The following is a 288,358-nucleotide window of genomic DNA, read 5'->3' as shown; positions in this document are numbered from 1 at the left end:
CTAATCCGATCATGTGTGATACTGTCTGCTGAGCCACTGTATCTAATCCTATCATGTGTGATACTGCCTTCTGAGCCACTGTATCTAATCCTATCATGTGTGATACTGTCTGCTGAGCCACTGTATCTAATCCTATCATGCGTGATACTGTCTGCTGAGCCACTGTATCTAATCCTATCATGTGTGATACTGTCTGCTGGGCCCTATATCTAATCCTATCATGTGTGATACTGTCTGCTGAGTCATTGTATCTAATCCTATCATGTGATACAGTCTGCTGCGCCACTGCATCTAATCCTATCGTGTGATATTGTCTGCTCAGCCACTGTATCTAATCCTTTCATGTGTGATACTGTCTGCTGAGCCAATGTATCTAATCCTATCCATAGTTTATAGGGTCGTAGTGCTATAGATATGCTATGCTGTCTCATATACACACTTTTTTTTGGGGGGATACATATGTATTGGGTCTATTTCCCCTTACATTTTAAGCCCTGAGGGTATGTGCACACGGCAGAATCCGTTACGGCTGAAATTACGGAGCTGTTTTCAGGAGAAAACAGCACCGTAATTTCAGCCGTAAAGACATGTGCAGGCGTCTTTCGTTGTGTCCATTACGGACGTAATTGGAGCTGTTTTTCTATGGAGTCAATGGAAAACGGCTCCATTTCCGTCTGAAGAAGTGACTTCTTTGATGCGGGCGTATTTTTTACGCGCCGCCTTTTGACAGCGGCGCTTAAAAAAAATGACCGTCGGCACAGAACATCGTAAGACCCATTCAAATGAATGGGCAGATGTTTGCCAACGCTTTTGAGCCGCATTTTTGGACGTAATTCAATGCTAAAACGCCCGAATTACGTCCGTAAATAGGGTGTGTGAACCCAGCCTTAATGACGCCCCTGGCTGCTAGTGCTGCATTGTTGGGTCACTTAGGAAACCCAGCGATGCAGCTGAAAGCTGCGGACCGTCGGCCATGAGAAGTTTGCGGGGGGGGGCCCAGTAAGAATTTTTGCATCGGGGCCCATGAGACTTTAGCTATGCCCCTGGTCCCTACGCTCAATAAGTGCAAGACAGACAACACAAGACAAGGGCACACAGAAGAAAAAGGGGGAGGTGGGGGCAGTTGCCCACGGAAACACCGTGAGCAACAGGTAGTGGTGAACGAGCCGAGACAAACCAGGAGAGTACGAAGTAGCAAATTGGAGCAAGAGAATAGTCAGTCAAGCCAGGGTCAATAAGTAACAGCGATCAATAAGGTAAATAGCAAGAATCGCAGAGCCAGGAAACCACACAATCACAGGCAAGGAACATGCTGCAAGTGAAGGTAAAAATAGACCAAGGGCGGGAGCTAGAACTGTCAGGCCAGGCTGTGATAGGTTCTCCCTCTCCTCAGCCGGCCAGCCTGAGTGGTAACAGATCGCGTCACTCTAGCAGACCTTGGAGCTGATGAAGGCTGATTAACCCCGGGTGTCGACACAGAACCTGTGTCTGGCAAACCCTTTTACAGTACCCCCCCCCTTTTATGAGCGGCCACTGGACCCTTCCTAGATGGGCCTGGCTTGTTGGGGAACCGAAGATGGAACTTCCTGAGCAATATCCCCCATCTTTTCAAATACACAACTTGTTCCATGCCTCCCTCCTGAAACACTGCTCCCCGTCCTTGGCTACCTCGAGGAAACCTCCGGTCCCTGTTCTCACCCCTGAAGGGGTAGAATTCGAGGTGGCCAAGATTGTGGACAGCAGGATGGTCCAAGGCTCCCTCCAGTACCTGGTCCATTGGAGAGGATACGGGCCTGAGGAGAGGACTTGGGTACCCACCCGGGATGTTCACGCCGGGTTATTGCTTAGGAAGTTCCATCTTCGGTTCCCCAACAAGCCAGGTCCACCTAGGAAGGGTCCAGTGGCCCCTCATAAAAGGGGGGGGTACTGTAAAGGATTTGCCAGACACAGCGTCTGTATCAATGCCCGTGGTTAATCAGCCTGCATCTGTGCCTAGGTCTGCTAGAGTGACTCGTTCTGCTACCACTCAGGCTGGTAGGCTAAGGAGTGGGAGAACCTATCACAGCCTGGCCAGACGGTCCTAGCTCCCGCCCTTTGTCTACTTATACCTTCATTTGCTGCTTGTCCTTTGCCTGTGATTCTCCTTGCTTCCTGGCTCTGCTGTTCCTGCTTTTCCTATTGATCTCTGCTTCATATTGACCCTGGCTTTACAGACTACTCTGCTGCTCTGCGTTTGGCACCATGTACACTTCTGGTTTGACTCGACTCGTTAACTACTCTTGTTGCTCACGGTGTTGCCGTGAGCAACTGCCCCATTTCACTTAGCTTCTGTGTACCCTTGTCTGTTTGTCTGTCGTGCACATATTGAGAGTAGGGACCGTCGCCTAGTTGTACGCCGTCGCCTAGGATGGGCCACGCAAGTAGGCAGGGACTGAGTTGTGGGTAGATTAGGGCTCACCTGTCTGTCTCCCTACCCCGACATTACACTAAGAGTTCGCGGTTGCCAACATCATAGTTTCTCTCAGTGGAGGAGAACTTCCTGGAGAAGTAGGCACAGGGACGGAGATGAGTGAGAGACCTAGTACCCTGGGACAAGACAGCACCCACTCCCACCTTGGAGGAGTCAACCTCCACGATAAATGGCTCCATTTGGTTAGGCTGAATCAGCACTGGGACAGAGACAAAGCACCTCTTAAGGACCTCAAAAGCCTGGACCGCCTCCAGAGGCCAGTGGAGGAGATCAGCACCTTTACGAGTGAAGTCCGTAAGAGGCTTAGCGATGACCGAGAAGTTAGCAATAAATCTCCTGTAATAATTAGCAAACCCCAGGAAACACTGTAAGGCCTCCAGGGAGGCAGGGCGGACCCATTCTGCCACGGCCTGAACCTTGGCAGGGTCCATGCGGAATTCATTAGGAGTGAGGATTTGATCCAATCCTTGGAAAACACAAGTATATCATCAAGGTACACTACAAGAAATACCCCCAGATAGTCTCTTAAAATCTCATTTATGACGTTCTGTAAGACCCCGGGAGCATTACACAACCCAAAGGGCATGACGAGATATTCGAAATGATCTTCGGGTGTATTAAACACATAACGCATTTTTCCAAGAAAAAGGGGGAGGTAGTGGCAGTTGCCCACGGAAACACCGTTAGCAACAGGCAGTGGTGAACGAGCCGAGACAAACCAGGAGAGTACGAAGTAGCAAATCAGAGCAGGAGAATAGTCAGTCAAGCCAGGGATAATAAGTAACAGCGGTCAATAAGGTAAATAGCAAGAATCGCAGAGCCAGGAAACCAGACAATCACAAGCAAGGAACATGCTGCAAGTGAGGGTAAAAATAGACCAAGGGCGGGAGCTAGAACCGTCAGGCCAGGCTGTGATAGGTTCTCCCTCTCCTCAGCCTGCCAGCCTGAGTGGTAACAGATCACGTCACTCTAGCAGACCTTGGAGCTGATGAAGGCTGATTAACCCCGGGCGTCGACACAGAACCTGTGTCTGGCAAACCCTTTACACATAGTCTTAGGGTATGTTCACACGGCAGCATCCGTAATGGCTGAAATTACGGGGCTGTTTTCAAAAGAAAACAGCACCGTAATTTCAGCTGTAATGGCATGTTGAGGCGCTTTTTGCTGCATCCATTATGGACGTTAAATGGAGCTGGTTTTCCATGGAGTCCATGGAAAACGGCTCCATTTACGTCTGAAGAAGTGACAGGCACTTCTTTGACGCGGGCGTATTTTTTACGCCCCTCCTTTTGACAGCGGGGCGTAAAAAAAATTACCGTGTGCACAGAACATCGTAAGACCCATTCTAATGAATGGGCAGATGTTTGCCAACACTATCGCCCGAATTACGTCCATAAATAAGCCGTGTGAACATACCCTTAGGGTTCACATGCAAAGTCAAAAATGGCTGAAAATTACAGAGCTGTTTCCAGAGAACACAGTCTTTGATTTACAGCTGTTTTTGAAGTTGAAGACGTTTTTTGAGGTGTTTAGTTCTAGATGTTTTTGGAGCTGATTTTCCATTGACACAATGAAAAACATCTCCAAAAACAGCTCAAGAAGTGACATGCTCCTTCTTTTTACGTGCCTTTTTAAAATTCAATAGGCAGTGTTTGTAGGCGTTGGGCTACCGATTTTGAAGGCGTATTTGGAGGCGTTTACCCCCCGAAATACGCCTGAAAACACAGCATGTGAATATACCCTTAAAGATACTCTGTCTCAGATATATATATCTTTTTTTTTTTTTTAGGGGGGTGGGCAAAACATGTCTTGTGGCACAAGACAGTCTGATTGGACAATCTGATTAGTGGGGGAGATATGGGGTCTGATTTAGGCCTTTTGTTATACACTCAATCGGAGCTGGCGTTGATTTCTGCTTTACATTACGCCCGTTACTGGCGGGCGTCAATGATAGTAAAATTGTTACTGGCGTAAATGATAGTAAAATTGTTGCCCCTTTCCGCAAAGCACCACACACTTTTCAAAAAAAGTGCCAAAGGCAGCGTAAACTGACCAAAAACTTTCCCGCAAATTGCGACTTTTGGGACTTTTCTATGCCAGATAAGCGGCTTAGCAAGGTTAATAAATTCTCCTTTAAGGCTACAGACAGTAATACAATATTTTAATGCAAGGATGTGTACACTCAGTGTCTGACTGAGGTACCTAGGACCCACCAAAGGAAATAATTCTTGGGGGTCTACACTTCAACTATATAGAAATAATGTGAACACTCTTAATTGTGTACTAAAAACGTGTGTAGTAAAACAAAGACCAATATTCCCACCATATTGTGACAGATATCAGTCCTACACAGGCATTCTGCAGACCATATAAGTGAATACAGTGCAGTGAAATTCAGTGACTCACAGGTGACATCTTCTCAGATTGGAGTCGTTCACGTTCTCTTTTCTTCTTCATCCGGCCCAGAACGCCATGATGACTTCTTCCAGTCTTCTTCATCTCCAATGCCCAAGCGCGAACCACAAGATACATCATGAAAGTGTTGATGTAACCTAGATACCACGTGTAATGACGGTGTAATGGCAGGGGGTAGGGAGACGGACAAGTGAGCCCTAATCTACCCGCCACTCTGTCCCTGCCTACTTGCAACAACCCGCCCTAGGCGACGGGGTACAACTGGGCGGCGGTCCCTGCGCTCAGTAAGTGCACGACAAACACGACGAACATACAAAGGAACACAAGCAAGGAAAAGGGGCCGTTGCCCACGGCAACACCGTGAGCAACCAGAGTGGTGAACGAGCCGAGTCAAGCCAGGAGTGTGCGAGGTACAAAACGAAAAGCAGAAGAGTAGTCGGTAAGCCAGGGTCTGTATCGAGTTTACTGGAGTACATCCTGACACATAATCTATTTGTGTTTAGGGATGTATTCTACTTACAGAAACAGGGCACTGCCATGGGGGCGGCGTGCGCGCCGTCATATGCTAACCTGTTTCTCGGTGCGTGGGAGAGGCAGGTTTTGCATGGTGACGGCGCCCACGCCGTGGACCATGTGCAGTGCTGGCTGCGGTACATTGACGACATACTATTCATCTGGCAAGGGACAGAGACATCACTTCTCCAGTTCATGCAGGAATTGAATGTCAATGACCGCAACATAAAACTGACGTATGTGGCCGATACAAAAAAAGTCAATTTTCTGGACATATCCATCGAGGCGGACACCCAGGGGGTGCTGCGGACGGATGTGTTCAGAAAAGAGACATCTACCAACTCACTATTACATGCTACATCGGCACACATACATTCCACTGTTAAAGCTGTCCCGGTTGGTCAATTCCTCAGGATGAGGCGGATATGCTCATCAGAGGCTAGTTTTGAGAATCAGGCCAAAGACTTAAAATTACGATTCCAGGAAAGAGGATACAGTAACAGATGTATCAAAAATGGTTATAGACGGGCAAAAAATACCGACAGACGGACGTTATTACATCCTGCTAAGGCCAGGTTGAAGGATGATTATGTGGTCAGGTTTATCTCAACCTTCAACAACCAATGGGAACTGATGCGGTCAATTTTAAAGAAACACTGGCCTGTACTGCAGACTGAACAGGCCTTTGTGTCCTCTTTACCAAAAAATCCTCAGATGACGGCAAGGAGGTCTAAGAACCTCAAAGATATCCTTATTAAAAGCCACTATGTGCCCAAACAATTACAGCCCTTTTCGACCAGAGGCCCTATTCAGGGGTGCTACCCATGTGGTGATTGTGTGGCCTGTGTGAATGTGGTACGATCAACCACATTTACATCCACAAGTGGTGAACGTACTTTCAAAATTCTTGAGTACATATCCTGCAACACTAATCATGTGGTTTATTATGCCACGTGTGGTTGTCCTAAAATCTATGTGGGCCTCACCACAAGACAACTTAAAATCCGAGTTAGAGAGCATGTTAGGGACATAGTGGCGGCAAAAGAAATTGAGGATCTAACCATACTAAAAACCATCCCTAAACATTTTAAGCTCTGTCATGGAGGAGACCCCAAAAGCTTTAAGGTTAGGGGGATTGACCGGGTACACTGTGGTGTCAGAGGTGGAGATGCGAAGACCATGTTGGCCCAAAAAGAATGCAGATGGATTGCAGTCCTTGATACCATGACCCCTTTGGGTTTAAATGAAAGTTTGAGTTTTGCAGCCTTTCTGTGATATCTCTACCTAGGTTTTTAATTTTATAATTTTTTGATGTTTTAAAATGATATTAAAGTGCTTTTTTGTTGTTTCTTCGATAGTGCTCAGATTCGTACTTCTATTTAAATCTGATATTTTTATCTCTGCGACCAATATGGATCCCAAGACTTGCCGTGGAAAAGAAAAAAGAATGCTCGATTTTAAAAAAATTTTTCTCTGTTTTTTATTTTCTTTTTTATTTATTTTTTATCACTGCTTTTATATTTGTACGGGATTTTTTGTCCTTTTGTGAATACATGTAATTTGTATTTTATATATTGGATTATTTGTCTCCTTATTACTTATTATATATATACTTTTTTGTGATATAATATGCACTTTAACATTTGTCTATTTTGTTGTGTTGCTTGTTTCATACTTTCAGCCCTAATTATTTCTGTTTTATTTATTATATCACGTGTATTCCTCTGATTACAGTGTTTCATGTATATATTAATTTATCTGAGGATTATAACCCTTAATACTCACTGTTATGTATAGATGTTATGTAATTGTATCTCTAACGATTTACCATTACTCATACTTGCACTTTATTCTATTTTTATTTTTCTGTTCACATTGACATCACGTTCACAATATATCACACACTTATATGTTAGTTATTAATTTGTCTTTACATAAACTGCCCATTTCAAAATATAACCACTAGATGGTGCTAATATACAGGGATTTAACCTGTTAACAATTTTTATACTTTATAATGGAGACTAAATGACTACGCTCATTGAGCGTAGGTCGAGCATCCCACAGAACTAAAATCTTGTTAATATACACTCACATTTTTTAGCCCCTTGGATGGGACCTATAAGAAATAGGTAGGACTTGGTGTTCGTCGGCCGGGCTTTCAATATGGCTCTCTGCGCCTGCGCTGTTTCCCTGGTGACGCGTCCCGGGATTCGCGCATGCGCAGTGGGTCACTGAGGTCCGGCGGCGATATCCAAGTTCCGTCACAGTCAGGCGCCGCTGAGATTGGCTCCTGATTGGCAGAGGGGAGATCAGATGATTCTATCGATGCACATATAAACAGGGCACCAATATAACATCTGCACCCCTTGAGAAAGCTACGGGCGAAACGCGCGTCGGGGCGCTATCCTATACCGCTGGGTCACACTCCACCTCCCATACATGGGTAAGTGCATACTCTGGATTTACATCGGGGGCTTTTTTGCCACTTTTTAGGCAATAAGTACTTACTTTTCAGTCACCATAGACCTTTTCAGAGCTAGGCATTTTGCCTGTTTTTCATACAATTCATACTATGTCAATGCACCCCATCTTGGAGTTACATTGAGTCATAGTAACTGTGCACACTATTAGTGTTCTCTAATATATACAGTGACTCAATGTACACTTTTGTGATCCATTTAAGGACTATTTTTGGATTCTCTGTCTATGTTATTTTATGTATTTTATTCTTGTTTCTCAATAAAGATATTTAGTTGTTTCATACATTGATATATATGGACTCTGTTTCTCCGGTTTATCAGACATGATATTAGTAGAGGACCCTGAATCCACGAAGGCACTGCCGGTAGCAGACCTACCACCAAAAGAGACCTGAAAGGGAAGCAAGATCTTAGTACGTTTCATATTTACGGGAAATACCTGTGCGCCCAAGTGACCTCCCCGATGATCACTTAGGCGCGGAAGTTTTCTGGCTGCAGTCTTACTCTTAGGACAGTTGTTCACTTGATGCTTGTCGTCCCCACAGTAGAAGCAGAGACCATTCTTCCTGCGGAATTCTCTACGTTGTTGGGGGGACACGGAGGCCCCGAGTTGCATAGGTATCTCTGAATCTTTTGGGGAGGAACGAAGCAACGGAGCTTCGGGAGGCATCATGGGGGAGTCGGAGGAGAAAACACATAAACGTTCACGTTGTCGTTCCCTGAGACGTCGGTCAAGTCGTACCGCTAAAGCCATAACCTGATCTAGGGAGTCAGAAGAGGGATAGCTAACTAGCAGGTCTTTCAGGGCATTCGACAGACCCAACCTAAACTGGCACCTTAAGGCAGGGTCATTCCACCGAGAAGCTACGCACCACTTCCTAAAGTCAGAACAATACTCCTCAACAGGTCTCTTACCCTGACGTAAGGTCACCAGCTGACTCTCGGCAAAGGCAGTCCTGTCAGTCTCGTCATAAATAAGTCCGAGAGCTGAAAAGAAACAATCAACGGAGGAAAGTTCAGGGGCGTCAGGAGCCAAGGAGAAGGCCCACTCTTGGGGCCCTTCCTGGAGCCGGGACATAATTATACCCACCCGCTGGCTCTCAGAACCTGAGGAATGAGGCTTTAAACGAAAGTAAAGCCTACAACTCTCCCGAAAGGAGAAAAAAGCCCTCCGGTCCCCTGAGAACCGGTCGGGCAACTTGAGGTGGGGTTCAAGAGGTGCGGTGAGGGGAACTACCAGGGTAGCATCAGGCTGGTTGACCCTCTGAGCCAGGGCCTGGACCTGTAGGGAGAGACCCTGCATTTGCTGAGCCAGGGTCTCACGGGGGTCCATAGTGGAGTCAGGGACCAGGGGTAGACTAGGTATGGGCTTGTGATTATGTAATGGCAGGGGGTAGGGAGACGGACAAGTGAGCCCTAATCTACCCGCCACTCTGTCCCTGCCTACTTGCAACGACCCGCCCTAGGCGACGGGGTACAACTGGGCAGCGGTCCCTGCGCTCAGTAAGTGCACGACGAACATACAAAGGAACACAAGCAAGGAAAAGGGGCCGTTGCCCACGGCAACACCGTGAGCAACCAGAGTGGTGAACGAGCCGAGTCAAGCCAGGAGTGTGCGAGGTACAAAACGAAAAGCAGAAGAGTAGTCGGTAAGCCAGGGTCTGTATGGAGCAGGATCAAAAATAGCAGGAGCTGTAGCTGGGCCAGGAAACCACAAGGAAAGAATCACAAGCACCGAGGGACAGGAAGTGCAGGCTTAAATAGACCGAGGGCGGGAGCTAGCTGAGTCTGGCCAGGTTACGATAGAGCTCTCCCACTCCTAAGCCTGCCAGCCTGAATGGTGGAAGCAGGAGTCAGTCTCAGGGATGTATTCTCAGGTGCTGACTGATTAGTTCTGGGAGTTAACCCCGAAGCTGTGCCTGGCAGATCCTTTACAGACGGGGTAGGAGACCTAATCTACCTGCCACTCAGTCCCTGCCTACTTGCACGGCCCATCCTAGGCGACGGCGTACAACTGGGCGATGGTCCCTACGCTCAATAAGTTTAGACGAGAAGTCTCACAAGACATGTACGTATCAAGGTGGGAGACAAATCTCAACCACCCATACAAATAATTAGAGATAAAGACTCTAACAATAGATAATATAAACTAGAGAAAAAAGAGTCCATGCATATCGAAGTATGAAAAAATGTAACATCTTTATTGATAACATTAAATACAAAAAATAACAAAAACAGAGAATCTAAAATAAATCCTTGTCTGGATCACCAGTATATACATTGATTACAGTATATAAATACATTACGCTTGTAGTATGTAAGATTAATATAGCTCAATGTAACTCCAACACGGGGTGCATCTATATTAGTAGTTTAAAGTACAAGTGGTACAGAAAACAGAGTATACAAAACTCAAGAGTCAAAACCTGTAATAGATTAAAGTGACTAGTGCCTTAGAAAAACGGCATAAAGCCAAAAATAGGTCTAACAGATGCACTTACCCATGTATGGGAGATTTAATGTGACCCAAGATGTAGAAGAGCGCCCCAACGTGCGTTTCGCCTGTAGCTTTCTCAAGGGGTGCCCTCAATATGTGCACGACAGACGAACACACAAGGGTACACAGAAGCTAAGGGAAATGGGGCAGTTGCCCACGGCAACACCGTGAGCAACAGGTGTAGTGAACGAGCCGAGTCAAACCAGGAGTGTACGAGGTACCAAACGCAGAGCAGGAGCATAGTCAGTAAAGCCAGGGTCAAAATGAAGCAAGGTCCATAACAATAGCAGGAGCAGCAGAGCCAGGAAACAGGAAAGAATCACAGGCAAAGACAAGCAGGAAATGAAGGTATAAATAGACCGAGGGCGGGAGCTAGAATCGTCTGGCCAGGCTGTGATAGGTTCTCCCACTCCAGAGCCTACCAGCCTGAGTGGTAGCAGATCGAGTCACTCTATCAGACCTAGGAGCAGGTGCAGGCTGATTAACCACGGGCGTCGACACAGAAGCTGTGTCTGTCAGATCCTTTACACCACGTTCCCGTGACCCAATGTGCCATGTCACAGCGTATTCAAATCATGGAAGCGTCCGGTCTACATGACTACCGACCGTCATGGTGTGCAAACCTTAGATCAAAATTTTGACATATAACTAACTAACTCTAAGGCTGGGTTCACACACCCTATTTACGGACGTAATTCGGGTGTTTTAGGCCCGAATTAGGTCCGAAAATACGGCTCCAAAGCGGCAGCAAACATCTGCCCATTCATTTGAATGGGCTTTACGATGTTCTGTGCCGACGGTCATTTTTTTTATGCGCCGCTGTCAAAAGGCGGCGCGTAAAAAAGACGCCCGCGTCAAAGAAGTGCCTGTCACTTCTTCAGACATAAATGGAGCCGTTTTCCATGGACACCATGGAAAAAAAGCTCCAATTACGTCCGTAATGGACGCAGCGAAACACGCCTGCACATGCCATTACGTCTGAAATTCTGGAGCTAAACCTCATAAGGTAATTTTCTTTAGCTATTATACCATAATGTAGGCGGAGGAGTAGGCTATAAGAACGGAAAGTGGCCGAGGCGGGAGTTGGGCCAGAGTGAATATGATGCTTGACTGGGGTCTGGGGAGGGGAAGGGGAGAGAGACAGATGGGAAGGTGGGAGCAGAGGGGCAACATTAAAAAAAAAATTAAACTGAATCTACTGCTTTAAAACAGTCACTCACCAAGTTGCAGAGCTGGCCGTTGCTTCTGGCCCCTGCATGGGTCCCAGTCCTTTCTACAAACCAATTACCGCTGATCATAACCTTGATGAGCGGCGGCTGCCCACTTTATTTTACATTTGTGGCCAGGCCCCTGACAGTAGTACCAGCGGTACAACCCTGATGGCAGGCCTGTTTGCAGGGGTACTAACCAACTACATCACAGATAACCCAAGTTTCAAGACCATGCAAAGTTATGGATTTTTGGCATCCCATGGAATATGGGAACAATAGGGAATTCTATCAGTAAGTATTCTGCCTGTTTCTTGGCTAATACTCCTAATCCAATTCCTTCTTCTAGCAGATTTTTAAAAGATTCTTTATATGCGGTGCTTGGATTCGCCACAAGTTTGCGATATGTCGATTTATTGTCTAAAATGGTGTTAACGTGTCTGGGATATAAACAGGAATCTTGAACAACTCCTGCTCCGTAAGATTTGGAGGACACAGTTATACGCTGGATATATGGTGAGCACCTCTGTGTTTTCACCTTTAGCCCTTATGTGTATATAGTGAACCTTTTAGATGGTTAATCTTTACCCGCTAAGGTGGAAGGGTTGGTTCCAATGCCTAGTTATGGTGGTGTCTGAGGAAATAAAGGTCCTTTTAGACGTCCCGATACTGACCATGAAAACCAGCGCCAATCGACGATACAGCGTGTCACAAGGAGCAATCATCGGTAATGTATGGGGGCAAACAATCGTTACTACACCAGACCCCGCACCGATCTGCCAGTCCAGCTGCCTCCGGGCACTGGACAACACTGCCGGAAGCAGATGGCTCCGATCACTGCATAGCGGCCGTTCGGCAGAACTGCAGCTCGGCCTCTATTCTTTGACTGGAGCCATCTGCTTCCGGCAGTGTTGTCCGGTGCCGGGAGGCAGCTGGAGTGGTGGATCGGTGCGGGGTCCAGGTGTCGGACACGCACCGGTCATATACTGATGACCTATCAAGTGGATAGGTCATCAATTGTCAGAACGGGGAAAACCCCTTTAAAGGGAAGGTGTCACTGAATTTTTTTTTAAATATAATATTGCTTTTAGTATGTCATTAAAATAAATTGTATTTATTTGTGTTTTTGTGTTGTACTTTTTTAAAAAAAAATTCTTTTACTTCTCTATGGGGCTGCCATTTTTTTTTCATCTCTGTATCTGTCCAAAAAATACAATTTCTAGCGACACATTCCCTTTAATACTGGCGTTTCATACACCAGTCCTATTAAACAGTTTGCTGGAGTAAGAGCTTTTATTAACAGGCGAACGACTCTTAATAAATGTGTCGCATCTTTTAGCTGCAACGCGGCATGTCATCAGTACTTCCTACGTGCTGCGGCCTGCTGTAAGAGCCTGAGGGAATCCGGAAGGGAGAATCGGAGTGGTGAGGTAAGTACATTTTTAAAATGTATTTTATTGCCTGATTGGGGGGGCAAACAGTCTGATTGGGGGAGGTATGGGTCTGGCACGGACCTTTGCTTTGTTACGCCCCCCAGAGATAAATCAGGGCCGCACTATACATATAGACTTCTGCTATAATTTACATCAGTTACTGGGGTAAATTATAGTAAAATTGTTGGCCATTTCTGCTAAGCCCCGCCCGTTTTTTGCCCCCAAAAATTTCAACATTTGTGCATTTTGTGAATTTTCTACACTAGTAAACTGTTGTAGAAAGGTTAATATATTCCCCCCAAAGGCTACAGACCGTAATACAATATCTTAACACCTTCCCTCTTTAGCCACTTTTGACCTTCCTGACAGAGCCTCATTGTGAATTGTGAAAAACACCAAAATTTAGCACAAAATTGCAAACATTTGCATTTTTCTCAACTTAAATGGATCTGCTTGTAAGACAGGCAGTTATAACACACAAAATTGTTGCTAACTAACATCCCCCATATGTCTACTGTAGATTGGCATCGTTTTTTGAACATCCTTTTATTTTTCTAGGACGTTACAAGGCTTTGAACTATAGCAGCAATTTCTCACATTTTCAAGAAAATTTCAAAAGGCTATTTTTACAGGGGCCAGTTCACCTGTGGCTTTGAGGGCCTTATATATTAGAAACCCAAAAAAAGTCACCCCATTTTGAAAACTTCACCCCTCAAAGTATTCAAAACAGCATTTAGAAAATTTCTTAACCCTTTAAACTTTTCACAGGAATTAAAGCAATGTAGGGGTGAAATTTACAAATTTCATATTTTTTTGCAGAAATTAATTTTTAATCAATTTTTCTTTATAACACAGAAAGTTTTACCATAGAAATGCAACTGAATATTTATTGTCCAGATTCTGCAGTTTTAGGAAATATCCCACATGTGGCCGTAGCGTGCTACCAGCTGGACTGAAACCCTGGCCTCAGAAGCAAAGGAGCACCTAGTGGATTTTGGGGCCTTATTTTTATTCGAATATATTTTAGGCACCATGTCAGGTTTGAAGGGCTCTTGCGGTGCCAAAACAGTGTAAGTCCCCCAAAAGTGATCCCATTTGGGAAACTACACCCATTGCTAGCTTGCTCCGGTTCCTGCCATTACAGGTGGATGTCAGCTGTAACATACAACTGACTTCCACCGCTGATGACGCCGGATCCAGCTCCTGAGCCGGCGCCATCTTGCCGGCGGCTACGGAAGCCGATCAGACTCTGCCGCCGGGTGGTCCTTGACCGGCTTCCATGCTAGGCAGACCGGGAGGCCAGTATTAAGCCTCCGGTTGCCATTGCAGCAACCGGAACCCCGGCAATTTCATTGCTGGGGTTCCGATGAGCTGCAAACACCTTAAGTGCAGCTTTTGCGTTTGAGCCCTGCACTTAAGGGGTTAATGGCGGGGATCAAAGCTAATTTCGGTCCTCGCCATTACAGCCGGATGTCAGCTGTAAGATCCGGCGATGATGGCACCGACTCAGCTTCTGAGCCGGTGCCATACATTTGGCGTATGGATACGGCAATTTGCGGGAAGTCATAGCTTTCCATGGCGTACCCATACGCCAAATGTCGGGAAGGGGTTAATGTAAGGATGTGTACACTTAATTGTGCAGCAGCGCTTGTTGTCTCCATTCTATGTCAGTGTGGGAAGTAGATGTCCGGCCTTATGATTTTGTGAAATGTGATAGACCCAGAATCCCAATCACCAAACCAAAGAATGCAAAATAAAGACACAAAACCTTATAATTGGGTGTTAAATGGTCAAAACTTTTATTATATTATATGACCAAACCCAAAATGGCAAACCTCCGACTCACGAAGAGTCACCCTCCAGCACGCAGGAAAGGAAAAACCCCCTGTGGGGGAAACCTCTAGGGAAACCATGGCTGGAGGATTGCCCTTCCTCTGGGCTTAGAAGGTGTCAAAATATAATTTGTAACAGAATTTGTACGTTTTCTCAGATTTTCAAGGAAAGACAATACAATGAACGAACGACATAAAACACATAAATCGGCTGATCTGGTTGGCTAGGCGGATGTCTCTCTTCCTGGGCACCCATTAAAATTAATGGGCGATCCACGGATGAGACGGGTCCTCCAGATGCCTCCTTGTAGCACCTGTCTCCGCTCTGGCTAATAGAGGGGGATCTCCTGCTGGAAACCGCCCTCTATTACAGACAACCCGTATGAAGAGGATGGCATCACTGTGATGAAGAAGTGGTCTGGGGTGAAGGGTTTCCCTGCTAGAACCTCCAAATTACATCAGGTCGGTATTGGTGGGGAAGTCAAGCTCAAGGTCCTCAGTCCCATCCAATATGGCGCTGAATGTGGCAGTAAAACCTTCTAATATGGAATCTTCTTTATGTCATAAACATTTGTATTTATGACATCAGCACCTTCATCATCATTACTACAGTAATTTATTACCACTGCACAACTCATACATTGTGACGTCACCCACAGTGGTCTGAAGTGTTAACCCTTTAATGACTGGCAATGTACTTAGTAGCTGAAGCTAGAAGCTAGAAGCTTAGAAGCTGAATAGAACATATCAGCTGGCATAAAGGAAAAGGGATAATGCAGGGAGCATCTCCGCACAAGAACTATCCATGACAAAGGGTTGTCCAGGATGAGAGAACTTCTCTGCTTTCTCCAAAAACAAGCACCACACCTGTCCATAGGTTGTGTGTGGTATTACAGCTTATTACCATTCTCTTCAATGGAGCTAACCTGCAATACCAGATACAACCTGTGGATAGGTGTGATGCATCTTTTAGCTGCAACGCGGCCTGTCATCAGTACTTTCTACGTGCTGCGGCCTGCTGTACATTTAAAATAAATTTTTCAAATGTATTTTATTATCTGATTTGGGGCATACAGTCTGATTGGTGGGGAGGTATGGGTCTGGCACGGACCTTTGCCTTGTTACGCCCCCCAGAGATAAATCTGGGCCGCATTATACATATAGATTTCTGCTATCATTTACATCAGTTACTGGCGTAAATTATAGTAAAATTGTTGGCCATTTCTGCTAAGCCCCGCTCATTTTTTGCCCCCAAAAATGTTGACATTTGCGCATTTTGTGAATTTTCTATGCTAGTAAACTGTTGTAGAAAGGTTAATATATTCCCCCCAAAGGCTACAGACCATAATACAATATCTTAATGTAAGGATGTGTACACTTAATTGTGCTGCAACGCTTGTTGTCTCCATTCTATGTCAGTGTGGGAAGTAGATGTCCGGCCTTATGATTTTGTGATATGTGATACACCCAGAATCCCAATCACCAAACCAAAGAATGCAAAATAAAGACACAAAACATTATAATTGTGTGTTAAATGGTCAAAACTTTTATTATATTATATGACCAAACCCAAAATGGCAAACCTCCGACTCACGAAGAGTCACCCTCCAGCACGCAGGAAAGGAAAAACCCCCTGTGGGGGAAACCTCTAGGGAAACCATGGCTGGAGGATTGCCCTTCCTCTGGGCTTAGAAGGTGCCAAAATATAATTTGTAACAGAATTTGTACGTTTTCTCAGATTTTCAAGGAAAGACATTACAATGAACGAACAACATAAAACACATAAATCGGCTGATCTGGTTGGCTAGGCGGATGTCTCTCTTCCTGGTCACCCATTAAAATGAATGGGTGATCCACGGATGAGACGGGTCCTCCAGATGCCTCCTTGTAGCATCTGTCTCTGCTCCAGCTAATAGAGGGGGATCTCTTGCTGGAAACCCCCCTCTATTACAGACAACCCGTATGAAGAGGATGGCATCACTGTGATGAAGAAGTGGTCTTGGGTGAAGGGTTTCCCTGCTAGAACCTCCAAATTACATCAGGTCGGCATTGGTGGGGAAGTCAAGCTCAAGGTCTTCAGTCCCATCCAATATGGTGCTGAATGTGGCAGTAAAACCTTCTAATATGGAATCTTCTTTAGGTCATAAACATTTGTATTTATGACATCAGCGCATTCATCATCATTACTGCAGGAGTTTATTAACACTGCCGCCTCATTCATTGTGACGTCACCCACAGTGGTCTGATTTGTTAACCCTTTAATGACTGGCAGTGTACTTACCACAGAGGCTATAAAGCTGAATAGAACATATCAGCGGCCATGAAGGAAAAGGGATAATGCAGGGATCATTTCCGCACAAGAACAATCCACGACAAAGGGTTGTCCAGGATAAGATAACTTGTCTGCTTTCTCCAAAAAACAGCACCACACCTGTCCATAGGTTGTGTGTGGTATTACAGCTCATTACTATTCACTTCAATGGAGCAAACCTGCAATACCAGATACAACCTGTGGATAGGTGTGGTGCTGTTTTTGGAAGAAAGCAGACATATTTTTCGAATCCTGCACAGCTCTTGTTAGAAATAGTTAAAAAAAAGGGGGGAGAAAAGTAATTAAAGGGAATGTGTCACAAATTAAACCTTTTTTTAAGTGTCGTTACTTATTTCTATTATATTTTTTAAGTTTTTTGCTGTATTTTTTATTTTTTTCCATATGGTGGAAAGTATTAAAAATTAAATAATAATTTTACATGTTTTCCAATGTTGGCCACCAGGGGGAGCACTTCCCAGAATTACAGCAAGGTGAATAAGGCAAAGCAACCTGATTCACAGCTGCTGTAAATGTGGGAGGGAACCTCAACCCCCCCCCCCCCCCCCCTCTCACAAGCCAGGAAAAGGTGTCTACAAATTGCTAAGCAGTGTCCGGCAGCCATATTCTGCAGCTGGAAGAAGTTATAGGACACACCAAAAGGCTAAGTGTATGTTCACACGCTTACTAAACAAAGGGAAAACAGCTCCTGATTTTCAGCCATTTTTTAATCAAACTCGCGTTTTTTAACGGCCGTTTTTGGAGCTGTTTTTCTATAAAGTCAATGAAAAACGGCTCCAAAAACGTCCCAAGAAGTGATGTGCACTTCATTTTGGTCGGGCGTCTTTTTACGTGCCGTTTTTGGAAAACTACCACGTAAAAAACGCCCTGTCGGAACAGAACGCCGTATTTCCCATTGAAAACAATGGGCAGATGCTTGTAGGCGTTCTGCTTCCGATTTTTCAGCTGAAAACATTGTGTGTGAACATACCCTTAGGGTATGTGCACACGCTAACTGCATTTACGTCTGAAATGACGGAGCTGTTTTCAGGAGAAAACAGCTCCGTCATTTCAGACGTAATTGCTCGTACTCGCGTTTTGCGAGGTGTCAATTACGGCCGTAATTTGGAGCTGTTCTTCATTGAATTCAATGAAAAACGGCTCAAATTACGTCCCAAGAAGTGTCCTGCACTTCTTTGCCGAGGCTGTTATTTTACGCGCCGTCTTTTGACAGCGACGCGTAAAATTACAGGTCGTCGGCACAGTACGTCGGCAAACCCATTCAAATAAATGGGCAGATGTTTGCCGACGTATTGGAGCCGTCTTTTCAGGCGTAAATCGAGGCGTGAAACGCCTCGTTTACGCCTGAAAATAGGTCGTGTGAACCCAGCCTTAGAATGATGAAAGTGAAGTGAATGACTTTTCAGTTGACCGGTTCACACGCCGCGTATTTGACATGTTTTTTTTTTGCACATTTTACGTGAAAAAAAACACATAAAAAAACGCTTGATTACACTTGATTTTGCGTGTTTGGGGGATTTGTTCAGGGGGTCACGAGAGCGGCGGTCTGTGAGATAGAGAGTGGGACATGCAGAGACACAGACCTTACCTGCAGTGCAGCTGGTCTTCAAGATGGCGCCTGCTCTCTCCCTGCAAACAGCTGCTCTGCTCTGTGTGACTCTGACCTACGTCTGCGCAGTACAGAGCCAGAGAGCAAAGTCAATGGAACGGCTCCTGTTCATTGACTCCTATGCACTGTAGCTGCCGTATTCCATCTCTACAGAGATGAAAAACAAAATGGCAGCCCCTATAGTGAAGTAAAAGTTAGAAAAAAGAAAAAAGTAAAATACAAACACTCAAATAAATAAAATGTATTTTAATAGCATACTAAAAGCAATATTATATAAAAAAAAAAAAATTTGCGACACCCGTCCTTTAAAAAAAGGTAAAAAGAGGAACTCTGAGGTTAAAGAAATCAAACTAGACTGACAGGAGTCTGCTGGAGGTGCCAGATGGAAAGACATATTTCTGCCATGGGGACCAGATTAGTTGAAATGTATCTTGAAGGGGGGCTTCAGAGAGTGGGTTTTAACCCCTTCCTGCCCTATGAAGTGCTGTTGCATTGAAAAACTATGCAGTTCATCTTCGAATGCAGCGTCACAAAAACAAATTATTTTGTAAAAAATAAAACTATATGAATTTGGTATCGCCATAAATCGTAACGACCCGCAGAATCAAGTTATCATGCAATTCATGCCGCCCGATGAACACTGTAAAATCAAAACAGAAATGGCGGAATTACAGGTTTTTTTTCAATTCACCCCACAAAATGTAGGTTTTTTTAAAATTTTTTAAATACATTATATGGTACATTAGGCCGCAGGGTAAATGCCACATAAACAGCGCCATTCATCGGTTAACTGTTTAAATGATACCAGTTCAAGTGACCTTTATCGAAAAACACCATAAGAAATGTTTTCACAATTAACCTTCTAATTGGGCCCAGCATGTGTGATACTGTCTGCTAAACCGTTGTATCTAAGCATATTATAAGTGATACTGTCTGCTGAGCCGCTGTCTCCTATCAAGTAGCAGAGCTATCAGGTGCCATAGTGTAATGAAACGGGGTAGGGAGACGGACAGGTGAGCCCTAATCTACCCGAAACTCAGTCCCTGCCTACTTGCCCAAAGCCAACATATGATGGGAAAGAAGAGGCCGTACTGAAGAGAAAAAAAAAAGGAATAAGGGGAGGCCTCCATGACTAAAATAGATGGGAGGGACACAGAGTTGGCTGGCCTATGAGAGACCAAGGATAGGGACAGCAGGAGGGCTTGGGGGATGAGGGGTGGGGATTAAAGGGGATGTACCTGTTTCCTGTTTGTGCTCTCCCTCTCTTCGCCAGGACACAGAAGCAGGAACATGTTCCCCATCCCTGCTGCGTCTGACGAGGAGGCGATGGAGTTGCTGCGGGCCGCGGCGGCCTCTCAAGGTCCTGGATGGCTCGGAGCGCGAGTGGCGACGCTGCTGCAGGGAGCGGGCGTGGCGCGGTCCACCATGCCGGCGGTCGCGGGGCCGCTGGAGCAAGCAGAGGTCCAGGACCGGCGTTCCAGGGGGACGGGCAGGAGAAGAGGAGCTCCCGTCTCCCCCGTGACTCAGGCCAGGGCCGGCACTTCCGGCGTGATGCGCAGCACGAGGCGCTCGCGCCCGCCCGCACGGCTGAGTCCGGAGGACATCCCGCGGGCGCGGTGGAGCAAGAGGAGCCCCTCGGTGGACCCTTCAGGCCAGACGTCAGGGCGGCCTGCCGCTGCCCTCCCGTCCGGTCCTGGGAGAAATCCCAAAACGCGGCAGCGCCCGGCGGCAGCGACGAGGAAGACGAGGCCTTCACTTCCGGCCACACCCCCTCCTTCTTCGGTACGTGGTGGAAGGGCAACGGCGACCCTGCATGGCGATGTGCCAGCCAGAGGGTCGGCTCCTGGCAACAACGAGCGCGCGGTGGATGTGGACGGGAGCGGAGGACACAGGATGAGGTCGGTGGTGAGAGTGCCAGGGACGGAACAGCGGGAGGCTGGTTCAGCAGGACGGCTGCGGCGGGAGCTGGAGCTCGGCCAGACGGATGATGCGATGTCGCCCCCCCTTTTCCCGGACAGAACTTGGAATTCCCCGTGCACACACTGCCAATGCGGACAGCGCCAGAGGGAATCCGGAGCATTGGAGGACGGTGAGCGACGGGCCTCTGCACGTGGACATGGGGGTCCGGCTGACGGGTTCACAGCCCCTGGGCAGCCTGGTGAGTTGACACCTACGTTACCTTTTCCAGCTTTATTGATGTCGGGTATCGGTGTAGAGGGTGTAGCATCGGCTAACGTCGCGGCGGAGTCAGGGGCCCCGGGGTTACAGGCGGGCGCTGGGGGGGATAGTTTGACGGAGTTAGTGGGTTGTTTAAAGGCGTTGGTGGGGCGGCTAGGCGGTTTCCCTTCCCAGGAACAGGCAGGCGCGGCGCCGGCCGCAGTGTGGGGGGGCCGTGTTGGTAGTGTTCCGGTTCTTCAATCCGGAGGGGGGTTAGCCGCGGGGGCAGCGGTGGCAGTGGCGGCGGCGGTTCAAACAGACTCGCCAAAAGAGGTAGATAGGGTGCGGCTGGATGATCGCGCACGCGGGGAGGTGTACGTATGTTATGAGGGCCCGTTGGGGGCGCATTTGAAGCAGGAAGTTAAAGAAAAGATTTGGAAAGATGAGTACGTGGAGATTTTTTCGTTGCTTCGCTGGAAAAGTTTAACTTAGATAAGGTGAAGCGGGATGAAACCAAAAAGGATGAGGAGGAAAAGAGTCGGTACAGGTTGATTCCAAAAATATTCGTCAATTGGATGCAGGCTTTTGCAATTTTGGCGAGTGTTATTGGAGAAAAGGCGCCAGAAAATTGTTCCGGCTTATTCTGTTATTTGGACGCGGTGGGGGAGGCACATCGGGTTTATGGGGGACAGGCTTGGCTTCGTTACGACGAACAGTTTCGGCAGCGGAAGGCGGTGCGGCCGAATATACGGTGGGATCATAAGGACATAGCCTTATGGTTAAAAGTGACGGCACTTTATAAACAAGGGCAGTCCTTTCCTGGGAGCGGGAACGCAGCAGGAACTTCCGGCGGGAATAGTCCGGCCTCAGGTTCCAAATTTGGAACATGTTGGCAGTTCAACGAGGGGCAGTGTAAATTCGGAGCAGCGTGTAAATTCAAGCATGTGTGTTCACACTGCAGCGGGCAGTCGCATGGAGCGTCAAAATGTTTTAAAAAGGGGAAACGACAGGGGGGAGTTAGCAGTGCGGCTGGTCATGGGGGAGACTCCGGTGAGGCTCATAAAGATGGCCCCCTTTCTAAGTAGATACCCCAACAAGGAGGGGGCGCGGTTGATCAGTTTAGGTTTTAGTTCTGGTTTTGTTATTCCGCCCCCTTCGCACGAGGTCCCGTTCACGCAGCGCAACCTTAAGTCGGCATATCAGCAGGCGGGAGTAGTCTCGGAGAAACTTAGGAAGGAGATTGATCTGGGCAGAATGGCGGGCCCTTTTAGCACGATCCCAGTTCCGGGTTTGGTGGTGTCACCGTTAGGAGTGGTTCCGAAACGGGAAAGTAACAAATTTAGGCTCATTCAGCATTTGTCCTTCCCAAAAGGGGCGTCGGTTAATGATGGCATTGACCCAGATCTCTGTTCCGTGGTCTATACGTCGTTTGATGCGGCGGTAGCGTTAGTACGAGGTTACGGAAGAGGAGCTCTGATGGCAAAAACCGATATTCAAGCGGCGTTCCGTTTATTGCCGGTCCACCCGGACAGCCAGCGGTTGCTGGGATGTTACTGGGAAGGGGGTTACTACATCGATCGGTGCCTTCCCATGGGTTGCTCGTTGTCGTGCGCGTACTTTGAGGTTTTTAGTTCTTTTTTGGAATGGGTAGTTAGGGAGGTCGCTGGGGTGGAGTCGGTTATTCACTACCTCGACGTTTTCTTGTGTGTTGGCCCGGCGCATTCGGGGGTTTGCGCAAATTTACTTGAGGCGGTCAACTGGGTGTCGCGGGAGTTCGGGGTTCCCTTGGCTGTGGAAAAAACTGAAGGTCCAGTGACGACCATTTGTTTTTTGGGAATTACAATAGATTCTGTGGCAATGGAGTGCAGATTGCCAGAGGATAAGTTGGGGGATCTACGGTTAGTAGTGGAGCGAGCGTGTCGGATTAAGAAAATTACACTACGGGAATTGCAGTCCTTATTGGGGAAGTTGAACTTTGCTTGCCGCATCATGCCGATGGGCAGGGTGTTTTGTCGGCGGTTGGCAGCGGCGACGGCGGGGGTGGGGGAACCCCACCATTTCATTCGTATGACGGCAGAGCACAGGGAGGATTTGCGGGTCTGGCTCCATTTTCTCGCACAGTATAATGGTCGCTCTCTGTGGATGTCCCGGGCGCTGGATAGCTTCGATTTGGAATTGTTCACTGATGCGTCCGGGGCGGTGGGGTTCGGAGCGTTCTTTAAAGGGCAATGGTGCGCAGGAATATGGCCGGTGGAGTGGGTAGAGACGGGTTTGACACGTAACTTGGCCCTACTCTAACTGTTTCCCATCGTGGTGGCAGTCACCATTTGGGGAGACAGGTTCAGGGACAAGAAAGTGCGTTTTCATTGCGATAATCTGGGGGTGGTGATGGCTATAAATAATACGTCGGCGTCGTCCCCTCCAGTGGTTCGCTTGTTGCGTCAGTTGGTGCTTGCTTGTTTGAGTTTAAACGCGTGGGTGGTGGCGGTGCATGTTCCCGGGGTGGAGAATTGTATTGCTGATGCGCTTTCTCGCTCGCAGTGGGATCGTTTCCGTCAGCTGGTCCCGGACGCGGAGTTAACGGGGGTGGAATGTCCCAGTCATCTGTGGGAGCTGGTATCCGGGCAGCAGGTGCATTGATAAAAAGGTCGTTGGCCAGTGCTACATGGTCATCTTATTCTGCTGGATGGAGGCAATGGGAAGAGTGGGTGAGGTCGTTGGGTGATGTGTGCTCTGATGAGGATAGGGTGGTGGCCTTGTTGTTTTGGTTGGGAGACGCGTTTGCCCGGGGTTGCACGGTCGTTAAGGTGAATCGCTTCGTGGCGGCCATTGCTTTCGGTTGTAAATTACGGGGGTTAGTGGACATCACGAAGCGTTTCTTGGTGGGCCAGGCATTGAGGGGGTTGAGACGGGGTGTAGTGGTGAGGGATAAGAGGCGTGCCGTGTCTTTTCAATTGTTGTGTTCACTGGAGGTGGTGGTGCGGCATGTGTGTCATTCAGAGTACGAGAGCAAGCTTTTTCGGATGGCTTTCGCGTTAGCCTTCTTCTGAGTTTTTCGGGTGGGGGAATTGGTTTCGCCTAGTTCGGTAAAAGCGGGGGGGGGGGGGGGTTGCTGCAGGATAATGTCGATTTGTATGAAGACAGGGTGGAGATAGTGCTGAGACGGTCAAAAACGGATCAGAGGGGGGTAGGACGTCGGGTGGTTTTGTTTGCGGTCACCGGAAATCCGGTTTGTCCAGTGTTGTGTCTCAAGGAGTACTTAGAGGGCTTAGATCTCTCGGATGCGCCGTTGCTGCGGCATGCGGATGGCAAGTTTTTGTCGCGGTATCAGTTCATCTCGGTTTTCAGAAAATGTCTGGTGGCTAGCGGGGTGCAGGCGGAGCAGTACTCGTCTCATTCTTTCCGCATAGGGGCAGCGACGGAGGCGGTGAGATGGGGTTTGGATGAGGCAGACGTGCGGCGGATAGGGCGCTGGGAGTCTGCGTGTTTTCGTTCTTATGTTCGCTTGCACATGTTGTGATATGGTATTGTGTAACATGTTCCGGGTGTGTGCGTTCCGCCTGAGTAATAATTTTGCGCAGCAGCGAGTGGTGGTGCGTGTATGTTCTCCATTTGTTTTGCAGGCCGTGACTCATGTATGGTGTGGATTATGGGACACTCCTTTGTGTACTGGGGTGCCCTTCGCGCGGATGTACGGCCGGACGGGCGACAGCTCAGGATTCCGCGGGATGCGGCGGTCTTGCGGTGGATGGGTATACGGGGAATGACATGGAACAGGGTGTTGCCGGAGTTTCATAATTTTGTATTGCTTGATAGGGCACCTGAGGTGCTGGTGTTGCATGTGGGAGGCAACGATTTGGGCCTACGCCCTTTCCGGGAGTTGGTAAGGGATGTCAAGCATGATTTGCTTTGTTTATGGGCAACTTATCCGAAGTTAGTGACGGTGTGGTCCGAGATGGTCCCTAGGAAGAGCTGGCGGATGGCTCGTTCGGTGGCGAAGCTTAATAAGGCTCGCATTAAGGCTAACAGGGCTATATCGAGCTTTGTGGCGCGTAATGGTGGGGTTGCGGTGTGCCACTGGGACCTGGAGGCTGGGAGAGGCAGGTATTGGAGAGAGGATGGTGTGCATCTCAATGATGTGGGGATAGACATGTGGAGTCTGGCGTTGACTGATGGAATTGAGCGAGCGGTGGGAGTGTGGAGGAGCTCGCAGGCGTGAGGTGGTCAAGGCCTGTTTCGCTTTGGCGGGGGGGGAGTCTTTGAAGTAGGTCGTAAAAAGTGGTGGGGGGGAATGCATCACGGGATGCACACCCAATTAGTCGGCTTCTTAGGGTGTTACCCCTTTTGAAAGCTGGGTTATATATATATGGTGGTCATCTGCAAAAAGGTAATTGGTGCCCCCGGGCCGGGTTACGGCTGGGGGTAAGGTATTTGTGGGCAGATGGCCAAAATTAAGTATCGGTGGCTTCAAGGACTTGCCCCTGTCATTCTGGTTGGTTAATAATGTTATGACCCTGATAGGGTCGCAGTGGGTTATTTAATGTTATGATGAACCCCCTTTTTTGGGGATTCAAAAGTTATGGTATTTAAATTTATTGTTATTTAAATAATAAACGGCTGCTGTGGCCATTAAAATCCAACTCTGTTTTAGTGTCTGCTTTGGGAGGGTGGATTTACATAAGGGGAGAAGCGACTCGACTTATTTGAGTCATGGAGAGGAGAAGGATACATAAACATTCACACACACAATCATGACACACCACATATAACCGTACATTGAAATACAGTAAAACAGACCCCAACAGTCCCTGTCAAGCACCAGACTTCTAGTGCAGACCTGTACCCACTAACTGAACTAGAACTGAGAACAGTGGTCCCTTGACTAAGCTAACAGCTACAATATCAGCACAGCCCTGAGACCTGACCGCACTAAGAGGGGAAAAGGAGCAGAAGAAATAAAATTGAAACAGTGAAAGACAAGTGACAATATGGTTAAGCAGTACATCACAGTCAGATCACATCATCTCTCCTAAGTAACAGTGTAAGTATAGCAGGTAATCAGCAACCCAATCAGTGCAGGAAATGCTTTTCAAGGAGAGAAAGAGAAAGAGAGAGAGAGAGAGAGAGAGAGAGGGAAAACTAAACAAATTAAACATCAGGGGGTTACCCCTGCAGGAGAACGCAGCAATCAGGGGGGGGAGTTCACTCCTGGGGCTCGGGGAGCAGCAGCCACCCAGTCCAAGGCTTCATTGGGGGAAAGAAAAAATCTTGCAGTCGGCCCATCAACCACCCGCAGTTTAGCAGGGTATAACATCGCATACCTGTACCCCTTTTCTTGGAGCTTCTTCCTGACCTCTGTAAAACGCACACGCTGCTTCCGAATCGTGACCGAAAAGTCAGGATAAATGGAGATCCGCTGAGAGCGATACAAGATAGAGCCTTTACGTCTTGCCGCCTGAAGAATAGAATCTCTATCCCTGAAATGCAGCAGTCGCGCCAGCATAGGCCGAGGGGGGCCTCCCGGCGGCCCGGGCCTAGCAGGGACCCGATGAGCCCGTTCAATTGTGAAAAATGCTGAAAACACAGTGTCATTAAAGGTCTCCTTCAGCCACTTTTCCAGGAAAGAAACAGCATCTGTTGTTGTTCCAGCGTAATCTGTTCTTAAAATCATCAGCCCGTTCGACCGAAGTCTCCACTTGTCTCCTCAAATCAGCAATCTGAGCTGGAATAGAGTGTAAGGTATCCTCCACCTCCGATATCCTGCGCTCTGTTTCTGCAGTACGTTCCCGCACTTTTTGCACATCATGCCTCAGGATAACAAAGTCTTGACGCAGTTCATCAACCTTAGTAACCAACAAGGATTGACATGAGGTAATTGCAGACATTAACTCAGCAAATTTCGTATCCACATGAGAGGAAGAAACAGGCAGGTCCTGTGGTGAAATTGGTCTTGGAGGACTCAGCGAGCCCTCAAACAGGGATAAAGATGGGTCCGGAGAAGCAGGGGGGTGTTCAGGCCTAGTAAACTGCTCCAGCCTCTTTACTGCATTAGCCTTGATTTTGGCCGGGGCCGAGCCAGAGGCTCCATCCTCCATCTCATCTAAGGATTCCTCATCTGATGGGGGAATATAAGTGCCCTGCATTCACCTCGTTTTCCCCTTCTTCCCAGCCTTACTGCCTCCCATGATGCAAACGGAGGGATGCAGGGTATGTAGGAACTGGCATGGTGTCTGATACACCAATCGGAGCAAGTCCACAAGCTAAGGGTGTGAGGTATCCCGGGGACCGAGTGCCAGGCCCAATGCAGGGTGAGTAGTGAGCCTGCACAGCCAGCTCAGTCCAGTGAAATACCTGGGAAGCGCTCCTTGGACGGATCCTCCTGCCTGCAACGGGACAGCCACTACACACCGCTGCACAGCTCTGCCTCCCAGCTGATTCATAGTCCCGCCGCCAGCAATCAGCAACACCAGCCTCCAACAGCAGCGACCGACACAGAGCTAGACTCCAGCAGACAGCCCTTCACGTCCTCCTGCCTCGTGCTCAACCGGAAATGCCGCCGGCTGACCAGCTTCTCTCTCCAGGAGGGCCCCACGACTCAAGACCCCAAAACTACCGACAGGTAAGGATACAGGGGTGAGAAATGCACTTGTCCTGCCTTAGGATGCAGGATGGCAAGGATATCAGCAGGATAAGGAGTCAGGGAGCTCAGGAGTGCTGTGAAGCACGTCTACTCAGGCAGACATCCGGCCACGCCCCGTCGCAGATCTAATATTTTTTATACAAGTCCTACCTCGTGCAAAATCCGTCTGAGCATCAGACAAAAGATCAGGAAGGAAGCATTGCAAACTATCCGCCAGTATTCTGGCCAGCAGCTTGTAATCGTGGTTAAGTAATGAGATAGGACGGTATGATTGTGTCAGGGAAAGATCTTTGTGTGGTTTGGGTAAAAGCACTGTGCGCGATTCTATGAAACGGTCAACGGGCATGGCGTGTAAAAATGCATCATTATATAAAGTAGTCAAAATCGGGATCAGCTGCGGCGCCAATATTTTATAGTATTCTGATGAAATTCCGTCTGGACCCGGAGTCTTTCCATTAGAGGCTGTCGAAATAGCTCGCCTCACCTCATCCTCCTGTATCTCTGCATTCAATAAAGCTTGTTGCTCTACAGAGAGGGTGGGCAATTCAACTGTGTACAGAAAGGAGTTAATGTCTGGGGGAGAGTCCGGGGCCGCCCTATAAAGATCTTCATAATAATCCGTAAAAATGTTTGTTATTTCTGTTGGGTCAGTAGAGACAATGCCGGTAAGGGGATTACGTAGGGACAAAATAGGCTTGGAGGGTCGCGAGTAGCTTACCAGTTTTATTCCCCCATCTATAAAACCTGTTATCCGTGGATATAAGCTGCCAATGTGATTCAGTATGGATAAAAACGTCTAACAAATGTTTTGCAGTTTGGTAAATCTGCTGGTTGAGTAGGGTGGAATCATCTATATAGGTTATTTGGGCCACTAGTAGATCCTTGTATAGGGCATCAAAACGGGCCTTCCGTATTTTCCGCTTACGAGACCGATATCCTATAATACGCCCTCTCATCACTGCCTTGGAAGTTGCCCACAGGAGTGGTACATTGTCCACATGGGGGGAGTTATCATCCAGATAGTTACCCCAGTGCATGCAGAGATATTGTTTGAATTCCTCGGGGTCTGCCAAGTAAGTGGGAAACCGCCAAATTCTAGTTTTTGGTGTGTCGTGTGAGATTGATAATGTCATAGTTATCGGAGCATGGTCTGATATGGTGATGGGGTAAATCTGGGAGGAAGAGTGGGAGTCGAACAGGGACGTTGATATTAGAAAATAATCTATGCGCGAGAGTGAGTTATAAGCAACCGAGTGACATGTGTATTCACGCGCTCCCTCATCCAGTACTCTCCAGGGATCACATACATTGAGCAAATCCATGAAGAGAGCAAAAGAGGAAGCGGCAGCTTGAGACTGAGGGGTAGGAGGGGACCTATCCACGGCGGGACATTGCACCAGGTTGAAGTTACCCCTAATAATTAGACTAAGTCTAGGGAGACCCAATATTAGTTGAAGAATTTCTGGATAAAATGCCTGCTGGTTATGATTTGGAGCATAGATATTGACCAACAAATAAGGGACATCAGATATCTTTACGTGTAAAATGAGGTATCTACCCTGTGTGTCACTAATAAAACTTTCCAATGTGTAGCGCAAGCCCTTTCTAAAAAGGATCGCCACCCCCCTTGAAGAGGAAGAATGCGAAGCTGAGTAACAATCAGATAACCAGGGGGCCATCAATCTGCTCTGTGTGCCCGATCTCCAATGAGTCTCCTGTAAGAAGAGAATATCAGATGAGAGCCGTTTAAGGTGATTGAGCACCTTCTTCCTCTTCAAGGGTGTATTCAAGCCATCCACATTCCAGGAGAGGAATCGGATATGGGGAGAAGTGTGATATGTGTCATTAGCGTGTGTATGTTGGGTACTCATCCCGTGTCACGAAGCTGGATCCAGGTCAGATTATGAAACATCCGGCTGCACCCCGCGGTCCCAGTAAGCCGTGTGCCCAGCCTAATCCAAGTGGTGTGTGTAGCGGCGAGAACCATGCCACCAGTCATCTGCAAGAGAAAAGAGTTTAGCACAAGCGAGAATAGTAAACGCAAAATAAACATGTAAGCCACATTGATGGCGAACACGGGAGTGGGTAACAAGATATTTGCCATCAAAGAGGTAGAACGGCTATAAGTAACAATTTATTAAACTAGCAGACTATGAAGCACATGTCCATATGCCAAGTGTGCGAGCATTCCTCTTTCAAAAACGTGAGTCACCCTGCACCATTTTCCTCCAAGCGAAGTCGTTGTCTGGCCTGTACAGGATCCTCAAAGATGAGCGTTTGGTCACCATCCTGCACCTCCAATTTGGCTGAGAACAGGAGTTGGAACCGAGTGTTCCTGTCATACAGTATATGGCAGATTGAGGCAAAAGCTTTTCTGAGCAACCACTGCCGAGAAGTCCTGGAAGATTAGGATCTTAGAGTCGTGGATGAGTAGTTCCCTCTGTTGTCTGTAGGCCCGTAGGACTTTCTCCTTTATTGCCCAGTGGAAATATTTGGCGATCACCGGACGAGGTCTGCCATCCCCCGCATTTTGCCTTGCTCTGGGAGGGCCCAGTCTGTGTGCCCTTTCTATCATGAGCGAGTCACCGCCAAGCTTGATGTTCAGAGCAGTTACATAGTTTACATAGTTACATAGTTTGTACGGTTGAAAAAAGACCCATGTCCATCAAGTTCAACCAAGGGATGGGAAAGGGGAAGTGGGGTGGGAAAGGGGAAGTAAAAAATTTCTACACATAGGAGCTAATATTTTTTTGTTCTAGGAAATTATCTAAGCCTTTTTTAAAGCCATCTACTGTCCCTGCTGTGACCAGCTCCTGCGGTAGGCTATTCCATAAATTCACCGTTCTCACAGTAAAGAAGGCTTGTCGCCTCTGCAGGTTGAACCTTTCTTTTTCCAGACGGAGGGAGTGCCCCCTTGTTTTTTGAGGGGTTTTTACATGGAACAGGATTTCACCATATTTTTTGTTTGTGCCATTCATATATTTATATAAGTTAATCATGTCCCCCCTTAGTGGTCTTTTCTCAAGGCTAAATAGGTTTAGTTCTTTTAATCTTTCCTCATAACTTAGATTCTCCATGCCCCTTATTAGCTTCGTTGCTCTTCTTTGTATTTTTTCCAACTCCAGGGCATCCTTTCTATGAACTGGAGCCCAGAACTGGACTGCATATTCTAGATGAGGCCTCACTAATGCTTTGTAAAGTGGTAATATTACATCCCTGTCCCGCGAGTCCATGCCTCTTTTGATACATGACAATATTTTGCTGGCCTTTGAAGCAGCTGATTGACACTGCATGCTGTTATTTAGTTTATGATTTACAATTACACCCAGATCCTTCTCATCAAGTGACTCCCCCAGTGTAGCTCCCCCTAGGACATATGATGCATGCAGGTTGTTCGTACCCAGGTGCATAACTTTACATTTATCTACATTAAACTTAATTTGCCAAGTGGACGCCCAAACACTTAGTTTGTTTAAATCTGCCTGCAATTCACAAACATCTTCCGTAGTCTGAACTATATTGCATAGCTTGGTGTCATCTGCAAAAATAGAAATAGTGCTATTAATCCCATCCTCTATATCATTAATAAATAAGTTGAATAATAGTGGTCCTAGCACTGAACCCTGGGGTACACCACTTATAACTGGGGACCATTCAGAGTAGGAATCATTGACCACAACTCTCTGGATACGGTCCTTGGGCCAATTCTCAATCCAATTACAAACTATACTTTCTAAAGCTATAGTCCTTAATTTACCCATTAAACGTCTATGGGGGACAGTGTCAAATGCCTTTGCAAAGTCCAAAAACACTATATCCACAGCGACCCCTCTGTCTAGGCTTCTGCTTACCTCTTCATAAAAACAAATCAGGTTGGTTTGACAACTTCTGTCCTTTGTAAAACCGTGCTGGCTGTCACTTTTAATACTATTTATTGTCACATAATTCTGTATATAGTCCCTCAATAGCCCCTCAAACATTTCCCCACAATTGATGTTAAGCTTACTGGTCTATAATTACCCGGCGAAGACCTAGAGCCCTTTTTTAAAATAGGAACCACATTTGCCCTGCGCCAGTCCCTTGGCACTATACCAGTCATGAGAGACAGTAGGGAGGTCCTTACAAAGATAATCCAGCAGTTGTTTACCAGTCACCTTTTCCGGGATTCCCACAAAACGCAAGTTGTTACGTCTAAACCCGCTCTCCCGGTCGTCCAGCTTGTCTCTTAGTTCTTGGTTAGAGGCTTGAATTTGCTGTACATTTTCCTCAATTGCGGACACTGAGGTATCTGTTGTTACAACCAATTTTTTGAGAATGCGATGTAATTTGTGCCAGAGACGCATTAACAGAAGTGTGCAACACCTCCAGTCTTTTGTCAAAAAGTGGCAACAACATTTTAGAGACCTCTTGAGCTACCAGGGTGGCTTGGTGGTTGTCCAGCTCGCTGCTGTGCTGCGGACTGTATTGCAGAGACAACCGTGGCGGCGTAATGTCCCCTTCCCAGCAACACTTCTGGAGAGAACTGTGGTCGTGAGGATGAGGCTTTGGCAGACGAGGATTTAGGAGCCTGTTTGTCCCCTTTAGCACTGCTCTTGGACTTCTGCATTTCCAGAAACGGGCAGAGCCAGACAACTGAGAAATCTGAAAGCGGGTGGATCTCACTCCTGTAGATTTTGTTAGATATTTGTCCATGACACAATCCTCTAACAGTGAGGACGAGAGATGCAGATAAAACAATAGGATCTATAACGGCGCTGCTGCTTGTTGTGGACAAAGTAAGTATCCTGAGGTCAAGTATAGAGTTTTGTAAAAAACTGTTTATTCGCAACGCGTTTCAGCACCGAACTGGCGCTTTCATCAGGCATAGGGTTACAGAAAAAAGAGACATGTTTATATAGGGCCAGTTCAGATTGGATGATTGGGTAAAAAACCGCGAAAACACAACAGCAGGTCAAAGTTCAAAATGTACGATCTAATATAACATAATATAATATGAGTACATAGGGGGCAGGTAAAAAGTATAAATAATAAAAGGCTGTATGTTCTGTCAAAGATTGATTTTGGAGCGTAGTGAGTTAAAAACATGTGCAACGTAAAATGTGTATACTACCAATATCATTTTATTACTAGAAACAATAGTTGGTGCCATCGGGAAGCAGGGGTGGGTAGACATGATTTTATTAAGGGTTTGTGTGTAGTGTTTTTCGGGAGTAATACTGTATGTTGTTTTCAATGTTTACACGTTGCCTCGGGAACCAGAGGAGTTACGGAAGCCGAGGCGCTCCAAAATGAAATGGAACGCAAGGTGAACCGCATTACGCGAAGGAAGGATGAGATGCTCAGACAGGACCGGCGGAGGCTACCGAACCGAACTGGAATATGAAGATCGGACAGGGGGTGAGTGAAAGATCAATATCAAATATAGATGAGCTCCAGAAACTTAGGTTAATAAGTTGGTTTATCACTTGTGGGCGTTTATTTGGAAGGAACGTACATCAGTAGTAGTGGGTGAGGATAACGGCGGTACGAATGTCCATACCTGTATTAATATGTTTTGGTAACAATTGACACAATGTGCATTACTTAGCAGGAGAATTGGATTATTGGTTTGATATAGCAAAAGACACGTAAAGTGCATTCCGTGATGTATAGTTATTGCCCATCTGGAGGTTGGATATGGCTGAATACTGCAATACTGAAGAGGTCTAAGTGATGTTTTAATCCTGGTTTAGTACATAGTCAGATTGATTAGTCTAAAGATGACTCTGTCAGTGAGGAGAAGGGCGAGCACCAGGGGGCGCTGTGGGCATAAGTAGAGGGATATGATGAGGAAGCTCTCCAGTGGTGTGTCACATAATCATTGAGGCATTAGGAACATGGTGCTGCAATCCTAAGCATGTGAAATCATGGTGAAGGGCCGCGCTGAACCATCAGCGAGTTATAGTAAGAAAAATAAACAGTCCCAAAACTATCCAGCCTCAGTATGAGATGATGCAAAACATATGCTCTCTTCAGCACTGATATTCCCAGTGCAATACTGTGAACCCTGAGGGTGCAATACAGGCAGATGCAAATATAAATGGCCAGTTGCTGCCACCGCTTCAATGGCCCAGAGCGTCAGGGGAACAAAACTCAGGATGGCAGGAGCAGGAGCCTGGGGAGAGAACGACCCGCTATCTATATGCCCACTGCGTCGCACAGACCAGGGGATGGGGGCCGAGGTGCACCGCTGCAGTGCTGACCCACGTGGCGCCGGCAGTATCGCTCAAAATGGCGGCAGCTGGGAATATGCCTGCCGCCAGACAGCTACCACCGCTGGACTGGACAGGAGACACCTCTCACCTCAAGGCCGGTGTTCTCCTCCGAGATGCAGGCCCCCGACGATGTCAGCAGCTGGAGAGAATCTTCCAAGATGGCCGCCGCCGCTGAGGTCAGATGCTACGATCCGGCGTTACACCACCCAGGACTCCGGGAGATCAAAATGAGGAGCTCCGGCAACTTAAGCAGACCCGGTAGTCCCTGTAGCAGCCCCTTGGAGCGGTTGTCGGGCGCGATGGCGGTAGTGCACCGTGGATCCTGGCAGGCCGTGATGGAGCTCCGAGTAAAAGCGGCCATCCACGATGCCCCGCCCCTGGAAGTCTTTTTTTTTTTTTATAAAACTGTAAAAAAAAAAAAAAAAGGAGTAGCGTTAGGGCGTTAGAGTAGCGGACATTTACTGACGTCCGTTTTGTAAAAAAAAATATATAGCAGAAGTTATAGCTATATATTTTTTATACAGTTTGAGTAAATTTACAGCTTATACCGTGTTTCCCCGATAGTAAGACACCCCCGATTGTAAGACGTATCGGGGGTTTCAGGGGGGTCGGCTAATATAAGCCGTACCCCGAAAGTAAGACATATTTCTTACTTTCGGGGAAACACGGGGGTATTGCCGCCTCCTGCCCACTTCCACTCCCACTTAACGCCGAAGGACGGATATATCCGTCCTCAGCAGCTGCTAGTTCGCGCCGGAGGACGGATATATCCGTCCTGTGATAGCGCGGGTACTGAGACTGTACCCACGCGATCAGCGGCAGGAGCACGGCTGTTATACACAGCCTGGCTCCTGCTGCAACTGCCGGAATCGAAGCGCGCGCCGATTCCGGCAGTTTAACCCATTAAATGCCGCTGTCAATAGTGACAGCGGCATTTAATGTGTTTGACAGAGGGGGGAGCTCCCTCTGTCACCCGATCGGCGCCCCCGCAAACAAATCGCGGGTCGCCGTCGGGTTTCCATGACAGCCGGGGGTCTAACAAAGACCCCCAGGTCTGCCTTCAGCATCTGCCTGTTAGGCGATGCCGGAGGCATGACCTAATAGGTTGCCTGTCAGTTTTACACTGACAGGCAATAATGCTTCGGTATACTAAGTATACCAAAGCATTATATATGCGATCGGCACATCGCATAGTGAAGTCCCCTGGTGGGACTAAAAAAAAAAATGTAAAACAGTTAAATAAAGTTTGTGAAAAAAATAAATAAATTTGCCAATGTAAGACATACCCCGAAAGTAAGACATAGTGGGGCTTTTGGGGATAAAAAGAAAGTAAGACACTGTCTTACTTTCGGGGAAACACGGTAGTTAGCGTATGTTTAGTGCCGAACATTGTTTTTTTAACTGATGTTCGTTCACTAAATTTGTGATAACGTAGCGACCGTTTTAGTATAAATTTACAGCTTATAGTCAGTGAACGTTTAGTGACGGACATTCCGTTTTTTTTAACTGAAGTTCGGTCACTAAATTTTTGATGTACAGTTGTAGCTCAATTTTTTTACAGTTCTATATTGAACGTTCAATAAATTTCTTTCTCCTAAATTTTTCTTATTCTTCTCATCTTTTCCTTCTCTTGCTTTTTTTTTTCCTATAAATTTCATATACACATGTAAAAGCACAACATACACAAGCACCTCTATAAAAATAAATTGAGTATTACACATGTTGAAGCACTACATACCCCCCTAATAAAAATGTCCCAATCATCTCATAGGGTCTACTCAGCCGAGAAGGCATACGCCATCCTGGCCTCTGACACTGAATCGGCCAGCGAGGGAGAAGAGGAAATTGCCCCATTCCTCTTGACCTCCTCCAGTGATGAGGAACCCCCACAAAGGTGCCCAAGGACATCAGCTCAGGCAACCCCCCAAATGAGTGATACCATGTGGATACCACGTATTTCGTGCGGACATGCGCTGCGTGAAAATCACGCACCTGTCTAAACGGACATGGCCTCCCCAAACCATTCCGGTTAAATTTGAACTCCAAATGGCGCTTTTTCCCTTCTGAGCCCTGCCTTGTGTCCAAACAGCCGTTTATGACCACATGTATTGTTTTGCTCGGGAGAAATTGCTTTACAAATGTTGTGGAGCTTTTTCATCCTCGTGGAAATGAGAAAAAATTAGCTAAACCTACATTTTCTTTGAGAAAAATTTAGGTTTTCATTTTTACAGCCTACTTCCAATAATTTCTGCAAAAAACCTGTGGTATCAAAATGCTCACTATACCCCTAGATAATTTCCTCAAGTGGTGTATTTTCCAAAATAGGGTCACTTGCGGGGGTTTTCATTGTTTTTGCACCGCAAGAGCCCTTCAAACCTGACATGGTGCCTAAAATATTTTCTAATAAAAAGGAGGCCCCAAAATCCACTAGGTGCTCCTTTGATTCTGAGGCCTGTGCTTCAGTCTAATACCACACTGGGGACACATGTGGGATATTTCCTAAAACTGCAGAACCTGGGCAATAAATATTGAGTTGCATTTCTCTGGTAAAACCTTCTGTGTTACAAAAAAAATTGATTAAATATGAATTTCTGCAAAAAAAAAAAAAAAGAAATTTGTAAATTTCACCTCTACACCGTGTTCCAAATTATTATGCACATTGGATTTAAGTGTCATAAACATTTAATTATTAGTTTTTCAATGAAACTCATGGATGGTATTGTGTCTTAGGGCTCTTTGGATCATTGTAATCAATCTCAGACACCTGTGATAATTAGTTTGCCAGGTGTGCCCAATCAAAGGAAAACTACTTAAGAAGGACATTCCACATTATTAAGCAGGCCACAGGTTTCAAGCAATATAGGAAAGAAAAAGGATCTCTCTGCTGCTGAAAAGTGTGAAATAGTGCAATACCTTGGACAAGGTATGAAAACATTGGATATTTCAAGAAAACTTAAGCGTGATCATCGTACTGTGAAAAGATTTGTGGCCGATTCAGAGCACAGACGGGTTCGTTCAGATAAAGGAATAATGAGGAAGGTTTCTGCCAGACAAATTAATAGGATTAGGAGAGCAGCTGCCAAAATGCCATTGCAAAGCAGCAAACAGGTATTTGAAGCCGCTGGTGCCTCTGGAGTCCCGCGAACCTCAAGATGTAGGATCCTCCAGAGGTTTGCAAGTATGCATAAAGCTATTATTCGGCCACCCCTAAACAATGCTCACAAGCAGAAACGGTTGCAGTGGGCTCAGAAATACATGTAGACTAATTTTCAAACCGTGTTGTTTACTGATGAGTGCCGTGCAACTCTGGATGGTCCAGATGAATGGAGTAGTGGATGGTTGGTGAATGGCCACCATGTCCCAACAAGGCACCGACGTCAGCAAGGAGGTGGCGAAGTCATGTTTTGGGCTGGAATCATGGGGAGAGAGCTGGTAGGCCCCTTTAGGGTTCCTGACGGTGTGAAAATGACCTCTGCAAAGTACGTAGAGTTTATGACTGACCACTTTCTTCCGTGGTACAAAAAGAAGAACCGTGCCTTCCGTAGCAAAATTATCTTCATGCATGACAATGCACCATCTCATGCTGCAAAGAACACCTCTGTGGCATTGGCTGCTATGGGCATAAAAGGAGAGAAACTCATGGTGTGGCCCCCATGTTCCCCTGACCTCAACCCTATTGAGAACCTTTGGAGCATCCTCAAGCAAAATATCTATGAGGGTGGGAGGCAGTTCACATCAAAACAGAAGCTCTGGGAGGCTATTCTGACATCCTGCAAAGATATTCAAGCAGAAACTGTCCAAATACTCACAAATTCAATGGATGCAAGAATTGTGAAGGTGATATCAAAGAAGGAGTCCTATGTTAACATGTAACTTGGCCTGTTAAGTTTTTTTTTATTGAAAGAGCTTTTGATTTCTGTAAATATGACCTCCTGATGCTGCAAATTCAACAAATTACCATTTTAGTTGTCTTTACAACATTTAAATTGTTTTGATCTCTGTTGTGCATAATAATTTGAAACAGTGCATTTTGAGTTTTTTACTTCCAAAAAAAAATCTGTTATCATTAGAAGATTTGTTCAATAAAATTTGCATTATACTCCAACGGTTGATGGCTTGATGATTATACTGACTGTGATTTGCATCGACTTTTTAGGAAAATCAGCGAAAAATAACATTTGCATAATAATTTGGAATGCGTTGTATTTTGCTTTAATTCCTGTGAAACATCTAAAGGGTTAATAAACTTTCTAAGTGCTGTTTTGAATACTTTGAGGGGTCCATTTTTTTTAAAGTGGGGTGACTTATTGGGGGTTTGTATTGTGTAGGCCCCCCAAAACCATTTCACAACTGAACAAGTCTCTGTAAATATAGCCTTTTGAAATTTTCTAGAAAATGTGAGAAATTGCTGCTAAAATTCTAAGCCTTGTAACGTCCTAGAAAAATAAAAGGATGTTCAAAATACTATGCCAATCTAAAGTAGACATATGGGGGATGTTAATTAGCAACAATTTTGTGTGGTATAACTGCCTGTCTTACAAGCAGATACATTTAAATTTATAAAAATGCAAATGTTTGCAATTTTTCGCTAAATTTTGGTGTTTTTCACAATTAAATATTGAATGGATCGAGCAAATTTTACCACTATCTTAAAGTCCAATGTGTCACGAGAAAACAATATCAGAATCGCTTGGATAGGTAAAAGCATTCCGAAGTTATTACCACATAAAGTGAAATATGTTAGATTTGAAAAATGAGGCTCTGTCAGGAAGGTCAAGTGGCCAAAGCGGGAAGGGGTTAATGAGTATTATAATAATATTGAATATGCTAATTAATGCATGCTAAATAATTCACTGCGAAGTTGTATATCACTATGCTTGAAAAAGGTCCTATTGCTGGACTGAGACGTTGCACTGTTTTTCTACTTTCCACTGGAGTGCTGCAAGATTTTATTCTTTATGTTGCATAAGTCCATGGATCAGGACTACTTGCTGGGCGGGCACCCATTCACACTTGATAATGAGTGCTGCTGCTTTTTACATTGTGTATATAATATATATATATATATATATATATATATATATATATATATATATATAAATAAAATGAAAAAAATACACTGTACTTTTTATGTATTTGAATTGATTTAATGTTTTGTATTTAATTAGTTCTTCGACACTGCTGGCCACTCCCAGTTATGGGAGAAGTGACACCTGCATGAAGCTGTTTTTGGCGACTTATTCCTCTTTAACCCCTTCTCGACATTTGACATAAACTCACATCATAGCCAGGTAGGGGGAAGTACAAAGCGGGTGTCAGCTGTATGTTACAGCTGACACTTCACGGGATTGAACTTGAATGCGATTCCGCTTGTTTAATGCCATTATTTTGAATCAAATGCTTTTTCCGCGTCGAGACCGAACAGCATCGTCACAAAGGAGAAGGGGTCACATGCAGAGTCTGCGTCCGCCACTTTCTGACAGATGCCCTCTGTGGAGTGTCTATATCTAAGGAATCCCAACTGAGCTGGGGTGATAATGGGCCCTGGCATATTTTTGAGGCGGTCAGCTAAAATTTTAGTTAGTAGTCTATAATCTTGATTTAAAAGGGAGATGGTTTTGTAGGAAGAAAGATAGGATGGGTCCCTGTAAGACTTGAGAAGCAATATAGTCCTGGATTCATGAAAATCAGGGGGGGGGGGGGTAATTTCTCCACTATATATGGCATGTAGAGTCCTTGTCAATGTGGGGGACAATATCAGGCAGTAGGAGCGTGTAGTATCCTGCAGATAGACCATCAGGGCCTGGAGATTTATTATTGGGTAGATTAGAAATAGCAGATGTAACCTCATTTTCGGTGATATTATCTAACAGCTCCCTACAGTCAGACGATAATTTAGGTAAATTCAGTCTAGACAAAAAAAAGGACCTCATCTCCTCTGAATCATAGGTCATTGTCCGACAAAAATCCGCAAAGTAATCCACGAATTCATGTCGGATAACTTCAGGGTCTAATATATCGGAATGAGATCTAGGATGCACCAGTTTTACTATGGTATGATTTGAGCACCTAGATCTATGTATTCTCGCTAACAACGAGGCAATGAGATTGCCCCCTTGAAAGTATCTATTTCCAATAACGTCAATACCCCAAAGGGCCTGACCCTATAAATAAGTCTCCAGTAAAGATTTAGCCTCTAAACAAATAGTTTTAGAATCTGAGGTACGGGAATCCACAAGTCATCTGTGTGCCTTGATGAGATCCGCAATGAGGGCATTGAATCTTATGCTATTCGTTTCTTTTAAAATGATGCTAGGACATATAATCTCTTATCTTAACCACCTCATAGGTTGACCAAAATAGGGCCACATCCTCCAAATGAGCTAGGTTATCATCCATGCAGTACGACCAGTGGATAGAGATACTTGTGGAAGTCAGAGGTCGACAGATAAACTGCCGATTTAGAGAATGAGGTACAGGTGCACCTATGGTAAATTCTATAATTATCGGGGCACGGGCAGATATAAGTATGTTCAGTGAGTGATAGGAAAAGTGAGTTCGGCAGTAGGAAAAAGTCAATTCTAGAATGAGTATTATGGACATGTGAATAATATGTGTAGCCTCTGGAATCTTGGTGTACAATACACCAGGAATCAAATAGTGAAAAGTATTCCATTATCACGAGACTGGTAGAAGCCCTCACACGGTCCTGCATACTCGACTAGATTATTTAACCTCTTAAATCCATCGGTCAATAGCAACTGCAGCATTTAAAGCGTTAGAAATAGGGGGGTGACACCCTCTGACAGCCCATCACTATCCCCTTCGCGACACAATCGAGGGGTTCTGATAGTTAGCATAGCAGGCTGGGGGCCTAATGAAGGGCCCTAGGTCTGCCATCTTTGTACTCTCATTAAGCCCTGCCTCCAGCAGAGCTTAATAAGTGCCTGTCAGAAACAAGATATACAATACATTAGTATTGCAGTATATAGGCGAAAGCAAACAAGAATTAATAAAGCAGCGTGGCCGCGTGCAGGGGTGAAAGAACGAGTCAAAAAGGAGCATGGCCGTAAGAAGGGGTGAAAGTCACAGAACGAGTCACAAAGGAGCGTAGCCGCGAGCAGAAGCAAAAAAGAACAAGTAAAAAAGGAGCGTGGCCGTGTGCATGGGTAAATAAATGAGTCAAAAAGGGGAATGGGCGTGGGAAGGAGCAAGAGCATCAAAGAACAAGTGACAAAGGAGCGTGGCCGCGTAAAAGGGGCAAAAGCATCACAGAGTCACAAAAGAGCGTAGCCATGAGCAGAAGCAAAAGAGAGTAAAAATGGAGCGTGGCAGCGTGCAGGGGTGTAGAAACAAGTCAAACAGGGGGACCTGGCTGCGGGAAGGAGCGAAAGCTTCACAGAACAAGTCACAAAGGAGCGTGGCCGCAGGCAGAGGCGGAAACAACCAAGAACGAGTAAAAAACGAGCGTGGCTGCGTGCAGGGGTTAGAGAATGAGTCACAAAGGAGCGTAGCCACGTGGAGGGGCGAAAGCATCACAAAGGAGCGTAGCTGCAAGCAGAAGCCAAAGCAACCAAGAATGAGTAAAAAAAAAAGGGAGCGTGGCCGCGTGGAGGGGTGACAGAACCAGTCAAAAAGGGGGATGGCCGCAGGTAGGGGCAAATGCGTCACAAACGAGTAAAAATAAAAAGCATCGCCGCGATCAAGTAAAAAAATAAAATAAAAAAAAAGGAGAGTGGCTATGTGAAAGGGTCAAATTACGAGTCCAAAAGAAGCATGGCCACGGGAAGGGGTGAAAGCTTCACAGAATGAGTCACAAAGAAGCAAAGCCACGATCAGAGGCGAAAGCAAATAAGAACGAGTAAAAAAGGAGCGCGGCTGTGTGCAGGGGTGAAAAAAAAAACAAGTCCAATTGGGCATGGCCGCGCGAAGAGGCAAAAGTGTCACAGAACGAGCGTGGCCACGTGAAGGAACGAGTCACAAAGGAGCGTGGCCGCGTCAAGGGTCGAAAGAGTCACAGAACTAGTAAAAAAGGAGCGGAACCAAGAGAAAAAGTGAAAGGCACCAAGAACAAGTAAAAAAAGGAGCGCGGCCACGTGCTGGGTCGGGCCACACAACATGGACAAAAAGAAATATGTTCAACGTGACCACGGAGAGCAAGCCAGGCCTATGGAGAGGTCGAAAACACAGCCATGGGGAGGACACTTGGATGGGAAGCCCAAGCTAGAAGGCGGGAAAAAAAGGTTGTACGGGCATTATGAGACTTGGTGGAGTTATGGGGGGGGGGGGGATAAGAATACTCACGGAGTCCTGGTTATACTTGCCTCTCAAGTTCTTCTTTAGCTCCCAGGTCCAAACAAGCAGGGTCACCCCTTCAGCGCAGCTCTGCCTGGTGAGGAGAACTGGTGAGGAGAACTGGTGGGTAGCAGGCAGAAAGCTAGGTGACCCTTGGACTGGCAGGCGACAGAGGAGCTCTGGTGCTCTTGTCTACTTTGGCAGAAGGACAACTGCACAGTAGGATTGGCACTGTGTGCCTTGCCTGTTGTGGGGAAAGCAACAAGACAGTGTCATCCCTATTCCCCAACCTAGAGGGAATAAAATAAAATAAACAAAGACTGCTGCATAAGCAAGGAGGTCTGCCTCCTATGAACACGAAGCTAAACCGGTTTAGCTCAGTTTCTGCAGGTGTATAGCAGTGTAGGAGGAGCGAAAACTTTAAATTCTTAGTGTTATTCATGTACAGACACACAGGACAGCTGATTCTGTCACCTGAAATGACAGGTTCGCTTTAAAGTCCAGGTATGTTCAGAATGGAACACAATACATAGTGCAGTTGTTTCTGTAACTACTGTCAGTATTGTAATATCAGTGTTGATGGCACACACCAATTGAGGAATATGGCAAATTAGTTTATGACACATATCTTGCTTATCTACCAGCAATAGTCCAGCAGTGTCGTTTGTTTCTTCCAAGCTCAGTTGCATCAACACATTTTGAATCCTTTCATTATGGACGGCTGTGTCATGTGAGCACCAAAATAGACCATTCTTTGACGTGTAGACTGGAGGTCAATCTCTGCTGTGTGGCATCCTTACATCATCACCTATCAAATTCCTCCTGGCAGCACCGAGACTCCTCTCCTCTCCTCCCAGCTCCACCCTCCTTGTCCCTCTGCATGAAATGATGCTAAGTACGGTAGTAGGAGGTCCCAAACTAAAAAGTCTTGGCCAAAAGTGGGTCCCGGCCTCAGAAAGTTTGGGAACCACTGGTTTATGCTATCCTGACTTGTGTTTCTACCTCGCATTGCTTCAACTGCTTTTCTGGTAGACTGACTTTGGCTTGGATTCCTAACTTAACCCTTGCTTATTGACTTGGCTATATCTGTACTCTGATGGATTTGACCTCAGCTCTTACTACTGGTAAACCCTCTGCTTGCTGATTTGGCTACCTCAGTCTTATCCTGTTTTTTTTACCCAAACTGGGTTTGTAAACTCTCTCCCTGCTTGTTCTGGGTTTTCTGGTGTGGTCATTTCCTTCAAGCTGCAGCTCTACTCTGACTTTGCACACGCAACCTAGGTCCCTAGCAACCAAGTCCATCCCTGCCTGAAGTGGGCTCTGGTAAACACCTAGGGGTAGACTTAGGCTATGTTCAGATGGTAAAGTAAAAACGGCTGTAAAATACTGAGCGGTTTTCAAGGGAAAACAGCCTGATTTTCAGCAGTTTTTAAGTTTTATTTTATGGTATATAATCCATTTCATTCCTGCATGAACTTCATCTCTGCTGTAGCTGCATTTCAAAAAGCTGAAACTTTTATTTTCTGGTACTCTGCTTTCCTGTCTTCCTATATAGTCTAATGTTATCTCTAAGTTTTGTCAAAGTGTTTGATCATCGTTAAGTTTTATGATCATCCAGACCTGCTAGTTTGTTTGTTTATCTCTGCATAGCTTTTCACCTCATGTGTCTAGTTGATTTGATTAACCCCTTAAGGACACAGCCTGTTTTGGCCTTCAGGACACAGCCGATTTTTTCAAATCTGACATGTGTTACTTTATGTGGTAATAACTCCGGAACGCTTTTACCTATCCAAGCGATTCTGAGATTGTTTTCTCGTGACATATTGTACTTGATGTTAGTGAAAAAAAATGGTTGATAAATTCAGTATTTATTTGTGAAAAACACCAAAATGTAGAGAAAATTTGTGAAAATTAGCATTTTTCTTAATTTAAATGTATCTGCTTGTAAGACAGATAGTAATACCACACAAAATAGTTACTAGTTAACATCCCCCATATGTCTACTTTATGTTTGCTTCGTTTTTTGAACGTCCTTTTATTTCAAATTTCAAAAGGCCATTTTTACAGGGACCAGTTCAGTTCTGAAGTGGCTTTGAAGGCCTTATGTACTAGATAGACCCCATAAATCACCCCATTTTAAAAACTGCACCCCTCAAGGTATTCAAAACAGCATTCAAAAAGTTTCTTAACCCTTTAGGCGCTTCACAAGAGATTAAAGCAAAATAGACGTGAAATTTACTAATTTCATTTTTTTTTGCCAAAATTAATTTGTGATAAAAAAAAATTGTACCACAGAAGGTTTTAGCCAAGAATTGCAACTCAAAATGTATTACCCTGATTCTACAGTTTTTAGAAATATCCCACATGTGGCCCTAGTGTCCTTTTGGACTGAAACACGGACCTCAGAAGCAACGGAGCACCTAGAGGATTTTGGGGCCTCCTTTTTTTAGATTATATTTATCTTGTGGTGCCCAAACACTGGAAACCCCCCAAAAGTGACCCCATTTTGGAAACTACACCCCTCAGGGAATTTATCGAGGGGTATAGTTAGCATTTTAACCCCACAGGTTTTTTGCTAAAATTATTGGAAATAGTCTGTAAAATTGAAAGTCCACCTTTTTTCTGAAAAAACGTAGACATTAATAATTTTTACTAGAAATAAAGGAGAAAAAGAACCACAAAATTTGTACAGCAACTTCTCCCGATTACGGGAATACCGCATATGTGGTAATAAACCGCTGTTTGGACCCACGGCAGGGCTCAGAAGGGAAACAGCGCCATTTGGATTTCGGAGCACAAATTTTGCTGGAATGATTTTCGGTGCCATGTCGCGTTTGCAACGTCCTGGAGGTACCAAAACAGTGGAAACCCCCCCAAAAGCGACCCCATTTTAGAAAGTACACCCCTCAAGGAATTTTCCTAGGGGTATAGTGAGCATTTTGACCCCACAGGTTATTTGCAGAATTTAGTGGAATTCGGCCATGAATATTAAAATCGACTTTTTTTCTGAAAAAACGTAGACATTTTTAATTTTTACTAGGAATAAAGGAGAAAAAGAAGCACAAAATTTGTAAAGAAACTTCTCCTGATTACGGGAATACCTCATATGTGGTAATAAACTGCTGTTTGGACCCACGGCAGGGCTCAGAAGGGAAGTAGTGCCATTTGGCTTTTTGAGAACAGATTTTGCTGGAATGGTTTTCGGTGTCATGTCACGTTTACAGAGCCACTGAGGTGCCAGTACAGTGGAAACTCCAAAAAAGTTACACCATTTTGGAAACTACACCCTGAAAGTATTCATTTAGGGGTATAGTGATTATGTTGACCATGTCGTTTTTTTAGCTAGAATTACGGGAGAGGATAAAACTGAAGGAGCGCCTTGTGGCTTTTTCGGCCTAGTTAGATGAATTCCAGGCACAATTTATTTGCAGACTTTCTGAAGTGACTGAGCAGAAAACACTGTCCTTCAGTATTCATCTAGGGGTATAATGAAGTATTTAGTTTTTCAGTATTCATCTAGGGGTATAATGAAGTATTTAGTTTTTCAGTATTCATCTAGGGGTATAATGAAGTATTTAGTTATTTTTTTAGGTTTAATTCCAATTCATAAATGGGCAATAATGTACTAGTATTCATCTAGGGGTATAATGAAGTATTTAGGGTTTTTTTTAGGTTAAATTCCAATTCATAAATGGGCAATAATGTACCGGAAATAGGGAAGAAAGGCCAAAAATGTGTAAAAAAAAAAAGTAGAGAGTAAGTCATAAAATTAATAATTTAGGGAGGAATGGTAGGCGCGAAAACAGTCCTTGATACACAATCCTGGCTTATCAGGACAAGTCTCACACTGATAGCCCGTGTCTTTTCGCATTCCGTTTTTATAACAGACGCGACGTTTTTTGTATGGTCTTCTCTTTTTCTCAGTGGGGGGCACTTCACTTGGGAAGTGCTGCCCTGATACAATTCTGCTGGCCTCGCTGCTATGGGATGTACTTGCAGCCTCTTCTGCTCGGTCTTTGAAAAGTAGTTGCTTTATTACTTTTTCATAGTATTCAAGATACCGTGCTTGATTCCCTGACTTCCGATAAATAATAAAAGAATTGTACAGCGCTGTTTGTATAAGGTGCACTGCAGTCTTCTTGTACCATACGCGGGACTTCCTCATTGCGCTGTATGGCTGTAGCATTTGATCTGCCAGGTCTACGCCACCCATGTGCTGGTTATATTCCTGTATATACACAGGCTTGAGGGCGGTGGCATTACGCCTTCTTACTGGAACAGGGGTGCTGCTGTCCCCATGAATGGACGTGATGATAAAAACATATTTTTTATCCCTAAATTTGGTCACCATCACAGTCCCATTAGACAATGACCTGCTATTACCAGGTCTCAGTTTCTGGTCGACCAAATTTTTTGGGAAGGCCCTTTTGATTCCTCCGTATTGTGCCACAGGCGACTGTATTTTTATCAAATAGGCAGTGGAACAGTGGGACTCTAGTATAGAAAATATCTATATAAAGGTTATAACCTTTATCTAGCAGGGGGTACAAAAGGTCCCACACAATTTTGCAGCTTATATTGAGGACAGGGGGACACTCTGTTGGGCAGATTTGGGAGTCTTTTCCCTCGTAAATTCGAAATCTGTGAGTGTACCCACTTTCACTCTCACAGAGATTATAAATTTTGATCCCGTATTTTGCCCTTTTACTTGGCAAGTATTGCCTAAATCGTAGCCTTCCTTTGAAGAGCACGAGTGACTCATCTATGGCAATATTTTTATTAGGGGTGTATGCCTCTGAAAATTTTTCACTCAGAAGTGAAATGAGCGGCCTAATTTTAAATAATCTGTCCTGGTTGGGGTCACCAGGCGGAGGGCACTGGCTGTTGTCAGTGTAATGGAGGAATCTCAATATTGCCTCAAACCGAGTTCTCACCATTACAGCCCTGTACATTGGGGTAGCATACAGAACGTCGGTCGACCAGTAGGACCGTATGGTGGGTTTCTTAATAAGCCCCATATTAAGAAGGAGCCCCCAGAACTTTTTAATTTCTGCAGCACACGTTGGATGCCACTTCTGGCCTCTAGCGTAATATGACGCGGGGTGACTGGCCAGATACTGTTCGGCATAAATATTTGTTTGGGTGACCATTAGGTTCACCAATTCCTCCATGAAAAAAATGAGAATTTTTTTTAATTCCGTGTACCCAGTGGTATTAATTTTTATTCCTGGGGCAGAAGTGAATTCAGGAATTTGGGGTGAAAAAATATTTGGGGGCACCCAATTGGAGTCACTTGAGTGACTGTCACTCTGCCTACTCCGCCTTTGTGGGGGTTCCTCACTATCGCTAGAGGATGACAAAATAAGGAAGTGTTCCTCATCCTCACTGGCGGTTTCCGTGTCTGTGTCTGAACACAGCATGGCGTAGGCCTCCTCCACAGTGTAATTCTGTTTAGCCATAACTTTATACTTTTTTTTAAAATTTTATGACAAATAAAAAAACGACGTCTGAAATGTCGTCAGAAACCTGGTGTATGCGTGTGTATATATGTAAACCTACCTAAACTACTACTAACATTTTTTAGATTATTTAAAATTGTAAGTTTTTATTTTATGCTAAAACAAAAAATCGCGCCTAAAACGTCAGCGCAGGAAGGGTTAACACTCTTTTTCGGACGTCTGCGTACGATATATATAGCGTATATTTATTACCTATATATATATATATATATATATATATATATATATATATACTATATAACGTATATATGTATGTATATAATATACACGTATATATATATATATATATATATATATATATAAAATAATCACCTATATATATCCTACACTACCTATAATTTTTTTAGATTATTGTTTAGATATTTTTTAGATTTTTTTAACAAAGGAAGTAACTTGGCAAAAGGAGAGGGAAGGGGAGGTGGATTGGGGAGCTCTATGGGGTTAAAAAATAGGGTCAGAAATGAGGAGATCCGTCACAGAGGAAGGGCGGCAATTCACTTTTCTGCTGTGATTGGTCAGTCTGGAGTGACTGACCAATCACAGCGATCCACGGGGGGGGTAGAGCCGTGATTGGTCCCACCGCCGATAGCTGTGACGCTCAGCTGTCTGTGACAGCTGAAGTCACTGTCCTGTCACCGTTTGTTTACAAGCGGTGACAGTTTAACTGCAGGACGAGAATGCTCGTCCTAATGCGGCAACGACCCGCCGCTCAGGACGAGCATTCTCGTCCTGCGTCTTCAACCAGTTAATAGCTGAACAAGCTTAATTAGGCCTAGATCTGAGCATCTACTCCCCTATAAATTTAGATGTAGCATATGGGGAAGGCACTCGTGCAGGGGGGCACAAAGGCAGAAGTCATATCTGATGAAGTGTCATACTGTCAAAGTGTCCTGGCAGTTATGCATGACAGTTATGCATGACAGTTATGCATGGCAGTTATGCATGGCAGTTATACATGGCAGTTATGCATGGCAGTTATGCATGGCAGTTGTACATGGCAGTTGGACAGGGTCAGTGACAGGTAAGCTGCATTAGCAAAACATACAAACTATCACACGCTCTAATTATTAGATTTCACACTCTATCTGTTTACAAACAAACATGTTTGCTACCGCTCTCATCATTATAGCTGCTCTTGGTTTACAATCCTATAGCCCATTTAAGCCTTGCAAAAAACAGTCCACATCAGTCCCTCTCTCCTTGCCTCGCCCATGTACAGCTCCCATGCACTATTCACTTTCCTGAGTCACCTTAACCCATCTCATCCTACTGCCCAACATAAAAAACGCTCTCATAAATCACAGAACCATCTGCTGTCTCTCTCCATTCTCCTGCTACTAGCTGCAGGGGACATCTCTCCCAACCCTGGTCCTCCCTTTTCTTCTGCCAAGCTCAACCACTTACCTGTCACACATAGAAACCCTGCAAATCTTCTTGCCATTCCTTGTATGTCTTCTCCTGTCTCTTTTAACTGTGCTCTCTGGAACTCTCGGTCTGTGTGCAACAAACTCACCTTTATTCATGACTTATTCCTTTCTAACTCTCAACCTTCTGGCTCTTACAGAAACATGGCTACACCTGTCTGACACTGCTTCCCCTGCTGCTCTATCTTATGGTGGTCTCCACTTCTCTCATGCCACCAGACCTGAGAACAGGCAGGGTGGAGGAGTAGGTATACTTCTTTCCCCACACTGCAGTTTTCAGGTCATTCCCCCGTTCCCCTCACTCACATTTCCCTCTTTTGAAGTCCACACCCTCAGACTCTTTCACCCTTTTTCCGCTCCCCGGGCTCACCCCGCCAATTCCTGGATCATTTTGCTGCCTGGCTTCCACAGTTTCTATCCTCTGAAACACCCACTCTCATCATGGGTGACTTCATCATCCCCATTGATAACCAAATCTCCTCATCTGCCTCCCAGTTTCTATCTTTAACCTCGTCCCTAGGTTTGTCACAACTTAATAACTCTCCTACACATGAAGACGGGCATTCGCTTGACCTGGTCTTCTTCCGTCTCTGCTCAGTTTCTGACTTTATTAACTCTCCTCTCCCGCTCTCTGACCACAATCTTCTCTCCTTTACTATCAAATATTCTGTGCCTCCTCAGGTCATCCCTACGTATCAGACATACAGAAATCTACATGACATTAACACTGTGAAACTCATAGACAGTCTACAGTCCTCATTGTCCCCTATCTCTTCCCTCTCCTGTCCCAATCTGGCTGCCAAACTTTACAATAACACTCTCAAAAATGCATGAAGCAGCCCCCCCTACACTCCGAACCACCCGACAAAGATGACGACAACCCTGGCACACACCTTAATCCCGCTTTCTTCAGCGGTGCTTGAGATGTGCCGAACGACTGTGGAGAAAATCGCATTTGGATGCAGATTTCCTCCATTACAAATTTATGCTCAAAACTTACAACTCTGCCCTTCACTGAGCCAAACAAGTCTATTTCACTTCTCTCATCTCCAAACTATCTAATAATCCAAAACGCCTCTTTGATACTTTTCACTCCCTCCTTAGTCCTAAAGTGCAGACGCCAATCACAGATCTCAGTGCAGAAGACATGGCCACTTATTTTAAAGTTAAAATTGACAACATCCGCCATGATATTATCTCCCAGTCCCCTAGTAACATCGATCCCCTTCCCTCCCGCACTCCCTCTTCTTCACTCTCAGCATTTGACCCAATAACTGAAGAAGAAGTCTCCAGGCTCCTCTCTTCTTCTCGTCCTACTACCTGCCCTAGTGATCCTGTCCCCTCACACCTCCTCCAGTCCCTCTCCCCAGCTGTCACTAGTCACCTGACTAAAATATTTAACCTCTCTCTTTCCTCTGGTATCTTTCCCTAGGCTTTTAAACATGCCATTATAAACCCATTACTGAAAAAAACAACTCTTGACCCATCCAGCGCTGCTAACTACCGACCAGTCTCTAATCTGCCCTTCATCTCCAAACTCCTGGAATGCTTGGTCTACTCTCGCCTTATCCGCTATCTCTCTGCTAACTCCATTCTTGACCCCTTACAATCTGGTTTCCGCACTCTACACTCCACAGAAACTGCCCTTACTAAAGTCTCAAATGATCTCTTGGCGGCTAAATCGGACGGTAAATCCTCTCTCCTGATTCTTTTGGATCTCTCTGCAGCCTTTGACACTGTAGACCACAAACTCCTACTTAACATGCTCCACTCTATTGGCCTCAAGGACGCGGCTCTCTCTTGGTTTTCCTCCTATCTCTCTGACCGCTCAGTCAGTGTTTCATTTGCTTGTTCCACTTCTTCTCCTCTTCCCCTTGATATCGGGGGTTCCTCAGGGATCAGTCCTAGGTCCACTCCTCTTTTCTCTCTACACAGCTCCTATTGGACAAACCATCAGCAGATTTGGCTTCCAGTACCATCTCTACGCTGATGACACCCAATTATATACCTCTTCCCGTGACATCACCCCTGCTCTAATACAGAACACCAGTGATTGTCTGTCCGCTGTCTCTAACATCATGTCCTCTCTCTATCTGAAACTGAATCTTTCTAAAACTGAGCTCCTTGTGTTCCCACCATCTACTAACCTCCCTAAACCTGATGTCTCCATCTCTGTGTGTGGCACTATCATAAGCAGCACGCCCGCTGTCTCGGGGTTATTTTTGACTCAGATCTTCCCTTTACTCCTCACATACAATCACTTTCACGCTCCTGTCATTTTCACCTCAAAAACATCTCCAAAATCCGCTCTTTTCTTACGGAGGAAACCGCCAAAACTCTCATTGTTGCTCTGATTCACTCTCGTCTTGACTACTGTTACTCATTACTAGTTGGTCTTCCCCTCACTAAACTCTCCCCTCTCCAATCTATCCTCAATGCAGCAGCCAGGCTCATCTTTATGACCAACCACTACACCAACGCCTCTAATCTGTGCCAGTCACTGCACTGGTTGCCCATCCCCTTCCGAATAAAATTCAAACTTATTACTCTCACCCACAAAGCTTTCCACAGTGTTGCACCTCCTTACATCTCCTCCCTCATCTCTGTCTACCACCCTACTCGGGCTCTACGTTCTGCCAACGACCTTAGATTAAAATCCTCCATAATCCGAACCTCCCACTCCCGTCTCCAAGATTTCTCTCGTGCTGCACCTGTCCTCTGGAATGCGCTACCCTAGACAATCCGATTAATTCCCAATATCCATAGTTTTAACCCCTTAATGACCAGCCTATTTTAGACCTTAATGACCAAGCCATTTTTTAAGTTTTTCCATCGTCGCATTCCAAGAGCTATAACCTTTTTATTTTTGCGTCGACATAGCTGTATAAGGTCTTGTTTTTTGCGGGACAAGTTGTATTTTTTAATAGCACCATTTTGGGGGACATATTTATTGATTAACTTTTAACTTTTTTGGGGGGGGGGGGGGGGAATAGAAAAAAACCTGAAATTTCGCCACTCTTCTTCACGTCTTAAATCTACGCCGTTTACCGTGTGATATAAATAACACAATAACTTTATTCAGCGGGTTGTTACGATTGCAACGATACCAAATTTGTATAGTTTTTGTATGTTTTACTACTTTTACACAGTAAAAACGCTTTTTTTCAAAATTATTTGTTTTTGTGTCTCCATATTTGAAGAGCCGTAACGTTTTTATTTTTTCGCCGATGCGGTTGTGTGAGGGTTTTTTTTTTGCGGGAAGACTTGTAGTTTTTATTGGTACCATTTTGGAGTAGATGCGACTTTTTGATCACTTTTTGTCAGGATTCACAGAAAACAGCAATTTTTCCATAGTGTTTTATTACATTTTTTACGGCGTTCACCGCGCGGGTTAAATAATGTAATAGATTTATAGTCGGGGTCGTTACGGACGCAGCGATACCAAATATGTGTAACTTTTTAACTTTATTTTGGTTTTTTAATACTAAAGCAGTTTGTAAGGGGAAAAGCTGGGTTTTTCATTTTTTTTCAAATTTTTTTTTAAATTAACTTTATTAAACTTTTTTTTTACTTTTTTACTAGTCCCATTAGGGGACTTTAATATGCGATTCTCCGTTCGCTATTATAATACACTGCAATACTTTTGTATTGTAGTGTATTACTGCCTGTCCGTTTAAAACGGACAGGCATCTGCTAGGTCATGCCTCCAGCATGATCTAGCAAGCATTCATTAATGGCAGACCTGGGGGCCTTTATTATTTGCTATTGTGCACCGAATCGGAGGGGTTAAACGGGTGAGATCGATACTTATATCGATCTCACCCGGCAGAGCAGGGACGCTCCCAGCGCTCAGCTGCCTCTAGCAGCTGAGAGCAGGGAGATTTGACGCTCCCTGCTCTGTTAACTTTATCCTGATGCATGTGCCTTTTTACGGCACTGCATCAGAATAAAGCCCGTTAGTGGCCGCTGTTAAAAGGCGTATTGGCGGTCACTAACGGGTTAAACGTGCCCTGAAAACACATCTATTTAGACAGGCCTATAACATTCCCTAATCTGACTCCTTTCCATGGCCCTCCTTTTAGATTAGTCATCAGAATTAGATTCCCTCACACTCCTTCTCTTCATGTCCGTCATACACGGATACTGGCTGGTGACCGGCTCATGCAGCTTTATGTTACCACCGCATGTGTATAAAAATGGCCGGACCATTGTACAGAACAAACACTGTTACACTTTGTGTCTCCCTTATGTCCTCATAGATTGTAAGCTCTTGCGAGCAGGGTTCTCACTCCCCAGGTTTGAATTGTAAATGAACTTTGTCACTATGTAATGTCTGATATTGTTTGTTTCATGTCCCCTCTAAATTGTAAAGTGCTGCGTAATATGTTGGCACTATATAAAGATTATTATTATTAAAGCATCAAACGTCTTTGTCAATAGAAAAACGGCTCAAGTGACATGCATTTTGTCTTTACGCGCTGTTTTTTTAAAAAAATTTTTTTTAAAAAAAAGGGTCGCGGAAAAAACGCCCAGTCAGAACGAAACGCTGTTTTTCCCATTGAAATCAATGGGCAGATGTTTGTAGTTGTTCAGTTTCCGTTTCTTTCAGCCATTTTTCGAGGCCTTTAGGCCCCGAAAAACGCCTGAAAACACTGCGTGTGAACATAACTTTACTCTGCTAACCAGAGTGGTGTTGAACTATAGGTAGCTTGTGGGTTTTTGTTCCAATCAATAACCTTCAGCATTTAGGGAACTGCCCGATTATCAATTCCATAACATCTACATTATTCTTTAATAAGAGCCTATGTTGAACTATATGGGCATAAAAAAAATTGCTGGAGTGCGTCTTTAACCAGGCGCAGACCACTTTTCTATAAGGAAAAATACTCGTATATCAGTCTCACACAGTGGAAATTCAAAACCATATCTAGTTTTTCACATAAATACAAATATCTTGCAGGTGTCAAGAAAAGTGGTGGGTGGCTTATTAAATATGGTTCCGCACTAAACACTAGTGGCATCATTGTTTTGATAAATGTGCTCCAATGTGTGAATGAAAATGTCGATTTTTTTTTGTATTTACTCACAGCTAACATTCAGACGTTTAAATCTCACAATGAAGATTGGCAAAAAAAAAAAAAAAAAGAAGGGCAATGCATGAACCTGGCCTCAGGATTACTTTGAAACACAATGGGGGAGATTTTATAAAGTTGGCGCAAAGAAAAAGTGGAACAGTTGTCCATAACCAGGTTGCAGCTTTAATATTTAATTTTTTTTTTAAAAGAGGGCCTATGAAAAATGAGAGCTGGAATCTGAGTAGTTGCTATGGGCGACTACTCCTCTTTTATAAATTGTAAAAAGCACCACAAAAAAAATAAAAAATGGCATTTTTCCTAAAAACAGTGTGAAACCACCCCAAGGCCTTATCCAGACGAACGTAGAATACATCCGTATGACAGCCGTTAAAACAACGGCCATCTCACGGATACATGTATTGCAATGGGGCCGTTCACACGGCCATGGTTTTAACCCAGTCTTAAGGGTTCGTTGAAAAACTAGAACATGTCCTATTTTCTTCCGTTTTCACGGATCCCTCCATAGACTCAAGTCTGTAGGGATCCGTTAAAACGGGACCCGCATGGGGGCAACGCGAACTAGAAAAACAGACTTTATCATGTCCAAATTTCCCCACGTTCATCTGAATTAGCCCTAACATTGAGAAACGAAGGCTAGCTAAATATTATAGCGTCTAACCTATCCTGTTTCTAAGGCCGGATTTACACGAGCGTGTGCCTTTTGCGCACGCAAAAAACGCAGCATTTTGCGCACACAAAAGGTACTTAACAGCTCCATGTGTCGGCTGCGTATGATGCGTGGCTGCATGATTTTCGCGCAGCCGCCATCATTATGACACTCTGTTTGTATACAGAAAAGCACGTGGTGCTTTTCTGTTTTCATTCATAATTTTTACTGCTGTTGCGTGAATCACGCTTGTCCCACGGAAGTGCTTCCGTGTGCTGCGCGTGAATGTCACTCTCCCATTGACTTCAATGGGTGCGTAATGCGCGAACAACGCACAAATAACGGACATGTCGTGAGTTTTACGCAGCGGACACACTCTGCGAGAAACTCACGGACAGTCTGCACGGCCCCATAGACTAACATAGGTCCGTGCGAGATGCGTGAAAATCACGCGCGTTACACGGACGTATATCACATTCATCAAAATAAGCCCTAATAGTAATTAATTCCAGCAGCTCTTTTGTTTGAAGCATGTTTCCATTAAACTAGTGAACATCTGTATTTGTCCCCTTATTTCTCATGTTACACAAGGATTATTTACAAGAGAAAGCAGCATCTAAGCTGCCAAGTACTTACTTTGCACACCACACTAAATTTTCAATAACTCATGTCCTGGGAATGCAACAGGTTAGGTGACTGACCAAAATAAACCTAAGTTATTAGGTTCCCAGTCATTTGCATACAGTGCTCTGCACTTGCTCTCTGAAGCATAGGAGTCTCAAAAACACGGATTCCCTTCTCCCAAATGTATATGATGCAGCTTACACAATATTAGAAATTCGTAAAATATTTATGAACAAGTTCTAAAGTGTTCTGCCAGTCCTTGTAAAGAATTTTCAGATTAACCGCTAAATCAAACGCTATGGAGCGGATTATTTTCCTGGCTACAGTGACCCTTTGCATCCCGGCAGTTAGATCTATCAGTGCAGGCAGGCAGGCAATACACTCAACAATGAAATTGCAAAACCAAAAAGGGCAAACTGTAAGGTTATGCAAATCGACGAAGTAGCAGGTTTTGCGAAGATCTGCAAATGATCAAATTTTCAAGCACCGAGCTCCAATCTGTGGCTTGTGGAGGGGCATAAAAGCCAGATGGAAGGCAAAGTTTTTGAGCCACATGAAACCTCAAAAATCAGATTAAGTGGTGTGGGATGATTGTACAATGCCTCTTGTTCGTCAACGTGCCAGTTATCGCTACTTGTTGCAAACTGAGGGGACTGAATCCTTGAACTGAGAGGCCTTGGTTTATCACTCCGGCAGATAACTACGCGCCTAGGCCGAGATGTCAGCACTGTTCAACGTTGAATGTCCCGGCGGTTGGGAGAAAAACAACGAATGGGGATGACAGAAAGAGGTGCGGAGGCGAACCTCTGTACAGACAGATCGTCTGATTGGAAGAATGGCGGGTAGTGATCCATTCTGTACTGCAAGTGAAATTGATTGCAGCCTTAGGCTTGGGATGTGCTGCCCAGTTTCAACACAAACCATCAGAAGGCGTTTGCACGACATTGGACTACGAGCCAGATGTCCAGCTACAGGTGTTCCATTGACCACACGCCACTGCTCTCAAAGGCTAACATGGTGCACAGCAATAGAGGTCTATCCTCTTCAGCTATGAGTCACGCTTTTGTCTCAGACGCAATGATAGTCGGAGATTGGTCTGGAGACCACATGGGCAACGCCATGAAGAGGCCTTCACAAGGGAATGTCAAACCTGTCTTACAGTAACCGGACCCCTCTAGTCTTCCTTTCAGGTACAGCAACAGCTCGGCATTACATTGATTTTACGGTGGAACCAGTGGTACAGCCATTTCGCCAATGTGTCTCAGAAGTAGTTTTTCAACATTACATCGCCAGACCGCATGTTGCTCGTGCTACTGTGAGCAGCCTGCGTGGCCTAAACGTGCTACCATGGCCTGAAGCTTCTCTGGACTTGTCTCCCATTGAGCACATCTGTGACATCATTGGTTGCAAATTGCAATGGGAGCCGCCAGCAGCCGATCTTGATGATTTGCGTGCACAAGTGCATTCAGCGTAACATAACATTGCACAGACAACCATTAACCCCTTAATGATCAGCCTATTTTAGACCCTAACGACCAAGCCATTTTTTAAGTTTTTCCATCGTCACATTCTAAGAGCTATAACCTTTTTATTTTTGCATCGACACAGCGGTACAAGGTCTTGTTTTTTGCGGGACAAGTTGTAATTTTTAATAGCACCATTTTTGGGTACATAGAAATTTATAGTCGGGGTCATTACGGACGCGGCAATACCAAATATGTGTAACTTTTTTTACTTTATTTAGTTTTTTAATAATAAAGCAGTTTGTAAGGGAGATAAGTGGGTTTTTAATTTTTTTTTACTTTTTATGAAACTTTTTTTTTTTAATAGTCCCACTAGGTGACTTCAATATGCGATCATCCAATCACATTTATAATACACTGCAATACTGTATTGCAGTGTATTATGCCTCTCTGTGTAAAACGAACAGGCATCTGCTAGGTCATGCCAGAGGCATGGCCTAGCAGGCATTCACTACAGGCAGACCTGGGGGCCTTTATTAGGCCCCCGGCTGCCATCGGAGACACAGACACTCGGTGATCTTATCGCCGGGTGCCGGTGGGATGAGAGGGAGCTCCCGCCCTCTCTCCAAAACCACTCAGATGCGGTGCACGCTATTGAGCGCCGCATTTGAGGGGTTAAACGGGTGAGATCGATACTAATATCGATCTCACACGTTCGAGCAGGGACGCCCTCAGCTACCTCTGACAGCTGAGGGCAGGGAGATTTGACAGCTCCCTGCTCTGTTTATCTATTCCGATGCAGCGAGGTAAAAAATCTATTGCATCGGAATAAAGTCCATTAGTGACCGACGTAAAAACACTATGGGGCGGTCTCTAACGGGTTAATAATCTCATTGATAGCATGACAAGGCGTGTAAGTGTGTGTATTTCAGCGCGTGTCGCTTACACTCTATACTGAAAAAAATCAAGATGTTTGGAATATTTTGTTTCCATTTTTTTTATCATTTGCATATCATTAAAATGTCTATTGATCTTGTGAATTCCGCAATTACAAAACTTTTCCTTCTTGGTGTTGCAATTTCAATGTTGAGGAGTGTAGATAACCTGATGAGGATGGCATGTGTTAATGGGTTATTATTTAGCAGTTAACCATTTCAAATACTTTATAAATCAATTGTTAAATAAGACCATACAAAAAAAACTGATGTTTATTATAAAAATTCATACAAAAATAAACGGACAAAATGCTAAGTTAGTTTCTTCCAGTTTTCAGAATTTCACATAATTAACAATAAAATAAGATTTCAAACTAAGCGTAAAAGTTACAAAGTATAGTATTTACTTCTTACCAGTTCCACTTCAAGCAACAGCCTATGAGCAATTATTTGTCTATAGATATACCTGCTCATAACAGAATTACTCACAAATTTCTGATGGTTCACACCATTGCATTCGATTTTCAGGTAGCAGATAAATGATTTAAGTGCTGGCTGTAACAAATAAAGGTCTTGGCATATTTCCTGTACCAGGACATTCATATCTGCTAATAAGTCATGTCCAATGGATCTGTGAAGTTCACACTCCGGAATCCTAAAATTAACACTGAATAGTGCCGTGACATACATACTCATCTTGATTGATTATTCTTAAATATTTAGCCAGTAAGACCGAAGATGTCTATAATAGGATATAGATGAATATAAAATATATTAAAATAGAAACAAGCATTCACACTGCGAACACATAATATATGAAGGTTGCGTCAACAATACAGCAGCACGCAACCCAAGAGTAAATATAAATTCAGTTACTTATCCATGATTGCATTAGAACTACATATTCATTGATAACTACCCCTTTAGTATTCAATGTGTGTGTTCCCTTTCTAACCCAAAAGCTAATAAAAATACATTTCTAAAAATAAAACAAAATGTTGCATTTGTTTATTCCCTTTAAAATCCTATAAACAATAGTTGACGAGATAAACATTAAAGAAACGACAATAAATCTGGACTGTTTGACCTTTAGGAGACTTTGGCAAAATTTAAATATTAGAAAAGAAATGTTAACTCAAAAATTAGACCCATGTGGACCATTTAGAAAAGCTGGAAGATGACTACACCAGCCCTGCATATATTATTTAATCAATTTATTTTAGTATCATAATCAGAAAATGTGGTCCTTTTGATCCCATTCATTGGGGTTATGACATATGGTCTAATCTGAGCCCTGAATATTTAAGTTTCTGATACATAACTTACATTCAAATGGCGCAGGAAGTGGTACAATTGCTATACAAACTCTATAATATGAGTGGTCCACACTTTGATCTTTGTGATGGCGTTTATACATTTTACTCTTTCCTATAGATAACATAAAAGTTTAAAGCGGTATTCCTATCGCGGAGATATATGGAATATCCACACGATATGCCATAAATGTCTCAAACATCCTCTGGGTAGCACACCTATCTTTAGAATGGGGCCCCCAGTCCTACCAACCGCCGCTGACCCTGGCCACAGAGTTACGTGTTGACTGTTTTTTTTTTTTTTACAAAAACAGTGGAGCCGGTTTTTGCTTTGCTGTTTCCAGGACTCCCAAAAAAGTGAATGCAAGTTCCGGAAATAGCGTACCACAGCAAGCTACACTGTTTCTGGAACTCAGGAGCTGGGGAAACAGCGTAGATCTCTGTGCTACATGGTTTCTTTAACTTCTATTCATTTAGGTCTGGAGCCCAGCCACAGAATGTAGGATGGGGGTCAGAGGGACCCTTTCTGAAGATGGGTGTGGGTCGCAGAGGTAAAACCCACATCTATTAATTATGCCATATCCTGTGGTTATCCCATAAATGTCTGAGATGGGAATACCCCTTTAACAGACTATAGCTTCCCAAATGCTACATACGCTCTCCTATCCTCAATAGCATAAAGAATAACCAAAAACGGATTTCGGTTAACTTAAATAACATTGTTAAATATAGTTTTCCTACAGATGAAAATGTAGCAGCAATGATAAATAAGGTGGTTAAAAACTCTTGGGATAAGGCTTTGTTCACTCTGCCGTCAGAGGCTCCGTTCAGTGGCCCAATCGGCAGTCTCAATGGGGTCCGTTGGGCGCTGGTGGTATCAATCGTTGTGCAATGGATGCGGGAGAGCGGTGTGGCTTTTTATAATAATCTGAAGCCACAATACGAGTGTGAACTCAGACTAAAAAGGACAATAAACGGTAAAATGAGTAAAAGATTAAAAAAAATTGAAGTAAACGGGAGAGATCAGTGCAGATTTCTCTTGTAGAACACAACTAAGGGTCGGAACAGAATAATTATTATATGTATCAGATGAACTTCATGTCTTCTACTTATAAAAGTACTTTGAAGCCAAAGGATAGGCCTGCTCCCACGGACAGTCCCAATGCAAGGAAAAAGGTCATGAGGGCACCTGTTGTTTCACTCTCATGTGGCAAAACTTTCCTAGAAAGAAACAAAAGGTTATTTAAGGCAGAGTTTTGCGTAAATAAAGCTTAAAGGGGTTGTCTCACCTCATGCTATTATTAAATTGAGTTATTACAGCTAAACGGATGTTTTAAAAATTATTACATATTCTTAACGTAAAAAAATAAATAATCTATTTTCTTACCCTCCTGTAGCGCCAAAATTGCTGCTACTCCCCCCAATGTGACTTCCTGGTTAGGGAAAGTGGTGCGATTAGGTTGAGAAAAACGGGACCAACGGCGCTGCTTGGTTAAAGATAATCCACAACTATTCCAGTGGGTAAAGTAATAAAAGGATTTATTGATGACAGGCTACGCGTTTCGACGCCGTACCGGCGTCTTCCTCAGGCCAATGCAGACTGTGCGGTTCCAGCCTTATTTATACACTAAGGCAAGGAAGAAAGACCGCCAGAAAGCTATCAGGTCAAAGGTCATATAAACAAAAACAGAAAACACAAGAAAAACATCAACATGATAAATTTAAAAAACCACTTTTGCATAACGATTGGGTATATAGCAGTCAAAAGAATTGCACATTTTAAAAGATTTTTAGAAATTTTTGATTTTTAAAAGACATATATTGTTTATGCCAGCACACAAACTGACACGCCATTAACAAGGCTCCACATAAGAGGGACTTTTCGGGCCAAAATGCTGACTTTTATTTGTACAACTAGTTGTGGTTAAACAACAGTCATAGGGTTAGTAATAAATTGAGGTTTTGGTTATTTGATAGTGTATCGATGTAAACTCCAGGGGCTGCTAAGTCAGAAGCGTCCCTGGTTACCACGGATCGTAATAAGTACGGAGGCCGGGATGGATCAAAAGCTTGTAATGAACCGCACAGTTGGAACGCATGAAGCTACCGTCCTCGATGCAAAAGAATCGGAAGGGGAGCGAGGTGTCAGGACTGGTGAGTGTCGATGACCCGTAATAGAAATAATATGAAGGGACATTTAAATAGTTAAAACTGGATGAGAGCCCTTGTTTAAGATAGATATTATTAAAAAGCATGATAGTACTGGTTTGAATATAAATCTGGTTTGTATATAAATCAATAGTTAGCTAAAATGAAGAGATTATATGCCGTGATCAGAAGAAAGCTTGCTTTTACGATTGGAGGACACAATGTGATTAAGTTGGGGTATGATCAAATAATATATATAATAGATCCCTAGATTTTTACCCATAGGATAGAGCAATGTAATATAATAGTATAATATATCTAGACCGTAGATTATATGTTTAGATAGAAAGGATGAATTTGTATTAATATTTGTACATGAATTTGTTTCAATCCGATTTTGTAAAAATCTTGTACTATACAAGGACAGGGTGGTTCATAAATACATAGAGGAAAGAGATATTCCGTGAATACGGATACCTTGGTTACTAATTTTTCCAGAGCATTTTGTATATATTTGTTTTTTAAAAACATAGTTTTTTGTTTGTTCCATTTGAGATTAGTTTCAATTTTTATATATATTTTATATTTTTATATATATATATATATATATATATGTTAGATATTATTTTTAATTTATTCTAGTGCGGACTCTGTGAGGTCATTCAAACCTTTCGGATGTAGGGTTTCTAATTTGTAAATCCAAAAATTCTCTCTTTGCTTTAGTCTGGTGAATCTGTCTGGTAGGTCTAATGGTATCTGTTCGATAGGTGTGACCTTGATATTTGAAAAATTACATTTATGCTTGTGCATGCAATGGCGGGACACGCTTTGTTTTAAAAAACCCTTAGTGACATTGAACCTGTGTTTATTTATACGGTTTCTCAGAGTTTGTGTGGTCCGACCTACATACTGGAGATTACAAGTGCATTCAAGCAGGTAAACGATATAGGAGCTCCCGCAATTTAGAAAGTCTTTTATTATGAATTTTTCCCCGGTCGTTGTTGAGAAGTATTCTCTGCATTTATTTGTAATGTTATTGCAGCATAGACATCTATTTTGGCCACATCGGTAAGAGCCCTTCAAATCTCTCGTTAGGCTCGGGTTGGATGTGTTTATTTTCCGCAGTTTACTAGGGGCTATTATATTTTGGATAGTTTTCGCCCGCCTATATGTGATATTGGGTTTGGCTGGTATTAGTGGTTTTAAAAAGGGGTCATTGGTCAAAATATGCCAATGTTTTTGGAGAATGGTAGCGATGGTATTGCTCCCTTTTGTGAATGCAGTGATGAAGTTTGTTTTAACCATTTTTAGACTTGATTTATTCTTGGTATTTGTGTGTTTTACTTGAATGCATTCTTTTTGTGTAAGACTCCTGGCTTTGGACTCTGCACCTTCAATGAGACTCTTGGGGAAGCCTTTCTCCAAAAATCTCTGGTGTAAAATCCTACATTCTTGGTCAAAGGTTACATCATCTGAACAGTTCTTTCTAATTCGTCGGTATTGGCCGAACGGTATGTTTCTAAGCCACGGGGGATAGTGTGCACTTTTAAAATCGAGATAGCTATTTACATCGACCATTTTAAAATGGGTCCTAGTTGTAAAATGGCCATTATTTTTTCCTATTGTTAAGTCTAAAAAATCTATGTTTGTGTCCGAGAAGTTGTGGGTAAAAGTGAGGCCAAAGTTGTTATTATTTAGAACCCCTATAAAATCACTGGCAGTATTGGAGTCGCCCTTCCATATAAAAAACAAATCATCGATAAAACGGAGTTAAAAACATTGTGGGTTAAAATAAAAATCAAACTTACAACTTAATTTCATCATAGATTGTGTAGATTTTATTTTAACCCACAATGTTTTTAACTCCGATGGAAAATTCTACAAACAAATAAAGGGATGCGCAATGGGGACACGGTTTGCCCCCTCGTATGCAAACCTTTACATGGGGGCTTTTGAAGAAGCCCTCATTCTCAGCGAACATGTTTTTAGAGATAAAATTCTACTTTATAAACGTTTTATCGATGATTTGTTTTTTATATGGAAGGGCGACTCCAATACTGCCAGTGATTTTATAGGGGTTCTAAATAATAACAACTTTGGCCTCACTTTTACCCACAACTTCTCGGACACAAACATAGATTTTTTAGACTTAACAATAGGAAAAAATAATGGCCATTTTACAACTAGGACCCATTTTAAAATGGTCGATGTAAATAGCTATCTCGATTTTAAAAGTGCACACTATCCCCCGTGGCTTAGAAACATACCGTTCGGCCAATACCGACGAATTAGAAAGAACTGTTCAGATGATGTAACCTTTGACCAAGAATGTAGGATTTTACACCAGAGATTTTTGGAGAAAGGCTTCCCCAAGAGTCTCATTGAAGGTGCAGAGTCCAAAGCCAGGAGTCTTACACAAAAAGAATGCATTCAAGTAAAACACACAAATACCAAGAATAAATCAAGTCTAAAAATGGTTAAAACAAACTTCATCACTGCATTCACAAAAGGGAGCAATACCATCGCTACCATTCTCCAAAAACATTGGCATATTTTGACCAATGACCCCTTTTTAAAACCACTAATACCAGCCAAACCCAATATCACATATAGGCGGGCGAAAACTATCCAAAATATAATAGCCCCTAGTAAACTGCGGAAAATAAACACATCCAACCCGAGCCTAACGAGAGATTTGAAGGGCTCTTACCGATGTGGCCAAAATAGATGTCTATGCTGCAATAACATTACAAATAAATGCAGAGAATACTTCTCAACAACGACCGGGGAAAAATTCATAATAAAAGACTTTCTAAATTGCGGGAGCTCCTATATCGTTTACCTGCTTGAATGCACTTGTAATCTCCAGTATGTAGGTCGGACCACACAAACTCTGAGAAACCGTATAAATAAACACAGGTTCAATGTCACTAAGGGTTTTTTAAAACAAAGCGTGTCCCGCCATTGCATGCACAAGCATAAATGTAATTTTTCAAATATCAAGGTCACACCTATCGAACAGATACCATTAGACCTACCAGACAGATTCACCAGACTAAAGCAAAGAGAGAATTTTTGGATTTACAAATTAGAAACCCTACATCCGAAAGGTTTGAATGACCTCACAGAGTCCGCACTAGAATAAATTAAAAATAATATCTAACATATATATATATATATATATATATATATAAAAATATAAAATATATATAAAAATTGAAACTAATCTCAAATAGAACAAACAAAAAACTATGTTTTTAAAAAACAAATATATACAAAATGCTCTGGAAAAATTAGTAACCAAGGTATCCGTATTCACGGAATATCTCTTTCCTCTATGTATTTATGAACCACCCTGTCCTTGTATAGTACAAGATTTTTACAAAATCGGATTGAAACAAATTCATGTACAAATATTAATACAAATTCATCCTTTCTATCTAAACATATAATCTACGGTCTAGATATATTATACTATTATATTACATTGCTCTATCCTATGGGTAAAAATCTAGGGATCTATTATATATATTATTTGATCATACCCCAACTTAATCACATTGTGTCCTCCAATCGTAAAAGCAAGCTTTCTTCTGATCACGGCATATAATCTCTTCATTTTAGCTAACTATTGATTTATATACAAACCAGATTTATATTCAAACCAGTACTATCATGCTTTTTAATAATATCTATCTTAAACAAGGGCTCTCATCCAGTTTTAACTATTTAAATGTCCCTTCATATTATTTCTATTACGGGTCATCGACACTCCTGACACCTCGCTCCCCTTCCGATTCTTTTGTATCGAGGACCGTAGCTTCATGCGTTCCAACTGTGTGGTTCATTACAAGCTTTTGATCCATCCCGGCCTCCGTACTTATTACGATCCGTGGTAACCAGGGACGCTTCTGACTTAGCAGCCCCTGGAGTTTACATCGATACACTATCAAATAACCAAATCCTCAATTTATTACTAACCCTATGACTGTTGTTTAACCACAACTAGTTGTACAAATAAAAGTCAGCATTTTGGCCCGAAAAGTCCCTCTTATGTGGAGCCTTGTTAATGGCGTGTCAGTTTGTGTGCTGGCATAAACAATATATGTCTTTTAAAAATCAAAAATTTCTAAAAATCTTTTAAAATGTGCAATTCTTTTGACTGCTATATACCCAATCGTTATGCAAAAGTGGTTTTTTAAATGTATCATGTTGATGTTTTTCTTGTGTTTTCTGTTTTTGTTTATATGACCTTTGACCTGATAGCTTTCTGGCGGTCTTTCTTCCTTGCCTTAGTGTATAAATAAGGCTGGAACCGCACAGTCTGCATCGGCCTGAGGAAGACGCCGGTACGGCGTCGAAACGCGTAGCCTGTCATCAATAAATCCTTTTATTACTTTACCCACTGGAATAGTTGTGGATTATCTTTAACCAAGCAGCGCCGTTGGTCCCGTTTTTCTCAACCTAATCGCACCATAACATTGACAGCAAACAAGCTTTGACTGTGACGTGGACCTGGCTGCAGCTTTCCAAGCCGTATTGACACCTTAAGGTGTCCACCACCCGAGGTAAGCGGAATCACCGCACTCACCATTCTTCTGATAATTATCAGATTCTCATTTGCGGCGCCGTGTCTCTTTTCTATTCTACATAGCATGGTTAGGGAAAGGGCTAACAGCCTGCCCCCATGTGACCACTGGCATGTCCTTTGCACTCTGCCTAAAAGACTACAGCGATCCTGGCACAGCATCCCTGCACACATTCTCCGAGCACTAGGAACTCAAGTACAGATGAATTATAACACCTTGTGCTGTTGGGTTCCTTATGCCAGAAGGATGTGAGAAGAGCTGCTCTGCCAGGACCCAGCATAAAGATAAAGCTGGTGCAGACACAACAGACGTACCCACATCCTCCTAACTTCTTTCTCTTTGAGTAAGCGGCAGAGCGGTTTTTCTTGCCTGATGAAGAGAACGGTCCGGTCTTGAAACGCGTAGCACTTATTTTTAATGTATTTATTTTATCCAAAAAACAAAATAAATATACAAAGATAAATCTTTGTAGCAGTCGTGGATTTTATCGATATCTTATCAGCGGCTCTAGACCCAAGGAGCTTGCCCTTTCTTTTACTCTGCACTTAGGAGGATTCGTATACCTACAAGAACAGGGAGCGTGCACGCAGAGCATCTTGGCTTTTATAGCAGCATGGCTAAACTAAATAATCAGTGGTGAGCCATCATGCTGTCTGCTTATGTCATTGTTAATACGGACTGCGTAGATTGCAGAGGAATGAAGCCATCCTGTGCATGCCCAGAGGACGTTCTGATCCACAGTGTATAGGACATGCAGAGACGACGGCATGACTGTTACTGCGCATGAACGACCTGGTCAGCAGCACACGTATGCAGGACGTGACCAGACCAGGGGCAACAGAAAATGACAACGGACCCTCCCCCCCTCCCATAGATAACAAGTTTAGATAAATGTAACATGCGATTTTTTTTTTTATAAAAAAGTTAAAATTAAGGAGTTTTTAACCATTTCAGGACCAGACTAATTTTCCTTTTTAAGCTTTTGTTTTTTCCTCCCCGCTTTCAAAAAGTCATAACTATTTAATTTTTTTAGGTGACACAGCCACATCAGGACTTTATTTTTACGGGACAATTAAATATTTTGGGCTGTTCTCCCGGCCCGCGCAGCTCCCATGGAAGTCTATGGAGCCGTGTAAAGCACAGCCGTCTCTTGGATGTGATCCGAGTGACAGCGGTGCTTTCGGACGCTCTTTTTTTGCTGTAGGTAGTGCCACAGCTCCCTTGTAGATAGCACCCCCCTAGTAGACAGAACCACTGTAGCTCCTTGTAGGAGCGGAATCCCTCTAATCCCCGGCCACAGCGTTGCCGAAGCTACAGTGGCTCTATCTACAAGGGGGCTTTATCTGCAGAGGGCAGTGTGTGGCATTATCTACAGAGGGCAGTGTGTGGCATTATCTACAGAGGGCAGTATGTGGCATTATCTACAGAGGGCAGTGTGTGGCATTATCTACAGAGGGCAGTGTGTGGCATTATCTACAGAGGGCAGTGTGTGGCATTATCTACAGAGGGCAGTTTGTGGCATTATCTACAGAGGGCAGTTTGTGGCATTATCTACAGAGGGCAGTGTGTGGCATTATCTACAGAGGGCAGTGTGTGGCATTATCTACAGAGGGCAGTGTGTGACAAAAAAATGACAAATTAAACTCATCGGTTTTTAAAACAGACAGCAAAAATAACCGATGCAAAACGGGTCAAAAATCGGCTGTTAAAAACGGAAACACGGCCCGGAACGGATGCAAAGCGGCCACGAAAAAACGGACCAAAACGTCCTTTTTTGTCGGCTGAGACTCGGACCCTGTCGTGTGAATAGAGCATTAGGCTCTATTTACACAACAGGGTCTGAGTGTCGGCCGATAAAAACTGCCGTTTTGGTCTGTTTTTCTCGGCTGTTTTGCGTTTCCGTTTTTACCGATTTTGGCCCTTTTTGCATGTTTGAGGCGTTTTTCATAGTGTCAATGGAAAATCAGCTCCAAAAAACGCCTCAAGAAGTGACATGCTACTTTTTACGAAGCTTCTTTTTACGAGGCTTTTTTTAGTTCAGCAGGGTAAAAATAAGTCTCATGTGAATTCAATTGGAAACTGTTTGCAGACTTATTTCAAGCATATTTTGGAGCGTAAAACTAGGCTTTTCTGCTCCAAAATCAGCCTGAAAATAAGACGTGTGAACTTACCCTTACCAATTTTGACCCGTTTTGGATCAGTTTTTTTCCCTGTACGTTTTAAAAACGGATGAATTTTATTTCCCAATTTTTTGCCACACAGCCCCCTGTAGATACTGTCACAGCCACCCTGTAGATAATGCCACACAGCGCCCCTGTAGATATTGCCACAGCCTGCCCCCCTGAAGATGCTGCCACACACTGCCCCCTTGTAGATACTGCCACACACTGCCCTCTGTGGATACTGCCACAGCCCCTCTAGGTAGTGCCATACAGCCCCCCTCTAGGTAGTGCCAAATAGCCCTCTTGTACATAGCATCCCCCGTAGATGGCAACCCCCCTTCCCGTAGATAGCCACTGTAGAAGACCGCTCGAGGAGAAGTCCCTGACATCACTGTCCATATAGTGAGGGACGTCTCCTAGAGCTGAATCACCGGCCACAGCTGTGTCAGGGATGGCAGTGACCGGGGATTCCGCTTCAGAAGTCTCTGACGTCACTGTCCATATATGGACAGTGAAGTCAGGGACTTCTCCTGGATCGGAATCGACGGCCACAGCACCGGGGATTCTGCCGCTCCAGGAGAAATCCTTGACGTTACTGTCCATATATAGACAGTGAAGTCAGGGACTTCTCCTGGATCGGAATCACCTACCACAGCTCCGGGGGTTCCGCTTCAGGTGTAGGGGACCGCTACAGAAGTCACTGTCCATATATGGACAGTGAATTCAGGGACTTCTCTAGGAGCGGAATCCCCAGCCACAGCTTCGGCAACGCTGTGGCCGAGGATTAGGGATTCTGCTCCTACAGGGAGCAAAACAAATGTCCTCCTCCTCCTCACATGCACTTCGCAATGTGAGAAGAGAGCGAGCGGCAGAAAGCATGGCCGTCACTCTGATCACATTCCTGTTGTGTGAATAGGGCCTAACAGTTCACTTGGTCTGAATTTTCCTGAAACTCACTGCATGTTCTATATTGGTGCATTATCACGCACCTATTGAAGTCAATGGGTGCGTGAAAACCACGCACCGCACACAGATGCACATGCGTGTGCAGTGCGTTATTTGCGCATGAATTCAAATTAAAATATAAATATATATATATATATATATATATATATATTAAAAAAAAGATGTCCTTTGCGAGTGTGTGAATAACGCATGCCACTCGCAAAGCACCCTGATGCATAACTCACACACGGACCAGATTCACGCACGTTTTTCACGTGCGTGAATCTGATATTCTCGTGTGAATGAGGCCCAAGAGTGACATCCCCACAGGAGGCTGTGGGGAGGAGGAAAGGAGTCTGATAAGTGGATAAAGTGCCATTTTTCTCTAATAAAAAACAAAGTTTCTTATATTCTCTTCTACTTTAGATCTTTAGGGAAAAAAAAAAATGAAACAGTTACACTTTAAACCATTGTATGTACTTTGTGGATTAATTCCTTACAACTTTCAAGACTTCTGCTTGTTGTCGGTGAAATGAATATTTTTGTTTACATCTATAGGCTGAAAACCTGTTCTGATCATGTTCTGTCTCCTGCAGGGTTCATTACAAGAGAGTTCTCATACACTGTTTATACAATGCAGTTTTGATGCAGATATTTAATGTATTTCATCCAAAGCAAAAGTTCAATATTAAAAATAAATAAATCCAAAAAGGCATTTCCCAGTGGATCCCCCCCATTAAAAGTTGACAGTACCTAGATAGTACAGAAATGTTTTGCATTTGAATTTTTTTTTTACTGCTTGATGCATTTTTTTTATGTTCTAGGTGGAAACCCCTGCAACTCACAACTATTCTTCACCCCATACATCGTTTACAAGACAGTTGTATGAATCTCATTGTATTCCTATGGACTGTCACCATCATACTACAAAAGTCTGTGTGTAGCCCCAGCCTAAGAAGCGGTGTACCAGTATGAGCAGCACATGCCTCTCAGCAAGCCCAGATCATGAAATAAGTGAAAACTGTAAACACAACGGGGTCATTTGTTTAACCCCTTAATACCGAAGGTATTTTAAACCTTAACCCCTTCCCTCCGTAGCCATTTTTCGGATTTTCACTTTTGTTTTTTCCTCCCCACGTTCCAAAAGCCATAACTCTTTTATTTTTCCATCAATATTTCCGTATCAGGGCTTGTTTTTTGCGGGACGAGTTGTAGATTTTCACAGCACCATTTTTTGTACCATATAATGTAGTGGGAAACGAGAAAAAAAATATATGTGGGGTGGAATAGGAAAAAAACAGTGATTCCTCAACCTTTCGGGTGGTTTTGTTTTTACAGGGTTCACCGTACGGTAAAAACGGCATTTTAACTTTATTCTGCGGCTCAATACGATTACAGCGATACCAAATTTATATCGTTTTCTTTATGTTTTACTACTTGTACAAGGAAAAAACGGATTGTTAAAAATAAAATTTGAGTTTAGTCGCCACATTCTGAGAGCCATAACGTTTTTATTTTTCTGTCGATTTAGCCGTGTGAGGGCTTATTTTTTGCGGGGAGAGCTGCAGTTTATATTGGTACAATTTTGGGGTACGTGAGTCTTTTTGATCACTTTTTATTTCATTTTTTTGTGGGAGAAGAAGGGACCAAAAAAATAGCAATTCTGATGTTTTTAATTTTGTATAAGGACTTTTTTTTTTTGCAGGACAAGTTAATTTTATAATAACAACATTTTGGGGTACATATAATTTATTGATTAACTTTTTAATAACTTTTTTAGTGGGGTACTGTGAAAAAGCTGAAACTTCGCAATTTTTTTGCTTTCTAATTTCACGCCGTTTACCGTGTGGTATAAATAACATAATAACTTTATTCAGCGGGTCGTTACGATTGTGGCGATACCAAATTTATATGGATTTTTTTATGTTTTACTACTTTTACACAGTAAAAACACATTTTTTTTTCAAAATTATTTGCTTTTGTGTCGCCATATTTTAAGAGCCATAACTTTTTTATTTTTTGACTGATGCAGTTGTATGAGGGCTTTTTTTTGCGGGACGACTTGTAGTTTTTATTGGCACCATTTTGGAGTAGATGCGACGTTTTGATCACTTTTTATCAAATACTTTTGAAGGCAGGATGAACAGAAAACAGCAATTCTGGCGTTGTTTATTATTATATTTTTTACGGCGTTCACCGTGCGGGTTAAATAATGTAATCGTTTTATAGTTGGGCTCTTTACGGACGCGGTGATACCAAATATGAGTAACTTTTTTTCATAATAAAGTATTTTGTAAGGGGAAAAAGTGGGGGGTTATATTTATTTTTTTACTTGGGACATTTAATTATTTATTTCAAACTTTATTTAACTTTATTTTTAGTCCCACTGGGGGACTTTACTGTGCACACTTTTGATCGCTATTATAATACACTGCAATACTTCGTTATTGCAGTGTATTATTGCCGGTCAGTGTAAAACTGACAGACACCTGTTAGGTCATGCCTCTGGCATGGTCTAACAGGCAATTACTAAAGCCAGACCTGGGGGCCTTTTTTAGGCCCTCAGGCTGCCATAGAACCCCTCGGCACCCTGCGATGCACGCGGGGATGCCAGTGGGATGAGAGAGGGAGCCCCCTCCCTCTAAAATCACTCAGATGCAGCGCTCGCTATTGAGCGCCGCATCTGAGGGGTTAAATATGATCGGAGGCAACTGCTAATGGTCTCCGATCGTTGCCCTGAAGCCCGAGGCTGTTACTAACAGCCCGGGCTTCGGCAGCATCCCGCATGATGCGGGGAAAGTTCTTCTGAAGTGCCGACGTGAAAAGGCGGCGCTTCAGAAGAACTACCCTGAACGGCCGACGTAAAAACACTATACGCCGGTCGTTAAGGGGTTAAAAAAAACAAAAAACATGTGCATGTGGTAGCTGAATCCCAAAATTTCTGCCTTGTGCACAGATTTGAGTGTTAGGGTATGTGCACACGATGAGAGGCTTTTACGTCTGAAATGACAGACTGTTTTCAGGAGAAAACAGCTGCCTCGTTTCAGACGTAAATGCTCCTCCTCGCATTTTGCGAGGCTTCTCTGACAGCCGTAAATTTTGAGCTGTGCTTCATTGAGTTCAATGAAGAACGGCTCAAATTACGTCTGAAAGAAGTGTCCTGCACTTCTTTTGACGAGACTGTATTTTTACGCGTCGTCGTTTGACAGCTGTCAAACTCCGACGCGTAAATGACAGGTTGTCTGCACAGTACGTCGGCAAACCCATTCAAATGAATGGGCAGATGTTTGCCGACGTATTGTAGCCCTATTTTCAGACGTAAAACGAGGCATAATACGCCTCGTTTACGTCTGAAAATAGGTCGTGTGAACCCAGCCTTATAGGTACTATGCTGCTGCTATACAAGTAGCGGTTCCTCCAGATTCTTTATGTAGACAAACAATGGGGTGGGTTTACACGCAACAGTTTTTGAGGATTTCCAACAAATTTTGATAACATCTACCAATAATTTACTGAATGTAAATGACCTGAAGCAATGATAGCTGTTGCCATTGTAATAGAAATCAATCAGACATGTTAGAAATGTGCGTAGTCAGAAAGGCCTATTGTGTGGGTATTGAAGAATCATTACATTGTAAAATCATACTGAATATACATGATACCCTGAATGCAAGTCAGACCAACACATAATCATACACTGTAATCCCATGGTTCTGTTCACACTGCTGCCATATTTTTCCAAGACACATTGTTTTATTGTTTTTATTTACTCCCATTGACTTATGATGGGTCTGTCAGCTACTTTTTTTTACTGAATCCAAAAAACGCAGCATGATACACTATTCTGACCTTCAAAAAGCAATAGAAACCTGACAGAAAAGAACTAAATGCCCTTTTACATCGGCCGATAAGCGGCCGGTGCAGCGAGCGCCAATTTACGAGAGATCGTTGATCGGCGCTCGCTTGATACCGTCACACGAAGCTATGGATGAGGACGAGTGGTCGTTACTCCGATCGCTCGTCTCCATCCATTATCATCATGTCGGCAGCACGACTCCGTTTATACAGCACGATAATATTTAACTTTTTTAAAACGATACGACCAGATAATCAAGCGTTTGCTCGCTCATCCGCTGATTGTTCCCCTGTTTACACAGGGCAATTATCGTCAACAAGCGCTATATTAACGCTCGTCTGCACGATATTTGCCCAGTGTAAAACCCCCTTAACGCTAGTGTGAACATAACCTTAGTTTAATTTTGCTACTCACTTGGGTGCCAAGCACATGGGGAGCGATACGAAGTAGCCATTGCTGACAGAGAAGAAGATCATGAAGATGATAAACCAGGCATCATTGTGGAAGTAGGTGGAGAGATAGGTGCGGTCAGGAATGTTACACAACATAAAGAGAGGAACGAATATAAGGCGGCTTGCTGCGATTAACGGTAGGTATTTACAATCAGGACCAGGCTAGGAAAAGAGAAGATACAATTAGACAAGTACACACAGTAACATAGTTTACCAGCAACTACGTAGTACATTACTGCTCATGTACAAGTTTGCAGCTGATATTTGCATGGATACAGTAAAAAAATATTGATTTATTAAAGGCTTTTTTTTTTTTTTTATGTGATTGGCCTTCCATCATGTTGCAAAATTAACACAGGGTAAAGGAGAAAGAGACAAATGTGATTGGATCAGTTCTTACTCTTATTTTTCCAACCACTGGTCTGATAAACTAAAGCTAGCCATACAGCCATATTAAATACAGATTTATTAAATTCTGTGCGATTAACCAAAAACGGGTGCAGCCTGTCTGTCCTGACAGAAGGAATTCAAAATGCCTGATCTTTGTTCCCATGCTAGATAAAACACTCCTAGCAGTGCCTTAACCTTGGTTTATGAGGGTAGATTTCTGCCCAGAACGATCGTCGATAAAACAAGTCAATCGATGTTCGTTTAAAGGTCCTTTTACACGAGCCAATGCAAACAGTATGGGGGCGAACGATCAAGTACTCATACAGTTTGCATATTGTCGGCAGCACATCCTCTATTCACATGGGGAGATGTCCTGCCAATGACGATTATTTTTAAGCCGACTAACTAGTGTTTGCTTGTTTGTCGGCTGATTGCGGCCATAAAAAAAAAAACCCAGTACTCTGGCTGTTAGTGGTACAGACCCCAAGAGTTCACCAAATGTCATATATAGTGTCAAGAGGGTGAATATATTTTAGTTAAAACTTTACTTTTTGCAACTATCCTATTGAAAGTTGAGACCAAACAAGGCGTAGTCAAACAATACACACAAAGATATGCAAGAAACTGTGGGGGCAAGGACTACATATAGCCCCACTGTGCTAAAAGGCGATTAGTATACACTTTTGCAGCAGTTACAAATTACTGTATAGTGTATAATACACGACACATCAGTCAACTGTATGAAAAAAAACTATCTTACCAGTTCTGAATGTGTCAAGCACCATGGATGAAGGGTCACTTAGATGTCCTGCCTGTGGAGGCAGGAGGGACATCACTATTCCCCGTTATGCCTTGTTTATGGGCTATCCTCTAACTCCTGTCATTGGTAGGAAAAAAAGAACCTCATCACCCTAAAAAAGCCCTGAGCATCTAGCCCTAACTTTTGTCCCTCCCGAAGCATTTCCTCTAGGTGTTCCCAGTCTCCTCTTCTAACCGATGGCTGCACCTGCTCTACACCTATAAATTTGACACATTCAAGGTCCCCCGTAATGGAAACTGGTGATGTGTCTTGCCAGCAGGGTGTCATTGACTTTTGGGACGTCTAGAACACGCTCACCGATCCTTCTATGAAATTCTTGGATAGTTTTACCTATGTACTCTGAACTGCAAATGCAGGTGGCATTATAGATCACACCTCGGCAACGGCAATTAAGTGGAAGATCTCAAATTCTTTACTGGGGACACTGCTGGTAAACGTCTTTCCTGTCTGTAGGTATTTACAGGCAATGCTTCTCTCTATCCATGTCCCCTCTCACAAGGGGCTGAAAGTGGCTTATGCACCAGTCGGTCCTTCAAGCTCCTTCCTCTCCTGTACGTTACTCGTGGAGAAGACCCCATTACATCTGTGATATCAGGGTCCATTTTCAATATATACCAGTTACGTGACAGAATTTCTTTCACTGGGCCTGTGGCTATATCAAAAGTCCCTATGAGTCCAACAAACGTAACAGTTTCTTCAGGTGTCTTATGGGGCCACAACAGTTGCGTGTGTTCGATACGCAGGGTGTGTTGGTACTCCTTTCTAAGCACATAATCCGGGTACCCTCGTTCAAGAAAGCGTGCTCTAAAGGTCGCTCTCCTGATTAATAAATTCCCGCTCCCCAGAGCAGTCTCTCCTCAGCCTGAGGTACTGACCATGGGGGATTCCCCTCTTAAGGTGGAAGGGGTGACTGCTCTCCCACCTCAATAGAGAGTTTGTTGAGGTGGGCATAATTATGTCCGTGTCCAATTTCCCATCGATGTTTTTGGCGATGCTAACATCCAAGGCCGGATTCACACGAGCGTGTTTGGTCCGCGTGATACGGTCCGTATGTCGGTTGCATTTCCCGGACCGAACACACTGCAGAGAGACGGGCTCCTAGCATCATAGTTCTCTATGACGCTAGGTGTCACTGCCTCGCTGCGGGAAAACTGTCCCGTACTGTAATCATGTTTTCAGTATGGGACAGTAGTTCCGTGGAGAGGCAGGGACACCTAGCGTCATAGATAACTATGATGCTAGGAGCTCGGCTCCCTGCAGTGTGTTCGGTCCGGGAAATGCGGCCGACGTATGGACCGAACACGCTTGTGTGAATCCGGCCTAAGAAGGGGAGGAAGTTCCACTGGATTTCATAGGTAAAGTTGAGACCAATTGTGTTATCATGGAGTTGGTCAACAAAGGACACAAATGTATCCTTCATACCGGTCCAGATGACAAAGATGTAATCTATATACTGTGCCCACAGTCCAATATTCCTAATGCCCACCACTTGCTTTTCACCAAATACGTAGGTTTTTCCACTTTGCCTACAAAATCCAGTCGAATCTCCATTTCTTAGACGTTAGCATCTCCAAAAAAAATCAATGGGGAATTGGACACTGACATCTACCGTAAGCCCACCTCAACGAACTTGCTATTGAGGTGGGAGAGCAGTCTCCCCTTCCCCCTTAAGAGGGAATCCCCTGTGGTCAGTACCTCAGGCTGAGGATAAACTGCTGACGCAAAAAACTGTGATGCAAAAGTATATACTAATCGTCTTTTAGTACAGTGGGGCTATATGTAGTCCTTACCCCCACTGTTTCTTGAATTAACTTTGTGTGTATGGTTTGACCACACCTTGCTTGGTCTTTACGTATTGCAACTATACTATTAAAAGTAAAGTTTTAACTAAACTACATTCACCATCTTGACACTATATATGATTGCGCCATGCTTACACTGGAAATGATCTGGTATTAGTCGGGCTGGGCGATATTGCAAAAAAATTCAATCTACATTTTTAACCCTATGGCCGATTTTCGATTTTCTTATTTTTCGGAGTAATTAAAGGAACAGTGTCATCACAAATAATTTTTTTATATGTTAAAGATGTTAGTGCCTTAATATAAACGTTTATTTTCATTTGTGTGTTTGTGTTTTACTGTTTCTTATTTTTACACTTTTTTCTTCCCTATGGGGGCTGCCATTTTTTGTTCCATTTCTGTGTGTGTCGATTAACGACACACACAGACATGGAATACGGCAGCCACAGTCCCATAGGGACTGTGAACGGCTCCCGTCCCATTGACTGCCGTGTACGGCGTCTGTGTGGGAACTGCGCATGCGCCGCTCCCACACAGTCCTATTCGAAATTGGCGCCGTCCGGCGCCATTTTCCTGTGGACCGGAAGTCGCGGCCGGACAGTAATATTACTACTTCCGGTCGCGGCTTCCGGACTTGTGCACATGGAACAGCGGCAGCAAAGGGAGCGGACGGGCCGGAGGGAGCCGCGGCGGCAGGAGCAGGTAAGAGATTTCAATGTATGTTAGTGTTTGTGTGTGTTTACTACTGTATGTAAACCTACTACACTGTGGGTTACCTCAAAAAATGGCGACACACAGTGTAGGAGGTAAAACTTTTCAAACCCCTCGTTTATCCCGGCACTAGCCAGGATAAAGGAGGGGGGGATGCTGAGAGCTCACTAGAGCGAGGGCTTTTAACCCAACGTTGCAATGCTGCAATTTTGGGAACAGCTCCATCTAGTGACCAAAAATGGGTAGTATTATAAATTAGAAATAATTTATAATATTTCCTGGACTCGTGCAAAAAAATAAAAAAAATTTGAACAATGTTTAATCACCCACACACTAAATGTTTAATTTTTTTAAAAAAAACATGTTTTTCTGGCAACACATTCCCTTTAAGGAATTACTGTGCATGTATTTCTCTTATTTAAAAAAATACCAAGACACAATTCTTTCATATATGAGGAATTGCAGGCACAGCTATTCCATAATATACAATGATTATCAGGATTGTCCCTTAGCTGCTATGTGTGATCACGCTCAGTTACAAAAGGAACAATCCTCATAATCTATATATATTATAGAATAGCTGTGCCTGCAATTTCCTTATATAAAAAAATTGGGTCTTTGTATTTTTCTTAATAAAAGGAAATGCATCCACAGTAATTCCTTAATTACTCCTACTACTAAAGAGGGTAAAAAAAAATAAAAAAGTATCTACTATTTGTATATGAGAGTCTATCTCCTCTCTGTATATCCGACAGGAGAGACTGTCTAATGTAAATAGAGGAGAGAAAAACACTATATACGAGAGTCTCTCCCCTCACTGTATATAAGACAGGAGAGCGACTGTCCAAAGCCTCTCAGTCTCCAGGGTCTTGTTCTTCACCTGGCTGCAGTGTCTCCTCCTCCCTGGGTCTCTTTCTTTCCCCTTGAGCCCCAGCAGGATCCATTGTGTCTCCTCGGATTTCTTATCCTCTCGTATTCCCCTCAGTACCTGGGGGCAGGGGCAGGCATCAACAGTTGTGTTGCGTGGTGAGGCGGCCCGGCAGGTGTACAGAGGAGGGTGAAGATGTTGGGGAAACCGGACGTTAAATAGGTCGGGGCTCAGGGGGATGGGAGTCTGGAAATCCTTCTGGTCCTGGACTCGCTGCTGCTCTAGCGGCTTCTTCCACCAGCGCCACTCCTGCCATAATGAGAAGCCGCTGCTGTGGGGTCTGGCTGATATTGATTTAAATCAGAATCGTGCTTCAATGAAAGGGCGAATTAATCAAAATTAATTTGATTAATCGCCTAGCCCTAGGCATTCGTGTTCTTACAAACGTTTGTTTGAACGATTGTTTTAACTCAGAGCAGTAGTGCTTCTGACCAACAACTGCTCAGCAATAACTTATTAGATACAAACTTGAACCAGTTAATAAATTCACCCTAGGTGGTCTCTTGATGTAGTAACAACGCACAGAGGTTTTTCCTGCATTATTTATCACAGTAAACACTTACCCACAAGGTTTTTGAAGTAATACTACGCCCAATCCAGTCCATAATATTGAAAATCAAGAAGCAGCATACAGGATTAAAGAATTTGCCTAAAATACACAACACAATGAGCATTACATGAAAATATCAAACCAGAATAAATTACATTTTAAATGGATTAGTGAGATTATGAGAGAAAAGAAATCTAACTTACTCCACCCTTCACTTTTGACATTGGTGATAACTTTTGCTGTGATTGCAGGAAATACGGATAATGTTACCCCAAAAGTGATAACAATAGTTAGAGCCATCACCCAGATCTGCAAAAGAAAAAAAAAAAAAAAGAAAATCATTAAAGAAAACCATTTCAAGTTTTTTGCATTCTTGATGATGCATTTTAGGGGATAGCATTTCCCAAAAGGGAGTTTATAGAAAACTGCATCACAGTACCGCACGAAAGAGTGTCAGTTTTGCAATTTTTGAAAACAAAGTTTTCTCCATTGAAGTCAATGGCATATGTCTGATGGCAGTCTTTTTTTTTTTTTTGCAGTATAAAATAACGTAGACTGCTGTTCAAGTATCTTGCGGTATTATTTTCTGCAATGCAAATCAACAGTAGACTTTTACAACCGTAAGCGATACGGTTGTGTATATACTTTTTTTTGCATACAATTGAACTTAGAAATCTATATGGACATAAGGGAGGATATAGAGGATAACTGATTAGACATATGAAACAGAAAGGGAGATATGATATGAGAATGGAGTAGCCTACTTGATATACAAATTAAAGAGGATTTGTTGGGAATTGAAAAAAAAAATTTAAGTTACTTATTTTTATTATATTTTTACGTTTTTTGCTGTATTTTTTTTTTCTTCTACAAAGTGGGAAGTATTACAAATTTAATAATTTGACATGTTGTCCTATGTTGGCCACCAGAGTGAGTGCTTCCCAGAATTACAGCAAGGTGAATAAGGCAAAGCAGCCTGAATTACAGCTGCCATAAATGTGTGAGGGAGACTCACCCCCCTCTCTATGTTTGGCTGCAAGCCAGGAAAAGGTGTCTTCAAATTGTTAAGCATTGTCCTGCCCCCTTTTTGGGAGTGATTTTAAAAATGGCAGTTGGCAGAGCTCTAGGACACACCAGTCAAGAGGGAAGACCCTGTGGTGAATGACTTTTCAGTTGACAGGTTCACACGGCTTGTATTTGACTCGTATTTTGGTGAATTTTACACGCCGAAAAACGCGTCAAACGCTTGATGAAGCTTCCCATTTACATCAATGGGAAAGCACGCCGTTAGTACATACAACACGATTTTTTACGCAAAAATGTGTTGCGGAAAAAAAGCAGCGTCTAGTCAATTCTTTGTCATGTAAAGCGTGCCAAATGTTCCCATAGTCAATGGGAGTAATGCTTACGCGCCAGCAAACGTGCAAAAAGCACGCACAAAACGTTTAAAAAGCCCCTTGAAAGACGCGACAAAAAAAACACTTCATTAAGCTTCCTATTTATATCAATGGGAAAGCGAGCCCTTAGTACAAAACAAGCTTTTTTTACGCAAGCGTTTTAACAAAAGCACGTTGTGGAAAAAAATAAGCGTCAGGTCAATTCTTTGGCACGTAAAACGTGTCAAATGTTCCCATAGTCAATGGGAGTCCTAATTACGCGCCAAAAACTTGCAAAAAGCACGCACAAAATGCGTAAAAAAAGAATGTATTTTAACCCCTTAACGACCGAGCCATTTTTCATTCCCCGCGTTCCAAGAGCCATAACTTTTTTATTTTTCCGTCAGTGGAGCGGTCTGAGGGCTTATTATTTGCGGGTGGAGTTGTAGTTTCTAATGGCTGAAATTGGAAAAAACTAAGGTTCCTACATTGCTTTTTTGGTTTTAGTTTTTACGGCTTTCACCGTGCGTTTAAAACGACGACTTAACTTTATTCCGCGGCTCAATGCGATTACGGTGATACCAAATTTATATACGTTTTTATATATATTATAACTTTTTTATTTTTCCGTCGATTGAGCGGTGTGAGGGCTTATTTTTTGCGGGACGAGATGTAGTTTTTATTGGTACCATTTTTTAGTACGTGCAACTTTTTGATCACTTTTTAAACTGATATTGGCAATTTAAATTTTTTGGTTTATACTGCGTTTACTGTGCAAGTTAAATAATAGTATATTGTAATAGTTCAGACTTTTACGGACGAAGCAATACCAATTTTGTTTATTTTTGACATTACTTTTGAGGAAAAGTGAGAAAAGGATTTTTTTTAAACTTTTAATATTGACATTTTTTTTCACTCGTAATAACTTTATTCAACTTTTTTTTTTTTTACAACATTTACTTGTCCCCCTAGGGGACGTGAACCAGCGTTAGATCGCTGGTACAATATACTGCAATACTAATGTATTGCAGTATATCGTCATTTTCACAGGCTTCTGTTAAACCGTGCCAGAGACACGGCTTAAAGAGGCTCTGTCACCAGATTATCAAATCCATACAATGCTTACCTGCACATGGTGATGCTGCTGTAAATTCAACTGTACGCCTGGAGCGGTGGTGTCTTCTCTCTTCCGACACCAAGGTTGAAGGACCTGTGGGTGACGTCACGCTGTATCTGCAGTGAAAGAAGCTGGCTGGGAGTGATGACGTCACCCACAGGTCCTTCAACCTTGGCGTCGGAAGAGAGAAGACACCACAGCTCCAGGCGTACAGTTGAATTTGCAGCAGCATCACCATGTGCAGGTAAGCATAGCAAACTCCCTAGAGATGAGCATATTAACCTTTTGGACGCCTTTCAGCCGATGTATCTTCTTTGTCTGACGACGTCACGCTGTGTGTCTTTAGCGAAAGAAGCTGGGTGGGAACGATGAGAAGTGTATGATGCCGATTTGTCAGCATCATACACTTCTATTCACAACACCCAGTTAGTAAAACAAGTAAACACGCCCAGTTGTTAAAAACACAATACACGCCCAGTTGGAAATACGAAAAAAAAAACACGCCCAGTTGTCCATTTAAAAGCTCAATTGCATAAATATAAAATTGCTCATAACTTGGCCAAAAATGATCGTTTAAAAAAACAGAGGCAGACCTGTCGGCCTCATTAGGCCCCCGGGCTGCCATGACAACCACAGGCGCCCCCCGATCGCGGTGTGGGGGCCCCGATGAGCTGTCGGAGGGGGGCACCCCGTTATCTCTAGAACGCTTCAGATGCTGCTGCCGCTATTGACCGCAGAATTTGTTAAACAGGAACAGCGTGATCGCTGTTCCCAGCCGTTAGTCTGGGCTGTCAGCTGTAAACACAGCTGACACCTGCAGGGTATGGAGGGCGCTCAGAACGTGAGCGCGCTCCATACTTCCCTATGACGCTTATCATGAACATGTACGTAATAATGCGTCAAGGGGTTAAAAGGCGCTTCAAAAGAAACGCTAGTGTATTTTATATTGCGGTGCAGGGAGAAGACAGAAGTCGCTGTAGGGGAGAAGAATTACATTTTTTATAATACTAACTTTATTTTTTTGTTTTGCAGGTTCTGATCGACCGTTTGGACTATGTTGTAGATACGCTGGACTACTTCGATGATCTACGTTTTTTAAAAAAAATAAAATGGTTAACGAGGGTTGTGTGGGGGAGTTTCTACTTATATAAAGAAATATTTTGTTAGGGTGTAATCACACAGTGCGATTTTGCCGTGTTTTCGCCACGCAGCCGAAAACCGCATCGAAAAAATCGTGCTAAAAACGCATGCGCTATTCGATGTGGTTTTCGGACGCGCGGGAAAACCGCACTGTGTGAATACACCCTTATGCCCTGATCACACTGAGTTTTTTTGCAGGCAGAAAAAAAATCTGCTTCAGAATTCCTTCAGGAATTTTGTAGCCGATTTTAAACTGCCTGCAACTCTTTCCCGCTGTTTTCACCTGCGGTCATTGAAGCTAATTCAAGAACCATGGGCAAAAACACCACGAAAATATGTCAATGGGAGGGCAGAGGCCGAAGCTGCAAGTAAGCCAACGCTGCTTTTTTTTCCCCAGTGAGCGATCAAAAGCCACCCGGGAAAAACTGCTTCTGCCTCCCATTAAAATCAACGTGTGGAGATATTGGGGGTTTTATGGCGCAAATTACTAATTCAAAATCAGCGCCAGCAAGCTTTGTGTGAACACGGAGTTATATCTCTGTATCTTAATACTTTATTACCACCTTAGTAATGGCAGTTGTCTGTTTGACGACGTCCATTACTAAGGCGGGGCTTAGTCTTCGCCAGTAAAGAGGGTAGCATTAACCCCCCATTATTACCCCTAAACCCACCGCTACCAGGGGTATCGGGAAGAGCTGGGTACGATCCATAACCCGACCATTTGTATTGATGGTCGGGTACTGGTGCGGCCGCAGGCTGGTATTATCAGTCTGGGAAGGGACAAAAACTGTGACCTTCCCACCCTGGTAATGCTAGGCTGCAGCTGTTTTATTGTATCTGGCTGGTTATGAGAAATATGCCGCTGCTTCTTCATTCCTTGCTCCTACTGTGAATCGCCATGTAGTTACACGGCAGTTCACAGAAGGAGCAAGGAACGACAGAGCAGCGATGCTCGCCGCTGAGCCTTCAAAACAGCTGATAAACGGATATAAAAGATCAGCGGCGCTCGTGTGCCGCTGATCCTTCATAGCCGCCAATCAGCTGTTTTGAAGGAACAGCGGCGAGCACAGCTGCTCCGTCGAGTGCCCCCACACACACACACACACACAAAACCCCCCCAAACATGCAACCACGCCACACACAGACCCCCCCCAGATACACAAACTCCCCTGAACGCATACACACACTAACACCTTACCTGCAGTGCGGCCGGTCTTCACCAAATAGGCACCAGCTTTCCCCCTACAAACCAGCTTCTATGCTGGGTCGCTCTGAACTGCGCATGCGCAGTACAGAGCTAGACGGCAGAAGTACAGGATATAACAAATGGCTCCTGTTCGTTATGTCCTATGCCCTGTAGATGCCATTTTTAATCTGTGTATGTGTCTTGGAGATTAAATAAAACATGGCAACCCCCAGTAGATTAAAAAAGTGTTAATAAAAAACAAAAAACATTTTATGTGAAAAAATAAAGTAAATATATTTTATTAAATAAAATCACAAATTAATAATAATAAAAAAATAATAATTAAATGACACCTTTCCTTTAAAGGACTCTTGAAGGTCAAAATCAACTCACTGAAATGATACTGTAATACCAAGGACTCACTGCATTTTTTAACTTTCCCCCTTCATCCCACTCCCACAATTGATTAAAGCGCAGCATTTTTCAATTTCCATTGTCCGTACCCCACTACACACTACTCCATTCTCATATCATATCCCCCTTTCTGTTTCATATGTCTGCTCTGTTTTGGTTTGCTAAACAAGTTGTTTTTATATCAAGTGGAGTTACAAAACCGGATTGACTTGCTGTGTTCTTGTGTGGCATACAGTGTGGGATATTGTGTGTGATATGTGAATTGAGTGCTTGCTAAAAGAAGTTTTCAAAACTGACACAATTTAAAACCCCTTTTTCCTTCTTAGGCTATGTTCACACGGGGTATTTTGCCGAGTTTTTTGACGCGAAAACCGCGTCGCAAAACTCGGCAGAAACGGCCCGAGAACGCCTCCCATTGATTTCAATGGGAGGCGTCGGCGTCTTTTTCCCGCGAGCAGTAAAACTGCCTCGCGGGAAAAAGAAGCGACATGCCCTATCTTCGGGCGCTTCCGCCTCGGACCTCCCATTGACTTCAATGGGAGGCAGGAGAAAGCGTATATCTCGCTGTTTTATGCCCGCGGCGCTCAATGGCCGCGGGCGAAAAACGGCGCGATAATTGCCACGAAAATCGGCGTGCAGGGAGAGGAATATCTGCCTCAAAGTTCCAAACGGAATTTTGAGGCAGATATTCCTCCCCCAAAATACTCCGTGTGAACATAGCCTTAGCTTCTGTCCTGCTGTGCAGCTGACTAGGGGGAGGGGTTGACTGCTCCCAGGTGGTATAAATTAGCCCTCAGGCCTCTGTAGAGCCTGCTCTTGTTTGGCTTGTTAAACAAGTGGTTTGTATATCAAGTGGAGTTACAAAACCGGAGATAAAAAGAGGAGTTAAAGCCCCTGAAGTGCTCTTCTTTAACTTTTACTTTAACAATTGTTCATAGTTTTTTTTTTTAACTGGGATAATGGATAGCACGATTGGAGGTTTACTTCAGTGAACAGTCTGCCATATGTATGCACGACTGGAGCCGGAGTTCCAGGGTGAATACCTCTATGGCAGATGTGAGCATGTTGTTCACCTGGAAGCTCGCATTAGAGATCTGGAGGAGCAAAATGCAACACTGAAGGCGATAGACAATCTTGAGATGAGCATGCTGCTGACTGAGCAAGCAGTTAGTGGGGTAGAACTGGAGGGTGAAGACATGGGTGAGCAGGATCAGGCAAGTAGCTGGGTTAATGTAGTTAGGGGCAGTAGAAAGGGGTCAAAGAAAAGGAAGGCCAATCCGGTTTCTGATATTCCAAGCAAAATTGCCAAGTTGGGTGATGATGCGAGGGTGTCTGTCTCAGAAATGGCAGCCCTAGTGGATACTGATCTCCATAACAGCCGGGAGAACAGCCCAGCTAGTAGTCGGCGGGATGGTAATGCAGGTAAGACAAGACAATTGGTAGTTGTAAGGGATTCTATAATCAGGAAGCCGGATAGTCTAATTTGTCGCCAAGACCGCCTCAACCGAATGGTTTGCTGTCTCCCTGGTGCCAGGGATCGGCATATGGTGGAACGGGTGGATAAATTACTGGGAGGGACTGATGATGATCCAGCTGTCGTGGTCCATGTGGGAACCAACGACAGAATAAATGGTAGGTGGAGGAGCCTTAAGAATAATTTTAAAGAACTAGGCTACAAGCTGAAGGGAAGGACCTCCAAGGTTGTATTCTCAGGAATACTGCCTGTGCCATGCACATCACAGGAAAGACAGCGGGAGCTCAGGGAGTTAAATGCATGGCTTAAGTCTTGGTGTAGAGGAAAAGGCTTTGGGTTCCTAGAGCACTGGGCTTACTTTTCATTGGGGTACAAACTGTATTCTGCAATGATTTGCACCTAAATGGAAGGAGGTCCGCTGTGCTGGGGGAGAGAATTCTAGCTGGGGTGGCGGAGTATTTAAACTAGAGCTGAGGAGGGAGGTCAATCTACAAAATAAAGGGGTAGTCAGGTTAGAGAGGGGTCAGACTATATTGGTGGGGGAGAAACAGACTGTGGGGAGAGGACTAGACAACAGGATAGGGAGATCCTTTTGTTACAAAACAGCAATGAAACTGAAAATAAAAATGCCCAAATAATGTCAAATAATCACGGATACTGAAAGTGGAAAAACTGAAAGGCAAGTTCAAGTGTATGTTCACAATTTCCAGAAGTTTACAAGCAAAATGGGGGGCTGGAGGCCATGATACTGGTAGAAAATATAAATGTAGTTGGTGTTGCTGAAACATGGCTGGACTCTTCACATGACTGGGCTGTAAATCTAACGGGTTTTACACTTTTTCGGAAAAACAGGACAAATAGGAAAGGCGGTGTTGTATGTCTGTATGTGAGAAGTGATATGAAGGCGAGTGTGAAAGAGACATTAGAGGGTGAAGATTGTGAGGAGGTTGAAACCTTGTGGATGGAACTAGAAAGGGAGGTAAACACTGAAAAAATTACTTTTGGTGTAATCTATAGACCCCCCAATATAGCTGAGGGGATGAAAGGTCCGCTATATAAACAGATGGAGCGGGCTGCACAGGCTGGTACTGTAGTGATAATGGGAGATTTTAATTAACGGGATATTAATTGGTGTCATGGTTCGGCTTCAACTGCAAAGGGGAGACATTTCCTCAACCTGTTGCAGTAAAATTTTATGGGCCAGTTTGTGGAAGACCCGACTAGAGGTGAAGCTCTGTTGGATCTGGTCATTTCTAATAATGCAGAGCTTGTTGGGAATGTCAATGTTTGTGAAAATCTCTGTGACAGTGATCATAATATAGTTACATTTTACCTATACTGTAAAAAACAAACACAGGCTGGGAGGGAAAAAACACTTAATTTTAAGAAAGCCAATTTCCCCAGGATAAGGGCTGCAATTCAGGATATAGACTGGGAAGAACTAATGTCAAATAATGGTACAAATGATAAATGGGAGATTTTAAAATCTACTTTGGGTAATTATAGTGCAAAATGTATTCCTATTGGTAACAAAGTATAAACAACTAAAATTAAACCCCACATGGCTTACACCTTCTGTAAAAAGGGCAATACATGACAAAAAAAGGGCATTTGAAAAATAGAAATCTGAGGGTACATCTGTAGCCTTTTTAAATTATGAGCGTAATAAAATCTGTAAAAATTTAATAAAATTAGCAAAAATACAAAATGAAAGGCAGGTGGCCAAGGATAGTAAAACAAATCCCCAAAAATTCTTCAAGTATATAAATGCAAAAAAGTCAAGATCTGAACATGTAGGACCCCTAAATAGTGGTAATGGGAAGTTGGTCACAGGGGATAAAGAGAAGGCAGAGTTCCTAAATGGGTTCTTTAGCTCTGTATATACAACAGAAGAAAGAGCAGCTGATGTAGCTGGTGCCAGTGCTGTTAATATATCAGTTGATATACTGAATTGGATGAATGTAGATATGGTCCAAGCTAAAATAAATAAAATAAATGTACACAAGGCCCTGGGACCAGATGGGTTACACCCTAGAGTTCTTAAAGAGATTAGTTCAGTTATTTCAGTCCCCCTCTTCATAATATTCAGAGATTCTCTAGTGACTGGTATAGTGCTAAGGGACTGGCGCAGGGCAAATGTGGTGCCTATTTTCAAAAAGGGCTCTAGGTCTTCCCCGGGTAATTATAGACCAGTAAGCTTAAAGAGGCTCTGTCACCACATTATAAGTGCCCTGTCTCCTACATAAGGAGATGGGCGCTGTAATGTAGGTGACAGTAATGCTTTTTATTTAAAAAAACGATCTTTTTTCACAACGTTAGGAGCGATTTTAGTTTATGCTAATGAGCTTTCTTAATGCCCAAGTGGGCGTACTTTTACTTTCGACCAAGAGGGCGTTGTACAGAGGAGTGCATGACGCTGACCAATCGGCATCATGCACTCTTCTCCATTAATTTACACTGCACTAGCGATATAGTTATATCACTATGTGCAGCTACATACACAAGCCCTAACATTACTACAGTGTCCTGATAACGAATACACATGACCATCCAGCCTGAACGTCATGTGTATTCAAATCTCGCGAGATTACGAGGTAAACGAGATTTCGTATCCGTTGCTGTAAATCTCACAGAAAAGATTCAGAAGTGTCAGGATTCTGAGTACACATGACGTCCAGGCTGGATGGTCATGTGTATTCATTATCAGGACACTGTAGTAATGTTAGGGCTTGTGTATGTAGCTGCACATAGTGATATAACTATATCGCTAGTGCAGTGTAAATGAATGGAGAGGAGTGCATGATGCCGATTGGTCAGCGTCATGCACTCCTCTGTACAACGCCCACTTGGTCGAAAGTAAAAGTACGCCCACTTGGGCATTAAGAAAGCTCATTAGCATAAACCAAAATCGCTCCTAACGTTGTGAAAAAAGATCGTTTTTTTAAATAAAAAGCATTACTGTCATCTACATTACACCGCCCATCTCCTTATGTAGGAGACAGGGCACTTATAATGTGGTGACAGAGCCTCTTTAACATCCATAGTGGGGAAAATGTTTGAGGGGCTATATACAGGATTATGTGACAAAAAATAGTATTATAAGTGACAGCCAGCACGGTTTTACGAAGGACAAAAGTTGTCAAACTAACCTGATTTGTTTTTATGAAGAGGTGAGCAGAAGCCTAGACAGAGGGGCCGCTGTGGATATAGTGTTTTTGGACTTTGCAAAGGCATTTGACACTGTCCCTCATAGACGTCTAATGGGTAAATTAAGGACTATAGATTTAGATAGTATAGTTTGTAATTGGATTGAGAATTGGCTCAAGGATCGTATCCAGAGAGTTGTGGTCAATGATTCCTACTCTGAATGGTCCCCAGTTATAAGTGGTGTACCCCAGGCTTCAGTGCTGGGACCAATATTATTTAACTTATTTATTAATGATATAGAGGATGGGATTAATAGCACTATTTCTATTTTTGCGGAGGACACCAAGCTATGTAATATAGTTCAGACTATGGAAGATGTTTGTGAATTGCAAGTGGATTTAAACAAACTAAGTGTTTGGGCATCCAGTTAGCAAATGAAGCTTAATGTAGATAAATGTAAAGTTATGCATCGGAGTACCAACAACCTGCATGCATCATATGTCCTAGGGGGAGCTACACTGGGGGATTCACTTGTTGAGAAGGATCTGTGTGTGCTTGTAAATCATAAACTAAATAACAGCTTTCAGTGTCAATCAGCTGCTTCAAAGGCCAGCAGGATATTGTCGTGTATTAAAAGAGGCATGGACTCTGGACAGGGATGTAATATTACCACTTTACAAAGCATTAGTGAGGCCTCATCTAGAATATGCAGTTCAGTTCTGGGCTCCAGTTCATAGAAAGGATGCCCTGGAGTTGGAAAAAATATAAAGAAGAGCAACGAAGCTAATAAGGGGCATGGAGAATCTAAGTTCTGAGGAAAGATTAAAAGAATTAAACCTATTTAGCCTTGAAAAAAGACTACTAAGGGGGGACATGATTAACTTATATAAATATATTAATGGCACATACAAAAAATATGGTGAAATTCTGTATCATGTAAAACCCCCTAAAAAAACAAGGGGGCACTCCCTCGGTCTGGAGAAAAAGAAGGTTCAATCTGCAGAGGCGACAAGCCTTCTTTACTGTGAGAACGGTGAATCTATGGAATAGTCACCGCAGGAGCTGTCACAGCAGGGACAGTAGATGGCTTTAAAAAAGGCTTAGATAATTTGCTAGAACAAAAAAATATTAGTTCCTATGTGTAGAAATTTTTACCTTCCCTTTTCCCATCCCTTGGTTGAACTTGATGGACATGTGTCTTTTATCAACCGTACTAACTATCTAATGAGTTCTCTGTCAACCCCCACCATCCACCATAGATCAGTGCACTCCATACCACCAGGACATCCAATCCATCTCCTCATAAACAATACTTTATCCTATCTCACATCCCCCCCCCCCCCTTACTTTCAATATTTCTCCTGTCTATAACCAGTTCTCCGCCTCACTCCACTGTAAATCAATATAACAGGGCAGTGCTCAGCCGACAAATGAGAAAGCACTCGTTCGACGCTTATCACATAGTTTGCACAGCCTATAAATTATTATTGTCAGCAGCACATCTCCCTTTAAGCCATAAACATTAGACAGTTGTCAGCCAAACACTTGGCCCGAAAACAAGTTTGTTTTTTTTCAATGGGGAAAAACAAAAGTAGAGACCCATTTACACGAGCCGATACTCAGCTGAATAAGCAGTCAAACTCGTTCCCGATCATTGGCCCATGTAAACATGGCAGCAACCAGTCGACAAACCAGCTAACGCACGAATGTCAGCTAATTGCATCTTTTATGCAGTGTTAAAAATTATAGTCGTCGGCAGCACATCTCCCTGTGTAAACAAGTGATGAACGGCCCACAATGTGCAAACTGTATGGGGACCAAACTATCGTATTAACGATCGTTTGCCCCATACAGAAAGAATCGGCCAGTGTAAAAGGACGTGTCAATGAGCACCGATCGACTTATCGACAGAAATCTGCCCGTATAAAATATGTCAAAGATGGTTGACATCCTAAACAGAAGAAAGCACTTAAAGAAAAATGTGAGAAACATCGATATCTTTTGGATCAGAATGTTCTTACCTTCCTTAAAACCACGCAGACAGATACACTTTGCTTCTCTTCGCCAACACCTCCAGTCTCTGCTTCCTTTAACAGAAGAACAGCTTTTTTTTGTTCTGCTGGGTCTCCGTTTTCCTCACCTTATAAGAGAAATAAATAACTCAGCATTTATAAACTATGCCAGAAATGTTGCTTTACAAATGGTAATGCTTATGTATGCAGCAATAAATATGGTACCTTGGTGTAACAGCTCCGTTTTAGTTTCAAGTTCATAATTCTTTGAAATGTTAGTGTTGGACTTGGAAAGGTAGTATTGCGCAAAGTCCTTAATTATAAAATAAAAAATACAATTATAAAAATGAAACCGTAAAATAAAATTATTTACTACCACACAGACACCAAGCTGGGGAAGTTATGTTGCAAAGCGTTTACATTAATCTTATAGAAGCATTGTAATTTTAATATGTTTTCGGATATAAAGTATAATTACATTTGCTGAATAGTTTACATGTCCTAGAATACAAGCAAATACTTGCCACACGATAAAGCAGGAAGTAACAGCTGATGGAGATGAAAGTCCCGACACAAGGAGTCACAAAATAACCCAGGGCTGTAGTGCCGGGATCTGCCCCACCTAAAATGATGAAAGAGGAAAGTGGGGAAGAAGATAAAGGCATCTTTCCATTAAAAACTTACAAAGTAGTAAGATAAAAACAATTGCCGGAGAGAAAACATATAGTTTAAAATAGAACATCGGCAAACATGACATAATAATAATCATCGTTATATACAGCCCACTTTACAATTAAGAGGGAACACGTTCAGACATTACATATTGACAAAACTAATTTACAATTCAAACTAGAGGAGTGAGCGACCCTGCTCGCAGGAGCTTACAATCGGAGGAAAAAACGGAAAATTTGTACTTACCAGTTAAATACCGTTCTCGTTGAATTCACTGGGGGACACAGTACCATAGGGTGTAGGCCGCTGTTGCCAAGAGACAGACAGTAGGTAAATATAAAAAAAAATATGTGTTTCCGCCCAGTGGGCTATACCCTCTGCTGGGCACTCAGCTCCTCAGTTTGTAACAAGAACAGTAGGAGAGCAGAGAAGGTTTAACACAATATGGTTCCAATGAGAAAAGCAACCTCAAGAAGCTCAAAAAACAATCAATAAAGAAATAGGGCGGGACCTGTGTCCCCCAGTGAATTCAAGGAGAAAGGGATTTTTACTGGTACAAAAATAGTGTTTTCTCGTTAAAGTATTCACTGGGGGGACACAGTACCATGGGATGCCCTGAAGCAGTCCCTTACGGTGGGGAAAAGAAATACAGCCATGCGAGTAGCCTAAACCACGGCTGCTTGCAACACCATCCAACCCAAACTGGCACTGGCAGAAGCCAAAGAATGGATCCGGTAAAACCTTGAAAAAGTATGTAACGTGGACCAGGTGGTAGCTTTACAGACCTGAAAACAGAAGCCTGATGCCACAGGATCCCCCAGCTGCCCTAGTAGAAATAGTAGTGACCTGGCCAAACAAAGCTAACTAGCAATGGTGGCCTTTAAGGGCCCTCAGGAACAACAAATAGGGAGTCCGCCTTCCGGAAGGACTTCATAGCTGCAACGTAGACCCGAGGAGCTCTAACGACATCTAAGCAATGTAAGGCACGGTCTCGTGGATAAGAAGGTCTAGGACAAAACAATGGAAGGACAATGTCTTCATTAAGATGGGAGGAAACCACCTTAAGAAGGAAGAATGGCACTGGATGTAGCGCCACCTTGTCCCTATGAAAAAATCATAAACTGAGGTTTTCAAGATAAAGCTGCCAGCTCAGAAACTTTACGGATATCGCCACAAGGAAAACTACCTTCCAAACTAAGATCCGGAGAGAAACTTCCCGCAAAGGTTCAAAGGGTGCAGCCTGGAGAGAATCAAGGACCAAAATGAGGTCCAAAGGTTTCAGAGAACGATAAGGGGAAGCACAATGTGCGACTCCCTGGAAATATTCTTAATTGTTGCTCGGAAAGATAAAATGCGTTGGAAAAGAATAGATAGAGCTGAAACCTGCCCCTTTAGAGTAGCCAATGTAAGTCCCTGATCCAAACCGACCTGGAGGAAGGCCAGAATACGCAGGATGGAAAAATGGAGGGGGAGGAATTGATGGGATTCACACCAACTAAAATAAGCCAACCAAGTACAATGGTAAATCCTTTGGGATTGAGTCTTCCTGGCCTTAATCATGGTCTGAATGACCAGATCAGAGAAAACTTAAAATCACGGTTTCAACTGCCTAGCCGTCAAACGCAGCCAAGTTAAAGCAGAGTGGAATATTGGACCTTAGGAAAGTAGGTTGTGCCGCAGAGGAAGCGAACACGGGGCATCTGCTAACAGGAGCATGAAATCCACGTACCAAGCTCTGCGTCCTTGACCCTTTTTAATACTCGAGGCAGGAGTGGAAAGTAAAGAAACAGATAAGAGGTTGAAGGACTACCAGGGGAGAACCAAAGCATCGACGCCTATGGCCCTGTGATCCCTGGTTCTGGCGACGTAGTCAGGGCACTTGAGATTGAAGTGAGAAAGGCGAAGAGATCCACGTCCAGGAAACCCCACCGAATGCAAATGCGGTGAAAAATCTCTAGATGAAGAGACCATTCTCCAGGATCCAGGCGTTCCCGGCTCAGGTAACCTGCCTACCAGTTGTCTAGTCCTGGGATGTGAACTGCTGAGATTGCAGGGACATTTTGTTCCACCCAGCGAAGAATCTTGGCGGTTCCCGTCCTGCTTGTACCTCTCTGATGATTGATGTACGTCACTGCTGTAGAGTTGTCTGTGTGTATCCGCTCTTGAAGGCCCTGTAGACGAGACGTCCAGTGAGACAGGGCCAGGGCCCTCAGCTCCAAGATGTTGATATGGAGCTGAGCTTCCGGGTTGGACCAGGTGCCCTGGACTGTGAGGCACCTGAAGACCGCCCCTCAGCCGGACAAAGTTGCGTTCATTGTGACGACTTGCCAGTGGAGAGTTGTGAAGGGTTTTCCACAAAAGAGGTTGGGGGAAAGACATCCACCAAAGCAGCTCCTTCTTGACTGAAAGGGGCAGACAGATCATCAGATTGAAGGAGTCCGGAGACTCGTCCCAATGAGATCGTATCGCCAGTTGTAGAGATTGGGAGTGAAATTCAGCAAATGGGACTGCCTTGAAGGTTGAGACCATTCTCCCCTGGACTATCATGCAGAAGCGGATGGGGCAAGGAGCATTCCTGCAGAGTACGGTCACTCCTTGTCTGAGAGTGGTGATCTGGTCCTTGGGTAAGAATACCCTGGTCGCCTGTGTATCAAGGACCATCACTAGAAACTCCATTCTCAGAGGAGTGGGAAATTACTTGGTGCTGTTGATCAGCCATATGAATCTGCGAAGACAATCCAGTGTAATGTTAAAACTGTCCAAGTTGTCTTGTTTGAAAGGTGCCGTCACCAGAATATCGTCCAAATATGGGTTAACCGTTATCCCCCTAAATCTGAGGCGAGTCATGGACGACGCCATAATCTTGGTGTAGACCCTTGGGAGTCGTGGCCAGCCCGAAGGGGAGGGCCACTAGCTGGAAGTGCACAGAACCTACTGCAAAGCGCAGGAAAGGCTGATGTACTTGAGCAATGGGAGCATGAAGATAAGCATCCTTGAGGTATATTGAGGACAGGAACTCGTCGACCTCCAAGGAAACGACCACTGATCGCAGAGACTCCATGCGAATCCTTCGAATCTTCAGATGTCGATTGAGACATTTTAGGTCCAAAATGGGATGAAAATATCCGTCCTTCTTTTGTACAGTGAAAAGGTTTGAATAAAACCCATTGAACAGTTCTGGGGCTGGAACTTGGACAATTACTACTTGATGGAGGAGACTTTGAATGGCTACAGAAATAGCCTGGGCCATGGAGGAGCACCAAGGGGGCATTGAACAGAAAAAAAACCAGCCCTAGAAGACGAGAAAACCCTATTTTGTAGCCTGTCGACACAACCTCCCACACCCAAATGTCTTTGAGCCATGTCTCCTAGAAGGAGAGCAGCCATCTCCCCACCCGAGGGAGCAGCTCAGATGAGGGCAAATTTTCAGGAAGTGGAAGCCCGCTCTGCTGGAGCAGGTGTGTTGCGAGGCTGCCAGAAGTTTCTGGACTGGAAGGAAGGTCTCTGTGCTCTGAAGGGACGGGAGTCACGTGAGTTGTGCTTCTGACAATAAACGGGAGTACCGAAATGAACTAAACCACCTTTGTCTTCTGACTGAAGAAACTTGGTGTCGCCTTTGACGACATTGTGGAAGTAAAGTGCTCCTTCCTCCTGTAGTCTCAGAAATTAGTTGGACCAGGTCATAGCCATAAATGAGATCCTGGGCAAACAGAAGGACAAAAACCTTCTTCCTAGAGTATCCCAGTTCCTAGTCCAAATGGCCCTGTGGACAGCTACCGCATTAGCCATGGCCTTAGCCGACGATTGGTCAGCTTGGACGGAGACATCACAGATATAATTAGATATCTTCAAAAACTGTGCAGCTATAGCAAGGAAATATCCACCTGAGAGTCCCACGAATCAGTAGTGTCTTGTAGCTGAGTAGCTAGTTCAATAGTAGCCAAGCTGAGCCAATATGCTGCAAAAGAGGGTCTGAAGCCACGGCCATGCTGAAAGTGGCTTTTGCCATAGACTCCACTTCGGCATCAACTGGATCCCTTAAGGTAGAAACATCTGCAACCGGTAAGGTAGTATTTTCATAAAACCAGGCCATGGCAGCATCTACCTTGGGGTGAGCTGACCATTTGGTGATACACTCATCAGAGAAAGGAAACACATATACTCTTGGACAGAAAACTATTTGTCAAAGCCCTTATGATCTGGAAAGACAAGAGGGGCCGCCTGTGGCGATGCAATAATAACTCATTCTGAAGGGATTCAGCACAATGATCCGCAATCTTAAGTATATCTCTCACTGCCTGAATAAGATCCTCCACAGCAGGAGTAGATTTGCTTCTATTACACTCAAAACTCTGAATTGGACAGAGAGACGTCCCCTGAAGAAGCTGGTTCAGATATATCTCTTGAATGAAAGGAATGAAGGACGCCTGCAGCATTTTTGCCCAAAGAGGAATCAGAGGAAGAATGATATATTATGAGCATTTTACAAAAAAACAACACTATAGCCAATGGCTATCCCACCAGACCCCCTAGGTGCCGTGTCCACTGTGAAGCAGGGAACGTTCCCAGCGCTGTATGACATCAGTACACCAGCTCGGTGTACTATGGCGTTCACTACCAGGTGATAGTATAAAGAGCGTCTAAGGGAAACATAAAATCACGTCTCCTCCCGCAAAACCCGCGGTGCGCTGGTTGGACAAGGCGGGACTTGACTCATGGTCCCACCCAGTGACCAATCAGATTGCGTAAAAAAAACTGTATGGGATGGAGAGCGGGCGGGAGAACCAAAGCCAGGCCTAAATTAAATTGCCCCGCTAGAATGCTGCTGCTTGTAGTAAAGGATGGAAGATAATGTCTGCCAGCACATAAGTGTTAGAAACCCCTTAGTAAGGACGCAACACCTCAGAATAACAACTCCCTCTATATATAATGCTGCAAAGTCCACTGGCATAGTCTGAATTGCTCTTTCCAGCTCCCAATGGCGGGAGGGGGTGACTTATGTCAGTTGTCTTCAGGCGCAGCGTGTCACCCCTTCGGAAAACGCACACACGTAGTGTGGCTGTCCGGGATCCTCAACCGCCGATGCAATAATAATAGGGGAATGGGTGACAAACGCGGGGAACATCCACCAGAGAGGTGGGCATCCACTGAGTTGGGAAGAGCATCTTCCAAAATGACAGGCATTTGGTGAAAAAGTGGGATTTCCATCAGTCTAGCGCCCGCAGGGCAGTGACCCTGCCCCTGAAAAGGAAATAAAAAAATAAAAACTAAAATAAAAATCTAGCAGAATTGCATGCAATGCAGGACATGTCTGCCTCCAATGGACACTGGACATGGCTAAAACGGGACATGGCGAAAACTGAGGAGCCGAGTGCTGAGCAGAGGGTATAGCCGACTGGGCGGTGCCACACAGTTTTCTATATTTACCTAGTGTCAGCCTCCTAGTGACAGCGGTGTTTCGGCTTTGCTAGGCAATGCCTTTGGTCTGAGTCTGGATTTGGTCATCAATTAGATTTGCCTAGTTAATTTGGGTGTAGTCCTTTTCTTGGGCTTATACATACTTCAGGACAGGATTACTCAGGTGCTGGTTATATTGTTTCTGGCATGTGCTAAACTCTTTCCAGATTCTGGTTGGTGACTTTGTTCTTGTCTATGTGTTTGTTGGTACTATAGGACCTGTTGGTCCTCAGAGATCTAGTTTTTGTATAGTGGTTATATGTGTATCCTGGGATCAGTAGTTCCACTGGTTTGCTTGCCTTTCCTCTGCGTTTGGCCTGCTGCCAAGCGGTTGTCTTACCCTGCTGTTGGGTAGTATTCAGATAGGGTCAGTGATTGCTGTTAATTCTTGTCCACTGTCTATTCATCGGTTACTGCTTGCATGCTATTCACCTGCAATCCACTCTATTTATACATCCTCTCCATCTTCTACTAGCTTCAGTATTCTGTTACGCTCATCCACTGGTGAGTTACTCGTGCCGTTTGTTTTCTGTCAGTATTGATGCGTGCTTCACCCAAGTGGTAGCGATTGTCTGGTATTGCGGCCTTGAGCACCACCTGGGCCGTAACAGGTAGGGTCTGCGGCAACAGAGGTCCTACAGCAACTAGTCGGGTGACGGACGTTGTGCTGTGGCCACTGAGAGAAAAGGGGTGTGCTTTGACTTTTGAGAAAAGTGAGGTAGGCAATGCAGTCCTTGCTGAGGAGAGTGGGTGTACCGTTGTGACTAATGAGGGCAAAGGGGAGATACTACTGTGACTACTAGAATTGAGACACTACTACTGTGATGGGGAAGCTCTGCTGGGATTACTGTTTGATGTGGGCAAGCAAAATCTTAAGCGCCAGGTTCACACATCCTAGTTGCAGTGCTATTGCTAGCTCTACCCCCCCCCCCTCTTTCCTGAATATAGAAAAAAGGGGAAAGAAAATGCATGTTGGTCCAAAACATAAAGTATGAAAATGTTGTTTACACCACTTTTCCAATTTGGAGTCTGAGATTCTTTTGAAATAAGTATGCATCCAATGCATATCATTTCAGTCATGTGAACCCAGCCCTAGGGTGTATGCATTGAGTGCTTCACAGGCCCCATGCCCACTTCAGTTTTTTCCTTCAGGGTGCTATCTCTTGTCACAGATGGCACCCTGAACCCATTCATTTCAATGGGGCCATGCACACTTCCGTTGTTTTAACGGAACCGTTCCGTCAAAAGTAGGGCAGGTCCTACACCTGCCCGTTTTTGACGGAACAGTCTCGGCCTTCTCATTGAATTTGGTCCGTGAAACAACGGGCTGCAGACGGAAGCCATCCGTGTGCAGCCTGTGTGTGACGGGACCGTCAATAACGGCCGTTCAAAGTGTAATTGAGGCATTAACCTGGGTACAATTTGACCAGGACGAACATAGCATTCGCATCATCAGCCCTCCATTAAATATAAAAGAAAACATCAAGACCTGTTCTACTACATGTTCCAAGTAACAGGTGAGGCTCTTAGAAAGTGGGCATTTATTTTCCGCTGACAAACGTTTGAGAGCTTGTTTTTTGAGGGAGCTGTATTTTCTAATGGCATCATTTAGCGGTACATATAACGTATCAAATAACTTCTAGGTAGTGCTGCCCTAGGCAACAAGACTGAATACGCCCCATATTAGCAGGTGAGCTGCATTTGTCTCTGCTTATTTAGGCCAGGTTCACACATGGTATTTTAGTGGTGCTTTTTGAGCATCTAGATGATAAAGGGGTTTTCCCATCAGAGACATTTATGACATATCCTCAGGATATGTCTTAAATGTCAGATAAATGTGGGTCTCACCTCTGGGACCCACACCTATCTCTGGAACGCGGCCCCCTAATATCTTCTCTCGGCATTCAAAGTGTATATGAGAAGTGGGGACATCACTTTGATCGCGTCACAGGAACTCCCTGGAACGCGATTGATGGGCATACCTTGTATGGCCAGACAGCCCAGGATCCATTAAAGGATTCCAGGGATGTCTGACCATATTCCCTGTTAGGGCATATTGAGGTATGCCTTAACAACTGCCTGTGTACAAATCAGTACACAGGCTGATGTACTGGCATATTGATACAAAAAGTACACATATTTGGTATGACCGCGTTCACAACGACCCAAACTCTAATATTATTTTTCCCGCACGGTGAACAGCGCAAAAAAATAATTAAAAAACAATGTCAGAATCACTATTTTTGGGTCATCAACCCTCCAAAAATATAGAATAAAAAGTGATCAAAAAGTCGCGTGTACCCTAAAATAGTACCAATAAAAACTACAACCCGTCCCGCAAAAAACAAGCCCTTACACAGCTTTTTTGACTGAAAAATAAAAAAGTTATGGCTCTCAGAATATGGTGACACAAAAAAGAAATAATTTTATCGAAAAGTGATTTTATTGCGTAAATGTTACAAAACATAAAAAAAACTATATACATCTGGTATCGCCATAATCGTATCGACCCGCAGAATAAAGTAAAATGTAATTTATAGCGCACGGTGAAAAGTGTAAAAAAAAAAAAAAAAAGAGACAAAAAACTGTCAGAATTTGTTTTTTTGTCACTTTGCTTGCCAAAAAAATCTAATAAAAAGTGATAAAAAAAAAAAATCACATGTACTCTAAAATGGTACCAATAAAAACTACAGATTGTCCCGCAACAAATAAGTCCTCGCACGGCTCCGGTGAAAAAAAAAATAAAAAAAGTTCTGGCGACAGAAATTCTGCAGTGTTCAAAAGCGGATAAGATCGGGCGCCATTTATCAGTGCGACATTGGCCACATATCCGCGGATTATTATTTTTTATTTACCGAATTATTATACCTTCTTATTATGTCCTGATGTACTCTGCCCAATTTACACATACCCCCACATCATAAACTGAAATACCAGCAAAACCCCAAACAGAACAGTTACCAAGCAAACTCTGCGCTCCAAAAGCCAAATGGAGCTCCCTCCCTTCTGAGCCCCACAGCGTGCCCAAACACCAGCTTACGTCCACATATATGATATTTTATATCCGGGAGAACCCGCTCAACATTGTATGAGGTATTTGTCTTCAGTGGCACAAACTAGGCACAACATATTGTGCATTAAAATGGCATATCAGTGGAAATTTGTAATTTTCACTTTGCACCATCCGCTGCGCATTAACGCCTTTGCGCACCACGACTTAATAGCATGTCGTGGTGCGGGGGGTTATATATGGAGCGGGCTCATGCGCTGCGCCCGCTCCATATTCTGCAGGTGTCCGCTGTGTATTACAGCTGACACCCGGGACTAATGGACAGGAACAGCGATCGCGCTGTTACAGGAGCCTGTAAAAATGATATTATACTGCAATACATTAGTACTGCAGTGTATTGTACCAGCGACCTAATGATCGCTCGTACCAGTCCCCTAAAGGGACTTTTGGGAGGTTTCCACTGTTTTGGTACCACAGGGGCTTTGCAAATGCGACATGACACCCGAAAACCATTCCAGCTAAATTTGAGCTCCAAAAGCCAAATATTGTTCCTTCCCTTCTGAGTCTTGCCGTGGGTCCAAACAGCAGTTTATTACCACATATAGCGTATTGCTGTAATCAGGACAAATTGCTTTACATATTTTGGGGTGATTTTTTTCCTTTATTCATTGTAAAAATTAAACATTTCTATGTTTTTTCAGAAAAAAGTAGATTTTCATTTTCACGGCCTAATTCCACTAAATTCAGCAAAAAAACTGTGGTGTCAAAATGCTAACTATACCCCTAGAAAAATTCCTTGAGAGGTGTAGTCTACAAAATGAGGTCACTTTTGGGTGGTTTCCACCGTTTTGCTCCCTCCAGGGTGTTGCAAACACGACATGGCACTGAAAACCAATCCAGCAAAATCTGCGCTTCAAAATCCAAATGGCGCTCCTTCCCTTCTGAGCTCTGCCGTGGGTCCAAACAGCTGTTTAGTACCACATATGGGGTATTGCTGTAATCGGGAGAAGTAGCTTTACAAGTTTTGGGGTGCTTTTTATTCTTTATTCCTTGCAAATATTTTTTCAGAAAAAAAAGTAGATTTTCACTTTCACAGGCAAACTCCAATAAATATAGCAGAAGACCTGTGGGGTCAAGATGCTAACTATACCCCTAGATAAATTCCTTGAGGGGTGCAGTTTCCAAAACCGTGTCACTTTTGGGGGATTTCCACTGTTTTGGCACTACAAGACCTCTTCAAACCCGACATGGTGCCTAAAATATATTCTAAAAAAAGGAGGCCACAAAATCCACTTGGTGCTCCTTTGCTTCTGAGGCCGGTGTTTCAGTCTATTAGCATACTAGGGCCACATGTGGGATATTTCTAAAAACGGCAGAATCTGGGCAATAAATATTGTGTTGCGTTTCTCTGGTAAAACCTTCTGTATTACAGAAAAAAATGCATTACAAATGAATTGCAGCAAAAAAAAAAAATTTGTCAATTTCCCCTCTACATTGCTTTAATTGCTGTGAAACGCCTAAAGGGTTAAGAAACTTTCTAAATGCTGTTTTGAATACTTTGAGGGCTGCAGTTTTTATGAAATTGCTGGTAAAGTACTAAGCCTTGTAACGTCCTAGAAAAATAAAATAATGTTCAAAAAACGCTGCAAATATAAAGTAGACAAATGGAATATGTGAAATAGTAACTATTTTGTATGGTATTACTATCTGTTTTACAAGCAGATACATTTAAAATGAGAAAAATCATAATTTTTGCAAATTTTCTCTAAATTTTGGTGTTTTTCACAAATAAGCAATGAATTTATTGACCAAATTTTTCCACTAATATAAAGTACAATATGTCACGAGAAAACAATCTCAGAATCGCTTGGATAGGCAAAAGCATTCCAGAGTTATTACCACATAAAGTGACACGTCAGATTTGAAAAAATGGGGCTGGTCCTGAAGGCCAAAATGAGCTAGGTCTTGAAAGGGTTAAAAAAAAGGCCAATCACCTCCCCATGGTCTCCCATAAAAACACATCACTCCTGCCATGGCTGATGCCAGTCCTGCCAGCCTCCTAGGATGACGATTTCTCCCATGTTATTGGTGCAGCCTGTGATTGGCTGCCGCAGTCATCCCAGGAGGCCGGCAGCACTGAAACCAGACAGGGGATGAGTGATGCATTGCTATGACAAACGCCAGAGGAGGGGTGTATGTACTCATTTTTATTCCGTGCAATTTTTGATGTGAATTTGCAGCTTTACTGCAGCAAAAAAAAAAAAATTATAATAAAAATAAAAATTCGGACCGCGGGCCAATTTCTGCACAGAAATTCTCTTCAGCGTGTGGATGAGATTTTTAAAATAAGCTGCTACCGTAATATTCTGTGGATTTTCCATCTCTAAATCCGGACAATCTGCAGCAGTTATGCTACGTTTGAACCTAGTCATATAGGGGAATACGGACATCATAGGGGAGAGGGTGGGGGTCATCTGCTTGGGAATTTCCTCCCTCTACGATCCAGAGCTGACAGCTGTTAAAAGGGGTTTTCCGACAATCAAAAATTATCACCCATCCACAGAATAGGTGGTTGTCCGATAGCTGGGATCCCCACCGAACAGGGGTCCCATAATGCCAATGCTTGACTGCAGTGAGGAGGGAATAGAATGCAGCGGCGGTCGAGCAGGTGTGCTGTTCCTCCATTCAAAGCCTATGGGAATGACTAAAACAGCCAAGTTTCAGTGCTCAGTTGTTACGGTCATTCCCATAGACATTGAATGGAGCAGCAGTTCGCACACTCGACCAGTGCTCCATTCAATGTCCTACTCTCTGCGGTCGAGCAGTAAAGAGGATATGGGAGTGTGGGACCCCTGTTCTGACAATCGATGGGGGCCCTAGTAATCAGATAATCATCACCTATACTGTGGATAGGTGATAATTTATGATCATGGGAGAAGTCCTTTAAGTTTCAGCCGCTCTGGGGACGCTGCACCGTACAGTACATGGACGGCTATTTATTTTAATACTGCCATGTAATATTACATTACTGTATGGCTGTACACAACTTTCTCTGCCGGGGGTTTCTGAAGCTGGACCTGTGGCAAACCTTGAATTCAGCAGCACTCATCTGATCCCCTATACTTCACATATGCATATACAGATTGGACTGAGACACACCACACACACATACTACATGTACACACCACTCGCACTACATGTACACTACACATACATGTAGTGTGTGTGGTGTACATGTAGTGTGTGTACGCGTGGTGTACGTGTGTGTGGTGTACATGTAGTGTGTGTGGTGTACATGTACACCACACACACATACACAGTACACATACGCACACTGAACACATAATACATATATGCACACATACTACATATATACACTGCACACATGCATACTTACATAAAGTAATTGCACACTCCAGTCACCCCTTTAAGTACCATATACTGATACTACTTGTAGTCTGCTCCTCTATATTCTCGGCAACCTCAGTCTCCTCTCACTTCTTCGGCAGGGGACGGCGACTCAGTGCTAGGGGCGGTGACGTGCAGACAAGGATAAAAAGATAGAAGTCTGCAGGGCCACTGGAGTGGGGACAGGTTTGTACTGTACACTCAGAGCTTAGGAGACATCAGCAGCAGCTATACAGGTCAGCAGTGCAGGCACAGTGAAGGAACAGTGTGCTGCTGACCTGTATAGCTCCTGGGCAGTGAACTAGATGCAGAGCAGGACGCTGGGCAGGATCCTGCTTTACATATCAGCAGCCCAAGCTGAAGTAACGGCTGCCCAACTGTCCTGCTATGCATTTACTCTACTCACTCTCTCTCTGCTGCTGCCAGAATTCCTGCACTCTGGTCTACTTCTCCTGCTCCTCTGTGGCGGGCAGCGTCAGTGTGTGGATCTTCTTTCAGACGTGCCTAGCGTACAACACGTCCACTGCATACAGGAAACATTTTTTTTCTTTAAATATGTAGCGTGGGAGTTAGCCAGAAAAGCTTGTTACATGTGGGTGGCCCTAAACCTTAGCTGGGGACTGGCCCGGGGGCACATGTCCCCCTGCCTAGTCCGCCCCTGCATTTTGCCGTAAATATGACTTATTGATGAACTTTTATTGTGCTTTTTTTTTTGAGGGGGAGATTAAACAAAAAAAAAACTACAATTCAGGCTTTTATAATAAATAATGACTAAGGACTTGAACATGTGATCTTTTAAAATTGCTTGCATAATACTATAAGGGTATGTTCACACAGGGCGGATACACAGCTCTTCACACAGTATAATGCCTCACATAACTGTCATCCACACAGTATAATGCCCCCATAGCTGCTTCTACACAGTATAATGCTCCCATAGCTGCCTCCACACAGTATAATGCCCGATCGTTGCCCCCACACAGTATAATGCCCCTATAGCTGCCCTCCAGAGTATAATTGTCATGCCCATGGCCGCAGGCCGTCTGGCTTACTCACCCCCTGATGGCCGCAGCCATGGATCTGTGAGCGCTGGCCCCCATCTCCTCCTCAGGAGACGCCAGCGCTCACTTCCGCTTCTCTCGGCCAGGTCCTGTAGGGTGCTGGCCCTTTAAGAGGGGGCACGAGCATGTGCGCGCGCACCTAAATTAAAGTGCCAAATTAGGCACCATGGACCATAAGAGGGGCCCAGCCCCTTCCTGCCTTGCCTGAGCTTTGTTGTCGTTACCCTAGTCTGTCTATGCAAATGGGCTCCTAAGTATTTTCTAGTTCCCAGTGTTTCCCGTTCTTGCTACCTGTATCCCGTGCTATCCTGGTCAAGTGCCGTATTGAGTTGGAGTCGTGCTGCGCTAAGTACCACGCCTGTCCTGCTTCACCATGCCTGGTGTCTGCCTGCTGCCTAAGTCCAGTCAGAGCTTTCGTCTGGGGAACCCATGACCGGAAACCAAACAAACGGAAACCATTTGAAATTGATCAGTCACCACTGAAATCAATGGTGATGCAAACGGAAACCTATGGTTTCCGTTTTCTTCACTTTGGTTTCCGTTTATGGGTTCCCCTGACGAAAAGCTCAGACGGAACCCATAAACGGAACCCCCGACACAGATGTGAACAAAGCCTAACTTGCTCTATTTTACAGTGTATAAACCCACTTATTCTACACATTGTTTACACATACCTGAGCAAAAATACACATTTTTTATTCAGGTTTAGCTTTACTAATATTTTTCATTTCAAGCTTCTTAGACTATTAAAGCAGAATAACGGCAAAAATATCTTACTGCAGAACACTACAACAGTAAATGTGCTTGTTCTGTATAACCTAGGGAAAAAGACAGTGTCAAAATACACAAACAGGCCAAAGTGAGAAGTCACAGAAATAAGAAAGTTAAAATGTTGCATAATCTTTGCAGACAAGCAGAGAAACTATTTACAAGACAGAAAAATTGTAGCAAATACAAAATTAGAAAACCAAAATGCAAGACGAAGGAAAAATCACACACCATACTCGACAATTCATAAAGCCTTTCTATTATAGGGCCACTGCCTCAAAGTGCAACCTTGGATAAGAATAAATGGAATAGCGTCACTGGTAAACATAGGACAGAAAACTCTAATGTCAGACCTGTGAACTTTTATCACACTAAAAGTACAAATGGCTAATGCAAAATACAGCAGTGATTCTTTAACCCCTTCCCCCAAAATCAAGTACAGTTACGTCGTGGGCGCTGGTGTGTTCGCGCTTTCCCACATAACTGTACGCGATGGAGCTGGCTCAGCGTGTCTTGACCGCCGGGGCATATTACAGCTGACACCCCGCTGTAACGGCCAGGACTGGAGCTAGCCTGCGATCCGGCCGATTAACTCCTTAGATGCAGCGATCAAAAGGGATCACTGCATCTAGGTGGTTTCTTTTTTTTAAATCAAGTAATTTTTTATTTTCAGCAAAAAAAAAACAATTGCCATACATCACATCCCAAATACCCACTCCCCCAGTTTCCAGAGTATGTATGATCATGAAAACACAATATTAGCACATAAAACAGTACCAAATACATTACACAACATAGGTAAATCTATGACATACATATAAATCACATGCATCCAAATCCCCCCTAGATCTATCAGGTTACCCTAAACAGCAATCTAGGTGGTTTCTAGCCTGTCTGCACCCCTGAGACATAGTCTCGGGGATGCTGATGGTTGCTATGGCAACCGGAGGCCTAAAAAATAGCCCCCTTGACAGCCAAGTACGGAAGCCTTTAAGGCCCCGCCCGGAGGCAGGGCCTAAAAGTCTTGCTATCAATGCCAAGCCGCGGGTGAAAGCAGTTTGCCACAGCGGACACCCTGCTGTAACGGCAAGGACCAGAGCTAGGCTCCGATCTGGCCAATTAACCCCTTAGATTCAGAGAGCAAAAGCAATCGCTGCATCTAGGTAGTTAGATCGCACCCGATGGTTACTAATGGCAACGATAGCCACCCACGGGTGTGCCGATGGTTGCTATGGCAACCAGAGGCCTAACAATGGCCTCCTATTACCAAAGCCTATTAGGTCTCAACCGGAGGCGAAGCCTAATAGGCTTGCTGTCAATGAATAGCTGACAGCTCTAATACACTGCACTATGTAGGTAGTGCAGTGTATTAGAATAGCGATCAGGGCTTCATGGCATCAAGTCACTAACAAATGCCTTTGTTTTACTATTTGAGCTTGCAATTGCGGGCCAATGCTGCGAAAATCCCCAAAATAGACCTCACATGCGCATTTGCTCTTCACTTCTAAGCAGTCATATGTCCAGGCAAATGATAAATGCTTTGAGGGGCGTAGTTTACAAAATGGGGTCAGTTCTCAGGGTTTCCCACTCTACTCTGTTACCTAAGGGAGCTCTGCAAATGCGACATGGCACCCATACACCAGTTCAGCGAAATCTGCGCGCCTTCCATTTTGAGCTCTGCCATGTGCCCAAACAGCATTTTAGGGCCACACATGGGGTATTGCCGTACTCTGGATAAATTGGGTAACAAATTGTGTGGTATTTTTTCTCCTATTAACCCTTGTGAAAATAAAAAAATTTGGGAGCAAATACTACATTTTTGGGAAAAATTTTAAAAATGTTCATTTTCACTGCCTAATTCTAATAAAATCTATGAAACACCTGTGGGGTCAAAATGCCCACTACACCCAAAGATGAATGCCCCGAGGGGTATAGTTTCCAAAATGGAGTCACTTCTCCGGGGTTTCTACTGCATTGGTACCTCAGCGGCTATGCAAATGCGACATGGCGCCCAAAAACCAATCAAGCAAAATCTGTATGCCAAGTAGCGCTCCTGCCATTCTGAGCCATGCGGTGTCTCCAAACAGCACTTTATGACCACATATGGGGTATTGCCGTACTCGGGAGAAATTGCTTTACAAGCGTTGGGGGTGCTTTTTCTCCTTTATTCCTTGTGAAAATGAAAAAAATTCAAACATTTTAGTGGGAAAAATGTAGATTTTAATTTTCACTGCCTAAATCCAAAAATTCAACAAAAAACAGTGGGCTCAAAATGCTCACTATACCGCTAGATAAATTCATTGAGGGGTGCAGTTTCCCCAAATAGGGTTACTTTTGCGGGGTGTTCAAACAGCAGTTCATTACCACATATGGGGTATTGCTATGCTCAGAAGAGTTTGCTTTACAAATGTTGGGGTGATTATTCTCCTTTATCTATTGTGAAAATGGAAAAAAGCTGAGCTAAAACCAAATTTTATTAGAAAAAAAAATTACATTTTCAATTTCACAGCCTAATTCCAATAAATTCTGCAAAAAAACTGTGGGGTGAAAATGCTAACTATACCCCTAGAAAAATTCCTTGAGGGGTGTAATCTCCAAAATGGGGTCACTTTTGGGTGGTTTACACTGTTTTGATCCCTCCAGGGCATTGCAAACACGACATGGTACTGAAAACTATTGCAGCAAAATCTGTACTCCAAAATCCAAATGGCGCTCCTTCCCTTCTGAGCCCTGCCGTGGGTCCAAACAGCAGTTTTTTTAACTTTTCTGGTTAATGAAATAATTATTATTTTACCACATATGAGGTATTGCTGTAATCGGGAGAAATTGCTTTACAAATGTTGCGTGCTTTTTCGCCTTTATTCCTTGAAAAAATCCTTTAACCTGTGTGGTCAAAATTCTAACTATGCCCCGAGATAAATTTGTTGTGGGATGTAGCTTCCAAAATTGGGTTACTTTTGGGGGTTTGCACTGTTTTGGCACAATAAGACCTCTTCAAACCGGACATGGTGCTTAAATTCATATATTCTAAAAAAAGAGGCCCCAAAATCCATTAGGTGCTCCTTTGCTTCTGAGGCCTGTGTTTGTCTATTACGTCACTAGGACCACATGTGGGATATTTCTAAAAACTGCAGCATCTGGACCATAAATATAGAGTTGCGTTTCTCTGGTAAAACATTCTGTGTTGAAGAAAAAAAAATTACAAATTAATTTTTGCAAAGAAATATAAAAATTGGAAATGTAACCTCTACTTTGCGTTATTTCCTGTGAAACGCCTGAAGGGTTAAGAAACTTTCTGAATGCCGTTTTGAATACTTTGATGGATGCGGTTTTTAAAATGATGGGTGATTTATGGGGACTTTGTAATATATAAAGCCCTCAAAGCCACTTCAGAACAGAACTGGTCTCTGAAAAAATAGCCTTTTAAAATTTTCTTGAAAATTTGAGAAATTGCTGCTAAAGTTATAAGCCCTGTAACGTCCTAGAAAAATAACATAAAGTAGACATATGTGAAATGTTAACTAGTAACTATTTTGTTTGGTATTACTATCTGTCTTATAAGCAGAAACATCAAAATTTCGAAAAATTCAAATTTTTGCACATTTTCTCAGAATTTTGGTGTTTTTCACAAATAAACACAATGTATCGATCAAATTTTAACACCAACATAAAGTAAAGTGTGTCACGAGAAAACAATCTCAGAATCGCTTGGATACATAAAAGCATTCCAAAGTTATTAACAAATAAAGTGACATCATCCACATACGGTGGAAAAATAAATCAGGAGAGGAACTGCTCATAAATTGACAGCGGTGCGTTTGTTTTAATCCGCAGCATGTAAATTTATGATACAGAATAGCTGGTTTTCCCCGAATTCAATGGGGACGTAAGACCTGCAACATATAGGCAAATGTTGCGTTGTTTGCAGCAGAAAAGCTGCAATTTTGCAGCAAAATTTGCAATTCAGAAAAAAAAGAAAAGCTATTTTTACTTGAAAAATAATAAAAAAGGTTCATACTTCCCCCTGGCCGTTGTCATAGCGATGGGATCCTCTGCTCCGATTACAGCCCGACCTCCAGGGATGACGTTTCATCCCATGTGACTTCTGCAGCCAATCAAAGGCTGCAGCGGTCACATGGACTTCAGCATCATCCCAGGAGGCCGAGCTGTACTCAGAGCAGAGGGATGTGTTGCCATGACAATGCCCGGGTGGTAAGTATAAACTTTTTTCCTGCCGTATTTCCGCAGCTGAGATTCCGCCCAAAAAAACTGCACCACAATTTGGTTAATTTTTTTGGGGCAGAATTTCCTGCGGTTTGCAGGACTGGCATTACGCAGCGTATCCCCCTTATGTGCACTTACCCTAAAAGTGGCTCTTGTTCTAGTGGACAAAACACGTCTAGACATTACAGGAGTATTTACTGCAGGTGAAATTTGTGCCTAGACGCAGTTTTGCCCCGGTGATAACAGCTGATCGCCGGGTGTGCGAGCTGCTGGCTTCATTTTTTTTTTAAAAAAGGTTCACTTTATGACACGACCCCTTTAAAGGGCAGTTTTAAAAACAGCCTTAGAAGCAAGACATAATCAGGTTAGGTCTTACTCTGAATACTACATGCTTACAGGGAAAAGTTACAGCTTTATAATAGTTGAAGAATACAGTAACACTTACTGGACATGGAGAGCAACATGGCAAGTGCTGCAAAAGTGCCGGCCATCCCCTGACCGCTGAGGAACATGCTGCTGTAATGCTGAGGGAAGAGTGTCAATAAACCAAACAGACTGCCCTGTAGAATAGCACAAAAGGCTGGAGAAAAAGGATGGAAGAGTTAGGACAGAGCGATGAATGACAATACATAAAACTATATGAATTTAAAGATAATGTAATGTCGTGTAAATATAATAACCAGAAGCCATAAAGAAGTTTCCAAATCCTTGCACTATACTACTGTATCTAATGAATGCAATATTAAAAATACATTAGGACTTAAAGGGGTTTTCCGGAACCAATTTACTGAATCATATTTAAAGGAACATCTAAAATGAATGCAGTTTGTAATATACTTGCGTTTGCATTGTTGTTTCTAACACCCTATTCCAAAGCCGGTCACGTAATGCGTCTCCACACTAAAATCTGAACTTCCGGCGCTGCCCCGTTTCCGTCGGGCTCAACAGATGGGTACGTCATTTCTGACATCACTATACACTAAGGGATGGGGTGGACCGGATCCTCTTTCTCAGCCGTCTCTGAGCATGCGTGGTTGCTCAAAAACCGTGTTCCCCTCGCATGCCCAAGACCTACAGGAAACGGCCGACAAGAGGAAGTATCAGAGGTAAACAAAGCGCAAATCGAGCGCAGCGTGCATGAAGTAAGTAAATTGAATTTTAAAAAAAGCTGGGCAGTGTACTTACACCATCCCTAACTAGAATCTCAAATGAAAATTTTTTAATTTTTGTATCGGAAAACCCCTTTAAGGGGCTCTGTCACCAGTTTATAAGTGCCCTATCTCCTACCTAATGTGATAGGCGCTGTAATGTAGAACAATTTTTTTTTTTTTTAAAACGGTTTATTTTTGATGGAGTTATGCCAGGCGATGTCTTTTCATTTTCCCGACGCTCCAGTAAAGGTGACAGAGCCTCTTTAGTTTGGTCTACACAGTATTCAGCACAAAGCTACATAGCTTATTGCATGTTTGGTTTTATTTTTTAAGCCCCAGCATGCATCGTCCCTTGTGGTTTTTTTTCAGCACTGAAATGGCGACAGTGGGGGAAATCCCATCAGGGTGTGCGGTACCATGCTGCAGCAAATTCACGCAAAGCGGCACATTTTCTACAACTACTTCTTTACAAAAACTGAAGCAGCTGCTTTATGCTCACCACTACCATCAAATGTGACAAATCTGCTCCACCGTGAAAACCATTAATTAAAGACCGCCTGTACTACAGTCATGGCTACACTTAAAAGGGATAAGACATAGATAATAGATTCAACTTTAGCTCAAATCTGGCACCAACAAAGTAAAAATATTTTTGTTCCTTTTTGTTTTCAGTGAACTTGTGAGGCCATAGGCAGAGCTGAAAGCCAGCTATCAGATGTAAAATAGCATTAATACACGAAGGGTGCTCTTTTAGAACGACAGATTGGCCACAAATTGGATGTTCATAGTGCCAAAAATATACAGTCAAATCAATGTATAGTAATGCCATGTTAAACAGCTGTGGCTTACTTAAAATAAATAGTTCTAGAGTTACCATTGATAAACCAAATGGTGGCCATTGTCAGATCGAAGAATCTCTGGGCACTCATCAGAACTTTAACCAGGACTGCCGTGAAAATAAAGAGGGACAAGATAGCCAACATACTGCCCGCTATGCGCACTCTTTCTGAAATCCTAGGAGAGATGTATAACAGGTTATGACTTTATATCAGAATTACACCCATTAATTATCAACCCCTCTCCAAATAAACGGTAATGCCGGACAGTAACACAACATTTAGAAATTAGTGACAGAGGTACAAAGTAGAATAAACACAGACATAAAATACAAGGTTATCTTGAAGTATTTCTATTCAGGGCTTGACAAATCCAGAAGCCAGGGAGAAAATGCGCAAAAAAAATTTGGAACTTGTGCCAAACCGTTTTGGATTCTTACCTATTAATCTTTAAAAAAAAATAAGGCTTACTATTGGGCCATTAAAATAGACAAACTAGCTGCTGGATTGGTCTACAGAATTGTATCCATCTATTCCATTGGACTGTTGAACTTGGTTAAATCTACAATCCGCATGATGTGGACACATTATTACACGACCACAAGACTTTGTACATTGTGCATCTACTTTTTTGCAGGAGGTACGATGAAAGCAGGAATTTAATAAAGGTATGTAGATTGGATGTTTTTGTGATGCATTTTTTATTGTATGGTATTTTTTTCTTTTTCTTCTAAATTTGGCTCTCATTTATCAAAACTATCTAATTGAAAAACTGGCTTTGTTGCCCATAGAACACAGCTTCCATTTCTTAACTTTAAGAAAAAATTAAGACTGTTCTTCAAGTGGTTTCTGATGGGCAACATGTCCAGTTTTTCGGTCAGACAGTTTTGATAAAAGACACCCAATTTAATGCTTAAATTGGGAGCCATTTTTTGCTGCTGTAATGACAAGAACATAATTATTTCAGCTCCTTGCAACATTACTGTCACTAGGACACAAATCTATGCTAAACCGTTTGTTTTTTTTTTAAAAGTCAGCCTTGAGTAAAAAAAAAAAATACAAAAACAGAAAAAAACACACACGTGGATAACACTATATACACCAAGAGCCACCTAGTGTTGTATGAAAGAACAGTTATGCAAAAAAAAATTTTTGTGCATCCATACATGAAATTTCACTGAGACTACCCCCCAAAAATTGCAGTAAAAACTCATCTTTAATCTACAGAAGTGGTCTGAAGAGGGCCAATATACATAGGATAAAATGAAGTATGAGCTTTAAAAAGGATCTGTCACCAGATGTCACAATACAAACTGCATACATTATTTTATATTATACTTGGACGTGGAAAAGGTGCAAAAGAGCACAAAAAGTGAATTTGTATTATATGTGACGCAGCACTGATAACGTTAATTGCTGCATCGCATATAAGGACCTGAAGCTGCTCGGCATTAGGATCTTGTATGAGTCGTAGAATGCTGTTGGTGACTGAGGAGACCCGGAGAGGACAAGCAGTGAGTAGACTTCTTTTTTATTTTATGTCTGATGGGAGGGGCAGATAAACGTTAGAAAAATGCAACACATTTATTAAGAGGTGTTTGCCTCCTATTAAATAGGGTGAATTTTACTCCAACCTTCTTTATATTAAGACTGGAGTATGAAACAGAAGTCTTAAAGTGCAGCTAAACGTTCGACAAACTTCTGACATGTCATAGTGACATGTCAGAAGTTTGTATTGGTGGGGGTCCGAGCACGGAGACCCCCACCAATCGCTAGTGTGAGCGCGCAGCTGCTTCGTTTCTGTTCGGCTATTTCCGGAAATAAATGTATCGGTGTACGGACTCAATAGAAAGTCTATGACCACCAATACAAACTTCTGACATGTCACTATGACATGTCAGAAGTTTGTCGAACATTTAGCTACACTTTAATAAATTCTCCCCTTGGACCGCAAATACTTGGTCTCATAAAATTCTCCTTTCAATATCAGGCAGAAAAGCTTTGAGAAATGTTTGAAAACCAGTGTAAGAATGGCTGTATAAAGTATGCCAGCCCTTCTTTAGGTGTGAGATATCTATGTAATAAAGTATTCCGTTTGAATTTTGAAATCTAATGACAGATCCTCTAAGTTAATGGAAAAAAACTGGTCTAGATCAAGGGGTGGTCCTCCCTAAGAGGGATCATTTGGAGAGGTTTAAATGAAAACTAGACCACAACATTGTCCATTTGACATAAGAAAAGTTCTCACCTTTGATAAATAAAGGAGTTGAGTAATGTACAAAGCAATAGAGGCAGTTGGGCTAAGAGGGTCATCCAATTGTTGAAATTAAACTCATCCTTGCATTGGGCGGTCCCATTATTTATAGATAAATCACTGTTCTCAGAGGAATTCCCATTTGGTCTTTCTGTGTCCAAGCACAGACGGCTCTGGAAATACTGAGACAAGAAGGTCTATGTTAATTCAAGACACAACCCTGTACCTTAACTTTCGATAAACGGATATACTGTTTTATTTCCTTATTCTGCATATAGCAGCAACATCTTTTTCAGCACTGTATAGAGAATGAGATCACATCAGTCTATTACCTATCTCAAATAAACACATACATTACAGTAGCAGAGGTATGTTTTTGGAGTGTTTGAAGAAGGAGTATATAGAGGAAATTCAAAGATCAGCAAACTCCAAACAAAAACTGCTATAGTCAGTCTGCTATCCATGTTCCCCATTCTCTGTGCTAACCACTGAGCAACCAAGCCATCTAAAAATTGTTATCAGAATCACCCAGAGGCTTATCCAGCTTTATCGTATTGAACAAAAGCTGGTGATACACAGACGAGCCTTTTTTTTGGACACACATATGGCTTGGTTCAGTGTTATCAGTAGGTACTTCAATAGCAATGTAATAACTGCACTAAACTCCCTTCCCGCCACATTAATAGGCAGAAGTTAGATACATAACTGTATCCGAGGTCTGTGTTCCCTTTCTACGTTTTGTTTTTTTTTAACCAAAACTAAGAGAGGAGCCTGTATGAAAAGCTTTCCTTTGGTAAAGACTATAAACATTGAACAAACCTTTCAGTGACTTGTCTGAGAAAATGTATTTTGTGCATCCAGAATAATATGAAAACTTGTAGTATCTTTGATAACATAATATGAACATATTATACGGCCATAAATAAAATGATTTCTCAGATTAAATTGTGCGAATTATAAATTATACTCTCCAGTTATAGGATTTAGTTTTCCTTACATTATATCTAAATTCTGTATATGACAATATAGGTTTGTGTTCAGTGCTGTGCCGTAAGGTAGAGGAGAAGTATAGGATTGTATAGGTTTCACTTACTGGAATAGCAGTGATGAAGAAATTCCAGGGGAGTAGTGTCCCAAGGCCTAAGATGAGGAATATAATAGTGACAAAGTGGAACCTACAAAGAAAAAAAGAGGAAATGTCATGGACAGGATTGGTTAAACCACCAACACAGCAGGACTTCAAACTCAGTTTAGAGAGTATAAAATCTTATACATTTAAAGGATAAAATATGTAATGCATATTATGAAAAAAATAACGTTTTATATATATATATATATATATATATATATATATATATATATATACACACACACACATACAGCCAATACTATATGTATATTAAGGTAAATCACAATAATTCCTGAAATAGAGTTTAGAGAAATTCCTCATTTGAAAAAATACAGTCCTGAACACTGAAAAGTCATACATTTTAAATACAAGCTGATATATTTACTGACTTTGCAGCATGGATCTAATAGCCCAAACATGTAGTTAAATAATCAATATATGTAATCTATATGGGCTGATCCTAGGGTGTGAACCCAGAAAGCATCACAGATCAATATAACCTATAAGAAACAGATGCTATATAAAGACAGGAAGTATGCAAAAAAAAAAATGGAAAAATATTTAATGAATTATATAATAAAAACACAATAAATGCCAGACTAAAGAATTAGCGACGAAACGCGCGTTGGGGCGGACGTTCGCTGTGTTCTTCTTTCCTGCATCCATTATGGGTATGATATATCCCTTTGAAATGCTTAAAAACTTCTCTGTGTAACGGTTCTCCTCCATGTTTATATTGACCCAATACATGTCTTCATCCCGTATACCCCGTGTCCTTATACAGAACCTTTTGCATTTATACATGGTCACTTCATTTTAGTCTATATATTCCTTTTGGCGGGTGCTTCATTGGCACAGTTTGTACTTCTTGTCTATTTGTGAGATGCACGGCGTACTGTCCTTTTTATCTGTTGGTCTGTGGATTTCTCCTTTTATTTATTGTGTTTTTATTATGTAATTCGATAAAGATTTTTTTTTACATTTTTGCATACTTCCTGTCTTTATAGCATCTGTTTCTTATAAGCTATATTAATATATTTACTGCTTGACTTTACCCAAGGACTCATGCACCAAGGCGACAGGTAAAAATGAGGAGATCCACACTGCACACACATCATATTGAGAGTAACTGAATGTATATTAGTTCCACAGAAGGCTGACAAGTACTAAGAAGGAGCACATATCCGGCTAATTTTTTTTTATTTATTTTTTTTAACTACAACGCAGAGAAAGACAAATTTGGTCATACCAGAAACAGTGAGTGAAACACTCTCATAACAAAGAATGCAGCATAAGAGAGAAGAGTATGTACCTTGGGTGCGAGGAATGTGGAGCAGGACACAAAGTGATAAAATAGAAAAAAACAGATCAAGAAAAAAAAAGGGAAGAAGAAAGGGGTTAATCTAGACAGCATGACGAATAGTGAAATAGCTATAGGAGGAGAGACCTCAACGTAAAACAAAATGGCTTGAAACAGCAGTTCACTCACTTGTCTTGTGGTTCATCTTTGGTTGACATCCTGCAAACCGTGTTCCTCCAATGCTCTCGACTCTTTCCTAATAAACTGTGTAGACTGTCAGGAGAGGAGGAGAAACAGTCACGTGGATATTTCCTATAGCCTTGACTGAGAATAATGGGCTGAGCTGTGTCCAGTCCCTCCCCATATTGTTCCCTGTATAAAATCCTTCTCTCTCAACTGCTGTCCCACCTCCCTTAACCCTTTGATTTTCCCTCCTGTTAGTGCCTGATATATTACCTTTTAAAACTCTCGGCAGGAGGTCGTAGCCCCTTTTCCGGCCTCTAATCTAGACCCTTTCAGCTTCCTGTAAAACGTGTCACTTTTGTCCAGTATTTACACTCTGATTCTGTTCTCACTGCTCTCCCTTTCTTTACAATCTATGTACAAAGTGTCTGCAAGGTAATATTAAATGTATGTAAAGTATGCAACAAAAAATGCTTACACAATGTAATGAAGTAATCCGCATAGTACCTAGCAGATTATAATCTCTACCTAATTTAAATTTGTAAAATATTTTTAAAAAGAGCAGGATGCTATTCTTGTAATGTTGCGTGCCCGAGAACAATATGCTCAACCGCCGCTCCGTTCAAACTCCTTCAGAACTGCGGACCCCCATTCTAGTGATCATGGGGGTCCCAGCAATCATACATTTATTACCTTTCTTGATGGCAATAAATGTAATTTGTGGGAAAACTCCTTTAGTGGCTAATCTCCACGGTTTTTTTTGATTAATTGGCTTTGTTCTTTGAAATAAATGACAAGCAGATCTGCTGGATTTTTTGGGTCTGCTGGATTTTTTGGTTCAGCAGTCAGTCAATCATTTTTGTTTATTTTTCTGGGCAATTTAAACAAAGTCTATTTTTTGACTGGAAAATTGTAAAACCAGAAATGAATAAGAAAATAATAATGTACTGTAAATATTATATGTCTAAATCTCAGATACCAATATGATACTAACACATGAGCAGAATTTCCTTGGAACTGCAAAATGATGGATTACGGTCTCCTGCACAAGCACCCCCAGCCTCATACAAATTACAAACACATATAGAACACATATTTTTTTTAACGTTTTTTTTTATTATGGACTATGGCCAAAGTCAATTATTTTTCGCAGACTTGACTGTGCATCGACAATTGGCAACTCTGGTAGTCAGGCATAATCTGTATTTTATTGTCTGATCGACTAACTACAGCTAATCAAATCTCATAAAAGGGTTGTGTATATTTTTCCCCTTTCTCTCTGGTGTGAATCTTGCATTTTCTGAGTGCTATCTCGAGCAGTGCCATAGAATTTGAATGGAGAGATGGCCGAGCACTTGCTCCAGACCATCGGCTTATGTAAACATGGCAGCGAATAGACGACAAACGTGCAATTGCTCATTACTTGGCTGATCAGATCTTTTATGCTGCCATAAAAATTGAGTTTGTTGGCAGCATTAACAAACATTTTTTCCCATATAGATCATTGTTACATGAAAATAGAGCAAATGAGCACCAATCAACACGTCATTGTCGCCGATCGGTGCTTGTTGCCGGGCAGGGATCTGCCAGTGTAAAAGTGCCCCGAGTCTAAAGACATTTCTCCAACTAACATCAGAACTGCTACTTCTGGAAGCATCAGAGTGAGATGTGCTCTGGACTTACCCTTTGAAGTACTAGGAAGGGTTTTCTCTATAGAACTCCTTAGGGTCAGTTCACACAGCAAATTTTGAAAGGCAAGTTCTAAAAAAAATCAGCTGCAGAATTATTCCTGTCGTCAGCAGGAAGATTCCCCCTCCCATTGACTTCAATGGGAGATTCTGGCTGAATCCGCCCGGAGATCGGGCAGGACGCTTTTTTCCTGCTAGCTGAAAAAAAAAATCAGCTAGCAGGAAAAAGAAGCATCTGACTCCCATTGAAATGAATGGGAGGCAGAATTTTGCGGCAGGTTCCCTTGGGTTTAAGTTTGGAGATAGATATATATATATATATATATCTATCTATCTCATTTTACATCTCTGTGTAAAAGGTTTTTTTATAATTTCTTTTTCACCGGTTCAGGATCGGGCTATTTTGAGCCTTCAGGACCAGACACCGTTTAGCCATTTTTAGCACGCGTTAAACAGCTATAACTTTATTTGTTGGGCTAGCGACGTGATTTTTTTTCCGTAGACAATGCAGGTTCCTTTTTTTTATCATTTTTATATAGATCGTTTTTGCTATTTTACAATTTCTAGGCTTAGAGTTTGAAAATAATAGTAAAAAAAATAAGCTTTTTTACTTTTTAGCTACTTTTTTCTGGTAATAACATAGTTTACCCTAAAATAGACCTTTTATTTGTGATCGCCCTTCTCTACCGTAAATTTTTATATATTACATGTCTATTTTAGGGTAATTGGGTCATGACTAGCTTTACAACAATGATTGGCGAGGGGGAATGTTTTTTTTAAGTCGGTATTTTATGTGTATTTATTATTAATTTTTTTGCACTTTATTTTACTTTTTATTTTTTTATTGCAATAGTCTGTCCCTCAAAGGTAAAAAAAAGGGCTTTGGGGAACTTTTATTTTTTTTCTTTCTTCTTCTACACCATGTTTTCCACTGTAACTAGGGCTGCACAGCCCAAGCTACAGGGGAAATCAGCCCTCTTATAGTGACTATTGTCACTAATAGGACTGTGCTGGGTCTAGTTGGACTTAGCAGCAGTCTACCACTAACGACACCCGGCTGCTGGTATTCATATACACAGCGTTCATGGAGCGCTGTGTAGAAGAGATCAGAGAAGATGGAAGCAGCCAAAACTGCTTCTATCTTCTCCTCAGTGTCCCCGGCAGTCACTGACAGCCGGAGACCCAACATTCAGCTGCCCGATCATTCGGGCAGCAAGCTAATAACCGTGCCGTAAATAGTCTATGGCGCGGACGGGAACAGGTTAAACTAACAACTCCTATATAGGACTGACCGCTTCGGTGGGCGCTGGCCCTGTGTGTCTCTGACATGCAGGATCCAGCTGTCCTCGATGACACCTAACTTCATGAGGCACGCAGGACCAGCGCTCACCAAAGCGGTCAGTCCTGTAGACCTGACAGATACGGCTTAGTTGGCAAGATACAGCTTCTATGTAAACATGATATAGAGAACCTATATTCAAAAAAGTAAACACATTTTTGAAAAAAAAAAAAAAAAGAGACATAAAACACTTTCTTACAACCAGGAGTATGGAGCAGATCCCACTCGTTTAACCCCTTAGATGCCACAGTCAATAGTTAGAAACAGGGGACGGCCCCCTGTAACGTTGCAAAGGCCCCCAACGACATGCTCACGGGGTGCTGAGGGTTAGAATGGCAGCCTGCTGAAGGCCCCCCAAGTCTGCCATCTTTGTGTTCTTATGAAGCCCTGCGATATCAGCCGCCGGTGTCAGCTGTATGTTACAGCTGACACTGTGCTGTAACGGCATGGAACTGAGCTAACTCCAATCCCTGCCATTAACCCCTTAGATGCCGCGATCGCGGAATCTCAGTGGTTTGTAGCAATAGGCATCGACACTATGTGATCGTGAGGATGCTGATAGCTAGTATGGCAACCAGAGGCCTAACAATGGCCTCCTGGTCTGCCACGTACGATAGCCTATTAGGCCCCGCTGATTAAGCCTCGCTGCGTCCGTAACGACCCAAACGGTAAAACTATAATGTTTTTTTTCCCACACAGTGTACACCACAAAAAATAAATAAAACAATGCCAGAATCGCTATATTTTTTTTATCACCACCCCTCCCAAAACATGGAATAAAACGTGATCAAAAAGAGTTGTATGTACCCCAAAACAGTACCAATAAAAACTGCAACCGGTCTCGCAAAAAACAAGCCCTTGCAAAGTTTTTTTGACTGAAAAATAAAAAGTTATGGCTCTCGGAATATGGCGACACAAAAAACAAATTAAAAAAAAGTGATTTATTGTTTTTGTGCAGACGCTGCAAAACTTAAAGAAAAGATGTAAATTTGGTATCGCCGTAATCGTATGGACCCGCAGAGTTAAGTAAAACTGTCATTTATAGCCCACGGTGAACACTGTGAAAAAAAAATGTTTTTAAAAAAAAACCAAACAACCTATCAGAATTGCTGGTTTTAGGTGACCTTGCTTGCCAACATATGGAATAAAAAGTGATCAAAAAAATCGCGTGTACCCCAAAATGGTACCAATGAAAACTACAGATTGTCCCGCAACATATAAGCGCTCACACAGCTCTGGTGAAGAAAAAATACAATGTGCATAGCATTCTAAAAGCGGATAAGATCGGACACCATTTATCAGCGAGACACTAGCCACATATCTATGAATTATTTATTTACCGCATTATTATACCCTGATGTTCTCCGCACAGATTACATATTCCCCCATATTATAAACTAAAATACCAGCAAAACCCAGAACAGAAGTATTACAAAGCTAAATCTGTGCTCCAAAAGCCGCTCCCTCCTTTCTGGACACTGCAGCGTGCCCAAACAGCAGTTTACGTCCATATATACGGCATCGCCATAACCGGGAGAACCCACTTAAAATTTTAAGAGGTATTTGTCTTCGGTGGCATAACTGGGCACAACATATTGTGCACTAAAACAGCATATCAGCGGAAAATTTTCACTTGGAACCATTTGCTGTGCATTCATTTGTCATGAAAAAACACCTGTTGGGTCAAAATGCAGACTACACCCCTTAAAATGCCTTAAGGGGTGTAGTTTCCAAAATAGGGGTCACTACTTTTGTTTGTTTTACTATTTGACCTCGGAGTCCTGCAATTGTGGACCAATGGTGTGAAAATCACCAAAATAGACCTCAAATGCGTATGTTGCTCTTCACATCTGAGCTCTGTCATATGTCCAGGCAAATGATAAATGCCTTGAGGGGTGGTTTCTAAAATGAGGTCACTTCTTGGGGGCTTCCACTGTACTCTGGTACCTCAGGGTTTTGCAAATGCAACATGGCGCCAAAAACCAATCCAGCAAAATCTGCATGCCGAATAGCGCTCCTGACTTTCTGAGCTCTGCTGTGTGTCCAAACAGCAGTTTATGGGGTATTGCCATATTCGGGAGAAATTGCTTTTCAAATGATGGGGTGCTTTTTCTCTTTTATTCCTTGCAAAATTTGAAAATGTCCACGTTTTGTAAGGAAAATTGTAATTTTCAATTTCACATCATAATTCCACTAAATTCAGCAAAAAGCCTGTAGCTCACTATACCCCTTGATAAGTCCCTTCAGGAGTGTATTTTCCCAACTGGGGTCACTTGTTGGGGGTTTTAACTGATTTGGTCAGGCCGTGTATCCAAACAGCAGTTTATGAGCACATGTGGGATATTGCCAGACTCAGGATTGCTTTACAAATGTTGGGCGGCTTTTTCTCCTTTAAAGTTTAAATGTTTAATTTCTACAAGGAATATCAAATATTTTTCCCAAATTCCACAAAAAAACCTGGTGTCTAAATGCTCACTATACACCTCGATAAATTCCTTGAGGGCTTTAGTTTCCCAAATGAAGGCACTTTTGGGGGGTTTCCACTGTTTTGGTCCCTCAGGGGCTTTGCAAATGCGACATGACACCGGAAACTATTCCAGCCAAACTTAAGCTCCAAAAGCCAAATGCACCATCTTCCCTTCTGAGCTCTGCCATGTGTCCAAGCAGCAGTTTATTACCACATATAGGGTATTGCCGTAATCGGGAGAAATAGCTTTTCAAATGTTGGGGTGCTTATTCTCCTTTATGCCTTGTAAATATTGACTATTTCTACATTTTATTGCAAGAAAAATTTGATTTTGATTTTTACATCCAAATTCCACTAAATTCAGCAAAAAAAAACAAAACTGTTAAAATGCTCACTATACCCCTTGATAAATTCCTTGAGGAGTGTGGTTTGCCAAATGGTGTCTTTTGGGGGGGGGGTTTCCACTGTTTTGGCCCCAAAATCCACTAGATGCTTCTTTGTTTCGGAGGCGTGTGCTCCAGTCCAGTAGCACACTGGGGCCACATGTGGGATATTTCTAAAAACTGCAGAATCTGGGCAATAAATATGGAGTTGCCTTTCTCTGTTTAAACCTTCTGTGTTATAGAAGACAAATGAATGAAAACAGATTTTCTGCAAAAAATTTTAATTTGTAAATTTCACCTCCACTTTGCTTTAATTCATGTGAAACACCAAAAGGGTTAATAAACTTTCTAAATGCTGTTCCAAATACTTTGAGGGGTGCAGTTTTTAAAATGGGGTGTTTTATGGTGGTTTCCAAAATATAAGGCCCTCAAAGCCACTCCAGAAGTGAACTGGTCCCTGAAAAAATGGCCTTTTGAAATTGTTTTGAAAATTGAGAAATTGCTGCTAAAGTTCTAAGCCTTGTAATGTCCTGGAAAAATAAAAGAATGTTCAAAAAACGATGCAAACATAAAGTAGACATATGGGAAATGTTAACTAGTAACTATTTTGTGCGGTATTATTATCTCTTTTACAAGTAGAAACATTTCAATTTTACCACTAACTTAAAGTACAATGTTTTATATCTGAAATAAATCAAAGGAAGAAGCGCCTCATGGTGCAGAATCCCAAAACAATGGTGAATAGGAATACAGGCGTAAGGATTATCCTCACCTGGGAAAGTTGTGCAGTATCCAGGCACAACGCTGTTTGAAGGCATTCAATGGATAAAGTTGCTGCTGCTTCCTAGCCAATGGGACCAAAAGTCTCCACCGTGTAGTAATGGATAAGTGTGGAAAAATATATATGTGTATATATATATATATATAATTAGAGATGAGCGAACTTATGAAAAGTTCGGTTCAGCTGGTTCGCCGAATTTCATGAAAAAGTTCGATTCTGACCGAACCTGTAATACAAGAAAGCCCCTAAAAATCGTGTATAACACTGTTTAAAAGCCCTAGAAGCCCTGTATAACACTCTTAGGTCACCCATGAGTGTATCCAAGTACTTTTGAGCTGTCTTTAAGGCAAAGTTAGTGTCAAAGTTACGCCAACATGTATGGCTATAGGAAAACGGATGGGACACGGTGATAACTAACAGAAACCACTGCACTTGTGCATGTTGTATGCATTGTTAAAAAAGGTACAAAAATTAACCATTTTTGGCGGCAGATGCCTGCCAGGGTTCATACATATAAGGTGGTAAAAGAAGAAGCAATGGCTTTTGACAAGCCCTCAAAAAATTTACCCTTTATGGTGGCAGATGCCTGCCGGGGGTTCATCCATGCATGGATGTAAAAGCAACAAGCAATGGATTTTCACAAGCCCTCCAAAAATTTACCCTTTTTATTGGCAGATGCCTGCCGGGGTTCATCCATACATGGATGTAAAAGCAACAAGCAATGGCTTTTCACAAGCCCTCCAGGCCTGCTTGTAGCAGACGGCAGTGGAGGTGTATTGGTGGTAGTAGAGGTAGCCAACAGACAGCAAGGGTGGTAGTAGTAGTAGTAGTAGCAGCACATTAAAAGAGACTGGACAGTCACAGGAGGACAAAGCCCTGTGGTGGGGCAGGCCTCAGGCCTGCTTGTAGCAGACGGCAGTGGAGGTGTATTGGTGGTAGTAGAGGTAGCCAACGGACAGCAAGGGTGGTAGTAGTAGTAGCAGCACATTAAAAGACACTGGATAGTCACAGGACAAAGCCCTGTGGTGGGGCAGGCCTGCTTGCAGCAGACGGCACTGGGGGTGGATTGGTGGTAGAAGTAGTAGCAGCACCAACAGCGGCACATTAAAAAAAAAAGAGTGGACAGGACAGAATCCCGTAGTAGCAGGTGGCAGTAGCAGCAGTAATGTCAGATCTAATCAGTGGCATCAGGCACAGGGGTTTTAAAATCCTCACCGATCCACGCTTGATTCATTTTCAGACACGTGAGATTTTCCAAGCTGTTGGCGGACAATCTTGTTCGCTTAGGGGTGACGAAGCCCCCTGCCGCGCTGAATACCCTCTCTGACGCTACACTGGAGGGTGGACAAGACAGTACACCCATGGCAAACTGGGCCAGTTCTTGCCAATGATCCAATCTGCTCACCCAGAAGTCCATGGGGTCTGGGATCAGCATTTCTGACGGAGAAAGGGCACAGTCCAGGTACGAGTGAACCTGGTTGTTTAGGTGCTGCACCTGGTGATGGTGAACATCCCTTTGGTGACTAAGATGTGTGTCAGGTCTAGCTCTGCCAGAGGCGGTGGAACGATGAGACAGTGGGGAGCGGAGAGTGCCCCCCCGGTCAGACATGCTTGCAGCAGGTGTTTGCCGTTTGAAAGCCGTGACAAGCTGGCTGCATAGCTTCTCTCGATAATAAGCCAATTTTGCCTCCCTCTCGGAAGGCGCAAAAAACTCCCCCATTCTGGCTTTATACCGAGGGTCTAAAAGTGTGGCTATCCAGTACTCATCTCTTTGCTTCATGCTAACAATACGACAGTCAGCGCGCAAGCATACAGCTCGCCATCCTGGCCAGCGTTTCAGAGGGCCCGGTTGGTTCCATCTCCGCCCCATACTGCCATGGTTGTCCATCATCAAGGTCGTCGTCAGACTCGTCATCAGCATCACGGTCATGTTGTGCGGCTGCCTCGTCCCCTATCCCTTCCTGTGATTCCATCTCCAAATCCAGCTCCTCTTCAGGTCCTGTTTCCTCATCCTCATCCTCCTCAACATCCATAGCCAGATGTGATCCTTCCTCCATCCTTTGCTGAATCATCGCTGTGAGCGTTTGCTCCATAATGAATATCAGCGGCATAACATCGTTCATTCCGCTAGCGTCACGGCTCACAAATCGTGTGGCCTCTTCAAAGGGCCTCAAAACGCGACATGCGTCTCTAACCAGCTGCCAGTGCCTGAGCTCGAAATTACACTGGCTCCAAACGCTGCCCGTCTGCTGCATCAGGAAATCATTCACGGCTTTCCGCTGTTCGTACAGATGGTCCAACATGTGCAGGGTGGAATTCCAGCGTGTTGGAACGTCGCAAATCAGGCTGTGTTCTGGGAGATTGTTTTGACGCTGCAAGTCCAGGAGGGCGTGCTTAAATGCATACGAACGTCTAAAGCGAACGCAAACCCTCCTGGACATGGCCAGCACACCCTTCAAACCAACATATGACTTTAAGAAGCGTGTTATGACCAGATTGATCACATGTGCCATGCAAGGAGCGTGTGTCAAGTGACCCAGACGCAGTGCAGCCACAACGTTCTTCCCGTTATCAGAGACAACATTGCCCAGTGTGAGTTTCAGAGGAGACAGCCAGCGTGCGATTTCCTCCTTGATGCACAGCAGCAGCTCCTGCCCTGTGTGGCTTTTCTCGCCCAAGCTCAGCAGGTGTAAGACAGCATTGTGGCGCTTCACCTTGAACCTATGAAAAGAGGAGGGAGGAGGAGTGGAAGATACGCTGTGTCCTGTCGGGAACGGGAAGACCTCCATTGAGGAGGGCAAGGAGGAGGAGTAGGAGGATGGTAGGTGCCTGGTGTCCGGAGTTGAACCAGAAAGATACAAGCGTGGAGGTGGTAATGCCTGGCATTGCTGCGGTGGTGCATCGGACTGCAAAATATTGACCCAGTGGGTCGTCAAAGACATGTACTGTCCCTGCCCATAGTTGCTGCTCCAAGTGTAGACGGTGGCATGTACCCTGCTACACACGGATAATTGCAAGGACTGGCACACCTTTTCCTCCACGTGCTTGTGCAAGGCAGGGACAGCTGTTTTGGAGAAGTAATGTCGGCTAGGTATTCTCCACCTAGGCTGAGCGCACGCCATCAATTGCTTGAAGCCGGCGGAGTCGACCAGGTAGTACGGCAGCGACTGCACCACCAACAACTTAGCCAGGTGTGAATTAAGCCGCACGACAAGTGGATGACTGGGTATATATTGTTGCTTATTGGACAACAATTCCGTAATGGATAACTGATGACAGTGATGATGATGATGACGACAACGACATGGTGGATAAGGCCTGGCTACTACTTAGATGACAGGGACTCGGAGCAGCAGAGGGGTCTTCATTAGATGTACATGATGATGGTGGGGCATGTCGATTGTCCCACATGGTCTTGTGATGCCGCTCCATGTGTTTACGTAGAGCAGTAGTTCCTACATTGCTGCCCTGCCCACGCCTTACTTTCTGCTTTCAGATACGGCACTGTGCCATGTTTTCGTCCTCTAGGAAGGTACAGAAAAATTGCCACACGGCAGAGTACCGTAAAGAGGTAGTACCACGTCCACCACCACCACCCGAGCTTGCCCCTTGTCTGGCAGGCTTTTTTCGGGAGCCTACACCAGCATCAGTGTCGCCATCACCGGCTCCTGAGCTGACCCTACCGCTGCAACGTTTTGCAGATTGACTTCTGCCCCTACCTCGGCTTGGCTGTTTATCACTGCCAGTGCCGCCACTACTACCCTCCTCCTCTGACGCCATCACCTCGTCACCTTGTTCCCACGTCCTGTCTAAAACAACATCATCATCATAGCCCTCCTCATCATCATCCCTGCCACTTCTGTCACTGTGTTGTGAATGTGACATCATGGCGGGCTCCATGCCCCCCTCATTACTGCGTCTGCCACCACGGCTACCAACACCCCCACTACCACAGCTATGCGTCTCGGACACCGCTTCCACCTCCACCACCGCCGCAACACACTCCGTTGGCTGACTCGCGGAAAACAAATCATCATCACTATGTTGTTCAGTATCTTCCTTCGCACCCGAGGAGATGTCTCTTAGGACTCTCAGGAAAGATGGCTTCCCGCTAGGAAGGGGGAGTGAAGACATAGATGATGGAATGGAAACGCTAGAAATACCCATATTACTACTGTCACTGTGCCAAGGAACTGTAGAGGATCTGGAATCCAACGAAACCTGGCTTGAAGCCAGATCGTCAGAGTCTTCCTGCTGAGATGACCGCGAGCCAGCCAACCAGTCCACAATGGCCGTATTGTCTAAAGTAACCCGCCCACCGGAGGAGATGGACAAGTCTGGCTTGCTGATACTGTAACTACTACCAGCAGGCACATGGCTGCTGCTAATAGTGGAACTGGGCACATGTCTTGTGCCACAAACGCTGGTACTGGGTCTGGCACCAACAGATCCAACATTTGGACTCTAAGAGGACACGACCTGGGTGTTTTTTCCTCTACCCCGTCCTTTCACAACCTTTTTTTTACCAGACATTTCACTGCTGGAGTGCAGCAAGTTGAATCAAAACCCCGGGGATGAGCCCCTTCTAAAAGCGTATTCACACACTGGCTTGGCAAATGGCAATGAATGAGAATTTCTATCAGACACGCCGTGGTGCACTCAGGGAATGCTGGGCGTTGTAGTACTACTATGTCTACTACAAAGGCTGCCTTTATTGCAAGTTGGATTGTTATTTGTTTGTTATGTTAACGGCCGGGGATGAGCCCCTTCTAAAAGCGTATTCACACACTGGCTTGGCAAATGGCAATGAATGAGAATTTTTATCAGACACGCCGCGGTGCACTCAGGGAATGCTGGGCGTTGTAGTACTAGTACTACTACTACAAAGGCTGCCTGTATTGCAAGTTGGATGCAACGGGGATGAGCCCCTTATAAAAGCGTATTCACACACTGGCTGAGTAGTGGATGAGCCCCTTCGATTGCTGGATTCCTGCCTTTTAGATTCCTAAAGCTTTCCCTTACTGCACAGAGATGCTATCCCCACAGCTCCTGTCTCTAAAATGGCCGCTGAGCTCCGTGCACAGACTTTTATTGCAGGCTTGAGCCCGCCCCTATGCTGCCTCCCGATTGGCTGGGAGAGCCGTTTGCAAGGCATTATGGGGTAGCCTGATGTCAGGTGATATTGTGAAATCCTCCATTTTACATCTAACATGTGGCAGGCGCCAAAATGTAGCCGGGTTCGGTCAAAACGGGTTCGGCCGAACCAAGTGAAGTTCGGATTCGCTGCGAACCGAACTTTTCCCGATGTTCGGACCGAAACCGGGTTCGTTTGTCTCGGTTCGCTCATCTCTATATAGAATATATATATTTGAGGAAGTCTTCATCCGGAAGGTGGAAGAGAAAATAAGTTAGGTATTTATAGAGTATTTATTAAGGTAACACGTTTTAGCGCCGGATTGGCGCCTTCATTAGACCTAATACATTATTAGGTCTTACGATATTAGGTCTGATGAAGGCGCTAGTCTGGCAAAAACAGTCTTTTGCAAAAACAAGTTGTGTCCTTAATGGGTTAATACTTCCAAACGAATATGCCTGGAGAGAACAGAGTTTGCTGAGATTCCAACGTTTAGAACACTAATCATCTCAACAACTGCATTAGTGATGGTCCCAGTAAACAAACTTCCATCAATCAGATTTTTAAGGCATATCCAGTCAGATGAGAAAATTCCTTTAAAGGGGTAAGGCCTGAAATAGACGATGGAAATAATTACAATTTTACTTTTATTAAATATATCTTAAAAAATATTTGAAAATGATAAATATTCCGTCAAGAGCTGACGTATAATGCATTTTGGGAAAATGTGGGGTGACTTGTTTATAACCACCCCACATAAATAAGTATACATTCCCCTTTTTTTTTCCTTTTTATATAGCCTATTTGGCAAAATTGTAACAATTAAAGAAGTCCAATTAAATGGGCCTAAAGGACAATCAACTATATCCGATATATTTAGAGCAATGTGTAAATTTGTGCAACATGCAGTTTATTGTCCACTTATTTATACTTTGTGGTGGAATTGATACAATTGAAACACTGTCATAACAATTTGTGTTATTAGCGACCCTCCGGACTCAAGGACAAAATTATAAACGTGATGGGGTATACAGAGTAATATTACCTCGTCCCCTCCAGCTGTGCCACTCTGCCGTGCCTAAACCGTTTTAGGGTCTCAGTCTGTTGTGTCAAAATGGTCACAGAGCTTCACAGACTGTCTTAGATACTCCCTCTATTCAGGGATTTGACAGAATTAAATCGCGTGAGCAGCTCTGGCCAATCTGAGAACAGCGGGAGTGTCTCCGACTCGTAGTCCAAGAAGCGCTGTAGCCATTTTGGGACAGCACAGAGGGGATCCCAAAATGGGGGCTCCCTAGCAGAGGGGCATCAGATATTATTACTCCATATACATCATATTTAAAACGTTGCCCCGGGCCTGAAGGGTTGCTTTAAAGTAAAAACATGCAGACTACAATGTTTCAACAGCTGCTATATATACAGGGTGATTCAAAAAGAATGGTGCAAAAGTAAAGGCCTGGCTTGCAGGGCTGATTGGAAGAGGACAAATTCGCTAACAGGCTGGTGTTCAGCGATGAGGCTACCTTTCACTTCAGTGGGAAGCTCAATTGCCACAGAATTTGGGACTCAGAAAAACCACGTGCCCTTATCGAGCACATGGGGGACTCATCCAAAGTAAACATGTTCTGTGCATTGAGCAGGCGCAAAGTCTACAGTCCCTTCTTTTTTGCCAAGGTTACAGTCACTGGCGACCACTACTTGGACATGTTATAGGAATGGCTTATGGCACAGATAGCGGAAGATCTGCCAAACATTGTCTATCAGCAGGATGGTGCACCTCCTCATTTCCATTTGGATGTTCGCCAATACCTGAATAAAACTATACCGAAACGTTTGATCGGGCACGCGGGAAACGATTCACCAATGTTGTGCTAGCTTCCACGATCGCTAAATCTAACTCCCTGCGACTTCTTTCTGTGGGGCTACATCAAGGGATTCATATTTCTGCCCCCCAGCCACAGGATCTGGATGATCTGAGCAGACACATCACTGAAACAGTGGTGACCATATCCGAGGATATGCTGGCACGCGTTGGGACAGAACTGGACTACCGCCTAAGGCCTCATGCACACGACCGTAAAAACTCCCGTTATTACGGGTCGTAATTACGACCCGTAATAACGGGCTCATAGACTTCTATTGGCCACGGGTACCTTCCCGTTTTCTTACGGGAAGGTGCCCGTGCCGTTGAAAAAGATAGAACATGTCCTATTTCAGGCCGTAATAACGGCACGGACAGTCCATAGAAGTCTATGGAGCTCCCGTAATGACGGGTGGCTACATGTGTGCACCCGTCATTACGGCAGCGTTGCTAAGCGACGTCAGTAAATAGTCACTGTCCAGGGAGCTGAAAGAGTTAACTGATCGGCAGTAACTCTTTCAGCACCCTGGACAGTGACTACCGATCAGAATAAAGAGCAACCTGTAAAAAATAAAAATAAAAGACGTTCATACTTACCGAGAAGTTCCTGCTTCCTCCAGTCCGGTCTCCCGGCCGTTGCCTTGGTGACGCGTCCCTCTCGACATCCGTCCCGACGTCCTGGCCGTCCCTGGATGACGTTTCAGCCCATGTGACCGCTGCAGCCAATCACAGGTCAATCACAGGCTGCAGCGGTCACATGGACTGCCGCGTCATCCAGGGATGTCGGGCTGGATGTGAAGAGAGGGACGCGTCACCAAGACAACGGCCGGGTAAGTATGAATTTCTTTAACTTTTATTACAGAAATGGCTGTCCCTTCTCTCTATCCTGCACTGATAGAGAGAAGGGGCTGCCGATTAGTGCAGTGCTATTTTGCCGCCAAAAAACGTGCCCGTAAATACGGGTGGAATACGGGTGACACCGGACCCATATTTACGGGCACGGGTCCGTAAATACTGGTGCAAAACGGGTCGAATACGTGTGACACCGGACCCGTATTTACGCCAGTATTTACGGGTGGGAAAAAATACGGTCGTGTGCATGAGGCCTAAACATCTGCCATGTCACCATTGGAAATCACTTTGAACATTTGCAGTGTATAGATAAATAGTGTAATTTCATGATAATAAATTTGTGTTATGTTCTCTCTGTTATGAATACTAAGGCTATAATCTTGCACCATCCTTTTTGACTCACCCTGTACAGCTTAGGCTATGTTCACACGGAGTATTTTGCCGAGTTTTTTTACGCGGAAACTGCGTCGCAAAACTCGGCAAAAACGGCCCTAAAATGCCTCCCATTGATTTTAATGGGAGGCGTCGGCGTCTTTTTCCCGCGAGCAGTAAAACTGCCTCGCGGGAAAAAGAAGCGACATGCCCTATCTTCGGGCGTTTCCGCCTCTGACCTCCCATTGACTTCAATAGGAGGCAGAGAAAGCGTATTTCGCGGTGTTTTATGCCCGCGGCGCTCAAAGGCCGCGGGCGAAAAACAGCGCGAAAATCGGCGTGCAGGGAGAGGAAAATCTGCCTCAAACTTCCAAACGGAATTTTGAGGCAGATATTCCTCCTGCAAAATACTCAGTGTGAACATAGCCTTACAGTTATCACAGCCACCGCTGGTAAGAGCTTGTACACACAGGACTTCAAGGCTGTCATGTTATCTTCGGTAGAGGTAGGTTCTATTGCTATGCACCTCCCTCCTGAATAGTGCAGGGATGCGGTGTCTACTCTACGTTCACTGCTGAGAATAATTAATATATCAAAGGAGCTGTCCCTGCTCGAATGCCGGATGTGACGCCCCATCCGGCATTACAGCAGGGATAGCTCAATACTAGGTATATATTTATGGGGGGTAGTTATAAACAAGGGGACCACTCACCCCATTTTCCTAAAAGGCATTACATGCCAGCTCTTGACAGAATATTTATAATTGCAACGATTTTTAAAGATATATTTAATAAAATTCCAATTTTAATTATTTCCACCCTGTATTTCACGCCTTACGTTACTAAATTCATGATGTACACCAGGTTGACTTTAACCCCTTCCCGCGATTGGGCGTAACTGTACGTCCAAATTCCAAGTGATTTCCCGCACTCGGGCGTACAGTTACGCCCGGCAGATAAAGCGAGCACAGGAGCTGTGCGCGCTTTATCTTTGGCGGCTGTCAGCTGTTATACACAGCTGACATGCCGCTGCAATGGCTGTTACCGCCGATCGCAGTCATTTAACCCCTTCAATGCGGCTGTCAATGACGTCCGCCGCATTGAAGTGGTTTACAGAGGGAGGGAGCTCCCTCTGTAACCTCCGGGCCCCCCCGTGGTGGCTCACGGGTGGCGATTGTTGCTATGGCAACCAGGAAGCCGTTACTAGGCTTCCTGGTTGCCAAGGTACGGTAGCCTATTAGGTCCTGCCCGAGGCAGGACCTAATCGGCTAACTGTCAAATGAAAAATGACAGTTACGATGCACTGCAGTACATAAGTAGTGCAGTGCATCGTACCGGGGATCAGAAGACCAGATCTTCAAGTCCCCAGGTCAGTGTAAAAGAAAAAGTTAAAAATGTAAAAAAAAATGTGCAAGAATAATAAATAAATTAATTAATAAATAAATAATAAAAACAACACTTGTCCTGTTTCCCTGATCAACTCCTTTATTATTAGAAAAAAAATGAAAATATGAAAAAAAAACTATACATAATAGGTATCGCCGTGTTCAGGACGGCCTGATCTATAAAAATATCACATTATTTTTACCGCACGGTGAACACCGTAAAAAATTGTAATAAAAAACAATGACAGTATTTTATTTTTTGGTCATCTTGTCTCAAAAAAAATTTAATAAAAAGTGATCAAAAAGTTGCAAGTAACGCAAAATGGTACCAATATAAACTACAGTTCGTCACTCATAAAACAAGCCATCCTGCAGCGATATCAACGAAAAAATAAAAAAGTTATGGCTGTCAGAAAATGGCGACACTAAAACATGATTTTTTTAGAAAAGAGTATTTTTTATTGTGGGAACGCAGTGAAACGTAAAAAAACTATATAAATTTGGTGTCGCTGTAATCGTATCGACCCACAGAATGAAGTTAACATGTTGCTTATACTGCACGGTGAACACTGTAAAAAAAAACGCAAAAAGAAACGTGCTGGAATTGCTGTTTTTTGGTTTCCTCATCTCCCAAAAAATGGAATAAATAGTGATAAAAAAATTTCATGTTCCCCAAAATGGAACCAATAAAAATTACAGCTCGTTCCACAAAAAACGCGCCCTCACACAGCTCCATCACCGGAAAAATAACACGTTATGACTCTCAATAGGCAAAGATGCAAAATGATTCTAAATGACGGCCCAGACTCATTTTTAGGTCCAGTAGAATTTCACTAAACACCTCACATCATCATTTGCTGGACCCCCCAGGTGGACCCCATGGACACAGCGGTGATGAGGAAACTTTAGGGCCTTGTGCGGCTTATAGGGCTGGTGAAGAAGTCAAAGATTAGGCAATAAGTGAGCGCAGATATTTTGTATAATACCCAATAAACCCGGCCTGTGCATAAAGGATTGGTTCAAAGTGTACCACACCAATCCATGGATTATTCATTCACCCCATTATTACATCATCCTATTATGACCTGTTGCACTCCGCACAGCTTACATATACCCTGATGTACTGCGCCCAGCTTACATATGCCCTGATGTACTCCGCACAGATTACATATATCCTGATGTACTCCGCCGAGTTTACATATATCCTGATGTTCCCGCACATATTACATATACCCTGATGTACTCCGCCCAGCTTACATATACCCAGATGTACCCGCACAGCTTACATATGCCCTGATGTACTCCTCACAGATTACATATACCCTGATGTACTCCTCACAGATTACATATACCCTGATGTACTCCGCCCAGTTTACGTATACCCTGATGTACCCGCACAGTTTACATATGCCCTGATGTACTCCGCACAGATTACATATACCCTGATGTACTCTGCACAGATTACATATACCCTGATGTACTCTGCACAGATTACATATACCCTGATGTACTCCGCCCAGTTTACATATACCCTGATGTACCCGCACATATTACATATACCCTGATGTACTCCGCCCAGCTTACATATACCCTGATGTACTCCTCACATATTACATATACCCTGATGTACTCAGCCCAGTTTACATATATCCTGATGTACTCCTCACATATTACATATATCCTGATGTACTCCTCACATATTACATATACCCTGATGTACTCCTCACATATTACATATACCCTGATGTACTCCTCACATATTACATATACCCTGATGTTCTCCGCACAGATTACACATATCCTGATGTACTCCGCCCAGCTTACATTTACCCTGATGTACTCCGCCCAGCTTACATATACCCTTATGTACTCTGCCCAGCTTACATATACCCCCACATTATAAGATAAAATACCACTAAAACACCAAGCAAAATCTGCGCTTCAAAAACCAAATGGTGGTCCAACTGAGCCTGGCCGTGTACACAAACGGCAATTTATGACCACATATGGGGTATTACTGTATTTTGGAGAACCCGCTTAACAATTTATGGGATGTGTGTCTACGGTGGTACAAGCTGGGCACAACACATTGGGCACTGAAATGGCATATCTGTGGAAAACAGCAATTTTCAATCTGCAACATCTATTGTTTACTCAGTTTTGCAAAACACTTGTGCGGTCAAAATGCTCACTACACCCCTAGATAAATTCTTTGAGGGATCTAGTTTCCAAAACGGGGTAATTTATAGGGGGTACCACTGTACTGGTACTATAGCTCAATGCAACATGGGGTCAAAAAATGAATCTTATAAAATCTCCACTCCAAATACTAAATGGCGCTCCTTCCCTTTAGAGCCTTGCTGTGTGTCCAAATAGCAGTTTATGACCACGTGTGGGATATTTCCGTACTCTGAAGAAGTTGCTTTACAAATGTTATGGTGCTTTTTCTCCTTTATTTGATGAGAAAATGAAAGATTTTGAACCAATACTGCGTCTTATTGGAAAATAATGTAATTTTTCATTTTCACTGCCCATTTCTAATAAAATATATGAGACACCTGTGGGGTCAAAATGCTCACTACACCCCTAGATGAATTCCTCAATGGGTGTAGTTTGCCAAATGGAGTCACTTTTTTTGCACTGTACTGGTGGTACCTTAGGAGCTTTACAAATGCGACATGGTGCCGAGAAATCAAACCAGCAAAATCTGTACTCCAAAAGCTAAATGGCGTGCCTTCCCTTCTGAGTCCTGCTGCTTCCCCAAACAGCAGTTTATGACCACATGTTTGGTATTTCCGTACTCTGGAGAAGTTGCTTTACAAATTTTATGTGCTTTTCATCATTTATTTGTTGAAAAAAATAAAAATGTTGAGGTAAAGCTACATTTTATTGGAAAATAATGTGATATTTCATTTTCACTGCCCAATTCTAATGAAATCTATGAAACACCTGTGGGGTCAAAATGCTCACTACACCCCTAGATGAATTCCTCAATGGGTGTAGTTTGCCAAATGGAGTCACTTTTGGGTAGTTTCCACTGTACTGCTACCTAAGGGGCTTTGCAAAAGCGACATGGCGCAGAAAAACCAATCCAGCAAAATCTGCTCTCCAAAAGCCAAATGGCGCGCCTTCCCTTCTGAGCCCTGATGTGTATTCATACAGTACTTTATTACCACATATGGGGTATTTCCGTACTCTGGAGAAGTTGCTTTACAAATGTTATGGTGATTTTTCTCCTTTATTTGATGAGAAAATGAAACATTTTTACCTAAAGCTACGTCTTAGTGGAAAAAAAATGAAATTTTTCATGTTTACTGCCCAATTCTAAGGAAATCTATGAAACACCTGGGGGGTCAAAATGCTCACTACACCCCTAGTTGAATTCCTTTAGGGGTGTAGTTTCCCAAATGGAGTCACTTTTGGGGGGTTAACCTTGTACTGGTACCTTGGGAGCTTTACAAATGCGACATGGTGCAAAGAAATCAAACCAGCAAAATCTGTACTCCAAAAGCTAAATGGCGTGCCTTCCCTTCTGAAACCTGCCGCTTCTCCAAACAGCAGTTTATGACCACATGTTTGGTATTTCCGTACTCTGCAGAAGTTGCTTTACAAATGTTGGGGTGCTTTTCATCATTTATTTGTTGAAAAAAATGAAACATTTTGCGTTAAAGCTACATCGTATTGGAAAATAATGTAATTTTTAATTTTCACTGCCCAATTCTAATGAAATCTATGAAACACCTGTGGGGTCAAAATGCTCACTGCACCCCTAGATTAATTCCTCAAGGGGTGTAGTTTCCTAAATGGAGTCACTTTTGGGGGGTTTGCACTGTACTGGTACCTTAGGAGCTTTACAAATGCGACATGGTGCAGAGAAACCAATCCAGCAAAATCAGCGCTCCAAAAGCTAAATGGCGTGCCTTCCCTTCCGAGTCCTGCCGCTTGCCCAAACAGCAGTTTATGACCATATGTTTGGTATATCTGTACTCAGGAGAAGTTGCTTTACAAATGTTGGGGTGCTTTTCCTCATTTATTTGTTGAAAAAAATGAAACATTTTGCGTTAAAGCTACATCGTATTGGAAAATAATGTAATTTGTCATTTTCACTGCCCAATTCTAATGAAATCTATGAAACACCTGTGGGGTCAAAATGCTCACTACACCCCTAGATGAATTCCTCAAGCGGTGTAATTTCCAAAATGAGGTCTTTTTTGGGGTATTTCCTTTATTTTTGCACCACAAGACCTCTTCTAACCTGACATGGTGCCTGAAATATAATTTAAGAAAAGGAAGGCCCAAAAATCCTCTAGGTGATCCTTTGCTTCTGGGGCTTTTGTTTCAGGCCCGTAGCACACTAGGGCCACATGTGGGATATTTCTAAAAACTTCAGAATCAGGGCAATAAATATTCAGTTGTGTTTCTCTGGTAAAAACCTTCAGTATTTCAGGAAAAATTGATTAAAATGGAATTTCTGCAAAAAAAAATGAAATTTGCAAATTTCCCTCCACTTTGTTTTAATTCCTGTGAAACGCATAAAGGGTTAAGAAACTTTCTAAATGCCGTTTTGAATAATTTAAGGGGTGCAGTTTTTAAGATGGGGTGATTTGTGGGGTTCCTAATATATAAGGCCCTCAAAGCCACTTCAGAACTGAACTAATCCCTAAAAAAATAGACTTGAAATTTTCTTGAAAATTTTAGAAATTACTGCTAAACTTATAACCCTTGTAACGCCCTAGAAAAATAAAAGGATGTTCAAAAAATGATGCCAATCTAAAGTAGACATATGGGAAATGTTAGCTAGTAACTATTTTGTGTGGTATAACCATCTGTCTTACAAGCAGATACATTTGAATTTAGAAATTTTTGAATTTTTTTTACATTTTCTCTAAATTTTGGTGTTTTTCACACAAAAATATTGAATATATCGACCAAATTTTTTCACTAACTTAAAGTACAATATGTCACGAGAAAACAATCTCAGAATCGCTTGGATAGGTAAAAGCATTCCCAAGTTATTACCACATATTTTAACACACGTCAGATTAAAAAAATGAGGCTGTGTCATTTGGTCCAAAAGTGGCTGGGTCCTGAAGGGGTTAAGAACCCTATATAGGAGGTGTCTAGAAGTCTCCCTTCTCCTGACGATCGCAGCATTTCTGATGCATCGAGTCTCCAGATCTGGCTGTAACGAATAGATCCTGATGATGACATCCAGACTAGAGGCTGATTGGTTCAGGTCCTGATAATGGCACCTGGACCTCAGCATGAAAACCAAGCCTTATACTGCTGGAACGCTTCTAGTTCTAAGGCTGGGTTCACACGAGCACATTAACGTCCGTAATGGACGGACGTATTTCGGCCGGAAGTCCCGGACCGAACTCAGTGCAGGGAGCCGGGCTCCTAGCATCATAGTTATGTACGATGCTGGGAGTCCCTGCCTCTCTGCAGGACAACTGTCCCGTACTGTAATCATGTTTTCAGTACGGGACAGTAGTTCCACGGAGAGGCAGGGACTCCTAGCGCCGTACATAACTACGATGCTAGGAGCCCGGCTCCCTGCACTGAGTTCGGTCCGGGACTTCCGGCCGAAATACGTCCGTCCATTACGGACGTTAATGTGCTCGTGTGAACCCAGCCTAACACTAACATTCTCGTGACCTGAATAAATACATGAACTGTTAACCCCTTTGTGTCCCGTTCCAGCGAGAGCAGGTGTCAAGTTGCCTAAAGACAGCCAGGCACCTGCTCTAGCGGGCGGGATCGAAATTAGCACAGATTCTGCCCATTTAAACTCTTTGATGCCACGGTCAATAGCGACTGCGGCATCTAAGCCGGTTTTCTAAGTGGTTTTAGAGGGCAGAGGCTCCCTCTGCTATCCCATCAACGCGACCGCATGGTGCCAATGGTCCTTATAGCAGCCGGGGGCCTTATTAGGCCCCCAGGTCTGCCTTCAGTGAATGCCTATCAGGCCCTGCCAAAAGCAGAGCATAAGTGCCTGTCCGTTTTACACTGAGGCATAATACACTGCAACAGAGACCTAGTAAAGTCTGGGAAAAAAAATAATTTATTTTTTTTGTTAAACCCCTTATAGAGGCTCTGTCACCAGATTATAAGTGCCCTATCTCCTACATAATCTGATTGGCGCTGTAATGTAGATAACAGTGGTTTTTATTTTGAAAAACGATCATTTTTGAGCAAGTTATGAGCTAGTTTAGATTTATGCTAATGAGAAGTGTAGGACACTGATTAGTTACTGATTGGTCAGCGTCATACACTCCTCTGTACAATGTCCAGTTGGTAAAAAGTAAAAACACGCCTAGTTGTCCATTGAGAAACTCATTAGCATAAATCTAATCTGTGCTGGATTCACAACTACACTGCTCCTTACTGCTGTATGATGTCTGCCATGCTGCTGCTATACATATGATAGATAGAGATAGGAGAGTTGAATGTTCACTTCCCTTTGTGTGAAATGTATAGAAGACATGATAGCAGTTAGCCACTAGTTTAGAGAAAAAAAATAAAAAGAGTTAATGGCTGGGTTCACAGTTTTTTGCAGGCAGAATATCTGCCTCAAAATCCTGTAAGGAATTTTGAGGCAGATTTTGCTCTGCCTGCACACCGATTTTCACGGCGTTTCTCGGCCATTGAGCGCCGCAGGCAAAAAAACGCCCGCGGAATACGCTTCTTCTGCCTCCCATTGATGTCCTGCATACATAGAAGCCGTCTACGAAATGCAAGATGACTCAGACGATGATCGCGCCTATGCTGATTCTGATGCTGTGGGACATTTCTCCTCTGCGATCTCTCGCTCCATCCTAACAAAAGCCCTCAGTAAGGATCGGTCACCTGTCTTGAAAGAATTAGCAGACATAAAAGCGGACACAAAACACATCGGACATCACGTGGAATAGTTGGAAACTACTCAAGCTGCTCACCTACAACAGACTGCAATACTGCAATCTAACCTCACAGCTGAAGTAGTCCACCTCAATACTACTAATTTGATACTAGAGGACCAGGAGGAGAACAGGAGTCTGCGGAAAAAAAACATTCCGTTTCGTGGCTTGCAAGAGTCTGTTGCAACTGATGCGCTGCCTACCTCAGCTCGCCAAATTTTTGCGTCCCTCCTGGGTCAAGATCGAGCAGAGCAGGTTGTTATTGAACGAATCCACAGAGCCCTCAGACCTAAACCAAAGGGTTCTGACCCACCGGGGGATGTCATACGTGGCTTACTTAGTTTTGTGGATACAGCCGAAATTCTGCGTAAAGCAAAGGAATCTGCGGAAATCCTCTTTGAAAACAAAAAGATACAGCTATACCAAGACATTGCGGCCTAAACGGCAAATTCTTAAACCGCTGAATGAAGCACTACGCAACAAGAATATACCAAAAAGATGGTCGAACAGTCACTGTTAGACACCTAGAAATACTGACAATGATCATACTGATAACTTCCAAGGAGCTATGCTGGAAGTCCACAAAAAATAAAAAACACGTAAACTTAGAAGCGTCTTTTGAATCTCTATGTGTATTGGGGAAGGAGATGGCGAGATCAAGTCTAGCCAGCGAGAGATACGATTTGCTCTGTAATACGTGTAAATCTCAGATACGCAAGACCTCCTAGTGTTTTTTTCCGGGTCAGGGGGAGAATAAGCTAACCTGCCCTTCCATACAAATGAGCTTAAACTGAAGTTGGTTTAAAAAAAATTTTTTTTAAAAATAAAGAAGTTTAGGGGTAGGAATGTGAATCGTCTGTAATAAACATAAGATTTTGGGCAAGATATATGTTTTTCATGCCCCCCCATGATGTGAATGGGAGTTAGGCTATGTCCACAGAGTTTTTTGCAGGCGGAATTTCTGCCTCAAAATTGCGTTTGGAAGTTTGAGGTAGATTTTCCTCTCCCTGCACGACGATCTGCACGACGATTTTCGCCCGCGGCCATTGAGCGCCGCGGGCATAAAATGCCGCGAAATACGCTTTCTCTGCCTCCCATTGAAGTCAATGAGAGGTCAGAGGCGTAGACGCCCGAAGATAGGGTATGTCCCTTCTTTCTACCGCCTCCCATTGAAATTAATGGGAGGCATTTTAGGGCCGTTTTTGACGAGTTTTGCGGCGCGGTTTCCGCATCAAAAAACTCGTTAAAAAAAACCTCAGTGTGAACATAGCCTAATATTGGCTATTCGTGTTTTAATATTAGTCCCCCTACTCTCTAATATAAAAACAGGAAAAGCCAATATAACTATGTAATTAAGGGAATATAGGAGGACAGGTTTAGATGGAGTTCCCAGTACAGTTATAGATATCTCAGGCCACTTGAAGGGTGTAACATGTTTTAAGGAATTAATGTCTGAGGGAAGTAGAGACATTTAAAATTTCAGATTTATCTAGATTCATTTTAAAATTCGAGACTTCACCAAAAAGTTCAAATAAATGCAGGATTTAAGGGACAGCTTCAGCCTGATTGGTGAGCAAGACAACTAAGTAGTCTGCAAAAGCTGCAGTACTATGAGTGTGACTACCCACCTTTAGCCCATGTATCTCTGGAGTCTGCCTAATCTTTTGAATGAGCCTCTCCATAGTCAAAATAAAAAGAGCTGGGGAGAGGGGACACCCTTGTCTAGTACCATTTTTAATGTGGAACTGGTTAGATAACGTACCATTAACCCTAACCTGTGCAGCCGGACACGAGCAGAGAGAAAAGATGGCCGTGACAAAACTGTGAGGGAAGACAAATTTCACCAAGGTAGCATGCATGAAGCGCCAATTCATACGGTCAAAAGCCTCAGCATCTGTGCCAAGGAGGACAAGTGGTGTTTTGTGTTTCACATAAACTACTGCATGTATGGGCCTAGTAGTGTTCCATTTACCCGCTCTACCAGGGATGAATCCCATCTGCTCAGGACCAATTAAATTGTGTAAGACCCCACAAAGTCTGGTCGCCAAAAGTTTTGACCACCATTTCAAGTCAGTATTATGCAACAATATAGGCCGATAGCTAGAACACAGTTCCGGATCCCTACCTGCTTTGGGGATAATGGAAATATGGGCTTTAAGGGCCTGCGTGGGCCGGGAGGCACCCATCAATAGAGTTACACACCTTTACAAATTTGGGAATCAAACTATCTAAAAAAAATTTGTAATAGGCTATTGGATCACCATCTGGACCTGGGCTCTTACCATTTGGGTTAGAGGAAAGAACAGTTATGAGTTTGGAGGCTGTAACAGGAGCGGAAAGTTTAACTTTAGCTTCTTCTGATAATATGGGCAAAGTAATCGAATCTAGAAAGGATGAAATAGGGTCAGGATCCGAACTATGTTCTGTAGCGTCCCTAGACGATGAGATAAAGAGCTTGGTAATATTAGCTGAATGATTAAGCAATATTTTCAGTATCAAAGGACGCAACCCAGCGCAGGATTTCACTGCCTAGACAAAGTATCGTACCCTCTGTTTAAGCAGTAGAGTAGTTATATTTAGAGCCTTTATCTTCATGGACATGTTTATATTTTCACAAATGGAGTGCCCTAGCCGCCTTAACATTCAACAAGTCCCTCAAGTGCAGTTGGAGTAGCAAGAGATCCCCCTGAGCGCCTTGTACAGCAGTGTGCTTACTTAAAGAGGCTCTGTCACCACATTATAAGTGCCCTATCTCCTACATAATGTGATCGGCGCTATGATGTAGGTGACAGCAGTGCTTTTTATTTAGAAAAACTATTTTTACCACGTTAGGAGCCATTTTAGAATTATGCCAATTACTTTCTTAATGCCAAGTGGGCGTGTTTTTACTTTAGACCAAGTGGGCGTTGTACAGGAGTGTATGACGCTGGCCAATCAGCGTCATACACTTCTCTCCATTCATTTACTCAGTGCATAGGGATCCTGCTAGATCAGTATGTGCTGTCTTATGACACATTAACGTTACTGAAGTGTTTAGACAGTGAGTATACATTCCTTCCAGCCAGGACAGGCTGTCTATTCACAATCCCGACACTTCTGTAACATTTCTGTGGTACTTACAGCAGAGCAAGCGTAATCTCGCTGTAAATGACAGGTTACAGCGAGATTACACTTGCTCTGCTGTAAGTACCAAACAAACGTTAACGAAGTGCAGGGATTGTGAATAGACAGCCTGTCCTGGCTGGAAGGAATGTCTATTAACTGTCTAAACACTTCAGTAACATTAATGTGTCAGTATAAGACAGCACAGTGAACAAAGCAGTGTCACTATGCGCTGACTAAATGAATGGGGATAAGTGCATGACGCTGATTGGTCAGCATCATACACTCCTCTGTACAACGCCCACTTGGTCTAAAGTAAAAACACGCCCAGTTGGGTCTTAAGAAAGTAATTAGCATAAAGCTAAAATCGCTCCTAACGTGGTAAAAATAGATCGTTTTTCTAAATAAAAAGCACTGCTGTCACCTACATTATAGCGCCGATCACATTATGTAGGAGATAGGGCACTTATAATGTGGTGACAGTGTCTTTAAGGTTTCCAGCATAGAAATCTGCAACAGGAGTTAATGCGTTTCTCTTGTTGTGTCTTCAAACCTGAACTTACACTAATAAACGTTCCCCTAAGCACCGCTTTATGTGCCTCCCATACAATGTTCTCTGGGATGTCTGGAGCGCTACTAACAGAAAAGAAGCCTGTTCGAGAGTTCCATATAGTTTAAGAGACCCGAGAGTCCGGTTACAAAGTTTCGTTGAGGACGCATTGAAATGCACGCTTAGGTAGACCATCGGGGCAAAAAGTCAAATGAGGTCGTCCTGGATTTAGGAACTTTACTGTTCAGACGGCTTGACCACAGTGGTGTGGTAGGCACCGCAGACATCGGGTTGTCACAATAGACTGGCAGCCAGGAAGGAATGTCTAGCGGAGCAATATCCAAGTTAGTCCAGAGAACTTGGAGATCAGGATGTCTAAGGGGTTAACAGAGAACATGAAACAAACAATGAGGAAAACATGCACTATTTTTCTCCTTTTCTGACCATTTTTCCCTAAATAAGACCTAAAAAATGAAAAGGATGAAGCATCATGTGACGCAAAACGGTTGCCGTGGCGATGCTTGGAGTACTAAGCTTGCCCTTGTAGCCCACGTGTTCCGTTTTTATTGGAATGAAGGTGGAGAAATGAAGCAGTATTAAATTGATGCATGCCGTGCTAATGTTCCTCCTTATCGATATCACATTATATATTCTAATTGAATGCGAATGGACACCGAACACCACCAATAACCTTCAAGCAAGTTTTCCTTCCATGTGAATGACACTACGGTTGTCAGTTAATGTGAACAGTGTATGTACCAATTGAACTTTATAGGACCATACCTTAAACAATGAGGAAAAAATATTTTCCCCTTTTCTGGACCATTTTTCTTTAAATAGAACCTAGAAAATGTAAATATATTAAATTTGTCAGTATACTAGGACTCCTATCCATTAGCCACAGTAACTAGAAAGAGTGGCTCCTTCTCTGGTGGACTGTGCATAGTCAAGTATTACACGGTTCCCAGTAGCCTGCAACTATCTCTTGGCATGGTTGATTCAGTAGCAGAAACGCAGTGATCAACTGATTTCTAAAGGGCTGTATTTTTGTTTTGTTTTTTTTTTAAAAAAGAGAAGGTCAAGATGGGGCAAGATGCAATTTTTAATATTAATATGATACAAATCAGACAACAATGCGCAGGTTATCTGTCGATCACATCCACAGGAACTAGTGGCACTCACAAAGATCAATATACCCTTTGACAGCTGCATTTTTCAGGAGGCCAATACTGGTTTACCCGTGGTAAATGCGCTGATGAGATCAAGCCATCTGAGAGGCCCTACGGGTTTGTTGGTTAATGAAGCATAAGGGGCTAGTTTCTAGCTCAGCGAGTATGCACTAAAGATACAGAACAGAAATGAGCATACGGTTGCAGAACCTCTGCACAATAACAGAAGTGTGGATTTTGTTGCAGACATTTCTGCGACTGAAAATCCGTTCCATTCATCTTAATGGAGTCATTTCTGCAGCAAACACATGGATTCCTGCAAGTTCCATTCAGATTAATAGATTTTCAGTTGCATAAATTTCTGCAACAAAGTCTGCCATGTGTGAATTTACTCCCTGGGTCGCACTAAATATTTTCTAGCCGTGTAAAAATACTCCTCTTAGCATTTTTGAGGAGTATATTTTTTCCAATTACCGTATTTTTCGGGCTATAAGGCTGGATTCACACAAGCATATTACGTCCTTAATGGACGGAACGTATTTCGGCCGCAAGTCCGGACCGAACACACTGCAGGGAGCCGGGCTCCTAGCATCAAGTGCTGCTTCAAATATTTTATTTTTTGGATTATATCCCCAGGATATCTCATAAATGTCAGATAGATGCTGGTCCCACCTCTGGGACCCGCGTCTATCTCTAGAATGTGGCGCCCCCTAAACCCCGTTCTATCTTACCCTGCTCTGCTATCTACCGGCCACTTCCCTTCCTGGTTACATGGTCGAGTTACGCAAACAGCGTAACTCGCTGAGCTACGCATTTTACGTAACTCAAATACAACTGAATAGTAGTTACAGAAACATAGTAGCATGCTACGCTGCTTCAGTAACTGCCATTCACTACTACGCGAGTTACAGAAACAGCGTAGCTCAGCAAGTTACAATGTTTCCGTAACTCATCCATGTATTGCAGTGTATTGTACCAGCGATCTAATGATCGCTGGTTCAAGTTCCCTAGGGGAACTAATAAAATGTGTAAAAAAAAGTTAAACATTTTCTACACTCCTGAAAATGTAAAAGTTAAAAAATAAAATAAAAAAAAATTATAAAAAAAATTGGGATCGCTGCGTCCGTAAAAGTCTGAAACTATTACAATGAGGGCTTATTCAGACGAACGAGATATAAGTCCATGCAACGCGCGTGATTTTCACGCGCCTCGCACGGACCTATATTAGTCTATGGGGCAGTGCAGACTGTCAGTGATTTTTGCACAGCGTAAGGCCGCTTTGTAAAACTCACGACATGTCCGTTCTTTGTGCGTATTTCACGCATCACGCACCCATTGAAGTCAATGGGTGAGTGAAAATCACACGCACCACACGGAAGCACTTCCGTGGGACGCGCACGATTCGCGCAACAGCACTAAAACTAGGAATGTAAACGGAAAAGCACCACGTGCTTTTCTGTTTACCGACATCCAAACGGAGTGTCATAATGATGGCGGGAGAGCGAAAATCACGCAGCCACGCATCATACGGGGCTGACACACAGAGCTGTTAAGTGCCTTTTGCGCACGCAAAACGCTGCGTTATTTGCGTGCGCAAAACGCACACGCTCGTGTGAATCCGGCCTTAGGGATGTCACGATACCAGAATTTGGAATTCGATACCGATACTTCGTTTAGTATTGCGATTTCGATACCAATTCGATACTTTGCCGAGAGTAATAAAAAAAAAGTTCTTCCATTTTCTGATGTGAGGCGCGTGGTGTGATTCTGAATTTAACCTCCATTTGCCTCACATTAAGGGCTTATTCAGACGAACGTATAATACGTCCGTGCTAAGCGCGTGATTCACGCAGTGTATGTCCGCTGCGTAAAACTCACGACATGTCCTATATTTGCCCGCTTTTCGCGCATCACGCACGGCACACGGACGCACTTCCGTGTGATTTGCGCTACAGTAGTCAAAACTAGCAGCCGAAATACGTTCCGTCCATTAGACGTAACATGGTCATGTGAACCCAGCCTTATAGAGCGGGTCTGCGGCTGTGTAATACAGCCATTGACCCGCTCCTGACAGTAAGTGCGCGTGCGGTCAGCATGAGGAGATGCGGCCGGTGCTGCACTAATGAGCGGCGGTTCAGGCACTGAAGACAGAACACGGCCGCCATGTTCTGTCTTTAGTGCCGGTAATCATTAGTGCAGCGCTAATCACATCACCTCATCCTGACGGTGCGCACTTGTCAGGACTCAGGAGCGGGGCAATGACTGTATTACACAGCCGCAGCCCCGCTCTCATACAGTCATGTGTTAGGGTATGTTCACACGGCGGGGGTCCGTAACGGCTGAAATTACGGGGATGTTTCAGCCTGAAAACATCCCCGTAATTTCAGCCGTACCGGCATGTGCAGGCGCTTGAACGCCGCGTCAATTACGGCCGTAATTAGCGCTGCTATTCATTGGAGTCAATGAATAGCGGCTCCAATTACGGCCAAAGAAGTGACAGGTCACTTCTTCTACGCGGGCGTCTATTTACGCGCCGTCATTTGACAGCGGCGCGTAAATATACGCCTCGTGTGAACAGACAAACGTCTGCCCATTGCTTTCAATGGGCAGATGTTTGTCAGCGCTATTGAGGCGCTATTTTCGGGCGTAATTCGGGGCAAAAACGCCCGATTTACGTCCGTAAATAGGCCGTGTGAACATACCCTTACAATACTGAGCTGTGCAGCCCAGCAGCTTAGTATCGAAATACATGAAACAACGGTATCGAACCGTTTGGGGATGCACAGTATCAAAACTTCGATGAATTGTGCATCCCTAATTACAATATAGAATTATTTGACTCACACAGCGAACGGCATAAAAAAAATAAATGGAAAACCCCAAACGGAGGGAACAACTGCTACCCCCCCCCCCCCCCCCCAAAAAAAAAAAAACATTCAGTGCAAACAGGAGAAGCATCTCTAACATGCACCACACACTGCCAGTCACCAGTCTATTTATTTGGGATAGACTATGGCATGAAGAACTTTTCTACCATAGAAAAAAATCATTGCCGGATGTATGTACAGAGGACCAAGTAGCGGCCAGGCAAATTTGGCCTAGAGGGAACGGACACAGCATGAGTGGAGTGGGCTTTAAGATTTACTGGGGGAGTTAAATTCTGAATACTTTAAGTTTTATAAATAGCATATTTGAATCCAACTGGCAACCGTGCCTTTTGAGGCCTTCTTACCCTTCCCAGGTGGGGAAGAGAGATCTCTTCTTCAGAGATAACCTTTAGGCTGCTACAAATATAAACCTTTTTATTCACCTGTGGGAGGCTAAATCTTGATCAAAATATGAATTGAAAGCTGAAATCTGTACAGGGCTTAAGACCCATTTCAAGACCTGCCTGTAAAAAAAAAAAAAAAAAAACAACAATCAAGGATCTGGGCCACAGAGTGATTTATATCTGGCTTAATATCCCTACACCAAGAAAGAATCTTTTTCCGCACCTTATTATAGATGGAATTTGTTATCTCTTTTTTACTTTTCTATAAAGTAAGGATACATGAATGGGGAGAAGTGTATGACGCTGATTGGTCAGAGTCATACACTCCCCTGTACAACGCCCACTTGGCCAAAAAACTAAAACACGCCCAGTTGTTCATTAAGAAACTCATTAGAATAAAGCTTATATAGGTCATAACTCCGTCAAAAAAGATTGTTTCTCAAAATAAAAAACACTGCTGTAATCTACATTACAGCGCCGATCACATCATGTAGAATATAGGACACGTATAATGTGGTGACAGAGCCTCTTTAAAGAGGCTCTGTCACCAGATTAAAAAATGCCCTCTTTCATACATCATTTTATGGGCACTGGAATGTAGTTAACAGCAGTGTTTTTTATTTTGAGAAACAATCTTTTTTTCAGCAAGTTATGACCTTTATTACATTTATGCAAATTAGTTTCTTAATGCCCAAGTGGGTGTTTTTTAAACTTTTAACCAAGTGGGCATATTACAAAGAAGTGTATGACGCTGACCAATCAGCATCATACACTTCTCTTCATTAAACCCAAGCTTGTTTCACTGAACAGCGTGATCTCGCGAGACCACGCTGTGACGTCACTTCCACCCACAGGTCCTTCATCCCTGCGTCTGAAGACTGAACATAGATAGTCTCCAGGCGTATGAGAAGTTAGTCGTCGGATCTGCAGCAGCGGAGGAGGCAGCATCACACAGTGCAGGTAAGCATATAGAACTCCCTAGAGACAAAGGACCTGTGGGCGGAAGGGACGTCACACGAGATCGCGCTGTTCAGTGAAACAAGCTTCGGTGTAATGGAGAGAAGTGTATGATGCTGATTGGTTAGCGTCATACACTTTTGTAATACGCCTACTTGGTTAAAAGTTAAAAACCGCCCACTTGAGCATTAAGAAACGAATTTGCATAAATGTAATAAAGGTCATAACTTGCTGAAAAAAGATTGTTTCTCAAAATAAAAACCACTGCCGTTAACTACATTCCAGCGCCGATAGAATGATGTAGCAGATAGGGCATTTTAATCTGGTGACAGAGCCTCTTTAAGTCCCGCTTGCAGGAAGTCCATAATTTTTGCTATGTTGGGATGAAGAACATTTGGTTTTTTTTCATCCCCACACCAGGAAAATTATTTCTTACAAACCAGATTATAAATTGCATTGGTCACTTCTTTCCTACTTTTTTGCAGCATATTTATTACAGATTCAGATAGTCAATTTGATTTTAGGACTGAGGCTTGAGAAGCCAGGCTGCTAGTTTGAGCCTCTAAGTGTCTGTACGGTATATAGACCATGATGTAGGAGATCCTGATATTGGCAGTATACAGGGTTCTGTTAATTTCAGACTGTTTAACAGTTCGAACCAAGCTCTTTTTGGCCACAGGGGGGCAATAAAGATCACCTTTGTTTTTTCGAGCTTTTGTAAAGGTTTTTAATATAAGGGTATGTTCACACGGATTATTTTTGGCCGAAAAATCGGAAACAGAATGCCTCCAAAAATCTGACCATTGATTTCAATGGGGAAAAACGGCATTCTGTTCCGACGGGCCGTTTTGAAAAATGGCCGTGTAGAACACGACCCCTAAGAGGAAGTGCATGTCACTTCTTGAGCCATTTTTCATTGACTCTATAGAAAAACAGCTCCAAAAATCGTAAAAAAACGAGTTGTTTTAAAAAAAAACGTTGGAAAATCAGCTGTTTTCCCTTGAAACCAGCTCCGTAATAGACTTTTTTTGCTAAGCGTGTGAACATACCCTTAGGCTGGGTTCATACAATCAATTTTCAGACGTAATGGAGGCGTTTTACACCTCGAATTACGTCTGAAAAAACTGCTCCAATACGTCGGCAAACATCTGCCCATTACTTTCTATGGACTTTACGATATTCTGAGCCGACGACCTGTCATTTTACGAGTAGTTGTCAAAAGACGGCGCGTAAAATTATAGCCTCGTCAAAAGTCTTGGGACGTAATTGGAGCAGTTTTTCGTTGACTCCAATGAAGAACAGCTACAAATTACGCCCGTAAAGGACACGCCGCAAAACGCGAGTACATGCAATTACGTCTGAAATTCAGGAGCCGTAATTTCAGCCGTAATTGTCGATATCGTGTGCACATACCCTTAGAGTAATTGGAGGAAAAGAAAAGGCAAGTTGGAACTTCCAATTGTGAGCCAACGCGTCCACCCCTAGACACTTTTCTTTTGGGTTTAGAGAAAAGTTTTTCTGGCTCACAAATAAATCCACTTCCGGAAGTCCCCACTCCTGAGTTATTTGGAGATAGACTTCCTGTTTTAGGCACCATTTGGTTGGACCTAAATCCTTCAGATTTAAGAAATCTGCCTGGATGTTGGAAGAACCTTTGAGATGGAGAGCTGAGAGGGACAATAGTCGAGGTCCTGCCGAAGAAAACATTTGGCCCGCTGGGAACTACAGTATTTTCTGTCTGGTACCTCCCTGACGTCTCAGGTACGCAATTGTCTGAGTAAATTCTCACATGAGCATTTTGGATAAGGTGTTCTGTTACTTTTAGAGACTCCAGGACTTCTCTTAAAAGAAAAGGTGTCATGATTTTTTATTTTTATTTTTTATTAATTTGTTTTTATTTAGTAAAATATTATATTGACTTTATTTTTTCACACACAATGTTTTTTTTTTAATTAAAACTTTCTTACTTTACTGGGGCTGCCATGTTTTCTTTCATCTGTGCACGTGTCAATTCACGCCACGGATGGAATACGGCAGCTACAGTGCATAGGCTATAACAAACGGGACCCATTCCTTACATCCTCTGCTTCTGCCGTCTCGCTCTGTAATGCGCAGGCGCAGTTCAGAGCGACCCATCATAGAAGCTGGTTTGTAGGGGGAAAGCCGGCGGCATTTTGAAGACCGGCCGCACTGCAGGTAAGGGGGGGGGGGGTGAGTGTAGTGGGCGCCACTGATCCTTTATAGCCGATTATCAGCAGTTTTGAAGACACAGACACACACACACACACACACACACACACACACACACACACACACACACACACACACACACACACACACACACACACACACACACACACACACACACACACACACACACACACAGGGGTGGGTTGTGTGATGGTAAGCGTGGGCATGTGGGGTGCGTGCAGGGTGCTTGTGGGGACCTCTAGTATTTGTGGTGGCGCAGGAGAGTAGACAGAAGTCGCTGTAGGTGAGTAGAAGTATTTATATTTTTCATATAGCTAAGTTTATATTTTGTTTTGCAGGTTCTGCTGGACTACGCCATTCGTTGGACTACTGCGAGAATCTAGATTTCTGTGTTTGTTTTTGTTTTTTAATAAAATGGTTAATGAGGGTTTTGTGGGGGGTAGTTTTTATTTAAATAATATTTTCTTAGGTCTGTTTTTTTAATACTTTACTAGCGCTTTGATAATGGCAGTTGTCTGTTTGACGACGTCCATTACTAAGGTGGGGCTTCGTGTTAGCCAGTTTAAAAAAAAAAAAAAAAAAAAAAAAAACCCCCCGGCTGCAACTACCCCCTCCCCTCCCCACCGCCACGATCCAGTTATAAAAATAGAGGGGGACCCCATGTCGTTTTTTTGAGAAGAAAAAAAAATTATTATTAACATCGTCAAGCAGACAACTGCCATTATCCAGGCGGTAATCAAAGTATTAAAAAAACAGACATAAGAAAATATTTTTATTGAAATAAAGACTCCCCCCACCTAATCCTCGTAATCATTTTATTTAACAAAAAAAAACAAAAAAAAAAACTTAGATCATTGCAGTAGTCCACCGAATCTATGACATAGTCCAATAGGTCCAGCGAAACCTGCAAAACAAAATAAAATTAGACCTCTAGCACACTTCAGTGAAATGCTTTTATCACGTGTTCTTTTACGCATTTTGTGTTGGCTTTTTTCACGTTTTTTGGCGCATTATTAGGACTCCCATTGACTATGGGAACATTTGGCGTGTTTTACCCAAAACTGCTTCATTTACACAACACGGTTTTTAAAAATGCGTGTGTAAAAAAAGTGAGTGGTACTAATGTTAGTACTAAAATACTAACAGCGCGCTTTACCAATTATGACATGGTTTTCGGCATGTAAAATGCGCCAAAAAAACACGCCAAATACATGCCATGTGAACCGGTCAACTGAAAAGTTTATCACCACAGGCTCTCCTTCTTGACTTTCAGCATTCGTAGCCATTTGGTGTGTCCTATAGGTTCTACCAGCTGCCATTGTAAAAGCACTATAATGGGAGACGGACAATGCTTAGCAATTTCAAGACACGATTTCCTGGCTTGTAGCCCCAAAAAAATTAATATATGAGGGGAGGGTGGGTGTGTGGGGTGTGGTGTGTGTCTCTCTCAGGGAGCTTTCCCTTATTCACATTGCTGTAATCCTTGGGAGTGCTCCCTCTGGTGGCCAACATAGGAAATATATAAAATTATTTTTAATTTTTAATACGAAAAAGAAAAAAAACAAAAAAAAAACAGCAAAAAACGTGAAAAAAATAAAATTAAAAAAAAAGTAACCGTTAAAAAAATAAATAAAAAAAATAACGTTTTATTCTCGACACATTCCCACTAATTCTTTGAAATTTGACGAATGATAACCTATTTGTATTGGCCAAACCCCATGAAAGGATCTTGGATCCAGTGTTGCTTCTCAACCTCTTTTGCTTGTATCCGTAGTTACTGACGTTACTGGATATGGGTGCCAATGGATTCCCTTTTTTAGATTGTTGGTTTTCAACCACAAGAGAGATTTTTTTTTACTGACTGTCAGTAATATCTTTGTCTAGGGCAGGGGTCTCAAACTCGGCCGGGTAAGTGGGCCACATATAGAAAAAATGGGAAGTAGACGGGCCGCATTACTTTCAAATTTGTTACATAGTTTGTACGGTTGAAAAAAGACACATGTCCATCAAGTTCAACCAAGGGATGGGAAAGGGGAAGTAAAAAATTTCTACACATAGCAGTTAATATTTTTTTGTTCTAGGAAATTATCTAAGCCTTTTTTAAAGCCATCTACTGTCCCTGCTGTGACCAGCTCCTGCGGTAGGCTATTCCATAGATTCACAGTTCTCACAGTAAAGAAGGCTTGTCGCCTCTGCAGGTTGAACCTTTTTTTCTCCAGATGGAGGGAGTGCCCCCTTGTTTTTTGAGGGGGTTTTACATGGAACAGGATTTCACCATATTTTTTGTATGTGCCATTCATATATTTATATAAGTTAATCATGTCCCCCCTTAGTGGTCTTTTCTCAAGGCTAAATAGGTTTAATTCTTTTAATCTTTCCTCATAACTTAGATTCTCCATGCCCCTTATTAGCTTCGTTGCTCTTCTTTGTATTTTTTCCAACTCCAGGGCATCCTTTCTATGAACTGGAGCCCAGAACTTGATTGCATATTCTAGATGAGGCCTCACTAATGCTTTGTAAAGTGGTAATATTACATCCCTGTCCCGCGATACAATACAAAATTATTGTTAATCAATTAGTTATTTGATCTACTATAACACTATATTAATTACTATAACACTGCTAGGTTTAAAATTTGAGATATTTCTCCACGTGCTTATTTCAACAATCCAGTTTTACAGTTTAAGTGTCGCTAAATGCAGTCCGGCGCCTCAGTTGGCAGACACACGTCAAGATTGGGCAGCCCCGTTTTGGATGCTGCCACAGTGCCCTCGGCGGATGCTGCCGCACACACCCCAAGTAGATGGCTCCATTGGGGCTCCCTCTAGGAGTGAAATCCCCAGCCAGTGCGTTGCCGACACTTTGGCTGAGGATCCCTCTACTGTTAGAGCCCCTGACGTCACTGTCCATAAACAGTGACGTTAGGGGATCCTCCTGGACCGGAATGTGATCAGGGGCAAACCCAGAGCCTGAGTCCCGGAGCAGAGCACTAGTATAGGCTCTGCGCCGAAACTCTGGGGAAGCCATTAACATCAGTGTCCATATATGGACAGTGATGTGAGGGCCTTGCCCAGAGCTGGAGTCCCGGAGCAGAGCCGCTTCTAGCACCCTGCCTGGGATTCCAGCTGTGCCCCTGACATCACTGGGACTCCTGCTCTGGGGAAGCCCCTGACATAATTGTCGATGTATGGACAGCGATGTCAGAGGCTTCCCCAGAGTCGAGCTTATACTAGCGCTCTGCCCGGGACTCCAGCTCTGGGGAAGCCCCAAACACAGTGCAAAATACAATCACAGCAGTCTGAGGAAGCTAAAAGGAAAGGAGCATAGTAACAAAAAGAAAAGACAACAATGCAGCCCCCCAGACCTCCTAAAATGCAATGGTAAGAACACGTATGCGCAATCACAGGAAGCAAAGACCACTCACAATAGACACAATGAGGGAAGGAAAAGATAGAATGGGACTACGTCTTATTGAAGAAAAAGGATTGTTTTTATTTTAACTGGCCAAGAAACACCTGTGGGGTCAAAATGCTCACTACACCCAAAGATGAATTCCTCAAGGTGTGTAGTTTCCAAAATGGGGTCACTTGTGGGGGGTTTCCACTGTTTTGTCCCCTCAGGGGTTTTGTAAATGTGACATGGCCTCCGCAATCCGTTCCTGCTAAATTTGAGCTCCAAAAGCCAAATGGCGCACTTTCCCTTCTCAGCTCTGCCGTGTGTCCAAACAGCAATTTATGACCACATGTGGGGTATTTTACTCGGCAGAAATTGCGTTACAAATTTTGCAGTGCTTTTTCTCCTTTATTCCTTGTGGAAATGAGAAAAAAATAAAATAAATAAAATCGCTAAACCTACATTTTCTTTGAAAAAAACCAAAAAACGAAGATTTTAATTTTCACGGCCTACTTCCAATAATTTCTGTAAAAAAAACAGTCAAAATGCTCACTATACCCCGGGATAATTTCCTTGAGGTGTGTAGTTTCCCAAATGGGGTCACTTTTGGGGGATTTCCACTGTTTTGAGATCTCACTGATGGGTGAATAAAAACATTTTCTATTTTGATACGAACTCTGGAGTGCTGCCTCTTCTTCCTATTTAGTTTACACTTGGGGATTTACATGTGGGATCCCAGAGGCTTGCACCCCGATACCCTAGAGGTTTGTGTTCTGCTGTGCTGCCCATACTCTCTCTGGATATTGTTTTACAAGCAGATACATTTAAATTTAGAAAAATGCAATTTTTTGCACATTTTCTCCAAATTTGTGTTTTTCACAAATAAATACTAAATTTAAAATCGACCAAATTTTTCCAGTAACAATGTCCAATGTGTCACGAGAAAACAATCTCAGAATCACTTGGATAGGTAAAAGCATTCCGAAGTTATTACCACATAAAGCGACATGTCAGATTTGAAAAAAAATCGGCTTCGTCCACAAGGCCAAAACAAGCTCAGTCCTGAAGGGGTTAAACTAGGAATTGTTTGCAAAGGAGAAAAACCAATGACACACAGAAACCACACGGACAGACGCCACACAGATATTCAGAACGATAAAAAAAATTTTACTGCTTTTTGTAGACACGCTTATGCGAATGAGGTGTTTGAAAAGCCAGTTTTAGCAAATTTCCTCTAAGGGTATGTTCACATGACTTATTTTTAGGCGTCTTTTGGAGCTCAAAACGCTCATATTACGTTCCAAAATACAATTGAAATAGGCCTGCAAACCATTTTCCATTGATTTCAATGGGCAATATACATGAGGCGTAATTTTACGCTGCTGAATTAAAAAACCGCCTCGTAAAAATATGAGGGAGTTCACACAGCGTTGTTTGTCAGGTAGAAAAAACATCTGCCTTTAAAAGTCCTTCAGGAATTTTGAGGCAGATTTTGAATTGCTAGCGTTGACCCTTTTTTTAGTTGAATCTAATGCAAAAGACGTGGGCAAAAAAAAGCTGCAAAAAATATTAGAAACAAGTGCTGCAGGTTTTTTTTTTGCTGGCTACCATTGTTTTTAATTGGAGGTCAGAGCAAGAACCCTTTAAAAGAAAGAGCATGCTGCCACCCCCCCCCCCCCCCCGACCCCCGTGTTCTGTCTTCAGTGACCTTCCTGACAGGGCCTCATTTTTCAAATCTGACATGTGTCACTTTATGTGGTAATAACTCCGGAATGCTTTCACCTATCCAAGCGATTCTGAGATTGTTTTCTCGTGACACATTGCACTTTAAGTTACTAGCAAAATTTGCTCGATATGTTCAGTATTTAATTGTGAAAAACACCAAAAATTTGTGAAAAATTGCAAAAATTAGCATTTTTCTCAATTTAAATGTATCTGCTTGTAAGACAGACAGTTATAACACACAAAATTGTTGCTAATTAACATCCCCCATATGTCTACATTAGATTGGCATAGTTTTTTGAACATCCTTTTATTTTTCTATGACCTCACAAGGCTTAGAACTTTAGCAGCAATTTCTCACATTTTCAAGAAAATTTCAAAAGGCTATTTTTAAAGGGCCCAGTTCATTTGTGAAGTTGTTTTGAGGGCCTTATATATTAGAAACCCCCAAAAAGTCACCCAATTCTAAAAACTTCACCCCTCAAAGTATTCAAAACAGCATTTAGAAAATGTCTTAACCCTTTACACATTTCACAGGAATTAAAGCAAAGTAGAGGTGAAATTTACAAATTTCATATTTTTTTGCAGAAATAAATTTTTAATACAATTTTTACAACACAAAGTTTTACCAGAGAAATGCAACTCAATATTTGTTGCCCAGTTTCTGCAGTTTTAGGAAATATCCCACATGTGGCCGTAGCGTGCGACTGGACTGAAGCACCGGCCTCCGAAGCAAAGGAACACCTAGTGGATTTTGGGGCCTTATTTTTGTTAGAATATATTTTAGGCATCATGTCAGGTTTGAAGGGCTCTTGCAGTGACAAAACAGTAAAAATCCCCCAAAAGTGACCCCATCTGGGAAACTAGACACCTCAAGGAAATTATCTAGGGGTATAGTGAGCATTTTGACCGCACAGGTTTTTTACAGAAATTATTGGAAGTAGGCCTTGAAAATTAAAATCAACATTTCTTCAAAGAAAATGTAGGTTTAGCGATTTTTTTTCTCATTTCCACACGGACTAAAGGAGAAAAAGCACCGCAAAATTTGTAAAGCAATTTCTCCTGAGTAAAACAATACCCAACATGTGGTAATAAATGGATATATTTGGACACACGGCAGGGCTTAGAAGAGAAAGAGCGCCATTTGGCTTTTGGAGCTCAAATTTAGCAGGAATGGTTTGAGAGGCCATGTCACATTTACAAAGCCCCTGAGGGGACAAAACAGTGGAAACCCCCCACAAGTGACCCCATTTTGGAAACTACACCCATTGAGGAAATTATCTAGGGGTATAGTGAGCGTTTGGACCCCACAGGTTTTTTGCATAAATTATTGGAAGTAGGCTGTGAAAATGATAATCTAAATTTTTTCAAAGAAAATGTAGGTTTAGCTAATTTTTTCTCATTTCCACAAGGACTGAAGGAGAAAAAGCACCGTAAAATTTGTAAAGCAATTTCTCCCGAGTAAAACAATACCCCACATGTGCTAATAAACGGCTGTTTGGACACACGGCAGGGCTTATAAGGGAAAGAGCATTATTTGGCTTTTTGAGATCACATTTTGCAGGAATGATTTGCGGAGGCCAAAACGGGACTCCATTTAGGAAACTACACCTCGAGGAATTAATCTAGGGGTGTAGTGAGCATTTTGACCCCACAGATGTTTCATAGAATTTATTAGAATTAGGCAGTGAAAATAAAAACAGTCCTTTTTCTTCAATAAGACGTAGATTTAGCGCAAATTTTTTCATTTTCTCAACAAATAAAGGAAAAAAAAGAACCCAACATTTGTAAAGCAATTTCTCCCGAGTACGGCAATACCCCACATGTGGTCATAAACTGCTGTTTGGGCAAACGGCAGGGCTCTGAAGGGAAGGACCGCCATTTGGAGTGCAGATGTTGCTGGATTGGTTTCTGGGCGCCTGTGGGCCCAAAACAGTGGAAACCCCCCAGAAGTGACCCCATTTTGGAAACTACACCCCTCAATGCATTTACCAAGGGGTGTAGTAAGCATTTTAACCCTGCAGGTGTTTTGTAGAAATTTGTGTTCACTCGATGTTGCAGAGTGAAAATGGCATTTTTTTCCATAGATATGCCAATATGTGGTGCCCTGCTTGTGCCACCATAACAAGACAGCTCTCTAATTATTATGCAGTGTTTCCCGGTTTTAGAAACACCCTACATGTGGCCCTAATCTTTTGCCTGGACATATTACAGGGCTCAGGAGTGAAGAGTATCATGCAGAGTGGAGGCCTAATTTGGCGATTTACAAAGTATTGGTTCACAACTGCAGAGGCTCAGATGTGAAATAATAAAAAGAAACCCCTGAGAAGTGACCCCCATTATGGAAACTGCACCCCTCAAGGCATTTATTAAGGGGTCTAGTGAGCATTTTCACCCCACAGGTCTTTTCCATAAATGAATGCGCTGCGGATGGTGCAAATTAAAAATTTATATTTTTCCCTAGATATGCCATTCAGTGGCAAATATGTCATGCCAAGCTTATCACGCTGGAGACACACACCCCAAAAATTGTTAAAAGGGTTCTCCCGGGTATGACGATGCCATATATGTTGAAGGAAACGGCTGTTTGGGCACGCTGTAGGGTTCAGAGCCGAGGGAGCACCATTTGGCTTTTGGAGAGCGGATTTTGCTTGGTATTATATTTGTTTGAGTATTGCTGGTGTTTCCATTTATAATGTGGGGGTACATGTAAGCGGGGCGGAGTATATAAGGGGCATAGTCAGGTGGTATAAAAAAATAAAAATAATCCATAGATGTGTTTTACGCTGTGAAGCAATCCTTTCCGCACAGGCCAAGGTCGCACTGATAGATGGTGTCATTTCTTATCCCCCTTTTGGTCCACACTCCGCACCTTTTGTAGTTTGGGGAATTTTGCTAGGAAGTGTTGTCCTGGTATAATACGGGCACCGTCGCTTCAAGCGGATGTTTGGGCTCTCCCCTCCCTGGTTCCCTAATTTTAGGTCCTTGATAAATCGCCTCTTGAAACAGAAGAAATGTTCCCCTCGGGCACAACTGCATATTTTTTTATTTCCTGACTTATTGGAGCCATAACTTATTTTATTTTTCATAGACATAGTGGTATGTAAGCTGGTTTGTTGCGGGACGAGCTGTAGTTATTATTGGTACCATTTTGGGGTACATGTGACTTTTTGATCACCTTTTATCCTATTTTTTGGGATGCCAGGTAAACAAAAAAACGCAATTCTGGCACAGCTTTTTTTGGTTTTTTTTATACAGCGTTCACCATGCGTTATAAACTACATGTTAACTTTATTCTGCGGGTCAGTACGATTCCGGCGATACCTAATTTATAGCACTTTTTTATGTTTTACAACTTTTTGCACAATAAAATTACTTTTGTAAAAAGAATGTATTTTTTCTGTCGCCAAGTTGTGAGAACCATAACTTTTTAATTTTTTTCTCGACGGATGTGTATGAGGGCTTGTTTTTTGCGGGACGAGCTATAGTTTTTATAGGTACCATTTTTGGATACGTGCGACTTTTTGATCACTTTTTATTCTAATATTTGTAGGGCAAAGTGACCAAAAAACAGAAACTCTGGTAAAGTTTTTTACGTTTTTTTTTTACGCTGTTCACCGCGTGCAATAAATATAATATTTTGATACCTCAGGTCGTTACGGTCGTGACGATACCAAATACATATGGTTTATTATTATTTTTCAATAATAAAGGACTTGATAAGAGTAAAAGGGGGATTGTGTTTTATTTGATTAGTTGAAACTTTTATTGTTTTCAAACTTTTATTTTTTTGCACTTTTTTTACACTTTTCTTCAAGTCCCACTAGGGGACTTGAAGGTCCAACGGTCGGATTTTTTTTTTTTAATACATTGCACTACCTATGTAGTGCAATGTATTAGATCTGTCAGTCAGTCTGTTAGGCAGGGCCTAATCGGCTTCCGTAATGGCAGAGCAGGAGACCATTGTGTCTCCTGTTGCCATAACAGCAGTCGCCAGTCTGGATTGCCTGTCAGGGCTGACGATCTGCTAGTAACCGCTACGATGCAGCAATCGCTTTCGATTGCTGCATCGAAGGGGTTAATGGCAGGGATCGGAGCTAGCTCCGTTTCCTGCCGTTACAGGTGGATGTCAGCTGTACAGTACAGCTGACTTCCACCGCTGATGACGCCGGATAAGCTCCTGACCCGGCGCCATCTTGCCGGCAGCTACGGAAGCCGATCAGGCTCCGCCGCCGGGCGGATCTTGACCGGCTTCGGTGCTAGGCAGACCGGGAGGCCAGTATTAGGCCTCCGGTTGCCATTGAAGCCACCGGAACCCCGGCAATTTCATTGCTGGGGCTCCGATGAGCTGCAAACCCCTTAAGTGCAGCGATCGCGTTTGAGCGCTGCACTTAAGGGGTTAATGGGAGGGATCGAAGCTAATTTCGGTCCCCGCCGTTACAGTCGGATGTCAGCTGTAAGATACAGCTGAGATCCGACGATGATGGCACCGACTCAGCTTCTGAGCCTGTGCCAAACATTTGCCGTAAATGTACGGCATTTTGCGGGAAGTCAATGCTTTCCATGACGTACATTTACGGCAAATGTCGGGAAGGGGTTAAAGGGAATGTGTTGTTAGCAAAAAATGTTTTGTTTTTTTTTAGTTAAACAATTAGTGTATAGGTGATTAAACATTGTTCTAATTTTTTTTACGAGTCAGGAAATATTATAAATTAGATTCTAATTTATAATATTTCCCAGCACTGGTCACTAGATGGAGCAATTCCCAAAATTGCAGCATTGCATGTGGTAAAGCAACCACATTGCTTTATGCTGCAAAATTGGGAAAAAAATCCCTCGCTCTAGTGAGCTCTCAGAATCCCCCCCTCCTTTATCCTGGCTAGTGCCGGGAGAAACGAGGGGATTGAACGGTCTAACCTCCTACACTGTGTGTCGCCATTTTTTGAGCTAACACACAGTGTAGAAGGTTAACATACAGTAGTAAACACACACTGAAACACGAACATACATAGAAATCACTTACCTGCTCCTGTCGCCGCCGCTCCCTCCGGTCCATCCGCTCTGCTGCTCCAAGTGCACAAGTCCGGAAGCCGCGACCGGAAGTAGTAATCTTACTGTCCGGCCGCGACTTCCGGTCTACAGGAAAATGGCGCCGGACAGCGCTCAGTTCAACTTGGACTGTGTGGGAGCGGCGCATGCACCGTTCCCACACAGACGGCGTACACCATAGTGGATGGAACGGGCCCCGTTCGCATTCACTATGGGACTGTAGCTGCCGTATTCCATGTCTGTATGTGTCGTTAATCGACACATACAGAAATGGAAAAAAAAATGGCAGCCCCCATAGGGAAGAAAAAGTTAAAAAATAAAAAAAAAGTACCACACAAACAAATACAAAAGTTTTTTATAAAACACGAACAAACGGATCTAAAAAATTTTTTGGGGGCGACACTATTCCTTTAATGTCAGGAGCGGGGCAATGGCTGTATTACACAGCCACAGCTCCGCTCTATAACGGCGGAGATCAGAGAAATCTCTCATCTCCGCCGCCATTCCCCTGAATGCTGCCATCAAAGCTGAACGCAGCATTCAAGAGGAAGTGAGAAGGGGGATGTCCCTTGGATCGCATCACAGGAATCCCTGTGACGCGATTGAGGGACATACCATATATGGGCAAACAGCCCAGGGTCCATTGAATGACCCCAGGGCTGTCCTACCATATTTCTTGTAGGCTCTGTCACCAGATTTTCAAACCCCTATCTACTATTGCAGCAGATAGGCGCTGCAATGGAGATAACAGTAACGTTGTTTTTTTTTCAAAAACGAGCATTTTTGGCCAAGTTATGACCATTTTTATATTTATGCAAACGAGCCTTTCTTAAGTACAACTGGGCGTGTTTAAAGTTATGTACAAGTGGGCGTGTATTGTGTATGTACATCTGGGCGTTTTTACGAATCAGCATCATCCACTTTTCTTCGTTACCACCCAGCTTCTGGCAGTGCACAGACACACAGCGTGTCCTCGCGAGATCACGCTGCGACGTCACTCACTTCCTCCCACAGGAACTTCATCCCGTCAGACGAGCGAGGACACGCTGTGTGTCTGTGCACTGCCAGAAGCTGGGTGGTAACGAAGAGAAGTGGATGATGCTGATTCGTCAGCATCATACACTTCTATTCACAACGCCAAGCTAGTAAAACAAAGTAAAAACGCCCAGATGTACACACAAGACACGCCCACTTGGACATAACTTTAAACACGCCCAGTTGTACTTAAGAAAGGCTCATTTGCATAAATATAAAAATGGTCATAACTTGGCCAAAAATGCTCGTTTTTGAAAAAAAACAAAACGTTACTGTTATCTCCATTGCAGCGCCGATCTGCTGCAATAGTAGATAGGGGTTTGAAAATCTGGTGACAGAGCCTCTTTAGGGCATACTTAGGCATGTCCTAACAACTGCCTGTGTACTATCTGTATATACAGTGTGGGCCATTTATATGGATACACCTAAATAAAATGGGAGTGGTTGGTGATATTAACTTCCTGTTTGTGGCACATTAGTATATGGGAGGGGGGACACTTTTCAAGCTGGGTGTTGAACATGGCGGCCATTTTGAAGTCGGCCATTTTGTATCCAACTTTAGTTTTTCAATGGGAAGAGGGTCATGTGACACATTAACCCCTTAGTGACCAGCCCATTTTAGGCCCTAATGACCAAGCTATTTTATTCGTTTTTCTATATTCGCATTCAAAGAGCTATAACTTTTTTATTTTTTCGTCTACATAGCTGTATGAGGACTTGCTTTTTGCGAGATTAGTTGTACTTTTTAATAGCACCATTTTTGGGTACATATAATTTTTATATTAACTTTTATTAACCTTTTTGGGGGGGATTATAAAAAAAAACTGAAATTCCGCCATTGTTCTATGCGTTTTTAAATTGACGCCGTTCACTGTGCGACGTAAATAACATGTTACCTTTATTCTATGGGTCGGTACGATTACGGCGATACCACATATGTAGAGGTTTCTTATGTTTTACGACTTTTGCACAATAAAAACACTTTTGAACTAAAATTATTTGTTTTTGCATCGTCGCTTTCCAAGAGCCGTAATTTTTTTATTTTTCCATCAATGTAGTGATTTTTTGGGCTTGTTTTCTGCGGGACAAGACGTAGTTTTGAATGGTACTGTTTTGGGGTGCATGGGACTTATTGATTCATTTCTATTATGACTTTTTTGGGGGGCAATGGAAAAAAATTGCAATTTCGCCATGCTTTTTTGCGTTTTTTTTTTACGGTGTTCACCTTGCGGTTTAAATTACATATTAACTTTATTAATGGAGTCATTACGGTCGTGGCGATACCACATATGTGTACTTTTTTTTTTTTTTTTTACACTTTTACTAAATAAAACCACTTTTTATGGAAAAAAAATGGATTTATTTTTTTACTGTACTTTTTATTAATAATCTTTATTTCACTTTGATGATATATTTTATTAGTCCCATTTGGGGACTTTACTGTGCAATCTTCCGATCGCTGATATAATGCTCTGGTATACTTCGTATACCAGAGCATTATTGCCTGTCAGTGTAAATCTGACAGGCAATCTGTTAGGACGTGCCTCCGGCGCGTCCTAACAGGCATATGTCCAGGGCAGACCTGGGGGCTTTTAGCAAGCCCCCGGCTGCCATGAAACCCCATCAGAGACCCGCGATTGCATTCGCGGGCCGCCGATGGGTGACAGAGGGAGCTCACTCCCTCTGTAAACAAAGTTAAATGCCGCGGTCGCTATTGACGGCGGCATTTAACGGGTTAAACGGCCGCGATCGAAGTAAACTTCGATCGCGGGAGTTGGAGCAGGAGCTCAGCTGTCATCAGACAGCAGAGCCCCGGCTCCTGCCTGCACGGGAGACCCGTGCAGGACTTAGACTAGGCTGACGTGAAAAGGCGTCAGCCTAGCCTAAGGCCCCTTAGTGACCGACGTAAAAAGGCGTATTGGTGGTCACTAAGGGGTTAAACTTATCGAGAATTTCACAAGAAAAACAATGGTGTGCTTGGTTTTAACGTTACTTTATTCTTTCATGAGTTATTTACAAGTTTCTGACCACTTATAAAATGTGTTCAAAGTGCTGCCCATTGTGTTGGATTGTCAATGCAACCCTCTTCTCCCACTCTTCACACACTGATAGCAACACCGCAGAAGAAATGCTAGCACAGGCTTCCAGTATCCGTAGTTTCAGTTGCTGCACATCTCGTATCTTCACAGCATAGACATTTGCCTTCAGATGACCCCAAAGATAAAAGTCTAAGGGGGTCAGATCGGGAGGCATTTCTTCTGCGGTGTTGCCATCAGTGTGTGAAGAGTGGGAGAAGAGGGTTGCATTGATAATCCAACACAATGGGCAGCACTTTGAACACATTTTATAAGTGGTCAGAAACTTGTAAATAACTCATGAAAGAATAAAGTAACGTTAAAACCAAGCACACCATTGTTTTTCTTGTGAAATTCTCGATAAGTTTAATGTGTCACATGACCCTCTTCACATTGAAAAAAACTAAAGTTGGATACAAAATGGCCGACTTCAAAATGGCCACCATGGTCAACACCCAGCTTGAAAAGTTTCCCCCCTCCCATATACAAATGTGCCACAAACAGGAAGTTAATATCACCAACCATTCCCATTTTATTTAGGTGTATCCATATAAATGGCCCACCCTGTAGATATATGCCAGTACATTAAAGTTTAAAAATAAAGTAAAAACAAAGTAATGTTAAATGTAAAAATAAAACAGACCTTTTTTTACAATAAACATTAAAATAAGTCTCAATACATAAAACATACACATTCAGTATTGGCGCGGGCGTAATAACCTGCACAACAATTTTTTTGCATCATTTATGATGTGTACGCTGTAAAAAAAATAAAAAACTGCTTTCTACCACTTATTAATGTGAGGCGCGATGAATTTAACCTCCATGTGCCTCACATTTATAGTAATTAACCCCATCATGTACCTTACACATTAACCCATTATGACTGAGAAACATGATGGAGTTAATTACTATTAGGCCTCATGCACACGACCGTAGCCGTGTGCACGGCCGTGATTTTCGGGTCGGCCGGCTGTGGACTGTCAGCCGCAGGCCGCCCGCAAATCGCAGGACATGCACATGGCCGCCGCCATTGTTTTCAATGAGCCCGGACCGCAGAACAGGGCCGTTATAAGACATGCCCGTTCTTTCTGCGGTCCGGGCTCCCGGGCCGTGCAAGGGCCGCAAAAACTACGGTCGTGTGCATGGCCCCATAGAAAAGAATGGGGCCGCAATTCTCCCGTGGATTTTCGGGGGAATTGCGGCCGCAAAAACACGTTCGTGTGCATGGGGCCTTAATGTGAGGCACATTCAAAATTAATCACATCATGTGCCTCACATCAGAAAACGGAAGAACTTTTTTTTTTATTACTGTTGGCAGAGTATCGAATTGGTATAGAAATCGCAATACTAAACGAAGTCCAAATTCTGGTATCGTGACATGCCTAATTGACATTACAAAAGAAAAAAAAAACACTCAATACACTTGTAAACACCAAAAACGCTTTGAAAATCAGCTCCAAAATCACCTGGATTCAGAGGCTGTTTTCTCTTGAAATCACCATCCTAGTTCTGTAGTTTCAAGATCCAGTTGTTTCTATTGGCCACCTTTCCATATATTTATGGATGTGTCCATGCCGTAGAGGTGATCTGCAAAATATAGCGCATGTCCTATTCTTGTTCCGAAAATGTGGATTTTTATGGGCGCTTCCGCAATTGCAGACGGCTACGGACCTATATCCATCGGATAGCGTAGCCATCGGATCCGTAATTGTGGACAGTAAAAACCCTTATGGACGTGAGCAGGAGACCTTACTTAGAAGGTCGTCCCTGGAGGACTGGTGAAGCCAAAGTCAAAGAAAGGTTTCCCTTCACTGCCCTGTGACTGTATCAGTCTCCTTGGCACATGCCCTACCAGTGCCAGCAGATTTTTACACATTTAGGGATAGTTCACGCTAGGGATGTAACGATACCAGAATTTTCTACTTCGATACCGATACCATGTGTAGTATTGCGATTTCGATACCAAAACTATACTTTTGCCAACAATAATTTAAAAAAAAAAAAAGTTCTTCCGCTTTCTGATGTGAGGCACGAGGTATTATGCATTTTGAACCTCCACGTGCCTCACATTAATAGTAATTAACCCCATCATGTTCCTCCGTCATAATGGACAACATTGGGTTAATGTGTGAGGTACATGATGGGGTTGATTACTAATAATGTGAGGCACATGGGAGGTTCAAAATTAATAACCCCTCGTGCCTCACACGAATAAGTGAAAGAAAGCAGTTTGTTTCATTTTAGAACAGCGTAAACATGAATGACACTATAAATGTGTTATTACGGTCACGACGATACTAAATAGGTGTATATTTTATGTATCGAGACTTCGTTTAATGTTTTATTGTAGTGTGCGTGTTTTTTTTTTTTTTTTTTAAACATTACTTTAGGTTTTTTTACTTTATTCTTTTTAAACTTTATTGTACTGGCATATATCTATATGCCAGTACATTAGCCTGTGTACTGATGGTGCACAGGCAGTTGTTAGGGCAGACCTAAGTATGCCCTAACAGGAAATATGGTCAGACAGCCCTGGGGTCCCCTTCACTGGACCCTGGGCTGTCTGCCGATATATGGTGTGGCCCTCGATCATGTCACAGGAATTCCCAGTGACGCGATCTAAAGGGCATCCCCCCTTCTCACTTTCCCCCGAATGCTGCGGTGGTGGTCAGCTTTCATCGCAGCATTCAGAGGAATAACGGCGGAGATGAGGTTTCTCTGATCTCCGCCGTTACAGCGGGACTGTGGCTGTCTTACAACCATTGCCCCGCTCCTGACAGTAACTGCACATGCAGTCAGCATGAGGTGGTGCGGCGGCGCTGGCACTGAGGACAGAACATGGGGGTGTTTTGCAGTGCGCCCGCATCACCTCATCCTGGCGGCGGCACTTGTCAGGACTCAGGAGCGGGGCAATGACTGTATTACACAGCTGCTGCCCCGCTCTCATACAGTCATGTGTTACTATACTAGCTGTGCGGTCGGGCAGCTTAGTATCGAAATACATAAAACGGTATCGAACCGCTTGGGGATGCAAAGTTTCGATGCATCGTGCATCGCTAGTTCACGCAGTGGCCCTTAAATCGTTCCCCATTGATTTCAATGGAAGGTAGAGACTTTTTTTCCCCAGACGGTTTTTGGCCACTTGCGGAAAATAAAGTGGCATGCTCTTTCATCAAGCTGTTTCCGCCCGAAGAAAGAGCATGTCATAAAAAAAAAAACAAAAAAAAAAAAAAACGCTGGCAATTCAAAATCTGCCAGACCAAAAAAAACGCTGTGTGAACTCCCCCTTATTGCTATGCTAGTTTAGGCGGTGTTCACATCAGCGTGGTCTTTCTGTTGAGGGGCTCGGTCTGAGATTTCCATCAGAGGAACCCCTCAACAGAAAGGCGAACGGAAACCATAGCTTTGATCTCAATGGTGACGGATACTTTGCTAATAGTTTTTGTTTGTCACGGTTGTGAAAGGGTTCCACTTTTTTGACGGAATCAATAGCGCAGTCGATCGGCCCCCTTACATGCGGCGATTATTGCTATGGACACATTATCATTCACTTATAAATTGCTCCACATAAAAGGGCCATAAGCAGCGGCGTATAAGGGGTTGCAGCGGTCACAATTGCGACGGGCCACATCTATAAAATGTTATTGTAGTAACTGGGGCCTATGTAATAAAATAGACAGGCCCCTGTTACTATAGTAATAATATACTTACCCTCCTCGTTACCGAGCGCAGCAGAGATTCTGGCGTCTCTTCACGGTATGACATCACGACGCTGTGCACCACGTCGTGACGCTGGATGGCGTCAGGACCTCCGCTGCGCTAGGTGCCAAAAGGGGTAAGTAAAACATTACTGTCTGCTGGGGCGATGTATCTAAGACTACCTATGTGGTGGGCTTAGATACAGAGCCCAGAAGACCGGATCACACATGGACTTTTGGGCCCCGTAAACCTTTAGCTACGCCCCTGGCCATTAGTAACGGTGAATGGACGCCAAAAAAAAGACTCCACTCTCTATAGACAGCTGTAAGTACACACTATCACAACACTGACGGCAGGAAGGAGAACCGATGACATCACATCACTGACCTGCGGACTCAGCCCCGTGTATCACAGACCAGCTCCCGCTCAGCACCATGTGACTCACTGTATGCGCTGCAAGGGGTTTCCAGAACAGCCCCACACACTGCGTATCCCGCCCGCCCCTATTGCTCATTCAGGACTATAGTCTAGGATAACACGATTAGTAACCCGATCACGTACACAGTCTCAGCATTATATAGGCACGTCTCTGTCACAGCGCTGAGAGAAGACGATGTAGTGCCGGGTATCATATACTTACACCAGCCGTGTCACAGATTACTGGCGGGATCCAATGTGATGCTCGGCTGTATCTGCACCGTGGCAATATAGCGGGAGTTTCGAAGAGACGAGAAAAAAAAAAAGGCGCGTTCATAATTCCCGCCTTTCAGGGTTACCTCATACAGGAAAATGAGTGTATTCATACAGATATGACGCATGATGCCGCAGGCCCGCGAACAACGGAGCAATATTTTACAACAGGTGGATTTTGAGGCAGAAAACACCACGAAGCGCTACTGATATCAGACAAAAGCCAAGTAGTAGCAATATATAATAAGAAGGACTTTATTCTGGCTACGCGTTTCGATGCCGTACCAGCATCTTCATGGGGCGTTTCAATATACAGAAGGAACAAACACATCATATATAGCGCAGTCAGTTATGTAAATAATAAAAAAAGAACCGCCAGGAGTCTAACTGGTGCCTAACGTCATGGGAGGTCAAAAAGTAAACGTGACCGACAGAAAGAACATCCAATCATATAGCGCCAGAATATAAAATGACAAGATGCAGAATACAGAAAACATTTGAAATAAATACATAGGATAAAACTAGTAGTATAAAACGTAAGATGTAACAAGGTAGAGAGCGGAGATATCGCTGAGTGAGGCGCACGGAGAGTGGAAATAAATGCAGACAGTGCCTGGTAATCATTAGCTGTAAATGGTACGTGATGATCATCGGAACACACTAGAAACAGGTTAAACACTAGTAAGAGCGTCCCTGTAGTCATGGTGACCGAACTGACAGCGCTTAACTACGGAAGCCGAGATAGGTCAAATTTAGGGACATGGGGGAATGACTAAGCCCGTGGAGGATCGTGTGCCGTCCGTGTGTGACGGAACCGTTGCCTAGCAACCGGCGGGCAGAGTTACACATAGAGACAGATACTGCATTAATCGGCAGCCCATTCTCTCTGTCAGCACTGATAGAGAGAAGGGGCTGCTGATCAGTGCTTAATAAGAAAAATAATTTCATACGTACCCAGGACGTTGTCTTGGTGACGCGTCCCTCTTCTGACATCCAGTCCGACCTCACTGGATGACGCGGCAGTCCATGTGACCACTGCAGCCTGTGATTGGCTGCAGCGGTCACATGGTCTGAAACGTCATCTCAGGAGACTGGCCTTGAGGAAGAAGCAGGCAAGCAGGGAGTTCTGGGTAAGTAGTACCTTTTATTTTTTTGTTGCAGGTTTGTTCACCAAAAGTTTTTTGCAGGAGGAAAATTCTGCCTCAAAATTCAGTTTGGGATTTTGAGGCAGATTTTGTCCTTCCTGCACGTTTTTCACTGCGTTTTTCGCCCGCGGCCATTGAGTGCTACGGGCAAAAAACTCTGCGACATACGCTCTCTCTGCCTCCCATTGATGTCAATGGGAGGTCAGAGGCGTAAACGCGCGAAGGTAGGGCATGTCCCTTCTTTCTCCCGTGAGGCGGTTTTTCCGCTCCCTGGAGAAAACCGCCCCCGCGTCCCATTGAAATCAATGGGAGGCATTTTCGGCCGGTTTTTGCAGAGCGGTTTCAGCTCCAAAAGGCTTGTCAAAATACTCTGTGTGAACAGGCCCTTAGGGTATGTTCACACAGAGTTTTTTGACACGGAAACCGCTCCGCAAAAAACGTCCGAAAATGCCTCCCATTGATTTCAATGGGAGGCGGGGGCGGTCTTCTCCTGCGAGCGGTAAGATCGGCTCGCGGGATAAAGAAGGGACATGCCCTATCTTCGCACGATTACACCTCTGACCTCCCATTGACATCAATAGGAGGCAGAGAAAGCGTATTTCGCTGTGTTTTATGCCCGCAGCACTCAATGGCCACGGGCGAAAACCGCCGGCGTGCAGGCAGAGGAAAATCTGCCTCAAACTTCCAAACGGAATTTTGAGGCAGATTTTCCGCCTGCAAAAAAACTCTGTATGAACCCAGCCTTACCCCCCCCCCATTCACACGAACGTAAAAACGCCCGTAATCACGGGCCGTAATTACGGGCCCATAGACTTCTATTGGCCACAGGTACCTCCCCGTATGCTTACGGATAGGTGCCCGGGCCGTTAAAAAATATAGAACATTTCCTATTTTAGGCCGTAATTACGGCACGGGCAGGCCCATAGAAGTCTATGGGGCTCCCGTAATTACGGGTGACTACATGTGTGCACCCGTAATTACGGGAGCGTTGCTAAGCGACATCAGTAAATAGTCACTGCCCAGGATGCTGAAAGAGTTAAACGATCGGCAGTAACTGTTTCTGCACCCTGGACAGTGACTTCCGATCACAATATAAATCAAGGTGTGAAAAAAATAGAAGTTCATACTTACCCAGAACTCCCTGCTTCTTCCTCCAGTCCGGCCTCCTGGGATGACGTTTCAGCCCATGTGACCGCTGCAGCTAATCACAGGCCAATCACAGGCTGTAGCGGTCACATGGACTGCCGCGTCATCCAGGGAGGTCGGCTGGATGTCAAGAGAGGGACGCGTCACAAAGGCAACGGCCGGGTAAGTATGAATTTCTTTTACTTTTACCTCGGAAAGGGCTGCCCCTTCTCTCTATCCTGCACTGATAGAGAGAAGGGGCTGCCGATTAGTGCAGTGCAATTTTGCAGCGAAAACGTGCCCGTAAATACTGGTGAAATACGTGTGACCAAGGACCCGTATTTACGCCAGTATTTACGGGAGGGAAAAAATACGTTAGTGTGCATGAGGCCTGAATCTATATTGTGAGCACCGTGCATGGTACTCACTGTCCAGCGGTAGTCTCTGTCCAGTGTGCTGAAAGAGTTAAAGGGCTGCACTGATCGGCAGTAACTCTTTCAGCACCCTGGACAGTGAGTACCGCTGGACAGTGAATAGCATGTGCGGCACTCACAATATAGTGTGAACGGGTTTCAGTTTCCTCTCGGAAACAAACATGGAAGTGTACACGGAGTACACACGGGAAGCACACTGTTCCAATCACGGACACACGGATCCGTGAAAAACGGCAGTGAAAACGGTGATGGAAGTGTGCATGAGGGCTTAGTGGCAGAGTCTAAGGGTAGGAAAATGGCGCTGGCTGCGAAGTCGGCGCCACCAGGAAGTCTGGGGGGAGGAAGATGGTCTTTTTGTTTAGTCAGGGAAAGGTGTTAGGAGAGGAGTAATGGCGGGGCGAGGGGTTAGGGAATTAACAATAGGGGGAGTTTAGGGAGGAGTAAGGCATTCCAGATTATTTTACCTGTTAAGCAAAGAAGAAGACCATGGATCCAAGCCAGTATTTAATTTACAGAGGCGCTGACAGCAGTGTCGAGGGGAGCGCACATTGGAGCCAACGGCGGTGAAAAAGAAGAGAAAAAATTGTCATCAGGCGGTTGTGCGACTCCATAAGGCCGGATAAGTCTTTCCTGCAGTGGAAGTGGTTTCCTAGTCCGGTTGCCCCCTTTAGTGCCCGGGGAGGCTCCGTCCCTTTCGACGGCCAGTACAGGCCTTAATCTCCCTGCTTCTGGCATACGAGCACGCTGTAATGGAGTGTCTCACTTCTGGCTGCGCCGTAAGTGCCTGTCCCGGCACGAAACTCAAAGTGCACCAGAGCCGAGCTCTCAAGGTCCGCACAGGCTCTCTCCTGCAGGCAATATGCATCGGTTAGCAAGACTAGAGGATAGCGGTTCGTCATGGTGGCATAGTTTCCCAGGACCAACGGCCATGGTGCAAACACCGGCCGTGCAGTTAGCCCATTGGCTGCACTACCAGGCCCACTTAGGGCCAACTCCACCCCAAAATCCTACTTTTCATGGGTTCCCTGGGCTCTCCCAGGTTAATGGTTTCCAGTGACCTCCCTCACCAAACAACTATCTGGCCCACCACTATTCCCAGGGGGAAGGTCCCATGGGGTCTTAAGGCCTAAAGGGGGGTTTTGTCCGAAGGGGTCCCTCCCATGTTTCCTCTGCAGCAGTTCCCTCCCCCAGGCATGCCCACCAGCTACCCCATGGCACATTTTAACGGGTGCTGGGGTCCTAGGACATCCTACCCCCCCCCCCTATCTCCCGTCAGCAAGGGGATAATAGGCCCAATGGAGGCACCTGATTTGAAAACAATGTAGCTGGTGACGTACTCACACAGTGCCTGTCATTGCAGAAAATGGAGCAGCGACAGATCGCAGCAAGCACCTGAAGGGACGCAGACGGAAATTCCAGAGAACAGTGGCTTGGCCGGAGGACATGTGGAATCAGGAGTCCCTGAGGGTCATCAGCTGGGTGAGTCTGATTACAATTCTTTGGATAGGGATTTATGGTCTGATGGGGAGGACAAGTGTAAAGAGAGTAGGATTTTTTTAAATGTTAAAGAAAGGTTTGAAGGCTGTGAAAGGAAAGGGTAAGGCGGAAGCAGAGGGTGGGGTAAGTCAGGCAAAGAATAGTGAGTTAGTGGAGAAAGTAATAGCGGTGGGTGGTCAGGATACCTATGCATGCTTGTTGTCCCCAACGTATGCACATATGCCGCAGAAGGTAGTGAAGACGATAAGGGAGGGGACGTACATAGACATCTACGAGCTGTCCAGGGTATCGTGACAGCTAATGAGGAGGGGGGCAGTCAAAGGGGATAGGAAGCATAGAAGGACCATAGTGGACCAAGGGGTTTTTAGTGTATGCCAGTGTATGGGTAGAGGCTAGACTTGAGCAATGTATTAATTTGTTGAAATACATGGATTTGGTAGTCGATATGCATGCATTTTACGGGGGAGTGGGATGGTTGGATTATGACAGGGCCTACAGGAAAAAGTTGGTGGGAAGTAAGATCTTGAGTTTTGGTCAGAAGGACTTGTGGTCTAGATTAATGGGTAGGGTGAGGGCCCAGGTGGGATGGGGGCCAAATGGCCTAGTCAGCTCAGCAGAGGTAAATTGGTTTGTTGGGCATACAATGAAAGGAACTGTAAAGCCCTATTCACACGACAGGGATACTGCCGTGTGACAGCTGTTTATTTAATGGTGGTCACACGGCCGCAGTAAGAGCAATAGACCCCCAAATGGGGCTATTCACCTGGCCGATTTTTTTGAAGGCCGTCAAAAAGTGGAACATGCCTTAATTTTGGACGTTCTCCTTGCTGCACGGCTCCTGTAGAAGTCTATGGGGCTGTGTAAAGCCCAGCTGTCACTTGGATGTGATCCGAGTGACAGCCGTGCTTTTTGCCGCTCGCTCTCTCCTCCTCCTTACAGCGCAAAGTACACGTGAGGAGGTGGAGATTTTTTATTTTTTTTGCTGCCACAGCCCCTTGTAGATGGAGCCCGCCCCCTCCCGGTCCGTAGATGGCGCCACTGTAGCTCCCTGTAGGAACAGAATCCCACTAATCACCAGCCACAGTGTTGCCGCAGACGTGGCCGGGGATTCCGCTCCAGGAGAAGTCACTGATGTCACTATCCATATATGAAAATCATCAGTTTTTAAAATGGACAGGGAAAAAACTGGTGCAAAATACCCAGGCAGGAAGTATTCCAAATTTTTGGAGGAGGGGTTTAGGTTTCGTTTTAAGTTACCAGTTGAAGGGGAATGCAAGTGTTTCCAAAAGAATTCAGAATTCAGAAGTTTGAAATCGGCAGATTCTGTGCATTCAGTGTTGGAGGATAAATTTTAGCAGTTCAGGACCGGGCTATTTTGAGCCTTCAAGACCAGACACCGTTATCCCTTTTTAGCACGAGTTAGTTAAATGGCTATAACTTTTTTTATTTGTTGGGCTAACTACGTGATTTTTGCGACGTTTTTTCCGTAGACAATGCAGGTTTCTTTCTTTTTATCGTTTTTATACACATCTTTTTTGCTATTTTAGAATTTTTATTGATAAAGTTTGAAAAGAATAGTAAAAAAATAAGCTTTTTTACGTTTCAGCTATTTTATTCAGTTACAGGGGAAATCAACCCTCTCATAGTGACGATTGTCACGAATAGGGCTGTGCTGGGTCTTGTAAGACCCAGCAGCAGTCTGTTAGTAACGGCACCCGCCGATCATGTGACCAGTCACATGATCACCGGGAGGAATAGAGACAGCGCCGCTGCTGCTGTCTCTATTCCTATACACAGCGTTCTTTGAGCGCTGTGTAAAAAGACATCAGAGAAGACAGAAGCAACGAAAGCTGCTTCTATCCTCTCCTCAGGGTCCCCGGCAGTCACTGACAGCCGGAGACCCGACATTCAGCTGCCCGATCGCGCGAGCAGCAAGTTAAAACCCGAGCCGTAAAAAGTCTATGGCTCGGGTTTTAAGGACCCTGACCGCCGGCCGTAAAAACACAGCCAGCAGTCGGGAACCAGTTAATGAAGGAAGGAAGAAAGGGGAGAATAGAGGTATCGTTTGGTACCCCACATGTGGTGAGTGCAGTGATCTCACCGTTGGGGGTGGTACCCAAGAAAGAGGAAGGGAAGTACAGAATGATCCAGCGTTTGTCTTATCCTAAAGGGGGGGGGGGGGGGTCAGTAAACGTTGCAATACGGAAGGAAGTGAGCGAGGTTCATTACCAGTCATCTGTATCTGCAGTGGATATGGTCAGGGGGTGTGGAAGTTGATGGCCAAGGTCAATATTTAATCTGCATTCAGACTTATACCGTTATATCCATAAAGTTTTAAATACACAGGTTGGTTCAAGGGAAATTTTATTGTTGATAAATGTTTACCTATGGGTTGCGCCATTTCGTGCACGTATTTTTGAAGTGTCTAGCTAGTTTTTGCACCAGTGTTTGGAGAGGTCCTCAGGGAGAAGCACAATTGTCCACTACCTGGATGATTTCTTGATGGTAGGGCCAGCAGAGTTAGGAATTTGTCAGGTAATGTTGGTGACCTTTACAAGTTTGTTGTGAGATTTGGGGTTCCCAGTGGCAGAGGATAAGACACATGAGCCTACATCAAGGTTTTCATATTTGGGAATTGATATAGATGGTAGAGGAGGGGTGGCTTTGTTGAAGGAGGTTGAGGAGGTAAGAGGCCTCTCAGTAAGGTGACCCTGAAGAAAATGCAGTCATTGTTGTGTTTAGCAGCACTAAGGGGGGGTAAGGGTCTGGCTGGAAGAACCATGTTCCAATCAGAGGTTAAGGTTGTTTACAGATGCATCAGGGTCAGTGGGTTTCAGAGCATTTTTTCAATGGGAAATGGTGTGCAGGGGTATGGACAGACAGCTGGAAGGAGAAGGGATGGTTGAGTAATATGACTTTGTTTGAGCTATCCCCAATCGTGGTGGCAGTGGAGCTATGGAAGGAGCAATTAAAGGACAAGTTGGTGATTGTTTTTTTTTGACGGATAATATGAGTGTGGCGGCGGTGGTTAACAACCTATCCAGTAGCTGCCCCCCTGTGCTGGGGCTTTTAAGAGATTTGGTAGAGAAATGCTTGGAATGGAATATCAATTTCTAGGCAGAATATGTCACGGGGGTTAACAACTCAATTGCAGATGCATTATCAGGAGGAGATGGGAAACCTTTTTTCAATTGGTACCTAATGCCGAGAGAAAAGGAGATATGTGCTCTAAAAATGTTTGGCGGGTTCTGACCCGATTCTAGAGGAATTGGTTGAAAAATTGCTGGCGCCAAGCACGTGGAGGACCTACAAGAACGCATGGATAAAGTGGGTGGCCTTTAAGAGGAGGAACAAGTGTGGGAATCCGGTCCAGTGCTTATGGTAACATGCGGAGGGATGGGACCACAAAAGGTAGGGCTACCACTCTAGTGGCAGCAGTTTCCTTTTTTACAAAGCTAAGAGGGGGGGACCCTACCAGGGCCTTTGCGATAGGGAGAGTTTTGAAGGGTTGGGCAAGAACTTTGCCAAAGAGAAGAGATAGGGGGCAGGAGCTGGGCTCGAGTAGGGTCCAGAGGCTTGTGTCTGCCTTGCTGGGTATCTGTAGGGTTGAACATGAGAGCCTCTTTCGGGCAGCGTTTGTGTTAGCGTTCGCAGGGGCATTTAGATTGGGTGAGTTGGTTTCATCATCCAGGGCGGGCGTAGGTGGTTTACAGATTGTGTAAGATGGGACGAAACAGCAATAACGTGTATCATCAAAAGATCTAAAATCAATCAGTGTGGGAAAGGGGCATGGGTAACTATGCAAAAAAAAGAGGGAGGGCATTTGTCCGGTAAGGGCTTGTCCGCAAGTAACGGAATTGCTGCAGAAAATTTCTGCAGCAAATCCGCAGAAACTAGCAGGATTTTCGCTGCAGAAAAGCTGCACCATTTCCTCTGGTTTTTTTACTGCGGAAAATGGTGCGGTTTTTGCTGCGGTTTCTCTCAATGTTGGGAGATCGTGACATCTCCTCTGAAAACGCAGCAATTCAGTCCACTTTCTGCAGCAGGAATTGACATGCTGCAGTACGAAAAATACGCACCGCAGGTCAATTTCTGGTCATAAATTTTACGCAGCATGTGGATGAGATTTGTTTAATCTCACTCACTTTACTGCTCCTGTATTCTGCTGCGTATTTGCCGTCCGCAATTCTGGTCGGAAAATACGCAGCAATGTGGACACGGCCTAAGAGTGGTAAGGGAGTTTTTGGGCTATAGAGGAGGAGGACAAGGTCCATTGTTTAGACACCAGGATGGGACAGCGTTATCCAGGTATCCTTTCTGCCAGATACTGAAAAAGACATCAGTAGCAGCAGGATTGGAGAAGGATAGAATCGGGTTCATTCCGCATTGGGGACGCATCTGTAGCGGCAGCAGCGGGGTTGGATGAAGGGAGTATTAGGCGTCTGGGAAGGTGGATGTACAATGCGTTCCAGACTTGTATCCGTCAATTGCTGTTTTAGTAATTGTTGTTTTTAACAGAAGTCAAGAATGTATTGAGCGAGGAGGAGACCATATGGGTCGCAATTTGATATGCCAGGCGACAGAGTTATGGTCAAGTGGTTTTGGGAGACTTGGTCTGTGGTGGTACCAGATGGGAAGTTTGACAGAAGAAGCAACCGGGAGCGGACAACCACGGGCAATCTTGGTGCATTCCGGAGGTAGTAACTTGACCAGCGTCAAAGCCTTCACCTTGTTCGGCACAATGAATATGGACGTGTTATCATGGAAAGCAGTATGGCCTAAGGCAGGGGTCTCAAGCACGCGGGCCGCATACGGCCCCTGGGGCTGTCATCTACGGCCTGCGGGACACAGAGCCGCTAGTATCGGCTCTGCTCCGAGACTCTGGAATTCCCTGACATCGCTGTTCATATGTGGACAGCGATGTCTGGGGCTTCCCCAGAGCCGGAGTCCCGAGCAGAGCGCTGTTGTCGGCTCTGCTCTGGGACTCTGTTGAATTCCCTGACATCACTGCCCATATATGGACAGTGTGTCAGGGTCTTGCCCAGAGCGGAGCAGAGCGCTGGTGTCGCTCTGCTCCAAGACTCTGTGGAATTCCCTGACATCGCTGTCCACATATGAACAGCGATGTCTGGGGCTTCCCCAGAGCCGGAGTCCCGAGCAGAGCGCTGGTGTCGGCTCTGCTCCTGGACTCTGTGGTATTCCCTGACATCGCTTTCCACATATGAACAGCGATGTCTGGGGCTTCCCCAGAGCCGGAGTCCCGAGCAGAGCGCTGGTGTCGGCTCTGCTCCGGGACTCTGTGGAATTCCCTGACATCGCTGCCCATATATGGACAGTGTGTCAGGGTCTTCCCCAGAGCGGAGTCCCGAGCAGAGCGCTATTATCGGCTCTGCTCCGGGACTCTGGGGAAGCCTCTGACATCGCTGTCCATACATCGACAATGATGTTAGGGGCTTCCCCAGAGCATGAGTCCCAGTGATGTCAGGAGCACAGCTGGAGTCCCAGGAAGAGCCTACTAGCGCTCTGCCTGGGACTCCAGCTCTGGGCAAGCCCCTGACATCACTGGGGCAGCCTCTACAGAGGGCACTGGGGCAGCCTCTACAGAGGGCACTGGGGCAGCCTCTACAGAGGGCACTTTGGCAGCCTCTACAGAGGGCACTTTGGCAGCCTCTACAGAGGGCACTTTGGCAGCCTCTACAGAGGGCACTGTGGCAGCCTCTACAGAGGGCACTGTGGCGTTATCTACAAGTTGGTGTGTGACAGTATCTGAAGAGGACACTGGCATTATCTAGGGGTGTGTTGCATTATCTACAGAGGGCACTGTGGCCTTATCTACAGAGGGCACTGTGGCCTTATCTAGGGGTGTGTTGCATTATCCACAGAGGGCACTGCGGCAGCATCCACAGAGGGCACTGCGGCAGCATCCACAGAGGGCACTGCGGCAGCATCCACAGAGGGCACTGCGGCAGCATCCACAGAGGGCACTGCGGCACTATCTAAAAAGGGGCTGCCCAATCTTGACATGTGTGCTAACTGAGCCGCCGGACTGCATTTAGCGACACTTAAACTGGAAAGCTGGATTGTTGAAATAAGCACGTGGAGAAATATCTAAAATTTTAAACCTAGCGGTATTATTATAGTAATGTAGTGTTATAGTAGTTCAAATAACTAATTGATTAACAATAATTTTGTATTGCATCAAATTTGGAAGTAATGCGGCCCGTCAACTTCCCATTTTTTCTATATGCGGCCCACATACCCGGCCGAGTTTGAGACCCCTGGCCTAAGGTAAAGATCTTATGGTCGGAAATTATACAGAGGAGCAGCTGAAGGGATGCTACATCAACAGCAGCCATAGAGAAGGTGCGAAAGAAGGTTAACAAGGCCATGAAAGAGTTTATGGAGAAGGTGGATGGCGAATTTCTGCATTGTGGGCATCGATTTTTGGCTGCAGGGCATGTACAAACAGGATAGGGTACATCTGTCGTACGTAGGACTCTACATTTTTAACAATAATTTTCAGTAGAGTCTCGAGGCATGGTGGAAAGGCGTACATGGGTAAAAAGGTAAAACAGCGCTGGGGGAGCCTACCTTTTTTGTGGCGGATCATGGCACTGCACTCCTGCTAAGAGCGTTTCGTTGGTGCACGACAGGTTCCCAGGGTGTTTTGGTCCTGGGCAGTCACGAAGGCCGGACGGCAGTCCAGCAGCTGCCTGGGGGGAGACAGCCATTGGCGGAGAGCACGACTATCCTAGTAACATTTGGTGAGTTAGGGACAGGTGGGCCCCAGCTCAGAGAGTGCCATTTCACGATTGAGGTCAGGCTCCTCTTGCGCTGTATTTGCATAAAGGGTGTTAATGATGTTAATTTCTAATAAAGGGGTGGCTCCTGCCACCATTTTTTCTGCCCAATAATTTATTGTTGTTTAAAGTGTAAGGGGTTAGCATGTGGATACTTTATAAAGAGGCACACATACTGTTAGGGCTGGGCAATTATGACCTAAATAAAAATCACGATTAATTGAACTTGTTGATTACGACACCCCTTTTTGCATGCCACACTCCCTATTTGCATGCTACGCCATTAAACTAATATTTATCCCCTGGGCCTGCTGTATACTACTGTATGTAATATACCCCCTGACAATGCCCCCACACAGTATAGTGCTCCCCATACAATATAATGCCCTATAGCTACCCCCACACAGTATAATGCCCCTATATCTGCCCTCCACAGTATAATGCGCCTCATAGCTGCCACCACACAGTATAACGCCCCATAACTGCCCTCCACATAGTATAATGCCCTCATAGCACCCTCTACATAGTATAATGCCCCTATAACTGACTTGCACGCAGTATAATGCCCCTATAGATGCCCGCACACAATATAATGCCCCCATAAATGCACCGCACACAGTATAAAGTCCCCCATAGCTGCCCATATGCTGTATAATACCCCCACAGTTGCCCCCAATACTGCCTGATAAAAATAATAATATACATACCCTCCTAACCCCGTTCCAATGACGAGTGGAGGAGATCCCTCTGGTCTGTGTGGCACAGTGCAGACAGGTGTGGTGACATCACTGCCTCACGTCCAGTGATACATAGTGAATGGTAAGGTAGGGACGTTACGGTCCTCTGCTATACTTTTGGATTCAACTGTATCTGTGTCCTGAAGATGCAGATCTGGTTTAAGCCGGGAGAAAATAATTGATTAAACCAAAATTCACGACATGACGTAGATTAATTGCGCTGAATTTCGATTTAGATTATTTTTTTATTAATTGCCCAGCCCTACATACTGGTCAATCCGGATGGTAGTGCCGAAGACCAGAGCATCAATTTGTAGTGTGAGATAAAGAAGAGTTCTGCGGAGGGGAGAGAGAATTGGGGGAACGAAGTAAAAATATGATTAACACTGAGGAGTAATAAGGGGAATTGAATGTATACCTCAACAAATAACTATATATAAACAAATAGTTTATTATTATTAACCCTTTCACGACCAAGGACGAAAATGCACGTCCTGGTCGGCTGCTAGTTCCCGCACCAGGACGTTCATTTTCGTCCGCATTTCAAACTGTCACTCTGTGTAAACACAGAGTGACAGACGCGCGCTGACAGCTGTCCTAGACAGCTGAGACATCAGTCTCGCCGGACAGCGGACCATCGCCGCTGCTTTCGGCAGTTAACCCCTTAAGTGCGGCGACGGATTGCCGTCGCCACATTTAAGTGGTTTGAAGCACATCGGCAGCCCCCACGAAGTGATCGTGGGGGCTACCGATGCTTGTCACGGCAATCGGAGGTCAGATAATGACCTCCGGGTTGCCATGTACGGAAGCCTCGGAGGAACAGCCTCCGGCCGTTCCTCCTCTGCTTCCTGTCAGTGTGACAGTCGCGTCACAATGACAGTTAGAGTACATCACACTACATGTGTAGTGTATTGTACTCTAGCAGCGATCAAAGCTGCAAGTCTAAGTGTCCCCTAGTGGGACAAGTAAAAAAAAGTAATAAAAATGTTTTAAAAAAAGTGTAAAAATAAAAGTTATAAGTTCTATAAACACAAAATGCTTTTTTTCCTATAATAAGACTTTTATTATAGAAAAAAAATGAACACGTTAAAAAAGTACACATATTTTGTATCACCGCGTTCGGAACGACCCCAACTATAAAACTGTAATGTTATTTTCCCCGCACGATGAACACCCCAAAAAAAATCAATAAAAAACGACGACAGAATCACAATTTTTTTGGTCAGCACTTCTCCCTAAATAAAGATTAAAAAGTGATCAAAAAGTCGCATGTTCCCAAAAATAGTACCAATAAAAACTTCTATCCGTCCCGCAAAAAACAAGCCCTTACACAGCTTTTTTGAATAAAAAATAAAAAAATGATGGCTCTCAGAATATGGTGACACAGAATTTTTTTTTTTTATAAATAAGTCATTTTATTGTGCAAACGCTAAAAAAAAGGACCAAACCTATATACATATGGTATCGCCGTAATCGTACCGACCCGCAGAATAAAGTAAAAATTTCATTTATAGCGTACGGTGAGCGCCGCAAAAAGAAAACCTAAAAAACGGTGTCAGAATTCCTGTTTTTTGCTCAGGATTGCAAAAAAATTGAACAAAAAGTGATAAAAAAAAAAAAATCGCACGTACCCCAAAATGGTACCAATGAAAACTACAGATTGTCCCGCAACAAATAAGCCCTCACAGGGCTCCGGTGGTGAAAAAATAAAAAAGTTCTGGCTCTCAGAATATGGCGATGCAAAATGTGCAGAGTGTCCAAAAGTGGATAAGATCGGGCGCCATTTATCAGTGCGACACCAGTCACATATCTATGAATTATTATTTATTTACCCCATTATTATACCCTCTTATTATGCCCTGATGTTCTCCGCACAGATTACACATAGCCCCACATTATAAACTGAAATACCAGCGAAACCCAAAACAGAAAAACTACCAAGCAAAATCTGCGCTCCAAAAGCAAAATGGCGTTCCCTCCCTTCTGAGCCCTGCAGCGTGCCCAAGCAGCAGTTTGCGCCCACACATATGGCGTTGCCATACCCGAGAGAACCCGCTTAACGTTTTATGAGGTATTTGTCTTCTGTGGCACAAACTGGGCACAACATATTATGCACTAAAATGGCATATCGGTGGAAAATTGCAATTTTCACTTTGAACCATCCGCTGCGCATTAACCCCTTTGCGCACTATGACTTAATTGCCCGTCATGGTGCGGCGGTTGATGTATGGAGCTGGCTCACGTGCTGAGCCCGCTCCATACACTGCGGGTGTCGGCTGTGTATTACAGCTGACACCTGGGACTAACGGACAGGAAAAGCGATCGCTCTGTTACAGAAGCCTGTAAGAATAACAATATACTGCAATACATTAGTATTGCAGTATATTGTACCAGCGATCCAATGATCGCTGGATCAAGTCCCCTAAGGGGATTGATTAATAAAATGTGTAGAAGAATTATAGTTATTAGTAGTGAGAATTTTTTTTTTTTAAGTTAAAAAAACAAAACACCTTTTCGCATTTTTCTTCTAAAGTAATGTAAAAAAATTAACAAAATTGGTATCGCTACGTCCGTAAAAGTCCGAACTATTACAATATACCATTATTTAATTTGCACAGTGCACACCTTAAAAAAATATAATAATTGAAACCGCCAAAATCGCTGGTTTTTTTTTTTTGTCACCTTCGCTCTAAAAAAAAAGTAATACAACTTTTGAATCACTTTTTATGTACCAAAAAATGGTACCAATAAAAACTGCAGCTCCTCCCGCAAGAAATAAGCCCTCACACCACTCTATTGATGGAAAAATAAAAAAAGTTATGGCTCTTGGAAAGCGGGGAGGGAAAATCTAAAATAAGAAAGCAAAAACTGGATCAGTCCTGAAAGGGTTAATTCATTTCTAATGAAAAAACGTATGACCCCATGTGGGGTATTTCCGTACTCGGGAGAAATAGCTTTATAAAAAATGGTTGTTTTTTTCCTTCTTTATCCCTTGTGAAAATGAGAAAATTCAACATTTTAGTGGAAAAAATGTTGATATTAATTTTCGCGCCCTAATTCTAATAAACTCTGCAAAAGACCCGTGGGGTGTAAATGCTCACTATACCCCTAGAAAAAGTCCTTGAAGGTTTTTCCAAAATGGGGTCACTTTTGGTGGGTTTCCACTGTTTTGGTCCCTCCAGTGCATTGCAAATGCGACATGGCACCGAAAACCATTCCAGCAAAATCATAAATCCAAATGGCGCTCCTTCCCTTCTGAGCCCTGCTGTGGGTCCAAACAGCAGTTTATTACCACATATGGGGTATTGTCGTAATCGGGAGACATTGCTTTACAAATGTTGGGGTGCATTTTCTTCGTTATTCCTTGTAAATAATAAAAATTTCTATGTTTCAGAAAAAAAGTACATTTTAATTTTTACAGACTAATTCCAATATATTTAGCGAAAAACCTGTGTGGTCAAAATGCTAACTATACCCCTAGATAAATACCTTAAGGGGTCTAGTTTTCGAAATGGGGTCGTTTATGGGAAGTTTCTATCGTTCTGGCAGCTCAAAGCTTCTCCAAATGTACAGTGGGGCCTAAAACATTTTCAAGCAAAATATGAGTCCTGAAAGCCTCCGGGTGCTCCCTTCCTTTGGGGCCCTGCCGTGTGTCCAGGCAGCGCATTAGGGCCACAATGTGGGTATTTTTGAAAACAGGAGAAACAGGGTGATAGATTTTGGGGTGTGTTTCTTCATTCTCATGTTCGCTTTACAAAGATATCGGTCTTCAAACTGATACTTTTATGAAAAAAGTAAAATTATTTTTTTTTTCACCTGATATGCATTAAATTTAGCAAAGAACTGTGGGGTCAAAATACTTACTCTACACCTAAATAATTACGTTATGGGGTCTAGTTTTCTAAATGGGGTCGTTTATGGGGAGTTTCTATCGTTCTGGCAGCTCAAAGCCTCTCCAAATGTACAGTGGGGCCTAAAACATTTTCAAGCAAAGTATGAGTCCTGAAAGCCTCCGGGTGCTCCCTTCCTTTGGGGCCCTGCCGTGTGTCCAAACAACGCATTAGGGCCACAGTGTGGGTATTTTTGAGAACAGGAGAAAGAGGGTGATAGATTTTGGGGTGTGTTTCTTCATTTTCATGTTCGCTTTACAAAGAAATCGGTCTTCAAACTGATACTTTTATGAACAAAAGTGAAATTATTATTTTTTCCACCTGCTATGTATTCAATTTAGCAAAAAACTGTGGGGTCAAAATACTTACTATACCCCTAGGTAAATACCTTAAGGGGTCTAGTTTTCTAAATGGGGTCATTTGTGGGGGTTTCCATCACTCTGAGACCTATGAGCCTCTGAAAACCTGGCTTGGTGCAGGAAAACAAAATGTACTTCAAAATTTATAAAATTATTATTCAATTTGTAAGTCCTCTAAATTGCTGAAAATTTATTTTATTTTTTCAAAAGTGCTGCCAAAATAGAGTAAAGAGATAGAAATATATATTTAATAAAAAAAACTGTACAGTATGTGTGTACATATGTGACATATTGCAGTTAAAAATAGGAGAAAATAGTAATTTTTACAAAATTTCTTCCATTTTTTAATTAATTTCCGCAAATCGTATCAGTCTACTTTTACCACTAAAATAAAGTACAACATGTGATGAAAAAACAATGTCAGAATTACTTGGATATTCAAAACTTTCACAGAGTTATTCTCTGATAAAGTCAGACATACCAGATTTGACAAATCTGGCTTGGTCATTAAGGTACAAACATGCCCGGTCATTAACCCCTTAATGACCGGGCCTGAAAAGACCTTAAAGAGGCTCTGTCACCAGATTTTGCAACCCCCATCTGCTATTGCAGCAGATAGGCGCTGCAATGTAGATTACAGTAACGTTTTTATTTTTAAAAAACAAGCATTTTTGGCCAAGTTATGACCATTTTTGTAGTTATGCAAATGAGGCTTGCAAAAGTCCAAGTGGGTGTGTTTAAAAGTAAAAGTCCAACTGGGCGTGTATTATGTGCGTACATCGGGGCGTTTTTACTACTTTTACTAGCTGGGCGTTCTGACGAGAAGTATCATCCACTTCTCTTCAGAACGCCCAGCTTCTGGCAGTGCAGATCTGTGACGTCACTCACAGGTCCTGCATCGTGTCGGCCACATCGGCACCAGAGGCTACAGTTGATTCTGCAGCAGCATCAGCGTTTGCAGGTAAGTAGCTACATCGACTTACCTGCCGATGCTGCTGCAGAATCAACTGTAGCCTCTGGTGCCGATGTGTCCTCGCTCGTCTGACGCGATGCAGGACCTGTGAGTGACGTCACAGCGTGATCTCTCGAGAACACGGCTGTGTCTGCACTGCCAGAAGCTGGGCGTTCTGAAGAGAAGTGGATGATACTTCTCGTCAGAACGCCCAGCTAGTAAAAGTAGTAAAAACGCCCCGATGTACACACATAATATACGCCCAGTTGGACTTTTACTTTTAAACACACCCACTTGGACTTTTGCAAGCCTCATTTGCATAACTACAAAAATGGTCATAACTTGGCCAAAAATGCTCGTTTTTTAAAAATAAAAACGTTACTGTAATCTACATTGCAGCGCCTATCTGCTGCAATAGCAGATAGGGGTTGCAAAATCTGGTGACAGAGCCTCTTTAATGACCAAGCCAGATTTGTTAAATCTGGTATGTCTGACTTTATCAGAGAATAACTGTGCGAAAGTTTTGAATATCCAAGTAATTCTGACATTGTTTTTTCGTCACATGTTGTACTTTATTTTAGTGGTAAAAGTAGACTGATACGATTTGCGGAAACGAATGAAAAAATAGAAAAATTGAAGAAATTTTGTAAAAATTACCATTTTCTCCTATTTTTAACTGCAATATGTCACATATGTACATACATACTGTACAATTTTTTTTATTAAATATATATTTCCATCGCTTTACTCTATTTTGGCAGCACTTTTGAAAAAAAAAATTTTTTTTTGAGCAATTTAGAAGACTTACAAGTTTAGTAATGATTTTATACATTTTGAAGTACATTTTGTTTTCCTGCACCAAGCCAGGTTTTCAGAGGCTCATAGGTGTCAGAATGGTGGAAACCCCCACAAGTGACACCATTTTGAAAACTACACCCCTTAAGGTATTTATTAAGGGGTGTTGTAAGTATTTTGACCCCACAGTTTTTTTGTAAGAATTCATGCAAAGCAGGCGTAAAAACATATAATTTCACTTTTTTCATAAAATTATCACTTTGAAGACCGATTTCTTTGTAAAGCGACCATGAGAATGAAGAAATGCACCCCAAAATCTATCACCCTGTTTCTCCTGTTTTCAAAAATGCCCACATTGTGACCCTAATGCGTTGCCTGGACACACGGCAGGGCCCGAAAGGAAGGGAGCAACCGGAGGCATTCAGGTCTCATTTTTGCTTGAAAATGTTTTAGGCCCCACTGTACATTTGGAGAGGTTTTGAACTACCAGAACGATAGAAACTCCCCATAAACGACCCCATTTAGAAAACTAGACACCTTAAGGTATTTATCTAGGGCTGTAGTGAGTATTTTGACCCCACAATTTTATGCTAAATTTAATGTATAGCAGGTGAAATAAAAAAACAAAACACTTTTTATATAAAAGTATCACTTTGAAGACCGATTTCTTTGTAGAGCGACCATCAGAATGAAGAAACACACCCCAAAATCTATCACCCTGTTTCTCCTGTTTTCAAAAATGCCCACATTGTGACCCTAATGCGTTGCCTGGACACACGGCAGGGCCCGAAAGGAAGGGAGCAACCGGAGGCATTCAGGTCTCATTTTTGCTTGAAAATGTTTTAGGCCCCACTGTACATTTGGAGAGGTTTTGAACTACCAGAACGATAGAAACTCCCCATAAACGACCCCATTTAGAAAACTAGACACCTTAAGGTATTTATCTAGGGGTGTAGTGAGTATTTTGACCCCACAGTTTTTTGCTAAATTTAATGTATAGCAGGTGAAATAAAAAAAAACAAACACTTTTTATATAAAAGTATCACTTTGAAGACCAATTTCTTTGTAAAGCGACCATCAGAATGAAGAAACACACCCCAAAATCTATCACCCTGTTTCTCCCGTTTTCAAAAATGCCCCCATTGTGACCCTAATGCGTTGCCTGGACACACGGCAGGGCCCGAAAGGGAGGTAGCGCCCGAAGACTTTCAGGACACACATTTTGCTTGAAAATGTTTCAGGTCCCATTACACATTTATAGAGGCACAGAGCTGCCAAAAAGATAGAAACTCCCCAGAGGACATGAGAATAAGGAAATGCACCAGAAAATGTATCACCCTGTTTCTCCTGTGTTCAAAAATATCCCCATTGTGGCCCTAATGTGTTTCCTGGACACACGGCAGGACCCAAAAGGAAGGGAGCACCCGGAGGCTTTCAGGAAACACATTTTGCTTTGAAAATGGGAGGATTCTACTTTTCTAGATTGAGAAATAGATGTCCCTAACAGTTTCTACACCCTATGACTATGTCGTGCTAAGAAAGCAGCTGTCCTGAAATCATGTCAGTCCATAGACATTATGTATATCAACCAGGCTCTGATATATAGTAAGTTAGAGTGGGAAAATGTATTAAACTGTTGGCGGAAAGAGGCAATATATCCAAAAAAAAGGAGGAAGAATGTATCCAGCTATGTGGAAACCTAGAGCATGTTCACAGGATGAAAGAAAATTTGTAGGGCTGTAATGACTTTATTATTCAAAGTGACTGGTCATACAACGTCTCTTTAGCTCCATCAATCCCTATATAAGGGACGAATGTGCCAAGTGACGCGGTACACTATAACAAGCCCCTGCCCGGCAAGGTAGGAACCGCCATGTGCACAAAACAACCAATCACCTGTAGAATATATAAAGGATCAGTGTCCCACACCGTATGTATAGATACAGTAAAGGACCACTACTCCCCAAATTAATGTCGCTATTTCTAGAAGTATTGTCGGGTGTAAGAGGTCCACCAAAAACCCGAACAAAACTGTAATAAAGCCCATAGTGTATTGATAAGGACAAAACAGGGACTTATGCATAGACCAGGGTTGGAAGGACAAGCGGAACAATAATATCGTGACTCACTTCGCTGTCCTCGTTTGCTGCAGACCCGACACCGTTTTTTGGGGTATTTTTGGTTAGATGTTGAAGGGATGGGGTGTAAAAAATGTTTTTCAACAAGTCGGTGTACATCCTCTGACTCATGGACTACTCTCTGGTCTGCAGATTGAAATAGGAGATCTTCAATCACTTTCTCCTGAAATTCAAAGAATGTCACCCTGCCCGCTGATTTTTTGTACAGGACAAATGCGTTCTGCATCGCAACTTGAATCCCTTGAAGCGACACTTTCGCTGTCGCTTTCAAGTAAGGCTAGGTTCACACTACCTATTTTCAGACATAAACGAGGCGTATTATGCCTCGTTTTACGTCTGAAAATAGGGCTACAATACGTCGGCAAACATCTGCCCATTCATTTGAATGGGTTTGCCGACGTACTGTGCAGACAACCTGTCATTTACGCGTCGTCGTTTGACAGCTGTCAAACGACGACGCGTAAAAATACAGCCTCGTCAAAAGAAGTGCAGGACACTTCTTTGGACGTTTTTGGAGCTGTTTTCTCATAGACTCCAATGAAAACAGCTCCAAAAACGGACGTAAAAAACGCAGCGAAAACGCAGCTAAAACCGTAAGTTGCTCAAAAAATGTCTGAAAATCAGGGTCTGTTTTCCCTTGAAAACAGCTCCGTATTTTCAGACGTTTTTGGTCACTACGTGTGCACATACCCTAAAAGCTCAACTTCAGATGCAGAATCCGTATCTGAGCATAGCATCTGATAGGCTTCCTCAACGCTGTATCTTCTGGCAGCCATAATGATAATACAGTCTAAACCGCAAATAATAAATGGAACTAGCGGTTTAAATTTTTTTTTTTATCAACTAAGGCCTCATGCACACGACCGTAAAAACACCCGTTATTGTGGGTCGTAATTACGACCTGCAATAACGGGCTCATAGACTTCTGTTACCCACGGGTACCTTCCCGTTTTCTCACGGGAAGGTGCCCGTGCCGTTAAAAAAAATAGAACATGTTCTATTTTACGGGCCGTGCTGCTATACTTCATAATGACAGCACGGCTCGCAAAAGCGGCCGGCTGCCCGCGGCCGGCCGTGCCCGGCCGTGCTCGTAATTACGAGTCGTAATTACGAGCACGGTCGTGTGCATGAAGCCTAATCAACTAAGAACACTAAAAGAATTAAACTTTTTTTTTTTTTTTATTGTTTTTTTTTAGTTTTTTTTTTTTTCAAACCTAAACCTAAACCCTACGCCTAACACAAACCGTAAACCCAAGCCCAGAACAGCACCCTACGCCGTCTAAGGCCCCATGCACATGATTGTGTTTTTGCGGCCGCAATTCCCCCGAAAATCCACGGCCCCATTTTCTATGGGGCCATGCACACGACCGTAGTTTTTGCGGTCCTTGCACGGCCCGGGAGCCCGGACCGCAGAAAGAACAGGCATGTCTTATTACGGCCCTGTTCTGCGGTCCGGGCTCATTGAAAACAATGGTGGCGGCCATGTGCATGTCCCGCGATTTGCGGGCGGCCTGCGGCGGACAGTCCACAGCCGGCCGACCCGAAAATCACGGCCGTGCACACGGCTACGGTCGTGTGCATGAGGCCTAACAGCGTACACGCCGTCTAACAGCGTACCGTAAAAAGAAAGTCGTTTATAGTACGATTCTTAGTATATACAGTAAATATATTTATATTTATATATATATATATATATATGTATATACTATATACTATAAAATACTGAAAAAAATTTTTTTTTTTTTAAGAAACTGTGTAAGGGACAAGTGATTTTGTGTGGGGACACTGACACACTTGCATCTGTTTCTCTCCACAGCTAGAACAGTGAGGAGAAACAGATACATGTTTTTACTTTTATTTTACAGTAGTGATCACTATGATTGGATCTCATAGTGATCACAAAAGATCAGGAACCAATACTATTGGCTCCTGATCACTGCTCTAAGAACAGAGCTGCTAGCAACAGCTCGTTCTTAGAGCAGGAGCTGTCATTTAGACACTCCCGGCGGCTCTGTACGCAGTAACAGCATGTGACCGCTGTGATTGGCTGTCACAGCGGTCACGTGCTGTTACGACGAAATCGGCAGGTCCTGATGGCTGCACTAAGAACCGGACCTGTTACTTACAGCCGGTTTTTAGTGCAGATGTCACCAGGGTGCCGATAAACCCCCTCTACTACAGCGACGCCAAAAGGCGTCGCTGTAGACTGAGTGCCTGCACCGCCTGACGTCAAAAGACGATGGGCGGTCGTTAAGGGGTTAAGGAGTTTAAAACAAATGTTTTGAGTAATATTGTAGAATCAGATAATTGTATAAAAGGCATAGCATTTAAGTTTGGAATATGACTATTACCTATAAGGACAAAGGAGCAATGGACATTGGTAAAGGAATATATACAATTAAATAGTATATAAATGTAAATATAATAATATATACACTACCGTTCAAAAGTTTAGGGTCACTTAGAAATTTCCTTATTTTTGAAAGAAAAGCACAGTTTTTTTCAATGAAGAGAACATTAAATTAATCAGAAATACACTCTATACATTGTTAATGGGCTAAATTACTATTCTAGCTGCAAACGTCTGGTTTTTAATGCAATATCTACATAGGTGTATAGAGGCCCATTTCCAGCAACCATCACTCCAGTGTTCTAATGGTACATTGTGTTTGCTAACTGTGTTAGAAGGCTAATGGATGATTAGAAAACACTTGAAAACCCTTGTGCAATTATGTTAGCATCGCTGTAAACAGTTTTGCTGTTTAGAGGAGCTATAAAACTGACCTTCCTTTGAGCTAGTTGAGAATCTGGAGCATTACATTTGTGGGTTCGATTAAACTCTCAAAATGGCTAGAAAAAGAGAGCTTTCATGTGAAACTCGACAGTCTATTCTTGTTCTTAGAAATGAAGGCTATACCATGCGAGAAATTGGCAAGAAACTGAAGATTTCCTACAACGGTGTGTACTACTCCCTTCAGAGGACAGCATAAACAGGCTCTAACCAGAGTAGAAAGAGAAGTGGGAGGCCCCGCTGCACAACTGAGCAACAAGACAAGTACATTAGAGTCTCTAGTTTGAGAAATAGACGCCTCACAGGTCCTCAACTGGCAGCTTCATTAAATAGTACCCGCAAAACGCCAGTGTCAACGTCTACAGTGAAGAGGCAACTCCGGGATGCTGGCCTTCAGGGCAGAGTGGCAAAGAAAAAGCCATATCTGAGACTGGCTAATAAAAGGAAAAGATTAATATGGGCAAAAGCACACAGACATTGGACAGAGGAAGATTGGAAAAAAGTGTTATGGACAGACGAATCGAAGTTTGAGTTGTTTGGATCACACAGAAGAACATTTGTGAGACGGAGAACAACTGAAAAGATGCTGGAAGAGTGCCTGACGCCATCTGTCAAGCATGGTGGAGGTAATGTGATGGTCTGGGGTTGCTTTGGTGCTGGTAAAGTGGGAGATTTGTACAAGGTAAAAGGGATTTTGAATAAGGAAGGCTATCACTCCATTTTGCAACGCCATGCCATACCCTGTGGACATCGCTTGATTGGAGCCAATTTCATCCTACAACAGGACAATGACCCAAAGCACACCTCCAAATTATGCAAGAACTATTTAGGGAAGAAGCAGGCAGCTGGTATTCTATCTGTAATGGAGTGGCCAGCGCAGTCACCAGATCTCAACCCCATAGAGCTGTTGTGGGAGCAGCGTGATCGTATGGTACGCAAGAAGTGCCCATCAAGCCAATCCAACTTGTGGGAGGGCCTTCTGGAAGCATGGGGTGAAATTTCTCCCGATTACCTCAGCAAATTAACAGCTAGAATGCCAAAGGTCTGCAATGCTGTAATTGCTGCAAATGGAGCATTCTTTGACGAAAGCAAAGTTTGAAGGAGACAATTATTATTTCAAATAAAAATCATTATTTCTAACCTTGTCAATGTCTTGACTATATTTTCTAGTCCTTTTGCAACTCATTTGATAAATATAAGTGTGAGTTTTCATGGAAAACACAAAATTGTCTGGGTGACCCTAAACTTTTGAACGGTAGTGTATAAATATATATATAAATAAATAAAATTTATCATCAAAAGTAGCAGCTTCCTGAACTCTACGTAGGTGTTTGAGGGGCTGAGTGGCAGATAGACATCATAGAAGCAAACATCCGTTGGAAATGGCTTTATTCTGCTTTCAAATGATTGTAGGCATGCAATAATACACAGACTATCCCATACATAGGGCACTATTTTACTACTTGAATCCTAACTAATCAATAAGGGCAAATCGTACCTTTTCTGACGTCCCTCCTCGGCACTCTGGCTCTCACTGAGCTCATTCAAGTCCTGGGTGCCAGTCCTCTTGGGACATACCACCTGACTGTCTCCAACTGGTCCACAGTTCATCTGCTTCTGGCAGGACACAGGTTCTCCCCATCGTTCTGCACTCAATACCCCATAATGACAGAGTGAAAACAGAGTGTTAGTAATCTTTGCTAATTTATTAAAAAGGAAAAACTTAAATATCGCTTTGGCATAAGTATTCAGATCCTTTACTCAGTACTAAGTTGAAGCACCTTTGGCAGCGATAACAGTCTCCAGTCTTCTTGGGTATAATGCCACAAGGCTTGCACACCTGAATTTGGGGATTTTCTGCCATTCTTCTCTGAAGATCCCCTCAAGCTCTGTCAGTGGACAGCCATTTTCAGGTCTCTTCAGAGTTGTTCGATAGGGTTCAAGTCAGGGCTCTGGCTGGGCCGCTCAAGGACAAACATTCACAGAGTTGTCCCTATGTCACTTCCGTGTTGTCTTTGCTGTGTGTTTAGGGTCATTGTCTTGTTGGAAGGTGAACATTCGGCCCAGTCTGAGGTCCAGAGCATTCTGGATCTGGTTTTCATTAAGAATATCTCTGTATTTTGCTCCATTCATCTTTCCCCAAACCCTGACTAGTCTCCCTGTCCCAGCTGCTGAAATACATCCCCACAGCATGATGCTGCCACCACCATGCTTCACTGTAAGTACGATAGTGGGCAGGTGATGAGAGTGCCTGGTTTCTTCTAGACATGACTCTTAGAATTGAGGCAAAAAACTTTTTTTAATCACATTCTGAGAGTCCTTCAGGTATTTCTTTGCAAAGTCCAGTTAGGCTTTCATGTGTCTTTTACGGAGGAGAGGCTTCTTTCTGCCACTCTACCATTAAGCACAGATTGGCGGAGTGCTGCAGTGATGGTTGACCTTCTGTAAGTTTCGCCCATCTACACACAGGATCTTTGGAGCTCAGCCAAAGTGACCGTTGGGTTCTTGATCACCTCTTACAAAGGCCCTTCTCCCCCGATTATTGGGGGGGGGGGGGAGCTCTAGGAAGAGTCCTGGTTGTTTCCAAACGTCTTCCATTTAAGAATTATAGAGGCCACTGTGCTCTTTGGAACTTTTAGTGCAGCAGAATTTTTTTTATACCAGTCTACAGATCTGTGCCTCCACACAATCCTGAGGAGAAGGATTAAAACAAACTAAAAATAATACACATGTAACAATTCATGTGTATGAGGACCTAAAGGGTGGTGCTGCTGTGGGTACAAGATAATGATGATGACCAGTAGTTAGCGATAAATAAACTAGATTTAATAGTGATAAGCAGGCAACATTGGACTAACGTCTTCATCATGCCAATAATCTTGGCCTGCAGAATATGGAGCGGGCGAAGCGCATGAGCCCGCTCTATATATAACCCCGCACCACGACATGCTATTAAGTCGTGGTGCGCGAAGGCGTTAATGCGCAGCGGATGGTGCAAAGTGAAAATTAAAAGTTCCCACTGATATGCCATTTTAATGCACAATATGTTGTGCCCAGTTTGTGCCACTGAAGACAAATACCTCATACAATGTTGAGCAGGTTCTCCCGGATATAAAATATCATATATGTGGACGTAAGCTGGCGTTTGGGCACGCTGTGGGGCTCAGAAGGGAGGGAGCGCCGTTTGGCTTTTGGAGCGCAGAGTTTGCTTGGTAACTGTTCTGTTTGGGGTTTTGCTGGTATTTCAGTTTATGATGTGGGGGTATGTGTAAATTGGGCAGAGCACATCAGGACATAATAAGAGGGTATAATAATTCGATAAATAATAATCCGCAGATATGTGACCAATGTCGCACTGATAAATGGCGCCCGATCTTATCCGCTTTAGGACACTGCACAATTTCTGTCTGACTTTTTTTTTTTTTCTCTTCACCAGAGCCGTGCGAGGACTTATTTGTTGCGGGACAATCTGTAGTTTTCATTGGTACCATTTTAGGGTACATGTGATTTTTTTTATCACTTATTAGATATTTTTGGCAAGCAAAGTGACCAAAAAACAAAATTCTGACAATGTTTTTTGTCATTTTTTTTTTACACTTTTCACCGTGCGCTATAAATGACATTTTACTTTATTCTGCGGGTCGATACGATTACGGCGATACCAGATGTATATCGTTTTTTTATGTTTTGTGGCATTTGCGCAATAAAATCACTTTTCGATTAAAATTATTTATTTTTTGTGTCACCATATTCTGAGAGCCATAACTTTTTTATTTTTCAGTCAAAAAAGCTGTGTAAGGGCTTGATTTTTGCGGGACGGGTTGTAGTTTTTATTGGTACTATTTTAGGGTACATGCGACTTTTTTATCACTTTTTATTCTATATTTTTGGAGGGTTGATGACCAAAAAAAATAGTGATTCTGTAATGGTGGGGGGGGGTAGGGAAACGGACAAGTGAGCCCTAATCTACCCGCCACTCTGTCCCTGCCTACTTGCAACGACCCGCCCTAGACGACGGGGTACAACTGGGCGGCGGTCCCTGCGCTCAGTAAGTGCATGACAAACACGACAAACAAACAAGGGAACACAAGCAAGGGAAATGGGCAGTTGCTCGCGGAAACACCGTGAGCAACAGAGTAGTGAACGAGCCGAGTCAAGCCAGGAGAGTGCGAGGTACAAAGCGAAAAGCAGAAGAGTAGTCGGTAAGCCGGGGTCTGTATGGAGCAGGATCAAAAAGTAGCAGGAGCTGTAGCTGGGCCAGGAAACCTCAAGGAAAGAATTCACAAGCACAGATGGACAGGAAGAGCAGGCTTAAATAGACCGAGGGCGGGAGCTAGCTGAGTCTGGCCAGGTTGCGATAGGCTCTCCCACTCCTAAGCCTGCCAGCCTGAGTGGAGGAAGCTGGTGTCTGTCTCAGGGATGTACACTCAGGTGTTGACTGATTAATTCTGGGAGTTAACCCTGAAGCAGTGCCTGGCAGATCCTTTACAGTACCCCCCCTTTTATGAGGGGCCACCGGACCCTTTCTAAGTGGACCTGGCTTACTGGGGAAACGCAGGTGGAACCTCCTGACCAATACCCCAGCGTGAACATCCCGGGCGGGTACCCAAGTCCTCTCCTCGGGCCCGTATCCTCTCCAATGGACCAGGTACTGGAGGGAGCCTTGGACCATCTTGCTGTCCACGATCCTGGCCACCTCAAATTCCACCCCCTCAGGGGTGAGGACGGGAACAGGAGGTTTCCTCGAGGGGGCCAAGGACGGGGAGCAGCGTTTCAGGAGGGAGGCATGAAACACGTTGTGTATACGAAAAGACGGGGGTAACTCCAGCCGGAATGAGACAGGACTGAGGACCTCAATGACCTTATACGGCCCAATAAACCGGGGAGCAAACTTTTTGGACGGAACCTTGAGACGCAAGTTCCTGGATGACAACCACACCAGATCCCCGACCACAAACAGGGGGTTAGCAGAACGTCTTCTATCGGCCTGAGCCTTCTGTATGCTCTGGGACGCCTCTAGGTTCTTCTGAACCTGGGCCCAGACTGTGCACAGATCCCGATGAACGACCTCCACCTCGGGATTGTTGGAACAACCAGGTGAAACGGAGGAGAACCGTGGATTAAACCCAAAATTACAGAAAAAGGGAGAGAACCCTGACGAGTTACTGACCCGGTTATTAAGGGAAAATTCGGCGAGGGGAATGAAAGAAACCCAATCAAATTGACAGTCAGAGACAAAACATCTTAAGTATTGTTCTAGAGACTGATTAGTCCTCTCCGTTTGGCCATTGGTTTCAGGATGGAAGGCAGAGGAGAAGGACAGATCAATCCCCAACTTATTACAGAAGGCTCTCCAAAACAATGAAACAAATTGTACCCCTCTGTCAGAAACAATATTGACGGGGACCCCATGGAGACGCAGGATGTGTTTGATAAACAAGGTAGCCAACGTCTTGGCGTTGGGTAGTTTCTTGAGGGGCACAAAGTGGCACATTTTACTGAAGCGGTCTACCACCACCCACACCACCGACTTGCCTTGGGATGGAGGCAAATCGGTGATAAAATCCATGGAGATATGTGTCCACGGTCTCTGGGGAATGGGCAACGAACGCAGTAAGCCCGCTGGTCGGGACCTGGGAGTCTTGGACCTGGCACAAACCTCACAGGCGGCAACGTAGGCCTTAACGTCTTTAGGCAAACCAGGCCAGCAATAATTTCTGGTAATGAGGTGTTTGGTACCCAGGATGCCTGGATGGCCAGATAGTGCGGAGTCGTGATTTTCCCTAAGTACCCTTAGCCGGAATTGCAGGGGAACAAACAGCTTGTTCTCAGGAAGGTTCCCAGGAGCTGAACCTTGATCAGCAGCAATTTCAGAGACTAAATCGGACTCGATAGAGGAAATGACTATACCTGGAGGCAAAATACAAACAGGATCTTCCTCCGAAGGAGGGCTGGCCATGAAGCTACGCGACAGTGCATCCGCCTTAATATTTTTAGACCCGGCCCTATAGGTAACCAAAAAATTGAATCTGGTAAAAAACAACGCCCATCGAGCTTGTCTCGGGTTTAGCCTCCGGGCAGATTCTAGGAAAACCAGATTCTTGTGGTCGGTAAGGACCGTTACCTGGTGCCTAGCCCCCTCCAGAAAGTGGCGCCACTCTTCAAATGCCCATTTAATGGCTAAAAGTTCGCGGTTGCCAATATCATAGTTACACTCCGTGGGCGAAAACTTCCTAGAAAAGTAAGCACAGGGGCGGAGATGGGTGAGGGAGCTGGTACCCTGGGACAAGACGGCCCCCACTCCCACCTCGGACGCGTCAACCTCCACAATAAATGGCTCCCTTTGGTTGGGCTGAACCAGCACGGGGGCCGAGATAAAGCACTTCTTGAGGGTCTCAAAAGCCTGGACGGCCTCAGGGGGCCAATGGAGGACATCAGCACCCTTGCGAGTGAGGTCCGTAAGAGGCTTAGCGACGACCGAGAAGTTAGCAATAAATCTCCTGTAATAGTTAGCGAACCCCAAAAAACACTGTAGCGCTTTCAGGGAGGCAGGTTGGACCCATTCAGCCACAGCCTGAACCTTGGCAGGGTCCATGCGGAATTCATGAGGAGTGAGGATTTGACCTAAAAATGGTATCTCCTGTACCCCAAATACACATTTTTCGATTTTGGCAAACAGTTTGTTTTCTCGAAGGACCTGGAGCACTTTCCTGACATGCTCTATGTGGGAGGACCAGTCCCTGGAAAACACCAATATGTCATCAAGGTACACTACAAGAAATATCCCCAGGTAATTTCTCAAAATCTCATTTATGAAGTTCTGGAAGACCGCAGGGGCATTGCACAACCCAAAGGGCATGACGAGGTATTCGAAATGGCCTTCGGGCGTGTTAAACGCAGTCTTCCACTCATCCCCCTCTTTGATGCGAATAAGGTTATACGCCCCCCGTAGATCCAATTTAGAGAACCATTGGGCCCCCTGAACCTGATTAAAGAGATCAGGAATCAAAGGAAGGGGATACTGGTTCCTTACCGTGACCTTATTCAGGCCACGGTAGTCAATGCATGGCCTAAGACCCCCATCCTTCTTCCCTACGAAGAAGAAGCCAGCACCTACCGGAGAAGAAGAGGGACGAATGTAACCCTTGGCCAGGGATTCCTGGATATACTCCCTCATGGCTTCACGTTCGGGACAAGAAAGGTTAAATATCCTACCCTTAGGAAGCTTAGCTCCTGGTACCAATTCGATAGCGCAATCGTATTCTCTATGAGGCGGTAATACTTCGGAGGCCTCTTTAGAGAAAACATCAGCGAAGTCCTGAACAAACTCGGGTAGCGTATTCACCTCCTTAGGGGGAGAAATAGAATTAACAGAAAAACATGACGTACAACATTCATTACCCCATTTGGTTAGCTCCCCAGTATTCCAGTCAAACGTAGGATTATGCAACTGCAACCAGGGAAGACCTAGAACCAAATCGTACGATAATCCCTGCATCAATAGTACAGAGCATTGCTCCAAATGCATGGAGCCAACAAGGAGTTCAAAAACAGGGGTATGCTGTGTAAAATAACCATTAGCAAGAGGAGTGGAGTCGATACCCACTACCGGAACAGGTTTAGGCAAATCAATCAGAGGCATAGCGAGAGACATAGCAAATTCCACAGACATGATATTAGTAGAGGACCCTGAATCCACGAAGGCACTGCCGGTAGCAGACCTACCACCAAACGAGACCTGAAAGGGAAGCAATATCTTAGTACGTTTCATATTTACGGGAAATACCTGTGCGCCCAAGTGACCTCCCCGATGATCACTTAGACGCGGGAGCTCTCTGGCAGCATTCTTACGCTTGGGACAGTTGTTTACTTGATGCTTGACATCCCCACAGTAGAAGCAGAGACCATTCTTCCTGCGGAATTCTCTACGTTGTTGAGGGGACACGGAGGTCCCGAGTTGCATAGGTATTTCTGAGTCTTTAGGGGAGAAACGAAGCAACGGGACTTCGGGAGGCATCATGGGGGAGTCGGAGGAAAAAACACATAAACGTTCACGTTGTCGTTCCCTGAGACGTCGGTCAAGTCGTACCACTAAAGCCATAACCTGGTCTAAGGAGTCAGAAGAGGGATAACTAACTAGCAGGTCTTTCAGGGCGTTCGACAGACCCAACCTAAACTGGCACCTTAAGGCAGGGTCATTCCACCGAGAAGCTACGCACCACTTCCGAAAGTCAGAGCAATACTCCTCAACAGGTCTCTTACCCTGACGTAAGGTCACCAGCTGACTCTCGGCAAAGGCAGTTCTGTCAGTCTCGTCATAAATAAGTCCGAGAGCAGAAAAGAAACAATCAACGGAGGAAAGTTCAGGGGCGCCAGGAGCCAAGGAGAAGGCCCACTCTTGGGGCCCTTCCTGGAGCCGGGACATAATTATACCCACCCGCTGGCTCTCAGAACCTGAGGAGTGAGGTTTTAAGCGAAAATAAAGCTTACAACTCTCCCGAAAGGAGAGAAAAGCCCTCCGGTCACCTGAGAACCGGTCGGGCAACTTGAGGTGGGGTTCAAGGGGTGCGGTGAGGGGAACTACCAAGGTAGCATCAGGCTGGTTGACCCTCTGAGCCAGGGCCTGGACCTGTAGGGAGAGACCCTGCATTTGCTGAGCCAGGGTTTCACGGGGTTCCATAATGGTGTCAGGGACCAGGGTAGACTAGGTATAGGGCTTGTGAATTTGTAATGGTGGGGGGGGTAGGGAAACGGACAAGTGAGCCCTAATCTACCCGCCACTCTGTCCCTGCCTACTTGCAACGACCCGCCCTAGACGACGGGGTACAACTGGGCGGCGGTCCCTGCGCTCAGTAAGTGCATGACAAACACGACAAACAAACAAGGGAACACAAGCAAGGGAAATGGGCAGTTGCTCGCGGAAACACCGTGAGCAACAGAGTAGTGAACGAGCCGAGTCAAGCCAGGAGAGTGCGAGGTACAAAGCGAAAAGCAGAAGAGTAGTCGGTAAGCCGGGGTCTGTATGGAGCAGGATCAAAAAGTAGCAGGAGCTGTAGCTGGGCCAGGAAACCTCAAGGAAAGAATTCACAAGCACAGATGGACAGGAAGAGCAGGCTTAAATAGACCGAGGGCGGGAGCTAGCTGAGTCTGGCCAGGTTGCGATAGGCTCTCCCACTCCTAAGCCTGCCAGCCTGAGTGGAGGAAGCTGGTGTCTGTCTCAGGGATGTACACTCAGGTGTTGACTGATTAATTCTGGGAGTTAACCCTGAAGCAGTGCCTGGCAGATCCTTTACAGATTCTGACATTGTTTTTTAATTATTTTTTTTGCGCTGTTCACCGTGCGGGAAAAATAATATTCTAGTTTTATAGTTTGGGTCGTTGTGAACGCGGTCATACCAAATATGTGTACTTTTTTTTTAACATTTTCATTTTTTTCCTATAATAAAATACTTATAGGGAAAAAAGCATTTTTTGTTTTTGTAACTTTTAGAACTTGTTTTTACACTTTTATAAAACATTTTTATTACTTTATTTTTTACTTTTTACTTGTTTTACTTGAAGACTGGCAGCACTGATCACTGCTATAATACAGTACATTACACTACCTAGGTAGTGTAACGTATTATAAACTGTCAGTGTGACGCTGAGAGTCACACTGACAGGAAGCTTATGAGGACCGGCCTCCTGCTGGTTCTCATAGGCCGCTGTGCATGGCAGACCCGGGGGCCGTTGTATGGCCTCCGGTTCTGACATATAACCGACTGCAGCACCTGCAATCGGTCCCCGGGAAAGTTTGTTGTAGCAACAAACTTTCCAGTTTGTTGTAGTAACAGACTTTCCCTGCGATCACATGACCGGGACCTGAACCAATTAGGTCCCGGTCATGTCTCCGGGACCAGAGGCAGGGGTTAACTGCGCGATCCGGGTGTCAGCGCTACTCTGAGACACCCGGATCGCGCTTTTAACACCCACCGTGAATTCACGTCGGCACAACAAGTGCCGACGTGAATTTACTGTGGGCGGTCGGGAAGCGGTTAAACCCTTTACCAGTATTGTGCCTGTGGATTGCACAAATTCACAAGGTGAGCATTTGCCTCCGCTGCCTTGTACATTTCAATTTGTTACCAGCATTTATTTTGCACTATGTGGCGCCATGCTTTCTTCTTTCTTTTTTACAGCTGTTCCACACAATCCTGTCTCTGAGCTCTGAGGCAGTTATTTTCTCTTCATGGCTTGGTTTTTTCTCTGATATGCATTCTCAGCTGTGGGATCTTATATAGACAGGGGTGTTCCTTTCCAAATCCTGTCTAATCAAGTGAATTTACCACAGTTGGACTCCAATCAAGGTGTAGAAGCATTTTAAAGAGGATCTAGAGAAATGAGGGGCCCCAGAGCTAAATTTAAATTGTAATAGCAAAGGGTCTGAATACTTATGTCTATGTGAAATGTTTACATTTTTAATAAATTTGCAAACATTTATAAAAAAAAATTTCACTTTGTCATTATGGGATATTGAATGCAGAATGATGGGGGGAAACTTATTTTTTTTAATTTTAGCACAAGGCCTCAACATAACAAAGTGAAAAGGTCTGAAGACTCTTTGAATGCACTATAAATGTTCTCTTTCTGGTTACAAAGTACAGGAGCTGTTGGTATGAGCTGCTGACAGCTCCTGTTGCAAGTGGTACAGTATATGCTGCATGATTATAGACAGGATAAGGTGCCAACATATGGGTGAGACAGTTGCCTTCAATATCGGGGAGAGTTGATGTTCTATAGAGGTGCCGGGCAGCCTTTCTACTGGCAGCTGCTGAGCCCCCCCCCCACCCCAATATTGGGGAGAGGTTATGGGGAAGAGGAGACTGATAGGAAAGAGGAGATTATGAGTGCGATCAATGGAGCGCTCAGACAATAACGGATAAATAGTGGCGGGAATAGCCGAAGGACACGCTCTGTGAACTGAGACTATTAAGCTGGAGTGCGCATATGCTAGCAGAGAACCACCCTATTTCCTGTTAAGCTGTCTCAGCTGCTAAAGACGGATTTCGGATGACAACAAGCAGTGGACAGTGATTTGGTGTGTAGGGAGTGGACAATAAAGTAAGGCCATGTTCACATCTGTGCTAGGTATTTCGCTATTCTGATTTATCATAGGAAGAGAATAATAAGAAAAATCGAAGCGCTGGATTCATCGCGTAGCGGAAACCATCGGTGCCCAACGGAAACCATTGACTTTAATAGGTTCAGTTGGGCTTCCGTCATGGTTTCCGTCATTTTGCCAGAAACGTAGCACTGCAAGCTGGACTATTTTATTCATCAAATATGACTAGATCTGCAACAAGGTATCTAATGGAACCTCCGAAACTCGTGAACAGAGAATAAATTACAAGTTTGATATTTGCAGCATGACCACTAATATAAAGAGTATTGTTAAAACGTCAGTGACTCTTCAGGTACACAATACACACAGAGTATATTTTATATATGATGTGTTTTGATGCAGCATAAAATGAATGCAGCTACAAATCTAATGATGAATACTGCAGGATTTATTTTCTCTTTCCAGCACTTGGCATAAATCTTTAGCCGACTGTATGAAATGTGTCATTTAAACATTTGCATTTAGATTATATTGTTCTTTCTTTTGATAGCCTAAGCACTATTGCTATTTATGTTGATTGCCTAATAGGAAATTGAAAATAACCAGAATGTGATATTCTCAGCACAATATTACAGCTCAGCTATTGTAAAAGAGCTTTGCATTTGTTTAACCATCACAAAAGAAAGTTGAGTAAATTAACTTAGTTTTATATAGGGGTATGGTTCTGAACAGATTCCGTTCAAATAAAATCATGCTGGCTTACATTAACATTATATGTTGAAGCCTATAAATAATGATTGCTATCATTAATCTGTTTACCATTAGTCCTAACAGCAGCACAAAAATGGGGTATTTCTGCCTCTGTGGGCTGGTAGGACAGATGGAATTATTATTATAATAAAGTAAAGACCTTATTCTGATGTTATAATGGCTACACTAGCCCCTCCCATCCAGGGGCGTAACTAGGAAAGACTGGGCCCCATAGCAAACTTTTGACTGGGCCCCCACTCTGTGGCTACTTTGTGCTGAAGAGCGCAATGACTACATTGTGGATTGGGTTACTGGTCGTCAAGTTGGCTTTGGAGGAGTGGACACATTTGCTGGAGGGCTCCTATCATCATTTACACGGACAATAAGAATCTCACCTATCTTTAGTCTGCTCAACGATAACGTATATTCCTGTCCCCCGAGTCCATGCCTCTTTTAATACATAACCATATCTTGCTGGCCTTTGAAGCAGCTGATTTACATTGCATGCGGTTATTTAGTTTATGATCTACAAGTATACCCAGATCCTTCTCAACAAGTGACTCCCCCAGTATAGCTCCCCCGAAGACATATGATGCATGCGGATTGTTGACACACAAATGCATAACATTACATTTATCTACATTAAACCGCATATGCCAAGTGGATGCCCAAACACTTAGTGCGTTCAAATCAGCTTGCAATTTATGAACACCTTCTGTAGACTGAACAATACTGCATAGCTTGATGTCATCTAAAAAAAATAGAAATAGTGCTATTAATCCCATCCTCTATATCATTAATAAAGAAGTTGAATAATAGTGGTCCCAGCACAGAACCCTGGGGTACACCACTTAGACGTCTATGAGGGACAGTGTCAAATGCCTTTGCAAAGTCCAAAAACACTATATCCACAGCGGCCCCTCTGTCTAGGCTTCTGCTCACCTCTTCATAAAAACAAATCAGGTTAGTTTGACAACTTCTGTCCTTAGTAAAACCTTGCTGGCTGTCACTTGTAATACTATTTTGTCACATAATCCTGTATATAGTCCCTAAAAAAAACCCTCAAACGTTTTTCCCATGATTGATGTTAAGCTAACTGGTCTATAATTACCTGGGGAAGACCTAGAGCACTTTTTTAAAATAGGCACCGCATTTGCCCTGCGCCAGTCCCTTGGCACTATACCAGTCACTAGAGAATCTCTAAATATTATGAAGGGGGAGACAGAAATAGCTGAACTAAGCTCTTTAAGAACTCTAGGGTGTAACCCATCTGGTCCCGGGACCTCGTGCGTATTTATTTTATTTAACTTAGCTTGGACCATATCTACATTCAGTATATTAATCGATGCATTAACAACACTTGCACCGGCTAAACCAGCTGCTTCTATTGTATATACAGAGTTAAAGAACCCATTTAGCGACTCTGCTTTCTCTTGATCCCCTGTGGCCCCCCCCCCATTACCACTATTTAGGGTCCTACATGTTCAGACCTTGGCATTTTTTGCATTTACATACTTGAAGAATTTTTGGGGATTTGTTTTACTATCCTTGGCCACCTTCCTTTCATTTTGTATTTTTGATGATTTTATTACCTTTTTACAGATTTTATTAGGCTCTTTATATTTTACAAATGCTACAACTGTACCCTCAGATTTGTATTTTTTTGTCATATATTGCCTTTTTTAGAGAATGTTTAAGCCATGTGGGGGGTTTAATTTTAGTCGTTTATACTTGTTGCCTATAGGAATTTGATTTACTTTACTATACTGATTTGTTTTACTACCCTTGGCCAACTGCCTTTCATTTTGTATTGTTGCTGATTTTATTACTTTTTTGCAGACTTTTTGCAGGTCCCTCAGACCTTTCGAAGTCCTGCAACAAATAAGCCCTGTATCCTATAAGCTTCGGCTGCCTCCTACCCTCAGAATCCCAAACTCGTTTCATGTGTCCCTCCTAAGCAAGCGGGGGGGGGGGGGGTGTGTGCCGTCTCCTCTTAGAATCCCGAACTCGTTTCATGTGTCCCTCCTAAACAGGGCCGGCGTTAGGGGGGGGTAAACAGGAAGGAGGAGCGCCATGACGTCGGATCATCGATATTAATCACAGACTTAAATCTGGGGTTTGATTCTGAGCAATGTACATATAATCATACGCATATCATACACACATATTTTATGTAACTCCTACTTGGTTTTCCCATTAGGAAATGTCATAAATGTTAGAAAGATGCAGGTCCCACTCTATCTCTAGAACGGGACCCACTAAACGCCGCTCTACTGCTCTGTGTTGTGGCTGAAGCGTGTGATTTCTGTCCATGAATTACAGAAATAGCGTAGCTCGCTATGCCATTTCCTTACCTCCCACAGTCGTGAATGGCAGTTACGGAAGTAGCGTAGCACGCGAACTACGCTGTTTCTGTAACTACCATTCAGTTCTAAGGGAATTACGGAAACAGTTAATCGAGCTACGCTGTTTTCACCTAACATGGTCGTAAATCACACGCTTCAGCAGGAACAGAGTGGTAGAGCAGGGTTTAGGGGGCCCCGTTCTAGAGATAGGTGCTGGTCCCAGAGGTGTGACCCGCATCTATCCGACATTTATGACATATCCTGTGGATATGTCATAAATGTCTCTGATGGGAAAACCCCTTTAAGTCACTTTGACCATAAAACAAGATAAATAAATCAGACCCTGGAGATAATATGGCAGTGTGCTGCATTTCTACACTGTATGAATACATGTTTTTGCAATAATACTATGAAGCCAGACCATAAAATGCTAAAGACTATATATGAGAGAGCTGCATTTATACTCGACGGCCTCATTCACATCTGCGTCGGGCTTCCGTTCATGGGTTCCGTTAGACCTTTCCGTCAGAGGAACCCATGAACGGAAAGCCAACCAGAAACGATAGCTTCCCTTTACATCACCATTGATTTTAATGGTAATGCTTACATTACAGTTGGTTTCCGTTTGTTTCCATTCCGTAGTTTCTTTTTTTTTAGCGGAAACAGTAGCGCAGTCGAGTACGCAATTGTTTCCGCTAAGAAAACGGAAACCTTATGGAACGGAGACAAATGGAAACCATTTGCAGCAAAATAATTACCTTTGAAATCAATGGTAATGCAAACGGAAGCTATCGTTTCTGCTTGGTTTTCCGTTCATGGTTTCCTCCGATGGAAAGGTCTGACGGAATCTAACGCTGATGTGAACGAGGCCATAAAGGGTTGTCCGGGCACGGACAACTGATGACCTATCCACGGGATAGGTCATCAGTATATGATCGTAGGGGTTTGACACCCGGACCCTGCACCGATCAGCTGTTCTGAATGCTTCCGGACACAGCAGATGGACTGGACTCCGGACACAGAATAGTGGCCGAGCTGCAGTACTACAGCTCTGCTCCTATTTAAGTAAATAAGACCTGATTTGCAGTTTTGCAGCACGGCCGCTATGCAGTGTACGGAGCCAACTGCTTCCACCTGCATAACATCCGGAGCCCAGCGGCAGCAGGAACTGTTGATTGGTGCGGGGTCTGGGTGTTGGACCCCCACGATCATATACTGATGGCCTATCCTGTGGATAGGTTATCAGCTGCCCGTGATAGAACAAGCCCTATAAGTACTATATGGCCTGGCTGCAGCAGTTGTCTGGTCTGGGGTTTGAATTATTTTTAAAAAATTCTGTTATTGTGACATACATTATCTGTGGTCTGAATATATATATATTGCTGCAATAATACTATGCTGCAATTTCTCCAAAAGAGGACTCAAAAATCACCAATAATTTATCCCACCTGAATAGCAAATCAACTACCCCTATCACAAAATACAGGCAGGATAAGCAGTATAATGCAAAATATAACATCTTTATTAGATACAAGTTAAAATACAGAATATGAAATGGAATGACAAACCCATGATGCAAGGATCCCCACGCGTAAATACTAAAGACCTCCTACAGAAAAAATGCATGGGTATATACAGCAAAGTGCACATGCTTGAACAATAAATGAAGCAGCCCTATATTGACAAGTATCGAGTTAGGGAAAAGAATTAGACTAGACAGGCACAAAAAGGAGGGCAGAGACCTAAAGAGGGAGACCCTAACACGTGTTTCACCACCTGCTTCATCCAGGGGTCTTAACCCAACTATCTGAAGGGTGTGTATATGAATGAAGTCTGGCCATTTGTAACATCCTCCACATGTAGTAATAAAAGATACTGATGACTAGCACCACCCCTGTAATTATACTGAAAGAGTCCTCATCTGATTACTGAGATTATGTCAATGGGCGTGGTGGTATTGCTGATGTAAACAGCATAGTGTAAAGGCAGCCTGGTGTACATCACTGTGGCGGTTACATTGTGGACGTGGCACCAGGTCATATGTCTAGGGGCTTGTGGCTAACAACCTCTAACGATAGGCTGTGAATAAGAGAATTGGGCGTGACCACTGTAAAACAGGTCCCATGATGTGCATGAAATCACATGCACGAGGGGTGAGCATAACTACACAGTAACCTACCCAGGGGTGTATCCATATCTGACCTAATAAACCAGGCTGTAGGGGAAGGAGTAGGTGTGATTACAACGTAGAGGTGTCACGTGACCAAGTGATATCACCAACACATGCCCACTGCATGGGGAAACAAAAAACATGGCGTCCTCCACGCTGGTGACATGTCAGTAGGGAGGATCATCAGCGGATTCACAGTGCTGCTAGATAGAAGCAACAGGCTGGGGGGAGGACTCTAAGGCATAACTCCCAACTTTCAAGTATCACAAAGGCGGAAAATGCGGTGCGCGCAGCGCATCAAGGCAAATTTTTAAGCCACGCCTCTAATCTATCCTATCTATCTATCTATCTATCTATCTATCTATCTATCTATCTATCTATCTATCTATCTATCTATCTATCTATCGTAGGTAGAAAAAAGCAGCACTTCAGAGAATTCAAGTATCAAGGTGCTATGCGTCCTTGACCGTCATCCACACGGTCCTGAATTGGATACACAAACGAGGAAATAGACGCAGCACTCCAAAAGTAGTTGCAAAGATAGTGGTTTATTCACCCATGTACAGAAATAGCTACGCTTCAGTCCTCTCAGCAGGACCTTTGTCAACCTTATATATATAGGACCTTATATATATAGTTTCCTTCTCCGGTCCTTTGTAGTTCTGATTGATATGTAGTAATCTGATTGATATGCGACATGAGGCTGGACCAGAAACATTGAGCAACGCGGGACGAATTATCCTGTCTGTGTGACTATTTGTCACCACCACCTTATATATTCCTCTGGAAATTATCATATAGCATTGGTGTAATGGGATGCCTTTGTCCATGTATGTCCAGGGGTCCACAATATGTTTACCAACACATATATATATATATATATATATATATGTATATATATATATATAACATTTGTGCACGTCACGTCCTGGCTGGATGTAATGTATATTCATTGTCATGACACAGTTATGAGTAGCGTTATAGTGTGTTTATGTGACTGCATATAGAAATATAGATATATCACTATCTGCAGTGTAAATGAATGGAGAGAAGTGTATGACGCATGATGTACAACATAGGCCACTTATAATGTGCTGACAGAGCCTCTTTAACCCCTTCCCTCTTTGGCCACTTTTGACCTTCCTGACAGAGCCTCATTTTTCAAATCTGACATGTTTCACTTTATGTGGTAATAACTCCGGAATGCTTTTACCTATCCAAGCGATTCTGAGATTGTTTTCTCGTGACACATTGGACTTTATGTTACTGCCAAAATTTGCCCAATACATTTAGTATTTAATTGTGAAAAACACCAAAAAATTTTCGAAAAATTTCAAAAATTAGCATTTTTCTCAATTTAAATGTATCTGCTTGTAAGACAGGCAGTTATACCACACAAAAATTTTGCTAATTAACATCACCCATATGTCTACTTTAGTTTAGCATCGTTTTTTGAACATCATTTAATTTTTCTAGGACGTTACAAGGCTTAGAACTTTAGCAGCAATTTCTCACATTTTCAAGAAAATTTCAAAATGCTATTTTTACAGGGGCCAGTTCAGTTGTAAAGTGGCTTTGAGGTCCTTATATATTAGAAACCCCCAATAAGTCACATTTTAAAAACTGCACCCCTCAAAGTATTCAAAACAGCATTTAGAAAGTTTATTAATCCTTTAGACATTGCGCAGGAATTAATGCAAAGTAGAGGTGAAATTTACAAAGCTCATTACTTTTTTCCAGAAGTTCATTTTGAATCAATTTTTTTTGTACCACAGAAGGTTTTACCAGAGAAACGCAACTCAATATTTATTGCCCAGGTTCTGCAGTTTTAGGAAATATCCCATATGTGGCCCTAGTGCGGTAATGGACTGAAGCACCGGCCTCAGAAGCAAAAGGAGCACCTAGTGGATTTTGGGCCTCCTTTTTATAAGAATATATTTTAGGCACCATGTCAGCTTTGAAGAGGTCTTGCGGTGCCAAAACAGTGGAAACCCCCCAAAAGTGACCCCATTTGGGAAACTACACCCCTCGGGGAATTTATTTAGGGGTGTAGCAAGCATTTTGACCCACCAGTGTTTTTGCAAAAATTATTGGAAGTAGGCCATGAAAATGAAAATCTAAATTTTTTCAAATAAAATGTAGGTTTAGCTAATTTTTTTTCATTTCCAAAAGAACTAAAGTAGAAAAAGGACCACAATGTTTGTAGAGCAATTTCTCCCGAGTAAAACAATACCCCACATGTGGTAATAAACGGTTGTTTGGACACACGGCAGGGCTTAGAAGGGAAAGAGCACCATTTGGCTTTTGGAGCTCAAATTTATCAGGAATGGTTTGCGGAGGCCATGTCACATTTGCAGAGCCCCTGAGGGGACAAAACAGTGGAAACCCCCAACAAGTGACCCCATTTTGGAAACTATACCCCTTGAGGAAATTATCTAGGGGTATAGTGAGCATTTTGACCCCACAGGTTTTTTGCAGAAATTTTTGGAAGTAGGCTGTGAAAATGAAAATCTACATTTTTTCAAATAAAATGTAGGTTTAGCTAATTTTTTTTTCATTTCCACAAGGACTAAAGGAGAAAAACCACCATAAAATTTGTAAAGAAATTTCTCCCGAGTAAAACAATACCCCACATGTGGTAATAAACGGCTGTTTGGACACACGGCGAGGCTGAGAAGGGAAAGAGCGCTATTTGGTTCTTGGAGCTCAAGTTTAGCAGGAATGGTTTGCGGAGGCCATGTCACATTTGCAAAGCCCCTGACGGGACAAAACATGGGAAACCCCCAACAAGTGACCCCATTTTGGAAACTACACCCATTGAGGAAATTATCTAGGGGTATAGTGAGCATTTTGACCCCACAGGTTTTTTGCAGAAATTTTCGGAAGTAGCCTGTGAAAATGAAAACCTACTGTAATGACGGGGGTGGGGAGACAGACAAGTGTACCCTAATCTACCCGCCACTCAGTCCCTGCCTACTTGCAACGACCCGCCCTAGACGACGGGGTACAACTTGGCGACAGTCCCTACGCTCAATAAGTGCACGACATACAAACAGACAAGGATACACAGAGCTAGGGGGAGAAAGGGGCAGTTGCCCACGGCAACACCATGAGAAACAAGAGAAGTAAACAAGCCGAGTCAAACCAGGAGTGTACGAGGTACCAAACGCAGAGCAGGAGAGTAGTCAGCAAGCCGGGGTCAATATGAAGCAAGGACAATAGTACAAGACGCTGCAGCAGGGCCAGGAAACCAAACAAAAAGAATCACAAGCAAAGGAGGAACAGGAAAGGCAGGTATAAATAGACAGAGGGCGGGAGCTAGCTCCGTCTGGCCAGGCTGTGATAGGTTCTCCCACTCCTAAGCCTGCCACCCTGAGTGGTGGAAGATGGAGTCAGTCTTACAGACATAGAAGCATGTGCAGACTGATTATCTATGGGCATTAACCCCGAAGCTGTGCCTGGCAGATCCTTTACAGTACCCCCCTTTTATGAGGGGCCACTGGACCCTTTCTAAGTGGACCTGGTTTACTGGGGAAACGAAGGTGAAACCTCCTGACCAATATCCCAGCGTGAACATCCCGAGCGGGTACCCAACTCCTCTCCTCAGGCCCGTATCCTCTCCAATGGACCAGGTACTGGAGGGAGCCTTTGACCATCCTGCTGTCCACAATCTTGGACACCTCGAATTCTGCCCCCTCAGGGGTGAGAACAGGGACCGGAGGTTTCCTCGAGGGAGCCAAGGACGGGAAGCAGCGTTTAAGGAGGGAGGCATGGAACACGTCGTGTACTCGAAAATATGGGGGCAACTCCAGTCGGAAGGAGACAGGATTGAGGACTTCAATGACCTTGTACGGCCCTATAAACCGGGGAGAAAACTTCTTGGACGGGATCTTAAGGCGCAAATTTTTAGACGATAGCCACACCAGATCCCCGACCATAAACAAGGGGTTAGCAGAACGTTTTCTATCTGCCTGAGTTTTTTGTATGCTCTGGGACGCCTCTAGGTTCTTCTGAACCTGAGCCCAGACTGTGCACAGTTCTCGATGAACGACCTCTACCTCGGGATTGTTGGAACTACCAGGTGAAACGGAAGAGAACCGTGGATTAAACCCAAAATTACAGAAAAAGGGGGAGACCCCTGACGAGTTACTGACCCGGTTATTAAGGGAAAATTCGGTGAGGGGAATGAATGAGACCCAATCATATTGACAGTCAGAGATAAAACACCTTAAATATTGTTCTAGAGACTGAGTAGTCCTCTCAGTTTGGCCATTAGTTTCAGGATGGAAGGCAGAGGACAGATCAATCTCCAACTTTTTACAGAAGGCTCTCCAAAACAATGAAACAAATTGTACCCCTCTATCAGAAACAATATTGACAGGGACCCCATGGAGACGCAGGATGTGTTTGACAAACAAGGTAGCTAACGTCTTTTTTGAGGGGCACAAAGTGGCACATCTTACTGAAGCGGTCTACTACAACCCACACCACCGACTTGCCTTGAGATGGAGGCAAATCGGTGATAAAATCCATGGAGATATGGTTCCAAGGTCTCTGGGGAATGGGCAAAGAACATAGTAAGCCCGCTGGTCGGGACCTGAGAGTCTTGGACCTAGCACAAACTTCACAAGCAGCGACGTAGGCCTTAACGTCTTTGGGCAACCCAGGCCACCAATAGTTTCTGGCAATGAGGTGCTTGGTACCCAGGATGCCTGGATGGCCAGATAGTGCAGAGTCATGATTTTCCCTAAGTACCCTTAGCCGAAATTGTAGGGGAACAAACAGCTTGTTCTCAGGAAGGCTCCCGGGAGCTGAACCTTGATCAGCCGCAATTTCAGAGACTAAATCAGAATCAATAGAGGAAATGATTATACCTGGAGGCAAAACACAAGCAGGATCTTCATCCAAAGGAGGGCTGGCCATGAAGCTACGCGACAGTGCATCAGCCTTAATATTTTTAGACCCAGCCCTACCCTTAGGGAGCTTAGCTCCTGGTACCAAATCAATTGCGCAATCGTATTCTCTATGAGGAGGTAACACTTCGGAGGCCTCAGTAGAGAAAACATCAGCGAAGTCCTGAACAAACTCAGGTAGAGTGTTCACCTCCTCAGGGGGAGAAATAGAATTAACAGAAAAACATGATGTCATGCATTCATTACCCCATTTGGTAAGATCCCCAGTATTCCAGTCAAACGTGGGATTATGCAACTGCAACCAGGAAAGGCCTAAAACCAAATCGGACGATAATCCCTGCCTCACCAGTACAGAGCACTGCTCCAAATGCATGGAACCAACAAGGAGTTAAAAAACAGGGGTATGCTGTGTAAAATAACCATTAACAAGAGGAGTGGAGTCGATACCCACTACCAGGACAGGTTTAGGCAAATCAATCAATGGCATAGCTAGAGACATAGCAAATTCCACAGACATAATATTAGCAGAAGACCCTGAATCCACGAAGGCACTGCCGGCAGCAGACCTACCACCAAAAGAGACCTGAAAGGGAAGCAAGATTTTATTACGTTTCATATTTACGGGAAATACCTGTGCGCCCAAGTGACCTCCCCGATGATCACTTAGGCGCGGAAGTTCTCCGGCTGCATTCTTACAGTTAGGACAGTTGTTCACTTGATGCTTGTCATCCCCACAATAGAAGCAGAGACCATTCTTCCTGCGGAAATCTCTACGTTGTTGGGGGGACACGGAGGCCCCGAGTTGCATAGGTACCTCCGAGTCTTCCGGGGAGGAACGAAGCAACGGAACCTCGGGAGGCATCATGGGGGAGTCAGAGGAGAAAACACATAAGCGTTCACGTTGTTGTTCCCTGAGACGTCGGTCAAGTCGTACCGCTAAAGCCATAACCTGGTCTCGGGAGTCAGAAGAGGGATAGCTAACTAGCAGGTCTTTCAGGGCGTTCGACAGACCCAACCTAAACTGGCACCTTAAGGCAGTGTCATTCCACCGAGAAGCTACGCACCACTTCCTAAAGTCAGAGCAATACTCCTCAACAGGTCTCTTACCCTGACGTAAGGTCACCAGCTGACTCTCGGCAAAAGCAATCTTGTCAGTCTCGTCATAGATGAGTCCGAGAGCAGAAAAGAAAAGATCAACGGAGGAAAGTTCAGGGGCGTCAGGAGCCAAGGAGAAGGCCCATTCTTGGGGCCCTTCCTGGAGCCGGGACATAATTATACCCACCCGCTGGCTCTCAGAACCTGAGGAGTGGGGCTTTAAGCGAAAATAGAGCCTACAACTCTCCCGAAGGAGAGAAAAGTCTTCCGGTCCCCTGAGAACCGGTCGGGCAACTTGAGGTGGGGTTCAAGAGGTGAGGGAGACTACCAAGGTAGCATCAGGCTGGTTGACCCTCTGAGCCAGGGCCTGGACCTGTAGGGAGAGACCCTGCATTTGCTGAGCCAGGGTCTCAAGGGGGTCCATAGTAGTGTCAGGGACCAGGGTAGACTAGGTATGGGCTTGTGATTATGTAATGACAAGGGGTGGGGAGACAGACAAGTGAGCCCTAATCTACCCGCCACTCAGTCCCTGCCTACTTGCAATGACCCGCCCTAGGCGACGGGGTACAACTGGGCGACAGTCCCTACACTCAATAAGTGCACGACAGACAAACAGACAAGGGTACACAGAGCTAGGGGGAGTTGCCCACGGCAACACCGTGAGCAATAAGAGAAGTAAACAAGCCGAGTCAAACCAGGAGTGTACGAGGTACCAAACGCAGAGCAGGAGAGTAGTCAGCAAGTCGGGGTCAATATGAAGCAAGGACAATAGTACAAGACGCTGCAGCAGGGCCAGGAAACCAAACGAAAAGAATCACAAGCAAAGGAGGAACAGGAAAGGCAGGTATAAATAGACAGAGGGCGGGAGCTAGCTCCGTCTGGCCAGGCTGTGATAGGTTCTCCCACTCCTAAGCCTGCCACCCTGAGTGGTGGAAGATGGAGTCAGTCTCACCGACATAGAAGCACGTGCAGACTGATTATCTATGGGCGTTAACCCCGAAGCTGTGCCTGGGAGATCCTTTACACCTACATTATTTCAAATAAAATGTAGGTTTAGCTAATTTTTCATTTCCACAAGGACTAAAGGAGAAAAACCACTATAAAATTTGTAAAGAGATTTCTCCCGAGTAAAACAATACCCCACATATGGTAATAACCGGCTGTTTGGACACACGGCGAGGCTGAGAAGGGAAAGAGCGCCTTTTGGGTTTTGGAACTCAAATTTATCAGGAATGGTTTGTGGTGGCCATGTCGCATTTGCAAAGCCCCTGAGGGGACAAAACAGTGGAAACCCCCAACAAGTGACCCCATTTTGGAAACTACACCCCATGAGGAAATTATCTAGGGGTACAGTGAGCAGTTTGACCCCACAGGTGTTTTACAGAACTTATTGGAAGTAGGCCGTAAAAATGAAAATCTAAATTTTTTCAAAGAAAATGTAGGTTTAGGTATTTTATTTTCATTTCCACAAGGACTGAAGGAGAAAAAGCACAGCAACATTTGTAAAGCAATTTCTCCCGAGTAAAACAATACCCCACATGTGGTCATAAACATCTGTTTGGACACACAGTATGGCTCAGAATGGAAGGAGCACCATTTGGATTTTGGAATAGTTTCTGGGCGCCATGTCACATTTGCTGAGCCCCTGTAGTACTAGTACAGTGGAAACACCCCAAAAGTGACTCCATTTGGGAAACTGCACCCCTTGAGGCATCATCTAGGGGTATAGTGAAAATTTTGATCCCAAAGGTTTTTTGCTGAATTAATTAGAATTAAGCCATGAAAATGAAAAATAATTTTTTTTTCCCAACAAGATGTAGTTTTAGATCAACATTTTTCATTTTTACAAGGAATAAAGAAGAAAAAGCCCCCCAACATTTGTAAAGTAATTTCTCCCGAGTACGGTAACACCCCATATGTGGTTATAATCAGCTGTTTACGTATATGGGAGCATTCAGAAGAAAAGGAGTGGTATTTATCTTTTGGAGCGTAGATTTTGCTGGAATGGTTTGCGGACGCCATGTTGCATTTGCAAAACCACTGATGTACCAAACAAAAGTGACCCCGTTTTAGAAACTACACCCCTAAAGGCATTTATCAAGGGGTGTAGTGAGAATTTAGACTCCACAGGTGTTTTTCAGAAATTAATACGCAGTGGATGATACAAAGTGAAAATTGCAATTTTTCCACTGATCTGCCCATTCACCGCACAATATGTTGTGCCCCTAGAGAATCTTACCCCATAAATTGTTAAGCGGGTTCTCCCGGGTATGGTAATACCTTACTTGTGGCCATAAATTGCTGTTTGGGCACACTGTAGGGCTAAGAAGGAAAAGACCGCCATTTTGAGCATGGATTTTGCTTGGTAGTTTTTCTGTTTGGGGTTTTGCTGGTATTTCAGTTTATAATGTGGGGGCATATGTAATCTGTGCGGAGAACATCAGGGCATAATAAGAGGGTATAATAATGGGGTAAATAATACAATTATCCATAGATGTGTGTTACGCTGTGAAGCGATCCGTTATGCACAGGCCGGTGTCACACTGATAAACGGTTTTCTTTCTTATTCCCCTTTTGTAATGCTCTGCACCTTTTGGGGACTTTTTCTCCTTCGTAGTTTGGGAAATATTGCTGGGAAAGTTTTGTGCTGGTATAATACGGGCGCCCTCTCTTCCAGCGGATGTGCCATGTCCATTCCCTTTCCTAGTTCCTAAATACTAGGGCCCTGAAACTGAAGGAATGTTCCCCTCCGGCCTGCGCATTGAGATGTTTTTCATCACCGCATTACTAGTGCCATAACTTTTTTATTTTTCAGTTGATTGAGCGGTGTGCGGGCTTGTTTTTTGCGAGACGGGCTGTAGATTTTATTGGTACCATTTTAGAACACATACGACTTTTTGATCACTTTTTATTTCATTTTTTGGTAAAGGAAATTAACAAAAACAAGCAATTCTGGAATAGTTTTTTATTTATTTTTTTTTCGGCATCCACAGTGCGCCCTAAATTACAAATTTTAGCTTTATTCTGCGGGTCGATACAATTACGCCGATACCAAATTTATATAGTTTTTTTTATGTATTGCAGCTTTTGCACAATAAAATCACTTTTTTTATAAAATCATTTGTTTTCAGTGTCGACATATTCTAAGACCCATAACTTTTTTATTTTTGCTTGGACAAAGCGGTGTCAGGGATTATTTTTTGCGGGACGGATTGTCGTTTTTTATTAGTACTATTTTGGAGTAAATGTAACCTTTTGATCACTTTTTATAGCATTTTTTGGAAGGAGATGTGACCTAAAAACAAAGATTCTGGCGTTGTTTTTCATGTTTTTTTTTTACGGCGTTCACCGTGCGGGGTAAATTACATAACTGTTTTGTAGTTTGGGTTGTTACGTACGCGGCAATACCAATTATGTATAGTTTTTTTTATGTATTGCGGCTTTTGCACAATAAAATCCCTTTTTTTATAAAATCATTTGTTTTCTGTGTCGACATATTCTAAGACCCATAACTTTTTTATTTTTGCGTGCACAAAGCGGTGTCGGGGATTATTTTTTGCGGGACGGATTGCCGTTTTTATTAGTACTATTTTGGAGTAAATGTAACCTTTTGATCACTTTTTATAGCATTTTTTGGAAGGAGATGTGACCTAAAAACAAAGATTCTGGCGCTGTTTTTCATGGTTTTTTTTTTAACCGCCTTCACCGTGCGGGATAAATGACACAATAGTTTTGTAGTTTGGGTCGTTACGGACGCGGCGATACCCATTATGTATAGTTTTTTTAATTTTTACGGTTTTTCCTATAATAAAAGACTTACTATGGGAAAAAAGTCAGTTTAGCTTTATTTTTATTTGAAATGTGTGTGTTTTTATTGTTTTACCACATTTTTATTATCTTTTTTTTACTTTTCTGATTTGTCCCACTAGGGGACATGAGGGCCTGATGCCCCGATCGCTACTCTAATACACTGCACTACATACGTAGTGCAGTGTATTAGCGCTGTCAGTTATTCACTGACAGCAAGCCTATGAGGATGCGCCGCAGGCGGGTCCTCATCGGCTCCCGTAAAAGGCAGACTCGGACGCCATTTTCTGGCGTCCGATTGCCACAGCAACCCAGCGATTGCGTCACTGGGTTGCCGGTCAGGTGAAAACCTATGAGATGCTGCATCTGAGGGGTTAATCTGCCGGATCGGAGAATAACTCCGGTCCTGGCAGTTACAGGAGGGTGCCAGCTGTATAATACAGCTGTCACCCCGCGGTGATGGTGCCGGCTCTGCTTCTGAGCCCGCACCATCATCGCGCCGTAACTGTACTGCGCTTTGCAAGAACACCTTCCCGGCAGCGCCGTATATATACGGCGGATGTCGGGAAGGGGTTAAGGCAGAAAGACCCACAAACAAACAACTGAAGACAGGTGCAGTAAAGGCCTGGCAAAGCATCACAAAAGAGGAAACCCAGCGTTTGGTGATGTCCATGGGTTCCTGACTTCAGGCAGTCATTGCCTGCAAATAATTCTCTACAAAGTATTTTTAAAAAAAACCATTTTATTTATGGTAATATTAATTTGTCCAATTACTTTTGAGCCCCTGAAATGAGGAGGCTGTGTAGAAAAATGGTTGCAATTCCTAAATGTTTCACAGGATATTTTTGTACAACCCCTTGAATTAAACCTGAAAGTCTACACTTCCATTGCATCACAGATGTTTCATTTCAAATCCAATGTGGTTGCATGCAGAGCCCAAATCATGAAGATTGTGTCACTGTCAAAGAATTCTGGACCGAAGTGTACATATATTAATTAATTATGATCCACTGATAGCCATCTAATGTTCTTATTTTCACTCACATTTATTATAATTAACCCACCTTTTATATCCAATTATGTGCACTGTCACCTATTTTATGTCACTCACTGCACTTGTAGCAGCATGCTCATCTACACCCTCGCCACTTTTATTTTCTTGTATTTTTTGCAAGTGTCACAGGTTTTTTGTATACCTTTTTATTATCACATTTGTGTACTTCTGTATTATTTATGTAATATATTATGGTGTATTCCATGTAGCATTATCCAAAACTTCATGGCACCTTCTATATAGGCCTTTTTCTTATTTATATATATATATATATATATATATATATATATATATATATATATATATATATACACATACATACACACACTAGTAGTTCTCCTCACTCATAACATCATTATGTATTTCTGTGATTTTGGTTTACGCTATTATAAGCAGCCACTGTATTATATACATTATAATTTATTATGATCATTTATTGTATGCTACTGTTTTTGCTTATTTATTTCTGTTCTCCTTTATCTCCCTTGTATGCTTTTTTTTATATTGACTGCACCACCTCGTTACCTTAGAGTCCCCCCCACCCTGTTGCTTCTATCTAGCAGCACTGTGAATCCACTGATGATTCTACCTATTGACAGGTCACCAGAGTGGAAGACGCCATGTTTTTGGTTTCTCCATGCAGTGGGCATGTGTTGGTGATGTCACATGGTCACATGACACCTCTATGTTGTAATCACGCCTACAGCCTGGTTTATTAGTTCTTATATGGATACACCCCTGGGTAGGTTACGGTGTTGTTATGCCCACCCCTCGTGCATGTGATTTAATGCACATGTGACCTGTTACTACGGTGGTCACGCCCAATTCTCCTATTCACAGCCTATCATTAGAGGTTGTTAGCCACACGCCCCTAGACATATGACCTGGTGGCCACGCCCACAATATGAACGCAACCGTGATGTACACCAGGCTGCCTCTACACTGTGCGGTTTACATCAGAAATACCACCACGCCCATTGATATCATCTCAGTAATCAGGTGAGGACCCTTTCAGTATAATTACAGGGATGGTGCTAGTCATCAGTATCTTTTGTTACCACATGTGTGGGGGATGTGACAAGTGGCCAGACATCCTTTATATACCCTCGCTTAAGATAGTTGGGTTAAGACCCCCGGACAAAGCAGGTGGCGAAACACGTGTTAGGGATGATGGTCCCCCTTTTTTGGTCTGTCTAATCTAATTGTTTTCCATAAGTCAACACTTGTCAATATAGGGCTGCTGCCAGTGGTGTAACTACCGCTATAGCAGCCATAGTGGCTGCTACGGGGCCCGCAGCATGAGGGGGCCCGTGCCACCCGCCGGCACGGGCTCCCCCTCCCATGGCCGGAGGTTCCGCTAGCAGCCGCTATGGCTGCTACAGCGCGACGCCACTGAAGGGGTTGTTCCTACAAAAGACATGCATCCCCTATCCACAGGATAGGGGATACACGTGGGATCGCTGGGATGCCCAGCGATAATGAGAACCGGGGACCGAATGTCCCCCAAAGTTCTCCATGACAAACCTCGGACTTCCGGAGTCTGTCTGTCTGCAGCTCCATAGAAATGAATTGTGCACTGGTCGCGCATGTGCGCATGCGTGACCATCGCACCTTTCATTTTAATTGAACTGCGCAGACACCGGAAGTCCGCTGTTTGTCATGGAGAACTTGGGGGGACTTTCGGTCCCCCGTTCTCCTTATCGCTGCCAGCGATCACACATGTATCCCCTATCCTGTGGATAGGGAATGCATGTCTTTTGTAGGATAAAGTATAGGCCGTTTTTTTCTTATGGGGGGGGGGGGCTATATGACGTTATCTACAGGCAGGGCCGCCATCAGGGGGGTATTACTGGTACTCCCGTCAGGGGCCCGGCCACATGGATGAAGTAAAAGGGGCCCGCCGGGCTGCCGTCGCCCCCCCCCCCTCGGACTGTTGCCCCCCCCCCTCGCAACGCTCACGGGCCCCCCTCGCAACGCCCGCGGCACCCCCCTAGCGACACCCCCCTAGCGACACTCCCCTAGCAACACTCGCGGCAGCCCCTGCATACCTGTTGTAGCTTCACTGGAGGGGAAGATGCAGCATGTGCTGAAGCTGCGTGTGGAGATCCCGCCCCCCAGCTCCTCTACACTGCTGACCGGACCTGCAGGCTGGTGAGTATGTTCCCCTATCCATCCTGCTTCCCATCCCCCTGACCCCATTTGTAGATTGTATAAAGTTGGTTAAAAAGTTTTTGGGTATTTTTTCATTTTCCTAGCGCTTTTTTGCCGCGATTTTCGTAATCGCGGCAAAAATGGCGCAGTTTTGCCGCGATTATATAAAAATCGCGGCAAAACCGCGTGATTTGTGCCGCAATTACGAAAATTGCATTAAAAAAAAGATACAAAACATGAAAAGTGCTGTTAGGCTATATTCTCACAGTGCGGTCAAGTCACGTTTTTTTGCAAAAATTGTGGCAAAAAAATGGGATTTCACCGCACTGTGTAACTAGACTAAGGCCTTATTCAGACGGCCGCATTCGGTCCGTGACATACGGAGCATGTATCGGCTGTATCTCACAGGCTGACCACAATTCATGGTGCCGGACTCCTAGCATCATAGTTATCAGTGTTGCTGGGAGTCCCTGCCTCTCTGCGGGAATACTGTCCCATACTGTAATGATGCTTTCAGTACGGGACCGGGGACAGTATTCCCACGGGAAGGGAGGGACTATGATCATAGATAACTGTGATGCTAGAAACCCGGCCCCCTGAACTGTGGTCGGTCCGGGAAATATGGCCGATACACGGTCCTTATATCACAGACCGAACATGGACATCTGAATAAGCCACTTACTTGCCTCCTATTTTTGGTGCGGATTGTGCACCGAAAATTCACTACAAATGACAATATAAGGCCTTATTCACACGAACGGGTTATACGTCCGTGATACTTATTACGTCGCACGGACTTATGTTAGTGAATGGGGCCACTCAGACTGTCAGTGAATTTCACGCAGCATGTGTGCGCTGTGTAAAACTCACGACATGTCATATACTTGCCCGTGTTTCGCGCAGCACACACCCATTGAAGTCATTGGGTGCGTGCAAATCGTGCACGGCACACGGAAGCACTTCCGGGTGACGCGCGTGATTCGCGCTACACAGGGCCGCCATCAGGGGGGTATTAGGGGTACTAGTGTAGGGGGCACGGCCAAACTTAATTGAAAGGGGGGCCCGGCAACTGCCGCGACTTGCCTTTGGTAGAAAAAAACAGGCCCCTGCAATGGGGCCTGTTCTTTTCAGCAAAACAATGTCGTGAGCTGCGGGCCCCCCTCTCGTCAAACACCGCCGTGAGCTGCAGGCCCCCTCTCATCACTGCCGCGAAACACTGCTTGCGCGCGAACGACCGCAAGCTCGCACCCGCGCGCGCATGACCGCGCCCACGCGCGAACGACCAGGCGCGCCGCCGAGAGGGAGGCGGTGCGCCCGCAACACAAGTCCGATCTACGGGGAAGGACAGCCACACAGGGACAGCGGCGCACAGTTTACTTACCTGCTGGCCCGCCTCCGACTCCGCCTCCTCGTCCTCCGGCTCCTCATCCGACTCCGCCTCCTCGTCGTCCTCCTCGTCCGACTCCGCCTCGTCTTCCTTCTCCAGAGCGTAGCTGCGTAAGGAGAGGGGGAGGAGTCTAGTTGTTGCGCGGCGGCAGGAGTTCTACGATCCCCGCCATTTTCTGGAGCCTGGAGGTCAAGGACGACATCTGGACCGAAGACATCGCCTGAAGAGGACTGGAATGGGAGCAGCTCTTCTGACACGGTGAGTAAAGTGTCTCAAAGTGCTGTTTATGTATGGCCCTGTTCACACAGAGTATTTTGCAGGCCGAAAAAATCTGCCTCAAAATTCCTTAAAGAATTTTGAGGCAGATTTTGACCTGCCCACACTATCTTGCCGCGTTTTTTGCTGCAATTTTTGCCCGCTGCGATTGAGGACAGCAGACAAAAAACGCAGCGAAAAATGCATTTTCTGCCTCCCATTGATTTCGATGGCAGGTCAGAGGTGGAACCGCGGCAAGAAAGGACGTGCTGCTTTTCCTTTTTTCCGCGACTGGCTCCCATTGATTTCAGATTAAATCAATGGGAGGCGGTTTTGGAAGTTTTTTGGTGCTGATTCTGACGCAGTGTCCGAGTCAATATCAAGGCCCAAAAACTCTGTGAACTGGGCCTTATTGTTAGGGCTTATTCAGACGAACGTGTAATACATCGGTGCAACGCGCGTGATTTTCACGCGCCTCGCACGGACCTATGTTACTCTATGGGGCCGTTCAGACTGTCAGTGATTTTCACTCTGCTGCGACTGTAAGGGTATGTTCACACGGCGGGGGTCCGTAACGGCTGAAATTACGGGGATGTTTCAGCCTGAAAACATCCCCGTAAATTCAGCCGTACCGGCATGTGCAGGTGCTTGAACGCCGCGTCCATTACGGCCGTAATTAGCGCTGCTATTCATTGGAGTCAATGAATAGCGGCTCCAATTACGGCCAAAGAAGTGACAGGTCACTTCTTCTACGCGGGCGTCTATTTACGCGCCGTCATTTGACAGCGGCGCGTAAATATACGCCTCGTGTGAACAGACAAACGTCTGCCCATTGCTTTCAATGGGCAGATGTTTGTCAGCGCTATTGAGGCGCTATTTTCAGACGTAATTCGGGGCAAAAACGCCCGATTTACGTCCGTAAATAGGCCATGTGAACATACCCTCATACGCTGCGGATTTTCCACAATAAAATGTGTTGCATAAAATCCGCAGTGTTCATGCCTAGTGTGTTCCTACCCTAAGGCCGGATTTACACGAGCGTGTGCTTTTTGCGTGGCGTTTTGCGCATGCAAAAGGTCCATAACAGGTCCGTGTGTCAGCAGCGTATGATGCGTGGCTAGGTGATTTTCGCGAAGCCGCCATCATTATGACACTCTGTTTGTATGTAGCACGTGGTGCTTTTCTGTTTTCATTCATAGTTTATACGGCTGCGGAAGTGCTGGGCGTGATTTTCACTCACCCATTGACGTCAATGGGTGCGTGATGCGTGAACAATGCACAAATATAGGACATGTCGTGAGTTTTACGCAGCGGACACACGGACTCACGCTGCATGAAACTCACTGACAGTCGGCACGGCCCCATAGAGTAACATAGGTCCGTGCCAGGCGCGTGAAAATCACACACGTTGCACGGATGTATTACACGTTCGTCTGATTAAGCCCTAACAATAAGGCCCAGTTCACAGAGTTTTTGGGCCTTGATATTGACTCGGACACTGCGTCAGAATCAGCACCAAACAACTTCCAAAACCGCCTCCCATTGATTTAATCTGAAATCAATGGGAGCCAGTCGCGGAAAAAAAAAAAAGCAGCACGTCCTTTCTTGCCGCGGTTCCGCCTCTGACCTCCCATCGAAATCAATGGGAGGCAGAAAATGCATTTTTCCCTGCGTTTTTTGTCTGCTGTCCTCAATCGCCGCGGGCAAAAAACGCGGCAAGATAGTTTGGGCAGGTCAAAATCTGCCTCAAAATTCGGTGCGCAGTTCGCGGGTGCGCATGCGCGGGAGTTTGCGGGTGCGCGCAATCGGTCGCACGGGCGGCAGTGTTTGATGGCCCCCATGACGACCCCCATGCTACCCAGGGCCGCCATCAGGGGGGGTATTATGGGTACTGATGTGAGAGGCCCGGCCAAACCGAATTGAAAGGGGGGCCCGCAGCTCACGACATTCTTTTGGTGAAAAAAACAAGCCCCATTGCAGGGGCCTGTTTTTTTTTTCTACCAAAGGCAAGTCGCGGCAGTTGCCGGGCCCCCCTTTCAATTAGGTTTGGCCGGGCCTCTCACATCAGTACCCATAATACCCCCCCTGATGGCGGCCCTGGGTGCCATGATATGGTGCTGGACGGAGTACCGTTAACAGGCGGTGCCACGGTAGGGGGGCCCAGAAAATTTAGCTGTAGGGGGCCCTGAAATTCCGGATGGCGGCCCTGTCTACAGGGGGGGGGTCTGTATGGCGTTATCTACAGGGGGAGTTCTGTATGGTGTTATCTACAGGGGGGGTTCTGTATGGTGTTGTCTACAGGGGGGGTTCTGTATGGTGCCATCTGCAGGGGGAATTTGGGGCTGTAAGACGTTATCTACAGGGGGCCTGTAAGGCGTTATCTACAGGGTGCTGTGTATGGTGCTATCTACAGGGGGCTGTGTATGGCGTTATCTACAGGGGGCTGTGTATGGCATTATCTACAGGGGGCTGTGTAAGTCGCTATCTACAGGGGGCTGTGTATGGCGCTATCTACGGGGGGCTGTGTATGGCGCTATCTACGGGGGGCTGTGTATGGCGCTATCTACAGGGGGCTGTGTAAGACGTTATCTACAGGGGGCTGTGTATGGTGTTATCTACAGGGGGGAGTTCCGTATGGTGTTATCTACAGGGGGGGGGGGTTCTGTATGGTGTTATCTACAGGGGGGGGTTCTGTATGGTGTTATCTACAGGGGGCCTGTAAGGCGTTATCTACAGGGGGCTGTGTATGGTGCTATCTACAGGAGGCTGTGAATGGTGCTATCTACAGGGGGCTGTGTAAGAAGTTATCTACAGGAGACTGTGTATGGCGCTATCTACAGGGGGCTGTGTATGGCGCTAACTACACTGGGCTGTGTGTTGCGTTATCTACAGGGGGCTGTGAATGGCGCTATCTACAGGGGGCTGTGTATGGCGCTATCTACAGGGGGCTGTGTATGGCGCTATCTACAGGGGGCTGTGTATGGTGCTATCTACAGGGGGCTGTGTATGGTGCTATCTACAGGGGGCTGTGTGTGGCGCTATCTACGGGGGGCTGTGTATGGTGCTATCTATAGGGGGGCGCTGTGTGGTGGAATCTATAGGGAGGCACTATCTACAAGGGGGGGGTTCTGTGATACCCAGCGGAGGGGGGCCCCAGTCAAAAGTTTGCTATGGGACCCAGTCTTTCCTAGTTACACCCCTGGCTGCTGCATTTATTGTTCAGGCACTTTCACTTTGCTGTATTTACCCATGCATTTTTTTCTATAGGAGGTCTTTAGTATTTACGTGTGGGGTTCCTTGCATCATGGGTTTGTCATTCAATCTTATATTCTGTATTTTATCTTGTATCTAATAAAGATGTTATATTTTGTATTATACTGCTTATCCTGCCTGTATTTTGTGATAGGGCTATGCAGCCGGTGTAAAGTAATTGAAGAGAAGAAGTTGGCGTTCTGTAGACCAGCGAGTGTGAATAGAGGACCTGATTAATCTCTTCCCTCCGCAGCCATTTTTTGGATTTTCCCTTTTGTTTTTTCCTCCCCACATTCCAAAAGCTATACTTTAATTTTTCGTTCAATATTGTCCTGGCTTGTTTTTTTGGGACGAGTTGTAGATTTTCATGGCACCATTTATTGTACCACATAATGTACTGGGAAACTGGAAAACTTCTTTGTGTGGTGGAATGTGAAAAAAAAAAAAAAAAATTCCTTTTTTAAAGGGGAGATTGTTTTTACGGCGTTCGTGTGGTAAGAGTTACGTTAACTTTATTCTGTGGATCAATACCATTACAGCGATACCAAATAAATTTTTGTTTTCGTTACATTTTGGGGCCCCTCCTGTAATTTTGCCCAGGGCCAAACTTAGACTAAAATCAGCCCTGCTCCTGAAGCCTGTGGTTCTGAACCTCTACAGTAATCTACTCGTTCTGCAGTGTCTCCCAGCGGTTCTTCTGACATCTTTGAGGTGAAGGAGATTCTGGACCACAAGAGGGGAGGAGGAAAGACTTTCTATCTGGTGGACTGGAGAGGGTTTGGTCCTGAGGAGAGGACCTGGGAACCACAGGACCCAACTCTCATCAAAAATCTCCATACCTAAGAAGAGGTGGCATAAGGGGGGTTACCGTCGTGGTCTCTGACCGCCGGCACATCGGCGACCACATGACACAAGGAACTTGCTGGCACCTCCCTCCCAGGTAGACGTCAGCACTCACGGCTGCTCTCTGGTTTCTGCTAGGGTGTGCAGTGGGCGCTCGTCCCGAGGTTTAAAGGGCCAGCACGCGCACCAATAATGTGTTTCCTACCCAATCCTCTGCTCACCCTGGACGATATAAAGGACTCTGCCCTTCCCCTCCTTGCCTAAGCATTGTTGTCTTCCCATGTTAGTCTAAGCAAATGTTGGAGTCGTGTTCATCATCACCTGCCTCGCTAAAGTGTCATCTGCTACGCTGAGTGTCACCTGCCTCGCTAACGTGTCTATCAGGACTGCTATACAGGTAAGCTTGTTATAAGACTCTTATTGCCTGTAGTTGGCCAGCTGCTACTCCGCTACGGGAGAGTGGCCTAGTCGGTTCACACACCCCAGAGCCATGACAGCCCTATAGTTCTTAGTAGGAATTGGTCAACCTTCAGGCTGTCAGATTGAGTCTTCAGATTATGTGCCCTGAGAGTGGGGAAAGTCTACAATAACACCCTTAGGTTGGGAAAACCTTAACCTCTTTGGACAAAATGACATGATAACAATTATCATGACCTGGCACTGTGTGATCTTCATCAGTACCCTGGGTATCAAGGGAATTGGAGGGAAAATATAGGCCAGCCTGTACCTCCATGGTATAGACGCGGCATTCACTTCCAAGTGATTGTCCTCTTTATAGAGTGAGAGGAACTTCTCTACCTAGCATTGAACCTGGTTGCCATGAGAACTATCTTTGTCACTCTCCATTTCTAAATGATCTGCTTGAAAATGTCTGGATTAGGTACCATTCTCCGAGCCACTAAGCCATGGGTCAGGCAGTCTACCAACACATTAAGGGGCCCACTGATATGGACTGCAGATAAGTGGGCAAGGTATACCATGTAAACATGTTCACTATCGCACTCATTATAGCAGCTATCGGCTTACAATCCTATCGCCCATTTAGGCCTTGGCAAAAAACATTCCACATCAGTCCCTCTCTCCTTGCCTCACCCATGTACAGCTCCCATGCACTATTCACTTTCCTCAGTTAACCCATCTCATCCCACTGCCCAACATAAAAAACGCTCTCATAAATCACAGAACCATCTGCTGTCTCTCTCCATTCTCCTGCTACTAGCTGCAGGGGATATATCTCCCAACCCTGGTCCTCCCTTTTCTTCTGCCAAGCTCAACCACTTACCTGCCACACATAGAAACCTTGCAAATCTTCTTACCATTCCTTGTACGTCTTCTCCTGTCTCTTTTAACTGTGCTCTCTGGAATTCTCGGTCCATGTGCAACAAGCTCACCTTTATTCATGACTTATTCCTTTCTAACTCTCTCAACCTCCTGACTCTTACAGAAACATGGCTACACCTGTCTGACACTGCTTCCCCTGCTGCTCTATCTTATGGTGGTCTCCAGTTCTCTCATGCCCCCAGACCTGAGAACAGGCAGGGTGGAGGAGTAGGTATACTTCTTTCCCCACACTGCACCTCTAGGCTCCTCTCCTTCTCATCCTACTACCTGTCCAAGTGATCCTATCCCCTCACACCTCCTCCAGTCCCTCTCCCCAGCTGTCACTGGTCACCTAACTAAAATATTTAACCTCTCTCTTTCCTCTGGTATCTTTCCCTCCTCTTTTAAACATGCCATTATAAACCCATTACTGAAAAAACCAACTCTTGACCCATCCAGCACTGCTAACTACCGACCAGTCTCTAATCTGCCCTTCATCTCCAAACTCCTGGAACGCTTAGTTTACTCTCGCCTTATCCGCTATCTCTCTGCTAACTCCATTCTAGACCCCTTACAATCTGGTTTCCGCACTCTACACTCCACAGAAACTGCCCTTCCTAAAGTCTCAAATGATCTCTTGGCGGCTAAATCTAACGGCAAATACTCTCTACTGATTCTTCTGGATCTCTCTGCTGCCTTTGACACTGTAGACCACAATCTCCTACTTAACATGCTCCACTCTATTGGCCTCAAGGACGCTGCTCTCTCTTGGTTTTCCTCCTATCTCTCTGACCGCTCGTTCAGTGTGTCATTTGCTGGTTCCACTTCTTCTCCTCTTCCCCTTGCTATCGGGGTTCCTCAGGGATCAGTCCTAGGTCCGCTCCTCTTCTCTCTCTACACAGCCCCTATTGGACAAACCATCAGCAGATTTGGCTTCCAGTACCATCTCTACGCTAATGACACCCAATTATATGCCTCTTCCCGTGACATCACCCCTGCTCTAATACAAAACACCAGTGATTGTCTGTCCGCTGTCTCTAACATCATGTTCAGTCTCTATCTGAAACTGAATCTTTCTAAAACGGAGCTCCTTGTGTTCCCACCATCTACTAACCTCCGTAAACCTGATGTCTCAATCTCTGTGTGTGGTACTATCATAACTCCTAAGCAGCACGCCCGCTGTCTCGGGGTTATTTTTGACTCAGATCTTTCCTTTACTCCTCACATTCAATCACTTTCACGCTCCTGTCATTTTCACCTCAAAAACATCTCCATAATCCGCTCTTTTCTTACGGAGGAAACCGCCAAAACTCATTGTTGCTCTGATTCACTCTAGTCTTGACTACTGTAACTCATTACTAATCGGTCTTCGCCTTACCAAACTCTCCCCTCTCCAATCTATCCTCAATTCAGCAGCCAGGCTCATATTTATGACCAACCGCTACACCAATGTCTCTAATCTGTGCCAGTCACTGCACTGGTTGCCCATCCCCTTCAGAATAATATTCAAACTAATTACTCTCACCCACAAAGCTCTCCACAGTGCTGCACCTCCTTACATCTCCTCCCTCATCTCTGTCTACCACCCTTCTCGGACTCTACGTTCTGCCAACGAGCTTAGATTAAAATCCTCCATAATCCGAACCTCCCACTCCCGTCTCCAAGATTTTTCTCGTGCTGCACCAGTCCTCTGGAATGCGCTACCCCAGACAATCAGATTAATTCCCAATATCCACAGTTTTAAACGTGCCCTGAAAACACATCTATTTAGACAGGCCTATAACATTCCCTAATCTGACTCCTTTCCATGGCCCTCCTTCTAGATTAGTTATCAGAATTAAATTCCCTCACACTCCTTCTCTTCATGTCAGTCATACACGGATACTGGCTGGTGTCCGGCTCATGCAGCTTTATGTGTACCACCCCATGTGTATAAAAATGGCTGGACTATTGTACAGAACAAATACTGTTACACTTTGTGTCTCCTTTATTTCCTCATATATTGTAAGCTCTTGCGAGCAGGGTCCTCACTCCTCAGGTTTGAATTGTAAATTAACTTTGTCACTATGTAGTGTCTGATATGGTTTGTTTCATGTTCCCTCTAAATTGTAAAGTGCTGCGTAATATGTTGGCGCTATATAAAGATTATTATTATTATTATTACCTCTGCCCAAGTCAAAATCCACCTGACTTTTAGAAGAAGCGGTCCTGAGCGAGTGCTTCGCTGTTTGTTGATATAAAACACTGAGGTTATGTTGTCCGATTTTATTCGGACTGCCGCCCCCCGAGACTTAGGGAGCAAAGTGTAGGAGAGCATAACGAATCACTCTAATTTCTCTGAGATTTGAGGACATCTGACTCTCCACATGGTTTCAGGTTCCTTGGACCGATAAGCCTTCTAGGTAAACTACTCAACCTTTCTGGGATGTATCAGTGGTCAAAAAGATCCAGTGGGGCAGAATCATGGACTTCTCATCTCTCAGATGAGACCACTAGCTGAGACACTGGTGAGTCTGTAGAGACAGGGAACACTTCTTGTTCAACCCTGATGGGTTTCGGCTCTATAAGTATGGAAGTTCCCTGTGTAAAGGTCGCAGGTGCCCCAGGGCACAAGGAAACACATCTGCGATTGCTTTCATGAGGCCTAGAAATCTCATTAATGTTCTGACTCTGACCACTCGGGTGTAGAAAGGAGATTTACTGAGATAACAATCGTTTCTCTCCTTATGCGGGGTAAAGATAAGGTCATAGTTGGAAGTCTATGATAAACCTGAGGAATTGGATCTTCCATGTTTAACCCGTGTTGGATCACAGCCAATTTATAATCCATCCTAGGCGCAGAAAGAAATTGACCGAGACAGGGGCGTAACTAGGAAAGACTGGGCCCCATAGCAAACTTTTGACCAGGGCCCCCCTCTCCCCTGTGTGTCACACAACCCCCCCTTGTAGATAGTGCCTTTTTTACAGCCCCCCTGTAGATAACGCCATACAGCCCCCCTGTAGATAACGCCATACAGCCCCCCTGTAGATAACGCCATACAGCCCCCCTGTAGATAACGCTATAAAGCCCCCCCTGTAGGTAACGCCATACAGCCCCCCCTGTAGGTAACGCCATACAGCCCCCCCTGTAGGTAACGCCATGCAGCCCCAACCCCCCAAAAAAATCTGACCTATAGTGTGTCCTACAAAAGACATGTTTCCCCTATCCACCGGATAGGGGATACATGTGTGATCGCTGGCACGGATAAGGAGAACGGGGGACCGAAAGTCCCCCGAAGTTCTCCATGACAAACCTCTGACTTCCGGAGTCTGCGCAGCTCAATAAAAATGAAAGGAGCGCTGGTCACACATGCATACAAGTGCGACCGGCGCTCCATTCATATCTACGGAGCTGCCGACACAGACACTGAAAGTCTGAGGTTTCTCATGGAAAACTTCAGGGGACTTTCGGTCCCCCATTATCCCTATCGCTGCCAGCGATCACACATGTATCCCCTATCCTGTGGATAGGGGATACATGTCTTATGTAGGAACAACCCCTTTAATGGCAGAGCGTGGAGATACCACCCATCTCTGCCGTAGTGTTCAGTGGCGTCGCGCTGTAGCAGCCATAGCGGCAGCTAGCGGAGCCTCCGGCCATGGTGGGGGCCCGTGCCGGCGGGCGACAAGGGCCCCCTCATGCCGCGGGCCCCGTAGCAGCTGCTATGGCTGCTATAGCGGTAGTTACGCCACTGGACCGAGATCTGAAGATGAAACAGCAGTAACTCTCTGCAGTTAGCCAATCATCCAAGTATGGAAGGATGGCAAAGCCAGGAGTCCCGAGTATGGCTGCCAATGCCACTACCACTTTTGTAAAAGTGTGGGGAGTGGAGGAAATCCAGAAGGTAAGTGTGGTAAACAGGAGATACCTGTACTCTCCTTTATAGTATACTGAAAAACTTAAATATCTTCAGAGAAGCAGCTGGCTAAACAGTCAATAACAGTCTCACGGATATGAGTACCTGGGTAGATGATCAGCCAAATAATCAGAGTAGCAGACATGTAGTGAAGCAGACACTTGGCACAGATGATGCTTGGCATAGCAGATGGCACCAGACGTGGCTGATGGCATCAGATGAGGCACACACAACTCCAACAATAGGCTTAGGTTCAAGAACAAACACAGCAACAGGATACGGGAAGCAGGATACACCTAAGGGACCATTTGCATGGATGAACACAGATGTACAAACAATGCTCAGGCAAGGAGAGAAAGGGCAGAGCCCTTTTTAATAGGCAGAATAAATTTTACACTAACTTCCTCCTAACAGTGAATATGGCTTGGCGGACTAACCGCCGTTTTATACTCCCATCGTTGCCCCCAGCTGTGATGACACACCCATGCTCATGTGTCCGCCATCAACCTGTTACAAAATGGCAAATGCAGCCTTTAAAATGGTGTCCAGGCTGTACATCCCAGCGCCTTAAATTTAGACGTGAACAAACCAAGCAGCTTGCTTTACTTTATCAAAAATGCAACAGGGTGGAATAAGTACACAACGTCTTAGGTGGCCGAATTAACCAGCCTCTTCTCCAAGGCAGCATATTTTCTCCCACACATTACCAGACAGTGATCACTTCACCACTGCACAAGTGCCACCTAGTGAAGGGATAAAGACGACAACAGCAACACCACAACATGGCAGCATCAACAGTGCTTCCACGCTGAAGCCTTTACATTGCCTCAAGGGGCCCGAAATATAATAACAATAAATGCATGGTTTCCTATTTAATTTTGGGGATGCATTTCCCACATATTAAACACTCACCCCTACATAATATTGTGGCATATTTATTACACTCACAGAGTGGAATTAGTGCAATGTGTCCCAAGGACGCTGTAGCTCCGACCAATGAGTGCCGTACATCAATATTGATATGGTAAATTGAGAACCGCTCACAGGTTTTGAGCATCCACAATTTCAACCACTCTCCCAATCTCTGTACAAATCCCGGGACCTTTTTGAAATACTGCCCACCCCGGCTTTTTGTCAGAACACATGACTAGCTAATACAGCCAGGGCGCACATCGACAAGAGAAGAGCAGGTACAAAATCGCTGCTTCTAGAATACTTTGAATTTTTGTTATAAATAATCACATCTGCTAGACTTAATAGATTATCCTTGTATGTGTTACTTACTTTATACATTACTTACTTTGCACACATTTTTCCTGCTTCTGGATAACGGTATTTTTTTTTAGCCTGAACCATTTAGTGTCAGTTCTGACAATGGACAATTGAAACGAGCTAAATACCACGTTTCAAGGGAATAGCGCCCAATCAAGGGCTGTTTTTTCAGAGAAGCTCGCCTGACAAGAATGAGAATATCGCAATAGGAGAATATCGTTTCATGACATGTCGGTTTAGTAATAAGATGAAGATAGTGTAATGGATCTGCCAGGCACTACTTCTGTGGATACACCCAGGATTAATCAATCGACACCTGAGGCCGGACCTCTTAGACTGACTCCGGCTCCCACCAATCAGGGTGGCAGGCTCAGGAGTGGGAGAGCCTATCGCGGCCTGGTCAGTCGGAGTTAGCTCCGCCCCCTGTCCATTTATACCTGCCGTTTTCTCTTCCTCATTGCTTGTGATTCTTCCTGGTTTCCGGGCCCTGCTACAGCCTTGCTCCAGCCTGCTACTGCCTTGCTTCAGCCTTGCTACAGCTTCCGCTTATCCTGCTTCGCTCTGACCCCGGCTTGCTTCCTGCTCCTTGCTCTGCGTTCGTATACTTCGTGACATCCTGATTCTGACTGGCTCGTTGACCACTCTGGTTTCCTCACGGTGTTCCGTGGGCTACTGCCCCTTCCCTTGCTTGTTCCCTGTTTGTATTCCCTTGCACTTAGTCAGCGTAGGGACCGCCGCCCAGTTGTACCCCGTCGCCTAGGGCGGGTCGTTGCAAGTAGGCAGGGACAGGGCGGTGGGTAGATTAGGGCTCACTTATCCCCTTCCCCTTCCTCCGGCCATAACAGATAGTGATCTACACTAGGCTGTGCAGGTTGTAGCTACCTGACATTTTTCTGTGTGGAAAATGGGTGAATGTGAAATTTTGTTGTAAAAAAGTCAAGCTGTGTGCAACTTGAAAGCTATGAGACTAATTACTCATTGTTGTTTTTAGTATATCAATTAGTAGAAACATCAGAAGTATAAAGAGTTAATAAGTATGAAAAAATGTGTTAGGTCTTCAAAGTCTCAGTGAATAATTGTTTTGAAGAATTATAATAGATTGAAGTATTTACGACTTCAAGATAAGGTTTTCATGTTTTTAATGAGACTAAGAGACTAAGAGTCTTATCTAATGTGGCTTTCCCAAAACAATTATTCCAGGTACAAAATTAATGAAGCTGGAACTTTAATTCCAAGGGAGGGGACTCAAGAGCATTTCCAGAGGCCATATATAGATATGCACCTGTAGTTTCTTAACCCGTTAGTAACCGCCAATACACCTTTTCACGGCAGCCACTAATGGGCTTTATTCTGATGCATAAGCCTTTTTACGGCACTGCATCAGAATAAATAAACAGAGCAGGGAGCTGTCAAATCTCCCTGCTCTCAGCTGCCAGAGGTAGCTTAGGGCTGGGGGCGTCCCTGCTCGAACGTGTGAGATCGATATTAGTATCGATCTCACCCGTTTAACCCCTCAGATGTGGTGCTCAATAACGAGCGCCACATCCGAGTTGTTTTGGAGAGCGGGAGGGAGCTCTGTGTCATCCCACCGACATCCGGCGATAAAACCACTGAGTGTCTGTGTCTCCGATGGCAGCTGGGCCATATAAAGGCCCCCAGGTCTGCCTGTAGTGAATGCCTGCTAGGCTATGCCAGAGGCATGTCCTAGCAGATGCCTGTCAGTTTTAAACGGACAGGCAGTAATACACTGCAATACAAAGGTATTGCAGTGTATTATAATAGCGATCGGATGATCGCATATTAAAGTCCCCTAGTGGGACTAGTAAAAAAGTTAAAAAAAAAAAAAGTTTGATAAAAGTTAATAAAATTTTACATAACTATGATGCTAGGAGCCCGGCTTCCTGCAGTGTGTTCGGTCTGGGACTTGCGGCCGAAATACGTTCCATCCATTACAGACGTAATGTGCTCGTGTGAATCCAGCCTAACTCTGCAGGTGAATAGAGTTCATCTTTGAATTCTACACGCTTTTTAAAGGACAGATAGGGCTTTGTTTTAGTGGCATTTATCAGTATACATCATTTTTATTTTTTTCTCTAAAGTGGGCAAAATTGGAAAAAAAAATGCAAGAATTTAGCAATTGCGTCAGTTTATGATAGCATTTTTCACACATAGTATAGACCACGGACAAAATTAATCTCCTTTCACATTCTTCCACTTCTCCCGTGCATGGGGATACCAAATATGTGTGCCTTATTTATCACATAGAGATCTAGGACGGCTTACGATAGAAGAAGCTTATTTCACAAATCGCCTTTTTTCAAAGCTGGTTTTACAAAACTCAGAGTTTCTTTAACACTTCCAAAATATCTGCTCTTGAAGCAGAGATCCCAAAATATTCATCTAGGGGTATAATGGGAATTTATTTTTTGGGGTTTCCTAAAATAAGAAATTGCAGGTTTATGCAAATGGAGCTGTCCAGCAGATGAACTTTAGAAAATATGCAAACATGACATCCACCCCCCACCCATTCTCTCCCTCACCCTTGGAGTAAAATCAGGGGAAAAATAAAAATGTAACGTAGGGCAAATATATTCTCAACTAATTAACTAAAAAATAATAATTCAGAACAGTATGGTATTTTTTAAAACATGGGTCAATGCACAGGCCTGGTTGCGAGGGACATGAGGGACAGAAATATCGGGAATCTTTGCGGTGCCCGTCTTTTCGGCAGACGCGGCACTTTTTCTGGGGGTTGCTTCTAGTTGGTGTTGGGGGAATCCGAGTGATGAAATGTATTTGGGTCTGTCGCTTGACATCCTCAGACTGGGGGCATTCTCTGGTGTCCTGAACGTTAAAAATGAGGCCTTCAATAATTTTCTCCTGGAAATCCAGGTATGTGTCTCTGCCTCTTTGTTTTTATAGAGCACAAATGAATTGTGGATTGCCACCTGTAAAAGATAAATGGCCACTTTTTTCTACCAGGTTTTTGTTTTGCGTTTTACTAAATAGGGCTGTAAAACCTGGTCGCTTAAATCCACCCCCCCCCCCATGTACTTGTTACATTCAGACACGCTCACTGCTTTGTGCTTGTTCGATGTTGCCCCTCTTTCCCTCACTGCCACTGCGGTATGTATTGTGCTTCGTACGTAAATATCTTTGCGATCCCTGTACTTGACCGCCAGCAATTCCTCAGATGCATAAGCACAGGAGTCCCCCTTTACCATGCGCTTCCCCACTAACTGCTGCGGAAAACCAATTTGTTTTTTGCGCATGGTGCAACATGCCCCAGTCCTTGCAGCATGCAAATGCTTAAACAGGGACATACTGGAATAAAAATTATCCCAGTACAGGTGGTACCCCTTGTGAAGCAGAGGCTGCATTATCTCCCACACTCTTAGTGCTGGTGGAAAGATCAGGGGGGCATCCAGGAACATTTATTGTGCGGTCCCGCCCTTCATAAATCCTGAAGGCGGTGGTATATCCTGACCCGCTTTCACACAATTTATAAAGCTTAATGCCATATCTTGCCCTTTTGGAAGGTAGATATTGGCGAAAGCTAAGCCTTCCATGGAAGTTGAGGAAGGATTCGTCCACGCTTACATTCTGCTCAGGGGTGTAAAGTTGCAGAAATAAATTATTGAGGAAATTTATCAGTGGTCTTATTTTGAACAACTGATCACGGGTTGCATTGGTACTTGGGGGGGGGGCCTGTGCATTGTCATTGAAGTGGAGGAACCTCATTATTGTCTCGTAACGAGACCCGGGCATTACTGCAGAATACCCTGGGGTGGGTTGGGCGGGTCTTGTTGACCAGTAAGACCTAATGGAGGGCTTTTTGACAATACCCATATTTAGAGTGAGCCCCAAAAATTTTTTTCATTCCTGCAAATTGGTGGGCGTCCAATCTCTGGCATGGCTGGATGAAGGTTTCTGCCTTCTATACTGAGCGGCATATAAATTAGTTTAGTGGACAATGATATTTAGGACGTTGTCAGTAATAAAAAATGGAAGTAATCCATCTGGATAAAATTTTTATTGTCCACAGTTATGCCAGGAGTGGCAGTCAATCCATGGATTCTAGGCCCAAAAGATGGAGCAGGTGCCCATACAAGAGCCTGAACTGGAGGGACCAGTTTGTCCCATGCTACAGCGCTACAGGGCCCTGCACTTCCATGTTTCGCTGTTTCTACTGAGTCAGGGATAACATCCCCTGAAGATGAACCTGAAGTGACGCCATCATCGTCACTGCCTAAAACAGGTTCCATCTCTGACGCCATCTCTGATGCGGTCTCAGACTCAGACCACAGCATGGCGTATGCCTCCTTAGCACTAAAAAACTTCCTCGCCATAATGTCACTAACACTAATGAAAACACTTATTATTTTTTTTTATAAAACACAAACTAACTGGTATATATAGCCACACTACCGCTAACAATTAAATAAACCGCTATTGCTATATATATATATATATATATATATATATATATATATATATATATATATATATATATATTGTGAGACAGTGACAGGTAAAGTCATTGAGGGAAGGTACATTTCCCCTAGAATCCTGTCATATGTATCCTAGGCTCCAGGGAATGAGTAGTTCTTGCAATAGAAAGCTCTAGCTTTCCAATCTCGGCTTAAGGAAAAGCCGGAAAAAGGGCCTGGAGTTGGATTGGAGAAGAGCAGGGCGGGTTCCCCAATCCCTAGTCCATCTCTGTTTGTAGGACAAGGCTGCTGCTCAATTAGCTGCACCTGTAGCCTGTGTATAAAAAGGTGCAGACACAGTGTGAGTCTCACCCCTGACTCAGACTGGAGACTACTAAGGCTGGAGTAGCCTGTATTCTATGTGAGTAAAGACCTGTGTTACTTTGTGTCCAGTGCCTGGTAGGAAGGCACTCGGTATAGTTAGATAATATCTTGTTTAGTTAGTGCTCAGACGAGCAGGATTTATTTTGTATTTTGCCTTATTGTACAAGAGGCTGTTTCTTTGACAAGAATAAAACACAGGCAAAGCCCTGTTATGACTTTTAATGCACGGTGTCCCTGTCTCTGGCTACAAAGAAACCGCTGTACCAACCTCTCCTGATGCTAAACCCTCATATATGGTGGCCGATGCGGGCACGGTCTTAAAGAGACATACACCTATTCAAAAGGACTTTTGCTGCTCCAAGTGGAAAATCGTTGCTAGGGGCAACAACACAATTTTTTCTCCCCGAGAGTGCTTGGAAGTATATGTTTTGGGTGAAGGCGGCAACAGGGCTAAAAGAGACTGTTAAAATGGATGAAATACTTAAACAGCTGATTCAGGCTAATATCAACCAGGGGAAGATAAGCACAGCTCTGCAAGAAGCCAGCGCGACTCAGCGAATGGTGCATGAGGAAGCCATGCGTGCACAGGCTGAAACCAATATTCTGCTGGGTGAAGCCCACACACTGGCCTTAAAAGAACAGCAGAAAATTAATCGCTATTTGCAAGACCAAATTCAGGCCTCAGTGGAGAGGTCAGCGGGGCCTCATGGTTTGCGCCAAACCACTCGTGCAGCGGTACAGACATCTCTGCAGAAGATGACATCCACCGACGACGTTGAGGCCTATCTCATGGTGTTTGAGCGAGTGGCAGAACGAGAGAAGTTACCTTCAGATCAGTGGGCAGCAGTGGTGGCACCTTTCCTAACTGGAGAGCCGCAAAAGGCGTACTTTGATCTCAATGAGCAGGATGCCAAGGATTACTCCAAGCTGAAGGGTGAGATCCTTGCCCGTCTGTGTGTTAATATGAATGTGCGTGCTCGATGGGTGCAAGTATTTGATCCCTTTGGCAAACAAGACTTAATACTTGGTGGCAAAACCCTTGTTGGCAAGCACAGCAGTCAGACGTTTTTTGTAGTTGATGATGAGGTTTGCACACATGTTAGATGGAATTTTGGCCCACTCCTCGTTGCCGATCATCTGTAAATCATTAAGATTTCGAGGCTGTCGCTTGGCAACTCGGATCTTCAGCTCCCTCCATAAGTTTTCGATGGGATTAAGGTCTGGAGACTGGCTAGGCCACTCCATGACCTTAAGGTGCTTCTTTTTCAGCCCCTCCTTTGTTGCCTTGGCTGTATGTTTCGGGTCATTGTCGTGCTGGAAGACCCAGCCACCAGCAATTTTTAATGTCCTGGTGGAGGGAAGGAGGCTGTCACTCAGGATTTGACGGTACATGGCTCCATCCATTCTCCCATTGATGCGGTGAAGTAGTCCTGTGCCCTTAGCAGAGAAACACCCCCAAAACATAATGTTTCCACCTCCATGCTTGACAGTGGGGACGGTGTTCTTTGGGTCATAGGCAGCATTTCTCTTCCTCCAAACACGGCGAGTTGAGTTAATGCCAAAGAGCTCAATTTTAGTCTCATCTGACCACAGCACCTTCTCCCAATCACTCTCAGAATCATCCAGATGTTCATTTGCAAACTTCAGACGAGCCTGTACATGTGCCTTCTTGAGCAGGGGGACCTTGCGGGCACTGCTGGATTTTAATCCATTACGGTGTAATGTGTTACCAATGGTTTTCTTGGTGACTGTGGTCCCAGCTGCCTTGAGATCATTAACAAGTTCCCCCGTGTAGTTTTCGGTTGAGCTCTCACCTTCCTCAGGATCAAGGATACCCCACGAGGTGAGATTTTGCATGGAGCCCCAGATCGATGTCGATTGACAGTCATTTTGTATGTCTTCCATTTTCTTACTATTGCACCAACAGTTGTCTCCTTCTCACCCAGCGTCTTACTTATGGTTTTGTAGCCCATTCCAGCCTTGTGCAGGTCTATGATCTTGTGCCTGACATCCTTAGAAAGCTCTTTGGTCTTGCCCATGTTGTAGAGGTTAGAGTCAGACTGATTAATTGAGTCTGTGGACAGGAGTCTTTTATACAGGTGACCATGTAAGACAGCTGTCTTTAATGCAGGCACCAAGTTGATTTGGAGCGTGTAACTGGTCTGGAGGAGGCTGAACTCTTAATGGTTGGTAGGGGATCAAATACTTATTTCTCTGTGCACAATGCAAATATATATAATTTTGACTATGTGATTTTCTTTTTTTTTTTTTTATATAATCTATCTCTCACTGGTAAAATTAACCTAGCCTAAAAATTCTAGACTGTTCATGACTTTGACAGTGGGCAAACTTACAAAATCAGCAAGGGATCAAATACTTATTTCCTTCACTGTATATATATATATATTCTCTACCTGCCTATTCTAATATAATAAAAGATAGAAAGGTAGATAGAAAAAAAAGATAGATGGACAGATTGTATAGATAGATAGAAATCTATCTATACAGAGAATGTTTTACAGTGTAAGGGTATGTTCACACGGCTTAGCAAAATACGTCTGAAAATACGGAGCTGTTTTCAGGCGTAAACAGCTCCTGATTTTCAGAAGTTTTTTTTAACAACTCGCGTTTTTCACGTCATATTTGCGGCCTTTTTGCAGCTGTTTTTCAATGGAGTCAATGAAAAACGCCTCCAAAAACGTCCCAAGAAGTGTCCTGCACTTCTTTTGACAAACCGTCATATTACGCGCCGTATTTTGACAGCGACGCGTAAAATAGAGGCTCGTGGGAACAGAACATCGTAAAACCCATTGCAGGCAATGGGCGGATGTTTGTAGGTGTATTAGGGGCGTTTTTTCAGGCGTAATTCGAGGTGTAAAACAGTATTCTTCTGGCAGCAATTCTCTCGAGTCTCTTCTTCTCCTCACACTGAAACAATGTGTGAGGAGAAGAAAAGAGGCAGGAGATTTGCTGCCAGAAATGTCAAAATAAAGAAAATGTGATCGCTGTGGTTTTCACAGCGATCACATGTTCAGGGACCATCAGATTGGTCCCTGATACTCTGCCCAGTGCGGTTAGTAACAGCGTGGGCACAGGGCTGTGTGCACGCGATTGCGTGCACACTATACTTTGCATTGAAATGCATGTGATCGCTGTGATAGGTTTTCACAGCGATCACATATTCATTGTTAAGGGGGGCTTTTGACTATCTGTATTATCTCCCTTTTCTCCATTCCTAGTCCATTACCTCTGTTTCCTATATAGTCCGCTTACTTTGTATTGTTCACAATGTGCACACACTCCAGTGCTTCATACACAACAGGAGTAACATACAACCCTCGCAGATACTTAAAGAGGCTCTGTCACCAGATTATCAAATCCCTATTTCCTATTGAATGTGATCGGCGCTGCAATGTAGATAACAGCAAAGTTGTTTTTTTTTTTTTAAAACGATAATTTTTGCCCAAGTTATGAGCAATTTTATGTTTATGCAAATGAGTTTTTCATTGGACAACTGGGCGTGTTTTCTCGTATTACCAACTGGGCGTGTATTGTATTTTTACCAACTAGGCGTGTATTGTGTTTTTACCAACTGGGCGTTGTGAATAGAAGTGTATGACGCTGACGAATCAGCATCATACACTTCTCATCGTTCCCACCCAGCTTCTTTCACTGCAGACATACAGCGTGACGTCACCCACAGGTCCTTCAACATTGTCGTCGGACAAAGAAGATACATCGGCTCCAGGCGTCCAAAAGGTTAATATGCTCATCTGTAGGGAGTTTGCTATGCTTACCTGCACTATACCCTCAGACGCCTGGAGGTGATGTGTCTACTCTCTTCCGACACCAAGGTTGAAGGACCTGTGGGTGACGTCACACTGTGTCAGCAGTGAAAGAAGCTTGCTGGGAATGATGACGTCACCCACAGGTCCTTCAACCTTGGCGTCGGAAGAGAGAAGACACATCAGCTCCAGGCGTCAGAGGGTACAGTGCAGGGTATGTGCAGGTAAGCATAGCAAACTCCCTAGAGACGAGCATATTAACCTTTTGGACGCCTGGAGCCGATGTATCTTCTTTGTCCGACGAAAATGTTGAAGGACATGTGGGTGACGTCACGCTGTATGTCTGCACTTAAAGAAGCTGGGTGGGAACGATGAGAAGTGTATGATGCCGATTCGTCAGCGTTATACACTTCTATTCACAACGCCCAATTGGTAAAAACACAATACACGCCCAGTTGGTAAAACGAGAAAACACGCCCAGTTGTCCATTGAAAAGCTCATTTGCATAAATATAAAATTGCTCATAACTTGGGCAAAAATGATCATTCAAAAAAAAACAATAAACTTTGCTGTTATCTACATTGCAGCGCCGATCACATTCAATAGGAAATAGGGATTTGATAATCTGGTGACAGAGCCTCTTTAAATATATAATAATACTTTACTCATAACATAGTCAAACCAATATACACTACATCAAGATACAATACATTACATAGAGAACACAACCACACACAGCTGCATCTGTTCCTACCTTCCCTGGGCAATATGCACATGTGACTAGTAATGTGTATGTATATATAATATAAATCCAGTTCCCAACCTTATACGGTCTCCTGGTACTCCACCTATAACCAAAGCCACATACAGCGGAATCCACATAAGATTCCTAGAATATCTCTATGTACACATATAAAGTCTGCTGTAATATAATTATACTTATATACATACACAGAAAGCACACATATAATATAACTTAGCTTGCTCCTGATGTTGAGTGCTGATCGTCCAGAGCTGGCAGGAAAGAGCGAGAGAACCAGAAATTCACATGGCCTATATGTTCCTATCCCTGAGTTGAATCCACCCCTTCCATTGACTCCGCCTTAAGACCACCCATACACCTTCCAATGTGCATCTGTACAGTATAGGTAAATCTAATCCCAGTATGCTCAGCTGTCTCTACATCCAGATTACAATGGCTCCTTCCTGTACTGGAGGTCCATTGTAATGCTAATAAGGCAGTAGATAAGAATCTATTACTAAATGGCTTCTGAGCATACTGCCACCTCAATGGGTGAACAACACTGAATAATATCAGTATATACTATATCTATTTATCAGGTATATTTTATGTGGTTATAAAGCAGTGTCTGGATGGGAACAATATTCTCCTGTAACATTCAGGGACCAAAAGATTGGCCCCTGACACTCTGCCCAGTGCCCATGGCTGTTAGCAACAGCCAGGTCACAAGACTGTGTGCATGCGTTCGCGCGTGCACATTCTGAAGTGCCGCCGTAATTAGTCTATACAGCGGACTTCAGAGACCCTGACTGCAAAAACACAGCCAGCGGTCTGGAACCTGTTAAAGCATATGGACAAAAAAGAAAAAGGGAGGATCCTATAAGGTGCTGCTGCGTGGTTATTAGGAGATAATCAATGATAATGAATATAGAGATATATGAATAGATATTTATTGGAATAATAAGGCTACGCGTTTCGACGCTGTACTAGCGTCTTCCTCAGGCCGTAAAAAATACATACAAAAAGGTTACTTATATACTGACAGAAATCAGACAAACAGGAAGGAAATAAAGGTCATACAGGGGAAAGGTCAAAAGGTAAATGTGACGTCATGAGTAACACAGGTATCCAGAGATTAACTTAGATTGGGTTATTTGCGAACAAATTGGTAACTGTATCTAAGGGAAAGAAAACGAACACAGTACCAGTATTAGTACCCTAAACAGATTCCAAAAATTGACATTCATAATTTAACATACATACAATAGTAATCGAAATAGTATTTGTAACTTTTCATATCAATATATTACTGGCATTCCACCTTATAGGTGGTTGTCTAGGTAACAGAGACGCTTAGAAGCGCCGTCCAAATATGGAATGGTCAGTGAGATGTAACCATTTCCATTCCTATATATATAATACCTACGAAACAACACTCCCATCCACTCGATATTTATGACAGGACATATGCCACCCACAGTGATAATAATGTGTATCAGATTTACACTGTATTCTCTTGATACCGATGACACGGACATTTTCCGTGCTATCTAAATAATCTATTAACGGAAGCTGTGAAGTCTTTTTTAATTCCCATCTTAATACTTTTAGCCTATATATATATATTCATACTTTTATATTTATTAATATTCCCCTTTTCTAAGCAGCAACAGATGCCTATACATTCAGCTACTGTTGCTTTCTTGACTGTGAAAACGCACATCAGGTGAATTTAGTTACTAATCACACCTTGCATGTCTTTTCACCCGTCTTATGTGCTTGAGTGGTTTACTATCCATCACACAAAAATCCCTTACTCCTAATAATACCCAAACAAAGAAAAATCCTCGTTTGATAGGTCACTTTAGTATCGGGGACAAAAATACAAATATACATTGTACTAACATTTGATAATTTTCTCTCTCTCTCTCTCTCTCTCTCTCTCTCTCTCTCTCTCTCTCTCTCTCTATATATATATATATATATATATATATATATATATATATATATATATATATATATATATATATATATATATATATATATTTATTTTTTTATTACTCACATTGTTTTTATTTCATAGGTCGTAAGTTTTTAATGAATCTCTAATGAATTCTTTTTAATTTTCCTAAATTGCGTTTGCAGGACGCACTATTTCAATTACTATTGTATGTATGTTAAATTATGAATGTCAATTTTTGGAATCTGTTTAGGGTACTAATACTGGTACTGTGTTCGTTTTCTTTCCCTTAGATACAGTTACCAATTTGTTCGTAAATAACCCAATCTAAGTTAATCTCTGGATACCTGTGTTACTCATGACGTCACATTTACCTTTTGACCTTTCCCCTGTATGACCTTTATTTCCTTCCTGTTTGTCTGATTTCTGTCAGTATATAAGTAACCTTTTTGTATGTATTTTTTACGGCCTGAGGAAGACGCTAGTACAGCGTCGAAACGCGTAGCCTTATTATTCCAATAAATATCTATTCATATATCTCTATATTCATTATCATTGATTATCTACTAATAACCACGCAGCAGCGCCTTATAGGATCCTCCCTTTTTCATTTTTGTCCATATGTTCTAACTAGCGGTAACCATCCTGGTTTACCGGTTTGGATCCTGGCAGCAGCACGAAGTGGACTGATTTACTACTGCTTTTATTATACACTAACGGGGTGAGCATAACAGACTATGTTTATGACTCTCCTTTTATCCTATTGACCTGCACCATGTGGCGCCGTGCCTTTTGCTTCTCTGTTTGAACCTGTTAAAGGGAATGTGTCGCTAGAAAACTTTTTTTTTAAGTTAAACTGTTAGTATATAAATGATTAAACATTTTTCTAATTTTTTTAATTTTTTCACGAGTCAGGAAATATTATAAATTAGATACTAATTTATAACATTTCCCTGTGCTGGTCACTAGAGGAAGCAATTCCCAAAATTGCAGCATTGGCATGTGGTAAAGCAACCACATTGCTTTATGCTGCAAAATTTGAGAAGACACACTCGCTCTAGCGTCCTCAAACAATCCCCCCTCCTTTATCCTGGCTAGTGCTCCCTCCGCTCCTAGTGCTTGCTTCAGAACACATGTCTGGAAGCCGCGAACGGAAGTAGTAATCTTACTGTCCGGCCGCGGCTTCCGGTCCACAAGAAAATGGCGCCGGATGTCGCTCGGCCGAAGAACTTCCATTTGGACTGTGTGGGAGCGGCGCATGCGCAGACGGCGTACACCATAGTGAATGCGAACGGCTCCCGTTTGCATTCTCTATGGGGATGTGTGTGCCGTATTCCATCTCTGTATGTCGTAAATCGACACATACAGAAATGAAAAAAAAAATGGCAGCCCCCATAGAGAAGAAAAAGTTACAAAATAAAAAAAAGTAAAACAAACACAAATAAATAATTTTTTTTTAAATAAAACACTAAAAGCAAATTGAAATAAAAAATTTTTTTTTCGCGACATCCTTCCTTTAAGGTTTAAAATAGGCTGGTCATTAAGGGGTTAAAGCAAGTAATATATTTATATATTATGGAGTGACCTTTAATGTGATTGGTTAAGCTACTTCTATAACTGGGTTGGAACTAAATCATATATGAATGCTACTGGTTTTCAAATTTGTATTGCCTTTTTGTCTATAAATAAATGTCACATGGCCTAAATCTCTAAAAGATAATGCGACATGTGTGATACTGATGAACTACCGTGTCTGTGCGATCTCTCCAATATATCGTTATCGTGATTTGGAATCCGAGGCTGGATTCTTAGGGCATGTTCAGACGTGGCAGAATTCTGCAGACACTGTCCGCATCAATGCCGCACATAATCTGCGTTGCAGATTCCGTTGCGCCCTTTGGCTAAAAAGTGAAGTACAATGCTACGGATTAGTCGTTGCGGATTCAGGTGAAGAGTACATCCTGCTCTCTTTTAAAAAACATTCCATCTCTGTCTGGCTATAGACCTCGAAACACATAGGTCCAGCCAGAATGATGAAATATCCTGTTCGTGAAAGCAATCCGCAACGCAACACACATAACATCTGCGGATTTCATTGCGTAATTTTTCAAATCCATTGAAGTCAATGGAGAAATTCCGCCGCAAGTACACTTCAAGTACGCAGCAGCCAGTGTATGCTGCGGACACCAAATTCCGCACCGCAGCCTATGGTCCGCAGCGGAGTTGTCCGCAACGTCTACATGAAGATAACTAAAAAGGTGTGGAAACTAATGGACAGACTGTCTGCTGCGGATTTCCAGTGCGGACTGTCCGCAGCGGGATTCCACAGCAATTCCGCCACGTGTGAACATGACCTTAGAGTACCTTTACCTCTCCCAAACCCAGGCTACTCCAACAAAGCAATGCCCCTTTTAATGACGCTTCCAAAAACTTTGTTAGAAAACATGGTGACTGGACTTCAATGGCATGCAGACTGAACCTCATATTTATCAAGCATGGAAATCTTGCGCAATTGCATTAATAAATGTGCCTCATTGTTGCTTTTCTGCATGCTGCTGGGAGCTTTTAACCATGTATCAGTAAGCGTGGCTTCTCTCTTTCAGTTGTTTTATGTAATTTTGATCCCACTTTTAGTGATTTGCGAAGAGCCTTTTAGCACAAGGTCATCATCAGGGGTGTAACTAGGAAAGACTGGGCCCCATAGCAAACTTTTGACTGGGGCCCCCCCTCCCTGGGTGTCACACAACACCCCCCCCCTTGTAGATAGTGCCTTTTTTACAAACCCCCCCTTTTGATAACTCCATACAGCCCCCCTGTAGATAACGCCATACAGCCCCCTTTGTAGATATCTACAGAGGGGGCTGTATGGCGCTATCTATAGAGGGGGCTGAATAGCGCTATCTACAGAGGGGGCTGTATGGCGTTATCTACGGGGGGCTGTATGGCATTATCTACGGGGGGACTGTATGGCGTTCCCTACAGGGGGGGACTGTGGCGTTCCCTACAGGGGGGACTGTATGGCGTTCCCTACAGGGGGGACTGTATGGCGTTCCCTACAGGGGGGGACTGTATGGTGTTCCCTACAGGGGGGGCAGTATGGCACTATCTACAGGGGGGGCTGTATGGCGTTATCTACAGGGGGGACTGTATGGCGTTACCTACAGGGAGTCTGTATGGCGTTCCCTACAGGGGGGGTCTGTAGGGAACGCCATACAGCCCCCCTGTAGGGAACGCCATACAGCCCCCCCTGTAGGGAACGCCATACAGCATCCCCCCCTGTAGGGAACGCCATACAGCATCCCCCCTGTAGGGAACGCCATACAGCGTCCCCTGTAGGGAATGCCATACAGCCCCCCCCTGTAGGGAACGCTATACAGCGTTCCCCCCCCCCTGTAGGGAACGCCATACAGCGTCCCCCCCCTGTAGGGAACGCCATACAGCGTCCCCCCCTGTAGGGAACGCCATACAGCGTCCCCCCCTGTAGGGAACGCCATACAGCGTCACCCCCCCTGTAGGGAACGCCATACAGCGTCGTCGTCCCTGTAGGGAACGCCATACAGCGTCCCCCCTCCCAAAAAAATGCGACCTACAGTGTGTCCTAATAAAAGACATGTATCCCCTATCCACAGGATAGGGCATACATGTGTGATCGCTGGCAGCGATAAGGAGAAGGCAGCTCATTTCTCCGGAGCTGCCGACACAGACCCCGGAAGTCCGAGGTTTGTGATGGAGAACTTCAGGGGACTTTCAGTCCCCCGTTCTCCTTATCGCTGCCAGCGATCACACATGTATCCCCTATCCTGTGGATAGGGGATACATGTCTTTTGCTTAATGGCAGAGCAGGGAGATACCTCCATGCTCTGCCGTACTGTTCAGTGGCGTCGCGCTGTAGCAGCCATAGCGGCTGCTACCGGAGCCTCCGGCCATGGTGGGGGCCCGTGCCGGCAGGCGACATGGGCCCCCTCATGCGGCGGGCCCCGTAGCAGCCGCTACTGCTGCTACGGCGGTAGTTACGCCACTGGTCATCATACTAATATCCAGGTGTTGAGAACGTTCTGATGAGGTAATTGCCAAAAACCTGTTCTTTTCCGATATATATTTCATGATAAGGTAAACTACAAATATATCCAAGAGGTCGCTGTCAAAGTCTGGAAGGGGAAGTACGGAGTAAACCCGCTCCATGTGATGCCGGTGTCGGCTGTATGTTACAGCCGACACTTCAGAGTAACGAGTGGGATTGCGCTACAGCGCGATCCCGCTAGTTTAACTCGTTAAATTCCGCACTCCATAGCGACTGCAGCATTTAAATCGTTAGAAAGAGGGGGCGACCCCCTCCAACAGCTCATCATGCCCCATGCAATGCAATCGCAGGGTGGTGATGGTTGCTATAGCCTAATGAAGGCCCCCAGGTCCGCCATCTTTGTGCTCCTATTAAGCCCTATTTATGTGCTATATTAAAATATAGCACATGAAATCGATGATGGATCACCAAAAAAGACCAGCACACATACTAAATAAACAGTGGACAGCCACATTAGAATAGGAGACTATTATGAAGTGAAATATCAGTATGCATAAAAAAAAATCTCTACAATAGCAGATAGCTAACCCAATAATAATTTTTGTAATACAGTGATGTAATAGATTTCCAGTTCACAATGTTAAACACTATGTAATATGGGTAATAAATGCAATAAAATTGTATCACCTATCAAGAATGGAACTGGGAAAACAACGTATGTGTATAGGTATAGCTACCAACTGCATTAGATCTATTGGATCTATCAGGTATAAACAGTCAAAAAATAGCTCACCTAGGTAAGTGGTCAGTAATGTATCCGGTCACCTCGCCTCGACGTGCATTTCTAATTAGTTTTCCTCAGGAGGCGTGAAGAATGGAAGTGCACCAGCAAAGATAAATGGAAAGTTCTCCAATCACCAGTGATACAAATGATCACATGATATAATGGGAAACAACCTGAATCACCTGCAGATGCGATACGTCATGCAGCCAAACCTTCCCCAAAAGACATCTCCGCCGTAAGCATCGGCGCATGTTTACCTTATTTTACTTTTTATTTTTCCCATGATCACCAGTATTGTGTTTATTTACACTTTTTATTTTTGATGTGATCATTGAAAATATAGTTGCATTCTTAGCGGCACTAATGCACTTTATTTTTTTTGTACATATATTATTGTGTACGTATATGTTATGGATTGTACAACTAATGCTTGTTCCAATCTATAATGGTGATGTACTTTTGTATAAGCGATATATAGAACACTGAACATGTTACATTTTCGTGTGAAATGTCATTTTGACGGTTTAGCCTATATGGATGCTGTTATGTATATTTGTAATTGTAATTCCCTGTCCATCAGTGCGCACGTGCCGGCTTCTTTTCCCATCGGCTTTCACTATTGGGCCGTATGGGGGGGGTGTGGCTGGGTCACGCTCCTCTCAGCAGTTTACCCAGTGGGATGGGTCTCCCTGGGTTAACTGGTCCCAGGTGGTATAAATTAGCCCTCAGGACTCTGTAGAGCCTGCTCTGGTGGGCTTGCTAAACAAGTGGTTTGTATATCAAGTGGCGTTACAAAAAGAAGAGTTACAGCCCCTGTAAGTACTATTTTTTTCTTTTACTTTAACAACTGTTCACCGGCTGTTTTGGTAACTAGGATAATGGACAGCAAGATTGGAGGTTTTCTTCATTGCCATATGTATGCACGACTGGAGCCTGAGTTCCAGGGTGAATACCTCTGTGGCAGATGGGAGCATGTTGGTCGCCTGGAAGCTCGCATTAGAGATCTGGAGGCGCAGAAAGCAACACTGAGGGCGATAGACAATCTTGAGCGGAGCATTCTGCTGACGGAACATGCAGTTAGTGGTGTAGAACTGGAGGGTGAAGACATGGGTGAGCAGGATCAGGCAAGTAAATGGGTTAATGTAGTTAGGGGCAGTAGGAAGGGGTCCAAGAAAAATAAGGTTTATCCTGTTTGATATTCCAAGCAAAATTGCCAAGTTGGGTGATGATGCGAGGGTGTCAGTCTCAGAAATGGCAGCCCTAGTGGATACTGATCTCCCTGACAGCCGGGAGAACAGCCCATCTAGTATTCGGCGGGATGGTAATGCAGGTAAAGCAAGACAATTGATAGTTGTAGGGGATTCTATAAATCAGATAGAATAATTTGTTGCCAAGACTGCCTCAACTGAATGGTTTACGGTCTCCCTGGTGCCAGGGATCGGCATGTGGTGGAACGGGTGGACAAATTGCTGGGAGGGGCTGGTGATGATCCAGCCGTCGTGGTCCATGTAGGTACCAACGACAGAATACATGGTAGGTGGAGGAGCCTTAAGAATAATTTTAAAGAACTAGGCTACAAGCTGAAGGGAAAGACGTCCAAGGTTGTATTCTGAGGAATACTGCCTGTGCCATGCACATCACAGGAAAGGCAGCGGGAGCTCAGGGAGTTAAATGCATGGATTAAGTTTTGGTGTAAAGGAGAAGGCTTTGGGTTCCTAGAGCACTGGGCTGACTTTTCATTGGGGTACAAACTGTATTCTGCAGATTATTTGCACCTAAATGGAAGGGGGTTCGCTGTGCTGGGGGAGAGAATTCTAGCTGGGGTGGTGGAGTATTTAAACTAGGGCTGAGGAGGGAGGTCAATGTAGAAAATAAAGGGGTAGTCAGGTTAGAGAGGGGTCAGACTATATTGGTGGGGGGAGAAACAGACTGTGGGGAGAGGACTAGACAACTTGATGAGATCCTTTTGTTACAAAACAGCAGTGAAAATAAAAATGCCCAAATAATCAAATTTCTGATAATAAAAGTGAAAAACTGAAAGGCAAGTTAGGGTATGTTCACACTGAGTTTTTTGAAGCGGAAACTGCGCCGCAAAACTCGCCAAAAACCGTCCGAAAATGCCTCTCATTGATTTCAATGGGAGGCAGAAAGAAGGGACATGCCCCATCTTCGGGCGTTTACGCCTCTGACCTCCCATTGACATCAATGGGAGGCAGAGAAAGCGTATTTCGGGGAGTTTTATGCCCGCAGCGCCAAAGAACAGCAAAGAAAATCTGCGTGCAGGGAGAGGAAAATCTGCCTCAAACTTCCAAACGCAATTTTGAGGCAGAATTTCCGCCCGCAAAAAACTCATTGGGAACCCAGCCTTAGGGGGGATTCACACGAGCGTGTATTCGGTCCGTGCGGGCCGCGTGGTTTTCACGCGGCACGCATGGACCAATACAAGTCTATGGGGCAGTACAGACAGTCCGTGCTTTTTGCGCAGCGTTTGTCTGCTGCGCAAAAAGCGCGACAGGTTCAATAACTCTGCGTATTTCGCGCATCACGCACCCATTGAAGTCAATGGGTGCGTGAAAATCACGCGCACCACACGGAAGCACTTCCGTGGGACGAGCGTGATTCGCGCAACAGCAGTGAAAAGGATGAATGAAAACCGAAAAGCACCACGTGCTTTTCTGTTTCCGAACATCCAAACGGAGTGTCTTTGCGATGAGCGAAGCCGGACAAGCGAACCGAACTTCACCGGGTTCGGCCAAACTCGTTTTGGCCGATCCCGGCAAAAAAATTATCGGTACGCGACGTCAGGAGATAGTCACTGTCCATGGTGCTGAAAGAGTTAAACTGTTTCAGCACCATGGACAGTGACTTGCGATCCCAAAATACATTAACCTGTAAAAAAAAAACGAAGTTCTAACTTACCGATTACTCCTGTCTCCTTCCTGCAGTCCGACCTCCCGGGATGACACTTCAGTTCAAGTGACAGCTCCAGCCAATCACAGGCCAAGCACAGGCTGCAGCCAATCACAGGCTGCAGCGGTCACTTGGACTGCTGCGTCATCCAGGGAGGTGGGGCCCGATGTCAAGAGAGGCGCGTCACCAAGGACGCGTCACCAAGGCAACGGCCGGGAAGTTCTCGGTAAGTAGGAACTTTATCTTTTTTTTTTACAGGTTTTTCGCTGTTGTGTTCGGCATTCACTGTCGAGGGTGCTGAAAGAGTTAGCTCTTTCAGCACCTTGGACAGTGACGGGCGTTGACAAGCCTCATCTCTATGATGCCGGCTGCGCGAAAATCACGCAGCCGCGCATCAGACACGCATGACACACGCAGCTGTCAAATGGTTTTTGCGCTCGCAAAACGCTGCGTTGTTTGCGCGCGCAAAAACGCAACGTTCGTGTGAATCTCCCCTTAAAGTGTATGTTCACAAATGCCAGAAGTCTAGCAAGCAAAATGGGGGAGCTGGGGGCCTTGGTACTGGAAGAAAATATAGATATCGTTGGTGTTGCTGAAACATGGCTAGACTCTTCACATGGCCGGGCTGTAAATCTACAGGGTTTTACACTTTTTCAGAAAGACAGGACAAATAGGAAAGGCGGAGGTGTATGTCTGTATGTGAGAAGTGATATGAAGGCGAGTGTGAAAGAGACAAAAGTGGTGAAGATTGTGAGGAGGTTGAAACCTTGTGAGTGGAACTAGAAAGGGAGGTAAATACTGAAAAAAAATAACTTTTGGTGTAATCTATAGACCCCCTAATATAACTGAGGAGATGGAAGGTCAGCTATATAAACAGATGGAGCGGGCTACACAGGCGGGTACTGTAGTAATAATGAGAGATTTTAATTACTGGGATATTAATTGGTGTCATGGTTCGGCTTCAACTGCAAAGGGGAGACATTTCCTTAACCTGTTGCAGGAAAATGTTATGGGCCAGTTTGTGGAAGACCCGACTACAGGTGAAGCTTTGTTGGATCTGGTCATTTCTAATAATACAGAGGTTGTTTGGAATCTCAATGTTCGTGAAAACCTCGGTAACAGTGATCACAATATAGTTACATTTTACCTATACTGTAAAAAACAAACACAGGCTGGGAGGGCAAAAATACGTAATTTTAAGAAGGCCAATTTCCCCAGGATGAGGGCTGCAATTCAAGATATAGACTGGGAAGAACTAATGTTAAATAATGGGACAATTGATTAACGGGAGGTTTTCAAATCCACTTTGGGTAATTATAGTGCAAAATTTATTCATATAGGTAACAGGTATAAACCATTAAAACTAAACCCCACATGGCTTACGCCTTCTGTAAAAAGGGCAATGCATGACAAAAAAAAGGGCATTTCAAGAACACAAATCTGAGCGTACATCTGTTTAAATTATAAAGAGCATAATAAAATCTGTAAAAATGTAATACAATTATCAAAAATACAAAATAAAAGGCAAGTGGCCAAGGATAATAAAACAAATCCCCCAAAAATTCTTCAAGCACAAGGCTGGGTTCACACGACCTATTTTCAGACGTAAACGAGGCGTATTATGCCTCGTTTTACGTCTGAAAATACGGCTTCAATACATCGGCAAACATCTGCCCATTCATTTGAATGGGTTTGCTGACGTACTGTGCCGACGACCTGTCATCTATGCGTCGTCGTTTGACAGCTGTCAAACGACGACGCGTAAAATGACTGCCTCATCAAAGAAGTGCAGGACACTTCTTTGAAACTTCATTTGAGCCGTTGAATTCAATGAAGAACAGCTCAAGATTACGGGCGTCAATGACGCCTCGCAAAATGCGAGGAGGAGCATTTACGTCTGAAACGACGGAGCTGTTTTCTCCTGAAAACAGTCTGTAATTTCAGACGTAAAAGCCAGTTATCGTGTGCACATACCCTATAGATGCAAAAAAGCCAAGGTCTGAACATGTAGGACCCTTAGATAGTGGTAATGGGGCGTTGGTCACAGGGGATCCAGAGAAGGCAGAGTTACTAAATGGGTTCTTTAGCTCTGTATATACAACAGAAGAAAGAGCAGCTGATATAGCCGGTGCCAGTGCTGTTAATATATCAGTTGATATACTGAATTGGATGAATGTAGACGACAAGGCCCCGGGACCAGATGGGTTACACCCTAGAGTTCTTAAAGAGCTTAGTTCAGTTATTTCTGTCCCCCTTTTCACAATATTCAGAGATTCTCTAGTGACTGGTATAGTGCCAAGGGACTGGCGCAGGGCAAATGTGGTGCCTATTTTCAAAAAGGGATGTAGGTCTTCCCCGGGTAATTATAGACCAGTAAGATTAACATCCATCGTGGGGAAAATATTTGAAGGGCTATTGAGGGACTATATACAGGATTATGTGACAAAAAAACCAGCACGGTTTTACTAAGGAGTTTTACACACCTGGGAGTCACTACATCCGTGGAACTATATGGGTCAGTACCAGCGTTGATTTTCCTGCAACCTTAATACCTGTAATACTATTTTGCATATCTATCGATACACCTATTTTTTGCGCTTAAGATAGGTTCAGTTTAAACACTCTATGTCGATTTAGATAACAGGCTTGATTTTACGGAGACTCTCTGTTTACCACTGTGTTTACTCCTCATTGCCTGTTATTAGACACATTGCTTTTGGTAATATGTAGCAATACTGTGCATGTTTGCAGCCAATCTTCGCTCTTTTTGTATCAATTATACTGCAACTACTCAGAATTACTGATAGAAGTTGCTGTCTGTATTGTTATTTGTCTTACTACTGTAACCCGAGTTCCCCTCCTATACTATTGGAGATATACAGTTTCTTCTGATTTGTAGTCTAATTTTAATCATGTTATTTGTATTGTCCAATAAAATTTGTATTTTTCTATGCCATTGGCAATTTATATTATTTAATAGTTTCTGACTCCTTTTTCTCTTATGTTCTATCTAATATTGATTGGAGTTTCTATTGTTACTGGGGAGTTCAATAATAAAAACCGCACCTGCTGGTGACTTAGCCCATATACTCTATAGTCCCATGAGACATATGTTGATACTATAATTATCATGGTACATTGTAGTTTTGTCGCGATTTTGCCACGAATCGCAGCAAGAAACGCGACGAAGCTGCAATGTATATGTCCTGCAAAAGGACCTTTGGACATAAGGTCACATGACCTCATCTCTGAAGTTTTTACTATTGCTTAGAGACCTGCTGGTCAGGGGCGTAACTAGGAAAGACTGGGCCCCATAGCAAACTCTTGACTGGGGCCCCCTCTCCCCTGGGTGTCACACAACCCCCCCCTTGTAGATAGTGCTTTTTATACAGCCTCCCCTGTAGATAACGCCATACAGCCTCCCCTGTAGATAACGCCATACAGCCCCCTCTGTAGATAGCGCCATACAGCCCCCTTTGTAGATATCTACAGGGGGGCTGTATGGCGCCATCTACAAGGGGGGGCTGTATGGCGCTATCTACAGGGGGGCTGTATGGCGTTATCCACAGGGGGGCTGTATGGCGTTATCTACAGAGGGGGCTGTATGGCGCTATCTACAGGGGGGCTGTATGGCGCTATCTACAGAGGGGGCTGTATGGCACTATCTACAGAGGGGGCTGTATGGCACTATCTACAGAGGGGGCTGTATGGCGCTATCTACAGAGGGGGCTGTATGGCGCTATCTACAGAGGGGGCTGTATGGCGTTATCTACAGAGGGGGCTGTATGGCGTTATCTACAGGGGGGACTGTATGGCGTTATCTACAGGGGGTCTGTATGGCGTTCACTACAGGGTGGGTCTGTAGGGAACGCCATACAGCCCCCCCCTGTGGGGAACGCCATACAGCCCCCCCCTGTGGGGAACGCCATACAGCCCCCCCTGTGGGGAACGCCATACAGCCCCCCTGTGGGGAACGCCATACAGCCCCCCCGTAGGGAACGCCATACAGCCCCCCCTGTAGGGAACGCCATACAGCCCCCCCTTGTAGGGAACGCCGTACAGCTTCCCCAACACCCCAAAAAAATGCGACCTACAGTGTGAAAAGACAAAAGACATGTATCCCCTATCAACAGGATAGGGGATACATGTGTGATCACTGCCAGCGATAGGGAGAACGGTCGACCGAAAGTCCCCCCAAGTTCTCCATGACTAACCTCTGACTTCCGGCGTCTGCGCAGCTCAATAAAAATGAGAGGAGCGCTGGTCACGCATGCGCACGAGCGCGACCGGCGCTCCATTCATTTCTACGGAGCTGCCGACACAGACCCCGGAAGTCAGAGGTTTATGATGGAGAACTTCAGGGGACTTTCAGTCCCCCGTTCTCCCTATCAATGCCAGCGATCACACATGTATCCCCTATCCTGTGGATAGGGGATACATGGCTTTTGTTTAATGGCAGAGCGGGGAGATACCTCCCTGCTCTGCCGTAGTGTTCAGTGGCGTCCCGCTGTAGCAGCCATAGCGGCTGCTAGCAGAGCCTCCGGCCATGGTGGGGGCCCATGCCGGCGGGCGACACAGGCCCCTTCATGCCGCGGGCCCCGTAGCAGCCACTACGGCTGCTATAGCGGTAGTTACGCCACTGCTGCTGGTCACATGACCGCAGGAGCTCAAGCAGCAGCAGAAGCAGCAGCAAGACTCCACAGAGAAGACTGACTAAGTATAATCGGATTGATTTGTTTAATGGGTCTGTATTTAGGGGGGACTGTATTTACGGGGTCTGGTGTGGGGTCTGTATTTAGGGGGTCTGCATTTAGGGGGCCTGGGTTGGGGACTGTATTTAGGAGGTTTGGTGTTTATTAGTTTAAGGGGTCTGTATTTAGGGGGTCTGGTCTGGGGTCTGTATCAGTTTAAGGGGTTTAGGGTCTGTATATTTAGGGGTCTGTGTTAGTTTAAGTGGTCTGGGGTCGGTATTTAGGGGGTCTGTCTTAGTTTGAGGTCTGGGGGTCGGTATTTAGGGGGTCTGTTTTTATTTGAGGTCTGGGATCTATTTAGGGGGCCTGTTCTAGGGTCTGTATTAGGTTAGGGGTCTCTATTAGAATAGGGGGTCTTGTCTGGGGTCTGTATTAGTTTATGGGCTCTGTATTTAGGGGTCTGTATTATTTATGGGGTCTTTATTTAGGGGTCTGTATTAGTTTAGGGGGTCTGGTCTGAGGTCTGTAGTAAGGGAGTCAGGTCTGGGGTCATTATTAGTGTAGGGGGTCAGGTCTGGTGTCTGTATTTAGGGGTCCGGTCTGAGGTCTGTATTTATTTAGGGGGCTTGTGATGGGGTCTGTATTTGTTTAGGGGGTCTGGTCTGGGGACTGCAATAGTTTAGAAGGTCTGGGGTCTTTATGTATTCTATGATCTAGTCTGTGGTCCAAATTTATTAATCTGAGTAAAAGGGGTTGTCCGGTCTCATCGATAGGTCATCAGCATAAACGACGGTCTGTGCCCGCACCACCCCTTTAATTTATGGGCCTGGGCCTTGGTGTCTAAATTTGTGTGTTTCTATAGGGGCTGGAAATGGCTGCAGAAGTGATGGGCAAAGATGTCTCATCAGGAGAAGTTGCCATAACGGTCTGCGTCAGATGAAGAAAAGAAAACGGCTCCCGCTAGAGAAGACATCACTGGATCTATAGGGGATCTCCTCTCCTGACATGTCTGTTGCAGGTAATCCTTGTATTCTACATATTTCTGTGTACCCAGAGCTAATAGACAAATGCGTGTTACCATTCCCATTGTCAGGAGGATGTGTCGCTACACAGTGTGATACTGTCAGCGATGGTTGGAGACTGTCAGTATGTAGGGACACAGCCCTTTGACAAGTGGAATCGTAACAACCATTTGCAGATGCTCACACAAAAAGGTGGTGTTCACTATAGACACGGCAGAGCGGCGCTGGGGATGGGGAGCCCAAGTTTGTGGAACAGCCCAGGGCCTATGGTCTACTTAATCCGCCACTGCCGGCCATTCAGCACCTTTCTACCAGTGAGGCGGCGCGATACCTTACACCGCTTGCGCCATTGAAAGGCGCTGATTGACAGGGAAGAGTTCAACCCCAGGAGACCTGCGCAGAAGAGAGCAGGTTTCCATTGCTGCCGGACGGCGTTGGAACGGGATTAAAGGATCAGTGTCACGTAAAAAATTTTTTTTAGATCAATTTGATTTTTGTGTTTTACTAAACATTTTTTTATTTATTTGTGTGTTTGTGTTTTACTTTTTTTTATTTTTTCACTTTTTCTTCCCTATGGGGGCTGCCATTTTTTTTCCATCTCTGTATGTGTCGATTAACGACACATACAGACATGGAATACGGCACATACAGTCCCATAGTGAATGCGACCGGGGCCCGTTCCATCCACTATGCTGTACGCCGTCTGTGTGGGAACGGCGCATGCGCCGCTCCCACACAGTCCAAGTTGAAATGTGCGACGTCCGGCGCCATTTTCCTGTGGACCGGAAGTCGCGGCCGGACAGTAAGATTACTACTTCCGGTCGCGGCTTCCGGACTTGTGCATTTGGAGCGGCGGTAGCAGACGGAGCGGACGGACCGGAGGGAGAGGCGGCGGCAGGAGCAGGTAAGTGATTTCTATGTATGTTCGTGTTTTAGTGTGTGTTTACTACTGTATGTTAACCTACTACACTGTGTGTTAGCACAAAAAATGGCGGCACACAGTGTAGGAGGTTAGACCGTTCAATCCCCTCCTTTCTCCTGGCACTAGACAGGATAAGGGAGGGGGGATACTAGAGCGAGTGAGTTTTCTCAAATTTTGCAGCATAAAGCAATGTGGTTGCTTTACCACATGCAAAGCTGCAATTTTGGGAATTGCTCCATCTAGTGACCAGCGCTGGGAAATATTATAAATTAGAATCTAATTTATAATATTTCCTGACTCGTGAAAAAAATTAAAAAATTAGAACAATGTTTAATCACCTATACACTAATTGTTTAACTAAAAAAAAACAACATTTTTTTCTAGTGTCACATTCCCTTTAATGGCCGCGGGCAGATGAAAATCTGCCTCAAAATTTCAGACGGAATTTTGAGGCAGAATTTCTGCCTGCAAAAAAACTCTGTGTGAACATAGTGCTACCACTCTCCGCTCTGCCTGACACCACTCACCGTCAGGAGGAGGAGGAGGTGGTCATGCGGAGGATCGCTTTGAATGGGGTCGGCGACAGCGACGAGACCGGATTGGACCAGACCAGTCACCTGACCTCACTTGCCAGCCAACTAAAAAAATTAAAACATTTTTCTAGCGACACTTTCCCTTTAAGGTGAGTTTGAATAGTTTGTTATTTTATCATAATAAAAAAGTGTGTGGCATTATCTACGGGCGTCGCTTTATCTACAGGGGGGGGGGGCTTTTTCTATGGTGGGGCTCTATCTACAGGGGAGCTATATACTGGGGTGGGCTATGTGGAGCACTATATACAGGGGTGGGCTATATATACAGGGGTGGGCTATCTGTGGAGCACTATATAAAAGGGGTGGGCTATATCTACAGGGGGCTATATACAGGGGTGGGCTATATCTACAGGGGGGTTATATACAGGGTTGGGCTATATGTGGAGTACTATATACAGGGGTGGTGTTAAGGATCTGCCAGGCACAGCTTCTGTATCCACGCCCTTAGATAATCAGTCTGCACCTGCTTCTATGTCTGTGAGACTGACTCCATCTTCCACCATTCAGGATGGCAGGCTTAGGAGTGGGAGAGCCTATCACAGCCTGGCCAGACGGAGCTAGCTCCCGCCCTCTGTCTATTTATACCTGCCTTTCCTGTTCCTCCTTGCTTGTGATTCTTGTTTTGTTTCCTGGCCCTGCTGCAGCTTCTTTAACCATTTGACCCTGCTTCATATTGACCCTGGCTTACTGACTACTCTCCTGCTCTGCGTTTGGTACCTCGTACACTCCTGGTTTGACTCGGCTTGTTCACTACTCTCCTGCTCTGCGTTTTGTACCTCGTACACTCCTGGTTTGACTTGGCTCGTTCACCACTCTTGTTGCTCACGGTGTTGCCGTGGGCAACTGCCCCTTTTCCCTTGCTTCTGTGTACCCTTGTCTGTTTGTCTGTTGGGCACTTATTGAGCGTAGGGACCGTCGCCCAGTTGTACCCCGTCGCCTAGGGCGGGTCGTTGCAAGTAGGCAGGGACTGAGTGGCGGGTAGATTAGGGCTCACTTGTCTGTTTCCTTACCCCCATCATTACAGGTGGGCTATCTGTAGAGCACTATAGGGGAAGCTATATGTGGGACACTATACAGGGGTGGGCTATATGGGGGCACTATCTACAGGGGCACGGTGTGTGTGTGTGTGTGTGTGTGTGTGTGTGTGACACAGTGTATGGTGTATGGTACACTATTATATTTAGGGGCATAGTATGTGGTATAATGAGAACTTTATCTTTGTTTATAGGTGTAGAAATGTAGGAAAAGTGAGAAGCTGAAGACATCTGAGCGGCAAACTGCAGAAATGGGCTGTGACCGGGAGAAGTTATCATACAGGTCTGTACCGGATGGAGAAAAAGGACTAGAATCTGAGAAGTCACCGGTGAGTCACGTAATGTAAATGTTTATTCTGCCTCTAATCAGTAATGTAGTCACTGTATTATCTGCAGCGAGATAATGGGTGGTATGATTATGATTTTTTTTTGTGAAACAGCAACTCCCAGCATATCCTTACCTTTGTTCGGGCCATGCTGGGAGCTGGAAACAATTTAGTGTGAATTTTTACGGCAGAGATTGCACTAAATTGAGCTGTATCTGTGCTGGTGCTGTATATATGTATTGAGCTTGGTTTTGGTGTTGTGTATAGAACCATATTGCTTGTAAAATGTACAAATGCTTTTATGCTCGAGTTGCATAAAAAGAAATGTGGAAAAGAAATGACACGTCGATTGGTAGAGAAAACAAACATGGCGAGGGGGAAGGAGATTTCGGGAAAGAGGTTGGGGGGGGGGCGCCAAACTCAATCTTTGCCCCGGGTGCTGGAGAACCTAGCTACGCCTCTGAGTCTATGGAAGATGTTCGTGAATTGCAAGCGGATTTAAACAAACTAAGTGTTTGGGCATCCAGTTGGCAAATGAAGTTTAATGTAGGTAAAAATAAAGTTATGCATCTGGGTACCAGCAATCCGCATGCATCATATGTCCTAGGGGGAGCTACACTGAGGGAGCCACTTGTTGAGAAGGATCTGGGTGTACTTGAAAATCATAAACTAAATAACAGCATGCAATGTCAATCAGCTGCTTCAAAGGCCAGCAAGATATTGTCGTGTATTAAAAGAGGCATAGACTCGCGGGACAGGGATATAATATTACCACTTTACAAAGCATAAGTGAGGGCTCATCTAGAATATGCACTTCAGTTCTGGGCTCCAGTTCATAGAAAGGATGCCCTGGAGTTGGAAAAAATACAAAGAAGAGCAACGAAGCTAATAAGGGACATGGAGGATCTAAGTTATGAGGAAAGATTAAAAGAATTAAACCTTGAAAAAAGACGACTAAGGGGGGGACATGATTAATTTATATAAATATATTAATGGCACATACAAAAAATATGGTGAAATCCTGTTCAATCTAAAACCCTCTCAAAAAACAAGCGGGCACTCCCTCTGTCTGGAGAAAAAAAGGTTCAACCTGCAGAGGCGAAAAGCCTTCTTTACTCTGAGAACTGTGAATCTATGGAATAGTCTACCGCAGGAGCTGGTCACAGCAGGGACAGTAGATGGCTTTTAAAAAAGGCTTAGATAACTTCCTAGAACAAAAAAATATTAGCTCCTATGTGTAGAAATTTTAACCTTCCCTTTTCCCGTCCCTTGGTTGAACTTGATGGACATGTGTCTTTTTTCAGCCATACTAACTATGTAACGGCTTCAGTGGTGGATACATTTGCAGTAGTGAAGGGTGGCGCATGCACCGATGTTTACGGCGGAGATGTCTTTTGGGGGAGGTTTGGCTGCATGACGTATCGCATCTGCAGGTGATTCAAGTTGTTTCCCATCATATTATGTGATCATTTTTATCACTGGTGATTGGCGCACTTTCCATTTATCTTAGCTGGTGCACTTCCATTCTTTACGCCTCCTGAGGAAAACTAATTAGAAACTCGCGGCAAGGCGAGGTGACCAGACAAATTACTGGCCACTTACCTAGGTGAGATTTAGTTTCATTGTTTATACCTGATAGTACCCGATAAATCTAATGCAGTTTGAAGCTATACCTATTGTGACACCTTGGGGGACAACTTAGCTCACAGAATCGCCATGTCCAGGGTGAGATGGTTTGCACACATAGAAAGTTCACTCCAACTCATTGAATAAAGGTTTAAACCAGCCGCAGCTAGCTTTATTGTCTTCAATACAGCAAGCAGTGTTACAACAAAAACCATACAAAGTAAACCCTAGGCCGTCCAGCCTCTAACTAAACATTAAGTTTCCCTTACTAAGAAACCCTGAGCCTTGTGCCCAGTACCTCAAAACCTTCACAGCTTTATCTTACACGGTGGTGACTCTCACAGGCTAGCATGCCTGTCTTCCCCAGACTGAGAGCCCTGTGTGAACAGCACACACCTCAATTAAAGAGCCGCCTCAGGTGAAGCTTAACTAGGCTCATCAGACAGCCCAAGACACGGACTGTCTGTATGGAGTGGAAGCCGCCCTTCTCCTTCACACTCCAGCAAACCAGGCCCTATTCCGGGCTTTACACCCAAGCAACAGCAGAGAAAACCCTCCCTGCTGTACATGTTCCCTGGTTGCTTAAAACCTGACAGTTTCTTCACTGTCCAGTAGCTGCACTGTTACACTATACACATACGTTGTTTTCCAGTTCCATTCTTGATAGGTGATACAATTTTATTGCATTTATTACCCATGTTACATAGTGTTTAACATTGTGAACTGGCAGTCTATTACATCACTGTATTACAAACATCATTATTGGGTTAGCAATCTGCTATATTAGAGATTTTTTATGCATACTGACATTTTACTTCATAATAGTCTCCTATTCTAATGTGGCTGTCCACTGTTTATTTAGTATGTGTGCTGGTCTTTTTTGGTGATCCATCATCGATTTTATAATGTGCTATATTTTAATTTTCAATAAAATTTATACTATTTGATATAAATAGTTATGATTGCATGACCCTTTTTTCTAGTTAGGTTGTATATATCTGCAAGGAGTTGCAGTCACGTTCAAGAGTTGGGACGATATATATGTATAATTAGATTATATCTGTGTTTTTCACAGCTAGTTGTCCAGTGCTTAATTATGGACTATGTAATTATGGACTATGTAACTATGTAACTATGTAACTATGTAACTACGTAACTACCTTGTTTTTAACTGAAGATTCTCAGAATAATAAAGAATTAAGACGTAGCCTTAAAGAGGCCTGGCATAAGAAAACTAAACTTTGGTGGAACACAGCCACTTTGTAGAATTGTTTAATCAAAAACATCATATCAAGAGGTCTCCGTATACAAATATATCCTAGTGTCGGGGTAGAAAACAATTTCATTAGACAGAAATGGGAAGAGTCTGTTGTGATGTGTTCCCGTACTCTCATCGATTCAAATATACAGGATATTGGTCTTTTGGAATTGGAGATAGATCAACTCCATAAACAACTAAAAAGAGATTTGGGTGATGATCGGATGAAAAAATTATATATGATATCAGTGACTATGAACAAAATAAGGTGTACAGGTGGCAAAAAAGATCAACCAATACCAGACAATGTACAACATCAGTCTCATCATCTGCCTCTTCAGCGGCAGAGAGTACTGGCTCCAATACTTCCACAATGTACAACTTCAGGCAAAACAGATCAGTTCGTCGGGAATCGATACGTAGGCAAAAGTAAATATGATGACCGTCCACCAAATGAAAGGAAACTTAATGAAAGGTAATTAATTTATCTGAGCACATTTTAACACCAGCACAAATAAGTTTACTATCCAAAGGTTTAAACTTTTCTCCTTGTAATAATCTTGATTAATTTACAGCAATAAAAGATCTACATTTGTTTTCTCGCAAACTTGTTTTGAAAAAATGACATCACAAAAATCAAACCGGATCTGTGTTTACTACAAGGGAGGCCTTAGGCTGGGTTCACACGTGGCGGAATTTCACTTAAATTCCGCTGCGGACACTCCGCAGCGTTAATCCGCAGCGGAGCCGTTTCTGCATTGACTTCCACTTCTATTTAGAAGTGTTCGTTTAGACGATGCGTAACATTCCGCTGCGGAGCATAGGCTGCGGAGCGGAATTTGGTGTCCGCAGCATGCTCTGTCTGTTGCGGAGCAGTGGCGGACTCATGGCGGAATTTCTCCATTGACTTCAATGGAGATTCTAAGTTCCGCAATGAAGTCCGCAGCTGTCATGCACATGTCATGTGTGCTGCGGATGCGTCTTGCTTTTTTGCCATGACATTTCTTCATTCTGGCTGGACCTATGTATTTCTAGGTCTACAGCCAGACTGAGGAAGTCAATGGGGCTCCCGTAATGACGGGAGCGTTGCTAGGAGACGTCTGTAAATAGTCACTGTCCAGGGTGCTGAAAGAGTTAAGCGATCGGCAGTAACTGTTTCTGCACCCTGGACAGTGACTACCGATCACAATATACAGCAACCTGTAAAAAAAATATAAGTTCATACTTACCGAGAACTCCCTGCTTCTGTCTCCAGTCCGGCCTCCCAGGATGACGTTTCAGTCTAAGTGACGGCTGCAGCCAATCACAGGCCAAGCACAGGCTGCAGCGGTCACATGGACTGGCGCGTCATCCAGGGAGGTCGGGCTGGATGCCGAAAGAGGGACGCGTCACCAAGACAACGGCCGGTAAGTATGAAATTCTTTTACTTTCACTAGGGAAAGTGCTGTCCCTTCTCTCTATCCTGCACTGATAGGGAGAAGGGAAGCACTTTTCCCGCAGTCCGCAGCAGCTAGTCCGCATCAATTTACTGCACATTTTGTGCAGATCCGCAGCAGAATCTGCAACGCAGATTCTGTGCGGCATTGATGCGGACAGTTGCGGAGGAAATCCGCCACGTGTGGTCATGCCCTTAGAATCCTTGGAGACAGAGTCCTCTATGGAACTGGTGAGTAACACATCTCCCCTTTTTAAGGGTAAAAAAATCCAATAAATTTCCCCCTTTAAATTTATGTCCATCAGTAGACATTTTTGTTAATCTTGTGACTAAAGAGTTGGAAGCCCTTTCACCGAGATATGGCCAAGACAAATTTACCTTCCAAGAACGTAAAGCTTTGCGTGAGCTTAAAAGCCTTAACCCCTTAACGCTATGTGCCGTAATAGTACATCACAGGCGTTGTCCTGTTAACGCAAACTGACGGACTATTACGTCACAGCATTAACAGGGTAGTGTGTCAGCAGACACGTTGCAGACCGTTTTAAAGCTGTGATAGCTTAACGCTACAAGGCCAGGACCTGAGCTAGTTTCCGATCCGGCCGATTAACCCCTTATTTGCAGCGCTCAAAAGCGAGCGCGGCATCTATGGTGTTTACAAGCAGATCGGAACCCTGCAATGAAATTGCGGGGTTCCGATGACTGCCCCGGCAGACCGAAAGCCTAACAATAGCCTCCCGTCTGCCAAATACGGAAGCCTGCTTGGTCCCGCCCAGCGACGGGGCCTAAAAGGCGTCTGGTCGCAGTAACAAGATGGCGCAGGCTCAGGAGCTGAGCCTGCAACATCAACCGCCAGTGTCAGCTGTATGCTACAGCTGACACCATGCTGTAACGGCAGGGAACGGAGCTAGCTCTGATCCCTGCCATTAACTACTTAGATGGCGCAGCATCTTAGAAGTTTGTAGCAATCGACATCGACACGATCTTATCGTGATGATGCCGATCGTTGCTATGGCAACCGGATGCCTAATAATGGCCTCCTGGTCTGCCACATACGATAGCCTAATAGGCCACGCCCATAGCTGTCAGTGAATGACTGACAGCTCTAATGCATTGCACTACGTGGGTAGTGCAATGCATTAGAGTAAAGATCAGAGGAGCAGGCCCTCAAGTCCCCAAGTGGGTTAAAAAAAAAGTTGAATAAAAGTGTAAAAAGAAAAGTTTCAAGTTTATAAAAACAAACACTGCCTTTTATTCTATAGAAAGCCATTTATTATTGGAAATAAAAGGAAAACGTTAAAAAAAGTACACATATTTGGTATCACCGCGTCTGTAACGACCCAATCTATAAAACTATAATATTATTTTTCCCACACGGTTAACACTGCAAAAAAATAAATAAAACCTGCCAGATTCACTATTTTTTTATCACCACCCCTCACAAAACATGAAATTAAAAGTGATCATAAAGTCGCATGTACCCCAAAATACTACCAATAAAAACTACAACCCGTCCTGCAAAAAACAAGCCCTTATACAACCTTTTTGACTGAAAAAGAAAAAAGTTATGGCTCTCAGAATATGGTGACACAAAATGTGCAGAGTGTCCAAAAGCGGATAAGACCGGGCACCATTTAACAGTGCGACACTGGCCAAATATCTCTGAAATATTATTTATTTACCGCATTATTATACCCTCTTATTATGCCCTGATGCACTCTGCACAGCTTACATACACCCCCACACTATAAACTGAAATACCAGTAAAACTCCAAACAGAACAACTGCCAAGCAAATTTTGCACTCCGAAAGCCAAATGGCGCTCCCTTCCTTCTGAATCCTACAGCGTTCCCAAACAGCAGTTTACGACCACACATATGGAATCGCCATACTCGGGGGAACCAGCTTAGCTGTTTACGAGGTGTGTGTCTTCGGTGGCACAAACTGGGCACAGCATATTGTGCACTGAAATGGCACATCAGCGGAAAATTGACATTTTCATTTTGCACCATCCCCTTCCCGTCGTAAACAACTTTCAGATTTAAATTTTCGTTTTTTCCTCCCCACATTCCAAAAGCCATAACTTCTTTATTTTTACATTCATATAGTCCTATGAGGGCTTGATTTTTGTGGGACAAGTTGTAGCTTTTCATAGAGCCATTTATTGTGCCATATAATGTACTAGGAAATGGGAAAAAAATAATTGTGGTGTAGAAAATGAAAAAAACTGCGATTCCGACATGGTTTTTTGCGCTTCGTTTTCACGGAATTCACTGTGCAATTAAAACAACATGTTAACTTTATTCTGCGGGTCCATGCAATTACGGTGATACCAAATATATATAGTTTTTCCTAAATTTTACTACTTTTACAAGTAAAAAACTAAATGTAAACAATAAAATTTATTTTGGGTCGCCAAATTCTGAGAGCTATAACTTTTAAATTTTTCCGTCAATTAAGTAGTATGAGGGCTTATTTTTTGCGGGACAAGCTGTAATTTTAATGATACCATTTGGGGGTACATGCGACGTTTTAATCACTTTTTATTCAATTATTTTGGGAGATGAGGTGACCAAAAAATATCGATTCTGGCGTTTACAATTTTTTTTTTACGTCGTACACCATGCAGGTTAAATAATTATATATTGGAATAGTTCAGACTTTTGCGTATGCGGCAATACCAATTATGTTTTATTTATTTTTTTACTATGCTCAAGGGGGGAAATGGGAAAAGGTTTTTTTTTTACTTTTAATTTATTTGTTTTTTTTTTTACAGAAAAAACTACTTTATTTTACAAATGTAACTTTTTTGATTAGTTCCCCAAGGGGACTTCAAGCAGTGATCGTTGGATCGCTTGCACAATATACTGCAATACTAATGTATTGCAGTATATCGTCTTTCTGACAGGCTTCTATTAAGCCTGTCACTTTATATGTGGGCACTGAGGTACTATGTGGGCACTGTGGCACTATCTATAGTGGGCATTGTGGTACTATGTGGGCAGTGGCACTTTTTATTTGGGCACTGTGGCACTATCTACAGTGGGCACAGTGGCACTATGTGGGCACGGTGGTACAATGTGGGCATTATCTACAGTGGGCACTGTGGCACTATCTACAGGGAGATTGCGGCACTATCTACATTGGCACTGTGGTGTTTTCAGCGGGTAGGGACAAAAAAAATCTGACAAATTAAATCCATCCTTTTTTTTTTTAACGGCCATGAAAAACGGATGGCAAACGGATGACAAACGGTCATTAAAAAAGGACAGACGGACTGCAAATGGATGAAAATTCAGAGACACACTGATGTAAAATGGCCATGAAAAACTGGCAGTTGATCAGTGAATGTAGCCTTAGGCCTTATTCACACGACAGTGAAAAAAAATGTCCCTTTAAAACTGATCAACTGTCAGTTTTTCATGGCCATTTTGCATCAGTGTGTCTCTAAATTTTCATCCATTTCAAATCCATCTGTCCGTTTTTAATGGCCGTTTGACATCCATTTTGCATCAGTTTTTCATGGCCGTTAAAAAAACTGATGAATTTCATTGATCAGGCTTTTTTTGTCCCAACCCCCTGAAAACAACCAAAGGAAGGTCACATGTTCACCTAGACACTATTTACAGCCTCCCTGTATATGATGCCACCCACCCCCTGTATATGATGCCACACACCTCCCTGTATATGATGCCACACACCTCCCTGTATATGATGCCACACACCTCCCTGTATATGATGCCACACACCTCCCTGTATATGATGCCACACACCTCCCTGTATATGATGCCACACACCTCCCTGTATATGATGCCACACAGCCTTCTTTTATATGCCACACGCCTCCCTGTAGACGATGCCACACCTGCCTCCCTGTAGATGCCACACCAGCCTCACTGCAGATCATGCCACACTAGCCTCGCTGCAGATCATGCCACACCTGCCTCCCTGTAGATGATGCCACACCTGCCTCCCTGTAGATGATGCCACACCAGCCTCCCTGTACATGATGCCACACCAGCCTGCCTGTACATGATGCCACACCAGCCTCCTTGTACATGATGCCACACCAGCCTCCCTGTAGATGCCACACCAGCCTCCCTGTAGATGCCACACCAGCCTCCCTGTAGATGCCACACCAGCCTCCCTGTAGATGCCACACCAGCCTGCCTATAGATGCCACACCAGCCTGCCTGTAGATCGTGCCACATACTCACGAGAGCAGCGCCGTCTCTCCTCTTCTTCACTTGTGGTCACTCGTCTGCACAGGATCTGGCAAGGCAGCGCGACGGGGCGATGATGTCATCGAGGCGCCTTCAAACCCGTGAAGACGAGTGATCACACCTGAAAAAGCGCCGCAAACGTGAGTATGCCAACGATAGCCAGCAAGGGAACTAGTAGTTCCCTTGCCAATCCCCATGTAACAGATCCGTTTTTAACGGTTGTTACATGTATTGACAGCCGTTAAAAACGGATCCATTGACTTCTATGGGGGCCGTCAGGCCGTTAAAACGGCCAAAAATAGGACATGTCCTATTTTTTGATGGCCATTATTCACGGGCCGTTAAAAAAACGGCCGTGTGAATGCACACATAGACTATCATTGTTCTGGAAACGGCCATGTGAAAGCCGTTAAAAGGACGGCCATCACATGGCCGTTTTTCACTGTCGTGTGAATGAGGCGTTATTATAGGAAAAGAGGCCGTTTTTGTTTTTTCAACTTATAACTTTTATTTTTATACTTTTGTACAATATTTTTATTAACTTTTTTTAAACTTTTTCCCCGGGAAGGATGCTTACATGTTTTGAACCGACTTCGAGCTGAAGTCCCACAGCTTTGGATTCAAAATGTTGTTTCTGTAGGTCCCATAACTACTGAACATTTTTGTTGTCAGCAGATGCCCCGATAATCCTACTGGGACGGGACTCAATGTGTAAGTTTGGATGTACCATTTACTGTACACCAGATGGCGTACATCTCCAAGTACCATTAGAAAGCAATGAGGATACTGTTAATCTGTTATATCTTACCCCACAATTACTCTCATTACAGATGCTGCAGTAGAGGCCATAATACAAAACATCCCGATCCATTTATGGAAATGTAATTCCACTGAAGTAGGTACAATGGGCCATGTTCAGTCAGTCCAAATTTCACTGAAACCGCACTGTGTTCTGCCCAGAAAGCCCCATTATCCTCTGAAATCAGAGGCAGAGATAGAAGTTGACCCTACAGTTGTCTCACTGTTGAAACAAGGCGTCAATCCAATAGTCCTTGTAATAGCCCTATTTACCCCATTAAGAAGCATCTCAATAGTCAAGCATGGATAATGGTGCCGGATCAGAAAACTATTAATGAAGTAGTGTTTCACCTGCACCCAGTAGTCCCTAATCCAGCAACGAATTGATGCCGATCCCCTCGGACAGTACTCATTTTTCAGTTATTGATTTGTGTTCTGCATTTTTCTCTATTCCCATACACCCTGTCACACAATATCTATTTGCATTTTCTTACAGAGGATAGCACTACATATGCACACGTCTACCCAGTGGCGTAGCTATAGGGGTCGCAGCGTTCGTAATTTCGACCGGGCCCCGAAGCCAGGGGGGCCCGCAGCCCCCCGCACCACATCAATAAAAAGTTACTATGGTAACTCGGGCCGTGGGCCCCTGTTACTATAGTAACTGACAGTACTTACCTTCCTGGTTCCGGAATCGCAGCGGAGGTCCTGACGTCACAACATCGTGATCCTGGATAGAGTCAGGACAGAGCTTCCGCCGCGGCTGAAGAGGAGGGAAAGATTAATATCCCTGTGTACTGAAGCTGATTGCCGGGGTCCGTCTCCCGTGACCCGCCAATCAGCTGTTTTGAAGGGGCCACAGCACTTGTACGAGAGCTGCTTCCCCTTAATTCCGGTCACTACATTCCGGTCACACTGTGAATCCGTGTCGGTGATTCATAGTGTGAGCGAGTAAGGGAAATGAAGGGGAAGACGGACCCCGGCACATCAGCTATTGATGGCCTATCCTGAGGATAGGCCATCAATGTTTAGGGACTGGACAAGTCCTTTAAGCCTACGATGTAGCAGGCTTTGAGGGCCCACGAGACAGGATCACAGATTGTGTGATGCTGTCTGCTGGGCCCTGTATCTAAGCCAATCACATGGCAGGCTTAGATACATAGCCCATGTGTGATCCTGTCTGATGGGGTCTGTATTACTGTATAAGATTACTGTCTGCTGGACCCTGTATCTAAGCCTACCTTGTGGTAGGCTAAGATACAGGGTCCCACAGATAGCATCACACATGGGCCCTGTATCTAAGCCTAACACATGTGTTACTAATCGTTTTTTGTGTGTTTTCTTACAGGTTTGGTCGTTGGACTACATCGGATTCCAGGACTACTTCGATGACGGCTTTTTTTATTATCAATAAAATGGTTAATGAGAGTCTTGTGGGTTTTTATTTATTTAAATAAAATATTTTTTCTATGTCTTTGTGTTTTTTTTTAAACTTTATTACTATCGCCTTAGTAATGGCCGCTGGCTGATTGACAGCCTCCATTGCTAAGGCGGGGCTTAGTGTTAGCCAGTGCAGAGGCTAACACTAACCCCCTTTATTACCCCGGTACCCACCGCCACCAGGTGCTGGGAAGAGCCGGGTACGATGTACTTGACTATCTGTAGTGATGGTCGGGCAATGGGGCGGCCGCAGGCTGGTATTATCAGGCTGGGAAAGACCAGATACAGTGGCCCTTCCCACCCTGGTAATGCTAGGCTGCTTCTGCTTTATTGTATCTGGCTGGTTATGAAAAATGGGGGGAACCCACGTTATTTAAAAAAAATAAAATAAAAAATAATTGGAAAGAACGTTGTGGGGTCCCCCCCAATTTTCATAACCAGCCAGATACAGCACAGCAGCAGGCAGCATTACCAGAGTGGTAGGGGCCACTGTTTTGGCCTTCCCCAGCCTAATACTACCAGCCTGCCGCCGCCCTGGTGCCTGACCGTCACTGCAGATGGTCGGGTACTGGTTCTTCCCAGTACCCCTGGTGGCGGTGGGTACCGGGGTAATAATGGGGGTTAGTGTTAGCCTCTGCACCTGCTAACAATAAACCCCGCCTAAGTAATGGAGGTTGTCAATCAGCCAGCGGCCATTACTAAGGCGGTAATAATAAAGTATAAAAAAGTACAAGAACATAGAAAAAATATGTTATTGAAATAAAAAAAAACAACCCCCATTAACCATTTTATTGAGAATAAAAAAACGCTGTCATTGAAGTCCTCAAATCCGAAGTAGTCCAACAACCGAACTTGTAAAAAAACACAAACACACAAAAATAATTAGTAACACATAAAAAAGCGAAACAATTATTATTCTTACCTTTCCTGGTTCCAGCGCTGGAGCCACAATGTCAGCGAGCTGGGCCCCATATCTAACCCTATCATGTGTGATACTGTCTGTTGAGCCACTGTATCTAATCCTATCAATCCTATCATGTGTGATACTGTCTGATGAGCTACTGTATCTAATCCTATCATGTGTGATACTGTCTGTTGAGCCACAGTATCTAATCCTATCATGTGTGATACTGTCTGCTGAGCCACTGTATCTAATCCTATCATGTGTAATACTGTCGGCTGAGCTACTGTATCTAATCCCATCATGTGTGAAACTGTCTGCTGGGCCTTATATCTAATCCTATCATATGTGATACTGTCTGCTGAGCCACTGTATCTAATCCTATCATGGGCCACTGTCTGCTGGGCCACTGTATCTAATCCTATCATGTGTGATACTGTCTGCTGAGCCAATGTATCTAATCCTATCACTAGTTTATAGGGTCGTAGTGCTATAGATATGCTATTCTGTCTCCCATACACACACGCACACGCAGACACGCACACACACGCACACTTTTTTGGGCTGACACATATGTATTGGGGCTATTTCCCCTGACATTTCAAGTCCTTAGTGATGCCCCTGGCTGCTAGTGCTGCATTGTTGGGTCACTTAGGAGACCCAGCGATGCAGCTGAAGGCTGCGGACCGTCGGCCATGAGAAGTTTGCGGGGGGATAGGACAATAAGAACTATTGCATCAGGGCCCATGAGCATTTAGCTACGCCCCTGCGTCTACCTCAGAGTTTTCTAAACTCTCCAACCATTTTCAGTCGAGCCCTCAGCAATAATCTTGTTGATCTTCATCTACCTGGAGGATCTATATTGATTCGATACGTTGATGTCCTTAGCTCTGCTCACCTTCTAAACTCTTTTGAGTTTTTGGGCAGAAAATGGACACAAAGAAACAAAGGCCAAAATTCTGTTATGTTAGATCAAGGTGACATACATTGGGCATTAGAAAAATACATTGGTTCACTCACCATGCACCTCAGATGTTTCTGACACCACGCTGTAATTTTGTTGGTGCTTGTAGACATAGATGATTCTGCGTTGGCAACAGATACAAATAGTAGATATGTTGAAGAAGGTAATGTCCAGCACTCGCTCCAATAAAATCCAAGCTTTAATTCATAACTTTAAAACAAAGTAAAAACATTCCAGGGAAGGACGCTTAAGTGTTTTTCGAACCGAAAAGGTTCTCAGTCATAGCTGACTTCCCACAGCTTTGGATTCAAAATTTCACCAGGTGGGACATATACTATGTGATTTCCTCTAGGACAGTAACCCCTTGTATGCTAAACTAAATTATACATTGAAAACATGAAGCAATGTGTATTACACCATATAGACTATGCAATCTCATTATATGGACTTATACCACAACGTGCAATATATAGAAAAACCCTTAAAATTTTCATTTTATTCTCTGTTATAATGCTTACTGTGCTAAATATTCCATCTAAACAAACTTTAGGAACTAGATGCAACATTAGACGCCGAACTGATCCCATGGACCTGAAGGACAGCGCACCACACATAGATCCAAAATAACAGTAGTATACTATGTTATTCTGAGAGAGGTGCTGAATGGACAGCGACAGGCACATTCGGTATGACTAGTATGTTATTTCATAGTGTATGTCGCTAGGGGGAGCTAGATATGCATTTATTCAAAAAGACACCTATTCAAACAATGCAAGAGGAAAGATGTGTATTTTACCTATTTGAAGATTTATCTTTTGGTCACTATAAGACAATCTTTTAATGAATCAAAAATCAAGTATATTAATTAACTAGCTTGTTTAATATTCTGGAAGAAAGAAAAGAGTGAAGAAATTTATATATTTCAAAAGAGGGGAATACTATATCGTTAATAGATATACATGAAGTCACTCCTGTATTTTATTCTCTTAGGAAAGCATGTGTCTTACTTAAAGTATCCATAGAGCCTCTCTAGTTAATAGTTATTTTTACCAGTCCCTCCCCCCCTTTTGGGATTATATACTTTTTCTATTCCAGAGACATATAGAGACCTAATATCACCATGATGGACTTTCAAAACATGTTTTGCAGCCCCCGATATATCATGTTTATTGGGATTCTGTATAATTGCTTTGTGTTCTCTAATAAGTTTTTTGTTAGGGGTCTAATAGTACACCCTATATATTGCATGTTACAATGCCTACAATGTATTGCGTGAACTACATGAGTGGTATTACAGTTAAAAAATGAACAGATTGGGAATTGTTGTTTAATAGAAAAAGAAACTACATTAGTCAGGTTTTGCATAAATGCACATAATCTCATGCAACCACATTTATATGATCCTTTAGTGCAGGGGTCTCAAACTCGGCCGGGTAAGTGGGCCGCATATAGAAAAAATGGGAAGTTGACGGGCCGCATTACTTTCAAATTTGATACAATACAAAATTATTGTTAATCAATTAGTTATTTGAACTACTATAACACTATATTACTAGAATAATAATACTACATTACTATAATAATAGCGCTAGGTTTAAAATTTGAGATATTTCTCCACGTGCTTATTTCAACAATCCAGCTTTCCAGTTTCTGTCACTAAATGCAGTCCGGCGGCTCAGTTAGCACAAATGTCAAGATTGGGCAGCCCCTTTTTAGATAGTGCCGCAGTGCCCTCTGTGGATGCTGCCACAGTGCCCTCTGTGGATGCTGCCGCAGTGCCCTCTGTGGATGCTGCCGCAGTGCCCTCTGTGGATAATGCAACACACCCCTAGATAAGGCCACAGTGCCCTCTGTAGATAAGGCCACAGTGCCCTCTGTACATAAGGCCACAGTGCCTTCTGTAGATAAGGCCACAGTGCCCTCTGTAGATAAGGCCACAGTGCCCTCTGTAGATAAGGCCACAGTGCCCTCTGCAGATAAGGCCACAGTGCCCTCTGCAGATAAGGCCACAGTGCCCTCTGTAGATAAGGCCACAGTGCCCTCTGTAGATAAGGCCACAGTGCCCTCTGTAGATAAGGCCACAGTGCCCTCTGTAGATAAGGCCACAGTGCCCTCTGTAGATAAGGCCACAGTGCCCTCTGTAGATAATGCAACACACCCCTAGATAATGCCAGTGTCCTCTTCAGATACTGTCACACACCCACTTGTAGATAACGCCACAGTGCCCTCTGTAGAGGCTGCCACAGTGCCATCTGTAGAGGCTGCCACAGTGTCCTCTGTAGAGGCTGCCAAAGTGCCCTCTGTAGAGGCTGCCAAAGTGCCCTCTGTAGAGGCTGCTCCAGTGCCCTCTGTAGAGGCTGCCCCAGTGCCCTCTGTAGAGGCTGCCCCAGTGCCCTCTGTAGAGGCTGCCCCAGTGATGTCAGGGGCTTGCCCAGAGCTGGAGTCCCAGGCAGAGCGCTAGTAGGCTCTTCCTGGGACTCCAGCTGTGCTCCTGACATCACTGGGACTCCTGCTCTGGGGAAGCCCCTGACATCATTGTCGATGTATGGACAGCGATGTCAGAGGCTTCCCCAGAGTCCCGGAGCAGAGCCGATAATAGCGCTCTGCCCGGGACTCCGCTCTGGGGAAGACCCTGACACACTGTCCATATATGGGCAGCGATGTCAGGGAATTCCACAGAGTCCCGGAGCAGAGCCGACACCAGCGCTCTGCTCGGGACTCCGGCTCTGGGGAAGCCCCAGACATCGCTGTTCATATGTGGACAGCAATGTCAGGGAATTCCACAGAGTCCAGGAGCAGAGCCGACTCCAGCGCTCTGCTCCGCTCTGGGCAAGACCCTGATACACTGTCCATATATGGGCAGCGATGTCAGGGAATTCCACAGAGTCCCGGAGCAGAGCCGACACCAGCGCTCTGCTCGGGACTCCGGCTCGGGACTCCGGCTCTGGGGAAGCCCCAGACATCGCTGTTCATATGTGGACAGCGATGTCAGGGAATTCCAGAGTCTCGGAGCAGAGCCGATACTAGCGGCTCTGTGTCCCGCGGGCCACAGATGACAGCCCCAGGGGCCGCATGCGGCCCGCGGGCCACGTGCTTGAGACCCCTGCTTTAGTGTTTAACCACATGAAACTATGATAAGTTCTGGATTTGGAATAATTACTCTGTGAAATTAAATTTCCAATTGTTAGTGAATTTCTGGCTGCAAAGTTACACCCTGTGCCAATAATTTCTTTCAATATAGGATCCTTATCCAGCACTGGAAGACATTTTTTTTTTTTTAATAATTCCCACTATTTTATTGTAATTAGCACCAAAAGGGGTTGAAAAATGTTGTTTTTTTTTGTTATATGATCCATCTGAACTATGGTCTGTTTTTTGTGAGTGTAAATATTGATGTCTAGTTTTAGCATCTGCTATTCTTCTAGCTCTATTAAGAGTAGAAGTTGTATAACCTCTTGCTCACAGTCTAGTGTGTATAACAATACATTCTTTAACCCCTTAAGGACACGGCCAATTTTGGCCTTGAGGACAGAGCAATTTTTTTTACATTTCCCTCTTTGCATCCCGACGCTCATAACGCTTTTATTTTTTGTATGACGTAGTTGTATGAGACTTTGTTTTTTGCGGGACGAGTTGTACTTTATGTAGGTACCATTTTTTGGTACAAATACATTATCGTTTTAATTTCTATACATTTTTTATTCTATTAAAATGCAGAAAAAAAGCAGTTGCGCAGCAGTTTTAATATTTTTTTTTTACACCATACACCGATCATCATAAATAATGTTATACATTTGTTGTACAGGTTGTTACGGTCGTGGTGATACCAAATATGTCTATATTATTTCATGTTTTGGGACTTATATTTTAAAAAGTTGATTTATTATAAAAAATGTGTGTTTCTGTGTATTTTATTTACTTTTTATTTATTTATTTACCATTATTATTTTTTTACATTCAATTAACTTTTTTTTTTAATCCCATAAAGGGATTTATCATTTTGATTTTTATTTTGTAACTGCAATGTACTGGGATAGATCTATATGCCAGTACATTAGCCTGTGTACTGATTGTACACAGGCAGTTGTTAGGGCATACCTCAGTATGCCCTAACAACAGGAAATATGTTCAGACAGCCCTGGGGTCCTTCACTGGACCCTGGGCTGTCTGGCCATACGAGTTGTGGGCTTTGATCGCGTCACAGTTATTTTCTGTGACGCGATCAATGTGCAGTCCCCTCTCTTTGAATGCCGTAATCAGCTTTCATCGCGGCGTTCAAAGGGTTAACAGCGGAGAGAAGATGTTTCTCTCCTCTCCGCTGTCAGAGCGGGGCCGTGGCTGTGTATTACAGCCGTTGCCCCGCTCTCGATCGCGCGCACAGACGCGCACAGGGACGGCTGTCACACAGGACGAGTATGCTCGTCCTAATGCGCGAAGTGCTCGCCGCTCAGGACGAGCATACTCGTCCTGTGTCGGCAACCAGTTAAGGTAATCTTGATGTCCCATGCAACTTCTTTTTGCACAAACATATTCCCCTATGGATACATTTCCGATCACATGTTTTAGGTGTGCACTTTGGGCGTGAAGAACAAAATTGCCTGAAAGGGTAATAATGCTTATGCTAGATAATCTAACTACTTATCTGTAGGATATGATGGTAGTCTACGATACTTTTAAAAATCAACTCTTTTCTCTTCTGTGAGAGGGACAATCATTAAGTCTATTAACTTATAAAGATGTTACCTATATGAATAGGGATCATCCTATAATTCCAATTTTCCACGCATTAACAAAATGTCATAAAAATCAGATTCTACCCCCTTTTAGACCAATAGTGTCCAGTATAGAATCCATTAGTTTACGACTGAGAGAATGGTTGGATGATAAGTTCCAACCGTTAATGAAGAGGTCACCTAGTTTTTTCAGATAGCAAAGAAATTTTGAAAATAATGGATAAATTGCAATGGAGGGAAGATTTTTCTTGGGTTACATGTGACATCACTGCTTTATACTAGTTATAGTAATGAATTAAAGGAATATATAATTGAAGGCACTGATCATTTACTCAAACATAACTACTTCTCTTTTAATGTCAATTTCTTCCTACAATGCCTTGGATGCTCTATGGGAGCTTAATTTTCACCGTCTTTGGCTAACATCTATGTTACATGGTGGCAAGAGAAGTATATGTATACAATACAGAATCCATACATCGCCAATATACATTGGTATGGACGTTATATAGATGACATTTTGCTAGTTTTGTCTGGCTCCGCAACACTTATACCAAATTTTACAGAGTGCATTAATAACAATACTGATAATCTGTGTCACGTTGGGTACATGGACCCACTGGGCCATACCGCCTTGACTGTATGACAGTTGGCCAACAGGACACAGGTCACAGTCTATAGTTCGTATAGGTGTACCTGTGGTAGCTCAGACAGTAGCAAGACAGGCTCATCTGGGACTAGGAAGAAGGCAGGCTCCAGGCGTGGTGTAGCAAAACAGGCGTGGTATACAGCTGCAGCCATCAGGAGGTGAGTCTATAGCAATTTATATAGAAAACCAATTTCATGCAATTCTGTTCTTAACGTCCATGGTGCACACCCAAAACATGTGATCAGAAACGTACCCATAGGGGAATAGGTTTGTGCAAAAAGAAGTTGCATGGGACATCAAGATTACCTTAATGAATGTATTGTTATAGACACTAGACTGCGAGCAAGAGGTTATACATCTTCTACTCTGAATAGAGCATATATTTATATAAGTTAATCATGTCCCCCCTTAGTCGTCTTTTTTCAAGGCTAAATAGGTTTAGTTAATCTTTCCTCATAACTTAGATTCTCCATGCCCCTTATTAGCTTCGTTCTACTTCTTTGTATTTTTTCTAACTCCAGGGCATCCTTTCTATAAACTGGAGCCCAGAACTGAACTGCCTATTCTAGATGAGACCTCACTAATGCTTTGTAAAGTGGTAATATTACATCCCTGTCCCGTGAGTCCATGCCTCTTTTAATACACAACAATATCTTTCTGGCCCTTGAAGCAGCTGATTGACATTGCATGCTGTTATTTAGTTTATGATTTACAAGTACACCCAGATCCTTCTCAACAAGTGAATCCCCCAGTGTAGCTCCCCCTAGGACATATGATGCATGCAGGTTGTTCGTACCCAGGTGCATAACTTTAAATTTATCTACATTAAACTTCATTTGCCAAGTGGGCGCCCAAACACTCAGTTTGTTTAAATCCGCTTGCAATTAACGAACATCTTCCATAGACTGAACTATATTACATAGCTTGGTGTCATCTGCAAAAATAGAAATAGTGCTATTAATCCCATCCTCTATATTATTAATAAATAAATTGAATAATAGTGGTCCCAGCACGGAACCCTGGGGTACACCACTTATAACCGGGGACCATTCAGAGTAGGAATCATTTACCACAACTCTCTGGATACGGTCCTTGAGCCAATTCTCAATCCAATTACAAACTATACTTTCTAAACCTATAGTCCTTAATTTACCCATTAGACGTCTATGAGGGACAGTGTCAAATGCCTTTGCAAAGTCAAAAAACACTATATCCACAACGGCCCCTCTGTCTAGGATTCTGCTCACCTCTTCATAAAAACAAATCAGGTTGGTTTGAAAGCTTCTGTCCTTAGTAAAACCGTGCTGGCTGTCACTTATAATACTATTTAAGGTCACATAATTCTGTATATAGTCCCTCAGTAGCCCCTCAATGGTCTCCTAGTGTTTCCCAGTTCCCAGTGTTTTCCGTTCCTGCTACCTGTAACCTGTATCCTGTGCTATCCTGGTCAAGTACTGTGTTGAGCTGAAGTCGTGCTGTGCTGTATACCACGCCTGTCTTGCTACACCACACCTGGAGCCTGTCTGCTGCCTAGTCCCAGCCGAGCCTGTCTTGCTACTGTCTGAGCTACCACAGGTACACTATACGAACTGTAGACTGTGACCTGTGTCCTGTTGGCCAGCTGCCATATCGTCAAGGCGGTACGGCACCACGTATACGATCAAACAGTTCAGAAATCAATGGCAACGAATACCTATTTTTCACCGTGATCTGGTTGAGACCCCGGTAGTCGATACAAGGACGCAGAGAACCATCCTTTTTCTTGACGAAGAAGAACCCGGCTCCTGCCGGGAAGTAAGAATTCTGTATGAAGCCCCTCTCCAAGTTCTCTTTAACATTGGCGGACATGGACATAGTCTCTGGCAAGGAGAGAGGATATACCCTACCACAGGGAAGGGTAGCACCAGGAACTAGTGCCTAGACCTGCATGGGGCTTACAACCTAATCCGGATTCGCCGGGGTGATGAATGGAAGACTGCATTTAACACCCATGACTGACACTATGAATATCTAGTAATGCCCTTTGGCCTGTGTAATGCTCCTGCCGTCTTCCAGGCGTTTGTTAATGACATCTTCCGCGACCTCCTCTATGTTTATGTTGTGGTCTATCTTGCTGACATCTTGTTTTATTTTCCAGATCCAATGACTCATCGGAGACATGTCTGTCAAGTTTTGCTGCGCTTAATGGAGAATCGCCTGTAAGCCAAGTTGGAGAAGTGTGTATTTGAGAAAGATGATCTACCCTTTCTACATCATCTCGAACCAAGGTCTCAAGATGGATCCTGAAAAGGTAAAGTCCGTCCTGGAATGGCCACCCCCAAGGCTTGAGGGCCATACAGCACTTCCTGGGGTTCGCCAATTTCTACAGACAGTTGATTCCAAACTTCTCCTCACTGACCTCTCCTATCTCTAACCTCACGAAGAAACGTATGAATGCCAAGGTGTGGATTCCAGAGGCGGAAGCCGCATTTAATAGCCTGAAGAGTGCCTTCACGTCATCCTCTATCCTCCATCATCCAGATGTTTCTCGACAGTTGATGCCTCCTCTGTCGGTGCTGGTGCACTCCTGTTCCAGAGAGGTTCCAAGGGCAAGTCAATGGTATGTGGCTATTACTCTAAGCTCTTCCCTTCTGCAGAACGCAACTACTCGATTGGGGATTGGGAGTTACTGGCCATCAAATTGGCTCTGGAGGAGTGGAGACATCTATTAGAGGGCGCAGTTCATCCCATCTTGATATTTATGGACCACAAGAACCTCACTTATCTCCAGACGGCCCAACGACTGAATCCTCGTCAGTCCAGGTGGTCACTGTTCTTTGCCCGGTTCCAGTTTGAGCTCCACTACAGTCCGTCCGACAAGAATGTGAGGGCCGACGCCTTGTCCAGGTAATTCGAGACAGAGGACACTATGGAGTCCCCACAGTGTATCATTAACCCATGCTGCATCATCCATGTCAACCCTCTGCAAGTTAGAGACATTCCCCCGGGGAGGACTTTTGTGCGTATTGCGGACAGAAGAAGAATCCTCCTCTGGGGAAACAGTTCCAAATTGGCAGGGCTGCTCCAGCTGTTGCCTGTGCCCAATGCCCCTTGGCAACATATTGCTATGTACTTTGTCACAGACCTGCCTCTCTTTGCTGGTTGCAGTACGGTCTGGGTGATGGTGGGCCGATTCTCCAAAATAGCTAATTTCGTTCCACTGACCGGCCTACCGTCTGCTTCCCGACTGGCTAATCTCTTCGTCCGAAACACATCTTCCATCTGCACGACTTGCCTCTGCATATTGTGTCGAATCGGGGGGTTCAGTTCACTTCTAAGTTCTGGAGAGCCCTCTGCGTACTCCTCGGTGTGAAGTTGGACTTTTCCTCTGCCTACCATCCCCAATCCAATGGTCAAGTCGAGAAAATAAACCAGATTATGGAGAACTATCTACGACACTTTATCTCCAGGCAGCATGATGACTGGGTGCAGCTGCTCCCTTGGGCTGAGTTGTCCTACAACAACCATACTAGTGAGTCCACCGCTAAGAGTCCATTCTTCATTATCTATGGCCAACACCCTCGTATACTTCTTCCTGTTTCCACTACGTCCCAGGTGCCTGCAGCTGACTCTACATTCAGCGACTTTCTTCAGATCTGGCAGCAGACTCGATCTTCTATTCTGCTGGCGGTCGACCGCATGAAGAGAAAGAGTAATTTGTTTGAAAAAACGGGACCCCATACGGCGCTGCTACTCAGGAACGAATACAGTAGTAGTTTAGAATTGATACTTTATTGTAGGCTACGCGTTTCAATGCCGCACCGGCATCTTCCTCAGGTGGCCTGAGGAAGATGCCGGTGCGGCATTGAAACGCGTAGCCTACAATAAAGTATCAATTCTAAACTACTACTGTATTCGTTCCTGAGTAGCAGCGCCGTATGGGGTCCCGTTTTTTCAAACAAATTACTCATTCACATTGCGGTGGTCCTTCAAAGATTGACCGGCTGGGATCTCGGCAGCAGCACTCATCCATCACTTATCTACCTTTTACCCGCTCCTGACATTTTCACCTGTGGTAAGCCTCCATCTGTCAAACTAAGTTTGTTATATCTTGGGCTTACTCACACTATGTGGCGCCGTGCTTTTCTCTCTCAAATCTCTATGCATGAAGAGAAAGGCAGACACAAGAAGACGAGAGCCTCCCCAGTTCCTTCCAGGTACTAAGGTCTGGCTGCCCTCTAGGAATATCCGGCTGAGGGTGCCATCGTACAAGTTTTCTCCCAGGTTCCTTGGACCCTTTGAGATTTTGCAACAAATCAACCCTGTTTCCTACAAGCTTCGGCTGCCTCCTACCCTCAAGATCCCCAACTCCCTCCATGTCTCCCTGCTGAAGCCGGTGATCTTGAACCGCAACTCCAAGACTTCCACTCCTGCAGTGGCTCCCAGCAGTTCATCAAAGACTTTTGAGGTTAAGGAGATCCTGTACACTAAAAAAGTAAGAGGAAGAACCTTTTATTTAGTAGATTGGAAGGGGTTTGGTCCAGAAGAGAGGTCCTGGGAGCCAGAAGAGAATCTCAATGCTCCTACCCTCATTAAGAGGTTTCTCTCTCATTCTTGTCACAAGAGGAGGGACGTAAGAGGGGTATACTGTAACGTCCATGGTCGCTGACCACAAACTCCTTGCATCCAGTTGACGCCCTTCTCTCCAGAGATGTCTGCACATGCGGCCTTCCTGTTCCACAGTGACCACCAGCGTGCGCTCGCAAGCTCAGTCCAGACTTAAGGAGCCAAAGCACACACAGGTGGGGGATTGAGCTGATTGCTCTCAGAGCACCCTGGACTATAAGAGGGCTGTGCCCCTCCCTGCAATGCCTGAGTGTTGTTGTCATACCCTAGTCTGTCTAAGCAATTGGTCTCCTAGTCTTTCCCAGTTCTCAGTGTTTCCCGTTCCTGCTACCTGTAACCTGTATCCCGTGCTATCCTGGTCAAGTACCGTGTTGAGCTGAAGTCGTGCTGTGCTGTATACCACACCTGTTATGCTACACCACGCCTGGAGCCTGCCTGCTGCCTTGTTCCAGCCGAGTCTGTCTTGCTACTGTCTGAGCTACCACAGGTACACTATACGGACTATAGACTGTGACCTGTGTCCTGTTTGCCAGCTGCCATACCGTCAAGGCAGTACGGCCCAGTGGGTCCACGTACCCAACATGAAATTAGGTGCCTATATGTCTGTGGAATTGAAAAATTGGGTGGGACTTGCGAAAATAACTATTAAATAGAGAGGCTCTATGGATACATTAAGTAAGACACATGCTTTCCTTAGGGAATGAAGTACAGGAGTGACTTCATGTATATCTATTAACGATACAGTATTCCCCTCTTTTGAAATATATACATTTGTTCTCTCTCTCTTTTTTTTCTTGCAGAATATTAAACAAGCTATTTAATTAATATACTTTATTTTTGATTAATTAAAGATTGTCTTATATTGACAAAAAGATAAATCTTCAAATAGGTAAAATACACATCTTTCCTCTTGCATTGTTTGAATAGGTGTCTTTTTGAATAAATTCATATCTAGCACCCCCTAGCGACATACACTATGAAATAACATACTAGTCATACCGAATGTGCCTGTCGCTGTCCATTCAGCACCTCTCTCAGAATAACATAGTATACGACTGTTATTTTGGATCTATGTGTGGTGCGCTGTCCTTCAGGACCACGGGATCAGTTCAGAGTGTAATGTTACATCTAGTTCCTAAAGTTTGTTTAGATGGAATATTTAGCACAGTAAGCATTATAACAGAGAATAAAATGAACATTTTAAGGGTTTTTCTATATATTGCACGTTGTGGTATAAGTCCATATAATGAGATTGCATAATCTATATGGTGTAATACACATTGCTTCATGTTTTCAATGTTTAATTTAGTTTAGCATACAAGGGGTTACTGTCCTAGGGGAAATCACATGGGATGTTTCCCACCTGGTTAAATTTTGAATCCAAAGCTGTGGGAAGTCAACTATGACTCTGAACCTTTCCGGTTTGAAACACGTAAGCGTCCTTCTCATGAATGTTTTTACTTTGTTTTAAAGTTAGGAATTAAAGCTTGGATTTTATTGGACTGAGTGCTGGACATTACCTAGTTCAACATATATAGTACATACACAGAGGTAAAGACATCTACTCCCAGATAGAGTTGCTGCTATACAATGACTTAAAATCCCACAAAATAAAAAAACAGATAAGAACATTTCTCAAGATGGTGGGATACTGTTGACACTGGATCCCTGGGTCTCACACTTAGTATTTGCATTACTCAATTGTCACAGGACAAAGCACATTACACAAGCATGACTGCCATGTTGGGCGTTAACACTCTTACAGCCCAGCCACATTATTCTCTGTCCGTGTTCACATTTTAACCCTGCTAGTTTTCTTCCTTATGAGACAAGTTTGTCTCAGATAGAGGAAGGGGGATGCTAAAGGGGGTTGCTTTTTTTATTCTGATACTGATCATAACTGTCTTTTAACACATACAGACACTGACTCTACCACAAGCTGGCATGAGAGAGGACCCACTGCAAAATCCAGATCTTGTGTTTTATGTAGATGGAAGTTGTCATAGATAAACAGAGACGGGCTCATTACACTCAAGGTATGCAGAAGTTGATGATCATTCGGTCATACATGCAAAATCTCTAAACGCTCCTTATTTTGCACGATGAGCTGAACTGAGAGCTCTAACAAAAGCTTGCCAAGTAGCAGAAAAAAAGACTGTTAACATATACATAGACTGAAGGTATGCTTTTGGAGTTGCACATGATTTCGGAACAATTTGGAAGATGAGAAACTTTCTCACTGCAAATGATTCTCCTTTGAGCCATGCACAGGAAATCACAATGATACTCATAGCTATACAACTACCTAAAGAAGTAGCAATTATAAAGTGCCAAGCTCACACTACGTGGCATGACCCATTGACTAAGGGAAATCACCGAACAGATGTAGTTGCAAAGCAAGCAGCCAGAATTTTTTTTACACATGAACAATAACAGTAAAAATAGATGTTGTGACAAATTTGTCAGACTTTCAGAAACTTATAACTATGCAAAACAGTTGTTCTTAACAGGAAAAGGCCAGATGGAAGGACAATGTATGAACCTAGAACACCGATGGTCTCAGGTGTGATAATGAAGGTAGGCCATTAGCACCAAAATCATTGCTGTCAGCATTAGCTGAGACATCACATGATTTAACCCATGGAGGTAAGATTGCAATGTGAAATTTGTTTTTCATTTACTGGTGTGCCCTGGGTTTCACTGCCGTTGCGGTAAAGAAGTGTGTATCTTGCCTCACTTGCCTTCAACAGAATGCAGGAGGAGCAGTGAAAGCCCATCCTTCACATCTTCCATCAATAACTGGTACTTTTCACATTCTCCAAATTGATTACATACAACTACCAAAGGTGGGAAGGTTACAATATGTGTTGGTTTGTGTAGATCAGTTCTCAGGATGGGTTGAAGCCTATCCAACAGCATCACAAACTGCTGCTGTTACTGCTGCTAAAATTTTCAAAGAGATTGTTTGTAGATCAGGTATTCCACAGGTTATTTTCAGTAACCAACGTCCGTCTTTTACTGGTTATGTATTTCAAACAATCTGCTCTATGCTAGGGATAAAACAACAATTACATACACCTTATCACCCGGAAGATAGGGGTAAGGTTGAAAGTTATAAACTAAGCATTAAAGAAAAGCTGAAGAAATGCTGCAAAAAGACTGGAATGAAGTGGCCTGATGCTTTACCACTTGTACTCATGGAACTAAGGACCACACCTTGTGGTTCAAGGCATGGATACTTTAAGTAAGACACATGCTTTCCTTAGGGAATGAACTACAGGGGTGACCTCATGTATATCTATTAACGATACAGTATTCTCCTCTTTTGAAATATATAAATTTGTTCTCTCCCTTTTTTTTTCTTGCAGAATAATAAACAAGCTATTTAATTAATATACTTTATTTTTGATTAATTAAAGTTTGTTTTATAGTGACAAAAAGATAAATCTTCAAATAGGTAAAATACACATCTTTCCTCTTGCATTGTTTGAATAGGTGTCTTTTTGAATTAATGCATATCTAGCTCCCCCTAGCGACATACACTATGAAATAACATACTAGTCATAGCGAATGTGCCTGTCGCTGTCCGTTCAGCACCTCTCTCAGAATAACATAGTATACTACTGTTATTTTGTATCTATTTGTGGTGTGCTGTCCTACAGCACCACGGGATCAGTTCAGCGTGTAATGTTACATCTAGTTGAACATCTAGTTGAACCCTATCCAACAGCATCACAAACTGCTGCTGTTACTGCTGCTAAAATGTGTAAAGAGTATGTTTGTAGATCAGGTATTCCACAGGTTCTTTTCAGTAATCAACGACCGTCTTTTACTGGTAGTGTATTTCAAACAATCTGCTCTATGCTAGGGATAAAACAACAATTACATACACCTTATCACCCAGAAGCTAGTGGTACGGTTCAAAGGTATAAACTAAGAATTAAAAAAAATCTGGCTGAATGCTGCAAAGAGACTGGTATGAAGTGGCCTGACGCTTTATCACTTGTACTCATAGAACTAAGAACCGCACCTCGTGGTTCATTGCAATTGTCACCTTTTGAGATACTTTTTGGAAAACTTCCTTATCTTCCACTTTAACCCATGGAGACAAAAACCTGACTGTACAAAATACTAGAAGAGATTGGTTCAGAGTGCACTAGACCAGAGGAGGTGCACGAATAGGGTCCCAACCCAATCGTATTTAGAAAAAGTATTCGGCACACAATCGTTGTTTTTGAATTCTTTGATTTTTATTGTATTGGATGCCAGGGGTTTGGTGCGTGCAACGTTTTGGTCAAAGGACCTTCGTCAGGCACTTGTTCCCACTGGTCGCTGATGTATCCAGATGTACGGCGCTGTCATCAGTATGACGGATTTCCAAAAATAAGCGGAAATACTGTGCAAATTATTCTGAACACAGACTATGTTTTAAGATTACAGAAGCAACTGAAGGAGATTCATCACCACGCTAAACAACATCAACCTGAACCAACGACTGTGTGTCCTGACATTCAACCTGGAGACTTTGTACTGGTGCGCAAATTTTAAAGATTTATTTTTCAGAACACTGGGAAGGTCCATATCAAATTCTTCTGACAACACCTACTGCTATCAAGATAGAGGGCAGAGGTATGTGGATCCATGCGTCACACTGAAAATGCGCAAAATCTGTTGTTGAACCATCTGACCAAGAGAAGGAGCCGGCTGACATTCTTGACTCCAGTTATCCAGATCTACAACTGTGACACTCAGAGGACTGTGGTCCGAGGTAAGAGGACATAATAAAGCCTCACACAGGACTGCCACCTAAGCCGCAACTGTAGCAGTAAAAAAAATATACAGCTATTCCATCGAGTGAAAATGACTCTCTACAATAAAATATGTGGAGCACAGCCAGATAAAGGACTTTAGAATGAAGTGTTGGGAGGAAATCTTATTAGGAGAGTTTCTTGTCTGATATAGGTTGATTGCATGTGTCATATTTTTAGCACTACCAGCTTTACAGCTAATATTCTAGATCCGCAAAAGATAACCCACGATATATCTACTAACGTGACTAATAATTTGATAATGGTAATTATCAGAGAGAGGAATGAATGGGAAAAATTAAGCAATTGAACTTTTTGCTAATGTATCAACATGGAGAATGGTAACGCATCTTTTTGGAAAACACAAAGTAACAATTTATTGATTCTATTGTGTCAGTTAACAGAGAGGGAGTGACAGGAATTACATCTGTTCAACCAACCACTTTGTATGTAATAAATTAACCTTATCTTGACCACATGGTGTAATGTAAACATATGCTATTGTATACTAATTCTCCCACATATTTCATATTGGCTATATAAAATGCTGTAATTAATAATGATGTCAGTTCTGAATAGGAATTCACGGCTCTGTGTACACACAATAAACCTTCTTTAACCTAAAGAAGCCAGCATCCATGTGAGTTCCTACTGGAGATTGAGAAATTACTACACTGCTGTTGTCACGAACACTGGGTTTGTGGACCCACTAGGCCGCTCTGCCGTAGCGGGGAGGCAGCTGACCAGGTCACAGTCTATGCGAAAGTAAAATGGCAGACAGTAATGCTTGGGTACCTGAAATAGTCCGGGCGGTGGCTGTGGCTTCAGCACGGATGGAGGCAGGTGCGGCAAGTGGCGCCAGACGTGGCGGGCAGTATCCGATGAACGGTAGACACTTGACGTGGCAGATGACACTTCACGTGGCAGATGGCACTTGACGTGGCAGATGGCACTTGACGTGGCAGATGGCACTTGGCGTGGCAGAAGACACTTGATGTGGCAGATGGCACTTGACGTGGCAGATGGCACTTGACGTGGCAGAAGGCACTTGAACGCGGGTAGGCACAGGAACAATACGGAATACAGGAACGGTAACAGGGCACGGGTAACAGCTGGAACGGGAGACACTA

The 288,358-nt window shown here is 43.9% G+C and overlaps 1 protein-coding gene across 6 annotated transcripts; it reads right to left on the bottom strand.

Moving 5' to 3' along the window:
• Positions 1–58,118: 58,118 nt before the first annotated feature.
• On the bottom strand, positions 58,119–168,935 carry SLC29A2 (solute carrier family 29 member 2). 6 transcript variants are annotated; one of them, XM_075837373.1, is made up of 14 exons: positions 168,868–168,903; positions 147,119–147,199; positions 115,834–115,917; positions 114,309–114,390; positions 113,210–113,397; positions 111,000–111,139; positions 109,420–109,554; positions 90,899–90,996; positions 90,600–90,687; positions 90,384–90,502; positions 78,712–78,817; positions 78,522–78,607; positions 73,270–73,469; positions 58,119–60,376 (listed from the first exon to the last, which is right to left on the bottom strand). In XM_075837373.1, the coding sequence occupies exons 3-14, from the start codon at positions 115,860–115,862 to the stop codon at positions 60,265–60,267; spliced, it is 1,383 nt and encodes a 460-aa protein (XP_075693488.1). In that variant the 5' UTR covers positions 115,863–115,917; positions 147,119–147,199; positions 168,868–168,903; the 3' UTR covers positions 58,119–60,264. The 6 variants fall into 6 exon arrangements, with proteins under 6 accessions (XP_075693488.1, XP_075693487.1, XP_075693492.1 ...); XM_075837372.1 differs by lacking the exon at positions 168,868–168,903 and adding an exon at positions 167,864–167,936; XM_075837377.1 differs by lacking the exon at positions 147,119–147,199 and having other exon boundaries at positions 168,868–168,935.
• Between the last annotated feature and the right edge of the window lie 119,423 nt (positions 168,936–288,358).

This window comes from Rhinoderma darwinii, chromosome 9 (assembly GCF_050947455.1).
Source record: "Rhinoderma darwinii isolate aRhiDar2 chromosome 9, aRhiDar2.hap1, whole genome shotgun sequence".
Classification (NCBI taxonomy): Eukaryota; Metazoa; Chordata; class Amphibia; order Anura; family Rhinodermatidae; genus Rhinoderma; species Rhinoderma darwinii.
This window is presented reverse-complemented; position numbering and strand designations above follow the sequence as displayed.

Coding starts and splice junctions, on each gene's coding strand:
- SLC29A2 (XM_075837377.1), bottom strand. CDS start 115,862: ATGTCAACCAAAGATGAACCACAAGACAA. Junction 78,608..78,711: donor TGTCAAAAGTGAAGGGTGGA/GTAAGTTAGATT, acceptor TGTGTATTTTAG/GCAAATTCTTTAATCCTGTA. Junction 73,470..78,521: donor TTACTTCAAAAACCTTGTGG/GTAAGTGTTTAC, acceptor CTCTTTTCCTAG/CCTGGTCCTGATTGTAAATA.